Source organism: Phyllobates terribilis, unplaced genomic scaffold (assembly GCF_046119375.1).
Source record: "Phyllobates terribilis strain yellow unplaced genomic scaffold, ASM4611937v1 Scaffold_9__5_contigs__length_417890890, whole genome shotgun sequence".
Taxonomy (NCBI): Eukaryota; Metazoa; Chordata; class Amphibia; order Anura; family Dendrobatidae; genus Phyllobates; species Phyllobates terribilis.
In genome coordinates this window covers 213,222,145-213,510,502 of record NW_027362769.1, presented here as the reverse complement: position 1 = coordinate 213,510,502, position 288,358 = coordinate 213,222,145, and positions in this window count along the sequence as shown.

Genomic DNA, 288,358 nt, shown 5'->3' with positions numbered 1-288,358 from the left:
GCCTCGCCCTACTATCCCTGGCATAAGGCTATAGCTGGGAGTGGAAGGAGATGAGCACTAGTCAACCTCCGCTAGCACTCTAAAGACAAAAGGGAAGACAACACAGGAGAATTACAACTTAGCTTTAGAAGAACTCCAACAGGGCACACAGCCGCCAGACTCTAGAGAGGACGTGATGCTGCTTCAGCCAAGTTGCAAGTAGAAATGAGTATAAGCAGTGACGCCCACCTGGAGAGATCAGGTATATATACACCCAGGCCAGAGGGAGGCAGTCGCTGGGTCCTAAAGACAGCCTCCTATCTAGGCAGCTCTCTGCATTGTCAAACGTGGAGATCTCCAACAAATTACTGCAGGACGACTGTCTGTTACCTCTGACACACCCGTGACAGTGGATGTATATTTTCAAATCACTGATCCACAAATCTTCAGGACATCACCAAGATTGAACTTGGATATCTGATGACTGATTCGTTTCCGACGGCAGAACTGATAAGCTATACGAACATTTTTTTTTCTTAACGTAAAGTGAAGTTGTCACCTCAAAACAGATATATGGCCATGCAGGTCTTTGAAATGTAAATCCATTGACATCTTTATATCTTCTATCTGTGGCTGCATTCCAGAGTAATTAGCATTTCAATTGATATGCAAATGATACGTTAAGTGCTCTTGGCATGACAGAGCACTTAGAAAGCCTTTGCCTCCAGAGATTTCTCCCCCTGCACCAGCCTCTTTAACTTGATTGCATGATGTAAAGTGCCAGGCAAGAGAATGAGACAGTGAGTGAAACCAGACAGATAAAATCAAGATAAAGAGGCTGGTGCTGGGAAAGGGAAACAACCTGGGCAGGTAGAGGCTTCCTTGAGAGCTCTGTCACACCCAGAGCACTCAGAGCCTCATATGCATATGAATTGAAATGCTGATCACTTGGGAATGCAGCAACCTATTGAAGATATAAAGATTTTAATTAATTTATCTGTGGTTTGGGATGGATCTTACTGACAGATTCTATTTAAAACTTTGCTTTTATTTGGTAAGATATATACTTATTGCGACCTCGGTACAGCATATAGGGGATAGATATAATGTATAGTCTTTCTGGGTCCCCATTACTCACCTACTCTCAGTTTCCCCATAACTCTTCTTCTTGACCATAATGTCTGATGATTTCTCACTAGAGTGGCCATAGCAGCTCTAGATTTCTATATTTCCCACATTTGAACATTTGTCCACTAGGTCCTCTAGCAACAGGCCATGTAGGCAATGCAAATGCTTCCCTGGGCTCCATCAATCTTGACCAAATCAATATAAAAAAAAATGCTTCCAAAGGACTTCTTGCTGGCCCAAACATTCCCTAGTTTATTGTATGCATCTATTTGATGGATATATACTAAAATTAACATTTTTTATATTACTTTATTGAAGTTGGTGCAGTGGCATTTAGTGATGAGCGAGCACTAAAATGCTCGGGTACTCGTTGCTCGGGTCAAGCACATTGGAATACTCGGGTGCTCGACCCGAGCAACGAGCCCAATGTAAGTCTATGGGAAACTCGAGCATTTTTCAGGCGGCTCCCCCCGGCGGTCTGCAGAAGGCCTAAAAATTGCCCAAATCGATGGGAACAGTGCTCAAATGACATGGGGACAGCATGGGGAAGACCCCTGGAAGCATCTTCGACTCCCAGATCACTGCTGTCAGCAACGTGGTCAGAATATTACACCACTTTTACGGACTCACAATTAAACATACAAAAACCAAAATGGATTTTCCTGGGAAATATGTTAAGGAACATCCTTTCCAGGGTAATGACTTGTATAGAAGGCAAAATAAATAACCAAAAACACTCCTCCACAACTTGGGCTATGTTCACACGTAGCGTTTTGCTGCGTTTTTGCACTTTTGAATTGCTTTCAACCAAGACAAATGCATTCACCAGGAAATGTCATTTTAACATTCTACAACCTTATCGGGCCATGTGGTGTGTGACACATCTTCAGACACATGCATACAGTGCTGAAAAGACATGGGAACAGCATGGGGAAGACCTCTGGAAGCATTTCTGACTCCCAGGTCACTGCCTAAAAGTGTGCCCATCATAAGTGATCCTTGGTGCATGCGAAGATGCCTCCCGCCATGTATCTGTCATTGCAGACTTGCAGACTTGCAACAATCACCGTCCACGTCCTTGTCCCAGTGCAGCGTTCAGTTGTCCCTACCCCATTACTTGGAATGCAAGCGCAAGTATGCAGGCAAACAGGCTGCAATACTATAGTGCCAAATTTTTGACAGCTGCTTGCACTTGAAATGTGGCCTTTTAATCTCGTGGAGGCGGAAGCTTTTCATAACCTCATGCCGGCGGAGGCCGAGTGTCCATACTCAGTCCCCAGCCGCCACTATATTTCCCGGTATCGCCTCCGCCTTCCACAAGCACAGGTCCCACAACATTACCCGTGCCCTCCCCAGTGCACTTACTGGGAAGGACCGCCTAACCACAAACACATGGACAGGTGAATGTGGCCAGGGACGGTACGGAGCCAGTCCACAACTTTTTTGGCTGAGCGTTGTATTTAGCTCAGTGAAAGAACTAGCATAGAGGGAAACTATATCTACCCTGCATGTCATTTCTCCCAGGAAGTCCTCTAAAGCTGCTTGCTCTTGAAATGTGGCCTGAACATTACTGCTGGTACATTTCTGTGGGAATTTGCTTGCCTCCTACCAGCCTGGAATATTGCCAGCAAACTATGGTACGACGCCATGGTATTAGCATTGCCCCCAGTACCAGCCAAGCCATCCCCAATTTCCTTCTCAGGAATTTTATTTGGTAGCCTGAGTGGCTGCCCAAATACATTTTCTCACAAAGGAGCAGAAGATAGAGTGGCAGTAGGTGCAAGTTTCTCCAGCTTCTTAGATATTAGAGGGTGAGCAGCAGTACATTGGATCAGTAGTTAGTAGTGTTGAGCGAACATGCTCGACACTGCTCGGTACTCGCCCGAGCATCACGCTGCTCGGGATGTTCGGCGAGCACCGAGCATTTCCGGGTTACTCGGGCGGGAGCTCGGGTCTCCACCCTGCTTGTTTGGCGCTCTTTACAGAGCCAATGAACATGCAGGGATTTCCAGCCAGTCACTGTAATGCTGCAGCCATGTTGGTTGTGGGCATTACAGTGATTGGCTGGCCGCACAGCGTCACCTCGAGTATTTAAAACGGGGCGCCGCCATCTTGGACACAGTCGCTCCGGATTAGACAGTGTAGGGACAGCGCTGCTGATTTAGGGAGAGATATAAACTGCAAAATAGTTAGTGTAGGGTCTGTAAAGGCTGCCAGAACAAACAAACAGTCCTTTTCAGGACTAATATCCATCCCAGATACCAGGCAGGCAGGCTGTATAGGAGAGACAGTGGTTATACCAGCAAACGCTGCATTACAGTCCTGTGTGCTCCTGTTGCTGAAATTGCTGGACTTAGCACCAGGTGTCGGGGGCCAGGAAAAATCCTTTTTTTTTCATCTAAATCCTCCTTTTTTTTTCCTCTTTCACACTGTACAAATACCCGTCTTATTAACCTTTTGGTGTCCCCCCCCCCCCCCCCAAAAAAAGCGTGTCTCTGATTTTTCAGACACAAATATAACTTTTGAAAATAGTCTGGTGTAGGCTAGAGAAACAAAAGTGTTGTTTTACACTTCCACGGTTCAAACCTCTGTATTATCCATTTTGGGCCATTTGTATCTAAAAAAAAAAACAGTCTGAGTGTGTCGCTCACTGTTCAGCCGCAAATATCTCTATTAAAAAAGTGTGGTATACCCCAGTAAACAATAACTGTGGTTTTGCCATCCCACGGTAAAAAATCTCTATTATTCAGGTTTTGGTAGTTTTTTCCGTAAAGAAAAACAGTAGTGTCTCCTGACTGTTGTGACACAAAAATATATCTGTTGAAAATAGTCTTGTGTAGGCCCGACATCCCAGTGTGGTTTCGCAGTTCCACGGGTCAAATCGTTGTACTATCCAGTTTTGGGCCTTTGGTATCTAAAAAAAAAGCAGTTTGAGTGTGTCGCTCACTGTTCAGCCGCAAATATCTCTATTTAAAAAAGTGTGGTATACCCCAGTAAACAATAACTGTGGTTTTGCCATCCCACGGTAAAAAATCTCTATTATTCAGCTTTTGGTAGTTTTTTCCGTAAAGAAAAACAGTAATGTCTCCTGACTGTTGTGACACAAAAATATATCTGTTGAAAATAGTCTTGTGTAGGCCCGACATCCCAGTGTGGTTTCGCAGTTCCACGTGTCAAATCGCTGTACTATCCAGTTTTGGGCCTTTGGTATCTAAAAAAAAAGCAGTTTGAGTGTGTCGCTCACTGTTCAGCCGCAAATATCTCTATTTAAAAAAGTGTGGTATACCCCAGTAAACAATAACTGTGGTTTTGCCATCCCACGGTAAAAAATCTCTATTATTCAGGTTTTGGTATTTTTTTCCGTAAAGAAAAACAGTAGTGTCTCCTGACTGTTGTGACACAAAAATATATCTGTTGAAAATAGTCTTGTATAGACCCGTCATCCCAGTGTGGTTTCACAGTTCCACGGGTCAAATCGCTGTACTATCCAGTTTTGGGTCTTTGGTATCTAAAAAAAAAGCAGTTTGAGTGTGTCGCTCACTGTTCAGCCACAAATATCTCTATTTAAAAAAGTGTGGTATACCCCAGTAAAAAATAACTGTGGTTTTCCTCTTCCACAGTTCTAATCTACTCTTTATTACCCTTTTTCCATTGATAGTGCAAGTGTAAGCTATTTTACTTCATTTACAATGGGCAAGGCGCATGGCAAGGGACGTGGTAGTGGACGTTCTGGTGATGGTTCGTGCAGAGGACGGGGCCGTGGCCAAGGTGAAAATGTGCTACAACCAACAGCCACATCTTCTCGCTCCCACTTCTTGACCGAATTACTAGGGAAGCACAGAACAACACCAGTATTGAGAACTGATCAGTGTGAACAGGTTATTAATTGGAGTGCAGATAATACTTCCAGTTACCTGGGCACCGCCACCTCCAGTCTGTCTTCCACACGGTCAACTCTTAGTAGCCGTGAGTCTCGACCGCATACTCCTCCTCACCCTGATGCTCCTTCCTCCCACCATGCCGAGTGTCGTCAGACAGCAAGTGATCCCACACTTGGACACTCTGAAGAGCTGTTCACTGGTCCATTTCCATATTTGGGCCCCTCGCCTGATACGCTTGAAGTGGTGGAAGAGGAGATCCCATGATGCGATGCCCAAATATTTGAACAGCCACGGCCACAAGAAGTCGACGTTGGCAATCTGTCACAAGAGGTGGACGATGACGAGACACAAATGCCAGGAAGTGAGGAGGAGGATCGTGGTGCGCAAGTGGAAGAGGAGGAGGTGGTGGTTGATCTAGTAACTGACCCAACGTGGAAGGAGGACATGCAGAGTGAGGCCAGCAGCACACAGGGGGAGAGAGGCAGAGTACCCCAACAGGCAGGAAGAAGCAGTGTGGTGGCCGCAGACAGAAGGCAGGCAACCGTTCCCCGTAACACCAACACGAGGGATGTTGCCAGTACAAGCGGTAGGTTTTCCAGAGTCTGGAATTTTTTTAAAGACTCTGCTGATAACCCCAAAAAGGCCATATGTTCCACCTGCCATGCCAGCATCACCAGGGGTGACAAAACTACCAGCCTGACCACCACCAGCATGATCAGGCACATGGCAGCAAAGCACCTGACTTTGTGGGGCGAAACCCAGGGTCCACGACCAGTGTCAGCGGGTGTCACCACTGCTTCTTTCACTGTTGTGCGTGCAATAGAACCCCCTGTTGTGTGTGCACGGCAATCCCCTGTCCATACTGCATGTAAAGATGCCCCCTATTCTCAGTCTTCACTTGTTATGGCAGTTTCTCAAGAAACAGCATCAACGTCCACGTCCCACGTTCAATTGTCCATATCCCAGACCTTTGAACGAAAGCGGAAATTCGCAGCTAACGCCCCAGAGGCCACAGTCCTAAATTCGCACATTTCACGACTGCTTGCATTGGAAATGCTGCCTTTTAGGCTGGTGGAGACGGAATCCTTCCGCAATCTTATGGCGGTGGCCGTCCCTCGGTACTTGGTCCCCAGCCGACACTATTTTGCCCGGTGTGCCATCCCCGCACTACACAAGCATGTGTCCCAAAACATCTGCCGTGCCCTCAACAACGCAGTTACTGGGAGAGTCCACCTGACAACGGACACGTGGACAAGTGCTTGTGGCCAGGGACGGTACATCTCTCTGACGGCACACTGGGTAAACATAGTGGAAGCCGGGACCCAGTCAGACCTTGGGACGGAACACATCCTCCCCACACCGAGGATTGCGGGCCCTATGTCAGTCAGAGTTGCCCCCACAGTGTACAGCTCCTGCGCATCCTCCTCCTCCTCCTCATGTTCAGCCTCCATCTCAGATATCACCACATCAGTTACAAGCTGGAAGCATTGCAGTACTGCCTCCGCCAAGCGGCAGCAGGCTGTGCAGAAACTCATAAGCTTAGGTGATAAACCTCACACTGCTTGTGAGTTGTGGACAGCTGTGAAAGAGCAGGCAGATCTGTGGCTGAGACCGCTGAACCTACATCCCGGCATGGTCGTGTGTGACAATGGCTGTAACCTGGTGGCGGCTCTGAGGCGAGGTGAGATCACACACGTACCATGCCTGGCTCATGTGCTTAACCTCGTGGTTCAGCGGTTTCTTAAATTGTACCCCGAGTTGCCAGATCTGCTCGTGAAAGTACGCCGCCTGTCAGCTCATTTTCGCAAGTCGGCTACAGCTTCCGCCGCCCTTGCTGTGTTGCAGCAGCGTTTGCAGCTTCCGGCACACCGACTGGTGTGTGATGTCCCCACAAGTTGGAACTCTACCCTCCACATGTTGCAAAGGATTTGTGAGCAGAGGAGAGCAGTAGTGGAGTACCAGCTGCAACAAGGCCGTTGATATTCAGGTCAGACTCCACACATAAGACCTCAGGAGTGGACCTGGATGTCTGACATATGTACCATCCTGACAAACTTTGAGGAGCCCACCAAGATGGTGAGTGGCGATGACGCCATCATTAGTGTCAGCATCCCACTTGTCGGTCTTTTGCAACGCTCTCTGCAGAGAATTAAAGAGGAGGCATTGCAGCCAGAGTATGATGAGATGGATCAAGAAGCCGTAGCGGGCGATTACACACAGCCCAGCCTCATCTCATCCCAACGTGCATTGGGGGACAATGAGGGAGAGAAGGAGGAGGAGGAGGAGGAGGAAGAACAGGAGCTGATATCATGCGTTGTAGACGGTAGTACCTGTACAAGTGTCATACCGTCGGTTCAGCGTGGGTGGCCTGAGGACAGGGGGGGGAGGAGGAAGAGGAGGAGGAGAGCATGGTCAGTCGCCATCTTGGTGAGGACACGGAAATCTTGCCCATTACCAGTCTGGCACGCATGGCTGACTTTATGTTACGCTGCCTTAACCGTGACCCTCGCGTTGTCAAAATGTTGGGTGACAGTCATTACTGGTTGGTGACACTTGTAGACCCCCGCTACAAGGAGAACTTTCACTCTCTTATTCCTGAGGTGGAGAGGTCTACAAAAATGGGGCAATACCAGAAGGCCCTTGCTGCAGAACTCTTAAAAAAATTCCCATCTGAACACGCTAGCGGCAGAGGTCACAGTTCGTTGCCCAACCAAGGCATACAGGCGAGAGAGATGCAACTCCAATCCAGCAGAGGCAGGGGAACACTGTCAACGTTCTGGGACAGTTTTCTGACACCCGCCCAGCTTACAGGCCCTGAGGCGCGGGGTAGTCTCACAAGGAGTGGAAAGTTTCAAAAGATGGTGAGGGAGTACCTTGCCGATCGTACCAGCGTCCTCCGTGATTCCTCTGTGCCTTTTAATTATTGGGTATCCAAGCTGGACACTTGGAATGAACTCGCTCTGTACGCCTTGGAGGTCCTGGCCTGCCCTGCCGCTAGCGTGTTATCGGAGCGTGTTTTTAGTGCCTCTGGGGGAATTATAACTGATAAGCGCACTCGCCTGTCAACTGACAATGCTGACAAGCTGACCCTTATCAAAATGAACAAGGGCTGGATTGGGCCAGACTTCTCATCACCACCAAATGACAGCAAAGTAACATAAAGTCAAATCCACTGTGTTATTTCGGGAGGTGTATTCACATGCACCGCTTCACACCCACACATGGGTATACGCTTCCTCGTTTCGGCTGTTTAATCTTCTTCTCCTTATCCTCAGCCTCCACCACCACTATACCACCAGGGTGCCAGCATTGCAAGTTCCTCTGTCCTTATTTTTGGCAGCTTTTGCTTGCAAGGCATAAGCAAATACTATGGGACACCCACTCCCCAATAATGGGACTTATGTTTGTAATATGCTGTACTGCATGGCTCTTGTAAGGGGCATTGCAAGTTGCTCCATCCTAATTTTTGGCAGCTTTTGCTTGGAAAGCATAAGCAAATACTATGGGACACCCACTCCCCAATAATGGGACTTATGTTTGTAATATGCTGTACTGCATGTGACGCGCCCCCTGGGCCGTGTGTACACGTGTGTGGGATACCCGGTGCCGGGTCTCTGGGGTCTGTAGTCTCCGTGGCGGTGACCCGGTCCCGTGGCTCAGGCTGGTCAAACCAGTGGCAGTCTTTCTTAGGTTTTGAGGTTAATTGTCCGACTGCGCCACCCGTGGATTGCTGTCAGGGAGTACCACCGCTGCGAGGCAGACCGCTGAGGCTGGTGTTGTGTGCGCAGCATAGAATGGGATAACTCCCCTCGGGAGGAGTATAGCCTCAGGGCAGTGAGTGTGGATGATGGGGGTGATGGTGCACGAGCGCAGCAGGAATGACTCAGAGTCTTTGCAGTGCAGTTCAGGGTCTTTACTGATGATTATAAGGTAGACCCTACCGGGAGTACTGGCTAGCATAAGAGGCCTGGTCAGTCTGTGAGCAAGCAGGAGTTCCCCTGGCCAGGTGGAGTTGTAGGCCTCCCCGTCTGTCTGCACTCTTCCTGGCTACCTTGATGTAAGCGGGTAGAAGCAGCCCACGTCCCTGAGTGTACCGTGTAGTGCTCACCTGTATGGCTGGTGACTTGGGGCCTTCTGTTAGCCGTGCTGTTCCCTTGCTTGTGACTGAGCCTCCGGGCTTCTATGGCCAGAGGACCTGAAATCCCCTGCCGGCTGGTTTCTGCTGCTGGATATATAAGTCCTCACAGCTTCGGACTCCTGTGTCCGGTTCCTATTGTCTTCTGCCAGGGCGAGCTCTGCTCAGCTTCCAGCCCCTGGTCTTTAGCTCCTAGCTCCTACAGAGCTCCTTGCTGTTACTTTCCCTTGCTCTCACTTTGACTGACTGTTCTCTGACTCACTCAACCCCGCCCCAGATCCAGTTTATAAGGGCAGAATTCTCCCCTCCCAGGATTGGGGCAGGAGGATGTTGCATGTTTAAGGGATCCTGACCAGGAAACCTCCCACTTGCTCTCCGACGTAATATCTCTATTACTGTAGTGACCAGACCCCTGGGATGCCACACATGGCTCTTGTAAGGGGCATTGCAGTTCCTCATAATTTTTGGAAAGCCTTCCATTCACTGCTTAGGCCAACAGTGCACGGGAGACCCAGTTGCTATAAATGGAAAAAAAGGTTTAGTTAACGCCCTCTAACCTCCATGTCATTTCCAAGGGGCATTGGAGTGGCTCGAAATTTTTGGTAGGCATTGCACTCACTGTATGCCCTATAACTGTGTAGCCGAACCGCTCCTTTTGTTACAGAAACATATCCTACAAGACATATCTGGTTGACTAGCCTGATATTGATGTGAATGGTCCCTGTTCTTGCTGCTCTCTCTCCTTTGCCACTACCTTATCCATCATTTATCACCTGAAGCTTTGTTTTAACGGGAGTCATAGAACTTGGATAGTAGCAGGAAAACATCCAGCAATCCTCGGAGGAGGTAGGATATGCGCCAAAACGCTGACCACCTCAGGCCTAGCCGCTACTACATACATGCGCTTGCATTACAACCAAACAAAGCAGATGCTAAATTCTATCATCCTCATCATGCTCCTCACCTTGGCACTCTCAACTCCCCTGATGGAGAAGCCAGGGCCCACCGGAGGAGTCTGATAGTCCGGTGGGCTCGGCCAATGCTGCCCTAAAGCAGGCCAGGCTAAGAAAAGTGTGGGAAAGGTTACCGGGACAAATAGGGGTGGCTGGGGACCGAGTATGGACACCCGGCCACCCCCTGGAGGCTGGGGAGCTAGCGGGGACACCCAGCCACCAGGCGGCTGGGGACTGAGTATGGATACCAGGCCGCCGACACAGCCATGGCGTGGTGGCCAGATTCCACCTCCACATGCCTAAAAGGCCCAATTTAAAGCACAAGCAAGCAAGCAGTATGGTATTGCAGCCTGGGGGTGGGTGGGTGGCAGGCTGCATACTTGCGCTTGCATTGCAAGGAATGGGAGAGGTACAATTGAACACTGCCCTGGGACAAGGACTTGAATGGGGATAGTTGCAAGTCTGCAACGACAGGTGCAAGGTGGGAGGCATCTTCGCATGTACCATGAACAGGGGTTTGGCATGCACACACTACAGCGGAATAGGCTCTCCTTCCCACTAAAGGCACTGGGGAGGGCACAGGTAATGTTTTGGTATACACGCTTAATCTTATGTATAAGGCACACCAGGACAAATATGGGCGGCTGGGGACTGAGTATGGATACCTCGCTGCCGAAGCAGCCATGAGGTAGTGGCCAGCTTCGACCTCCTCCAAACTAAAAGGCCCCATTTCAAGTGCAAGCTAGCAGTATGGAATTGCAGTCTGGGGGTGGGTCGATGGCAGGCTGCACACTTACACTTGCATTAAAAGAAAACATAGCAGATGCTAACTTCTGTCATCATCATCATGCTCCTCTCCTTGGCACTCTCAACTCCACCGATGGAGAAGTCAGGGCCCACCGGAGGAGTCTGGTTCTCTGGTGGGCTCATCCAATGCTGCCTAAAGCAGGCCGGGCTAAGAAAAGTGTGTGGGGGGATGTTCCAAGGAGAAATAGGGGCGGCTGGGGACCGTTTATGAACACCCGGCTGCCCCCAGGCGGCTGGGGACCGTGTGTGGACACCCGGCCGCGGGGCGGCTGGGGACCGAGTATGGACACCCGGCCGCCGGGCGGCTGGGGACTGAGTATGGATTCCAGGCCGCCAACACAGCCATGACGTGGTGGCTAGATTCCGCCTCCACATGCCTAAAAGGCCCAATTTCAAGTTCAAGCAAGCAAGCAGTATGGTATTGCAGCCTGGGGGTGGGTGGGTGGCAGGCTGCATACTTGAGCTTGTATTGCAAGGAATGGGGGAGGTACAATTGAACACTGCCCTGGGACTAGAACTTGCATGGGGATAGTTGCAAGTCTGAATCTTCTGATGCGGTAAGGATCACTTATGATGGGCACACTTTTAGACAGTGACCTGGGAGTCAGAGATGCTTCCAGGGGTTTTCCCCATGCTGTTCCCTTGTCTTTTCAGCACTTTATGCATGTGTCACACAGCACATGGCCAGATAAGGTTGTAAAATGTTAAAATGACATTTCACGGTGAATGCATTTGTCATAGTTGAAAGCAATACAAAAGTGCAAAAACGCATAAAAAATGCTACTTGTGAACATAGCTGAAGGTGTGGAGGAGTATTTTTGTTTTTGGTCATTTATTTTAACTTATACACAAGTCTTTACCCTGGAAAGGATGTTCCTTAACATATTTCACAGGACAAAAGTTTCACTTTCGTTTTTGAACGTTTTATTGTGAGCCTGTAAAAGTGGCTTAATACCTCTGACCACGTTGTTGACAGCAGTGACCTGGGGGTCAGAAATGCTTCCTGGGGCGATCCCCATGCTGTCCCCATGTCATTTGAGCACTGTCACTATCGTTTTGGGCACTTGTTAGGCTTTTAAAAGACTGCCGGGGGTGCCACCGCAAAAATGCTCGAGTCTCCCATAGACTAACATTGGGCTCGTTGCTCGGGTCGAGCACCCGAGTATCACGGCGAGCATTTTAGTGCTCGCTCAACACTTGTAGTTAGCACTGAAGCCTTGCAGCGCTGGGATCCTGGGTTCAAATCCCAGCAAGGACAACATCTGCAAGGATTTTGTATGTTCTCCCTGTGTTTGCGTGTGTTTCCTCCTCAGTAAAAAAGCAGCCATAGAGTGTCCAGGAACCTTCCCACACACTTTTCATAGCCAGGACTGCTTCTCAGCAGGGTTGGATGGTCCCACCAGAGAAACCTCTGTTGTGCCTTGGCTTCTACTTCAGGAGAGTTCATGATAGCGCTAACTTTGCTGCTGCTATGGGCTCTTGAGCAGGTGAGAAAGGTTAGCCCTCAGAATCAAATCCTGTGGTGGGCACAATGTTTTTCAATTTGAAACTGCTTCTCAGTGGGAGTTGTATTTCACCACAGCCATATTCTTTAGCTCAGTGAAAGGGCTGGCATAGAGGGAAACCGTATCTACCCCGGCTGTCATTTCTCCATCACCAGGTTCCCCCCATTGTCACACATGACCATGCCTGGATGTATGTTCAGCGGTGAGAGCCACAGATCAGGCTGCTGTGTTTCAGCTTTCAACAACTCTGCAGCGCTGGGCGGTTTGTCAATTAAGCATTAAGCATGTTATCTTCAGCACAGCCTGTTGCCGCTTGGCCAAGGCAGTGCTATCAGCTTGTGACTGATGTGATCATTTCAGAGATGGAGGAGGAGGTGCAGGAGCTGAACAATGTGATTACATTGAGGTTAAATTGGTGACGCTGTTTTTTATATACTAAAGAAAGATCCTATTGTTTTGTTGTTTTTTTTATGTTATTTTTTTAACACAAATGCATTCACCGGGAAAATGTAATTTTAACATTTTACAACCTTATCTGGCAATGTGGTGTGTGACACATCAGACACATCCTGTTTTATTTATGATGGAGGGACTCTGAAAGTCATAAAGCCTATTTTTATAGGGACATCAGACAGCTCTTACTATTCTTAAAAGGCCAGCAGTTGGCCGTAGCTATTGTTAGAGAGCCATCAGCCGGCTATGCTTTGTTGTTCCCATTATTAACAAGTGGGTCTCCTATACTGTTATTGCGTATCCAGTGACTGCAAGGGCTGCCAAAAATTTGTACGCAACCCAATACCCCTTTGAAGAGACATAGAGGAGGGTCTCAGTAAAAAAAATGTTCCCATTATAAAGGAGCGGGTCTCCTATGGTGGTAATGCCCATGCTGTGACTGCAAGGGCTGTCAAAATTTGGGAAAAACCCCACTAAGAATTTAAAGACACAGAGCAGGGCCACAGTAACAAGGTACGACATGTTCCCATTAGAAAGGAGAGGATCTGCTATACAGCTATAGGGTATGCAGTGAGTCCAACGGCTGACCAATTTTAGGAAAAACCCCACTAAGAATTTAAAGACACAGAGAGCAGGGCCACAGTAACGACAAATTCCCATTAGAAAGGAGAGAGTCTCCCATAGTGTTGGCCTATGCAGTGAATGCAAAGGCTGCCAAAAATTTGGAGGCACTTCAATGCCCCTAGGAAGAGACGTGGAGGAGGGCCTCATAAATAAATGTTCTCATTAGAAAGGAGCGGGACAACTATATTTGTAATTCCCATGTACTAAGTGTATGGGCTGACAAACATTTACCCCTGGGGGGCATACATGAACATACTGTATAAAAAAAAAATTCACGGGCATCATAAACACCCTTTAAAAAAAAATTATGTGGGTGTTGCATCACGGACCACGGTTATCCTGGTGATATGATGGTGGAGGATGAGGAGAAGGACGAGGACAAGAGCAAATAGAAAAAATCAAGAAGCATATACCCATGTGTGGGTGTGAAAATGTGCATGGGAATACACCTCCCAAGAAAAGACACTGTATTTGAGTTTGTTACGCTGCTATCATTCGGTGGTGTTGAAAAGTCTGGCCCAATCCAGCCCTTGTTCATTTTTATAAGAGTCAGCCTGTCAGCATTTTCAGTTGACAGGCAGATTCGCTTATCAGTTATAATTCCACCAGCGGCACTAAAAACCCGCTCTGATAAAACGCTGGCGGCAGGGCAGGCCAGGTCCTCCAAGGCATAGAGAACCAGTTCATTCCACGTATCCAGCTTGGATACCCAATAATTATAAGGCACAGAGGAATCATGGAGGACGTTGGTACGATCAGCAAGGTACTCCCTCAGCATCTTCCAAAACTTTGCACTCCTTGTGAGAGTACCCCGCGCCTCAGGGCCTGTGCGATGGGAGGGTCTGAGAAAACTCTCCCAGAACTTTGACAGTGTTCCCCTGCCTCCGATAGGATTGAAGTTGTGTCTCTCTCGCCTGTACTCCTTGGTTGTCCAACGAAGTGTGCCCTCTGCCGCCAGCATTTTCAGATGGGAATTTTTTTAATAGTTCTGCAACTAGGGCCTTCTGGTACTGCCCCATTTTTGTAGACCTGTCTGCGTCAGGAATAAGAGATAAAGTTGTCCTTGTGTGGCACCCCAAGGTCTGGTTGCCACAGTGGCAGCAATGTCATGTCTGAGAGCAGGTGGGAGGTTCCCTGGTTGGGGACAATTAGCATGCAGCACCTCCTGTCTCAGTCCAGGGAGGGGAGAAACCTGCCCTTTATAAACTGGATCTGGGGCGGGGTTAGAGAGTGGAGTCCAGTCCAGTAAAGCCAGAGACAAGTTCCAGTCTAGTTCCAGAGATAGGGACAGGTCAGCAGCAGGCTGAGGAGTCCCTGTAGGCAGAGGAGGAACATGAGGCCAGGAGGGGAACTAGCAGAGTTCGTCCTGACCAGAGACTTACTAAGCCGGACACTGGGGTTCGAGGCTGTGAGGGTTCTAAGCCCAGCAGCAGAAAACCACCACGCAGGGGACTTCAAGTCCTTTGGCCCAAAGAAGCCCAGAGGCTCAGCCACACGAGAGGGACCACTACCGCCCTGGAGGGGTGAGAAGCATGGAAGACCCGAGTCGCCAGTCATATGGGTGAGAACAACACGGTACACTCAGGGACGTGGGCTACCACTACACTACAGCGGGATAGCCAAGAAAGAGTGAAGTCAGCACGGTAAGCCTACAAACTCCCCCTGATCAGCAGGATTTCCCAGTTGCTCTCAGACTGACCAGGCCTCCATTGTTAACCTGTATTCCGGACGGGTCCTTTAATACCACCAACAGTAATGACCCTGAATTGCATGACAGACTCCGTGTGGTTACTGCTGCTCCCGCGAACCATCACCACCAACATCCCCATTTACTGCCCTGAGGCTATACTCCTCCCGTGGGGAGTTGTACTACACTATGCTGCACCCACAACACCAGCCTCAGTGGTCTGCCCTGCAGCGGCGGTTCACCCTGACCGCAATCCACGGGTGGCGTAGTATACGGACATTAGTATATAGAGACTGCCATTTAGTTTGACCACCCTGAGCCACGGGACAGAGTCACCGCCACGGTGACTACAACCCCCAGCATCTATAAAAAGGCCCGGTTCCGGGTTCCTCACGCAGCCCAGGGGGCGCGTCACTTGTAGCGTGGGTCTAGAAGTGTCACCAACCAGTAATGACTGTCACCCAAAATTTTGAGAACACGAGGGTCATGGGAAAGGCAGCGCAACAAACTCAGCCATGCGTGCCAGACTACTAACTGGCAAGACTTCCGTGTCCTCACCAAGAGGATGACTGACCATGGTCTCTTCCTCCTCATCCTCCTCTCTGTCCTCTGGCCATCCACGCTGAACAGACAGTATGACAGCTGTGTAGGTAGTACCGTCTATAGTGCATGAAACTAGCTCCTGTCCGTCTTCCTCCTCTTCCTCATTGTCACCTAATCCACATTGGGATGAGATGAGGCTTGGCTGTGTGTAATCACCCTGTATGGTTCCTTGCTCCATCTCATCGTGCTCCGCCTGCAATGCATCCTCTTTGATTGTGAGCAGAGAGCGTTTCAGAAGACAGAGAAGTGGGATGGTGATGCTAATTATGGTGTCATCGCCGCTCACCATCTTGGTGGAGTCCTCAAAGTTTTGGAGGATGGTACATATGTCTGACATCCATGTCCACTCCTGAGGTCTTATGTGTGGAGTCTGAACTGAATACCGATGGCCTTTTGATGCTGGTACTCAACAACTGCCCTCTTCTGCTCACAAATCCTTCCCAACATCTGCAGTGTATAGTTCCAAAGCGTGGGGACATCACACACTAGTCTGTGAGCCGGAAGCTGCAAACTCTGCTGAAACACTGGCAAGGGCGGCGGAAGCTGTAGCTGACTTTCTAAAATGGGCACACAGGCGGCGTACTTTAATAAGCAGATCCGGCAGCTCCGGGTAGGATTTGAGAAACCGCTGAACCACGAGGTTAAGCACATGGGCCAGGCATGGTACATGTGTGAGCTCACCTCGCCTCAGAGCCGCCACCAGGTTCCGACCATTTTCACACACGACCATGCCTTGCTATAGGTTCAGCGGTGTGAGCCACAGATCTGCCTGCTCTGTCCACAACTCTTCAGCATTGTGCGGTTTTTCAGCTAAGCATATTAGCTGCAGCACAGCCTCATCTCATCCCAACGTGGATTGGGTGACAATGAGGAAGAGGAGGAGGAAGGACAGGAGCTAATTTCATGCGCTATAGACGGTACTACCTGCACAACTGTCATACCATCTGTTCAGCGTGGATGGCCTGAGAACAGAGAGGAGGAGAGCATGGTCAGTCATCCTCTTGGTGAGGACACAGAAGTCTTGCCAGTTAGTAGTCGGGCACGCATGGCTGAGTTTATGTTACGCTGCCTTTCCCATGACCCACGCGGTCTCAAAATTTTGGGTGACAGTCATTACTGGTTGGTAACACTTCTAGACCCACGCTACAAGGAGAACTTTATATCTCTTATTCCTGAAGCGGACAGGTCTACAAAAAAGGGGCAGTACCAGAAGGCCCTTGTTGGGGAACTATTAAAAAAATTCCCGTCTGAATACGCTGGCGATAAAGGTCACACTTTGTTGGACAACCAAAGAGTTAGTGCATGGGCATTTCAAGTATAGGAGACCTGCTCCTTTCTAATGGGAACATTTTTTTATGAGGCCCTCCTCGACGTCTCTTCCAAGGGGCATTGGAGTGCCTACCAATTTTGGCAGCCCTTGCATTCACTGCATAGGCCAACACTATCGGAGACCCACTTCCTAATAATGGGAAAAATATTTTCTTGAGGCCCTCTACGTCTCTTCCAAGGGGCATTGGAGTGCCTACCAATCTTTGGCAGCCCTTGCATTCATTGCTTAGGCCAACGCTATGGGAGACCCACTTCCTAATAATGGGAACATTTTTTCATGAGGCCCTCTACGTCTCTTCCAAGGCGCATTATTGGACTAGGCCCACATTTTGGGCAGCCCTTGCATTCACTGCATAGGCAAACAGTATGGGAGACCCACTTCCTAATAATGGGAACATTGTTTTCAGGAGGGGCCCTCCTCTAAGTCTCTTCAAAGGGGTATTGGGGTGCTTCCACATTTTGGGCAGCCCTGCCACTCACTGCATATGCAATAACAGTATAGGAAACCCACTCTTTAGTGGATAAGCAGATAAGGTTGTAAAATACAAAAGTGCAAAACACGCAACAAAAACGCTACGTGTGAACATAACCTATGGTCTGGAGGAGTGTTTTTGTTTTTGGTTATTTATTTTGCCTTATATACAAGTCATTACCCTGGAAAAGATGTTCCTTAACATATTTCCCAGGAAAATCCATTTTGGTTTTGTTTTTGTATGTTTTATTGTAAGTCCGTAAAAGTGGCGTAATACCTCTGACAACATTGTTGACAGAAGTGACCTGAGAGTCAGAAATGCTTCCAGGGGTCTTCCCCATGTCATTTGAATGCTGTTCCCATCGATTTGGGCAATTTTTAGGCCCTCTGCAAACCATCAATCACTAGTCATTAGCAGAACGGAGGGAACGGGTAGGGTGGTAGATAGAGATGAGGGAAGAGATATAGGGTGTTGTTGAATCATGGAGAGCTCATATTATACTAATACATATATATACACACACATATACAATATATATATTGTCACTGGTTTTATATGTGAGGGGAGGTATGTGTCACTCAGGATGCTCTCCTGTGTGAACTAAGACCTACTTTATTTTTCTGCCAGCATGTTATATGCTGGTAGATTTACTCTGTTAAAGGGTGTGCGGTTTTATGGGAATGTCAAAGAGGGCGGGACGCCATTCCCCCTACCTCCCCTCAGGGTGTGGCTGAGCAATGTGTAAAAGCTCAGTCCTGTTTTTTTTTCCTGTGAAGTGTGGTCTGGAGAGGGAAGTCTCCAGACAGTATTGTGGAAGCTGCAGAGCTTGTGACCTGTGCAGTTTATGCTGCCGAGAGCGGGCGGAACCCGCTCACCTATGGACTGAGCTATATTTTGTTTTGTTTTGTTTTTCCGTTTAACCCAGAGGGGTCTTGTTTATTTTTTCTGCGAAAGCCTGCACGAGTTTATGCCAGACAATAAACCAGCAGAAAGGTAACCTGAGAACGTGTGTCCTGAGTCTGCCACCTGGAGAGCCGAGCGAGTCGTCTTGCCACAGTTGGTGTGAGAGTGCGTGCAGGATTCCAGGAACACGTGTACCTGCCACAAAGACTGGTGGATGTCCTGGGTGAAGGCTGCCAGCCAGCCAGAGAAGTCCAGCAGCATGGAGGAGCTCGTTAAGCACCTGGTCCAGGCCCAGCAGAGCATGCAGCAGCAACACCTACAGGCCCAGCAGAGCATACAGCAGCAGCACTAGGAGACGACCAAACTGTTGCTTCAGCAAATCCAGTTGCAGCAAAAGTCGCAGCAGCAGCACCAGCAGGAGGCGCAACAGCAGATACAGCTTTTGGTGGACGCCATCCAGAGCAGGGCGTCCGCCCCACCCCCAGGGCCGACTGATGATTCTCACGTCAGGAAGGCGGTAAGGCGGGCCATGCAGAAGATGACCCCTGGGTATGATGTAGAAGCATTTCGGACTGTTTTTGAGAGGGTGGCTGATCGGGAGAGACTTCCACCAGCACTGTGGGCAGAGGTTCTGGCGCCATATTTATCGGGTGAACTCCAGAAGGCGTATTTTGACTTGGCGCTGCAAGATGCTAAGGAGTATCCCAAACTAAAGACAGAGATCTTAGCACGTCTGGGAGTAAATATGGTGGTGAGAGCCCAACGAGTTCATCACTGAGCGTATGCTAGAGACAAACCCCCTCGCTCGCAGATGTTTGACCTCCTGCATCTGGTTCAGAAGTGGCTACAACCGGAGTCCTCCACTCCGGCCCAGATGGTTGAGCGGGTGGTGATTGACAGATTCATGCATTCCCTTCCCAAGCCAGTACAGACCTGGGTTGCCCAGGGTGATCCCCAGAATGCAGATGACTTCATCGGCCTGGTAGAGAGGTACCAGGTAGTCGAGAGATCTCTTGGGAAACCGGATGCAGTCATTTCTCCCTATTGGGATACCCAAAGGGGGGCGGGTTCACCACGGAAGGGGTCTAGAGCCACCACTGGGGGGCGTCCCACTCCCACTGAAGGTGCCGTTAGAACGGTTGGTAAAGATATAGTTTGCTGGCGGTGTCACAACCCTGGACATGTAGCCGCCAGGTGTCAAATATCCCCTGAGCCCATGGACTGCAGCCTAGGCAGACGGGTCTCCTATTATGCCTATCCAGCCTGTAGCGTGGACTGTCGACCCGGTGAGGGGCCGCAGGCGTGTGCAGTGTCCATTAATGGAGTAAAAGTGCTTGGGCTGTTGGACTTCGGGAGTCTGGTGACCTTGATCAGAGCATCCCTTCCCCACCAATTGATCCCTTCCAAAACCATGGGCGTTCGGTGCATCCATGGTGACGCCAAGGACTATCCCGTGGCCACAGTAACAGTGGGGACAGACTGTGGTGCCCAGTCCCATGAAGTCGGGGTAGTAAAGGACCTGATACATCCCGTCATATTGGGCCGTGATTTTTCCTTATTCTGGGACTTGTGGGGGAAGGGAACTGGACTAAGTTGCATGGGGAAAAGCCAGGTCCTTGAAGAAGAACCCCCGACGAAGTCTCAGATGGAGGAGTTCCCACTGTGCGTCCTTGTCGGTGATGAGGGTGAGACGGTGACCGAGGAGGCCGACCTCCCTGCGTTAGATATGTCCAGAGAGAACTTTGGGACTGCTCAAGTTCGAGACCTGACCTTAAAAGGGGCATTCGACCAGGTTACTGTATGTAATGGGGTTGCCCAAGAGCCGGGGGCCGACACCAGATTCCCCCACTTTGCAGTGCAGGGGGAGTTGCTCTATCGGGTGGCCAAACTGAGGGGCAGTGAGATAGTGGAACAGCTGTTAATGCCGGGGCCATACAGACGGCGGGTGCTAGATATGGCCCATTCACATGTTCTGGGGGGACACCTAGGGGTTGAGAAAACTCAGGAGAGGATATTGAGAAGGTTTTATTGGCCAGGGTGTTATCGAGAAGTTCAAAACTATTGTAGGTCCTGCCCCACCTGCCAAATAACCGCTCCCTCCTCCCACTTCCGTATCCCCTTAGTCACACTACCTGTGATAGAGGTTCCCTTTGAGAGGATTGCCATGAACCTCGTGGGCCCCTTAGTTAAATCAGCTCGGGGCCACCAATATATCCTGGTCGTCATGGACTATGCGACTCGGTATCCGGAAGCGGTTCCCCTAAGGAACATGTCCAGTAAAAGTATAGCCCGAGAGCTGGTCCATATTTTTGCTCGGACAGGTCTACCAAAAGAGATTCTGACAGACCAAGGAACCCCCTTCATGAGCAAGGTGATGAAGGAGCTTTGCAGAGTCCTTCAGATAACTCAGCTTCGGACCTCGGTTTATCATCCACAGACGGACGGCCTAGTAGAACGCTTCAACAAGACCATAAAGGCGATGCTCAAGAAGGTTGTTGAAAAGGATGGGTGAGACTGGGACTACCTGCTCCCATTTCTGCTTTTCTCGGTCAGAGAAGTTCCTCAAGCCTCCACTGGCTTCTCTCCATTTGAGCTCCTATATGGGCGGCATCCAAGAGGTCTCCTAGACATCGCCAAGGAAACTTGGGAGGCTGAAGTCACGCCACACCGGAGTATCATCGAACATGTTGCCCAGTTACAGGAGAGAATGTCCAAGGTGATGCCCATCGTGAAGGAACATCTCCTCCAGGCGCAGGAAGCCCAGGCAAGGGTCTATAACCAGTCGGCGAGACTAAGACAGTTACAGACAGGGGACCGTGTTTTGGTGCTGATCCCTACCGTCGAGAGCAAGTTCCTCGCCAAATGGCAAGGTCCATACGAGGTGGTGGAGAAAGTCAGCGAGGTTAATTATAAAGTCCACCAGCCTGGCCGAAGAAAGCCGCATCAAATATATCATGTAAATTTGCTCAAGCCGTGGCGGGACCGTGAACCTGTGGAAACTCCTTGCCTGGGAGCCGCACCAGAAGGCAAGGTGGAGGAGGTCACTATTGCAGAGACTCTATCACCGGCCCAGAAGCAACAGTGTTGAGAATTACTACAGCGGAATCGGGAGCTGTTTTCAGAGTTGCCGGGGCATACTCAAGTGGTAGAGCATGATGTGCTGACAGAGCCGCACGTACGAGTGAATCTGAAGCCGTATCGGATTCCAGAAGCACGCCGGGAGGTGATCTCGGCCGAGGTGAAGAGGATGTTAGACCTCGGAGTAATAGAGGAGTCAAAGAGTGGGTGGTCGAGCCCAATCGTCCTCGTGCCGAAACCCAATGGAGAGTGGAGGTTTTGTAATGAATACCGCCGGCTGAATGAGGTATCCAAGTGTGACGCGAACCCGATGCCCCGCGTCAACGAACTCATCGAGAGGCTTGGACCGGCGAGGTACATCACCACTCTCAACCTGACGAAGGGCTACTGGCAGATCCCCATGTCCCAGATGGCTAAGGAGAAGATGGCTTTCTCAACACCTGATGGGTGTTTTCAATACACGCGGATGCCATTCGGACTACAGGGGGCCCCAGCCACTTTCCAGAGGGCTATAGATCGGATCCTAGCCCCACATAAGAAGTATGCCGCAGCCTACATCAACGACATTGTGGTCTTTAGCCCAGACTGGGCTAGTCACCTACCTAAACTACAGTCCGTTCTGGACGCGTTAAGGAAGGCAGGATTTACCATAAATCCGAGAAAGTGTGCCATCGGAAAGGAGGAGGCCAAGTACCTGGGCTATGTTTTCGGGAGAGGCGAAAAAAAGCCGCAAATCAAGAAAGTGGAGGCAATTCAAACCTGGCCGCAACCACTCTCGAAGAAGCAGGTGAGAGCATTCCTGGGAATGGTGGGATACTACCGGCGGTTTATCCCGAATTTCGTTATGATTGCCGCGCCACTAACGGATCTTCTAAAAGGCACCAAATCAATCATGGTGAAATGGACGGAAGAAACGGAGACCGCGTTTCAACAGTTGAAGCTAACACTGTGCAAGCAGCCGGTCCTGGTTGCGCCAGACTTCAAGAAAGAATTTGTGGTCCAGACGGACACTTCAGAGGATGGTCTAGGGGCTGTACTCTCCCAAGAGATAAATGGGGAAGAACATCCCATTCTCTATCTAAGCCGAAAGCTGTCCTCTTGCGAGAAGAACTACGCCATAGTAGAGAAAGAGTGTTTAGCCATAAAATGGGCCGTGGATACACTGAAATATTACCTACTAGGCCGGAAGTTTAAATTAGTATCAGACCATGCCCCGATGAGATGGTTGAGGGAGAAGAGGGGTAAAAATGCCAGGGTAACTAGATGGTTCCTAGGGCTTCAAGATTTTAACTTTCACGTGGAGTATAGGCCCGGGAACTTACATGGGAATGCAGATGCCCTCACTAGGATTCCCTGCCTGGTGTCAGAAGGTGCCCAAACCCCCGGCTTTGGGCAGAGGGGGGGGAGATATGTGACAGTGTCACTGGTTTTATATGTGAGGGGAGGTATGTGTCACTCAGGATGCTCTCCTGTGTGAACTAAGACCTACTTTATTTTTCTGCCAGCATGTTATATGCTGGTAGATTTACTCTGTTAAAGGGTGTGCGGTTTTATGGGAATGGCAAAGAGGGCGGGACGCCATTCCCCCTACCTCCCCTCAGGGTGTGTCTGAGCAATGTGTAAAAGCTCAGTCCTGTTTTTTTTTCCTGTGAAGTGTGGTCTGGAGAGGGAAGTCTCCAGACAGTATTGTGGAAGCTGCAGAGCTTGTGACCTGTGCAGTTTATGCTGCCGAGAGCGGGCGGAACCCGCTCACCTAAGGACTGAGCTATACTTTGTTTTGTTTTTCCGTTTAACCCAGAGGGGTCTTGTTTATTTTTTCTGCGAAAGCCTGCATGAGTTCATGCCAGACAATAAACCAGCAGAAAGGTAACCTGAGAACGTGTGTCCTGAGTCTGCCTCCTGGAGAGCCGAGCGAGTCGTCTTGCCACAATATATACATGCATACACACATACACAGTACAGACCAAAAGTTTGGATACACCTTCTCATTTAAAGATTTTTTCTGTATTTTCATGACTATGAAAATTGTATATTCACACAGAAGGCATCAAAACTATGAATTAACACATGTGGAATTATATACTTAACAAAAAAGTGTGAAACAACTGAAAATATGTCTTATATTCTAGGTTCTTCAAAGTAGCCACCTTTTGCTTTGATGACTGCTTTGCACATTCTTGGCATTCTCTTGATTGTTAAGTATATAATTCCACATGTGTTAATTCATAGTATATCTATCTATCTATCCACACACACACACACACACACACACACACACACACACACACACACACACACACACACACACACACAGCTCAAAAAAAATAAAGGGAACACTTAAACAACAGAATATAACTCCAAGGAAATCAAACTTCTGTGAAATCAAACTGTCCACTTACGAAGCAACACTGATTGAGAATCAATTTCACATGCTGTTGTGCAAATGGAATAGATGGAAATTATTGGCAATTATCAAGACACCCTCAATAAAGGAGTGGTTCTGCAGGTGGGGACCATAGACCACATCTCAGTACCAATGCTTTCTGACTGATGTTTTGGTCACTTTTAAATGTTTGTTGTGCTTTCACACTCATGGTAGCATGAGACAGACTCTACAACCCACAGAAGTTGCTCAGGTAGTGCAACTCATCCAGGATGGCAAATCAATGAGATCTGTGGCAAGAAGATTTGCTGTGTCTTTCAGCGTTGTGTCCAGAGGCTGGAGGCACTACCAGGAGACAGGCCAGTACACCAGGAGACGTGTAGGGGGCCGTAGGAGGCCAACAAACCAGCAGCAGGACGGCTATCTCTGCCTTTGAGCAAGGAGGAACAGGAGGAGCACGGCCAGAGCCCTTCAAAATGACCTCCAGCAGGCCACAAGTGTGCATGTGTCTGCACAAACGGTTAAAAACTGACTCCATGGGGGTGGTATGAGGGCCCGATGTCCACAGATGGGGGTTGTGCTCACAGCCCAACACCATGCAGGACGCTTGGCATTTGCCACAGAACACCAGGATTGGCAAAGTCGCCACTGGCACCCTGTGCTCTTCACAGATGAAAGCAGGTTCACACTGAGCTCATGTGACAGACGTGACAGAGTCTTGAGAGGCCGTGGAGAGCGATCTGCTGCCTGTAGAATCCTTCAGCACGACCGGTTTGGCAGTGGGTCAGTAATGGTGTGGGGTGGCATTTCTTTGGAGGGCCTCACTGCCTTCCATGTGCTCACCAGAGGTAGCCTGACTGCCATTAGGTACCAAGATGAGATCCTCAGACCCCTTGTGAGACCATATGCTGGTGCAGTTGGCCCTGGGTTCCTCCTAATGCAGGACAATGCCAGACCTCATGTGGCTGGAGTGTGTCAGCAGTTCCTGCAAGATTAAGGCATTGAAGCTATGAACTGGCCCTCCCGTTCTCCAGACCTGAATCCGATTGAGCACATGTGGGACATAATGTCTCGCTCCATCCACCAATGTCACGTTGCACCACAGACTGTCCAGGAGTTGGTGGATGCTTTAGTCCAGGTCTGGGAGGAGATCCCGCAGGAGACCATCCGCAACCTCATCAGGAGCATGCCCAGGCATTGTAGGGAGGTCTTATAGGCACGTGGAGGCCACACACAATACTGAGCCTCATTTTGACTTGTTTTAAGGACATTACATCAAAGTTGGATCAACCTGTAGTGTGTTTTTCCACTTGAATTTTGGGGGTTACTTCAAATCCAGGCCTCCATTGGTTAATAAATTTGATTTCCATTGATGATTTTTGTGTGATTTTGTTGTCAGCACATTCAACTTTGTACAGAACAAAGTATTCAATGAGAATATTTCATTCATTCAGATCTAGGATGTGTTATTTGAGTGTTCCCTTTATTTTTTTTGAGCAGTGTATGTATATGTATATGTTCTGTATAATGTGAGGCAGTGACCGGGATCGTATATGAGGGACGTTATATATCCCCCAGAATGTGTACAGAGACCTGTTAAATCTATTGGAGTGCGGTCACAAACTCACCTGCGTCTGCAATGCAGGATTTGAGGCGAGCATTGACCCGGTCAGGCTATCTGGCTAAGGCAGATTAAGTAAAACCCGGCAGGGCCTTCATTTCTTGGGGGAGGTTACAGGAAGGCAGTGGGGTGGCCTCCTCCTTCCAACCCGGGCTTTCCAGTGGCTTGCCACAGGTCCTTTAAAAACCCTGCACTAAGGATTAGTGTGGTGCTATGTTGGAACCTGCTAGGAGCATAGCAGGAAAGCTCAGCAGGATTGAGTGTGGCTGAACCCACACGCCTGGGAAGGCTCTGCACCTGTCAGGCTCTGAGCGGCCCGGCGCGGCCGTTGCCCCCGGCAACCGTTATTCATGGACTGATGTTAACCCGGCTGCGAACCGGAGGACTTTTCTGTTACCCGTGAGTTGCTGAATAAAGCTGTTTATGTTTGACTTGCTTGGGTCACTGCCTCAGTTACTGCACGGTGTGAACACCGCCGTCTTACAGCTTGGTGGAGAATGCGGGCATAGTGACTGAGGCATACCCCACCGGCCGCTGCATGACCACAATCCGGCCGGCCACCTTTCAGCCCCACCCTGTGGACAAAATGGACAAGCTGTTAAAGCAGCTGGTACTTACCCAGCAGCAGCAGCTGCAGTCTCAGCGGCAACAGCAGAAGCAGCAACTGAGTCTCCAACGGCAACAGCAGGAGCGGGAGCAGCAGCATAATCAGCAGCAGCAAAAAGCAAACAAACTGTTGCTGCAACAGATTGCTGCCCTGCGCGAGACGCTGACGGCACCAGCCCCAGAACGTCACGAGGCCCGGGACAAGGTTCGCTCAGAGTTGAGGAAGATAGGACCGGAGGACAATCTGGAAGCCTTCCTGACCATTTAGGAGCACACAGCAGAGCGGGAAAACCTACCGGCCGGCCAGTGGGCAGAAGTGGTGGCTCCGTTTCTGGTCGGCGATGCCCAAAAGGCCTACTTCGACCTCAGTTGAGAGGACGCCCAGGACTACCAGAGGCTCAAAGGTGAGATCCTTGCCCGACTGGGGGTCAATACATACGTGAGAGCTCAGCGTGTATTTTCATGGGCCTATGTGGAGACCCGACCCACCCGGTCTCAGGCTTATGACCTCCTGCAGCTGGTAAAGAGGTGGCTCCAGCCTGAGACTTTGTCTCCAGCCCAGATGGTGGTGAGGGTGGTGGTTGACCGGCTGGTGAGGACTCTGCCAGCTGCTATCCAACGTTGGGTGGGGCAAGGGAACCCCGGCACACTCAACCAGGTGGTCAGCCTGATCAAGCGCTACTCGGCCACTCAGGACTTTATCTGGGACTCTGCCCCCTCGCGGCTGTCACGCCGATCCCTCCCAACCCAGGAACTGGAAAAGGGGTCGTGTCCCTCTGCTGAGGACAGTCAGCACCATACCCATGCTGAAGGGGTATCCTGGAATGAGAGTGGCAGGAGACCGGTTACCTCCCAAACAGTCCTAAGACCTAACGGTACCTCCACAATTAGGTTCTGGCGGTGTCAGGGGCCGGGACATGTGGTTGCCAACTGCCCCCTGACTACGGAACCCATGGGCTGCGGGTTTATTCGCCAGGTATCAATGTACGCCCAGACTGTCTGCACTGTGAGCGCCGACCCCCTGGACAGTAAACCCCAACTGTGCCAGGTACTGGTTAATGGCTACCCCATGGAGGCCCTCCTAAACTGGGGGAGCCTAGTGACTTTGGTAAATGGGTCGCTGGTGGCAGGAGACAACCCCAGTGGACGGACAGTCGGGGTTGTGTGTATCCATGGGGACCTCCGAGAGTACCCAACCGCGAAGGTAGTGTTGTCCACGCCATGAGTAGACATAAAACATGTGGTGGGGGTGGTAAAAACTCTTCCCTATGGGACTGTGTTGGGAAGAGACTTGCCCCTGTTCTGGACTCTGTGGAAAAACAAAATCCACTCTCCCCCCCGTAAAATGTATTACAGGCGCTGTATCCAACAAACTCGAGTCAGGGTTCCTGCCATAGGGGTGTCCAACCTAGGGACAGAGTGTGACCCCGATAGGTTTCCCCTAGAGGTGCTGAAAGGAGAGGTCGAGGAGACCCCATCGATTCCCGAGCTGCAAGTGTCCCGGGGCACGTTTGGGATAGCTCAGCTACAGGAACCCACTCTGACTCGGGCACGGGAAAGGGCGTTAGAGGTAAATGGCGTAGCTCAACAGCCCAGTGCAGATACTGTATTTCCACGCATGGTAGTCAACGGTGAGTTGCTGTATAGGGTAGACAGAATCAGGGACGAGATCGTGGAACAGTTAGTGGTACCTCAGTTGTACCGTCGGGCGGTTCTGGAGTTGGCACATACACCTGCTGGGTGGATATTTAGGGGTTAAAAAGACACAAGAGCGTATCTTACAGGGTTATATTGGCTGGGGATTTACGCAGAGGTCCAAAAGTACCGCGAATCCTCCCTCGAATGTCAGTTGACCACACCCAGGGAAAGTTTCCGTAGCCCATTGGTACCCCTGTCAGTGATAGAGGTACCTTTTGAACAGATTGCAATGGACTTGGTAGGGCCCATTGTAAAATCCGCTCGTAGTCACCAACATATACTGGTGGTCGTCGACTACGCCACCCGGTACCCAGAGGCTATACAGCTACGCCACATCTCGGCAAAACTGATTGCACGGGAGCTGTTTGCCATGTTCTGTCGCCTTGGACTACCTAAGAGATCCTGACGGATCAGGGGACCCCTTTTATGTCCAAAGTGACAAGGGAACTGTGAAAACTGCAAAAAATTAAACAACTGCGCACCTCGGTGTGCCACAATCAAACCGACGGGCTAGTAGAACGGTTCAACAAAACCCTCAAGGCCATGTTAAAAAAGGTGGTTTCTAAGGATGGAAGGGATTGGGACAGGTTGCTACCCTATTTGATGTTCGCCGTCCGTGAGGTACCCCAGGCTTCCACAGGGTTCTCTCCCTTTGAGTTATTGTACGTCAGACACCCTAGGGGTCTGTTGGACGTAGCCAAAGAGACATGAGAACAAGAGCCGACTCCACATAGGAGTATAATTGAACACGTGGCTAGTATGCAGGACCGGATCGCGGCGGTCATGCCCATCGTGAAAGAACATCTGTTAGATGCCCAGGCAGCTCAGAGGCGCACATATAATAAAAGAGCCACGATCAGTGCTTTTAACAAGGGCGATCGGGTGTTAGTACTGGTACCCACAGCCGAGAGTAAGCTCATGGCCAAGTGACAAGGGCCATGTGAGGTTCGAGAAAAGGTGGGGGAGGTAAATTACCATGTGTATCAGCACAGAAGGAGGAAACCTGAGCAGCTTTATCATGTAAACCTGCTAAAACCTTGGAAAGATCGAGAGTGTTTAGTTTCGGACGTCACTTCGGGCATGCCATCAGAGAGTTCTCTACCTTCGGCCAGGGATGCGTCCGGCGGAGAGGTCAGGATAATTGATGCTCTCACTAAACAGCAGCGACGGGAGGCTCGCTCACTTGTGCAGCACATTACCGACGTGTTCTCAGAGCTACCGGGTAGGACTACAGTTCCCCAACATGACATTGTCACAGAACCTGGGGTAAGGGGGCGAATTAGACCGTACCGGGTACCCGAAGCCCGGAGGCAAGCCATCACGGCGGAGGTAAAACAGATGCTCCAGTTAGGCGTCATCGAGGAATCACGGAGAGAATGGGCAAGCCCCATTGTACTGATTCCGAAACCAGACGGATCATTATGCTTCTGTAACGATTTCCGAAAACTAAATGAAGTGTCGAAGTTTGACCTTTATCCAGTGCCCAGGGTGGATGAGCTGATTGAGAGACTAGGGCAGGCCCAGTACTTTACCATGCTAGATCTCACCAAGGGTTACTGGCAGGTACCTCTCATGAAATCAGCAAAGGAAAAGACCACCTTCATAACTCCGGAGGGTCTATATCACTATGTGGTCTTACCTTTTGGGTTACATGGGGCCCCGGCTACATTCCAGAGGTTGATGGACATAGTGCTCAAGCCTCATCAGGAGTACGCATCCGCGTATCTAGATGATATTATCATCTTTAGCACCGACTGGCATACGCATCTATCCCAGGTACAAGCAGTTCTGGATTCTCTCGGAGCCGCGGGGTTAACGGCAAACCCCAAAAAATGTGCGATAGGGCTAGAGGAAGCCCGATATTTGAGGTATGTGATTGGCCGAGGAGTTATCAAGACCCAAATCAATAAAGTTGAGTTCATAAAAAATTGGCCTAAACCGTCAAGTACAAAGCAGGTGAGGACGTTCCTTGGCATCCTTGGGTATTACCGCCGGTTTATACCTAATTTTGCTGGGAGAAAAGCGGCCCTGACCGATCTTTTGAAAGGGGGAAAAAAAAACAAAAAAAAACGGCAGAAGAAGCCTTTCAGTCCATGAAGTTGGCCCTGTGTGGACAGCCGGTCCTCATCAGCCCCAACTTCAAGGAAACCTTCATTGTACAGACAGATGCCTCGGAGGTAGGCTTAGGGGCGGTATTGTCACAAAAAGTGAATGGTGAAGAGCACCTGGTCACCTACTTGAGTAGAAAATTTGTCCCGGCAGAGAAAAACTATAGTATGGTAGAGAAGGAGTGTTCGGCTATTCAGTGGGCCTTGGAATCGCTACTTTATTATTTACTCGGGAAACAGTTCCGCTTGGTGACAGACCACTCACCCTTGGTATGGATGAGGAATGCCAAGGAGAGGAATGCGCGAGTCACCAGGTGGTTCCTGTCACTGCAAAATTTCAGTTTCTCTGTAGAACATCATCCTGGGAAGTCGCAGGCAAATGCAGATGCCATGTCCCGGGCTCCCTGTATGGTGTCAAATGTTCTACCCCACAAGTTAAAACAGAGGGGGGGATATGTGAGGCAGTGACCGGGATTGTATACGAGGGACGTTATATATTCCCCAGAATGTGTACAGAGACCTATTAAATCTATTGGAGTGCATTGCAGTCACAAACTCACCTGCGGCTGCAATGCAGCAATTGAGGTGAGCATTGACCTGGTCAGGCTATCTGGCTGAGGCAGATTAAGTAAAACCCGGCAGGGCCTTCATTTCTTGGGGGAGGTTACAGGAAGGCAGTGGGGTGGCCTCCTCCTTCCAACCCGGGTTTTCCAGTGGCTCTTGCCACAGGTCCTTTAAAAACCCTGCACTAAGGATTAGTGTGGTGCTATATTGGAACCTGCTAGGAGCATAGCAGGAAAGCTCAGCAGGATTGAGTGTGGCTGAACCCACACCTGGGAAAGCTCTGCACCTGTCAGGCTCTGAGCGGCCCGGCGCGGCCGTTGCCCCCGGCAACCGTTATTTATGGACTGATGTTAAACCGGCTGGGAACTGGAGGACTTTTCTGTTACCTGTGAGTTGCTGAATAAAGTTGTTTATGTTGGACTTGCTTGGGTCACTGCCTCAGTTGCTGCACGGTGTGAATACCGCCGCCTTACTTTCTTTATATATATGACGCGCCCCCTGGGACATATTCCTTTTTGAGGGGAATACCCGGCACCGGATCAGATGGGGGGTTGTAGTCTCCGAGCGGCTGTGACCCGGTCCCGTGCCCAGGGCGTCAAGCTAAGTGTTATGTGGCAGCTTTACAGATGTTACTAAAGTTCTTTTGTGTCGACTACGCCACCCGTTGTGATGCGGTCACTGTGGCCGCCGCTGCAGCAGGGTCCGCTGAGGCTGATGGTGGATGTGCAGCTTGGTGGGATAACCCCCAACGGGAGGGGTATAGCCTCAGAGGGGACAGGCGCAGAGGATGGGGGTTGTGGTGGTGCGGTGCAGCCGGCAATGAAGACAGACTCGGGTTGTGCAGTTAAGGGTGTTTACTTACTGCTGATGTTCCGGTCACTCCAGCTGCTAGTGACCACCCGAGCCGTGCTGCGTCCACCAGGTCCTGGATCCAGCCAACCCCCAAACAAGTCCAGAGCGTGGCCCTGAGCTCTCCCTCTGTCCTTTCTTCAGCCGTCCCCACCAGGGATTCACCTAGGTCCAGCTCCCTCGGGCCTTCTTTTGGGACACCCTTGGCCCTGGGTTCCCTGACCCTTCACGTGGTGTGCCTTCGGGGTGAATGTGGTGGGTGACCGTGACAGACACTGCCCACGGTCTCCGGTCTCTGGCTGGGGATTGTTTTTGCCCCCACCAGCTTGGGTTCCGGTACCCTCTTGCTGACTCCTCACCCGGTGCTCTAATTTGGGTTCTTGGGTCCCTTCAGTCTTCCCCCTCTGGGTCTTTCTCTTTCTTTCTCCTCTCTCTCTCTCCAGGGCTGCTGTTTCCTTCTCTCTCTCCAACTGACTTGTTCTCAGCGTCTGACCCTGATCTAAGTTGGTGCCCTCCTTATATATCCCTCTATGTGTGAGCTCAGGTGACCAGCACCCAATGAGCTCCTATCACTACCCAGACTGCTCCCCCTATCTGCCCCTACACTACATGGGATGTACCACCCCCCTCCCACTCCAGCCAGGAACAGGCTCGGTTGTACCTGCACATTTCTAAGTGGGAGTACTGTCGGCCTGCTCCTCTGGAATGGGATGTATGTAGTGCATGCAGTCTATCTGAGCTCAGTTCCACACTCCTTCCTTACCCGGGAGTGGAATATCACACCTCTGGGTTGAGGTGCAATACCCCTGTAGCAGCCGAATCCTCAGGGTGCTACATTCCCCCCTGGTAAATCACAGCACGTCCTCGGGCTGTAAAGACAAAAACACCAAAACATACAAAATTTTTATATAAACATATAAAACATATAAGACATTATATATATAACATATCTTATCAGATAAAACTTTCTCGTAGACTTCTCTTGTCTCTGGTTCCTCCTCCGGACACTGTGCAACGCGTGTCCGGGAAAAGTGCGACAGTCTCTTAGAAAATCTGGTTTTCTTATAAAACCGGTAGGGGGCGCTTTAGGACGCGCAACTATATACAGGGAAGTTGGAAGTTGGCCGCTCTCAGTCCTCGGCCAGGTAGAGGGAAGGGAATGGCTGCTCACAGTCCTCAGCCTGTAGGATGAAGGGGTTAACGGGTAAAACAGTTCACTGGTCCCAACGGGGACTATTTTAGCAGCAACAACAGTTCCAGTTCCTTTATACCCTGATTGGGTAACTATTTACAACACCTGCTCTGCCGCACTCAACGGCGTCTTCCTCCTGCTCTTTGCTTATAGCTGGTTGTTACTTCAGACCCGTCCGGGTCCTCTTGCTCCTCCTCCTCGCACCGCAACTCCTCCTCCGTCAGGCGGTGTACGTGGAGGGCGTAAGGTCCTTTGGCACACTTGTGCCGGGTGAAAGTGACCTCGTCTCCGACGTAGAGGTCACGGCCTTTGTGACCTTCCGGCAGGTGGGACTCTGCGGGTCACAAAAACGTCACCGCGGTTATTACGGTCCCGAATAAAGCCCCACCCATGCTGCGGGTTGAACTTTATCACTGTCCCGATGGTGCGGGGACAATGCGCTGCACGGGGGTTCCTCCTAGTCCGGCTCTTCTGCTCCGCGCTCTGGATTTGGGCCTGTTGTTCTCTGACCCGCCTCTCCTCCCGTTCTCTCTTAAACTCTGCCAGCTGTTGACGGCAACACTCTGTACGTTCAGCTGCGGCTGCCCGAGTTTCTCCGGTGAACCCCATCAAATCTTCTCCCGTGGGGTCCCACACGAATTGGGCTTCTGCTAGAGGAGGCGAGACCCGAGCCACGGGCTTCGGAGCCGGGATTAGGGGCTCACACAAGGGCCCTAGTCTTTGCTGCCGCTCCAGCTCAGGGTACCCTTCGGGCCAGATGAAGGGCCGCCCGTCCGGCCATGTGAGCTGGCCGAAGAGGTCCTCCCCCAGGTGTGGCACCCTAGGTATTGCGGGCGCGGGCGCGGTGGTGGTGGCGCCCGGGTTGCCCAGGCCTTGCGGCCAGGCCTGGGGCACCTGGAAGGTGAAGGGCACCGTTAGGACGGCGGCGCCCTGGGCTACCTGGCCTTGCGGCCAGGCCGGAGGCTCCGCGGAGGTAGGGGGCGCTGTTGGTGGTGCGGCGCCCGGGGGTACTAGGCCTTGCGACCAGGCTGGTGGTAATTCCTGCTTTGTCACGCTCCGGGTCGGGGCGCGTGACGTCACAGGGGTCGCTGCGGCGGCTTCCGGTCGGGGCCTAGTCCATGGCGGTGACCTGGCGGCTACGGGCACAGCAGGGGGACTTTCGGGCTCTGCGACGGGGAGCTGGGGCAGGTAAGCGGTGTCACGGCTTGGGGTATAGGCGTCCCCTTTACCTGCCTCCATGCGTTCGGCTCCCTCCTCGGCGCCGTCTCCGGCCTTGGGTCCTCCCGCGCCATCCTCAGAGGCGGTCTGCTTCCTCTTCCAGGGTAGCGTGCTCCGTTGACTGGTCTCTGCTTGCTGAGCCATCTCCCGGCTCCACTCCGCCAGTATCTCCCGCTGTACCCGGGCCATCCTCCGTGCGAGGCCCTCCAGGGCTGTTTGTGCACACTCCCGGTCTCGGGGGAGCTGCGCTAGGATCTCCGCTAGACCTAGCGGGGTTGTGGACTCTAGCAGGCTCCTGACCATCGGGTCGGTGCTGCTCTGCTCGGCTTCCGGCAGGCTCCTGGCCAGCGGGCCGGTGCTGCTCTGCCCTCCTTCCTCGGTCTCTAGCAGACTCCTGGCCAGCGGGCCGGTGCTGTTCTGCTCTCTTTCCATCTCCGGGTGAGCTTTTCTGCTGCTCCTTTCCAGGCTTCCTGCCTCCGGGTGCGCTCGCTCCAGACTGCTCCAAGCGACACCCATCTTTTCTCTTCTCTTTCGTCTCCTCCCACTTCGAGGGCGGTCCCGGGGCAACTCGGTGACTGTCAGCTCCAGGGGGAGTTCTTTCACGCTGACAGACACCTCCAGCATCACAGTCTCTGTTGGTGGGGGCGGTTTCCACTTTTGGCGCCATTTTCTGTCCTGGCCCACGATGGGAGGTGGCCTCTTGCCCTCCTTTGGCACGCCCATAATGGCGTCCGCTGCTCTTCCAAGGCGGGAAATCTGCGGTTTTGGCGGGAAGCGTCGCCCAGTGGCGGGAAACTCTGCAGATGGCGGGAACAAGCTGGAAATGGCGGACAATCGGCGGGAAACGACTGGTGATGGAGTCCGATGGCGTGGACCCTCCGGAACCGGCGGGAGACTTCTTTCTGAGGTAAACTTGCACTTTTCTTCAGGCACGCAGTACCCGGGTGTTGCGGGCACGTAATCCTGCCGACTACGCCAAAGTTGACGCGCCCCCTGGGACATATTCCTTTTTGAGGGGAATACCCGGCACTGGATCAGATGGGGGGTTGTAGTCTCCGAGCGGCTGTGACCCGGTCCCGTGCCCAGGGCGTCAAGCTAAGTGTTATGTGGCAGCTTTACAGATGTTACTAAAGTTCTTTTGTGTCGACTACGCCACCCGTTGTGATGCGGTCACTGTGGCCGCCGCTGCAGCAGGGTCCGCTGAGGCTGATGGTGGATGTGCAGCTTGGTGGGATAACCCCCAACGGGAGGGGTATAGCCTCAGAGGGGACAGGCGCAGAGGATGGGGGTTGTGGTGGTGCGGTGCAGCCGGCAATGAAGACAGACTCGGGTTGTGCAGTTAAGGGTGTTTACTTACTGCTGATGTTCCGGTCACTCCAGCTGCTAGTGACCACCCGAGCCGTGCTGCGTCCACCAGGTCCTGGATCCAGCCAACCCCCAAACAAGTCCAGAGCGTGGCCCTGAGCTCTCCCTCTGTCCTTTCTTCAGCCGTCCCCACCAGGGATTCACCTAGGTCCAGCTCCCTCGGGCCTTCTTTTGGGACACCCTTGGCCCTGGGTTCCCTGACCCTTCACGTGGTGTGCCTTCGGGGTGAATGTGGTGGGTGACCGTGACAGACACTGCCCACGGTCTCCGGTCTCTGGCTGGGGATTGTTTTTGCCCCCACCAGCTTGGGTTCCGGTACCCTCTTGCTGACTCCTCACCCGGTGCTCTAATTTGGGTTCTTGGGTCCCTTCAGTCTTCCCCCTCTGGGTCTTTCTCTTTCTTTCTCCTCTCTCTCTCTCCAGGGCTGCTGTTTCCTTCTCTCTCTCCAACTGACTTGTTCTCAGCGTCTGACCCTGATCTAAGTTGGTGCCCTCCTTATATATCCCTCTATGTGTGAGCTCAGGTGACCAGCACCCAATGAGCTCCTATCGCTACCCAGACTGCTCCCCCTATCTGCCCCTACACTACATGGGATGTACCACCCCCCTCCCACTCCAGCCAGGAACAGGCTCGGTTGTACCTGCACATTTCTAAGTGGGAGTACCGTCGGCCTGCTCCTCTGGAATGGGATGTATGTAGTGCATGCAGTCTATCTGAGCTCAGTTCCACACTCCTTCCTTACCCGGGAGTGGAATATCACACCTCTGGGTTGAGGTGCAATACCCCTGTAGCAGCCGAATCCTCAGGGTGCTACATATACACACACACACACACACACACACACACAGGGAAGGCCATTTTTATGGATACACCAAAATAAAATGGGAATGGTTGGTGATATCAACTTCCTGTTTGTGGTACATTAGTATATGGGAGGGGGAAAACTTTTTCAGATGGGTGGTGACCATGGTGGCCATTTTGAAGTCGGCTATTTTGGATCCAACTTTATTTTTTTCAAGAGAAGAGAGTCATGTGACACAAACTTAGAGAATTTCATAAGAAAAACAATGGTGTGCTTGGTTTTAACGTAACTTTATTCTTTCATGAGTTTTTTTTTACAAGTTTATGACCACTTATAAAATGTGTTCAAAGTTCTGCCCATTGTGTTGGATTGTCAATGCAACCCTCTTCTCCCACTCTTGACACACTGACAGCAACACCGCAGAAGAAATGCTAACACAGGCTTCCAGTATCTGTTGTTTCAGATGCTCGCATATCTTCACAGCATAGACAATTGCTTTCAGATGACCCCAAAGATAGAAGTCTAAGGGAGTCAGATTGGGAGACCTTGGTGGCCATTCAACTGGCCCACGACGACCAATCCACTTTCCAGGAAACTGTTCATGTAGGAATGCTCAGACCTGACACTCAAAATGTGGTGGGGCACCATCTTGTTGGAAAAACTCAGTTTCTTGGAAACAGCATTTGTCTGACTGAGAGAGTCACCATGGCTGGTGGTGACTTATTGCTTCAATAGTGTCATTATTGCCCATCTTAGGCCACTCAGCTTTCACTGTCATAGTCCTCCAGAAATATTGCCATAAACCTATTTTAGTATCTATCTTAGGTTACCAAGAACAGATGGTGAGCTCTAACTATGTTTGTTTTCTATTGTAGAGGGGGAGGTTTCTGCTGCAGCTATTTGTCTTAGGCTACGGCCCCACTTTCAGTATTTGGTCAGAATTCGGTCTGTATTTTTTCTCAGGAGTGGGAGCCAAAACCAGGTGAAGAACAATCAGAGAAAAGATATAATAGAAACAAGTCACCAATTCTGCATTTATCACCCATTCCTGATTTTTGCTCCCACTCCTGAGAAAAAAATACTGACCAAATACTGATAGTGGGGCCATGGCCTTACAGTCATACTCGGGGCAGAGAAAAGAAGAGACATGACTGAGAACCTGGGACACATACAGAATATTTATGCAGTGATAAAGAACGCAAGTGAGCGCTCGAAACGCGTCTTGATCCCCTACCCTGCCTATGCAACCTCTGTAATTTTTGCAAGTTTTTAATGGATGAAAAATAAACAAAGAATCATTTTACCAGATGCTGGAACAACTATCCCTTTTTTTTTAGCATATTCTGGTGTGGATCCACCTGGTTCCGTGCCACCTGGATTATAAGTACTGGGTGAGCTGGCTTTCCTTTTACTATATGTGTACATACAGAATATGCCTTTGTACACAGTATTTCTCAATTGCAAAAGTAAAACTTAAGTTAAAGAGGCACGACAATCATTAACAGCCCTTAAAGGTTTCTATACAGTATGTCTCAGTAAGCTTTAAAGTGCTGCAGTGCACATGCTCAATCACCATTTATACCATTCCTCATCCCCAAGGACATGCTGGCGGAGAGGGATGGGTGACTAACAAGCATATTATTTTTAAACTATTTGTGATAGTTGCTTGGAACCTCACTATGTAATGTTTAGCACTTAACTAGTGGATAGGTGATTAATATTAATGGCTGGTAAAGCGTTTGAAAAGAAACAATACAGAAAAAGAATTGATGCCTTTGAAATTTGGTGCTGGATAAGGATGTTATCAATACCATGGATGGCAAGAAGAATAAACAAATCAATTTTGAAACAAATTAAGACAGGCATTTCACTCGAAGCAAGAATCGCCAAGCTATGACTTGCCTAGTTTGGAAACATCATACAAAGAGCATTCACTGGAGAAAGACATCATGGCTGGAAGAATAGAAGAAACAAGGTGAAGAGGAAGACCAGCGACTCGATGGCTTGATATTATCAAGATAACAGCGGAGAAGACCCTGGCGGATCTATCTTGACTTGCACAAGTTTAAGCTTCCTACAGATTGTTCATCCATCAAGTGGTCATGGCTCGAGTACGAGCCGAAGGCTGACAAAAATAAAAAAAAAATCCTTTGAATGAAAAATTGATTATCCACTGAATATCAGGGAAAGTTTCTCAAACTAGGAAATAAATCATAATCTGTAGATATGTTTTAGGAAGAAAAATCATGCACTGTAAAATAAAGTAAATTTAGTTAGCTAGTTGATGTGCAAACTCATTTTACCCTATTTTTTCGTGGCGTGACAAATCGAAAGGAAATGTGATGACTGTCAGAGTTGATTTCATCTACAGTGTAAAATAATAATATGTCTTTGCAATTTTAGCACATACGAAATTAGAAGGTACAAACCGTAATCGCAAGCAAGTATGAAAAGTTTGCTAATGGATTATAAATTATATAAAGTAGACTCTTTGCTATGTAATTAATGGAATTTCACCATTTTTAAGCTTCTACTGGGAAAATTTCCATGTCAAATCAATTTGTAGATGGGACCCAAGAGGCAGGAAACCACAGCTGTTTCAGCATCCTTTTTCATTACATTGTGGCTGCCTTTTAAATTTTCAGTCACGTTCCTTGATGACTTTGATCTTTCATGACAGTGTTAACTCTATTTGCTCCTCAATAGCACATTGATTTTTTTGAAGTGCCTTTCGAGATATTCCCACTAATTATTTTACTGGAACTTTAGTACATTTTTTCACTTAGGAATTCTCTAAAACATAAATATCATGAAATATCGTGTAAATGGGAGAAATGTGCCAAGAGAGAAAAATGAAATGTGGAACAGAAGAGGTAGATTTAATTGAAAACTTTCCAAAACAATTGCCGTACAAGGTAGTGCTAAATCTAGCAATGAGCACCTGGTTCAGCGAGGCTTTATATACTGCTGCCAATCATTCAGAATTGGTTGATTGAGAAATGTTCCTTTTACAGGTAATATCTAAGAATGATTTTGTTGATGCATGGTAATTATAGATGGGAGAATCGAATCTCAGGACTTCGTTCCATGTGCCAGGTAAGTAATCTTTGACCACTTGACGTGAGGCCTGCAAACTTCCTTACCTCCCAGACTTCTCAGATCTTCTTTTGATTAGCTGGGCTGGCACGGCATCATCATTATGGTATGATGTATCGCATCAGGCTGGCTAATCAAAATAGGAGCCAGTAATGCCAGGATGTAAGGAAATTCCCAAGGCTCCCATCATGGGTTGCAAACTTGACATTTTATTTTTTCTGTAAAACTTACCAAAAAATCACAGACAGACAATATTTTTTATGGACACGTTGGAAAACCATAATGAATCAATATGATTATAAATGATACATGTCTACAGGTCATAATTCGAATATGAAGACATAATTTGCATTCACTGTAAAGTGTAAAATGATGATAATTACACTCAAAATGATCTTTATAAGTTTATTCAGCTTCAAAAACATCATGGACGCCATAAAGTACCCTCTACACACAGTGTGATGACCCTACAGTACCCCCCTGGCAAAGTATGGTGACTCCAACGCAGTATGATGCCCCATCTGTGACCCCCAACACAGTCCTACATACAGTATAATAGCCCAAACACAATCCTCCACACAGTACGATGGCTGCAACACTACCCTCCGCATTGTATGATGGTCCCACTAGCCCTCCAAACAGTATAATGGCCCCCACACAGCCCTCCAAACAGCATAATGACCCCCACACAGTATGATATACCCCACGCAGAACTTCACACTGTTTAATTGCTTGCCTACAGTATAATGGCCCCTCTAGCCCTCCAAACAATATAATGGCATTCATCATAGCCCTCCAAACAGTATAATGGCGCCCACATAACCCTGCATACAGTATAATGGACCCCCACATAGCCCTGCAAACAGTAAAATTGACCCCCACATAGCCCTCCAAACAGTATAATGGCCTTCACATAGCCCTGTAAACCTGTAAACAGTATAATGGTCCCCACATAGCCCTCCAAACTGTGTAATGGCCCTTCATAGAGTATAAAAGCTCACACATAGCCCTCCAAATATTATAATGGCCCCACACATAGTCCTCCAAATAGTATGATGGCTTCTACATCGTCCACCATATATTATAATAGCCCCCACATAGTATGATGAGCCCCATATAGCCCTTAAAATAGTATAATAGGACCCATATAGCCCTCAATATAGTATAATGGCCTCCACATAGCCCTCCAAATATTATAATGGCCCCCATATTGCCCTCCATGTAGTATAATGCACCCCATTGCCCTCCATTTAGTATAATGCGCCCCCATTGCTCTCCATATAGTATAATGCACTCCCATTGCCATTCATATAGTGTAATGCATCCCCATTTTCCTGAATATAGTATAATGTGCCTCATTGCCCTCCACATAGTATAATGCACCTCCATGTAGTATAATGCGCCCCATTGCACTTCATATATTATAATGTGCCTCCATATAGTATAATGTGCCCCATTGTACTTCATATAGTATAATGTTCCTCCATATAGTAGGTTACGCTCGTGCCCAGACTGACTGGCGTGAGCGTGATTAGTGATCCCACTATACCATGAACCGAGGAGTGCCTGGAGGGGCGTAACTAAATATCAACCCGATCCGACCAAGGTCGCACGGCGGCTCAGTCGACTCCGTGAACCAAGGAGGAACCGAGCTGAGGGACCAGGTGCTACTCCAGGTCAGACCCTGGTCACAGCTGTTGACCCACACCGGGGAATGCAGGAACAGGCAGGTTAGACTGACATACAGACAGGTGGGTATTGGCAGGCACGGCTGGTGTGCAGACAGGTGGGTACTGGCAAGCACGGCTGGTATGCAGACAGGTGGGTACTTTCAAGCACGGCTGGTATGCAGACAGGTGGGCGCTGGCAAGCACGGCTGGAGTGCAGACAGGGAGATACTGGCCAGCACGGCTGGAGTGCAGACAGGGAGGCACTAGCAAGTTGGAGAGCAGGCTGGATAGGATCCAGTACAGACTGGGAGACAGGAACAGAGCCGCAGATGCGGTAGACAAGCAGAGTAAAGCGAAACCACCGGAGCGGTGAACAAGGCAGAGCAGAGCGAAACCGCTGGAGCGGTGGACAAGACGGAGCAGAGTGAAACCGCAGGTGCGGTGGACAAGACAGAGCAGAGCGAAACCACCAGATGCAGTAGACAAGCTGAGCAGAGCAAAACCCGCAGATGCGGTAGACAAGCTGAGCAAAGCAAAACCCGCAGATGCGGTAGACAAGCTGAGCAAAGCAAAACCCGCAGATGCGGTAGACAAGCTGAGCAAAGCAAAACCCGCAGATGCGGTAGACAAGCTGAGCAGAGCAAAACCCGCAGATGCGGTAGACAAGCTGAGCAGAGCAAAACCCGCAGATGCGGTAGACAAGCTGAGCAGAGCAAAACCTGCAGATGCAGTAGACAAGCTGAGCAGAGCAAAACCCACAGATGCAGTAGACAAGCTGAGCAGAGCAAAACCAGCAGATGCAGTAGACAAGCTGAGCAGAGCAAAACCGCAGGTGCAGTGAACAAGCAGAGCAGAGCAAAACTGCAAGCGCGGTGAACAAGCAGAGCGGAGCAAAACCGCAAGCGCGGTGAACAAGCAGAGCGGAGCAGAACCGCAGGCGCGGTGGACAAGACAGAGCAGAACAGGGCTGAAAGTGCCAGCAGAAAGGACAGGGCTCTGTTCACATGGAACAGATAGGAAAATACAGAAAGATGGCTAGAACACAGGAGGTAGATACGGAGGAAGGGAAAAGGGACAAGCAGAACCAGATACACACAAGGTACTTAAAATGAAGTAGCGAGTGGACACAAAACTCACAAACAGAAGTACAGAGACAATGAGTTGGAGCTAGGTGCAGGTTCAGACAATGCAGGAAAAGGGAGGGTACGGACATAGAGACAAACAGGTAACAGGCTAGGAGACAGTTCAGACAGGAACTGATAATGCAACGAGATACAGGAACGAGCCTGGGTATACAGCCCCCAGAGTGGCAGAAATGAACTAGAAGTCACAGATAACAGGCCTGGGTATACAGCCCCGAGGGTGGCAGAAACAGACAAGATACAGGACAAGACCAGGCAACTCAGAGGCAAGGAGCACACTGATCGATAGTGTTGCTCAGGCACCTCCTTCTGGGTGGAGGAGGTTTAAATATCCAGAGACTCACAGCAATAGGCTGGGAACGCATTAGGAGTGCGCCCCCAGCAGCTATAAGAATCAGGAAGTAACCGGGCCGCCGCCCTAAGCAATCAGACAGGAGACATGCACATAGCATGAACTGGAGCAAGGTTTGTAGGCTGGACTGACGGGTAAGATTGCGGTCTTGCATGGTGGGAGGTGGTGCACTATGCAAGCACGCCACTAGAGATGTTACATAGTATAATGCACCCCCATTTTACTTCATATAGTATGATGCACCATACAATGTACTTATTGATAAATAAATACTCACCTCCCTTTGGTCTCCCACTGCTCCAATCTCTTCAGCGTGTGGCCTGAAGTGCCGCACATCTCAGCAAAGTGAGCGCCATATAGTGACATCATCGAACCCACTGCGTTAAAAAGTCAGATCTCAGACACCGAGGGAGAATGATGGGGGAGGGAGAGGACGTCTTCCCTCTCCATCTTTACTTTCAACTGTACCGGCATCCACGATGTCAATACAGTTGAAAGAGTGAGGCTGGGGTGGGGGGAGGGTGGGGGGCTTGGTGCTGGCTCTGGCACAGAGTCCCCCCTGACTCATGGGTCCCATAGCAGCTTTGTGGTCTGCCGTCATTGGCGGTACGCCACTGTAGCCAAGTATGTTTTACTCTGAAGCGCTGCAGCATCTCATAGAAAAATATGCTTTAAAAGCCACCGGTGATCAAGCCATGCTGGCACAGTTTCTCCTCGCCCACTGCCCTGGAGTGCCAGGTCTCAACCTATGTGTGCTTATAGGGATACTCCTGTTACTTCATGGCAGCGGACAGGGTGAAGCCGCCGAGGACCTGCCTGTCCCACTAGTCTCCAGCATGGCAGTGTTTCAGAATCAAACATACATGCTTGAAATTATACAGCTTGTTCCAGATACATGCTGCATGTGGATTGAGCAGTATGTATCAGCTGTCAGGTTCACTTTAAAACCAGTTTCTGCACCTTAACATATTAGTATGTCAAATACTTTGTGTATATGGTGGGGGCCTACTTGAAGCTGACATTTTAAGCCCCAGCGACATAATTATGTCATACATAAATTGTTTATGTAATGGGGCTGAGATACTAAGGTACTGTACATGTGCCAGAAATTTGGTTTAATTTTGTGTTACATTTATTACAAGAGACATATACCAATATATGGAATTTCCTTAGAGGAAAAAAAAGGAGAGAAAGGAGTTATTTTTGAGCATAATAGGTTAAAATGATATAAAACCAATTGTAAGGAATGCCTTCACCTGGCAGAGTTGTGCTGTAGGCCCAACTCCAAATTGCACTATAATGGGTGCAGCCAACCTGGTATACTGTGGGATTTTTCTCCGTAAGGAGTTCCAGCAGAGCTTGTAAAGTAAAAAGACCAGATAAAGTCGTTTCTGTCAAAATGGAATGGGGCAATGGATCCAATGACTACAGAAGCTAAATAAAAAAAAATATATAAACTTTTATTTAAAAAACACTATGTGTTTCAGCTGCATTCAGACTTCCTCAGGTGTGTCACCTGAGTAAGGCTGGATGCAGCTGAAATGGGGAGTTGTATAGATAAAAGTTTATCTATTTATATATGTATGTATTCCAAGAGACATGCTAGATATATTTTTTTAACAAGCTTGGACTATCAGAAAGTAGGTAGAAAAAGTTACATGATCTAAATTACAACGCCAAAATGTCACCATAAACTGTTGTAACCTTCTGGACCAGAGCAATCCAACTAAAAAAAGGTGTAAGCTTAGCCCAGACAGTCTAAAGATGCTCCGATTTATTGACCAGCATGATTCCCTGAGATTCATTTTGCTTATTTTAAGATTGTCTACTCAAGGTTTGACAGGTATGTTTAGAAAATCTTCCCCAATTTGCTTGTATTATTACAAGTTGACACTTCAAAAATAGTAATAGTCATATTATCATTAGCAGTAGTAGTATCTAAATATATCCTTTTACCATTGAAGGCAAAGTTAAAAGATTTCATCAGAGATTCCACCAAAAATGTCGTATAATAGAGCCATGACCTTCTGGTACACCTATAGTCAACAGGTACCATCAGACGTAGTTGATTGCCATCAAATGCAAGTTTCGGCAATGCCAATATTCATATTTTGGTTCCTGGAATGGAGCAGAAAAACAAAAGTAATAACAAGTCTACCTCCTCTCAATCAGATGTCTTCTTTTCAGCCTAATGACCATAAACATGGCATACCTGGTATCTCTAAAGTATTTTATCTTAGCCATCTGCTTTCCAATTGAATCTGAATAAAGGACAATTCTACTTTCGGCAGGCTTTAGAATTGCAGATTATTATTCGATAAAGGCGAAGGACACACTCTTGCAATTGTTTCATGTTTTACCACGTTGATAAGTAACAGAGATGTGATGGCCTTTCAGCAGTAACTGCTAATTACTATTTGGATTGAAAAATCTATAACGTTATTTTGACCTTTTACCATTAAAAGGCCAGACACGAGACTCATTTGGTTGTACAGAGTGCATAGCATTTTAATATAGATGTGTCTAATGGGGAGTAAAATGTAGAAGTATATTATACTAAACCACTTAGTGCAAGATGATGGTTCCTTGTATCTGAGTGTCTCAGACATTGTTTTTGATATGTATAAATTCTCTTCATTGGGAGGAAGTGATTATTTTAAATGCAAACCCTCTGTTATGACTGGAAAGACCAATTACTACAATGATTGTCCACAATGCAATATATTTATAATACATATCAATAGAAATTATTCATTGCTACAGCTGTCAATTATTGAAACATGTTATTCTGATATCCGAGCCTGAAAATGAGCGTTACCTCATCATTTAATTTGAAAGCATCTGGAACAGATTGATTTTGTGAGAAGAAGAAAACTTGAAATATCATTGTATTGATTCTTCCTCTTTACATTATGTTCATCACTGCTTCTGATTTTAGAATTTAGAATTAATCTGATCGGTAAATGGCATAACGAGAAAAAAAATCAAAACGCCAGAATTACGTATTTTTGGTCTCCACGTCATTGCAATAAAATAATGAGCAAAACATCGTATCTACCCCAAAATGGTATCAATAAAAACTTCAGCTCAGTGCGCAAAAAATAAGCCCTCACCCAGCCCCACATCCCGAAAAATGGAGACGCTGAGGGTCTCGGGAAATGGCAAATTTTTTTTTAAACAAACTTTGGATTTTTTTTTCACCAATTAAAAAAAGAACTTATGTTTGGTATCTACAAACTCGTAATGACCTGAAGTATCATAATGGCAGGTCAGATTTACCATATAGTGAACGTGGTAAAAAAAAAAAAAAAAAACAAATGTGAAATTGCACTTTTTTTTGCAATTTCACCGCACTTGGAATTTTTTCCTGTTTTCCAGTACACAATATGGTAAAACCAATGGTATTGTTCAAAAGTACAACTTGTCTTGCAAAAAACAAGCCCCTACATGGCCATATGGACCTAAACTTAAAAAAGTTATGGCTCTGTGAAGAAGAGGAATAAAAGACGAAAGAGCAAAAATGGAGAAGGGCCGCGATGTGAAGGGGTTAAAGAGTTAGGTTCCAAAATAAAGTCACTTATGGGTGTTTTTTGCAGTTCATAATCTATTCCAGCACAAACTGGGCTTCAATATCCAAATGACCCTTATTTCCTGCCATGTGTCCAAACATTTAGGTCCAGTTCATCAAGTCTAGCAATTTTTACATCAGTCTTGATGAGGGAGCATGCTGAAGTCAGACGCTCATCATTTATTAAGAGGTGCATTACACTTTATGAATCAGGAGTGTTTGAGCAGCGGCGTGCGTCCCCATGCAGAGTAGGATTTCAGGAGTAAGGAATGTCACAGCTCACTAGGAATTAGACTAGTTATGGCGTCGTTCCCCCACTGTGTCCCCATCATCCAACAGATTCTCCCATTTTGGCTGTGCTTAACTGGTCTGGAAATGTCAAAAGTCTCGAAATTATTGCCACTTTTCAAAGAGATTTAAAGGGGTTGTCATGTCAAAAGTGATAAGTCTGCAGTTACTCTGAGTGACTGCAGACTTATGAATCCAACCAGCTCAGGCATTCACCAGTATGAGACTCGGTAACAGAGGGTATGTACGTGTTATACACTTGTATTGAGCGAGGCAGCGCCTTCTAGTCAGAGGCGCCCATTGGCTGTCTGCCTCACTAGACGGGGCGTGGCCTCACTCCATACAAGTGAATGGAGAGAGGCGGTGCTGAATGGCCGGGGGTATGTATAACGTATACATAGCCTCCAGTCCCAGGTCTCATAACAGCGAATCCCCGCAGTGCACAATACCTGCGCTGAGGGGATTCATAAGTCTGCAGTCACACAGACTCACTGCAGACTTATCAGTTTTGACCGGACAACCCCTTTAGGCCAGAATTCTGGCATAGTTGTCCTGATGAATCTGGGCCTTAGGTAACTACAGCATTCTTTAGAAATTGCACAACAAATTGTGAGACCAATTCTCCTATTACCCATTGGGAAAGTGAAAAATTAGGGGCTTAAACAATATTTTAGTGGAATAAATGTAATTTTTGTTTTCATTGACAAATGCTGTAAAATTTCTGAAGCTTATGTGGGTTCAAAATGCTCACCACTCCCCTAGATGAATTTCTTGAATGTGGTTAATTATGAGGGGGTTTATCTTTATAAATGCAACATGGCATCCACAATCTAGTCTCAACATACTTATGCTCTAAAAATCAATTAGTGCTTTGCTTTCTTTCTTTCTTCCAAGCTCTGCCGTTTTTGCAAACAGTAGTTTTTGAACACATATGTGTTCAGGAAAAAATGTGTTCAGAACACTATTAGCCTGAAGATTAACCCCAAATCTGCAGGTGTATAGCGCTATTTTACATGACAAATTTTCTTTAAGGTCTCCAACATTTGTAAACTATTTGCTAATTTTGTTTAATTATTTTTTTCAATTTTGTTTAATCAAACCGAAGGCAAAATGAAATAAAATAAAAGTAAAAATGATGACCCCCATATTACAACACATTAGCAATAATGCCATCCTTGATTTTAAATATCGGCTGGACATAACAGTGCACTCCGAAGCAGGTATTGAGTGTACAGAGTGATAAGACATATTAAAGGTCATGGAGATAATGGAGAGTAAAGTAAATAAATTTCTAAATTGAAAATGTGCAGTTATCACTATGAAAAGAAAAAAGTAAATTGCAATGAAGAGATATGAACAAAGTTAGGAATAGAGACAGGACAAAAAGTCTGGATGTGGGGAGAAGTAGATGGTGTGTCTGGATCATAGTCATGACAAAGGTTAATTGCATTATCTGGCATATTGACAGAATTACAAATATTTAGATTTTTGGAGACTATATTACAGACAATAAATAATTGGAAAGACCCTTTAATGCTTATTACATTGATACCTTTATAGTAGAATTTCATTGGGGCATTTTAGAGAAATCTATCCCAGAAGTTTTATCCTCAAGTGCATCCGAGCGAGGACTGCACTCCTCACCTGTGCTGTATATCACCACCCACTGCCTGATTGACAAATCACCCTTCTCTATGAAACCTATCTCCCCTGCCCAGGCACCATAATTGTTTGCATCAACAGATGAGGTGGCGTCTTCGCAGTGAGCTCCTGATTGCCATTGTGAGATCAACATACTGGCTCCTGCAACATCATTACAACAAACTTGGGCGAAATACAGCAGACGAGATTAGTGCAATGCCTGTCCCGATGCACTTGAGAATAAAACTTCAGAAATAGATTTTTCAAAAATACCCCAACAAAATTCTGCTAGCAATGTATGAATTTAATAAGCATTAAAGGGGTTTTCCCCTTGTGAAGGTGCAGAAGATGTCTGAACACCCTCTCTGAAGATCTCTGATTTAATATTTATTGCAACCTGTTTGTGTTTTATCCTATGCAGGCTGCAGTATTCTGTGCATGGTTCACAGGTTTAACTGTAATGCCAGCCCTTGGTTTGGGAGGAGTTAAGTAGGCATTAGGAATGGAGTTCCTATTTCTAGGTGTGACATGCAGAAGTAGTGCTGTTACTTTAAAAGCATTCAGCAATAATTAGAAGTAACACAAGCACTTGAGACAGGAAGTGTTGTGCTCCAGAAGCATCCAGCAACTAGAGGGGTTAACACAGTCACAGGATAAGGGGGGTGTTTTAGCAGAGCCCCAGCGGGACTGTGGGGAAGTTGTTTACTGTCTGGCTGGAGCCGAAGAGAAAGGTGGTGTGTGTGTTCTGTATCTCACAGAAGCGCCCCTGCAAGTGAAAAGGATTCAAGTCAGGAGTGAAGCTAAGCACAGGTCAGGTAGAGTTCCTGAACTAGCAGGGCAGAGTATTGTCAGACAGAAAGATATGGACTGGAAGAAATGGTGTCCCTCAGAAAACCCTCCCCCCTCCATCTCACTGTGCTGTAAAGAATGCTGTGTTCATTAATGTGCCTTTGCATTAGAACTGTGCTGTCCTGTACTACTGGGAAGACTGAGCTGCTGTGCTGTTAAGGAAACTACTGTTTGTCACTGGAGCCTGTTGATGATAAGACTTAACTTGCACTGGCTGTGCGGCTTCTTATTAAATGCTACTGTTTTACCATTTATGAGGACTCTTGTCAAGTGTGTCTGGTCAGCAAGTGAAACAACCTATGTGTCTTTGCCTGAGGGTCAATACCCCTGTGTGCCTGAGAGAAGCTGCAGCACATGGTCTATGGTCGCCCTGAGTAACGGTTACCCCAGGATTCCAAAGAATTCATGTAACTACCAGGAATTTGGCTTACATCTCAACCCTTGTGTTAAACACAGCGATTGTCTAATTGTCCACAAAAGTGTAATTTTAGATTCTATATAATTCCATTTAAAGCTGATGGCACAGAGGTGAGGATGTCAGAGAAGTTACTGAAAATTCCATCTACTACGAGGTGGGAATGAGAGTTCAAGACAATCTAATGAGCGGCGGATGGGTACTTGGAGAACAATTGTAAGAAGAGTAATGGAGATGATTGAATGATCGTGGCCTCCAATGCTATAAATGGAAAGTTCCGTGGGAGAAGTAACCTTCATACTGCAGACCAGCACAGTTATGGCTTGTACGTAGAAGAGAAAGAGAGAGAGCAGTCTGGAGTAGTAAGGTAGCAAGTCCTGAAAGCAACCAACTAAAGAGTGGCAGAATTTCCTACCTACAGAGGGCAAGTGGGGTGTCTATAGAAAGCGTCATGTCTATTAGAAGGACAAGTGTTAGCCAGACCTGGAAGCCCTAGTGAAGGAAGACTAGACTAGGCTGGGACACATTCATATAAGGAATAATAGCTGGAGGAGCGGTCCATATATATGAAGAACGTAGTATTGTGGAGCAGCCTCCTCCCTCCAACCCGAGTTTTCCAGTGGCTCTTGCCACAGGTCCTTTAAAAACCCTGCACTAAGTGTTAGGGTTGTTCAATGTTGGGACCTGCTAGGAGCATAGCAGTAAAGCTCGGCGGACCTGTGAGTAGCTGAACCCACGCCTGGGAAGGCTCTGCACCCGCCAGGCTCTGAGCGGCCCGGCGCGGCCGTTGCCCCCGGCAACCGTTGTTATGGACTTGTGTTAACCCGGCTGCGCACCGGAGGACTTTTCTGTTTACACGTGAGTTGCTGAATAAAAGCTGCTTATGTTGGACTTGCTTGGGTCACTGCCTCAGTTATGGCACGGTGTCAACAACGCCGCCTTACAGTAGTCACAGAGACATACATTGACCCATGTCACTCATACTGACGAGATGGAGGTGCTCAGGGAAACTTGTTGTGCAACAGTAATGTCCTTCACAAGTTATGTAGCGCCATTTATAACAGTTAGGATTGTACCACTTTATTTTACAGAAGAAAACTTAGAGTCATTCCTGCTACCAGTAGTATATATGTTTTATAAGTTTATACAGTAAAGCAAAGTTAATTTTCTTATCCCTGCCTCTCTTATTCATCTGGAAGTCATTGGGTCCTGGCCTTCCACCTTAATCGGCAGTATGCGGTCTGAGTATATGAAGTAACAACACACATACACCCAGTCAGGTACCCTTTGCTACTTTGTTTAGGGACAATGAAACAACCATCAGCCATTGTTGTTTCTTACACACTTATACGTTTAGTTAGGAGTAAAATATCTTGCTGACAGGTCCTCTTTACCAGGTCCTTTTATAAGTGTTTGGGTACAAACCACACAATAAATATGTACACCATCGAGTAAAAAGATAATTCTGCATTGAAATGATCTGTAAATCTTTATGTAGGGGGTTCTCTGGAAAAGGGAAAATAAATAAAATTATAATAATAATTATAAAGAAATGCATACATATGTTTAATTAGCAAATCACTCTAATTTTGTCTAGATATGTTGATACTTTGAAAGAATCTTGTCCTAGCATGTTAAAAGAACAGGTGCCTTTGAGCATGTGCAGTAGGAAGCTCTGGCTTCTTGCTGCTGTCCATTCTGTCGTCCTGAATGCTGTGACCTGAAGATAGCTTAAGACTGCAAGATATAGGTTAACTCCAGGTCGCATCAGTGGAGCTTCCAATTGCATACGCCCATAGACCCTGGTCCTATTAACATTCAAGGAATGGTTTCTCTCTGCATAATGGCCCATTTAGACCAGCCAATAATTGGGGAATGAGCATCTGTATGAAGACTTATTTGACTATCGGCCCATCTAAACAGGCTGGCAATAACCTTATAATATTGAAAACGCTCGTTTGTCAGATGTGGAAATTTTAAAAGTGGCTTCAAATCATTATTGGCAGTACATCATCCTGTGTAGACAGGAGATGTACCATCAATTACATGAATCACCTAAAATGGCCAACGCCATTTTACGAATTGCATCAGATTGTATTCGTATGACCATGGACACAGCCGGTTACATTTATCCACAATTCTTTGCAGCTATTACATCACATGGTGTAGCACAACCAATCAGGAGGGACCATCATAGCCAGTATAAAAGCAGAAGCAGGAAATATATAAAAGCTACTGTGTGGTGAATCTGGATAGTGAGAGGACATTAGAGCTCACAGCTTAGCCATTGACATAGGGAGAGAAAGCCATAGTACACTGAAGAAACTATACAGATCATGTGTACAGCACAGCGGTGAAGAAGACTAGTATGCGAAGAAGTGTCAAATAAATATAGTTTCATACTCATGTTTCAGGTCAGTTGGAGGCTTTGAAGTATTTTTGATTCACAGAAAATCATTTAGTTGAGAATAGAATATCCTTGGAAAATCTATTTTTTATTACTATGACCTCCCTATGGGTGTTCTCGTAGTTTAAAGTGCTGCTTTGGCACCAATGATACTTTTATATACTTGTGACATGCAGAAGTAGTGCTGTTGCTTCAAAGGCATGCAGCAACTGTTACAAATAATAAAAGCAAAGGAGGCAGGAAGTGTTGTGCTTCAGAAGCATCCAGCTACTAGAGGGGTTAACACAGTCACAGGAGACAGGGAGTGTTTTAGCAGAGCCCCAGGGGGATTGTGGGGAACTTGTTTTTGTAGTCTGGCTGAAGCCGAAGAGAAAGGTGGTGTGTGATCTGTATCTGACAGAAGGCAACTGAACAGGATTCAGATCAGGAGAGAAACTAAACACAGGTCAGATAAACTCCCTGAACTAACAGTGCAGAGTATTATCGGGCAGGAAGATAAGGACTGGAAGGAATTGTGTCACAGGGATCATCTCCCTCATCAAACCCTCCCCCACTCCATCTCCATGCAGGATAAAGAATGCTGTGTACTATTGTGTCCTTGTGAAGGAAAAGACTTGCATAGAAGTGTGCTGCTAAGAGATCTAATCTATTCTGAATTATGCTACTGAAGAGACTAATACTGTGCCTTGTGAAGAAACTACTGTATCATTACTGTAGCCGGTTGCTCAATGGAAATGACCCATGGACGAAGCATTTCCTGTGCGAAACGCGCGTCGGGTGTGTGGTGGGTGCCTGGACCTTTGATCTACGCTCCTTTGTAATTATAATTGCTCTGTGGTTATTTTGGGTTGTCCCTATAGGAATTATTTATCTACATATGCAGCCTTACTTAGACACTGTGTATTAAATACCTATATTTATTTAGCTCTGTGTTCAGATGGAACTACCTTATGTATTTATATATTTATGTATTTATATTTATTAATTCTATATATATGGTGTGCCATCTATGTATTCTATATTGTGTAATTCCTATATGTAAAGCTCTGTCATACCATATATTGTATAACATACCTGGCGGCATGCTTGCATCGTGCACCATCTCCCACTGTGCAAGATCGCATCTTAACCTTCAGTCCAGTTTGTAAGCCGTGCTCCTGTTCTACTGTGTGCATGCTCTGGTCTGACTGCTTAGGGCGGCGGCCCGGTTACTTCCTGTTTCTTGTAGCTGCTGTGGGCACAGCCCTAATGCGTCCCCAGCCTATTGCTGTGGGTCACTGGATATTTATACCTCCTTCTCCCAGAAGAAGGTGCCTGAGCAACTCTTACCTTCAGAGGGCTCCTTGCCTCTGATGTGCCAGGTCCCGTTCTGTTTGCCTGTCCACCAACCTGGGGGCTGTATTCCCAGGCCTGTCTGAACTCTCTCTTAGCCTGTTTGTCCGCCTCTCTGGGGGCCATATACCCATACTCGCTCCTGTATCTTGTTGCAGTGTCAGTTCCTGTCTGAACACTCTCCTAGCCTGTTTGTCTCTATGTTCGTACCTTCCTTTTCCTGCAGTATCTGAACCTGCACCTAACTCCAACTCGTTGTCTCTGTACTTCTGTTTGTGAGTTTTGTGTCCACTCGCTACTTCATGTGTAGTACCTTGTGTGTATCTGGTTCTGCTTGTCCCTTTTCCCTTCCTCCGTATTTTCCTCCTGTGTTCTGTCCACCGCACCTGCGGTTTCGCTCTGCTCAGCCTTGTCCACCGCACCTGCGGTTTCGCTCTGCTCAGCCTTGTCCACCGCACCTGCGGTTTCGCTCTGCTCTGCTTGACTACCGCATCTGCGACTCTGAACCTGTCTCCCAGTCTGTACTGGACCCTATCCAGCCTGTGCTCCAATCTGCTAGTACCCCCTGTCTGCATACCAGCTGTGCTTGCCAGTGCCCATCTGTCTGCATACCAGCCGCGCTTGCCAGTGCCCACCTGTCTGCATACCCGCCGTGCTGGCCAGTACCCACCAGTCTGCATACCAGCCGTGCTTACCAGTACCCACCTGTCTGCACACCAGCCGTGCCTGCCAATACCCACCTGTCTGTATGCCAGTCTAACCTGCCTGTTCCTGCATTCCCCGGAGTGGGTCAACAGCTGTGACCGGGGTCTGACCTGGAGTCACACCTGGTCCCTCTGCTCGGTTCCTCCTTGGTCCACAGAGTTGACTAAGCCGCCGGGTATACGGATCGGGTTGATACTTAGTTACGCCCCCCCAGGCACTCCTCGGTTCATGGTACAGTGGGATCACTAATCACGCACACGCCAGTCAGCCCGGGCGTGTGCATAACATATTGGTTGTTACATATTTACCTGTTGGAGCTATATGAATGATATATTCTTTACTTTATGCATTATTCAGGTCCAGGTGCTTCACCTTCTTATCATCTGTGGGGTGCCTTGTTTTTACTTATTTTTGTGTAATTTTATGTTTTCAATAAAGTTTTATAGTCTTGGCAATTCTCAACTTTGGCCATGTAGTTGGTTATTGCTTCAGTTATTTTGGTGTTGCTGATGGTAAATTGGGCCCAAGTTATTTATTGGTGTTTAGAGCTCTAAAACAGTCACATCAGCAAATAAGAGGATCTTCTGCATGTAGATTGAGAAGTAGGAGATAGAGTAGTTCCATGTTTAGTAATTCTTCAAGCAGTTTTATTTAAATGTTTGTTTCGTACCTAACCCTTTCTCAAAATTGAAGTACATCAAGTTTTAGTTCAATTTTGAGAAAGGGTTTGGAACGAACCGGAAATGTATTAATATAAGCTACTTGAAGTATTATCGCAAGTGGAACTACTCCTTTTCACAGTAGCGCGGTCTACCCTATCGTCTATCTCCTACTTTTCCTCAAGAAGCAAAATTGTCTTTGTACATTCCAGTGATGAATCTTTAGCAAAAAAATCTATTTTATGTTGAATTTAGGATCCACTTTAAGTACGCCTTTCCCAGTCAACTCGAGTGTTTTTAGGCTCTGATGTTCTTTCTATGAACTCTAGGCTCTAGGTATGAAGAGAAATTGTTCTGGCACACGTCCAAGAATAATAATTAAAAACAGCAATTTATTTTAACCATTAAAATGTATTATTGAAAAATGTGAAAAACACATGTTTAGAGTTCATTACGTGTTTCAAATGCTGCTTCCTGGATTCTTAGGTCACAACTATCTGCTACATCTGAAACCTCTGAACCAGAACTCATTTACTAGAAATGACAGATTTAACTCTTGTAACTCTTCCTACTGTCTGGTAATGGTACTAACCCCTGCCTTGTTCCATTCAACAAACTTACTATAGATTTCAATATTCTTTAGGGGAAGCTGAATAATTGTAATCATTTTTCTTTAAATTCATTTTCACCTCCGAATTATTTGATATATTGGACTCAATCATATCAAAATATCTTTATTTTTAATTTTTAAATTTCTTTATTTTTAATGATGGAATATGGAGTGGGGGTGATTCAAATTTTCACTTTTCTTACATTTATTTTTATATATATTTTTTAATTTTTGTACTTTATTTTATAGTCCCGAGGGGGGGGGGGGGGCGACTTGAGTTTGCAATGGTTTGATCACTTGCCCTCTATACTGAAATACCCCAGTATTGCAGTATATAAAGAAAATCATAGTCTCCTACGAAGCCCAGCCACAGGCTTGTCTTCACAGGCTGATCTTCACAGGAGTACCATAATGGCAGGCATGATAGCCTTGAGCAGGCCACCAGCAGCCATGGCAACCCATTGGCCCCCCCATGAATATGTAGCGCCCCGAGGGTTCGGTCGCTACAGAGGTATTGCATCTCATCCATAGGTGTGATATCTCACTTCCAGGTAAGGATGGAGTGTGGCTCAGGACCCTAACACCTACATGCACTACACCACATTTCCGGGGGGCAGGGTGACAATGCTCCCAAGAGTGAGCACAACTGCCCCTGTCCCTGGCTGGAGTGGGGGGAGGGAACACCTAGAAAGGGGGAACCCAGTAGTGTGTAGGTGGGGAGAGTAGATTCAGGGTGCACTGGAAGGAGGAGTATATAAGGTGGGCACCATCTTGGAGTCAGAGAGAAGAGTTGCTGAGTTCAGTCAGAGAGGAGAAGACAGGGAGCGGGGGCTCTGTACGAGCTCTGCTCCGCGGGCAGGCCAAGTCACAAGGCCTGGGCCTGGAGGAGAAGAAAGGAGAGGAGAGGAACGGAGGAGGCTCCAGGAGTGGAGTGAAGGGACCCCAGGGGTGCAGACCGGCCAGTCGCCACCGTATGCCCGCCGCTACCAGAGTAGGGGGGTCAGGCCAAGAAAAGGAACCAGATCCCTCATCTAGTGGAGGAGAGCAACTACCCTCAGCTAGTAACCGGAGGCCATGGCATTGCACATGTTACAGCCCCTCACTAAACCCGTTAGGAAGCCACCATATAGGGCCCAGGGAAACGGAACATACGTTTGCCCGCCAAGGCCCGAGGCAGCTGGACAGAAACGTGGTCAATTGTGGGGTACGACGGGCCAGAGAAAGGACACACAAAGGGGGTCCTGAAAAGCATTCCAAAAGGTACCTGGGAGTTGGACAAGCCCCTCACCAGGTGAGCACAGTACGACGTGGGCAGCCATTACCTGCAGAAGTAGCTTGGAGTGTAAAACTGTGAGTAAAGACCCTGGACTGCATCACTGGACTCTGAGTCATTACTGTTGCTCCCGCGCACCATCACCCCCACCATCTGCTCTCACTGCCCTGAGGCTATACTCCTCCCGTGGGGAGTTATACTACCCTCTGCTGCGCACACAACATCAGCCTCGTCTGCCCCGCAGCGGCGGTTCTCAGTGACCGCAATCCACGGGTGGCGTAGTCGGACATTTTAAACATAAAAAAACAAATTAACAGATCCGCCACTGGTTTGACCACCCTGAGCCACGAGACCGGGTCGCCGCCATGGAGACTACAACCCCCAGCATTACACAGAGACCCGGCTCCGGGTATTCCCCCACACACGGCCCAGGGGGCGCGTCAAATATGTTGCAAGAGGGCTGATGGAAAGGAGTAACTCTGCCTGGACTACACTCCTTAAAAGTTGCTATCAGAGATTGACAGCAGCATTTAGGAGGTTAACAGTGAGCAGAGCTCAGCTCCTCGCGCTGCTGTTAGAGGCAGATGCAGGCTATATAACAGCCTCTATCTGCTGGGAGTGGTGCAAGTTTGACTACTGAGCCCATATGATTAAAGGGGACCCTATACCAGTAGGAAAGTCGATAAGGGGTTAAAAAACTAGCAAAGAATAGAAAGTACCAGGGAAATGTCACAGGTGTCAGACCACTGATGTATAAGTCTGTATAAGACAAGCTGTTGCTTTTCGATATTGTGAAAACCATCATGATGGTTGCCTCATGTAAGACTTTGTAACCACCAATCTTGTTACCCCTTTTTAGTAAGGTGCTGTTTAACAGTCTGTGTATGCCTTCATTTGTTCAAACATCCCTAAATGAGGAACCACTATATCATCAAGGGTTACAGCATTCTATATTATTTAAAGGGTCACACCACCAGCTGGTGCTTCAACAACAACAACACAAGCCAGACTATATGATTGGGCTCCTTTGAAAGGGATATATTTCCATCAAATAGTTTAGTATGAGCGGAAGGCAGTCTTAAACAAACCTTCTACAGAAGTATAGGGGTAGCAGCTTGTATTGTTTTCTTTTAATTGTTTACATCTTGGCGCTCACTTTAGTGACAAATTCTCTCTCCCCTGCTGTGGCCTCATAGCTCCTCACTTTTCCACTCTTTAAGTTGTCCCTCTCTTGAAATGTATTAACTTCTATGGGGCTGGGCTTCTATAGGTGTCTTGGTACAGACTCTGTCTGGCTCTTCATGCCTCTCAATCTCAGGGCCTCCTTATCCTTGAGCCTCACATGCAAGTCTGACCTCTCTTCTACCTCCAGGTTGACTCAAACATTCATTTCACCATCATAGCATATTTAACTCTTTGATATTAGTAGTTTTGCAACTTTGTCACGGTTCACGGGTGGTTCACTTTCCACCAGTACTGTTCTCTCTGGGTACTTCTGTGTGTCTTTGTCCTGCACACACTCAGGCTTGGGTGGTTGGACTTCCTCCTCTCCTGTAAACTGGTGGGTATTCCAATCCTGGACCAGTACACCAGAGCAACACCTCCTTTTGGGAATCTGAGGTGCATCTGAAGTGCACCCATTGATTAGTCTTCCATTTTCTATGTTGCAAGCTCTTGAAGCCACATGAGGCTTCAACCCGCTCACATGACCACTGCACCTTACCCCAGAATGCGAGATGGAGAGGTAATTATTAGTGTTGAGCGAACATGCTCGACACTGCTCGGTACTCGCCCGAGCATCACACTACTCGGGATGTTCGGCGAGCACCGAGCATTTCCGGGTTACTTGGGCGGGAGCTCGGGTCTCCGCCCTGCATGTTTGGCGCTCTTTACAGAGCCAATGAACACGCAGGGATTGCCAGTCAGTCACTTTAATGCTGCAGCCATGTTGGTTGTTGGCATTACATTGATTGGCTGGCCGCACAGTGTCACCTCGAGTATTTAAAACCGGGCGCCGCCATCTTGGACACAGACGGCCGGGATCAGCTAGTGTAGGGAAAGTGCTGCTGAGATAGGGAGAGACTTATAATGCGAAATAGGTAGTGTAGGGTCTCTAAAGCCTGCCAGATCAAACAAACAGTCCTTCTCAGGACTAATATCCATCCCAGATATCAGGCAGGCAGGCTGTATAGGAGACGCAGTGGTTATACCAGCAAACGCTGCATTACAGTCCTGTGTGCTCCTGTTGCTGAAATTTCTGGACTTAGCTCCAGGTCTCGGGGGGCCAGGAAAAATCCTTTTTTTTTCATCTAAATCCACTTTTTTTTTCCTCCTTCACACTGTACAAATACCCGTCTTATTAACCTTTTGGTGTCCCCCCCACCCCCCAAAAAAAAACAAACAAAAAAAAAAAAAAGTGTGTGACAGTTCAGACACAAATATATCTGTTTAAAAGAGTCTGGTGTAGGCCAGAGAAATACAAGTGTGGTTTTGCAGTTCCACGGCTCAAACCTCTGTATTATCCACTTTTGGGCCATTTTTACCTAAAAAAAAAAAAAAACAGTTTGAGTGTGTCGCTCACTGTTCCGCCGCAAATCTATTATCTATTTAAAAAAGTCTGGCATACACCAGTAAATTATAACAGTAGTTTTGCCGTTCCACGGTAAAAAATCTCTATTATCCTGCTTTTGGCATTTTTTGCCGTAAAGAAAAACAGTAATAGTGTCTCCCTGATTGTTCAGATTGTTTAAAAGAGTCAGGTGTAGGCCAGAGAAATAGAACTGTGGTTTTCTTCTTCCACGGTTCTAATCTATTTTTTATTACCCTTTTTCCATTGATAGTGCAAGTGTAAGCTATTTTACTTCCTTTACAATGGGCAAGGCGCGTGGCAAGGGACGTGGAACTGGACGTTCTGGTGATGGTGAGTGCAGAGGACGGGACCATGGCCATGGTAAAAATGTGCCACAACCAACAGCCACATCTTCTCGCTCCCACTTCTTGACCGAAATACTAGGGAAGCACAGAACAACACCAGTATTGCGAACTGATCAGTGTGAACAGGTTATTAATTGGATAGCAGATAATACTTCCAGTTACTTGGGCACAATCACCTCCGGTCTGTCTTCCACACAGTCAAATCTTAGTAGCCATGAGTCTCGACTGCATATTCCTCCTCACCTTGATGCTCCTTCCTCCCACCATGCCGAGTGTCGTCAGACAGCAACTGATCCCACACTTGGACACTCTGAAGAGCTGTTCACTGGTCCATTTACAGATTTGTGCCCCTCGCCTGCTCCGCTTGAAGTGGTGGAAGAGGAGATCCCATGTAGCGATGCCCAAATATTTGAACAGCCACGGCCACAGGAAGTCGACGCTGGCAATTTGTCACAAGAGGTGGATGATGACGAGACACAATTGGCAAGAAGTGAGGAGGAGGATTGTGGTGCGCAAGTGGAAGAGGAGGAGGTGGTGGATGATCTAGTAACTGACCCAACGTGGCAGGAGGACATGCAGAGCGAGGCCAGCAGCACACAGGGTGAGGGAGGCAGAGTACCCCAAGGGGCAGAAAGAAGCAGTGTGGTGGCCGCACACAGAAGGCAGGCAACAGTTCCTCGTAACACCAACACGAGGGACATTGCCAGTACAAGCGGTAGGTCTTCCAGAGTCTGGAATTTTTTTAAAGACTCTGATAACTCCAAAAAGGCCATTTGTACCACCTGCCATGCCAGCATCAGCAGGGGTGACAAAACTACCAGCATGATCAGGCACATGGCAGCAAAGCACCCGACTTTGTGGGGTGAACCCCAGGGTCCACGACCAGTGTCAGCGGGTGTCACCACTGCTTCTTCCGCTGTTGTGCATGCAATAGAACCCCCTGTTGTGTGTGCAAGGCAATCCCCAGTCCATACTGCATGCAAAGATGCCCCCTCCTCTCAGTCTTCACTTGTTATGGCAGTTTCCCAAGAAATAGCACCAACGTCCACGTCTCACCGCAGCGTTCAATTGTCCATATCCCAGACCTTTGAACGAAAGCGGAAATTCGCAGCCAACGCCCCACAGGCCACAGTCCTAAATTCGCACATTTCACGACTGCTTGCGTTGGAAATGCTGCCTTTTAGGCTGGTGGAGACGGAATCCTTCCACAACCTTATGGCGGTGGCCGTCCCTCGGTACTTGGTCCCCAGCCGACACTATTTTGCCCAGTGTGCCATCCCCGCACTACACAAGCACGTGTCCCAAAACATCTGCCGTGCCCTCAACAATGCATTTACTGGGAGAGTCCATCTGACAACGGACACGTGGACAAGTGCTTGTGGCCAGGGGCGGTACATCTCCCTGACGGCACACTGGGTAAACATAGTGGAAGCCGGGACCCAGTCGGACCTTGGGACGGAACACATCCTCCCCACACCGAGGATTGCGGGCCCTATGTCAGTCAGAGTTGCCCCCACAGTGTACAGCTCCTGTGCATCATCCTCCTCCTCCTCATGTTCAGCCTCCATCTCAGATATCACCACATCAGTTACAAGCTGGAAGCACTGCAGTACTGCCTCCGCCAAGCGGCAACAGGCTGTGCTGAAACTCATAAGCTTAGGTGAGAAACCTCACACCGCTTGTGAGTTGTGGACAGCTGTGAAAGAGCAGGCAGATCTGTGGCGGAGACCGCTGAACCTACATCCAGGCATGGTCGTGTGTGACAATGGCCGTAACCTGGTGGCGGCTCTAAGGTGAGGCGAGATCACACACGTACCATGCCTGGCTCATGTGCTTAACCTTATGGTTCAGCGGTTTCTTAAATCGTACCCCGAGTAGCCAGATCTGCTCGTGAAAGTACGCCGCCTGTCAGCTCATTTTTGCAAGTTGGCTACAGCTTCTGCCGCCCTTGCTGTGTTGCAGCAGCATTTGCAGCTTCCGTCACACCGACTGGTGTGTGATGTCCCCACACGTTGGAACTCTACCCTCCACATGTTGCAAATGATTTGTGAGCAGAAGAGAGCAGTTGTGGAGTACCAGCAGCAACAAGGCCGTCGATATTCAGGTCAGACTCCACACATAAGACCGCAGGAGTGGACCTGGATGTCTGACATATGTACCATCTTGACAAACTTTGAGGAGTCCACTAAGATGGTGAGTGGCGATGACGCCATCACTAGCGTCAGCATTCCACTTGTCTGTTTTTTGCAACGCTCTCTGCAGAGAATTAAAGAGGAGGCATTGCAGCCAGAGTATGATGAGATGGATCAAGAAGCCGTAGCGGGCGATTACACACAGCCCAGCCTCATCTCATCCCAACGTGCATTGGGGGACAATGAGGGAGAGGTGGAGGAAGAGAAAGAGGAGGAACAGGAACTGGTATCATGCTCTATGGACGGTAGTACCTGTACAACTGTCATACCGTCGGTTCAGCGTGGGTGGCCTGAGGACAGGGGGGAGGAGGAGGAGGAGATCATGGTCAGTCGTCATCTTGGTGAGGACACGGAAGTCTTGCCCGTTACCAGTCTGGCACGCATGGCTGACTTTATGTTACACTGCCTTAACCGTGACCCTCGCGTTGTCAAAATGTTGGGTGACAGTCATTACTGGTTGGTGACACTTTTAGACCCTCGCTACAAGGTGAACTTTCACTCCCTTATTCCTGAGGTGGAGAGGTCTACAAAAATGGGGCAGTACCAGAAGGCCCTTGCTGCAGAACTGTTAAAAAAATCCCCATCTGGTCACAGTTCGTTGCCCAACCAAGGCGTACATGCGAGAGAGACGCAACTCCAATCCAGCAGAGGCAGGGGAACACTGTCAACGTTCTGGGACAGTTTTCTCAGACCCTCCCTTCGGACAGACCCTGAGGCGCGGGGTACTCTCACAAGGAGTGGAAAGTTTCAAAAGATGGTGAGGGAGTACCTTGCCGACCGTACCAGCATCCTCCGTGATTCCTCTGTGTCTTTTAATTATTGTGTATCCTAGCTGGATGATTGGAATGAACTTGCTCTGTACACCTTGGAGGTCCTGGCCTGCCCTGCCGCTAGTGTGTTATCGGAGCGTGTTTTTAGTGCCGCTGGAGGAATTTTAACTGATAAGCGCACTCGCCTGTCAACTGACAATGCTGACAAGCTGACCCTTATCAAAATGAACGAGGGCTGGATTGGGCCAGACTTCTCATCACCACCAAATGACAGCAGAGTAACATAAAGTCAAATCCACTGTGTTATTTCGAGAGGTGTATTCATATGCACCGCTTCACACCCACACATGGGTATACGCTTCCTCATTTCGGCTGTTTTATGTTCTTCTCCTTATCCTCAGCCTCCACCACCACTATAGCACCAGGGTGACCGTGGTCCGTGTTGCCATTATTGAAAGTTCCTCCGTCCTTATTTTCGTCAGCTTTTGCTTGGAAGGCATAAGCAAAGAGTGTGGGAGACCCACTCCCCAATAATGGGAATAATATTTTTAAGATGCTGTATTGTATGGCTCTTGTAAGGGGCATTAAAATCGTCTTGTTAAGCTTCTGTGACTTCCACCACTTTTCCAAGGGGCATTAAAACAGTCTTGTTAAGCTACTGGGACCTCCACGTCTCCTTCGAGGGGCATTAAAACCGTCTTGTTAAGCTACTGTGACCTCCACGACTCTTCCAACGGACATTGCATTTCCTCCTAATTTTAGTCAGCTTTTGCTTTTCAAAGCGAAGGCGAAAACTAAGGGAGACCCACTCCCCAATAATGGGTAGAAGGTTTTTAGTACGTTGTAATCCACGTCTGCTTCAAGGGGCATTGCAGTTCCTCATAATCTTTGGAAAGCCTTCCATTCACTGCTTAGGCCAACAGTGTACAGGAGACCCAGTTGCTATAAATGGAAAAAACGGTTTAGTTAAGGCCCTCTGACCTCCATGTCACTTCCAAGGGGCATTTGAGTGCCTCGAAATTTTTGGTAGGCATTGCACTCACTGTATGCCCTATAACTGTGTAGCCGAACCGCTCCTTTTGGTACAGAAACATATCCTACAAGACATGTGTGGTTGACTGGCCTGATATTGATGTGAATGGTCCCTGTTCCTCCTGCTCTGTCTCCTTTTCCACCACCTCAACCATCATTTATCACCTGAAGCTTTGTTTTAACGGGAGTCTTAGAACTGGGATAGTAGCAGGAAAACATCCAGCAATCCTCGGAGGAGGTAGGATATGCGCCAAAACGCTGACCACCTCAGGCCTAGCCGCTACTACATACATGCGCTTGCATTCCAAGAAAACAAAGCAGATGCTAATTTCTATCATCATCATCATCATCATCATCATGCTCCTCACCTTGGAACTCCCCTGATGGAGAAGCCAGGGCCCACCGGAGGAGTCTGGTTCTCTGGTGGGCTCGTCCAATGCTGCCCTAAAGCAGGCCAGGCTAAGAAGAGTGTGTGGGAAGGTGACAGGAGAAATAGGGGCGACTGGGGACCGTTTATGGATACCCGGCCGCCCCCAGGCGGCTGGGGACTGTGTATGGATACCTCGCTGCCGAAGCAGCCATGAGGTAGTGGCCAGCTTCAGCCTCCTCCAAACTAAAAGGCCCCATTTCAATTGAAAGCTAGCAGTATGGTATTGCAGCCTGCGGGTGGGTGGGTGGTTGGCTGCATAATTGCGCTTGCATTGCAAGGAATGAGGGAGGTACAATTGAACACTGCAATGGGACAAGGACTTGCACGGTGATAGTTGCAAGTCTGCATCTTCTGATGCGGCAAGGATCACTTCTAATGGGCACACTTTTAGACAGTGATCTGGGTGTCAGAGATGCTTCCAGGGGTCTTCCCCTTGCTGTTCCCATGTCTTTTCAGCACTGTATGCATGTGTCACACAGCACATGGCCAGATAAGATTGTAAAATGTTAAAATGACATTTCCCGGTGAATGTATTTGTCACGGTTGAAAGCAATACAAAAGTGCAAAAACGCATGAAAAATGCTACTTGTGAACATAGCCCAAGGTGTGGAGGAGTATTTTTGTTTTTGGTTATTTATTTTACCTTATACACAAGTCTTTTATCCTGGAAAGGAAATTCCTTAACATATTTCACAGGAAAACCGTTTCAGTTTCGTTTTTGAACGTTTTGTGAGCCCGTAAAAGTGGCTTAATACCTCTGACCACGTTGTTGACAGCAGTGACCTGGGGGTCAGAAATGCTTCCAGGGGCAATCCCCATGCTGCCCCCATGTCTTTTGAGCACTGTCACTATCGGTTTGGGCACTTTTTAGGCATTCTACAGACTGCTGGGGGTGCCGCCGCAAAAATGCTCGGGTCTCCCATAGACTAACATTGGGCTCGTTGCTCGGGTCGAGCACCCGAGTATCACGGTGAGCTCGGCCCGAGCTTCGAGCACTCGAGCAATTTAGTGCTCGCTCAACACTAGTAATTATAAGTGCTAGGTGCTAACTCAGGGTAATCTGTCCTACTGTTGACCCCTACAATTCTCTAAACGAATTCAATAATTGAGAACTGTCAGGCTCAAATGTCCTTATGCCAAAAATTTTCAAATCTCTTGTAAAAGGTTATTCAGTTTTCAGCCCTCTTATACACCCATGTCCCCATCCCCCTTTATGGGTAATCTACCATTTGGAGACAGTCAGTGAAGTCAACCTCTAGCCACTCACTGCATTATTAGATAGTGAGCTGGAACAGAAATGGAGGTAGAACAGATGCTTAGAAATTATTATTTGGACAATATTTATTAGTCCTATGATTGGCCTGAAAGTTACATTGTCACATAGTTAATTCAACTTGTGTTAGGGCCCCTATACACGTTAGACTAATATTGCACAAACCCAAAAAACAGACTGAAAAGGATGCAACTTGGAAATGCCCAAGAATCAGAAAACAACAAATAAAAAAACCCTTAAAAACAATGTAATTTATGTAATATGTATAAAAACCAACACTCAAAGACATTCAATAAATGATAAAAAATGTGACAGTGCTCAAAGAGATGAAGACAATTCTAAAGAACATAGAGAGTGACTCTTTCCCTAACTGTTTCCTATATAGGTAACCCTGCCGGTTTGCGGAGGTTGGCACCCTAATATATTGTTATGGCGCCCCCGCTCAATGACAAATATCCCTCACTAGCCCAAGTGAGCCCTACCACTAGTATAAGACACCGAACATATTTTTATCATGTACAGATGTAGCAAACAGAAGGCCTACAAATTGTCAGCAAAAATTGTTAAGTGGGTAGAAATTGCTAAATATTGTAGTGCGGCGGTGCAGTAATGATACATTGACCGAAGGAAAGTCCAACTTAAATGGCTTTATTCAGCAAAAACTCACTCAGTGAAGGCAGCTTTATCCTCCAGATCGCAGCCGGGTTGTCCACAATAGTCCATACAACAATAACTGTTGCCGGGGGCGACTACACCGCTGTTTCACTCCAAGGAGTGTCAGAAGCTTGGCCGTCTTGGGCTCTGTGTTCCCTTCACACAGGCCTCTATGGCAAAGAGCCTCCTGCTCTGCAGTCTGCAAAATCAAAGACTGACACACCCAAACTTTTGCTGCAGGTTTTAAACAGGAATCTGTGGCCATGAGCAACCTGTAAGACCCGGGCTGGAGGGAGTGGACTGCTCCACTGCCATTCCTGTAGTTCACTCCAAGAATAAAAGCCCATGCCGGGTTTTACCAAATCTGCCTTAAACAACTAGTTTGACCAAGTCCAAACTTACTTTTATTTTGCACTGCAATCACAGCTATCTCTGTGACTGCAATGCACTCCAGTGGGTTTAAAATGCCTCTATGCACATTCTAGGAGAAACATACCGTCCCTCGCATATGATTCCTGCCACTGCCTCACAATATATATATAATCGAAATTCTTGCGGCACTCCTTAGTTCATAGTCATTTTACTCCACCCAGACCAGCGGGCACATATAGATTTGGCTCTTGTAGATTCTGTTGTTTTATTACACCTTCTAAGACATTCAGGAGTGTGGTCAGGTGACTGGTCGGAATTATTACACCAAACAATTTGCGGTGGGATTATTTCACATTCTAATGTTTATGAGGTTCTCCTGTCCTTCCCCTGACAGATAATGTTGTGAGAGAGCAGGATACAGTTTATTGGATTGTCCTTTCATTCTTAGATAGAAAAGCTGCTCCCATGGGTGTCTGGCAGCGGCTCTCTGAGAAAACAGGAACTCTAGACCAAGCTGAGCATTTCTGTGTATTGGGGGATTTGGAAGAGATAGTTGTCAGTGAAACAATTGGGTGAAAGATTGTTCAGCTAACAACTATCTATTGTGTATGGCGGGGGGGGGGCTTTAAAAAATGAAAGTTGTGTAAGGTATGTTTCCCATAATCCTCACTCTAGGTTTATTTTCTAGGCATGTAAAATATAATCCATAATGTCGCAGGCCTCCGTTGCATTTGTACGGTGTGTTATTTAGACAGTGATTGATTACTAAGAACAAGTGCCTAAAGAACAAGGAGCTTAGCAGATTTTCAGAATGTGTTATAAATATCTTACTTAGTGTTACATTATAGGATCTGATGACATTTAAACTAATGATCATTCAGCCCATAAACACTACAACATAATGACAAGCCTTTTAGGAAATTACACTGACCTTAATATGTTGTGAGGGCATGTGTATAAAGAGAACATACCATAGCATGCAATAACTCATTAAAGGAGAAAATATGAGTTAGGTTTTTAGTGAGCAGATAGCACAATACCTTTAAAAATATGACTTATTATTAGTGATGAGCGAGCACTAAAATGCTTGGGTGCTCGAAGCTCGGGTCGAGCACATTGGAATACTCGGGTGCTCGACCCGAGCAAAGAGCCCAATGTAAGTCTATGGGAAACTCAAGCATTTTTCTGGTGGTCCCCCCCGGCGGTCTGCAGAAGGTCAAAAATTGCCCAAATCGATGGGAATGGTGCTCAATTAAACGTCAGGCAGGCAGAATATATAGGCAGACAGGCAGGCAGCTAAAGCCTATGTCTTCTGCAATAAAAGTAAAATAATAAACCAACCTCATCCTTACCTTTCCATGGTTCCCAGGACAGCTTCAGCTCTGCTACATTCACATGACAGGCTGGATCGCAGCCGAAAGCTGCCATCCAGCTTGCCATGCCGCAGACACTGAGAAGTGCAGGCATGCTTGCGCTCCTCAGTGTCTGGCTGTGACAGCATCCAGATGAGCCGAGTTCATGTCCAATGAACTCAGCTCACCTCATGCACGTCACTGACAGCGTGGGAAAATTCTCCTGCGCTTGTGGTGAGCGTGAGAGAATTCTCCTGTGCTCACAGCAAGCGCTGGAGAATTCTCCCACGCTGTCAGTGACGTGCATGAGGTGAGCTGAGTTCATTGGACATGAACTCGGCTCATCTGGAGGCCGTCACAGCCAGACACCGAGGAGCGCAAGCATGCCTGCACTTCTCAGTGTCTGTGGCATGGCAAGCTGGATGGCAGCTTTCGGCTGTGATCCAGGTTGTCATGTGAATGTAGCAGAGCTGGAGCCGTCCCGGGAACCATGGAAAGGTAAGAATGAGGTTGGCTTATTATTTTATTTTTATTGCAGGAGATCGTTGGCTTCAGCTGGAATAGGCGTAATGGTAAGTATGGTTTAATTTAGAACATTAAAGAATAGTGTGTTTATTTCAATTAAAGGACTTTATTCTGGGTGTTTGTATTTTTTTTAACTTTGACTATGGGGTTAGTAATGGGGGTGTCTTATAGACGCCTCTCCATTACTAACCTGGGCTTGATGTCAGCTGGCATTATAAGCTGACATCAACCCCAGCCCTATTACCCCACTGCCACCGCTACAGGGCAGTGGGAAGAGCGAGGCTAAGTGCCAGAATTGGCGCATCCTGTGCATGCGCCATTTCTGGGGCGGCTGACAGCTGGTGTTTCTAGCCTGGGAGGGGGACAATATTCATGGCACCCTTCCTGGACTATTAATATCAGCCCCCAGCTGTCTGCCTAGCCTTTGCTAGCTATTAAAATAGGGGGGATCCCACGTCATTTTTTTTGGGGGTCCCCCATTTTAATAGCTGGTAAAGGCTAGGTATTCAGCTGGGGGCTGATATTAGTACCCTGGGAAGCTCCGTGGGTATTACCCCCTTCCCAGGCTTCAAACATCTGCCCCAGCCGTCTGCTTAACCTCCGCTAGAGACTAAAATTCCGGGAACCCTACGCCAATTTTTTTTTTTAATAAATCCTTTATTTTAACACTAAATGACAAGTACAGTAACCAACACTGTCACTCTACTTATTATATATGTGGCAAAGTTATTTGACCATACAGGTCACATATCAAATAAACAAAATCTGTTCAACGTCTCCAATATGGTTCATATAAGGCAAATGACGAACAAGAACATAGTAATATTCAAAATACAAAATTTATTATAATCCAAAGTTTAAAACTGACATACATATTAACCATAATGGCGCAGATACATTAGTAGTGGGCAAAAAAAGTAAGTACTCTAGGTTCAATCCAACACATGATATAGATTAGTTATAAAGAATCGCTGAAATAAGATATATATAGATCCAACACATGATGTAAATTAGTTATGAGAATTCGCTGAGATGGGACATATATAAATATGGATATGTCAAACATATACCATAGCCAAATTGATAGTATATAAACTATCAGAAAGGCTCCAATGAGCCACTAAAGTGGCTTGAGAATTTGGTCTTCAAGAAGCTGTTTCACAACACCTACCTTCACAAAAATTTCCCACTACCGGAGGAGCAACAGGCTCTATGTATACTAGAAGAATTAGCGATTGAACACAACCAAACCTCACTAGGTAAGATTCCAATGTCCATTCGTCCCAAATCCAAGAAATTCCCACCCTTGTCGACATGCCCGAATGTCGACATCTTTGTACAATTGGTATCCAAAGATTTGGAGGAGATACCAACAACTATATACCAGGATAATCTATCAGGACCTGAACATAAGTGTTTAAAACATCTAAAATCACTCAAGGATGTGATATTCAAGCCTGCCGACAAGGGTGGGAACATTGTAGTATGGCCCCGCTCAATGAATGAGCATGAAGCCCATAAATTGCTTAGGGATCATCAATGCTATAAGAAATTAACCTATAATCCATTAATTTCCTACAAAGAACAACTCACTAAAATTCTTTTGGGTGGGGTAGAGAAGAACATCATTTCCAAAAGTGTATGTGATATCTTACTAGTTAAAGAACCATCGGTCCCAACCCTCTATTTATTGCCCAAGGTGCACAAAAGTTTGACCGCACCTCCGGGCAGACCTATCATCTCTGGGATTGGTGGTCTGACTGAGAATGTATGCAAATATGTGGATAGCTTTTTGAAGCCTCTGGTAGAAACAATACCGTCTTTCCTACGCGATACCTCTGACTTGCTTAGGAAAATTGACTCCACCCACATTGACGAGGACATGCTCCTTGTCACATGTGATGTGGAGTCTTTGTATACGAGCATACATCACAAGGATGGACTCGTAGCGGCTCGGTACTTCCTTTCCATGAACCAACTCACATTGGATGAGAGGAATTTCATTGTTCAACTGTTGGAGTTTATTCTTACTAAAAATTTTTTTTGCTTTAACGGGTCCTTTTTTCTGCAGCTCCAGGGAACAGCCATGGGCGCAGCCTGTGCGCACTCCTATGCCAACCTGTTCCTGGGCCTGTGGGAAAGGGACCTGTTCCCGCCTAATCAGGACTCATCAATTGACCCGGTCATTTTTTGGGCCCGGTATATTGATGATATTTTCCTGATCTGGCGGGGTACACCAAGTGAACTGGATGATTTTTTTCAGAGTTTGAATTCCAATACTCTGAATATTAGACTTACCTATAAATTTCATTATCATCAAATTGAATTCTGGGACGTCCTTATCAATCTGGGCTATTTACAATCTGATTTATTTCGTAAGGACGCGGCTGTGAATGCCTTGTTGCATGCCTCCTCATCCCATCCAACCCACACCATCAATGCTGTACCTGTGAGCCAATTACTGCGCATTAGACGTATCTGTTCTACGGACAGTGACTTTGAGAAAAGAGCTGAGGAATTAAAGTGCAGATTCCTTGACCGCGGGTACAGCAGAAGGAGTATTAAACATGCATATAATCGGGCTAGGAACAGCAATCATGAGCATCTTATGTATTCCAATCAAAATTACAAACAAGAGAACTGCGCCAGGATGGTGACGCAATATCACTCTCAATGGCGTAGGATGTACGATGTGCTGAAGAGACACTGGCCTCTTCTACTTGCGGATCAGACGTTGCTGCAATATTTACCCAATCGTCCATCAGTCACGGCTCGTCGATGTCCAAGTCTCCAAGATTATTTAGTTAGGAGCTATCTTACCCCCAATATTCAGAGGACAATTGGAGATATTGGACCAATTGATAGAAAAAGTACATGGGGGTGCACTCCTTGTGGCTCATGTATTTCATGCCCAAACATTGTTAGTGCTAAGAAGTTCCTCTCATCCAATGGGAAGGAATTTACCATTCTACATTCCATCACATGTACAACTTGTAACGTCAACTATCACGCCACGTGTCGCTGCTCTTTCATTTATATTGGCCTTACCACCAGAATGCTCAAAACTAGAGTCAGGGAACACTTGCGTGATATTATGGCGGCCGCAACCGAGGACAACATTGAATTATTAAAAAACATTCCTAGGCACTTTAAGAGGTATCACGCCTGTGATCCATCTGGTTTTCGAGTCAAGGGCATTGACCATGTTTACAGCACATTGCGTGGCGGTGGTACTGGTCGTGCCCTTGCACAGAAAGAATCCAGATGGATTTGGTCATTGCATACATTACACCCTCAGGGACTCAATGAGTCTTTGAATTTTTCACCATTTCTTTGATCGCCATCTCTCTGAGATTGTTTGTCTTCCTTTTCGGTATTTTTAATTGGCTTTATTGGTTTTATTTTTTGTCTCACTTATATCTGTTCCTTTTTAGTCATGTGCACATCCATTTGGGACTGTGTCCTTCCCTTCCCTCTTCCTTTTTCCAATTCACGAGGAATAATATATGAGGACCACGTCGACATCTATTACTTTATGACTGCTATTGAAGTAATGAGCCACTGGGATCATCTGAGCAAACACACTGCAGGATAAAGGCCTATTCCATAATGAATCAAGTATCACGAATGTGTATATATACGGTCTTGTACGCATCAATATCCATGATGTATATCTATCCCATGTCTTTCATGTGTGTTAAATCTGTTTATTTATACACGTTATTGCCCAATTTTCTTATGCCTCTCCCCGCGGGGGCAAAGGTACCATGCCTCCTGCGGACAGTAGCATTTTGGATATACAGTACAGACCAAAAGTTTGGACACACCTCATTTAAAGATTTTTTCTGTATTTTCATGACTATGTAAATTGTACATTCACACTGAAGGCATCCAAACTATGCATTAACACATGTGGAATTATATACTTAACAAAAAAGAGTGAAACAACTGAAAATATGTCTTATATTCTAGGTTCTTCAAAGTAGCCACCTTTTGCTTTGATGACTGCTTTGCACCACACTCTTGGCATTCTTTTGATGAGCTTCAAGAGGTAGTCACCGGAAATGGTCTTCCAACAATCTTGAAGGAGTTCCCAGAGATGCTTAGCACTTGTTGGCCCTTTTGCCTTCACTCTGCGGTCCAGCTCACACCAAACCATCTCGATTGGGTTCAGGTCTGGTGACTGTGGAGGCCAGGTCATCAGGCGTAGAACACCATCACTCTCCCTCTTGGTCAAATAGCCCTTACACAGCCTGGAGGTGTGTTTGGGGTCATTGTCCTGTTGAAAAATAAATGATGGTCCAACTAAACGCAAACCGGATGGAATAGCATGCCGCGGCAAGATGCTGTGGTAGTCATGCTGGTTCAGTATGCCTTCAGTTTTGACTAAATCCCCAACAGTGTCACGAGCAAAGAACCTCCACACCATCACACCTCCTCCTCCATGCTTCACGGTGGGAACGAGGCATGTAGAGTCCATCCGTTCACCTTTTCTGCGTCGCACCAAGACACAGTGGTTGGAACCAATGATCTCAAATTTGGACTCATCAGACCAAAGCACAGATATCCACTGGTCTAATGTCCATTCCTTGAGTTCTTTAGCCCAAACAAGTCTCTTCTGCGTGTTGCCTGTCCTTAGCTGTGGTTTCCTAGCAGCCATTTTACCATGAAGGCCTGCTGCACAAAGTCTCCTCTTAACAGTTGTTGTAGAGATGTGTCTGCTGCTCGAACTCTGTGTGGCATTGACCTGGTCTCTAATCTGAACTGCTGTTAACCTGCGATTTCTGAGGCTGGTGACTCGGATAAACTTATCCTCAGAAGCAGAGGTGACTCTGGGTCTTCCTTTTCTGGGGCGGTCCTCATGTGAGCCAGTTTCTTTGTAGCGCTTGATAGTTTTTGCAACTGCACTTGGGGACACTTTCAAAGTTTTCCCAATTTTTCACACTGACTCACCTTCATTTCTTAAAGTAATGATGGCCACTCGTTATTCTTTACTTAGCTGCTTTTTTCTTGCCATAATACAAATTCTAACAGTCTATTCAATAGGACTATCAGCTGTGTATCCACCAGACTTCTGCACAACACAACTGATGGTCCCAACCCCATTTATAAGGCAAGAAACCCACTTATTAAACCTGACAGGGCACACCTGTGAAGTGAAAACCATTTCCGGTGACTACCTCTTGAAGCTCATCAAGAGAATGCCAAGAGTGTGCAAAGCAGTCATCAAAGCAAAAGGTGGCTACTTTGAAGAACCTAGAATATAAGACATATTTTCAGTTGTTTCACACTTTTTTGTTAAGTATATAATTCCACATGTGTTAATTCATAGTTTTGATGCCTTCAGTGTGAATGTACAATTTTCATAGTCATGAAAATACAGAAAAATCTTTAAATGAGAAGGTGTGTCCAAACTTTTGGTTTGTACTGTACATATACTATGTACAATTATATGGTATATGGGTCTTACTACATAATAATTAACAGTATGTCAACTTATTTTAACAATTTTATGTACATATTACATGCTTTTTTCACTATGTGTTTGCTTAATCTGATGTCTCCTATTACTATTTGTCTTCTTGATTCTCTGATTTTTATTGTTTTGCTATCTGTAAGATATATGTATAAGTATTGCTATATATGGTTTATTTTTGTATCATGTGTGGATACCATCAATGTGCACCACATAGTTTATCAGCCCCCCAACTGTCCGCCTTGTCCAATCATCACACTGATATCATGCATCCTCCCCTCTCAACTATATTGCAAATATGCCGGTATCTTTGATTTTGAGATCGAGTACATCATTACGTGATGCTGGGGGCGGTGCCTGACTGGCGATCACGTGATGCTAGGGGCGGTCGCAGCTCCTCCTAGTCACGTGAGTCTTGATGACGTTTTTTGTCCACCTGATCAGGGGCTGCACATACCATCCAGCTACACGTGGGGCGGTACGTATACCCGCGGTCACGTGATGCGAGGGGGGTCATGAACTCCTTGCAATCATGTGACGCGCGGGGTGGATCCAACGTTGCGTTACCATGGATAGCAAAGCAAACTTCCTGGAGGGGTGGGTTCAAAATGCGGATATGCGTCCATTCGTGGATGCATTAGTACCATTGATTGGCCAGTCACCAAACTCATTTTTGCATCCTGCATGCTTATTGGCTAATGGCACTATAAAAATGATACCAATTTCTAGTATATCACTACCCCCAGAAGAAGGCACAGCGCCGCAACGCGCGTCGGGGTGACAGTACCTGGGCTCACATCATTTGATATCCACACATGTAAGTTTTAGTACCTTGTACCCATGTTTGCTGCTTAATGGTGACTATTTTCTCTTGTGTTTAGCCATGCACTGTGCACTTTAGTGGCTCATTGGAGCCTTTCTGATAGTTTATATACTATCAATTTGGCTATGGTATATGTTTGACATATCCATATTTATATATGTCCCATCTCAGCGAATTCTCATTACTAGTTTACATCATGTGTTGGATCTATATATATCTTACTTCAGCGATTCTTTATAACTAATCTCTATCATGTGTAGGATTGAACCAAGAGTACTTAATTTTTTTGCCCACTACTAATGTATCTGCGCCATTATGGTTAATATGTATGTCAGTTTTTAACTTTGGATTATAATAAATTTTGTATTTTGAATATTACTATGTTCTTGTACGTCATTTGCCTTATATGAACCATATTATATATGTGACTGACATGTTTCTATCTATCTAATCTATGTGTGATGCTCTATTCTTTCTGTTCTAAATTGTCGGGTGCCGATGTATGCTGCTGATGAATTGCCGGCCGGCTTTTTTAAAGAGACGGGTGCATGAAAACACTATTATTTTTTTTTTAATAAATCCTTTATTTTAACACTAAATAACAAGTACAGTAACCAACACTGTCACTGTACTTATTATATATGTGACTGACATTTTTCTATCTATCTAATCTATGTGTGATGCTCTATTCTTTCTGTTCTAAATTGTCGGGTACCCGTGTATACCGCTGCTGAATTGCCGGCTTTTCATGTTTCACTGTGAGCACTGTTCCCATTGATTTGGGCAATCAGTGTAATGCCACAACCACCATGGCTGTGACATTACAGTGAGTGGCAGACAATCCCTGCATGGTTGGTGCTCTAAATAGCGCCAAACATGCAGGACGGGGACCCGAGCTCCCGCCCGAGCATCGCCAAGTACTCGGCGAGCGCCGAGCATCTCGAGTACTGAGATGCTCGGGCGAGTACCGAGCAGTGGCGAGCATGCTCGCTCATCACTACTTATTATGCATTGTCATGTAAGGGTGGTGAACAATTGCTGTCGTGTTTGTACCCCTGAAGACACCAATTGTGTCAATCTACTGTTATGTGAATTGTGTTTTGATTCTTGTAAATATTGTGTCTTGTGAATTGTATATGTTTGCTGTGTAATGTATAATGTGCAGTAATGTAAGATAAATAATGAAATGCATAGTGTAAGGAATGTTTAGTGTTGATAGTTTTGACTAGCCCACAGTGGGAGGGACTAGTATTAGGGAGAGTGACTGCTTCCTGCTAGGAAGGCAGACAGGGTCTGAAGTGCAGAGTGAGCAGTTCAGCTTCAAAGAGCAACCCTAAATGTGAGGAGACGGAACAGGAGGGATAGCGAGATCCTGAGGATAAGTTACAGAGAGACAGAGTGGCTTTCTGAGACGGGTCCTAGTAGAGGACTCCGAGCCACAAAACCTTGGGCTTGTAACGCTGAAAGGTAATGGGCCTAAATGGGACTGAGAGACTAGAACTAGTGAAGGGTCCAGAGCGGTAGATCCAGGGTGCCAGTAGTGGAAGAAAAAGGATGCAAAACTTCTGAACAAGTAAAGGAGACTTGTTGATCAGGACTGTAGCTTTAAAACTGGGTCGTGGCGAAGTAGGGAGAAACAGTAGACATAAATACCCCTGGAGTATACTACTGTGGAAGGATACTGTGTGTAAAATGCTTCATGTTGCAAAGGAAACATTCATAAGACTTTGTATCCGCTATCCCTTGTATATAACTGTTACCAAGTTGCCATTTAGTAAAGCGTTTATCTTTGAACAGTAGTCTCTCTCATTGAATGGTGAAATATCAGGTCCTGGCAAACCTGCAACAACAATTATATGCCACCTGCATGGTCGAAATTCTCTCACAGCACAAGTTCACACACCCAGCAAGTACTTCCACTTTCATGTAACTTGCCGAGGCGCCACAGACGTGTGCCTCACGGCTACCTCCCAGCACCACGTTACAGTAAGACACTTTAGCTATTAGTCCTGCACTCACAGCCTTCCGGCAGAGACTGAGCAATACAAACAAGGTCCTTCCTCCTCCACACTAAAGGCCCTGTCACACATAACGAGATCGCTAGCAAGATCGTTACTACGTCACGGTTTTGAGATCGCTGGAGAGATCGTTGGGGAGCCGTCAAACATGCAGAACTTGCCAACGATTTCGGCCGCCCCAGCGATCTAACTAACGATCTCGTTGGTCGTTGGGGCGCTTTCACACAGCAGCTATTTCAACGATCCACACCTTGATAGGGACTGTACTGTGTCACAAAGGCGTGCATAAAATTACTTTTCCTCGCCCCCTCATCTCCGATTGGTGGACGCTACTGCGCTCTGATTGGCGGCAGGTTTAAAATAAGGCGACGTTGCAGCAATTCCGTTCCTTTGTTCCTATCTGCGCTCTGCTTTCGGATCGTAGCAGTGTTCTCCGGGCAAGATTCGTCCATCTGGGATTTGTTGAAGCCTTGTCAGCGTCCTGCTTTTTGGATCCTAGTAGCGTTCTACAGCTGTGATTCCATTCATCTGGGCTTTGTTCCTGACAAGCGTTCTGGGGTGTGGATTTTCTTCAGCTGTGACTCAAAATCGATTTTTTGGTTCTTCAGGCAGATATATTGCTTTCTTTACACGGTAAGTTATTTTAGTGTTTTTTTGCCTATATTATCTATATTTTTAAATAGGTATGCATACTTTTGTGTCTGTGAGTATGTGTGTGTATATCTAGTTATCTGTATATAAGTGTGGATATGGGTGTAGATTTTTATGTATCTGAATATGTATGTGTATATGGATGTATCTGTATACATATGAGTACAACAATGGCATACCGCCATTGGCGGCAGGCCACATAACTGCTATGGGGCCCATGGCCGTAGGGGGCCCGTGAGCCAGCGGACCCCATAGCAGTCTCCCCTATTCTGTACCCCACGCTCCGCTGTTTGATTGCTGCCGCCGCCCACTGCCACTGTGTTCAGACATGGCTGCGCCTTTAATTGTGCTTGTGTCGGCCCTGCTGCGTCATTACTACAAGACACAGCCGCACAGCACACTACACGCAGCCATTACTGAGTACAGTGCTGGTGGGTGGCGGTTAATCAAACAGCGGCAACGCTGCTACGATGCACCACGCTGTGTCAGACAGTGGAGCTGCCAGCTGCTGTCGTGATGAGAGAGACAGGCTGCAGAGACTGAAGCAGCGGGGAATGAGGAGTGGTAAGTATGTATTTATATATTTTTGTAAATCAGTCAGTACTGATAATACTGGAGGACTGGGGCTGCCTTTTACCCTATGGGGGGCTGCATTATACTGTGTGGAGGACCACAGCGAGTGCATTATGTATATGTATGCATATGTATATGCTCTCCCATCCTGGTATACAGGGCTGTGGAGTCGGCAAGCCAAACCGACTCCTCAATTTCCATGACTCCGACTCCACGATTCCAACTCCCTGATACATGACTCGTGATACATTAGGGTCATTACACTGTGCATGTGGAGGCTAAAAAGGAGGAATTCACCATCGGGGTATCATACTGTGTTAAGGGGGACACTTTTGTTGGCATCACATTTTATGGGGCTATGAAAGAGGAATCTAGGAGTTCAGAAATGAAGAAAGTTGCTATGCAAAGCCTGGAAGGTTGTGAGATCTGCTCTTTTGTGTCCCCAACAATTATTTACTATTTTTTTTTTTGTGGGGGGTCCCCAATTATAACTTCTGCTATGGGGTCCCATGATTCCTATGTACACCCCTGGAGTAGTACACGTATGTATATACGGGCCCTTACTACTGAAACAATGAGAAACAAAGCTTTTGCAAAGTTAAACACAGTTTATTACACAAATCAATACAAAACTGAAAGTAGTGTATAATTGTCAGTAGTTGCCCACTATAAGTTCTGATGCTGCCAAGTAACAGCACCAGGACCGTTAAAATACTGGCAGTAGTCGCGACTGGTCTTCGCATCATGGGTGTTTCTGCCATATCCCACTGGTTGAAGGCCTACAATTGCAGGATCGTTTGAACGCCATTCTCCGAGCTCCACTTCCCCATTGGCTAGGTCCACAGAGTCCACGAAGCCAGGTGGACAGTACGTAATTGCATCACGTCGACGAAGAAAGTTGTGAAGCGTGCAACAGGCCAAAACAACAGAGTCTATTGATGTAAGCTTCATGTTAATTGGCGTGTGAAAAACTCTGAAGCGGTTGGCCATGATACCGAAGGCATTTTCGACAACACGACGTGCCCTTGACAAACGATAATTGAAAATTCTTCTTTCCTGGGTAAGACTTTTTTGGGGGAACGGTTTAATAAGATTGGGATGAAGTGGGAAGGCTTCATCGCCGACAAAAACAAAATTAAGGTTACCTGTAGTCTCTGAGTTGGGAGGCAAGTGTAGGTCACAGTTGTCCAATCGCTCTCCAAAAAGTGTGTGCTCTAAAACACCACCATCAGAAACCCTGCCGTTCATGCCAACATCTATATTTATAAATTCGTAATTGGTGTTAACAAGGGTCATCATGATGATGCTGAAATAGCCCTTATAATTATAAAAATAGGATCCGCTATTTGGTGGCTGAGTGATTCGGAGATGTTTCCCGTCCAAAGCCCCACCACAGTTAGGGAACTGCCACAGCTGCTCAAAATCAGAGGCAATCTTTTTCCATTCCTCCTCCGTGTTGGGAAACTGTATGTAACTACGTAGACTGTGGTAAATTGCATTACATGTCTCCGGGATTAGAACACTGAGCATGGGCCTTGAAATGGCTGCAGAAAAATGCAAGTCTTGGAGTGAGCGTCCGGTGGCCAGGAATCTCAGTGTGACTGCCAATCTTTCATTTGCCGGAATGGCAGCACGCATCGCTGTATCCTTCCGTTGAATACGTGGCGTAACTCGTTCCAGTAACTCTTTAAAAGATTCCTCTGACATCCTCACATAGTTGCGGAAATCATGAGGATTCTTCTCCTGAAGCTCTCTTACAAGTTGCATGTGGGACAATTCAGACCTCTTCTGCAGCCACTCTCTGGTCCACATGCGACGCTTTCGTTTGGAACGCCTCTGTAGCTCTCGTGCCTCATCTTGACGCCGAGCTTCCTCAACCAGCAATGCAGCAACCACAATAGCACACTGCCCATCGTCCATGATGTGCAAACTGCAAACATAACATGAAAAGATGAGAACACTTTCAACAAAACAATTAACACAAGTATTGAAACTGTACATAAAAAATATCATGGAAAACCATGTTCCATTATGTTAGTGAGCATGACAGAAAACGTGCTGTGTTGGTGCGTGTGCATGAGACCCCTAAAATATCTGTCCATACAAAAGCATATATATACAGATAGAAGCCAAGCCCTCCCTCCCTGAAGAGCAAAAATAGCAGATAATTGGTAAATGTGCGATAAATGGATTAAAAATGGAAACGCATTTGAGACCTCAAACAATACCTACCTCGCTAAAGATGCCTGATTTGTTCAAAGCGGAGTCACAGCTGGAGAACGCTACAATGATCCGCAAAAATCAGCACTAGTCCAATGAACGGATATTAACAGCCTGGAATACTCTGCTAGGATCTGCAATCAACAGCCCGGAGAACTCTGCTAGGATCTGCAATTAAGCACGAGGTCAGAAACAAAGGACGGAATCGCTATTCTGTTGCCTTCTTTATGCGCGGCCGGAAATGAGAACGCTGTAGCGACCACCAATCGGGGACGAGGGGCGCGGAAAAGTCCAATTTATGCACGCCTACGTGTCTCTGCTCTGGATCGCTGACGAGGTCGTTGGCTAGGTGTCAAATACAGCGATGCACACTGCCCAGCGGGAGTGCAACGACCCAGGAATGGTCCAAGAAGCTTTGTAACGATCAACGATCTCACAGCAGGGGCTTGATCGTTGCTACCTGTCAAACGTAACGAGATCGCTAGCGATGTCGCTATTGCGTCACAAAACCCGTGACATATCAACGATCTCGCTAGCGATCTCGTTATGTGTGACAGGGCCTATAGACACTAAGGACATCCTGGAATCCTACCTTCTTTATATAGGCCTATCACACCCAAGAGTGGAGATGTGGGAACAGACAGTCCCGCCCATCTCTTTCTGATTGCTCCTAAAAACCAAACCCTTTCTATGTCCAATTAACCCTCTCAGCACTAATTGTGCTGGAGCCTGTTTTTTGAGTTTTACATCACCGAGATAAAAAACAACCTCAGTGACACATATCCCCCCTCAAGGACCTGTCCAGCAGCCATCTTAAAATATACATGTACACATATGTACAGCAAAGACAATAAAGGTGATCTAATTCTGTGCTGAGCTACTGTCCACCTTTTTTTTGTCATTTTTGGTCATAAAATTGACCCTTATCTTGGCTACAGCTCACAATCATTTCTGGCAAAGAATTTTTTACAATTCTTTTGCACAAAACAACAATGGAAAAGTGGACAGTAACTTAACCTTTCACTTTTGGTTTGTTGAGTAAGGTCAAGATGCCTTACTTGAAAAATATATTACATATCATGACTAGCGATGAGTGAGCACTAAAATGCTCGGGTACTCGTTGCTCGGGTCGAGCAAATTGGAATACTCGGGGGCTCGACCCGAGCAACGAGCCCAATGTAAGTCTATGGGACAACCCGAGCATTTTTCAGACGGCTCCCCCCTCGGCGGTCTGCAGAGGGCCTAAAAATTGCCAAAATCGATGGGAACAGTGCTCAAATGACATGGGAACAGCATGGGGAAGACCCGTGGAAGCATTTCTGACTCCCAGATCACTGCTGTCAACAACGTTGTCAGAGTATTACGCCACTTTCACGGATTCACAATAAAACAAACAAAAACAAAACCAAATGAATTTTCCTGGGAAATATATTAAGGAACATCCTTTCTAGGGTAATGACTTGTATATAAGGCAAAATAAATAACCAAAACCAAAATTACTCCTCCACACCTTGGGCTATGTTCACAAGTAGCGTTTTTGATGCGTTTTTGCACTTTTGCATTGCTTTCAACAAAGACAAATGCATTCACTGGGAAATGTCATTTTAACATTTTACAACCTTATCTGGCCATGTCGTGTGTGACACATCATCAGACACATGCATACAGTGCTGAAAAGACATGGGAACAGCATAGAGAAGACCTCTGGAAGCATTTCTGACTCCCAGGTCACTGCCTAAAAGTGTGCCCATCATAAGTGATCCTTGGCGCATGCGAAGATGCCTCCCGCCATGCACCTGTCGTTGCAGACTTGCAACAATCACCGTCCACGTCCTTGTCCCAGTGCAGCATTCAGTTGTCCCTACCCCATTCCTTGGAATGCAAGCGCAAGTATGCAGCCAGCCACCCACCCACAAGCTGCAATACTATACTGCCAAATTTTTGACAGCTGCTTGCACTTGAAATGTGGCCTTTTAGGCTCAAGGAGGCAGAAGGTTTTCATAACCTCATAGCGGTGGCGGCTGGATGTCCATACTCGGTCCCCAGCTGCCACTATTTCTCCCGGTATCGTCTCTGCCTTCCACAAGCACGGTCCCACAACATTACCGGTTCCCTCCCAGTGCACTTACTGGGAAGGACCGCCTAACCACAAACACGTGGACAGGTGAATGTGGCAAGGGACGAAACGGAGCCAGTCCACAGCTTTTTTTGCTGAGTTGTATTTCACCACAGCCATATTCTTTAGCTTGGTGAAAGGACTTGGGAAACTATATCTACTCAGCAGTCAATTCTCCCAGGAAGTCCTCTAAAGCTGCTTTCACTAGAAATGTGGCCTTTTAGGCTCATGGAGGCAGAAGCTTTTCATAACCTCATGCCGGCGGTGGCCGGGAGTCCATACTCGGTCCCCAGCTGCCACTATTTCTCCCGGTATCGTCTCCGCCTTCCACAAGCACGGGTCCCACAACATCACCGGTGCCCTCCCCAGTGCACTTACTGGGAAGGACCGCCTAACCACAAACACGTGGACAGGTGAATGTGGCCAGGGACGGAACGGAGCCAGTCCACAGCTTTTTTTCCTGAGAGTTGTATTTAGCTTGGTGAAAGGACTGGCATAAAGGGAAACCGTATCTACTCCGGCTGTCATTTCTCCGTCACCTGGTTCCGCCCATTGACACACACGACCATGCCTGGCTGTATGTTCAGCAGTGAGACCAACAGATCAGGCTGCTGTGTTACAGCTTTTAACAACTCAGCTGCGCTGGGCGGTTTGTCAATTAAGCATTAAGCATGTTATCTTCAGCACAGCCTGTTGCCGCTTGGCCAAGGCAGTGCTGCAGTGCTGTCAGCTTGTGACTGATGTGGTCATTTCGTAGATGGAGGAGGAGGTGCAGGAGCTGAACAATGTGATTACATTGGGGTTAAATTGGTGACGCTGTTTTTTATACTAAAGAAAGATCCTATTGTTTTGCTTTTTTTACGTTATTTTTTAAGACAAATGCATTCACCGGGAAATGTAATTTTAACATTTTACAACCTTATCTGGCAATGTGGTGTGTGACACATCATCAGACACATCCTGTTTATTTATGATGGAGGGAAAGTCATAAAACCTATTTTTATAGGGCCATCAGACGGCCCTTACTATTCTTAAAAGGCCAGCAGTCGGCCCTCGCTATTGCTAGAGAGACATCAGCTATCCTTTGTTGTTCCCATTATTAACAAGTGGATCTCCTATACTGTTATTGCGTATCTAGTGATTGCAAAGGCTGCCAAAAATTTGGACGCAACCCAATACCCCTTTGAAGAGACATAGAGGATGGTCTCAGTAAAAAAAATGTTCCCATTATAAACGAGCGGGTCTCCTATAGTGGTAATGCCCATGCTGTGACTGCAAGGGCTGCCAAAATTTGGAAAAACCCCACTAAGAATTTAAAGACACATAGAGCAGGGCCACAGTAATGACAAATTCCCATTAGAAAGGAGAGAGTCTGCTATACAGTTATAGGGTATGCAGTGAGTCCAACGACTGACCAATTTTAGGAAAAACCCCACTAAGAATTTAAAGACACATAGAGCAGGGCCACAGTAACAAGGTACGACATGTTCCCTTTAGAAAGGAGAGGGTCTGCTATACAGTTATAGGGTATGCAGTGAGTCCAACGGCTGACCAAATTTAGGAAAAATCTGACTAAGAATTTAAAGACACATAGAGCAGGGCCGTAGTGACAAGGTGCGACATGTTCCCATTAGAAAGGAGAGTGTCTGCTATACAGAAAACCCCACTAAGAAATTAAAGACACATTGAGCAGGGCCACAGTAACAAGGTATGACATGTTCCCATTAGAAAGGAGAGGGTCTGCTATACAGTTTTAAGGTATGCAGTGAGTCCAACGGCTGACCAATTTTAGGAAAAACCCCACTAAGAATTTAAAGACACATGGAGCAGGGCCACAGTAACAAGGTACGACATGTTCCCATTAGAAAGGAATGGGTCTGCTATACAGTTATAGGGTATGCAGTGAGTCCAACGGCTGACCAAATTTAGGAAAAACCCCACTAAGAATTTAAAGACACATAGAGCAGGGCCACAGTAGCGACAAATTCCATTTAGAAAGGAGAGAGTCTGCTATACAGTTATGGGGTATGCAGTGAGTCCAATGGCTGACCAATTTTAGGAAAAACCCCACTAAGAATTTAAAGACACATGGAGCAGGGCCACAGTAACAAGTACGACATGTTCCCATTAGAAAGGAGAGGGTCTGCTATACAGTTATAGGGTATGCAGTGAGTCCAACGGCTGACCAATTTTAGGAAAAATCCGACTAAGAATTTAAAGACACATAGAGCAGGGCCGTAGTGACAAGGTGCGACATGTTCCCATTAGAAAGGAGAGTGTCTGCTATACAGTTATAGGGTATGCAGTGAGTCCAACGGCTGACCAATTTTAGGAAAAACCCCACTAAGAATTTAAAGACACATAGAGCAGGGCCACAATAACGACAAATTCCATTTAGAAAGGAGAGAGTCTGCTATACAGTTATGGGGTATGCAGTGAGTTCAATGGCTGAACAATTTTAGGAAAAACCCCACTAACAATTTAAAGACACATAGAGCACGGCCACAGTAACAAGGTAGGACATGTTTCCATTAAAAAGGAGAGAGTCTGCTATACAGTTATAGGGCATGCAGTGAGTCCAACGGATGACCAATTTTAGGAAAAACCCCACTAAAAATTGAAAGACTCATAGAGCAGGGCCACAGTAACGACATCTTCCCATTAGAAAGGAGAGCGTCTACTATACAGTTATAGAGTATGCAGTGAGTCCAACGGCTGACAAATTTTAGGAAAAATCCGACTAAGAATTTAAAGACACATAGAGCAGGGCCACAGTAATGACAAATTCCTGTTAGAAAGGAGAGAGTCTAACATAGTGTTGGCCTATGCAGTGAATGCAAGGGCTGCCAAAAATTTAGAGGCACTTCAATGCCCCTTGGAAGAGACGTGGAGGAGGGCCTCATAAAAATATGTTCCCATTAGAAAGGAGCGGGCCTCCTATACTTGTAATGCCCATGCACTAAGTGTATGAGCTGACAAACATTTACCCCGGGGGGGGGGGTATACATGAACATACTGTATAAAAAATTTTTTTTACGGGCATCATAAACACCATTTAAAAATATTATGTGGATGTTGCATCACGGACCACGGTCATCCTGGTGATATCGTGGTGGAAGATGAGGAGAAGGAGGAGGACAAGAGCAAATAGCCAAAATCAGGAAGCGTATACCCATGTGTGGGTGTGAAGAGGTGCGTGGGAATACACCTCCCAAGAAAGACACTGGATTTGAGTTTATGTTAGTCTGCTATCATTCGGTGGTGTTGAGAAGTCTTTCCCAATCCAGCCCTTGTTCATTTTTATAAGAGTCAGCCTGTCAGCATTTTCAGTTGACAGACGGATGCGCTTATCAGTTACAATTCCACCAGCGGCACTAAAAACCCGCTCTGATAAAACACTGGCGGCAGGGCAGGCCAGGACCTCCAAGGCATAGAGAGCCAGTTCATTCCATGTATCCAGCTTGGATACCCAATAATTATAAGGCACAGCGGAATCACGGAGGACGTTGGTACGGTCGGCAATGTACTCCCTCAGCATCTTCTCAAACTTTGCACTTCTTGTGAGAGTACCCCGCGCCTCAGGGCCTGTGTGATGGGAGGGTCTGAGGAAACTCTCCCAGAACTTTGTCAGTGTTCCCCTGCCTCTGCTGGATTGAAGTTGTGTCTCTCTCGCCTGTACTCCTTGATTGTCCAACGAAGTGTGCCCTCTGCCGCCAGCATTTTCAGATGGGAATTTTTTTAATAGGTCTGCAACAAGGGCTTTCTGGTATAGCCCCATTTTTGTAGACCTGTCCGTCTCAGGAATAAGAGATATAAAGTTCTCTTTGTAGCGTGGGTCTAGAAGTGTCACCAACCAGTAATGACTGTCACTCAAAATTTTGAGAACGCGAGGGTCATGGGAAAGGTAGCGTAACATAAACTCAGCCATGTGTGCCAGACTACTAACAGGCAAGACTTCCGTGTCCTAACCAAGAGGATGACTGACCATGCTCTCCTCCTTGTCCTCTGGCCATCCACGCTGAACAGACGGTATGACAGCTGTGCAGGTAGTACCGTCTATAGTGCATGAAACTAGCTCCTGTCCTTCCTCCTCCTCGTCTTCCTCATTGTCACCCAATCCACATTGGGATGAGATGAGGCTTGGCAGTGTGTAATCACCCTGTATGGTTCCTTGCTCCATCTCATCGTGCTCCGCCTGCAATGCATCCTCTTTGATTGTGAGCAGAGAGCATTTCAGAAGATAGAGAAGCAGGATGGTGATGCTAATTATGGCGTCATCGCCGCTCACCATCTTGGTGGAGTCCTCAAAGTTTTGGAGGATGGTACATATGTCTGACATCCATGTCCACTTCTGAGGTCTTATGTGTGGAGTCTGAACTGAATACCCACGGCCTTCTCGATGCTGATACTCAACAACTGCCCTCTTCTGCTCAAAAATCCTTCCCAACATCTGCAGTGTAGAGTTCCAAAGTGTGGGGACATCACACCAGTCTGTGAGCCGGAAGCTGCAAACGCTGCTGAAACACGGCAAGGGCGGCGGAAGCTGTAGCTGACTTTCTAAAATGGGCACACAGGAGGCGTACTTTAGCAAGCAGATCCGGCAGCTCCGGGTAGGATTTGAGAAACCGCTGAACCACGAGGTTAAGCACATGGCCCAGGCATGGTAAGTGTGTGAGCTCGCCTCGCCTCAGAGCCGCCACCAGGTTCCGGCCATTGTCACACATGACCATGCCTGGCTGTAGGTTCAGCGGTGTGAGCTACAGATCTGCCTGGTCTTTCAGAGCTGTCCACAACTCTTCAGCATTGTGCGGTTTGTCACCTAAGCATATTAGCTTCAGCACACCCTGTTGCCGCTCGGCCGAGGCAGTGCTGCAGTGCTTCCAGCTTGTGACTGATGTGGTCATTTTGGAGATGGAGGCCGAAGAGGAGGAGGAGGCTGAGGAGGATGAGGTGCAGGAGCTGTAGACCGCGGGGGCAACCCTGATTGACCTAGGGCCCGCAATCCTTGCCGTCGGGAGGACGTGTTCCGTCCCAAGGTCCGACTGGGTCCCGGCGTCCACTATGTTAACCCAGTGTGCCATCAGCGAGATGTACCGTCCCTGCCCACAAGCACTTGTCCACGTGTCTGTGGTTTGGTGGACTTTCCCGGTAACCACGTTTTTGAGGGCACGGCTAATGTTTTGGGACACGTGCTTGTGTAATGCGGGGACGGCACACCGGGAGAAATAGTGGTGGCTGGGGACCGAGTACTGAGGGACGCCCGCCGCCATCAGGTTGTGGAATGCTTCCGTCTCCACGAGCCTAAAAGGCAACATTTCGAGCGCAAGTAGTCGTGAAATGTGAGAATTTAGTACTGTAGCCTGTGGGGCATTGGCTGCATATTTGCACTTGAGTTCCAAGGACTGGGGTATGGACAACTGAACTCTGCGCTGGGACAAGGACATGGACGTGCTTCCTGATGCTGCTACTTGAGAGTGCGCAACGACATGTGCAGGGCAGGAGGCATCTTCGCATGCACAATGGACAGGGGATTGGCTTGCATGCATGACAGTGGAAGAAGCAATGGTGCCACCTGCAGACACTGTTCCTGGACTCTGGGGTTCGGCCCACAAAGTCGGGTGCTTTGCTACCATGTGCCTGATCATGCTGGTGGTGGTCAGGCTGGTCGTTTTGCCACTCCTGCTGATGCTGGCCTGGCAGGTGGTGCAAATGGGCTTTTTGGGGTTATTGGCAGAGTCTTTAAAAAACAACCAGACTCGGGAAGACCTAACAGTTGTGCTGGCAACTTCCTTCGTGTTGATGTTACGGGGAATGGTTGCCTGCCTTCTGTCTGCAGCCACCACACTGCTTCTTCCTGCCTGTTGGGGTGCTCTGCCTCCCTCCCCCTGTGTGCTGCTGTCCTCGCTCTGCATGTCCTCCTGCCAGGTTGGGTCAGTTACTATATCATCCACCACCTCGTATTCCACTTCTGCACCATGGTCCTCCTCCTGACTTTCTGGCAATTGTGTCTCATCATCGTCCACCTCTTGTGACACTTTCCCACCGTCGCCTTCGTGTGACCGTGGCTGCTCAAATATTTGGGCATTGCTATACGCGATCTCCTCTTGCCCCACTTCAAGTGGCCGGGCGAGAGGCCCGAATCTATAAATGGAAAAGTGAACAGCTCTTCAGAGTGTCCAAGTGTGGGATCATTTGTCTCCGGGTACTCGGCATGGTGGGAGGAAGGAGGATCAAGGTGTGGAAGACAGGTTGGTGGTGGTGGTTGTGGTGGTTAAGTGACTTGAAGCATTATCTGCTATCCAACCAACAACCTTTTGACACTGCTCTGGGTTCAATAGTGGTGTGCTGCGGTCCCCTATGAATTGGGACAGGAAGGTCAGGCAAGAAGATGTGGATGTGTGTTGTGGCACAATTTCAGCTTGCCCAAGGCCTTGTCCTTGGCCTCTGTATGCACCATCACCATCACGTCCAGTTTCCTGTCCCTTGCCACGTTCCTTGCCCATTTTAAATGGAGGACAGTATCTTCCACGCTCGCTACAAATGACTGAGTTTTGAGCGAACTTATATGTGATCCGTGTGACGGAGAAAACAGAGTTTTAAATACCTGCCCTGTAGGTAAGTAGTTTGAACAGCAAACTGCGGTGAATTGCTTCACTGACACACTAAAGAAAATTTTTAATGGAGGCCAGAAATGGCAGTATTTTCTGACAACGTGTATGTGATCCATTTAATGGAGAAAACACAGTTTTAAATAGCTGGATTTCTAGCTCTGTAATATGGAAAGGACCTGGCTGTATTCTGCAGTGCCAACAAGAAAATGGCACAGTGTTCCCTGGATTTCTTTTTAAGCAAATAATGAGGATTAAGAGCCAAAAAAAAGTATTCCTGGCCCCTGAGACCTAGGCCTTTGTATAGAAATATCTAACAGCAGCAGAAGGCAGAATTGGAATGGAGCCTCTTGTGCTATATGCACTGCAGTCAGCTATATACCCTGCCTGCCTATATACACTGCCTGCCTGATATCTCTGCAGATGGATTAGTTAGTCCTCAAAAGGACTGTTTGTTATGATGGATATGTGTAATGTACGGTTTTTCTCCCTACACTACCTAATACACAAGCAAATCTCTCCCTGACGCAGCAGCACCTCTCCCTACACTGTCTGATTCCGGAGTGACTGTGACGAGCACGGCGGCTCCAGGTCTGATATAGACCTGATGACGCTGTGCGGCCAGCCAATCACTGTAATGCCACAACCAACATGGCTATGACATTACAGTGAGTGGCAGGTAATCCCTGCATGTTGATTGGCGCTCTAAAGAGCCCCAAACATGCAGGGAGGGGACCCGAGCTCCCGCTGAGCAACCCGGAAATAATCGGCGATCGCAGAGCATTTCGAGCAGTGAGATGCTTGGGCGAGCACCAAGCAGTAGCGAGCATGCTCGCTCATCACTAATGATGACTAGTACCAGATTATTGGAGGTGGGATGTTGATCCAGGGAACAACTCTGATAGCTGTATTTGGAGTGGGGAATTTTCCTCCTAACATCTGGTAATTGGCATCTTCTGTGTTCCTAAGGTTTCCCAGATCCAAGTTTTATACATGCCTCCAATACCCACTAAATTTTCCATCAGTAAAAGAAAAAATCTAAAGAAAAATATATTTTTATTCTTTTCTACCCTGTAAGGTGCATACAATAAGTCAACAATTACAATGCGTTTCTTGTTTAACAAAATTAATGTTTTCATTGTGCTTTACTTTTTATTTTCTAATCCATTGATTTACTTTTTGCAAGAACATGCATCTTCATTGAACCATAACCAGGCTGGCCATAGACTAATCTGCCTTCTGGTAGGATGTAAGTATGTGAAGAGGGTTATCGCTATTTCTAGCAAATATCCTGCCTTGTTTAAATTGCTTACATTTCTTTAATTAGACCAATTTTCTTATGTTGAAGTTGATAAATGAGGCGACCATAGTATGTATCAGCTAACATCTCCCTAATTTGTCTATATTCTTTCTATTTTTTTTACTGTTTGTGTTATAATATGCATTTTTTCAATATATGAAGAGTGAATTTGAAAAGCCTTATTACTAAGGATGAGCAAATTGAATCTAAACAAATCCAATTCATTTACAATTTCCAAAAAGTTGCAGATTCTACCAAACCCAAATTTTTGGGAAACCAGGGAGCTTCTATTTTGCTGGATTCATATGGGCCAGAAAAGGAATAAAACAGAAAAAAAATCATACTCATCTAGCTCCTCGTGTGTCCCTGCCACATGTCCTGCTCCGCTCTGGCCCTAGTTCTCCTCACTCATCTCCAGTGACACCTCCGATGCCAGTGAAGTACATTTGGCCCTTTTAGGCCACTAGAATAATGCAGTAGTGAAGAGAAGATTTCCCTTTTTCGGCGCTTCCAGAGGATAAGGATCGTTACAGATGAATTCTTTTTCTCAAAATCAGATTTATTCGGACACTATATTAAGAACAAACAACGCGTTTCTGCCAGCAACGGCCTTCATCAGGTATAATATGCACTCAGGGTCGGACTGGGCTGGCGGGATACCGTGAATTTTCCCGGTGGGCCCCGCCCCCTGCTGCAGAGGAGAGGGGGAGAAGAGAGCAAAAAAAAAATCCTGCGGTTTTAAGGGGCACGGGCCCTTTAAAAGCGCAGGCACAGTGTATGCGGGGACGCGCGCACGCGGCGTTCATTACCTGAACCACCGCGGCGCACGTCCCTGTGAAGCAGCTGAAGCTGCGCGTCTCCCTTCGCCGGCCGGCTTATGACGTCATCGTCATGCGCCTGCTGTGAAGGAGGCGCGCAACTCCGGAGAAGGAGGACGCCGCACGGGATCGCAGGAAGGTAAGAGGTGTATGTGTGTGTGTGTGTGTGTGTGTGTGTGTGTGTGTGTGTGTATGTGTGTATGTAATGGTCTGGGCCCCTGGCTGGACACACAAGGGGGGAATCCCAGCTGGACAGTGGACAGACACACAAGGTGGGGAAGCCCAGCTGGACAGACACACAAGGGGGGAAGCCCAGCTGGACAGACACACAAGGGGGGAAGCCCATCTGGACAGACACACAAGGGGGGAAGCCCAGCTGGACAGACACACAAGGGGGGAAGCCCAGCTGGACAGACACACAAGGAGGGAAGCCCAGCTGGACAGACACACAAGGGGGGAAGCCCAGCTGGACAGACACACAAGGGGGGAAGCCCAGCTGGACACACACACAAGGGGGGAAGCCCAGCTGGACAGACACACAAGGGGGGAAGCCCAGCTGGACAGACACACAAGGGGGGGAAGCCCAGCTGGACAGACACACAAGGGGGGAAGCCCAGCTGGACGGACACACAAGGGGGGAAGCCCAGCTGGACGGACACACAAGGGGGGAAGCCCAGCTGGACGGACACACAAGGGGGGAAGCCCAGCTGGATGGACACACAAGGGGGGAAGCCCAGCTGGACGGACACACAAGGGGGGAAGCCCAGCTGGACGGACACACAAGGGGGGAAGCCCAGCTGGACGGACACACAAGGGGGGAAGCCCAGCTGGACGGACACACAAGGGGGGAAGCCCAGCTGGACGGACACACAAGGGGGAAGCCCAGCTGGACGGACACACAAGGGGGGAAGCCCAGCTGGATGGACACACAAGGGGGGAACCCCGTATGGACACACAAGGGGGAACCCCGTATGGACACACAAGGGGGGAACCCTGGCTGGACACAAAAGGGGGGAACCCTGGCTGGACACACAAGGGGGGATCCCTGGCTGGACACACAAGGGGGGAACCCTGGCTGGACACACAAGGGGGGACCCTGGTTGGACACACAAGGGGGGACCCTGGCTGGACCCAGGCAAAGGGGGGGGTGGGCAGGATGGATATATGGGGGGACAGGCTGGACTCATGGAGGCCAGGATGATATATGGGGGGCAGACTGGACATATGGAGGTCAGGATGGATATATGGGGGGGCATGCTGGACACATGGGAGGCCAGGACGGATATATGGGGGGGCAGGCTGGACACATGGGAGGCCAGGATGGATACATGGGGCGGCAGGCTGGACTCATGGAGGCCAGGATGGATATATGGGAGGGGGCAATCTGGACACATGGAGGCCAGGATGGATCTATGGGGGGGCAGGCTGAACACATGGAGGCCAGGATGGATCTATGGGGGGGGGCAGGCTGAACACATGGAGGCCAGGATGGATATATGGAAGCGGGGGGACAGGCTGGACACATGGGGGGCTAGGATGGATATGTGGATGGGCAGGCTTGATACACGTGGGCGAACATAAATATATGGAGGGGCACGCTGGATATATGGGGGGTGTCAGGATGGATATATGAGGAGGCAGGCTGGACACATGGAGGCCAGGATGGATATGTAGGGGGAGCAGGCTGGACACATGGATATATGGGTGGGGCAGGCTGGACACATGGAGTCCAGGATGGATATATGGGGGGGCAGGATGGATATATGGGGAGGTGTCAGGATGGATATATGCAGTGGGGGGCAGGATGGATATATAGAGGGTAGGCTGGACACATGGAGTCCAGGATGGATATATGGGGAGGCAGGCTGGAAACATGGAGGCCAGGATGGATATGTGGGGGGGGCAGGCTGGCCACATGGGGGGCTAGGATGGGTATATGGGAGGGGGCAGGCTCGATACACGTGTGCTAGGATAAATATATGGAGGGGTCAAACTGGACAAATGGGGGCCAGAAGGGATATATGCAGGGGGGTGTCAGGATGGATACATGGAGTCCAGGATGGATATATGGAGGGGCAGGCTGGAAACATGGAGGCAAGGATGGATATGTGGGGGGGGGGCAGTCTGGCCACATGGGGACTAGGATGGATATATGGAGGGGGGAGGGCAGGCTCGATACATGTGGACTAGGATAAATATATGGAGAGGCCACCCTGGACATATGGGGGCCAGAAGGGACATATGGGGGTGCCTGGCTGGACAAGGGACTTAATTACTGTTTGGGGGCCAGATTGAGGAACATACTTTATTAGTTTATGGTGGCCAGTGGGGAACATTATTACTTTAGATTCCAATTATTATTATTACATTATTACTTCAGTAATATAATTTACTTTTTAGGAAACTGTTTTCCATGGGATGGGACAAAAGAGGAGTCCTGTTACTGTGCAGGATGGCACTATGTTGCTTTTTTTCTTCAACTGGTGTAGTGTAAAAGTCGGGGGGGAGTGGGAATATTCTCTAGAAGAGATCAGTTATTGATAACTGTGTGTTATTTTCTGCAGTCGATTCCTGGCTGGAAGAAGTGATGGCCGTCTGTGCCTGATGAAGAAGAAAAGCGAAGATGAAGGACTTCACCTAGAGACGTCACTGGTGAGTCAGTGTATTACATGTACACTTACACTACACACGTGGTCAAAATTGTTGGTACCCCTCGTTTCATGAAAGAAAAACCCACAATGGTCACAGAAATAACTTGAATCTGATAGATTACAAACTTTTGAAAATGAACAAATGAAAGTCAGACATTGCTTTTCTGCTTCCACAGAATTAAAAAAAAAATTAACCTCATGAAATAGGCCTGGACAGAAATGATGGTTCTTCTTAACTTAATATTTTGTTGAACAACTTTTTGAGGCAATCACTGCAATCAAAGGATTCCTGTAACTGTCAATGAGACTTCTGCACCTCTCCACAGGTATTTTGGCCCACTCCTCATGAGCAAACTGCTACAGTTGTCTCGTGTTTGAAGGTTGCCTTTTCCATGTTTCAGCTCTTTCCAAAGATGCTCAATAGGATTTAGGTCAGGGCTCATAGAAGGCCACTTCAGAATAGTCCAATGTTTTCCTCTTAGCCATTCTTGGGTCATTATCCTGTTGCAAGACCCATGACCTGTGACTGATACCAAGCTTTCTGACACTGGGCAGCCCATTTCTCACTAGAATCCCTTGATAGTCTTGAGATTTCATTGTACCCAGCAGAGATTCAAGACACCTTGTGCCAGATGCAGCAGAGCAGCCCCAGAACATAACAGCCTCCCCCATGTTTCACAGTAGGGATAGTGTTCTTTTCTTGATATGCTTCATTTTTCTGTCTGTGAACATAGAACTGATGTGCCTTGCCAAAAACTTCCATTTTTGTCTCATCTGTCCATAGGACATTCTCCCAGAAGCTTTGTGGCTTGTCAACATGTAGTTTGGCAAATTCCAGTCTGGCTTTTTTATTATTTTTTTTTTTCAACAATGGTGTTCTCCTTGGTCATCTCCCATGAAGTCCACTTTGGATCAAACAATGACAGATGGTGCGATCTGACACTGATGTTCCTTGAGCTTGAAGTTCACCTTTAATCTCATTAGAAGTTATCCTGGGCTCTTTTGTTACCATTCATATTATCCGTCTCTTTGATTTGTGATCAATTTTCCTCCTGTGGCCACGTCCAGGGAAGTTGGCTACAGTCCCATAGATCTTAAATTTCTGAATAATATGTGACACTGTAGTCAAAGGAACATAAAGCTGCTTGGAGATGGTCTTATAACCTTTACCTTTAAACATGCTTTTCTATAACTTTCTTTCTAATCTCCCGAGACAACTCTTTCCTTTGCTTCCTCTGGTGCATGTTGAGTGTGGTACACACCATGTCACCAAACCTCACAGTGAGTATCTGTAGCCCTATATACAGGCCCACTGACTAATTACAAGATTGTAGACACCTGTGATGCTAATTAGTGGGCACAACTTGATTTAACATGTCCCTTTTGTCACATTATTTTCAGGGGTACCTTAATTTCTTTCCAGGCCTATTTCATGAGTTTAATTTTTTTTTAATTCTGTGGAAGCAGAAAAGCAATGTCTGACTTTCATTTCTTCATTTTCATAGATTTTTAAATTTATTATTACTTTTGTCAGATTCAAGTTATTTCTGTGACCATTGTGGGTTTTTCTTTCATTAAACGAGCGGTACCAACAATTCTGATCACTTGTGTGTATAGTATATACAGAGCTCCTGTGTATGTCACTGGTGATCACTGTATTACGTATACACTATATACAGAGCTTCTGTGTATAATGTCACTGGTGACCACTGTATTAACTGTACACTATATACAGAGCTGCTGTTTATAATGTCACTGGTGATCACTGTGTTACCTGTACACTGACACTATATACAGAGCTCCTGTGTATAATATCACTGGTGATCACTGTATTTATTACCTGTACACGAACACTATATACAGAGCTCCTGTGTATAATATCACTGGTGAGCAGTGTATTACCTGTACAATGACACTATATACAGAGCTCCTGTGTATAATGTCACTGGTGATCACTGTGTTACCTGTACACTAACACTATATACAGAGCTCCTGTGTATAATGTCGCTGGTGGCAATAACAGTTTTGTTAGTATTGTGGTTTGTATTCATGATCAGTATTGTAGTATTGGGTCACTTTGGGGTGGTAATATGTGGTCTGGTCATGGTGTGGCCGTATTTGTTCCTTGTATGTGGTATTATTCAGTCACTATGTGGTGGTAATATGTGATCTAGTCATGGTGTGGCGATATTTGTCCCTTTTGTATGTGGTATTATTGGTGTTGATATAGTGAACTGTGTTGTGTATGGCGGTCATTTTGTTCTTGCTGATATTAACTAGGAAAAGATTTTTTCCATTAGGCCACAGCCTCACCATCAGTATTTGGTTAGTATTTTTTCTCAGGAGTCGCTGCCAAAACAAGTAGTGGGTGATAAATGCAGAATTGGTGACTTGTTTCTATTATACCTTTTGTCTGATTGTTCCTCATCTAGTTTTGGCTCCCACTCCTGAAAAAAAAAATACTGACCGGATACTGACCAAATACTGATAGTGGGGCCGTGGCCTTAGAGATTAAATACTTGGACCAGAGCGGCAGAGATGCACTTACAAGGGTTCTCCGGTGAAAACAAGTAATCACCTCTCCACAGGATCAGTGATAATATTGATTGGTGGGGGTCTGACTGCTGGCACACAATCGGCAGAATGTGGAGCTTTTCTCCCCATTAGACTGGAGCGGCATGTGAGATGCGACCACTGATCCATTCATTCCTAAAGTGGCTGTGAGCACTGCTCTTTTTTGGAAGCCCCCAAGAGAATGAATGGAGCTGCGGTCAGACGTCCCACCTGCCGCTGCATTTTAAAATGGGGATAAGTGTCCTGTCAGGGATAAAACTTCCCCATTCTTCTGATAGGTGCGTTTTCCAATGTTCGGACCCAAACGATCAATAAGTTACCACCTATCCTGTAGAGCCCATGGATCGGTGATAACTTGTTTTAAACAAAGAAGCCCTTTAATGCAAACTACCGTAATTGTACATCCCAGTTATAGTGTCGCACAGTAGATGTGCAGGAGCCGCTAGTCAATGCTCCACTATAACAGGGATAGCGGATAACAGATATTTGCATATGGCTGTAGGTGGGCCCCTAGAGTCAGTTCTCCCTGTGGGCCCCAGACACCCCAGTCCGACCCTGTATGCACTTGTCAGTATTTTAACCCCTTAATTACCGGGGACGTATTAGTACGCATATTTGCGTACTGCCCGTTCAGTGAGGGCTGCTGCGCTGAGCCCTCACTGAACGGAGCACATGTCAGCTGATTCTTACAGCTGACATATGCCCGCAACAGCCGCGGGTGGAATCGCGATCCACCCGCGGCTGTTAACATGTTAAATGCCGCTGTCAATCTCTGATAGCAGCATTTAACGCGCGCTTCCGGGTAGCGCGTCATAAGCCCCGCCCACCGGCAACCCCGTCACGTGATCGCGGGTCGCCGATGGGTGGACATGACAACCCAGGGTCTGCAGCAGACGCCTGTGGTTGTCATGATCTTGTCGCTATGAGCGCCACCTAGTGGTCGGCGCTCATAGCACAGGACCATTTCTGCTGCATGCAGGGGACCTGCTCGTCCCCTGTATGTAGCAGAGGCGATCGGATAGTTGCTGCTTCTAGTCTCCTATGGAGACTACAGAAGCATGCAAAAAGTAAAAAAAAAAAGTTTTTAAAAATATAAAAAAAAATAAAAAAATATAAAAGTTTAAATCACCCCCCTTTTGCCCCATTCAAAATAAAATAATAAAAAATAAACTCCACATACACATATTTGGTATCGCCGCGTTCAGAATCGCCCGATCTATCAATATAAAAAAGAATTAATCTGATCGGTAAACGGCGTAATGAGAAAAAAATTCTAAACGCCAGAATTACGTTTTTTGGTCGCCGCAAAATTGCAATAAAATGCAATAACGGGCGATCAAAACATCGGATCTACCCCAAATGTTATCAGTAAAAATGTCAGCCCGGTGCACAAAAAATAAGCCATCAACCAGCCCCAGATCACGAAAAATGGAGACGCTACGGGTCTTAGAAAATGGCGCTATTTTTTTTTTTTTTTTTTTACCAAATTTTGGAATTTTTTTTCACCACTTAAATATAAAAGAACCTATACATGTTTGGTGTCTATGAACTTGTAATGACCTGTAGAATAAGAAGGGCAGGTCAGTTTTAGCATTCAGTGAACGTGGTAAAAAAAATAAATAAAAAACAACTGTGGTATTGCACTTTTTTTTGCAATTTTACTCTGGGAACAAGGGGAGCAAAAACGAAAATGCAAAAACGGAAAATGCTCCGGGGCTTAAGGGGTTAAGGAAGACAATCTTTATAGACTGGTAACTCTTAAGATGTCATGTTTTTTTTCCGTTTTTTTTTTTTTCTTTCCCTTACCTTGGTTAAATTACTTAGGATTGACACCGCACCCCAATTAAGTTAGGAGAGTGGGTAGTTGTTCAACATTATATTCTAACACCATTCTGTGTACTAGAATGGTTTGTTTTTTGATATTAGAATGAACATATGTATAATAAAAAATTCCTTTCTCTTTTCATTTCCTTCCCTTTCCCCTCCTTTCTTTCTCTTTCAATATATATAATAGTAATTTTAGAATACATAGTTGTGATTAAAATATACCTGGTGGTGGTTATAAAAAAAAAATGCATGGTACTGATCATAAAAATACATAATAATTGTTAGTCTAGTATATAAAAAATTCATAAAATATAACAGTTATTTTTACAGAAATTAGATATTACAATAAACAAATATTTTTTCAGTATTGGTAAATAGTTCTGTGCATTAATCAATATACACTTTTTTTTTTCCCCCCTCACACATTTTCCACTATATCGTTAAGACCATCTGGATATAGGGTTTTCAATCGAAAGATCCAATAAGACTCTTTTCTGTTTAGTTTCTGGATCCTATTTATGTCATTCTGTGATATTTGTTTAACAGGAGTTACCTTTATGTCAAATTTTTTGTGGTGTTTAACTAAAAGGTATCTGGACAAACTGTGTTTTAAAAAACCTTTTTTAGTGTTGTGTCTGTGTAGTGCGGCCCACATATTGAAGACCACAGGCACAATTGATCACGTAGATAACGTGGTCACTCTCACAAGTAAGGTGCTGGTTTATATTTATTGTCTCTCCTGTGCTTCTTGATGTGATACATTTTTGTTTGTGACTAATAATATTGCAGCAATGACATTTTTTTGATCCACATCTAAAAACTCCATAGGGGTTTTATATAGGAGTCTTTTTGATCTTGAAGGAGAGAGGGGTTTCCCTAAGACACTAAGCGCAATAATGTTCCCAATTGTAACCCCCCTCCGGAATGTGATACCAAGATTCTCCGGTAGCCACTTTTTGAGAAAGGAATCCTTTCTTAGAATGTACCAATACTTTTTTAAAATCTGTCTTACTTTCACACTTCCCTGATTAAAAGCAGTAATAAAATTATAATGCCATCTTGTAATATTTTCTTTGTCATCTTTATTTCTCTTTTTGTACATATTTGTTTGTTCAGTGTCTATAACAGAGCACTGTTTTTTTTCTGTGAGTTTTTCATACAGACATTCATTTTGATTTTTTTTCAGGTTGGTTTCATAGGCTTGTCCAGATACCTTTTAGTTAAACACCACAAAAAAATTGACATAAAGGTAACTCCTGTTGAACAAATATCACAGAATGACATAAATAGGATCCAGAAACTAAACCGAAACGAGTCTTATTGGATCTTTCGATTGAAAACCCTATATCCAGATGGTCTTAACGATATAGTGGAAAATGTGTGAGGGGGGGGGGGGAGTGTATATTGATTAATGCACAGCCCTATTTACCAATACTGAAAAAAATATTTGTTTATTGTAAGATCTAATTTCTGTAAAAATAACTTATATTTTATAATTTTTTTATATACTAGACTAACAATTATTATGTATTTTTATGATCAGTACCATGCAATTTTTTTTTAGAACCACCACCAGGTATATTTTAATCACAACTATGTATTCTAAAATTACTATTATATATATTGAAAGAGAAAGAAAGGAGGGGAAAGGGAAGGAAATGAAAAGAGAAAGGAATTTTTTATTATACATATGTTCATTCTAATATCAAAAAACAAACCATTCTAGTACACAGAATGGTGTTAGGCTATGTGCCCACGTAGCGTTTTTGTAGCATTTTTGCAATGTTTTTACGGCCGCAAAAACGCATGTAAAACCGTCTCCCATGCAAAGCAATGTGAATTCGGATGTGCAGTCCACATGATGCGCTAATTTGCTTGCCAAATTCGCATTGCGTTGCAAAACTCCTGCATGACCATTTCTACCGCGATTACGCTGAAAATTCGCTGCCTTTGAGGAACATTGAAATGCAGCAAACCCGCAGGTATATGTGGATTTGCTGCGTTTCAAAGAAATTCAATGGCCGTGAATTTGCAGCGTAATCGCGGTGCGTGTGGTACCCACGATGAAGAGGAGACTACAACTGAAAAAAAGAAATAAAAAAGTTAAAAATAAAAAAAAACCTGTATACTCAACTCTCCGGTCTCCTCCCGGCCATGTCCTCTCTCCTCGGTATCCCGCGGTGTACTTGCAGGACCTGCGGTGACATCATTTAGTCAGCTGATGGTCACGCGACCGCTGACGTCAGCAGTCAGGTGATGGTCGCGTAACCATCAGCTGACTAAATGACGTCATGGCAGGTCCTGCCAGTACACCGCGGGATGCCAAGGAGAGTGGACGCCGCCGGGAGGAGACAGGAGAGATGAGTATACAGTTTTTTTTAAATTTTTTACTTTTTAATTCCTTTTTTTTTTTTACTATAGATGCAGCATTAAAAGCATCTAAGTTGGTCACACGATATAAATCCATGTCGGTTGCATGGATTTTGTTAGAACTCTCCTGTTAGTTTTTTTTTAGTTTGATGGTCACATGACCATTTTGCCTATTTAATCTGGCTCCGCCCTCCTGGTCTTGCTGGACTTCATTGTATTTACTACTCTTGAGCTAGCTTGGTGCTCTGTTGCCATTCTCTGTTAGTTTTGCTAGGTCTTCTGACCTCTATGCTTTTTGTTGTGTGTTTGTCTTTGACTGCTACTATTTCTGCTAGGAGGTGTCCAACTTATCCCAGTCCCTAGTTCTTGTAGGGATCCCTCCCTCACATCTATAGGTCTTCGTACAGACTAGCCGAGGACTTTAGCGGGTCTGATCGCAGGATCAGGTTCCCCGTTACATCGTAGGGATCTAGTTTAGTTCTATTGTAGGGACAGTTCTCCTGTCTTTCCTTAGTCTCTGTAGCAGATCATAACAGTAAGTCCAGCCCTGAAAGAAAAAAAAAAAAAATTTCTCTAAGGAAAGACCTCCAGTTTTCCATCATGGTCTCGGTTCAAGATTTGGCTCAACGCTTGCAGGGACTCTCTCTGGAGGTGGCCGAGCTCCAACAACACGTGAGTAGCTGTTCTGGAGCGCATTTTGTGGAACCAAAGGTACGTCTGCCTGATCTATTTTTTGGCGAACAACAAGATTTTTTTTCTTTTAAAAATGCTTGTTTATTGTATTTTCGTTTGAGACCCGGATCCTCTGGTGATGAATCACAGCGCATAGGGTTCATAATGTCACTTTTGCGCAAAGATCCTCAGGGTTGGGCCTTCTCTCTCCAACCTAGTGATCCGTGCTTTAGATCAGTGGATAGTTTTTTTTCTGCTTTGGGTTTGTTGTATGATGATCCTGATCGTGTCTCATCTGCTGAGTCTGAATTGAGACGTTTGAGGCAGGGATCAGGTAATGTGGAAAAATATTGTTCTCACTTCCGTCGGTGGTCTGCCCAGGTGGGGTGGAACGATTCAGCTTTGAAAAGCTTGTTTCTTGCAGGGCTAGGTGAAAGGGTTAAGGATTTACTGATTGCTTATCCTACACCTGGAAACTTGCAGGAGGCAATGCAATTAGCTATACGGGTGGACAGGAGACTGCGTGCAGGGGTTAATGAGAGCAAATCCTCTGCTATGTCAGCTCCGAGTCCTGAGAGGGTCTGTGCAGACAATTGAGAGCCGATGGAGATTGGGGCGATGACACCCCGCTCTCAGGAAAAAGACCGCAGGCTTTCTGAAGGCTTGTGCTTCTATTGCGGAAATTCTGGTCATTTTATTAAGAACTGTGTGCTTCGTATGAAGAAAGAAAAAAAAATGGTCAGTTATGCCCGTATTGCCTGTTTAAATTCTAAGGGAGTATTCCTATCTGCCACTACTGCTGCTCAGGATGAATTAATTGAATTTCGGTATTTGTGGATTGTGGTTCTACTCTGAATGTGATTGATGGGGGATTCTTGGAAAAACTTAGATTAGAACCTAAAACTTTGTCATCCCCTATTGTTGTGGTTTCTGTTGATGGCTCTCCCTTGAAGAGTGTTACTCATAAGGTCTGTGAATTTCCCCTCACTATTAATGGTATTCACCAAGAAAATTTGGATTTGGTGGTATTGGATAATTTGCCTTCTCCAGTAATATTGGGGTTACCCTGGTTAAAATTGCACAATCCTGTACTGGATTGGTCTACCAATGAAATTAAGTCCTGGAGCCCTAAGTGTTATGACAAGTGTTGTAACGGACGTATTGCTGCTGTGGATAAAGGGGAATTGCCTGTACCTATTCAGGATTTTTGGAGAGTTTTTTCTGAGGAGGAGTCACAAATTTTGCCTCCCCATAGAGACTATGATTGTACCATTGAATTTGTCCCTGGAGCGACTCTTCCTAAAAGTCGTTTATTTAATCTTACTATTCCTGAGAGAAAGGCTTTGGAGGAATACATACAGACAAGCTTGGCCGCCGGTCACATTAGGCCTTCCAAGTCTCCTGTGGCTGTTGGATTTTTTTTTGTAAAAAAAAAAGATGGCGGTTTACGTCCTTGTCTGGACTTTCGTGAGATTAATAAAATTACTGCACGCAATCCTTACCCACTGCCATTGATTCCTGATTTATTTAACCAGTTAGTGGGGGCCAAGTGGTTCTCTAAAATTGATCTCCGGGGGGCATACAATTTGTTGCGCATGAAGGAGGGTGATGAATGGAAGACTGCTTTTAACACTCCTGTGGGTCATTTTGAGAATCTGGTTATGCCTTTTGGTCTTACCAATGCTCCAGCATTTTTTTCAGAATCTTATTAATGACATCCTTAGACCTTTAATCGGCAAAAATGTGGTTGTGTATTTGGATGACATTCTGATTTATTCGCCTGATCTGGAGTCTCATTGGCGGAGCGTACGTGAGGTATTACAGTTATTAATGGACAATTCGCTTTTTGCTAAGCTCGAGAAATGTGAGTTCGCTGTACAGAGAATTAATTTTTTGGGCTACATTATCTCCAGTGAAGGTTTTGAGATGGACCCGGTTAAAGTTCAAGCTGTGCAGGAATGGCCTAGGCCTATTGGTTTGAAATCGATACAGAGGTTTTTGGGTTTCGCCAATTATTACAGAAAATTCATAAAAAAATTTTCTATTATTGTCAAACCGCTGATCGATCTCACCAGGAAAGGTGCTAATGCGGTTCAGTGGACTTCTGAGGCCATTGAAGCTTTTGTGTTTCTAAAGGAGAGGTTCACCTCTGCTCCCATCCTTATGCAGCCTGATGTGACTAAGCCGTTTTTGGTTGAGGTTGATGCTTCTTCGGTGGGGGTCGGTGCGGTGTTGTCTCAGGAAAACAAGGATGGAGTACATCCCTGTGCCTTTTTTTCAAAAAAATTTTCTGAGACTGAACTTAATTACGATATTGGTAATCGGGAATTGCTGGTGATTAAACTCGCATTTGAACACTGGCGTCACCTCTTGGAAGGTGCTGAATTTCCCATTCAGGTTTTCACTGATCATAAAAATCTGATCTATCTTGATGCTGCCAAGCGCTTGAATGCCCGTCAGGCTAGGTGGGCACTTTTTTTCTCGCGGTTTAATTTTTCCGTTACTTACATCCCGGGTACCAAGAATGTTAAAGCGGATGCTTTGTCTCGCAGCTTTTCTCCCATGGTCGGTGTTGAGGAGGAAGAGGAGAGCATTTTACAAGAAGGTGTTGTGATTGCTGCTTTGGACTCCATTTTGGAGGATGAGATTCTTAAAGCTCAGGAGAATGCCCCATCTAACACTCCCCATGGGAGGTTGTTTGTGCCTAGGACCTTTAGGAGAGATTTGTTTGTTGAGTGTCATGAGTCTCGGTTGGCAGGTCATCCAGGAATTTCCGAGACCAAGAGACTTGTGGGTCGCAGTTTTTGGTGGCCTGGATGGCAGAAGGAAGTCATTAAGTGGGTGCGCCAATGTACTGTGTGTGCTAGATCCAAGTCTTCGCATGCTCCTGCTGCGGGGTTGCTTTGCCCTCTGGAGGTTCCTAGTGCACCTTGGACACATCTGGCTATGGACTTTATTACTGACCTTCCCCCCTCTGAAGGTTTCACGGTCATCTGGGTGGTCGTGGACCGTTTTAGCAAGATGTGTCACTTGGTTCCCTTCATCAAACTGCCTTGCGCTAAGACACTCGCTAAGGCCTTTGTCAAGGAAATTGTCAGACTACATGGTGTTCCTACTGACATTGTTTCTGACAGGGGACCTCAGTTCGTGGCTCGTTTTTGGCGTGCCTTTTGTGACAGGTTGGGAGTTCATTTGTCATTTTCATCTGGATATCATCCTGAGTCTAATGGCCAGACAGAAAGGAAGAACCAGGATGTTGAGCAGTTCTTGCGTTGTTTTGTGGCAGACAATCAAGAGGGGTGGTCTGAGTTTCTGCCACTTGCTGAATTTGCTCTTAACAACCATACATCCTCTTCTGCTGGGTGTTCGCCTTTTTTTTGTTGCTCTGGGAGACATCCGTCTTTTGGGTCATTCTCCAAATTGGTTTCAGCTGTGCCTGAGGAGGAGAGTTTTTCCGGTGATTTGGAGAGAGTTTGGACGGATGTGCGTGGTAATCTTCAGGAGGCTAACAAAAAATCTAAGAGGTACTTTGATAGGAAACGGCAAGAGGTTTTGTTTGCTGTTGGTGACATGGTTTGGTTGTCCTCTAAGAATCTGCGATTGAGGATTCCTTCTAAAAAATTGGGTCCCAAGTTCGTAGGGCCCTTTAAGGTGCTTCAGATAGTTAACCAATCTGCTGTTAGGTTGGAGGTTCCTACGTCCTGGAAGATTAACCCGGTGTTTCATGTTTCTCTGTTGAAAAAAGCTGATGTGTCGGATGGTGACGCCTCTGCCACTGTTCCTCCGGTGGTGGAGGACGGGGAATATGAAATTTCCCGCATCCTAAATTCTTGATGGTATAGAGGGAGTTTGCAGTATCTCGTCGGTTGGAAGGGTTTCGGATCTGAGGATAACCCATGGGTGAGGGCGGATGATGTTTCTGCTTCCAGACTTGTCAGAGCGCTTCACTGGAGGTTTCCTGGTAAGCCTGGGCCTAGGGGATCCGGAGAATCCTCTTAGAAGAGGGGGTACTGTTAGAACTCTCCTGTTAGGTTTTTTTGAGTTTGCTGGTCACATGACCATTTTTGCCTATTTAATCCGGCTCCGCCCTCCTGGTCTTGCTGGACTTCATTGTATTTACAACTCTTGAGCTAGCTTGGTGCTCTGTTGCCGTTCTCTGTTAGTTTTGCTAGGTCTTCTGACCTCTATGCTTTTTGTTGTGTGTTTGTCTTTGACTGCTACTATTTCTGCTAGGAGGTGTCCAACTTATCCCAGTCCCTAGTTCTTGTAGGGATCCCTCCCTCACATCTATAGGTCTTCGTACAGACTAGCCGAGGACTTTAGCGGGTCTGATCGCAGGATCAGGTTCCCCGTTACATCGTAGGGATCTAGTTTAGTTCTATTGTAGGGACAGTTCTCCTGTCTTTCCTTAGTCTCTGTAGCAGATCATAACAGATTTATATTGTGTGACCAACTTGTCAAGCACTTTTCCAAGTGATACTCAAAATCGCTTGGAAAAGTGCTTGAAAAAACGCATGCGAAAACGCAAGCAAAAATGCTGAAAAAATGCTTCTCTCTGGCAGAAAAAACGCATGTAAATCTGCATGCGTTTTTTTCTGCCATAGGGAGGCAAAAACACTTTGCGTCAAATCTGCTACGTGGGCACATAGCCTTAGAATGTAATGTTGAACAACTACCCACTCTCCTAACTTAATTGGAGTGCGGTGTCAATCCTAATTAATTTAACTAAGTTAAGGGAAAGAAAATAAAAAAAAGGAAAAAAACATGACATCTTAAGAGTAACCAGTCTATAAAGATTGTCTTCCTTTAAAGTCCTTACAAGTGCATATCTACCTGATGAAGGCCATTGCTGGCAGAAACGCGTTTTTGTTCTTAATATAGTGTCCGAATAAATCTGATTTTGAGAAAAATAATTCATCTGTAACGATCCTTATCCTCTGGAGGCGCCAAAAAAGGGAAATCTCTCCACTACAATATCCAACATGCAAGCCTTATACCAGGGCTGACATAGTTCCCGCATTTGTGCTGCAGACTCCCCTTTTATCCTTCTTTATATCACTGTAGAATAATGCAGAGTAATATTAATCATTCTTTATGAAAAGAAAATGGAACAATCTCACCATTCCTGTGCCCTTGTAAGGACAGGAGTCTTTGGGGTCTTAGGGTCAGCCAGCTTGACATGGAATGACAGGGTCAAGATACAAACCCTATCTCAAGATAAATGAGGAACCACTGATAGGACGACTCACACCAACAGGACTGGTGAGATTGTTCCGTTTTCTTTTAATAAAGGCTGATTAATATTAGACTGCATTATTCTAGTGGCCTAAAAGGGCCAAATGTTAGCTTTGTTGCGTATTATGGTGTAGTGTTTAAACTATTATTGAACTTTGCCCCGCATTAACTGGTTGACCATTGTCACTGTGTGTTCTATACAGGGACAAGGTGTCACACTGTCACAGAATACTGGAGGTAGGGGGCCTAAGCTGACCCTAAGCTGGGGCCCTGACTAATCCCTCATCCTGGAGGTACTGTTAAAGGTACAGAGGTCCAGGCCGCCAGCGTAACCCCTACCTCCTGAGGATCCCTGCACCACAGTAATCTAGTCCTGAGAAGGACCCCAATCACAACAATTGGGAACCAGCGATAATATGCCCACACACAGTATTTAGACGAACGAGACAGTACAAGGGAAAAACCAAAACCACCTTGCATACAACTTCAACAAAACTACAACAGAGGGAACACCAACGGGAAAGGAGATAAATGATAAAGCGAGGAAAGGGAAATAACACTTTCAAATACACTTATCTCAGCAACTCCAAACACCACGATCCGCTCTGTAAGTCTGAATGAAAAGCTTTCACCGACACCTCACAAACAGACCTGCAGGAATATAAAGGAGTCTCACTAACGAAGCATTGATTGCAGCTGGGCGAGGCTGGACCTCAGCTAGCCCAGAGAGAGAGAGAATTAACTCCTTCACTGCCGAGAAAACACAAAGCACCAACAAGTCAGCTGCGAGAAGTCAGGCTGTGTACTCGTGACGATCTTCGTGGCAACACACCCGTGACAGTACCCCCCCTTCTACGAGGGGCCTCCGGACCCTCAGGGCCAGGTTTATCCGGGTGAGTCGTGTGGAAGGCCCGAACTAATCGGTCTGCGTTAATATCCGACGCAGGAACCCACATCCTCTCCTCAGGACCATACCCCTTCCAATGAACCAAGTACTGAAGGGACCGGCGATTAAAGCGTGAATCAATGACCCTCGATACCTGGAACTCCAAGTTACCATTGACAACCACAGGAGGGGGAGGTAAAGGTGACGGTACCACCGGCGCCACATACCTCTTAAGCAATGATCTGTGAAACACGTTGTGAATTTTAAACGTAGGGGGGAGGTCAAGACGGAATGCCACCGGATTAATAACAGAACTGATTCTGTACGGCCCGATGAACCTGGGACCCAGTTTCCAGGAGGGAACCTTAAGTTTAATATTCCTGGTAGACAACCATACCTGATCGTTCACACTTAGGTCCGGACCAGACACTCTCCTCCTATCAGCCATACGTTTGTATCGGTTCCCCATAGTATTCAGATTCTTCAGCACCCCTCTCCATACTGAAGCGAGAGATGAGGAAAATCGTTCCTCCTCCGGAACCCCCGAAGAGCCCCCCCTACTGAAAGTACAAAACTGGGGGTGAAAACCATATGCCCCAAAAAACGGGGACTTACCAGTGGACTCGCTTCGCCTATTATTGAGAGCAAACTCTGCCAGAGGTAGGAAAGAAGCCCAGTCCTCCTGGTTCTCTGACACAAAACACCGAAGATATGTCTCCAAGCTCTGGTTCATACGTTCCGTCTGACCATTGGTCTGAGGATGAAAAGCCGACGAGAATGACAAATGCATCCCCCGCCGTGCACAAAACGCCTTCCAGAACTTGGACACAAACTGAGACCCCCGATCAGACACCACCTCGGAGGGTACCCCGTGAAGCCTCACAATCTCCCCAATGAACACCTGCGCAAGAGTTTTAGCATTAGGGAGAGCCGGAAGAGCGATAAAATGTGCCATCTTGCTGAACCTGTCCACTACAACGAGTATGACCGTTTTACCCGAAGACGGAGGGAGGTCCGTAATAAAGTCCATAGACAGATGAGTCCAAGGACGCTCCGGGATCTTCAAAGGTAAGAGGGCCCCAGACGGACGGGTATGTGAGGTCTTAGAGCGCGCACAAACCCCACAGGACGCGACAAAAGTTACCACCTCTTTATGTAAGTTAGGCCACCAAAACCGACGCGAGAGGAGATCCACAGTTGCTTTACTCCCCGGGTGTCCTGCAAAAACTGAGTTATGGTGTGCCTCGATCACCTTTTGTCGCAACTGATCTGGAACGAACAGTCTCCCCGGAGGTCCAACAGGGGCGTCCCCCTGAGCCTCCAATATCTCCTCCTCCAGCTCAGAGCATACTGCCGAAACCACCACCCCCTCCTGAAGAACAGGAATCGGGTCGTCCGTATTCCCGGCCCCAGGGAAACTACGAGATAAGGCATCCGCCTTTACATTTTTAGACCCAGGACGATATGTAACGACGAAATTAAACCTGGTAAAAAACAATGACCACCTAGCTTGTCTGGGATTCAGACGTTTAGCGGACTCCAGATATAGCAGGTTCTTGTGATCGGTGATGACGGTGACCGGATGAACTGCCCCCTCCAAAAAATGGCGCCACTCCTCAAAAGCTAACTTAATGGCCAGGAGTTCCCTATTGCCGACATCGTAATTCCTCTCAGCGGACGACAATTTTTTAGAGAAAAAGGCGCACGGATGCCACTTACCAGGGGACGAACCCTGTGACAATACTGCTCCCACCCCTACCTCGGAAGCGTCTACCTCTACAAAGAATGGCTGAGACGCATCAGGTTGAATGAGTATGGGTGCCGAGGCAAAACATTTTTTCAAGGAGGAGAATGCTTGACAAGCCTTGTCAGACCACCTAGAAAAATCCGTCCCCTTTTTAGTCATGTCTGTGAGAGGCTTAACCACGGACGAGAAATTACGAATGAACTTCCGGTAATAGTTAGCAAACCCCAGGAAACGTTGTAGTGCCTTAAGATTCTCCGGCCGATCCCACTCAAGAACTGCCCGCACTTTCCCAGGGTCCATACGAAAACCGGACGCAGAAACCAGGAAGCCTAAAAACTGGAGTTCCTGTACGGCGAACACACACTTTTCCCACTTGGCATACAGTTTATTATCCCGCAAGATCTGTAACACCTGTCTAACGTGCTCCTGATGAGACACCAGATCCGGCGAGTAAATTAAGATATCATCCAGATATATGACAACAAACTGTCCCACCAGGTGGCGAAAAATATCATTAACAAAGTGTTGAAACACCGCCGGGGCATTAGTCAGACCGAATGGCATGACAAGGTTCTCATAATGCCCCTCCGGAGTGTTAAAAGCCGTCTTCCACTCATCCCCCTCCTTCATCCTAATCAAATTGTACGCCCCCCTGAGATCCAACTTAGAGAACCATTTGGCGCCCACGATCTGATTAAAGAGATCGGGAATAAGTGGGAGCGGATACGGATCTCGGACCGTAATCCGATTAAGTTCACGGAAATCCAGGCAAGGGCGTAGGCCTCCATCTTTCTTCTTAACAAAGAAGAACCCCACGGCCACCGGTGAAGATGAAGGTCTAATATGCCCCTTAGCCAGACTTTCAGAAATATAATCCTTCATGGCCTGCCTCTCAGGACCAGAAAGGTTATACAACCTAGCTTTAGGTAACTTGGCCTCAGGGAGCAGTTTAACAGAACAGTCATACTCGCGATGAGGAGGTAGTTCCTGACACCCATTCTCCGAGAATACATCCTCAAAGTCTGCCAGAAATGGAGGTAAGACCCAAGGAGTAACCGCACCGATGACCGTGTTCATGCAGTTTTTATTACAGAATTTACTCCATTGGCTTATCTCTCTGGTTTGCCAATTAATAACAGGGTTATGCTTAGCTAACCAAGGAAGGCCCAACACTATAGGAGTGGGAAGACCCTCCAACACGTAGCAAGACAACAGTTCTTTATGTATTGCCCCCACTTGAAGTTTTACGCCATGCACAGCTTGCAAAAAACTTCCCTGACCGAGAGGCCTGGCATCGATCGAGAATATGGGGATGGGTTTAGCCAACTCACTCAATCGCATACCTTGAACCCGGGCAAACCGAGCATCAACCAGATTAGCCCCGGCCCCACTATCCAGAAGAACAGATATCCTCTCAGTTCTCGTACCCACCACCACCTCCGCCGGTACGAGAAACTGAGACGAACCTAGGGACGAAATACCTACTCCCAGATTGCCGTCCACCACACAACCTGGGATCAACAGTTTTTTCGACGACTCTTTACTCAGCAAGGGGCGGGATGGACACCCCCCAATAAAATGTCCCTTTTTCCCGCAGAGGAAACACCTTCCTGTCTTATGGCGCACCACCGGTCCCCTTCCCCGAAATGATGTCCCTCCTAATTGCATAGGCTCCTCCGGACTGACCAGGGGAACCACCATATGAGGGGACCTTGTAAGAGGTGGAGACATTACAGGGGGTAGAGTTATCCCGCACCTCTCCCGAAGCCGTCTGTCAACGCGAATAGCAAGGGCCATAGCGGCTTCCAGTGACGCGGGAGAGTCATACTGTGCCAACACATCCTGTAATTTGTCGGATAAACCATGACAAAACTGGCTCCTAAGAGCCGGGTCATTCCACTGGGTGTCCGTGGCCCACCTACGGAACTCCAAACACCACGATCCGCTCTGTAAGTCTGAATGAAAAGCTTTCACCGACACCTCACAAACAGACCTGCAGGAATATAAAGGAGTCTCACTAACGAAGCATTGATTGCAGCTGGGCGAGGCTGGACCTCAGCTAGCCCAGAGAGAGAGAGAATTAACTCCTTCACTGCCGAGAAAACACAAAGCACCAACAAGTCAGCTGCGAGAAGTCAGGCTGTGTACTCGTGACGATCTTCGTGGCAACACACCCGTGACACAAGGGCATTTTTTTACTTTATGTGTTTTGTGTGGGGGGTTTTTAGGGGCGCTGGTGGGTATAGTTCAGTTTACCTGCAGCAAGTAGTAAGGGGCACCATATACCACATAAGAATAAAACCAATTGTAAAAAGATCTACTGCGCTGGTATACTTAATTTAAAATGACACGAGAGGGTTAGTGGTAAAAAGAGGAATTTATTTATTTATACAAAGAAATTTTAAAAATTATCTGATAAAAATGCAAGGTTAAAATTCATAGAGAGAGTAGTAGGGGTTCCTTTGAGGAATGTGCTCAGGATTCCAAGTTCTCCTAATTGGTTATTCTCGGTTAGTCCAGGACGTGCGAGTACCTGTGAAGGGTATATATATGCTTTGGTAAGCTTTAAAACCAGCTGACAAATTACCTTTTTAGTATGTGGATAACAAGTATCACCTAGAATCCATACACCCACGTCCCTACGGGTAAGGTACTTAATTGTGCAGAACTGTGTACTATATATCTATGTACGTTCTATTTTCTGAGTTCCCACTTAACATTACCATATAGTCCTCCAGGCGGACCCAGGACAGTGACTTCCCAGTTCAAACAGGGTTAACAGGTTTTATCACCAATTTCAGATCTTCACAGGTAAATATCCAACCTATTCTCAATATGTGGCAACACTGTCTCCTAATAATTAGCCCCTTCTTTACTCACAGCTGACCGTTTCAGCAGAGCTAGCCAGAGACGCCCATACTCCTGTGATTATTCCTTCTCCACCTAACTGCCTTCCAGTTAACCAGAACCTCCACATACTAAAAAGGTAATTTGTCATCTGGTTTTAAAGCTTACCATAGCATATATATACCCTTCACAGGTACTCGCACGTCCTGGACTAACCGAGAATAACCAATTAGGAGAACTTGGAATCCCGAGCACATTCCTCAAAGGAACCCCTACTACTCTCTCTATGAATTTTAACCTTGCATTTTTATCAGATAATTTTTAAAATTTCTTTGTATAAATAAATAAATTCCTCTTTTTACCACTAACCCTCTCGTGTCATTTTAAATTAAGTATACCAGCGCAGTAGATCTTTTTACAAATGTGTTTTGTGTGTCATTTTTTGGTACATTTTCTAATATTTTAACTAATGTAGTAAAAGTTATGTTTTAAGCTTCACTTGATTGCTGCTAAACTACTAATTGATTTGCGGGTTTGGCCTTGGAGCTATCATGTTTGTGACATATTTCTTGCTTCTATATTCATCACATAGCTGAACAAAAAGTGGAATAAAATGCGTTCAAATATTACTGGTATCTGTGAAAGGTTGCAACACAGGATAGTCCAGATGGTGGATAAGCAGCCTCAATCCAGTTCCAAAGAAATTCAAGCTGTCCTGCAGGCTAAGGGTGCATTAGTGTCAGCACAAACTATTCGTCGAGATTTTAATGAATTTAAACACTATGGCAGGAGACCCAGCAGGACCTCGGTGTTGACACATAGACACAAAAAAGCTAGACTGCAGTTTTCCAAAATGTACATGAGTAAGCCAAAGTCCCTCTGGGAAAGCGTCTTGTGGACAGATGAGACCAAGATAGAGCTTTTTGGTAAAGCACATCATTCTACTGTTTACTAAAAATGGAATGAGTCCTACAAAGAAAAGAACACAATACCTACAGTCAAATATGGTGGAGGTTCGAAGATGTTTTGGGGTTGTTTTGGTGCCTCTGGTACTCGGTGCCTTGACGGTGTGTAAAGCATCATGAAATCTGAAGATTACCAAGGGATTTTGAGTCGCAATGTAGTGCCCAGTGTCAGAATGGTGGGTCATGGGTCTTTGAGCAGGACAGTGACCCCAAACATATTTCAACAAGCACCCAAAAATGGATTGAAACAAAGCAATGGAGAGTTCTCAAGTGGCCAGCAATGAGTTTGGATCTAAATGCCATTGAACATCTGTGGAGAGATCTTAAAATTGCTGTTGGGTGAAGGCACCCTTCAAATATGAGAGACCTGAAGCAGTTTGGAAAAGAAGAATGGTCCAAAATTCCAGTTGAGAGGTGTAAGAATTTTGTTTAAGGTTATAGGAAGTGATTGCAGTTATTTAGTCCAAAGAGTGTGCAACCAAATATTAAGTTGAGGGTGCCAACAATTTTGTCCGACCATTTTGGGGGTTTTGTGTGAAATTATGTCTTGCCTTTTTTTTCTCTGCTTTTTTGTGTTGTTCCAATACATACAAAGGAAATAAACACGTGTATAACAAAACATGTGTAATTGCAATAATTTTCTGGAACAATTTCAAGGGTGCCAACACTTTCGTCCATGACTGTATGTATATAAAAGAAGGCAACACTATACTTCGAAAAGTGTGAATAGGATGCAAGGCTCAGGTTACCAACTCTGTATAGTTCAATAGAAAATGTTAACGCAAATATGGTGGTAAAAATCAGAAGTGGTTTATTCACCCATGTGACATTTTTATCTATCTATCTATCTATCTATCGATCTATCTATCTATCTATCTATCGATCTTTGTTCCTGGACATACAGAATACTGATACTATCTTATGACCGGTTCATGCAGCTTTACTCTAATACCCTTATTATATTGATGACCGGATATACATGACATGACGAGCACTTTTTACCTTTTGCGTAATCCCTTTTTCCTTATAGATTGTAAGCTCTTGCGAGCAGGACCCTCACTCCACCTGTTTAATTGTTGAATTTTGTGTTACTCTATAATGCCTGATATTGTTTATACATGTCCCCTCTGGTTTGTAAAGTGCTGTGGAATATGTTAGTGCTATATAAATAAAATTATTATTATTGCTATTATATACACACTACACAGTGACAGCATATATTACACTTATACTACAACCACTCAGAAAACATATGGCGAAAACGTTATCAATTAAACATTAAAACTTATTACAAATGTCCAAGGCAAACACAAAATACTAAGCTACTAATATATAAAGGGCAAGATTTTTAGAGAGATGGATGGAATAGTTCCATGGAATAAAATGGATTGTAGAGATTTTATCTGACTGGAGATTTTCTACTCACTGCTTTATAAATCTAGACAAAGACTCTGGAGATACCAAGGGGCTTAATTTACACCACACAATGTGAACAATACTGCAGGCATCCCCATAAATGTCACGCTAAGCCCCTAAATCTTGATATGGAATAAGGATGCAAGGCATGTTTGGAGTCATTTGTCAATGCATTAAGCTGAATTTATGTTCAAAATATTCTCTGCGTGTCCATAAAACATCTGCCGAGTTAAAAAAAATCACAGCTTTTATTCAGAAAAATGACACAGATCTCAGCAGCACAGTTGTACTATTGCTTAAATTTCAATAACATTTCCTCATCCTGGTGTTAAGTGTAACTTCCCAGGCAATAAACATATGCATGTGTATATATACAGTATATATTGCCTATGAGTACGTATATATACAGTGAGGGAAATAATTATTTGATCCCTTGCTGTTTTTGTAAGTTTGCCCACTGACAAAGACATGAACAGTCTATAATTTTAAGGGTAGGTTCATTTTAACATTGAGAGATCGAATATCCAAAAAAAATAACATTGTATAAATTAGATATTTTTTTTGCATTTTGCAGTGAGAAATAAGTATTTGATCCCTCTGGCAAACAACACTTAATACTTGGTGGCAAAACCCTTGTTGGCAAGCACAGCAGTCAGACATTTTTTGTAGTTGATGATGAGGGTTTCTCACATGTCGGGAGGAATTTTGCTCCACTCCTCTTTGCAGATCATCTCTAAATCATTCAGATTTTGAGGCTGTCGCTTGGCAACTCGGAGCTTCAACTCCCTCCATAAGTTTTCTATAGGATTATGGTCTGGAGACTGGCTAGGCCACTCCATGACCTTACTGTGCTTCTTTCTGAGACACTCCTTTGTTGCCTTGGCTGTATGTTTTGGGTCATTGTCTTGCTCGAAGACCCAGCCACGAACCATCTTCAATGCTCTTACTGAGGGAAGGAGGTTGTCGGCCAAAATCTCACTATACATGACCCCATCCATCTTCCCTTCAGAACGGTGCAGTTGTCATGTCCCCTTTGCAGAAAAGCACCCCCAAAGTATAATGTTTCCCCCACCATGCTTCACGGTTAGGATGATGTTCTTAGGGTTGTACGTATCCTTCTTCTTCCTCCAAACACAGCGAGTTGAGTTAATGCCAAAGAGCTCAATTTTTTTCTCATCTGAACACAGCACATTCTCCCAATAACTCACAGAATCATCCAGGTGTTAATTGGCCAACTTGAGACGGGCCTGCACATGTGCCTTCTTGAGCAGGGGGACCTTGCGGGCACTGCAGGATTTTAAACCTTTAAGGCGTAATGTGTTATCAATGGTTTTCTTTGTGACTGTGGTCCCAGGTGCCTGGAGATCATTAACAAGTTCCCCCATGTAGTTTTAGGCTGATCTCTCACTTTCCTCATGATCAAGATACCCCACGAGGTGAGATTTTGCATGGTGTCCCAGATCGATGTCGATTGACAGTCATTTTCTATTTCTTCCAATTTCTTACTATTGTACCAACAGTTGTCTCCTTCTCACCCAGTATCTTACTTATGGCTTTGTAGCCCATTCCAGCTTTGTGCAGGTCTATGATCTTGTCCCTGACATCCTTAGAAAGCTCTTTGGTCTTGCCCATGTTGTAGAGGTTAGAGTTTGACAGATTAATTGAGCCCGTTTACAGGAGTCTTTTATACAGGTGACTATGTAAGACAGCTGTCTTTAAGGCAGGCAACAAGTTGATTAGAAGTGATTAACTGGTCTGTAGGAGCTAGAACTCATAATGGTTTGTAGGGGATCAAATACTTATTTTTCACTGCAAAATGCAAAAAAAATTATCTAATTTATACAATATGATTTTCTTGATTTTTTTGGGATATTCTATCTCTCAATGTTAAAATTAACCTACCCTTAAAATTATAGACTGTTCATGTCTTTGTCAGTGGGCAAACTTACAAAAACAACAAGGCATCAAATACTTATTCCCCCACTGTGTATATATATATATAGTACAGACCAAAAGTTTGGACACACCTTCTCATTTAAAGATTTTTCTGTATTTTCATGACTATGAAAAGTGTACATTCACACTGAAGGCATCAAAACTATGAATTAACACATGTGGAATTATATACTTTACAAAAAGTGTGAAACAACTGAAAATATGTCTTATATTCTTGGTTCTTCAAAGTAGCCACCTTTTGCTTTGACCGCCTTTGTGCAAGGAGGAAAAGGAGGAGCACTGCCAGAGCCCTGCAAAATGACCCCCAGCAGGCCACAAATGTGCATGAGGGTGTATGAAGGCCCGACGTCCACAGATGAAGGTTGTGCTCACAGCCCAACACCGTGCAGGACGCTTGGCATTTGCCACAGAACACCAGGATGGGCAAAGTCACCACTGGTGCCCTGTGCTCTTCACAGATGAATGCAGGTTCACACTGAGCACATGTGACAGACGTGACGGAGTCTGGAGACGCCGTGGAGAGCAATCTGCTGCCTACAACATCCTTCAGCATGACCGGTTTGGCAGTGGGTCAGTAATGGTGTGGCATTTCTTTGGAGGGCCGCACAGCCCTCCATGGGCTCGCCAGAGGTAGCCTGACTGCCATTAGGTACCGAGATGAGATCCTCAGACCCCTTGTGAGACCATATGCTGGTGGGGTTGGCCCTGGGTTCCTCCTAATGCAGGGCAATGCCAGACCTCATGTGGCTGGAGTGTGTCAGCAGTTCCTGCAAGATGAAGGCATTGAAGATATGGACTGGCCCGCCTGTTACCCAGACCTGAATCCGATTGAGCACATCTGGGACATCATGTCTTGCTCCATCCACCAACATTACGTTGCACTACAGACTGTTCTGGAGTTGCCGGATGCTTTAGTCCAGGTCTGAGAAGAGATCCCACAGGACACCGTCCACAACTTCATCAGGAGCATGCCCAGGCGTTGTAGGGAGGTCATACAGGCACGTGGAGGCCACGCACAATACTGAGCCTCATTTTGACTTGTTTTAAGGACATTACATCAAAGTTGGATCAGCCTGTAGTGTGTTTTTCCACTTTCATTTTGGGGGTGACTCCAAATCCAGGCCTCCATTGGTTAATAAATTTGATTTCCATTGATGATTTTTGTGTGATTTTGTTGTCAGCACATTCAACTTTGTACAGAACAAAGTATTCAATGAGAATATTTCATTCATTCTCATCTAGGATGTGTTATTTGAGTGTTCCCTTTATTTTTTTGTTCAGTGTATATACTGTATCTATCTATCTATATATTTTATATATAGATATATACTGTATATAGATATACATATAGATACAGTATATATATATATACATATATATACCGTATTTTTCGGACTATAAGACGCACGGAGGGGGCTGTGGCAGCAGAGGGGGCTGTGGCTGCGGAGGGGGCTGTGGCTGCTGAGGGGGCTGTGGAGAGGGCTGTGGATGCAGAGGGGGCTGTGGAGGCGGCTGTGGCTGCGGTGGGGGCTGTGGCTGCGACGGGGGCTGTGGCTGCAGAGGGGGCTGTGGCTGCGGCTGGGGCTGTGGCAGCTGGGGTGGCGATGGAGCGGTATTACCCAGTGGGCGCAGCCGTGAATACACTATGGCCATCAGGAGGTGGGCAGTCCCCCATCCAGATGGCTCCCTGCAGTGACGTTACTAAGAGGCAGGGCTGGGGATGACTGTGCGCTGTTCTGCTTTGTGTTGCCCCAGCCCTGCCTCTTAGTAACGTCACTGCAGCGATCTTAATGGGAGACCGCCCACCTATTGATGTCTATCGCGGCCATAGTTAATTCATGGCTGCGCCCACTGGGTAACACCGCTCCAATGCCACCCCAGTTGCCACAGCCCCCTCTGCTGCCACAGTCCCAGCAGCCTCCGCTGCCGCAGTCCCAGCCGCGGCAGCAGAGGCGGCTGGGACACACACTTTTCAAAATTGAAATTGCAACACCAAAAAGGAGAAGTTGTGGAATTATGGAAATCATAGGATGGATAGACATATTATTGATATGCAAGTGGTGAAAAAATGTAATTCTTTTTTTTAAATATCTCAACTTATTCAGTATCGAGTATGAGCGCAACACACAAACACACGCACTTACAAGCCTTGGCTGCTATCTATGAAACTATTAATGGTTGTCTAAGGAATGTTCCACAACAGTGAATGTACATGGACACACAAATTACCAAGATACGCTACTGGCAGCTCCCTTTGCAATCGCCATCCAATGACGTACCAGATGTGCTTGATTGGGTAAAATTTCAGAGAAGCTTTTGGCCATGGTGCCATGTTTCAACCACGCAAACTGCTCACATAATCTTTCATTGTCATGGTGAAAAATGGCTACTGGGACACTTTGGAGAAATGGCCATATACCTTAATTGTTTATACGATTGATCCATTCTGTACTGCAAGTGAAATTGAACGTCACATACCAAACCTAAGGCATCAAAGAATGTCTACATAAAAACCATCAGAAGGCATTTGAACAATATTGGGCTACAAACCAGACATCCAAATAGAGTTTTCCATTGACCTCATGCCACCCTTCTCAAAGGCTAATACTGTAGAGAACAAGAGAGCAATAGAGGCTGAAATTAAATTTGATGATAGCTAAAGATTAGTCTGGAGTCCACATGGGTAATACCATGAAGATGCCTTCATTAGGGAACGTCACACTGGTCCTACTCTCAGGATAATGGTGTGGCGTGGCATAATGTACGATACTCAGACCCCTATAGTCTTCATTCCTGGTACACTAACAGCTCGGCATTATATTGATTTGGTCATGAAACCAGTGGCATGGCTATTTTTCCAAAATGTTCAGAAGCGATTTTCAACATGACATTGCCAGGCAATATGAGTAGCTGGTGTGGCCTAAATGTGCTACCATGCTCTGGGTCTCTGGACTTGTCTCCCATCGTGCACATCTGGGACATCATTGGTTTGCAATTGCAAAGGGATCTGCAAGTAATGGATTTTGATGATTTGCATGCCCAACTGAATTCACCAAGGCAGAACATTCCTCGGACAAACATTATAAACCTCACTAGTAGCAGCAAATAATAATAAGTGCTGGGATTTCTGCTTGAGGCTTTCATACTTGATATTAAATAAATCGAGACGTCTTGAAAATTTTGTTGAGGCCCCTGTGCAGGGCACAAAGGGCAAAATTGTTGTAACTTATCGAGCAAAAATTTTTAGAATACAGTAAGTACAATTTTCTTTCATAAAATTCTCAATTTTTGTCAAAATTGATAATACTTTTTTGAGGTGGATGTGTTGGCATATTACGAAGATAATATGTGTTGCCCGGTGAAGCTATTGTAGAGCAAATGACTGGCGATCGCATGTCTGATCAGTAGACCCCTCTCTACTCCCTGTAGAGTCAACACTTCCGCACATGTGCAGCCCCTGCACAGGACTGGTCACAAAGGGCAAAATTCTTGTATATTGTCAAAAAAAATTCTTGGATTTCTGTAAATGCAATTTTCTTTCACAAAGTTCTCACTGTTTGTCAAAATTGTTAATTAACTTTTGGGATGGATGAATTGGCGTATTAAATGGATAAGCTGTATTCTTTGATTGGTGAAGCCTCAGCAGAGCAGATGGCTGGCAACTGCATGTCTGACCAGGAGGCCACCATCCTCTCCCTGCGGAGTCACCACTCCCCTGCCTGCACCAGATTTACAGTTAAAACAAATAACTAAGGTAGCAGCAATACCAATTAAAGTATATATGACATGATGGACAAGATATTTTATCTGCTGCACCAACCTGATGCACATCAGCAAATAGAGTTACACTGTATGAACAGTCAGGTTCAGTCGTACCTGCACTGTGTACTTTCTCCAGCAGATACCTTGAGCTCTGAAGCCATAGACTTCTGGCTCAGTAGAATGGACCAGTGGCAAGAACTGGCCTAGTTTGATAGGGACATATTATCCTGTCCAGCCTGTCAGAGAGGGGAAATTCAGTGCAGCTGGTGTCTTTGTCACACCCAAGTTGACCAGATTGTTCTCTGCAAGCGTGGAAAACCTTTGTCAAAATGAATCAGGCATGGAGCAGTGCCAACTTTCATTCATCTACGGCTAATGTCAACGATCGCATTAGGTGGACCATCTGCCTTCCTGCCTGTCAGTTGTCTGCTCTATGAACAGTTTTGTTTCCACCAGTGTGGATGGTGGACCTCAGCCAGTCATCTACTCTCTGTTCATCATGTCGCCTATACCTATTTTTATACCATGTGGCCACAGCAGCCACACATCTCCTAGCTGCCCATTGTGTTTTATAGCTTTACTAAACTGTTGCTGCCATTGTTGGATCTATACTGTCAAACGTCTCCTTGCCAGCCTCGTCCTTTAGTTACACTGTGTTGCTTCTGTTGCTGCTGCTACTCCACAGCCATACTAGCCACACTTCTCCTGGTTACCCACTGTGTTTTATGATGCTATAATTTAGAGTTGCTGTGATGCATACTCTTCTGAGGGTCCACAAACATAAAATAGCTGACAAAATAGGGCAATATTTGCATGGAAAATTGTTGGGAAACCATTACTTCATCAATTTTAAAACAGTTAACATCTTTCAGTGCCATAAATAAACTGATACTTTTTGGATTGCTTGTGAAAAGCTATTGCTTCCTCATCTAGCACAGAACAAAGTTCTTCATGCTCCCCTAACAAAGATAATTTTTCCCCCTGCCCACCATGACTTCTTTCCTTTACACTGCTTGTGTATAAACATTAGCAAGGCAGCTATTTGCCCTCAAAAAGAGATCATTTTGGACCGTTTTTTAATTTAAGCAATTTAAAAATTCTGATACTACAGAGTGTGGTTACTAAGGCTGTTTGGTTACCATTAGTATTGAGCGAGCACTAAAATGCTAAATACTAAATACTCATTGCTCGGGTCGAGCAAATTGGAATGCTCGGGTACTCGGTCCAAGTAACAAGCCCATTGTAAGTCTATGGGAAACTCGTGCATTTTTCTGGCAGCCCCCCCCCCCCCCCCCGCGGTCTGCAGAGGGCCTAAAAATTGCCCAAATCAATGGGAACAGAGCTCAAATGACATGGGAACAGCATGGGAAAGACCACTGGAAGCATTTCTGACTCCCAGGTCACTGCTGTCAATAATGTTGTCAGAGGTATTACGCCACTTTTACGGACTCACAATAAAACATACAAAAATGAAACCAAAATGGATTTTCCTGGGAAATATGTTAAGTAACATCCTTTCTAAGGTAATGACTTGTATATAAGGCAAAATAAATATACAAAAACAAAAATGCTCCTCCACACCTTGGGCTATGTTTTGATGTGTTTTTGCACTTTTACATTGCTTTCAAGGGTGAAAAATACATTCACCGGTAAATGTCATTTTAAAATTTTACTACCTTATCTTGCCATGTGGTGTGTGAGACATGATCAGACACATCCTGTTTCATTTATGAAGGAGGGACTCAGGCGGCCCTTACTATTCTTAAAGGGCCAGCAGTCGGCTAAGCTTTGTTGTTCCCATTATTAAAGAGCGGGTCTCCTACACTGTTATTGGGTATGCAGTGACTGCAGAGCTGCCAAAATTTGGGAAAAGCCCCAATACCAGTTTAAAGACACATAGAGCTAGGCCTCAGTAACGACATGTTCCCATTAGAAAGTCGCAAGTCTGCTATCCAGTTATAGGGTATGTAGTGAGTCCAACGGCTGCCGAAATTAAGGAAAAACCCAAATACCAATTTAAAGATACATAGAGCTGGGCCACAGTATAGATAATGCAGTGAGGCCAACGGCTGCCAAAATTAAGGAAAAACCCCAATACCAATTTAAAGACACATAGAGCTGGGCCACAGTAATGACATGTTCTCATTAGAAAGGAGTGGGTCTGCTATACAGTTATAGGGTATATATTGAGTACAATGGCTGACAAAATTTAGGAAATACCCCAATAACAATTTAAAGACACATAGAGCAGGGCCACAGTAACAACATGTTCTCATTAGAAAGGAGCGGGTCTGCTATACAGTTAAAGGGTCTGTAGTGCATCCAACGGCTGCAAAAAATTAGGAAAAACCCCAATACCAATTTAAAGACACATAGAGCTGGGCCACAGTAACGACATGTTCCCATTACGAAAGAGTGGGTCTGCTATACAGTTATAGGGTCTGCAGTGTGTCCAACGGCTGCCAAAATTTAGGAAAAACCCCACTACCAATTTAAAGACACATAGAGCTGGGCCACAGTAACGACATGTTCCCATTAGAAAGGAGTTGGTCTCTCATACACTCCCTGACAGAAGTTATGTCGCTTATCCATGTTATGTAAATAAAAGCTTATAACCTGACGTTAAATTCATCCATTGGTTTTATAAATTACTCTTTTGAAAGCTGAAACCCTCCCAAATTTGGTATAGGTTAAGAAAATAAATTGGCATCAATGCTGAAATATTGATCATTTAATGAACACAGAATGGTCAGATTTTGGCAAGACAAAAGTTTTGTCGCCTGGTCATATAATCCTACTTTACATCCTCACCAGTGCTCAGTAAATGATCGGTAAATTAGTGGGTGTGTATAAAAAGAAACCCAGCACCCCAGACCTTCACTTGAACTGCAACTTGAGCTCTGACAACATGCCAAAAATCCACCCTGCGACCAAAGCCCTGATTATCAAAAGGCTGAAGACCAGATCCACTGCAGAGGTGGCTGACACCTTTAATGTGTCTCAGCGTCAAGTACAAAGAATTAAAAAAAGATTTGAAGAGACTGGAGATGTGTTTGACAAGCCCAGGTCCGGCAGACCCCGCAAGACAACTGCTCAGGAGGAACGTTTGTTGGTTAGAAAATCCAAAGCAAGCTCCTCTTCCACTGCAGCAGAGCTCCAACAGGCCTGGTCACCTCAAGTCCCTGTGTCAACTAGAACAGTTTGCAGGATTCTGTCTCGAAGTGGCCTCCATGGTTGAATCAGTGCCCAGAAGCCAGCACTAAACAAAAGGCAAATAAAAAAACATGTGGCATTTGCAAAGTCCCACAGCCTGCTAAACAGATGGACTCAGGAAAAGTGGCAGAAGGTGGATTTCTCTGATGAATCTTCAGTAGAATTACACCACAGCCACCGCAAATACTGCAGGAGACCTACTGGAGCCCGTATGGATCCAAAATACACCCAGAAAATAGTTACATTTGGTGGTGGAAAGATCATGGTCTGGGGTTACATTCAGCATGGGGGTGTGCGAAACATTTGCAAGGTGGAAGGCAATATCAATAGCCTAAAATATCAAGAAGTATTAGCTACCTCTTAAATTCCAAATCATAAAAGGGGTCAAATTCTGCAGCACGATGGTGCTCCATCTCATACATCCATCTCTATAATAAAGTTCCTCCAGGCAAAAAAGATCAAGGTGCTCAAGGACTGGCCAGCCCAGTCACCAGACATCAATATCCTTGAGCATGTTTGGGGTAGGATGAAAGAGGAAGATTGGAAGACAAAACCAAAGAATCTAGATGAACTCTGGGAGGCACGTAAGACTGGATTCTTTGCTATTCCTGATGATTTCATTAATACATTGTATGAATCATTGTTGAACCACATGGATGTGTGTCACCCCAGGCCTGGATGCCACAAATATTAAAGGCTGTGTCTGAGAGCAGGAGGGAGGTTCCCTGGTTAGGGACAATTAGCATGCAGCACCTCCTGTCCCAGGCCTGTAGGGGGAGCAGGCTGCCCTATAAAATCTGGAACTGGGGCAGGGTTAGAGAGACCAGAACCCACTTCTGAAGTGACCAGAAGTGTTCTCAGAGGAAGGGACAGGTCAGCTGCAGCTGAGGAGTCCGTGAGGCAGAGGAGAAACTGCAAGCCAGGGACAGAGGCGACGAGAGCCGGTCCTGGCAGAGAACCAATCTAACCGGACATTGGAGTCCGAGGCTGTCATGGTTATAAGCCCAGCAGCAGAGAACCAACCCGCGAGGGATTTCAGGTCCCTTGGCCTAAGAAGCCTGGAGGCTCCGCCACACAGAGGGACCAGTACAGTGAGGAGAAAGCAAAAGGTACCCAAGGCCCGAGTCGCAAGCCATACAGGCGAGAAGTACACGGCCAGCTCAGGGACGTGGGCTATTACACCACAAAGAGGGGGATAGTCAGAAAGAGCATAGAGAGAACGGTAGGCCTACACACTCACCCTGACCAGTGGGGCTCACCCGAATGCTCTCAGACACCCAGGCCCATTCCTAACCGGTACCACTGTTGGGTCATTAATAATACCTACAATAAAGACTCTGGACTGTTTGAAGCGGACTCTGAACTCTTACTATTGCGGCCTGCACTATCACCCCCAGCATCCACCTACACTGCCCTGAGGCTACACTCTTCCCATGGGGAGCTATCCTACCCCTGTGCTGCACACGAACACCAGCATCAGCGGTCTGCCTTGCAGCGGCGGTTATCCCTGACCTCAATCCACGGGTGGTGTAGTCGGACATTCAAAACACTGATAAGTAGACAGCCACAATTTGGTCTGACCACCCTGAGCCACGGGATCGGGTTGCCACTACTACCCCCAGCATCGTACAGAAGCCCGGTTCCGGGTACCCCACGGCCCAGGGGGCGAGTCAGATGCAGTCCTTCAAGCTCATGGAAGTCACACAAAATATTAAAAATGACTCTAATAGCACCTCAACTTCATTCACCAATGTTATGCAACATATATTTGTATTTTAAGATAATTATTTGTTTGAATATCACATTACTTTCTGTGGGCGACAAAACTTTTGTCTTGCCAAAATCTGACCATTCTGTGTTCATTAAATGATCAATATTTCAGCATTGATGCCAATTTATTTTCTTAACCTTTACCAAATTTGGGAGGGTTTCAGCTTTCAAAAGAGTAATTTATAAAACCAATGGATGAATTTAACGTCAGGTTATAAGCTTTTATTTACATAACATGGATAAGCGACATAATTTCTGTCAGGGAGTGTACTGTTATTGCTTATGCAGTTGATGCGTCCCCAGGGCAATGGGGTACTCGGCAGCCGGGCCTGTGGATGCTGGTGCGGGATATCACGGTGGCTGGCCCGGTCCGTGGCCCAGGGTGGTCAACAAAAAGGGGATTATAACTTGGATAGGAAAAATGAAAATAAAATAAATAGTTTGTGACGCCACCTGTGGTACCTGGTAAGGTTTACCAGCGCTGCTACAGACCTCCGGGGGTGTTGGGATGGCAGCTGAGGTGTTTCTGCTCCCCACAGGTGGAGCGGGCCCCCGGGGCAGGGATGGTGTGAAGGGATGCAGGAGAGAGGGGACCCAGCCAGGTCAGAGGAAGAACAGACATGCACACAGGGGTTCTCTTCAGTACCTTTACTGATGATGGTAGTCAGGTACGGTCCAGAGTACTTGCTAGGAAGGGTGTGCACTTCTGGACTTGCTCCCCAGTGAGCGGGTGTAAGGCCTCCTTTCTGTATCTCCCTGTCTCTCTCCCTCGAGCTTCTGACCTGACTGGAACAGGGTCTAGCTCCCTCGATGTTTCTCTCACACATCTTGCTTGGTGGCGAGGGCTTTCCCACTGGTGACCACAATCCCTGGATGCTGGGGCCTTCGTGGTACCTAGTCCTCTAAATATGCGGTATTCACGGGTGGACTGAGGGATATGAAATCCTCCTCAGTATGCCGGATTCCCTACTGGGCATAGAGATCCCAATAGGCTTGGGCCCGGTGCCCGGCTTGCATCAGGGGACGAACCCTCTGTGGTTCCTCTGTCCCTCATGGCTCTTCTCTTCTCCTTGCCTTCTAGCCCACTCTAGGCTCTCACTGGCTAGACTAGCCCGCAGCTTGGGCCTAGCCTGGCTTTCAGCCACACAGACTTCAGCTTGTCTGGTGCTGCAGCATCGTGTCACACTCACTGCTTCCCACTGACTGACTTCCTGAACTCCACCCCCAGTATCAATATACCTGACAGGGCTCCATCTAGTGGACTTGGGTGGAGATGTCTGCATGTATTGAGGCCACTGGGGAGAAACCATCTGTGCAAAACCCAGGAGTTCTGTGACAGTCTGCAGCCGCAGGGCGTCACACAGTGACTGCAATGGCTGCCAAATATTTGGAAGTACTCCAATGCCCCTTGCAAGAGACGTAGAGGTCGGAGGGCCTCCTGAAAACAATGTTCCCATTATTAGGAAGTATGTCTCCCATACCGTTTGCCTATGCAGTGAATGCAGCAGCTGCCAAAAATATGGAGGAATTCCAATGCCCCTTGCAAGAGACGTAGAGCTTGGAGAGCCTCCTGAAAACAATGTTTCCATTATTAGGAAGTGGGTCTCCCATACTGTTTGCCTATGCAGTGAATGGATCAACTGCCAAAAATTTGGAGGAACTCCAATGCCCCTTGCAAGAGACGTAGAGGTCGGAAAGCCTCCTGAAAAAAATGTTCCCATTATTAGGAAGTGGGTCTTCCATATGGTTTGCCTATGCAGTGAATGCAACAGCTGCCAAAAATTTGGAGGAACTCAAATGCCCCTTGCAAGGGACGTAATGCCCCTTGCAAGGGACGTAGATATAGTGATATGGTAGATATTGTGGTAATATAGTGGTGGAGTATGAGGATGAGTTTGTCAGCATTTTCAGTTGACAGGCAGATGCTCCTATTGGTTATAAATAATTCCACCAGTGGCACTAAAAACCTGCTCTGACAAAACGCTAGCGGCAGAGCAGGCTAGGACCACCAAAACGTAGAGAGCCAGTTCATGCCACATGTCCGGCTGGGATACCCAATAATTATAAGGCACAGAGGAGTCACGGAGGATGTTGGTACCGTCGGCAAGGTACTCCCTCAGCATCTTCCCAAACTTTTCCCTTTTTGCGAGAGTATCCCACGCCTCAGGGCCTGTGCGATGGGAGGGTCTGAGAAAACTGTCCCAGAACTTTGACAGTTCCCCTGCCTCTGCTGGATTGCATTTGTGTCTTTCTCGCTTGTACTCTTTGTTTGTCCAACGAACTGTGACCTCTGCCGCCAGCGTTTTCAGATGGGAATTTTTTAAGTAGTCCCGCAACAAGGGCATTCTGGTACTGGCCCTTTTTATTAGGCCTGTCCAGCAAGGGAATAAGAGACAGAAAGTTCTCCTTGTAGCATGGGTCTAGAAGTGTCACCAACCAGTAATGACTGTCACCCAAAATTTGGGCAACGAGAGGGTCACAGGAAAGGCATCGTAACATAAACTGAGCCATGTGTGCCAGACTGCAAAGAGGCAAGACTTCCGTGTCCTCACCAAGAGGACGACTGACCATGCTCTTCTCCTCATTCTCCTCCTCTTCCTCCCTGTCCTCAGGCCATCCACGCTGAACAGACGTTATGACAGTTGTGTAGGTAGTACTGTCTATAGCGCATGAAACTAGCTCCTGTTCTTCCTCTTCCTCCTCCTCCTCTTCCTCATTGTCACCCAATCCACGTTGGGATGAGATGAGGCTGGGCTGTGTGGAATCACCCTGTATGGTTCCTTGCTCCATCTCATCGTGCTCCGCTTGCAATGCATCCTCTTTAATTGTGAGCAGAGAGTGTTTCAGAAGACAGAGAAGCGGGATGGTGACGCTAATTATAGCGTCATTGCCACTTACCATCTTGGACTCCTCAAAGTTTTGGAGTATGGTACAAGTGTCTGACATCCATGTCCACTCCTGCGGTCTTATGTGTGGAGTCTGATCTGTATACCGATGGCATTGTTGATACTGATAGTCAACAATTGCTCTCTTCTGCTCACAAATCCTTCCCAACATATGCAATGTAGAGTTCCAACGAGTGAGGACATCGCACACCAGTTGGTGAGTTGGAAGCGGCAAACGGGCTGGACTGAAGCATGGCAACGGCGGCGAAAGCGGTAGCTGACTTTCTAAAATGGGCAGACACACGGCGTACTTTGACAAGCAGATGCGACAGATCTGGGTAGATTTTGAGAAACCGCTGAACCACGAGGTTAAGCACATGGGCCAGTCATGGTACGTGTGTGAGCTCGCTTCGCTTCACAGCCGCCACCTGGTTCGGGCCATTGTTACACACCACCATGCATGGCTGTAGGGTCAGCGGTGTCAGCCACAGATCTGCCTGCTCTTTTAGAGATGTCCACAACTATTCAGCGGTGTGCGGTTTGTCCCCTAAGCATATTAGCTTCAGCACAGCCTGTTGCCGCTTGGACGAGGCAGTGCTGCCGTGCTTCCAGCTTTTAACTGATGTGGTAATTTTGCAGATGGAGGCTGAAGAGTAGGAGGAGGAGGTTCAGGAGCTGTAGAATGTGGGGCAACCCTGTTTGACCCAGGGCCCTCAATCCTCGGGGTCGGGAGGACGTGTTCCGTCCCAAGGTCAGAGTAGGTCTCGGCTTCCACTATATTAACCCAGTGTGCCGTCAGCGAGAGGGACCATCCCTGCCCACAAGCACTTGTCCACGTATCCGTGATTAGGTGGACTTCCCCAATAACTGCGTTGTTGAGGGCACGGCTAATGTTGTGGGACACGTGCTCATGTAATGCGGGGACGGCACACCAAGAGAAATAGTGGCGGCTGGGGACCAAGTAACGAGGGACGGCCGCCGCCATCAGGTTGCGGAAAGCTTCCGTCTCCACGAGCCTAAAAGGCAACATTTTGAGCACAAGCAGTCACGAAATGTGTCAATTTAGTAGTGTGGCCTGTGGGGTGTTGGCTGCGTATTTGTGCTTGCGTTCCATGGACTGGGGTAGGGAAAACTGAACGCTGCGCTGGGACAAGGACGTGGACATGCTTGCTGATGGTGCTAGTTGAGAGTGTGCAACTACACGTGCAGGGCGGAAGGCATCTTCACATGCGCCATGGACAACAGAGGAAGAAGCAGTGGTGTCACCCGTAGACACTGTTTCTGGACCCTGGTGTTCGGCCCACATAGTCGGGTGCTTTGCTGTCATGTGCCTGATCATGCTGATGGTGGTCAGGCTGCTGGTTTTGCTACCCCTGCTGATGCTGGCCTGGCAGGTGGTGCAAATTGCCTTTTAGGGGTTATCTGCAGAGTCTTTAAAAAACAACGAGACTCGGGAAGACCTAACAGTTGTACTGGCAACTTCTGTCGTGTTGGTGTTACGGGAAACGCTTTTCCGCCTTGGGTCAGCAGCCACCACACTGCTTCTTCCTGCCTGTTGTGGTGTTACGCCTCCCTCCCCCTGTGTGCTGCTTTCCTCGCTCTGCATGTCCCCCTGCCAGGTTGGGTCAGTTACTATATCATCCACCACCTGTCTTTCACTTCCGCTCCCTTGTCTTCCTCCTGACTTTCTGGCAACTGTGTCTCATCATCATCATCATCCACCTCCTGCGACAGTAGTTGCACTTTCCCACCGTTGCTTTCGTGTGACCGTGGCTGCTCAAATATTTGGGCTTTGCTACACGCGTTCTCCTCTTGACTCACTTGAAGCTGGCCGGGCGAGAGGCCTGAATCTATAAATGTAAAAGTGAACAGCTCTTCGGAGTGTCCAAGTGTGGGATTAGTTGTCTCCGGGCACTCGGCATGGTGGGAGGATGGAGGATCAGGGTGAGGAATATGCGGCCCAGACTAATGGCTACTGAGACTTGACCGTGTGGAAGACAGGGTGTTGGTGGCAAAGTGACTGGAAGCATTATCTGCTATCCAACCAACAACCTTTTGACATTGCCCTGGGTTCAATAATGGTGTGCTGCGGTCCCCTATCAATTGGGACAGGAAGGTCGGGCGACAAGATGTGGGTGTTTGTTGTGGCACAATTTCATCTTGCCCACGGCCTCAGCCTTGGCCTCTGCATGTACCATCACCATCACGTCCACTTCCCTGTCCCTTGCCACGCACCTTGCCCATTTTAAATGGAGGACAATGTTTTCCACGTTCACTAGAAATGTCTGATTTTGGAACACAGTTATATGAGATACGTCTGACAGAGAACCACGGTTTTAAATAGCAGGCCTGTAATTTATTAATACTATTCTTCACAGAGACCTACAGTGAATAGCTTGACCGACACACTGCAACGAAATGAAAGGCAGAAATGGCTGATTTTGGAACACAGTTATATGTGAGATATGTTTGACAGAAAAACACGGTTTTAGATAGCAGGCCTGTAATTTACTAATACTATAATTCACAGAGACCTAGTGTGAATATCTTGACTGATACACTACAAAGAAATGGAAGACTGAAATGGCTGATTTTGGAACGCTGTTATATGTGATACGTCTGACAGAGAACCACGGTTTTAAATAGCAGGCCTGTAATTTACTAATACTATTTTTCACAGAGACCTAGTGTGAATAGCTTGACTGACACACTGCAACAAAATGAAAGGCAGAAATGGTTGATTTTGGAATGCTGTTATATGTGATATCTCTGACAGAGAACCATGGTTTTAAATAGCATGCCTGTAATTTACCAATACTATTATTCACAGAGACCTAGTGTGAATGCCTTGACCAACACACTGCAACGAAATGGAAAGCAGAAATGGCTGATTTTGGAACGCTGTTATATGTTATATGTCTGACAGAGAACCACGGTTTTAGGTAGCAGGCCTGTAAATTACTAATACTATTCTTCACAGAGACCTAGTGTGAATAGCTTGACCTACACACTGCAACACAATGGAAGGCAGAAATGGCTGATTTTGGAACGCTGTTATATGTTATACGTCTGACAGAGAACCACGGTTTTAAATAGCAGGCCAGTAGTTGAGTAATACTATTCTTCTCAGAGACTTAATGTGAATAGTTTGACCGACACACTGCAACAAAATGAAAATATAAGCCAATATTTTCCACGTTCAGTTCAAATTTCTGCATTTTTATCGCTGTAATATTGAAAAGATCTGGCTGTATTCTGCAGTGCTAACAAGCAAATGGAGTAGAAAAAATGTGTACTCTGGATTACTTTTTAAGAAAATAATCAGGATTAAGATAAAAAAAAAATTGTCCCTGGTCCCTGATATATGGGGCTATGTCTACAAATACACTACCGTTCAAAAGTTTGGGGTCACCCAGACAATTTTGTGTTTTCCAAGAAAACTTATACTTTTATTTATCAAATGAGTTGCAAAGTGATTAGAAAATATAGTCCAGACATTGACAAGGTTAGAAATAATGATTTTTATTAGAAAGAATAATTTTCTCCTTCAAACTTTGCTTTCGTCAAAGAATGCTCCCTTTGCAGAAATTACAGCATTGCAGACCTTTGGCATTCTAGCTGTTAATTTGCTGAGGTAATCTTGAGAAATTTCACCCCATGCTTCCTGAAGCCTCTCCCACAAGTTGGATCGGCTTGATGGGCACTTTTTGCGTACCATACGTTCAAGCTGCTCCCACAACAGCTCAATGGGGTTGTGATCTGGTGACTACGCTGGCCACTCCATTACAGATAGAATACCAGCTGCCTGCTTCTTCCCTAAATAGTTCATGCATAATTTAGAGGTGTGCTTTGGGTCATTGTTAGTGTTGAGCCACCCCCGTAGTGTTCGAGTTCGGTTCGGTTCGTCGAACACCCGTGTGTTCGCCGAACTGTTCGTCGAACTGTTCGTCGAACACCTTCGAACACCGTTAAAACCAATGGCAGGCAAACAAAAACACATAGAAACACATAGAAAACACCTTCAAAGGTGTCCAAAAGCTGACAAACTGCTCAGAAGACACAACTAACACATTGAAAAGTGACAAGTACATATAGTCATGCGAAAAGAAAAGAGGTGGAGGAGTAAAAGGAGGGGGAGACACAGATATAGGCATGTCATGCCCTTCTAAAATCCAAAAAGTGAGAAGCCGAGACGGCCAGTCCGCTCCTGCCCGTGCCACCTCCGTGTCGCCGGGTTTGTGCCAGAGCCGCGGTGAACCCTGACGGCCAGCCCCCCTCTCCCAATACTGGTGCCTGTCCGCTGGTGGGTCGAGAGAGCCCCCCTGTGGTGGAGGCAGCTCTAAGCTTTTTAATTTAAATTGTCCCTCTAATTTGAATGAATACACTTTAAATCCATTTACAAGGATCTATTGGAGGGCAAGTCTCATGCCAGCAGCCGCGTAATTCCAGCTCCAGTAGCGTCCACTAAAGCTGCTGCAGTTAAAAAGCTTTTATAAGGATCGAGCTCGGCTGTCCACCGCAAGGCATCCTAGTGCCAGTCCCAGCCCCTATGCCTTGGGGTGCCTCCTGATGCTCTTCACTAAGTATCCCGTGGTCCCGAAGCATTTCCTTTGAAAAAATTAAGTGTCCAAACTACAGGTGGTGTAGCTTGCTTAACAGCCGGGATAATCCGCTGACTAGCAGACACTGCTACTAGGCACAAAGTATTTCCTGGGCTAGATGCAGTTAAAAATTTGTAAGTAGATACTCTCGTTGGATGCTGAGAAAGCATTCCATAGAGTCTCCTGGCACGCCATATATGATTCTCTTAAAAAGCTTGGGGTAGGGGTCTAGGGGACCCTTTTATAGCCAAAATCACGGCCCTGTATCACAATACGTCACCTAGGCTGAAGATAAATGGAACTGTAGCACCGAGGGCTCGGTTGCTACAGATGTATTGCACCTCACCCAGAGGTGTGATATCTCACTCTCAGATAAGGATGGAGTGTGGATCAGGACCCGACACCTGCATGCATTACACCACATTGCCGTGGGGCAGGGCGACCAATATGCCCCTGAGATGGGCACGACAGTCCCTGTCCCTGGCTGGAGTGGGGGGAGGGAACACTGAGGAAGGGGAACCCTGCAGTGCAGGAGCAGGGAGGAAGCAGTTCCTGGGTGCATTGAGAAGGGAGTATAAAAGGTGGGCACCATCTTAGTTCAGTGCAGAGAAGTCTGAGCAGAAGTGGCAGGGAGCAGGGGCTCTGCATGAGCTCTGCTCCGGAGGCGGGCCTAGTAACAGAGGCCCAGGCCTGCAAGAGGGAGAAGGAAGGAAGAGGAGCGGAGAAGGCTCCAGGAACGAGGAATGAAGGGATCCCAGGGGTGCGGACGGGCGAGTCGCCACCGCACGCCCGAATCCACCTGCGTGGAGGGGTCAGGCCAAAGGGGGAGACCGGTCCCCGAACTAGTGGAGGCAGGAAACGACCCTCAGCTAGAAACCGGAGGCTCTGACATTTTATGTGGCGCAGCCCCTTGCTCCACCCGCTAGGAAGGCACCACATAGGGTCAGGGAAACTGGCGCCAAGTTTACCAAGAGGAGGCCCGAGGCAGCCGGACAGAAGTGTTGGTAAGAAAGGCCAGACAAAGGACACACAAAGGGGGTCCTGTGAAGCGCTCCAAAGTTATCTGGGAGTTGTCTGAGCCCCTCACCTGGTGAGCACAGTACGACGTGGGCAGCCGTTACCTGCAGACGTGGTCTGGATAATAAGAACTGTGAGTAAAGGCCCTGAACTGCATCACTGACTCCGTGTCGTTACTGCTGCTGCCCTGCACCATCACCCCCATCCTCCGCATACACTGCCCTGAGGCTATACTCCTCCCGTGGGGAGTTATGCTACGCTCTGCTGCACCCACAACACCAGCCTTAGCGGTCTGCCCTGTAGCGGCGGTTCACTCTGACCGCAATCCACGGGTGGCGTAGTCGGACATTTAAACATCAAAACCACATAAATAGTTCCGCCACTGGTTTGACCGCCCTGAGCCACGGAACCGGATCGCCGCCACGAAGACTACAACCACCAGCATCCACCAAAAAGGGTCCGGCTCCGGGTGTCCCAAGGCCCAGGGGGTGCGTCAGAACATTTTCATCACCTTTCACAATCACCAATGGGACAAGGCAGGGATGTCCTCTGTCCCCTCTCTTATACATCCTAGTGACGGAGCACCTGCTCTCATCAATTCGCCATAACCCCAATATTAGGTGGATTGAGGTGGGAGGCACCGAGTACAAGTGCTCTCTATTTGCTGATGATGTCCTAGTATATATCACTCAATCACATATATCCATCCCTGCTGTTATGGCTGAAATAGATCACTTTGTTACATGGTAAAATTTTAAAATCAATGCAGCGAAGTCTGAGGCCCTCGATGTCTCCCTCCCTAAATCCATATAGGATTCCATCCAGTCCAACTTTCCCTTTGCCTGGCCCTCACAGGGTATCAAATACTTAGGAATTCCTATTCATAGAGACCTCTCCCATCTATGTTATCTTAATTTTGGGCCCTTTATTGAACAATTCCATACAGACCACGGTTGGCAAGTTGGAACTGTGAGATTCACTACGTGCACCACTGGTATTTTGTGGAAAAGCACATGTAAGATTCTGCAACAGTCTCTGCTGATACTCCTGCATGCGTGCATCCCTTTCTATGGCAGGAATAATTTCTGCAAATTTACTTTTGTACCGGGGATCTAACAGTGTGGCAACCCAGTAGTCAGGATTATTTCTAATTCTCACAATTCGAGGGTCATGTTGCAGGTAGTGCAGCAAGAAGGCACTCATGTGTGTTGCGCATCCAGGAGCACCAAGTCCCTGTTGTGTTGGTGGCGAGGTAACAATCATGCTTCCTTCCTCTGTCCTCTCCCCCCAACCTCGCACAACAGAAATGTGATCAAGGTCTCCCTCATCTGATGAGTCTTCCATCAGTTCGTCCTCCACTTCTTCCTGGGCTCCTGCACCTTCCTCACTAGTTTGGCTGCTACCATGCGCCCTGGTAAAATCATCTCCCCCACCCTCACATGCCTGCCGCCCTGGTGCTGCCGACCGTCTGGACCTTGCAGATGTTAGCCCTTCCGCATACAACTCCTCCTCCTCTACTTCCTCCACCTCCTCTTGTGCCACCACCTGACTCCGAATTCTGTTTAACATGTGCTCCAGCATGTAAATCACCGGAATAGTCATGCTGATAATGGCATCGTCAGCACTAAACATCTTCGTCGCCATTTCAAAACTGTGCAGAAGGGTGCATAGGTCCCTGATCTGAGACCACTCCTCCAGCGTGATTTGCCCCACCTCTGAATCTCGTTGGCCCAGGCTATACGTCAGAACGTATTGCACCAGGGCTTGTCGGTGCTGCCACAGTCGCTGCAACATGTGCAGAGTTGAATTCCACCGGGTAGGCACATCGCATTTTAGCCGGTGAAGTGGCAGGCCCAACGACTTCTGTAGAGATGTAAGTCGCTGAGCTGCGGGATGCGAACGGCGGAAGTGAGCACACAGCGACCGTGCCCTCTGCAGAAGGCCATCTAGTCTGGGATAGTGGGCTAAAAATTGCTGGACAACCAGGTTCAACACGTGAGCCATACAAGGCACGTGTGTGACATTGCCCCGGCGAAGGGCCGCACCCAGGTTTGCAGCATTGTCGCACACGGCCTTCCCTGGTTTCAGGTCCAGTGGAGACAACCATTCATGAAATTGGTTCTCCAGAGCTGACCACAACTCCTCAGCTGTGTGACTCACATTTCCCAGACATTTCAATGTAAAAACCGCCTGATGACATTGAGCCCTACTGCCAGCATAGTAAGGAGGTGTGCAGGATCCCTTCTGCGCAGTTAGAAAGCTTGTGGCATGACCATACAGGCTTTGGGTGCAGGTGGAAGACCGAGAGGAGGTTGAGGAGGCAGAAGCAGTGGAGGAAAAATGACATAAAGAGGATTGACGCACAACTCGTGGGGACGGCAAGACTTGGACAGCAGCCCCTTGTCCTGCTGTCACCATAGTTACCCAGTGCCCAGTCAGCGACATGTAACGCCCCTGTCCATGCCTACTCGTCCAAGTGTCTGTGGTGAAATGCACCCTGTCACACACAGAGTTTCTCAAAGAAGCGGTGATGTTGTGTGCGACATGCTGGTGGAGAGCAGGCACACCTTTCTTTGAGAAGTAGTGCCGACTGGGCATCTGGTACTGGGGCACTGCGACGGACATAAGGTCTCGAAAATCCTCTGTGTCCACCAGGCGGAAAGGCAGCATTTCTGTAGCCAAGAGCTTGCAGATGGTGAAATTCAACCTCTTAGCTTTCTCATGGCTAGGAGGAAATGGTCTTTTACTTGTCCACATCTGAGGGACCGAGGGCTGGCTATTGTGCTTAGACGGGGTTGATAAGGGTGTCCCCGGCAAACTGCCGGTCTGTGAGGAAGATGCAGGCGGACATGTTAGGTTGCCTTGATCCAAAGGTGGTGCTATCGATGTCGGACAGCGCTCAAGACCAGCTGGTGTTACCACCTCCAAAGAAAATGATGACCTGCCAATCACGCTGGCTGTTGCGGGTAAAGAGGTGGCAGGTCTGCGCCCCAAAACAGGTGTGACTGCTGTCCCCCCAGTCACAGAGGATGAAGAGGCCGCGGATGCACAAGATATGGCAGACGGTGGTTGGCCCGGCCGGCTAGACCGCATTGTAGCACACTGAGCTTCCCACTGCAACTTATGCTTCATGTCCATGTGCCGGTTCATGCATGAAGTACTCAAACTATGTATTTTTTGGCCTCTACTTAGCTTTTGCTGACAAATGTTACAGATAACACGAGTTGGGTCATCTTTATCGATCTGAAAAAATGCCCAGGCTATGCAAGGCTTAGCACCCATGCGACCTGAAGAGCCACCACGACTTGTGGTGAGAGGCAGAGTTGTGTTTGAGGATGCAGTTGTTGACGTGCTTCCAGTACTACGTCTCTGTCCAGGAAGGCGCAACCTGACCTCGTCGTCACTAGCATCTTCCTCCACCTCCTCTGCTGACCTCATCTCTTGGCTGACTGTGGGTTGACAGTAAGTGGGATCTCCGACCTCATCATCATCACCCTGTGCGTTATCACACCCGTCGTCCTCAGAGCCAACCTGTTCCTGCCCTGACAAAAAACTAAAGTTGTCACTCCAATCAGGTATTTGAGTCTTATCATCGTCTTCCTCATTGTCTCCACCAACAGGAGTTACAGTTTGGGAATGAGGGTCTACATTATGGTCAGAACCTTCTGCGTCTGGTCCTGGATCCGACTCATAAAGATTCTGGGCATCAGTGCAGATCATTTCCTCGTCTGGATTCACAGAAGCGCTGGAGTCGACCTCTGATTCCCAGGCTATAGTATGAGTAAACAGCTCTGCAGACTCAACCATCTGTTCTACCTCATACTCAGACGGGCAGCTGGAGATTTGGGAGCTGTGAGGAAGCAAGTGCGATTTGGGTGACACCTTTGAGGACTGGAGTATTTGTGATGTTGAAGTTGATGTGGAGGAGAGCCCACTTAAAGGAGCACTTGATATCCGTTGAAGCACCTGCTGTTTTTGTGCCTCATCTGGAATTTGTAGCGATTGGCGTGGCCGTAAGAAAGGGATCTTATCACATTGTCCGCTAAAAGAAGTAGACATTTTAGTTTGGCTGGAAGATGGTCTTTCTTCTGCACCTACCCCACGGACACAACCTTTTTTCCCCTTCCCAACACGCCTATTCCCCTTTCCACCAGCAGCAGGCCTTTTTCCACTCATTTTGGTGGTTAACTAATTCACAACTCTGGAGTTGTTTGCACAAAAAAACAATGGATGGTAACCGAGCAGAGCTGAGTGGCCAAACTGTGGTATTAGGCCAAAACTATTGGCTGGGTTAGATGCAGAAAAAAATTATTTTTAATTTGCAACCTGATGGAGGTCAGTATAGATGGACTAATAGACCAAGTCCCACACACCGCTAGAAGCCCAAATATTTTTTCAGAGCTAGATGCAGAAAATTTTTTTATTCAATTTGCAACCTGATGGAGGTCAGTATAGATGGACTAATAGACCAAGTCCCACACACTGCTAGAAGCCCAAATATTTTTTCAGAGCTAGATGCAGAAAAAAATTATTTTTAATTTGCAACCTGATGGAGGTCAGTATAGATGGACTAATAGACCAAGTCCCACACACTGCTAGAAGCCCAAATATTTTTTCAGAGCTAGATGCAGAAAAAAATTATTTTTAATTTGCAACCTGATGGAGGTCAGTATAGATGGACTAATAGAACAAGTCCCACACGCTGCTAGAAGCCCAAATATTTTTTCAAAGATAAATGAAGAAAAAAATTATTTTTAATTTGCAACCTGATGGAGGTCAGTATAGATGGACTAATAGACCAAGTCCCACACACTGCTAGAAGCCCAAATATTTTTTCAGAGCTAGATGCAGAAAAAAATTATTTTTAATTTGCAACCTGATGGAGGTCAGTATAGATGGACTAATAGACCAAGTCCCACACACCGCTAGAAGCCCAAATATTTTTTCAGAGCTAGATGCAGAAAAAAATTATATTCAATTTGCAACCTGCTGGAGGTCAGTATAGAAGGACTAATAGAACAAGTCCCACACACTGCTAGAAGCCCAAATATTTTTTCAGAGCTAAATGAAGAAAAAAATTATTTTTAATTTGCAACCTGATGGAGGTCAGTATAGATGGACTAATAGACCAAGTCCCACACACTGCTAGAAGCCCAAATATTTTTTCAGAGCTAGATGCAGAAAAAAATTATATTCAGTTTGCAACCTGATGGAGGTCAGTATAGATGGACTAATAGAATGATGCTATGCCCAAAAGATTTTACTTCACTAGGTGCAGTAAAAAAATTGGTATTCTATACACAGGTGGTATATCTTGCAACACAGATAGGCTACTCCACTGACTAACACACTCTGCAATAGGCCAAAAAGGATTAGCTTTGCTAGATTCAGCCAAATGCTGTGAAAAAAACTTGCACAGCACTGGCACAGACCTGCCTGGCAAAAACTGATAGGAACTGATGTAACCTAGTCCTGAAAAGGACTCCAATTACAATTAGTCTTTACTCCCACAATCTATCTATTTAAGAGCACAGACCTGCCTGATAAAAGTCGTAGGAAATGCTGTAACCTAGTCCTTAAAAGGACTGCAATCACAACTATTCCCTACTCCCAAGTTATCTGTATATTTGTGCGAAAATTGGCTTGAAATTAACAAGGTATAGTGCACACAGCAACAGCGGTGCCGTCTAACACGCAGCTGCAGCAGTGAGAAAATGGTGGCGATGGGGAAAATGGCTTGGTCTTATAGGGCAAGGACATGTGACATACACTGCCAATCACACATGCCCTTGCTTGTGTGAAAAAAAGCACTTCGCTCCGTGTGTGCGCTGCTGATAGGCTGACAGATTGCACCTCCCCACTGCAAATGCGGGAAAGAGAAAAAAAAATGGAGATCTTCATTGTTCCTGCAGAGATCCATCCCCTGCCCCTCCCCCCGCCCCGCTGTACACTCAAACTGCGTATTAACATTAATTTTCATCATTACTGAGAAAAAATCCAGTTATGATTTTGGTGCACGAACAGTTATCGAACATAACCTCGAACAGCCGAATTTTTCTCAAATTGTTCGTGTTCGCCGACCGGCTCGAACACCGCCCAAAACAGCTCGAATTTGAGATTGGCGAACAGTTCGAGTAGAACAACGCTCATCTCTAGTCATTGTCCTGTAGCAGGATGAAATTGGCTCCAATCAAGCGCTGTCCACAGGGTATGGCATGGCGTTGCAAAATGAAGTGATAGCCTTCCTAATTCAAAATCCCATTTACCTTGTACAAATCTCCCACTTTACCAGCACCAAAGCAACCCCAGACCATCACATTACCTCCATCATGCTTGACAGATGGCGTCCGGCACTCTTTCAGCATCTTTTCAGTTGTTCTGCCTCTCACAAATGTTCTTCTGTGTGATCCAAACACCTCAAACTTTGATTCGTCTGTCCATAAAACTTTTTTCCAATCTTCCTCTGTCCAATGTCTGTGTTCTTTTGCCCATATTAATCTATTCCTTTTATTAGCCATTCTCAGATGTGGCTTTTTCTTTGCCACTTTGCCCTGAAGGCCAGCATCCCGGAGTCGCCTCTTCACTGTAGACGTTGACACTGGCGTTTTGCGTGTACTATTTAATGAAGCTGCCAGTTGAGTTGTTGTGAGGCGTCGATTTCTCAAACTAGAGACTCTAATGTACTTATCTTGTTGCTCAGTTGTGCAGTGGGGCCTCCCACTTCTCTTTCTACTCTGGTTAGAGCCTGTTTGTGCTCTCCTCTGAAGGGAGTAGTACACACCGTTGTAGGAAATCTTGAATTTCTTGGCAACTTCTCGCATGGAATAGCCTTCATTTCTAAGAACAAGAATAGACTGTCGAGTTTCTCATGAAAGTTCTCTTTTTCTGGCCATTTTGAGAGTTTCATAGAACAAACAAATGTAATTTTCCAGATTCTAAACTAGCTCAAAGGATGGTCAATTTTATAGCTTCTCAATTCAGCCAAACCATTTTCAGCTGGGCTAACATACTTGTGCAAGGGTTTTCTAAACACCCATTAGCCTTCTTAGCAAACACCATGTACCATTAAAACACTGAAATGGTGGTTGTTGGAAATGGGCCTCTATACACATATGTAGATATTGCAATAAAATCAAGATGTTTGCAGCTAGAATAGTCATTTACCACATTAACAATGTATAGAGTGTATTTCTGATTCATTTAATGTTAGCTTCATTGAAAAAAAATGTGCTTTTCTTTCAAATTTCTAAATGACCCCAAAGTTTTGAACGGTAGTATATATGTCAGAACAGCAGCAGCAGACAGAACGCTCAATGGACCCTCTTGTGCTGAATCATGCACTGCAGTCTGACACATACACTGCCTGCCTGCCTAACTCCTGCTATCACCTTCACCACTGACTGTTAGTTCAGATGGATATATATATATATATGTGTGTTGTGGAATACCTATACTAACTATAAACAAGCAAATCTCTCCATGACTCAGCAGCAGCTCCTCTCCCTACTCTGCCTGATTCCGGGGTAGACTGTGACGAGCATAGTGTTGCCAGGTCTTATATAGATCTGATGACGCTGTGCGGCCAGCCAATCACTGTAATGCCCACAACCAATATGACTACAGCATTAGAGTGCTTGGCACGCAATCCCCGCATGTTCATTGGCTCTCTAAAGAGTGCCAAACATGCAGGGCAGGGACCTGAGTTTCTGCCCGAGCAACCCGGAAATACTCGCCGAGCTTGTCGAGCACCATGATGCTCGGGCGAGTACCAAGCAGTGGTTTGCACTTAAGAGCTCAAAATGTTTCAAAGTAGGCAAGTCATAGCTTGGGGATGCTTACTTCGAATGAAATGGTTGGCTTGATTAATTTCAAAATTCATTTGTTTGTTCTTCTTGCCATCCACGGTATTGATAACATCCTTCTCCAGCACCACATTTCGAAGGCGTCGATTCTTCTTCTGTCTTGCTCCTTCATTGCACTGGTTTCCCATGCATATGTTACCACGGAAAAGACCAAACTATGTACGAGTCATGTCTTTTTCGCCAGTGAAATGTTCCTCAATTTGAAGACCTTGTCCATTGATTACATTGTTGATTTGCCCATAGCTATTGTCCTATTGACTTCCGGGGTCGTCGATACATCTTGAGTGATCATTGGTCCGAATAGGTTGAAGTCTTTTAAAACTTCCATTTCTTCACAAATCCATTTCAAATGTGTCCCAGTCGTACCTGGCAGTAGTCAATATATTTGTCTTCCTTGTATTGAGTAGCAGTCCCATGTTCGAGCTTTCTGTCTTGACACAGTCCTTAATAAGTCCTTCATTTCATATATGCTTGTTGCTATCAATGTTGTATCATCTGTGTGTTTAAGATTGCTGATGATTATTCCCAGGAATTTTGAGTCCTTCTTTTTTTTTTCGGCAAGTCCAGCCTTCCCAACAATAGCTTCAGCATATAAATTGAAGAGAAATGGTGACAGGATGCAGCCTTGTCTGATGAACAATGTCATGTCTCCATGTTCTGTTCGGACTTTTGCTTCTAAGTCGATGTAAAGGTTCCTAATGAGACTGATCAGATGGTTCGGCACACCCATATCCTTCATGGTATTCCAAATTTTCTGGTGATCAACACAGCCGAAGGCTTTGCTGTAGTCAATGAAGCTAAAATAGATCTCCTTGTTGTATTCTTTGGCCTTTTCCATTATCAATCTAATGTTAGCAATTACATCTCTTGTTCCTCTGCCTTTTCTGAATCATGCTTTGACAATCTGGCAGTTTGTTTGTCAAAATAAGGCTGTAATTGTCTTTGTAGGATCTTCAGTGGTATTTTACAAGCATGAGGTATGAGCGCAATAGTCCGATAGTTTCCACAGTTGGTAGCATCGCCCTTCTTTGGAATAGGAATAAACACCGATCTTGTCCAGTCTTTGAGCCATTTACCAGATGCCCATATCTGTTGACACAGGTATGTGATGACATCAACTGCTGTTTCAGAAGACTTTATTAGCTGTATTGGAATATAGTCACATTGCTTTGTTGTTTGACACAAGCTTTATAGCAGCAACAATTTCATTTTTCAGGATGTTCAGCTCTCTATCATTTCTAGTCTCATTTTCTTCACATATCACTAAGTCGTTCTTGTAAAGATGCTCCATGTGCTCTCTCCATCTTTCCTTGGTCTGTTCTGGCTCTTTTAGTTTGTTGATGTTGGCGTCTTTCAGCATGCCTACTCTTAGTTGAAACTTTTGTCATCTCTCTTTGATCTTTAGGTATGCCTTTCTGGCCTTGTCCCTCTTGCCTTTCTATCTCTGTACATATCTATTACAGTACCATACTCAAATACAGTGACCCATTCGTTCACTAATGTTTTAAAAGCAGACTGCATGGCTAGTAGCTCATGTTACATACCTGTGGCAATGGGGCTGGATGTAATAGCAAAACCTTAATTAATTGATTAAGAGGTGTGTACCAATACTTTTGTCCATGTAGTGTAAAGTTTTGAGGCTTTGTTTTTGATGGTACATTTTTTCATGAATGTTTTTTTGTACATGGATAGATTTCTAATATTACTTATTAATACACTGGCAGACTGTCATAAATGGTTTTAAAACCAAGTAAAAAGGTAATATTTTATTGCTAACCGAGCAACTTAGCTATATCCCTGTAGAACATCCACACACAAGCTATTGATATTATGCCATATTGCATTATTATCACAGAACTAACTCCCAACCAAATGAAACCCTAAATTCCTTGAAGCAACAAGGTAACAACAAGCTGCCACTTTGCTTTATTTTAGTACTTCTGAATGATTTCCCTCTGGACAAACTAGAAACATTCAAATGACGGCTAGAAAAAGTAGGTTTGACAGGCAACAAGGTTAGTGCAGAAGCAAGAGATTTACAGTACGGATGGGTCAGAGTGTTTCAAATTCTATGATACTGGGACAACTTCAGTAATGTAATACAAAGTTTTATCGAAAAAATGTAAAAACAACTATTTTTCTAGGTCTAAAGCATGTTATTTTATTGAAAGCACTGAGAAGACAGATAACACTGTATTCTGTGTTGAACATAGAGTTTACGGCTTCAACGTACAAAGTAAAATCAATTTCAGGCAGCCTTACTAAGTCAGCGGACTGGGGTTTGTAATGTGGCTGGATATCTTGTGGTTCTACTGATCTGAACCTAGATGGCCATGGGACCTTAATTAGTAATCACATACACAACTTTTATCATACATCAACAGGATAAATGATGAATGTACATAAGTGTGGGATCCAGTTACTAAGACCGCCATCGATTCCAAGAACAGAGGGCATGAACTTCCCTCTGTCAATGGGGCAGTTCTGAGCATGTGTGACCTGACCACCACTCCAATAAACAATGAATGGAGTAATGGTTACATATGCTCACTTCTGCTCCATTCATGAAGGGGACATTGAGCTTAAAATACCTGAACATAAAGGCTACAATTCATCAAGACTGTCATTGTACCAGTCTTCATGAAAGGGCGTGTTGGCGTCAGAGACGCCTGATTCATTAATAGGCTCATTCCTCGTGATGAATCAGACAGGTCTTAAAAATCGTGTGCGCCTCGCCACAAATCTTAGTTTAGTCTGGAAATGGAGTAAGATTTGCGGAATAAGGTACATGATTTAGATGAGCTGGTGTTGGCCATGCCCTGTTCAGCAAGTGGTCTGCCCAAGCTCCACCAAAATAGGTCAGAATTGCAGTGAAAATTCTAGAAGTCACAACATTTTTGCACAACTTCTCATTGCGGCTGTTGTTTTATGCCAGAATCTGGCATAAACAACTGGATAAGTCAGGAACACTTTGACGAGTCAGGGTCAATTTGTTTATTTTGGTTAGTAATTTGGTTTACAAAATGGAACTACATTGCACAATGTATCCTTGGCCACTTCCAGATGTAGTCCAATTTTACTCCAAGTTTTCCTCTAGAAATGCTAAATTCAGTTCTTGTGAAGGAAAACTCTATCTGATATGCAGCATATATTTTTTGTGGACTTGCGTGCATTAGGTGGTTGTAACACCTCAGCATTCATGCTCTATGACTAAGGGTGCAGTAGGCACCAGAAACTCGTTAGAGCGGTTTCTGCACCACATCATCCTTGTATGAATTTTTAAAGATATGTATTTGGAATAAAGTTTGAAGATTTTTTATTATTGGATGTGCTTGTCCACCTCTTTTTTTGCATTGTGTGCATTACCCTTTTATTTTTTTCACAAATTTTGTGCATGCTTCATTGAAATGTAGTAATGTCACATTTGAGGTACGGCTGATATAAATTGTAGATTTATTTGAGTTCATGAGTCTCTGTTCAATCTAAGATCTATGGAAGTTTACTTAAGACTTGAATGCGGTTTGACAAAGTAGTAGCACAAAAACAAAGACCCGCCCCTACTTCTTGTAAAGCCTCATTTAGACATTAAAAATGTTGCGTGTGTCATCAATGTTTTGGATCCGAGTGACATTAGTGTTTAGTCACTGTGTCATCAGTGTTTCATCAGTGTTTTTAATGTATGGATAAATAAATAAATGATAAAACTTTTCCTATCCTTTGCAATGTTAAGCACAGACAGCACATGGACTGCACTCTTATGCCATCTGTGCACTTTTCATCTCTGCTGGCCAAGAAAAATGAACATGTCTCCTTGAGTTTTGCACACGTTCCGTGAAAAAACATGGACATGTGAACTGTCCCATGGAATATGGCTACGTGTTTAATCTGTGAAAAACATGGATATAACACGTACATGCAACATGGATGTCTGAATGAGACTTAAACCATCTCGGCCTCTCTGCTGCTAGACACGGATTACACTCAAGAACAGGCAGTTGACAGCAAGTTAGACAGAAGAGAGACAACTAATGGCCAGCCATTTGAAACTCTTTTTTGGCAATAAGACAATTCATTTAATATATTTTTTTTTTCAATGTAAAGCTGGTAATGCACATTTCAGTCATGTTGGCCAATCTTGATTTCAGCCGGACTAGCTAACCATCTAATGTAGAGTATATGAGGGCTTCCCATGATGGCAGGTGTTGTGGCAGAAAAAGATCAGTCTTTTGGACTTAAATATGCTGGATCCTTTGTTTTTGGGAGAGTTTTGCTGCCTCCAGAAATGGTGGGCAGCTGCTCACTGTCCTGTCTGCACACACAACACATGCTCATTCAGATTAAATATGTGGGGGAGAAGTTCTAAAGAAATTTAAGGTCAGCCTACCAACATCCCAACAGTGGGGAAATTTGGCAGCATCGAATATCTTCCTTTATTACTAGTGTTGAGCGAGCATGCGCGACACTGCTCGGTACTCTCCCGAGCATCTCACTACTCGGGATGTTCGGCGAGCACTGAGCATTTCCGGGTTACTCGGGCGGGAGCACGGGTCTCCGCCTTGCATGTTTGGCGCTCTTTACAGAGCCAATGAACATGCAGGGATTGCCAGCCAGTCACTGTAATGCCGCAGCCATGTTGATTGTGGGCATCACAGTGATTGGCTGGCCGCACCTCGAGTATTTAAAGCCGGGCGCCGCCATCTTGGACACAGTCGCTCCGGATCAGACAGTGTAGGGTCAGTGCTGCAGAGCTAGGGAGAGATTTATACTGCAAAATAGTTAGTGTAGGGTCTCTAAAGCCTGCAAAATCAAACAAACAGTCCTTCTCAGGACTAATATCCATCCCAGATATCAGGCAGGCAGGCAGGCTGTATAGGAGCCGCAGTGGTTATACCAACAAACACTGCATTACAGTCCTGTGTGCTCCTGCTGGTCAAATTGCTAGACTTATCCCCAGGTCTCAGGGGCCAGGAAAAATCCTTTTTTTTTCATCTAAATCCTGTTTTGTTTTGTTTTTCCCCTCAGTCAGACTGTACAAATACCCGTCTTATTAACCTTTTGGTATTCCCCCAGCCACCAAAAAAAAATTGAGTGTGTCTGTGAGTGTTCAGACACCAATATATCTGTTTAAAAGAGTCTGGTGTAGGCCAGAGAAATAGAACTGTGGTTTTCCTCTTCCACAGTTCAAATCTGGGTGTTATCAACCTGCTTGCCTTTTTTCCATAAAAAAAACAGTTTGAGTGTGTCGCTGACTGTTCAGACACAAATACTGTATATCTACTTTAACAAGTCTGGTATACACCAGGAAATTATAACTGTGGTTTTGCAGTTCCACGGTTCAAATCTTTGTATTATCCACTTTTTTGTCTTTTTTCCATTAAAAAAAACATTTTCAGTGTCTCACTGACTGTTCAGACACCAATATATCTGTTTAAAAGAGTGTGGTGTAGGCCAGAGAAATAGAACTGTGGTTTTCCTCTTCCACGGTTCAAATCTGGGTGTTATCAACCTGCTTGCCTTTTTTCCATAAAAAAAAACAATTTGAGTGTGTTGCTGACTGTTCAGACAAAAATATATCTGTTTAAAAGATTCTGGTGTAGGCCAAAGAAATAGAACTGTGGTTTTCCTCTTCCACGGTTCTAATCTCCTCTTTATTACCCTTTTGCCATTGATAGTGCGAGTTTAAGCTTTTTCACTTCATTTACAATGGGCAAGGTGCGTGGCAAGGGACATGGAACTGGACGTTCTGGTGATGGTGCGTGCAGAGAACGGGGCCGTGGCCAAGGTGAAAATGTGCCACAACCAACAGCCACATCTTCTCGCTCCCAGTTCTTGACCGAATTACTAGGGAAGCACGCAACAACAAGACCACTATTGCGAGCTGATCAGTGTGAACAGGTTATTAATTGGATAGCAGATAATACTTCCAGTCACCTGGGCACCACCACCTCCGGTCTGTCTTCCACACGGTCAAGTGTTAGTAGCCGTGAGTCTCGACTGCATACTCCTCCTCACCCTGATGCTCCTTCCTCCCACCATGCCGAGTGTCGTCAGACAGCAACTGATCCCACACTTGGACACTCTGAAGAGCTGTTCACTGGTCCATTTCCATATTTGGGCCCCTCGCCTGCTCCGCTTGAAGTGGTGGAAGAGGAGATCCCATGTAGCGATGGCCAAATATTTGAACAGCCACGGCCACAGGAAGGCGACGCTGGCAATTTGTCACAAGAGGTGGACGATGACGAGACACAATTGCCACAAAGTGAGGAGGAGGACCGTGGTGCGGAAGTGGAAGAGGAGGAGGTGGTGGATGATCTAGTAACTGACCCAACGTGGCAGGAGGACACGCAGAGCAAGGCCATCAGCACACAAGGGGAGGGAGGCAGAGTACCCCAACAGGCAGGAAGAAGCAATGTGCTGGCCGCAGACAGAAGGCGGGCAACCGTTCCCTGTAACACCAACACGAGGGAGGTTGCCAGTACAACCGGTAGGTCTTCCAGAGTCTGGAATTTTTTTAAAGACTCTGCTGATAACCCCAAAAAGGCCATTTGTACCACCTGTCAGGCCAGCATCAGCATGGGTGACAAAACTACCAGCCTGACCTCCACCAGCATGATCAGGCACATGTCTGCAAAGCACCCGACTTTGTGGGGTGAACCCCAGGGTCCACGACCAGTGTCAGCGGGTGTTACCACTGCTTCTTCCGCTGTTGTGCATGTAAGAGAACCCCTTGTTGTGCGTGCAAGGCAATCCCCTGTCCATACTGCATGCAAAGATGCCAGTCCTCTCAGTCTTCACTTGGTGTGGCAGTTTCTCAAGAGACAGCATCAACGTCCACATCCACGTCCCACCGTAGCGTTCAATTGTCCATATCCCAGACCTTTGAACGAAAGCGCAAATTCGCAGCCAACGCCCCACAGGCCACAGTCCTAAATTTGCACATTTCACGACTGCTTGCATTGGAAATGCTGCCTTTTAGGCTGGTGGAGACAGAATCCTTCCACAACCTTATGGCGGTGGCCGTCCCTCGCTACTCGGTCCCCAGCCGACACTATTTTGCCCGGTGTGCCATCCCCGCACTATACAAGCACGTGTCCCAAAACATCTGCCGTGCCCTTGTGGCACCCCAGGGGTCTGGTTTTCCACAGTAATGTAATGTTATGTCTGAGAGCAGGTGGGAGGTCCTTTGGTCAGGGATCCTGTGCGTGCATGCCACACCTCCTGCCCAGTCTTGGGAGGGGAAGAACTTCCCCTGTATAAACCCTGGGCTGAGGCAGGGTTAGTCAGTCAAGGAGAGTAGAGACAAGAAACAGTCACAGGAAGAAACAGCAGAAGCTCAGTGGGAGCAATACTACTACAAGTCAGGGGCTGGCAGCTGCAGAGCTCGCCCTGACTGAGAAGCTTTCTTACCGGACCCGGCGTCCGAGGCTGTGGGGACTAACTCTTACCCAGCAGCAGAAGCCGTCAGGCAGGGGATTTCAGGTCCTCAGGCCCAGAAACCCGAAGGCACGGTCACACGCGTGGGACCAGCACCGCCATCGTGGAGCGGAAGCCATTAGAAGGCCCCGAGTCACCGGCCATACGGGTGAGCACCACACGGTACACTCAGGGACGTGGGCTACTTATATCCGCTTCTAGCAAGGTAGCCAGAAGAGTACAGTCAGTTTGGGAGGCCTACAACTCCGCCTGGCCAGGGGAGATCCCATCTGCTCAAGGACTGACCAGGCCCCGTTCACTAGCAAGTACTCCGGGAGGGTCTATCGTTGTTACCAGTAAAGACCCTGAATTACACCGCACCGTCTCTGAGTGGTTCCTGCTACCCCCATCATCCACATCTGCTGCCCTGAGGCCATACCCCTCCCGTTGGGGGTTATACCATCTACGCTGCACCATCCATCCACCGGCCTCAGCGGACTGTCTTGCAGCGGCAGCTCCATAGCTGCATTCAACGGGTGGCGTAGTCGTCCTACATCTACCGCTGTTACATCGCCGCTCAGTTTGACTCCCTGGGCACGGACCGGGTCACCGCCACGAGACTACAACCCTCAAGAGATCCGGCTCCGGGTAAGCTCCCGCGTGCGCAACGCAGCGCGACACAGGCCCAGGGGCGCGTCACCCTCAACAACGCAGTTACCGGGAGAGTCCACCTGACAACGGACACGTGGACAAGTGCTTGTGGCCAGGGATGGTACATCTCCCTGACGGCACACTGGGTAAACATAGTGGAAGCCGGGACCCAGTCTGACCTTGGGACGGAACACATCCTCCCCACACCGAGGATTGCGGGCCCTATGTCAGTCAGAGTTGCCCCCACAGTGTACAGCTCCTGCGCATCATCCTCCTCCTCCTCCTCATGTTCAGCCTCCATCTCAGATATCACCACATCAGTTACAAGCTGGAAGCACTGCAGCACTGCCTCAGCCAAGCGGCAACAGGCTGTGCTGAAACTCATAAGCTTAGGTGAGAAACCTCACACTGCTTGTGAGTTGTGGACAGCTGTGAAAGAGCAGGCAGATCTGTGGCTGAGACCGCTGAACCTACATCCAGGCATGGTCGTGTGTGACAATGGCCGTAACCTGGTGGCGGCTCTGAGACGAGGCGAGATCACACACTTACCATGCCTGGCTCATGTGCTTAACCTTGTGGCTCAGCGGTTTCTTAAATCGTACCCCAAGTTGCCAGATCTGCTCGTCAAAGTACGCCGCCTGTCAGCTCATTTTCGCAAGTCGGCTATAGCTTCCGCCGCCCTTGCTGTGTTGCAGCAGCGTTTGCAGCTTCCGGCACACCGACTGGTGTGTGATGTCCCCACACGTTGGAACTCTACCCTCCACATGTTGCAAAGGATTTGTGAGCAGAGGAGAGCAGTTTTGGAGTACCAGCTGCAACAAGGCCGTCGATATTCAGGTCAGACTCCACACATAAGACCTCAGAAGTAGACCTGGATGTCTGACATATGTACCATCCTGACAAACTTTGAGGAGTCCACCAAGATGGTGAGTGGCGATGACGCCGTCATTAGCGTCAGCATCCCACTTGTCTGTCTTTTGCAACGCTCTCTGCAGAGAATTATAGAGGAGGTATTGTAGCCAGAGTATGATGAGATGGATCAAGAAGCCGTAGTGGGCGATTACACACAGCCCAGCCTCATGTCATCCCAACGTGCTGTTAGGGGGGCGGTTGCAGACAACTTTATCAAAATGGAACGCAACCGACCCCGGGGTCCGCAATGCTGCCTGGGAGGCTGCTGCCGAACACTTTCCGGGTAGAAAGGAAAGCGACAACTTAAATACTAAACCCTTCCGTGTTTCTCCACAAAGGAAGGTGTATGGCGGTACGCTCTATCTCCGTTAACTGCACGGGAGATGAGAGTCCGGAGACGCACCTAACTGATTAACCCCTCCGTGTTAATGCACACGGAGCGGGTAAAATGGTTCACACAATCTCCAAGAACCGCAGGGAGACGTGTGACCGGGGGAGAAGCAGTAGCCCTCTCTGCGATACAGGCGCTACGCAATAGGAGTTGGCGCTAGTGTGCGGGTGTGACTATGCCGACAGGTACACGAGCCAACAGCCGGCGTGCTACCGGACTGAAGGGAGCTATTCCACGTGACAGACAGGTGATAGCTGTGAATAGGGCGTCTGCAGGCTGCTCGGGGTGTTAGGCGACCCCTTTGGCAGAGCCAGACTGCTAGACGAAGCTACCTGCCTACTTTCACTAGCCTGCATACTTTCTCTAAACCTGCCTGCAGAAACTACGTGGAACCAGTCGTCCACACACCGCAACACATGCTCAATGATTTGAGCGCGTCGCCATGTTTGTGGGCGGGCCTTTTAAAGACTAAGCCCTGCCCACCGACGCGCCATTGGTGACGTTACCCGTGGACCAATCAGGCGGCGCCAGGTCACCGGGTCAGGTGGGTACCAGACCACCAATCATGATCCGCCAGGTCACGGACATGCTCAGTGCGGCAAACCCTGGACTTAGATTCCACAAGCCCTGTCTCCCTCTGCAACCCAGGCTTAACATTGCTAGGCACAACTACCTGGGAGATAAACAGTGCTCGCGGACCAGCTAGGTGTTGAGGTTGATGGTGATTTTGAGCAGCATCAGCCCTGGCTGTACTGAAATGGGAGACCACAGAAGGTCCTTGACCCATTTCAAATCCAGCACCAGACCAACGCCTAACACGTGCATTGGGGGACAATGATGGAATGGAGGAGGAGGAGGAAGAACAGAAGCTGCTATCATGTGCTGTATATGGTAGTACCTGTACAACTGTCTTACCGTCGGTTCAGTGTGGGTGGCCTGAGGACAGGGGGAGGAGGAGGAGAGCATGGTCAGTCATCATCTGGGTGAGGACACGGAAGTCTTGCCCATTACCAGTCTGGCACGCATGGCTGACTTTATGTTATGCTGCCTTAAGCGTGACCCTCGCGTTGTCAAAATGTTGGGTGACAGTCATTACTGGTTGGTGACACTTTTAGACCCCCGCTACAAGGAGAACTTTCACTCTCTTATTCCTGAGGTGGAGAGGTCTACAAAAATGGGGCAGTACCTGAAGGCCCTTGCTGCAGAACTGTTAAAAAAATTCACATCTGAACAGGCTAGCGGCAGAGGTCACAGTTCATTGCCCAACCAAGGCGTACAGGCGAGAGAGACGCAACTCCAATCCAGCAGAGGCAGGGGAACACTGTCAACGTTCTGGGACAGTTTTCTGAGACCCTCCCAGCTTACAGGCCCCGAGGCGCGGGGTACTCTCACAAGGAGTGGAAAGTTTGAAAAGATGGTGAGGGAGTACCTTGCCGACTGTACCAGCGTCCTCCGTGATTCCTCTGTGCCTTTAAATTATTGGGCATCCATGCGGGACACTTGGAATGAACTCGCTCTGTACACCTTGGAGGTCCTGGCCTGCCATGCCGCTAGCGTGTTATCGGAGCGTGTTTTTAGTGCCACTGGGGGAATTATAACTGATAAGCGCACTCGCCTGTCAACTGACAATGCTGACAAGCTGACCCTTATCAAAATGAACAAGGGCTGGATTGGGCCAGACTTCTCATCACCACCAAATGACAGCAGAGTAACATAAAGTCAAATCCACTGTATTGTTTCGGGAGGTGTATTCCCATGCACCGCTTCACACCCACACATGGGTATACGCTTCCTCATTTCGGCTGTTTTTTGCTCTTCTCCTTATCCTCAGCCTCCACCACCACTATACCACCAGTGTGACCATGGTCTGTGTTGCCAGCATTGCAAGTTCCTCCATCCTAATTCTTGGAAGCTTTTGGTTGGAAGGCCTAGGCAAAGACTATGGGAGACCCACTCTGTTTTTAATATGCTGTACTGCATGGCTCTCGTAAGGGGCATTAAAATCATCTTGTTAAGCTACTGTGACCTCCACATCTCTTCCACAGGGCATTGATATTGTCTTTTTATTCCACTGCGACCTCCACCACTCTTCCAAGGGGCATTAAAACCATCTTGTTAAGCTACTGTGACCTCCACGTCTCTTTCACGGGGCATTGATATTGTCATTCCATTCCACTGCGACCTCCACCACTCTTCCAAGGGGCATTGATATTGTCTTTTTATTCCACTGCGACCTCCACCACTCTTCCAAGGTCATTAAAACCATATAGTTAAGCTACTGTGACCTCCACGTCTCTTCCAAGGGCATTAAAACCATCTTGTTAAGCTACTGTGACCTCCACGTCTCTTCCAAGGGGCATTAAAACCATCTTGTTAAGCTACTGTAACCTCCACATCTCTTCCACGGGGCATTGATATTGTCTTTTATTCCACTGCGACCTCCACCACTCTCCCAAGGGGCATTGATATTGTCTTTTTATTCCACTGCGACCTCCACCACTCTTCCAAGGGGCATTAAAACTGTCTTGTTAAGCTACTGTGACCTCCATGTCTCTTCCAAGGGGCATTAAAACCGTCTTGTTAAGCTACTGTGACCTCCACGTCTCTTCCACGGGGCATTGATATTGTCTTTTTATTCCACTGCTACCTCCACCACTCTTCCAAGGGGCATTCATATTGTCTTTTTATTCCACTGCGACCTCCACCACTCTTCCAAGGGCATTAAAACTGTCTTGTTAAGCTACTGTGACCTCCACGTCTCTTCCAAGGGGCATTAAAACCGTCTTGTTAAGCTACTGTGACCTCCACGTCTCTTCCACGGGGCATTGATATTGTCCTTTTATTCCACTGCGACCTCCACCACTCTTCCAAGGGGCATTGATATTGTCTTTTTATTCCACTGCGACCTCCACCACTCTTCCAACGGGCATTAAAACAGTCTTGTTAAGCTACTGTGACCTCCACGTCTCTTCCAAGGGGTATTAAAACCATCTTTTTAAGCTACTGTGACCTCCTCGTCTCTTCCAAGGGGCATTAAAACCATCTTGTTAAGCTACTGTGACCTCCACATCTCTTCCACGGGGCATTGATATAGTCTTTAATTCTACTGCGACCTCCACCACTCTTCCAAGGGGCATTGATATTGTCTTTTTATTCCACTGCGACCTCCACTACTCTTCCAAGGGGCATTAAAACGGTCTTGTTAAGCTACTGTGACCTCCACGTCTCTTCCAAGGGGCATTAAAACCGTCTTGTTAAGCTACTGTGACCTCCACATCTCTTCCACGGGGCATTGATATTGTCTTTTTATTCCACTGCGACCTCCACCACTCTTCCAAGGGGCATTGATATTGTCTTTTTATTCCATTGCAACCTGCACCATTCTTCCAAGGGTAATTAAAACGGTCTTGTTAAGCTTCTGTGACCTCCATGTCTCTTCCAAGGGGCATTAAAACCTTCTTGTTAAGCAACTCTGAACTCCACAGCTCTTCCAAGGAGCATTAAAATGTTGTTTTTAATTACCTCTAACCTCCACGACTCTTCCAACGGGCATTGCATTTCCTCCTAATTTTAGTCAGCTTTTTCTTTTCATTGCATAGGCGAACACTAAGGGAGACCCACTACCCAATGATGGGTAGAAGGTTTTTAGTACGCTGTAATCCACGTTTGTTTCAAGGGGCATTGCGTTCCTCATAATTTTTGCAAAGCCTTCCATTCACTGCTTGGGCCAACAGTGTACAGGAGACCCAGTTGCTATAAATGGAAAAAAACAGTTTAGTTAAGGCCCTTTGACCTCCATGTCACTTCCAAGGGGCATTGGAGTGCTTTGAAATTTTTGGTAGGCATTGCACTCACTGTATGCCCTATAACTCTGTAGCCGAACCACTCCTTTTGGTACAGAAACATATCCTACAAGACATGCGTGGTTGACTGGCCGGATATTGATGTGAATGGTCCCTGTTGCTCCTGCTCTTTCTCCTTTGCCACCACCTCATCCATCATTCATCGCCTGAAGCTTTGTTTTAACGGGAGTTATAGAACTGGGAAAGTAGCAGGAAAACATCCAGCAGTCCTCGGAGGAGGTAGGATATGCGCCAAAACGCTGAGCACCTCAGGCCTAGCCGCTACTGCATACATGCGCTTGCATTCCAAGGAACAGAAAGCTAAGGAGATGGATGGCTTCATGATCATGAATAATTCACTCGTTGTGTAGGAGGCCGACCACTGCTGTTGTCTACCTTCTGAACTTTGTGTTGAAGCATGATTGACCCAGGACCCGCAATCCTCTATGTCTGGAGGACGTGTTGCATCCCAGTGTCCAACTGTGTCCCGGCTTCCACAATATTAACCCAGTGTGAAGGCATCAGTGAGATGGACCATCCCTGGCCACATTCACTTGTCCACGTGTTTGTGGTTAGGCTGTCCTTCCCACTAAATGCACTGGGGAGGGCACAGGTAATATTTCGGTATGCGCGCTTGTGTATAAGGTGCACCGGGACAAATAGGGGCGGCTGGGGACCGTTTATGGACATCCGGCCGGCCCCTGGAGGCTGGGGATTGAGTGTGGACACCTGGCCGCCGGGCGGCTGGGGACTGAGTATGGATACCAGGCCGCTGACACAGTCATGACAAGGTAGCTGGCATCTTCCTCCACAAGCCTAAAAGGCCTCATTTCAAGTGCAAGCAAGCTAGCAGTATGGTATTGCAGCCTGCGGGTGGGTGGGTGGCAGGCTGCACACTTACGCTTGCATTCCAAGAAAACAAAGCAGATGCTAACTTCTATCATCATCATCATGCTCCTCACCTTGGCACTCTCAACTCCCCTGATGGAGAAGCCAGGGCCCACTGGAGGAGTCTGGTTGTCTGGTGGGCTCGGCCAATGCTGCCCTAAAGCAGGCCAGGCTAAGTAAAGTGTGGGGAAGGTTACCGGGACAAATAGGGGCAGCTGGGGACCGAGTATGGACACCCGGCCGCCAGGCGGCTGGGGACTGAGCATGGATACCAGGCCGCCGACGCAGCCATGACATGGTGGCCAGATTCCGCCTCCACATACCTAAAAGGCCCAATTTCAAGTGCAAGCAAGCAAGCAGTATGGTATTGCAGCCTGGGGGTGGGTGGGTGGCATGCTGCATACTTGCGCTTTTATTGCAATGAATGGGGGAGGTACAATTGAACACTGCCCTGGGACAAGGACTTGCATGGGGATAGTTGCAAGTCTGCATCTTCTGATGCGGCAAGGATCACTTCTGATGGGCACACTTTTAGGCAGTGACCTGGGTGTCAGAGATGCTTCTAGGGGTCTTCCCCATGCTGTTCCCATGTCTTTTCAGCACTGTATGCATGGGTCACACAGCACATGGCCAGATAAGGTTGTAAAATGTTAAAATTACATTTCTCGGTGAATGCATTTGTCACGGTTGAAAGCAATATAATAGTGCAAAAACGAATAAAAAATGCTACTTGTGAACATAGCCCAAGGTGTGGAGGTGTATTTTTGTTTATGGTTATTTATTTTACCTTATACACAAGTCTTTACCCTGGAAAGGATGTTCCTTAACATATTTCACAGGAAAACAGTTTCAGTTTCGTTTTTGAACTTTTTATTGTGAGCCCGTAAAAGTGGCTTAATACCACTGACCACGTTGTTGACACCAGTGACCTGGGGGTCAGAAATGCTTCCTGGGGCGATCTCCATGCTGTCCCCATGTCATTTGAGCACTGTCACTATCGTTTTGGGCACTTTTTAGGCTTTCTACAGACTGCCGGGGGTGCCGCCGCAAAAATGCTCGGGTCTCCCATAGACTAACATTGGGCTCGTTGCTCGGGTCGAGCACCCGGGTCGAGTATCACAGCGAGCTCGGCCCGAGCTTCAAGCACCCGAGCATTTTAGTGCTTGCTCAACACTATTTATTACCTATCCTTGATGGTTATGGAGGATCTATTATCTAGTAGATCCTGATTGATGCCATTGACTTTTGTTACAGTTAGAATAAAAATAGCATTGATTATTGTTGAAAATTACACCTCTATTCTTTTGCATCAGTTTTCCACAAGCTCCATTGTACTTTAAATTGAATTAAAACTTGAATATATACTGGAATATATGGAAGGTTCAAATAACATTTAGCCAGCAAAAAATGTTCCCTTTCTTCGTGCTTTAGACACATTTTAATCTAGATGTTATTCTTCAATCACTCAGTTTTGTTATTTCCATTTCATGCTACAGCAGATTTCACTTAAACAAGCCTCTGTGACATTCTGTTTAGGAAGTAAAAATCATTTTGTTGCAGAGTCATTTTTATATGTAAGACAAATATAACCCAATGAGCCTCAACTTTCTCCAAAAATCTATACAGAGGACTCATCACTGTCCATTATTTCTCTTAAAAGACAAGTGCAATGCGAAAGGCAGTAAAATAAAAAGGTTTTCTTCTAAGCTGTAGGAGTCTGAATGTAAGAGAATATGACTAAATACAATGCACTGAAAGTAGCATCAAGTGCTAAAAGGATCATCTGGTTTATAAAATAACCTCCATCAATTAGCCAGAATGGAATAGGTCTACAAAACCATTTTTCTCTTTGGAGGCATAGCTTTCCCATACATTATATACACTCATCTAAATGGACACCAGGTTATGCTTCATTTCCCTTAAGGTACAACACTTGCTGCCAACATGTGCCTACATGCCATAAAAGCAGGTGGTGCAGCTCTGATGGGAATAAAGATGAACCCTGATTGTTTTTTGTCTCTTTGATATTGGGTTGTGACAATGTAAAGGTAGAAACTAGAGATTAAGGAATATTTTGAAATTAAAGTTTGTCAAATTTTTCCCAAATATTTGATTCGCATTGAATCGATTCGCCATGAATCTCAAGTACTGCTAAACCTTTCATTGCCAATAAAAGATATGTAACATTCTGAGGTCTACTACAAATGTATTGAACCTCTTTTCAGCTCTGAAGTGCTAACAGAGTCTTAGAAATGCGAAAGAAAGTGTAAAAGTTGTTGATCCTTTGACAGGAAGCTTTTTAAATGGTACTGCTCAGTGCAAAAAAATTATACACATTTCTTTAGGGGTTCTTTTGGCAGGTATGTGTCACCGAGCTGGCTAGCCTCAGTGATATAAGTCCTGGGGGAAATTTCACCAGTAACAAGGGGTTACTGAGATGGTTTTATTTTGACTGGATTTTGGGTCCAGGATTTAAGAGCGACGTAAAGATCCTAGGTGGGAAAGGTTGTTCCCATTCCCATACTCAAGTTCGGGTCTTACAGGTCTAATAACAGGCAGATGGGTAAGCTCAGCCGAGTGTATTGTAATGGAGCTGTTTTCCTTTTTAGAGATACAAAGTTTATGAAGGACAATACACTTTACTTTGTTATGATAATAAAACCCTGTGCCTGTGCTTATCCAAGAAGCTATCAGAGAGCTGAAACCAATACTAATAATATAATATATATATACGGTGCATTGTGAAAGTATTTGGCACCCTTGAACTTTTCTACCTTTTGCCACATTTCTGGCTTCAAAGATATAAAATTCTATTTTTTGGGGGAAGAATCAACAACAAGTGGGACACAATCATGAAGTGGAACGAAATTTATTGGATATTTTAAACTTTTTTAACAAATTAAAAACTGAAAAGTGGGGCGTGCAATATTATTCGGCCCCCTTGAGTTAATACTTTGTAGTGCCACCTTTTGCCGCGATTACAGCTGCAAGACGCTTGGGGTATGTCTCTATCAGTTTTGCACACAGAGAGGCTGAAATTCTTGCTAATTCTTCCTTGCAAAACAGCTCGAGCTCATTGAGGTTGGATGGAGGGCGTTTGTGAGCAGCAGTTTTCATCTCTTTTCACAGATTCTCGATTGGATTCAGGTCTGGACTTTGACTTGGCCATTCTAACACTGGATACGTTTATTTTTGAACCATTCCATTGTAGATTTTGCTTTATGTTTGGGATCATTGTCTTGTTGGAAGATAAATCTCTGTCCCAGTCTTAGGTCTTTTGTAGACTCCAACAGATTTTCTTCTAGAATGGTCCTGTATTTGGCTCCGTCCATCCTCCCATCAATTTTAACTATTTTCACTGTCCCTACTGAAGAAAAGCAGGCCCAAACCATGATCCTGCCACCACCATGTTTGACAGTGGGGATGGTGTTTTGAGGGTGATGAGCTGTGTTGCTTTTACACCAAACATATCGCTTTGCATTGTGGCCAAAAAGTTTGATTTTACTTTCATCTGACCAGAGCACCTTATTCCACATGTTTGGTGTGTCTCCCAGGTGGCTTGTGGCAAACTTCAAACGAGACTTTTTATGGATATCTTGGAGAAATGGCTTTCTTCTTGCCACTCTTCCATAAAGGCCAGATTTGTGAGGTGTACGACTGATTGTTGTCCTATGGACAGACTCTCCCGCCTCAGCTGTAGATCTCTGCAGTTCATCCAGAGTGATCATGGGCCTTTTGGCTGCATCTCTGATCAGTCTTCTCCTTGTTGGAGATGAAAGTTTAGAGAGACAGCCGGGTCTTGGTAGATTTGCAGTGGTCTGATACTCCTTCCATTTCAATATGATCACTTGCACAGTGCTCCTTGAGATGTTTAAAACTTGGGAAATATTTTTGCATCCAAATCCGGCTTTAAACTTCGCCACAACAGTATCTCGGACCTTCCTGGTGTGTTCCTTGGGCTTCATGATGCTCTTGTAAGGGGGAAGACCGGGGTGTAAGGACTTTCAGAGCAAGGGATCCGGAACTGCTGGAGCCGTGCCTCTGGTTGCAGGGGGAAGACAGACTGCGAGCACAGGAGTCACGTGACTGGGAAGCTGGGAGCGTGTCCAGAGTGAGAGCTGGGAGGTCAGTTGACCGGGAAACTGGTGGTGTGGGTAGAGAGAGGAAGAGACAAGGATGTTTGCGAGGGAAAGCGGAGCTGGGTCCTGCTCAGGAGAGCAGTGTGAGAGGGTCCAGGCTCCTGGCTCCAGTCCAGGGAGCAAAAGCCAAGTGCAGTGGACCGGAGGAGTCAAGCCGACTAGAGAAGAGACGCGGGGTCTGTGGAGCCGAGCACGTGAGGTGCCGTGTTATGGACTAGGGGCTCAGCGGGTAAAACCGGAGACCGCCCGCTGCCACCAGAAGACGGAGCATTGTTTGGGCAGGGAAGCCTGAAGAAATCAACAACAGCCTCAGCTGGCAACTGCCTTGTGGAGGAAAAGAGTCAGCTAAGTGTAAAAACTGTCGATTACAACCGGTGCGACTCTGCTATATCTAGTTAAACTGTGAACTGTCAAAGACTTTTACCTCCTACTTCCCTTGTTTTCCCCCATATTTTCCCCTGTTACTCCCTGCGTGGAGATTGACCCTGCTATTATAAACTTCCCCTGTTTATTAACCCTGTATTGGCTGCTCTGTGTTTCTGTGTCACTGCATCTAAAGTATCCGTGTTTCATTTGGCGTAGTCGGCAGGATGCAGTCGTTAGACACAGACACTGCAGAGCAGTCCATCCTGGGAGCCCCTAAATCTAGCTTGCCGCTGGGTGCCATGCTCAGCAATCCCCCAAAGTTCACCGGGTACAATATGATGCTGTGGGACTGGATTGAGAGAGTTAGGAGTATGTTACGTATGCATCCGATGACCCCAGCTATGCAAACCGAAATAGCCTTACTGGCCCTGGATGGTGAGGCCCGACAACCCGTGATGTACCGCCCTCCCCATGACCGGGATACTGTAGAAAAAGTGGTGCGGACATTGGAGGAGATGCATGGGGATCCCACCAATGTGGGAGAGCTGAGGATACGGCTGTTTCACCAAGTGCATTAGGAGGGAGAGACTGTGACGCAGTATGTTAATGCCTTACAGAGGGTGCATGCCTATATCACTAGAAAAGACGACATGGGGAATTTGGGAATGGGCCCGCCTGATGTGATCTTAAGGGACCAGTTTGTGGCAGGCCTCAGGGATGTGCAGCTGAAGCAGGCCTTGCGGGAGCGCCTGTGTGCCAACCCACGTATGACTTTTCTAGAAGTGGGGTCGGAGGCACGTGTGAGAGAGCAGGAGATGGGGGTGATGGCCCTGGCAGGGAGGGTCCAGAGTAATGAGGTACCCACCCCGCCTGCAGCTGAACCGGAATGGGCTCGAGAGATGCGAAAGGAGATACAGGAGATGCAGGATGAATGGTCCAGTCTCAAGAAGACCCCTTCCCCCGACACCAGAGATACCCAGATCGATTGCTCCAGTTATGGAAAGAATTGAATTCAGGACCCCCCCTGCAGGAGAGTTCTGTAGGGGAGTGAGGCAGCCCTACACAGACAGAGACACAACCTGCTGGAAGTGTGGAGGTGCAGGACATTACGCTAGGGGCTGTGCTAGCCGAGGGTGGCCCCTGTCGCGGCAGCCGTTAAACTAGCGGCCTCCGTGTTTGGGGGACACAGCCCAGAGCCTGAGGAAGGGGAAAGAAAAAGAGGAAGTCCCAAGGACCTGGTTTCCACCAGCCCGACTGTCTGGGCCGAAATAAGCGGTCAGGCTGTTCACTGCCTGATTGACCCGGGATCCCAGGTGACTACGATGACAGAAGCCTACTTCCAACAGCGATTTCCAGAGATAGCGCGGCCTGAATGGGGACCAGTAATTAGACTCACGGCAGCTAATCAATTACCCTTCCCGGTCACAGGGGTGGTGTGGATGAAGATCCGAGTGTGTGGAAAAGATGTGGGAAAAAAAGGAGTCGTCCTGGTCACAGGGGGAACCTGAAGTGGACCCCCGGTGACCCTCGGAATGAATGGGCTGAAAGAGATCGGGCAAATCCTGATTAGTGAGCCGAAGGAGATTCCTCTAGACCAGTGGGACCCGCGAAACCCCCAAAGGAGGGTCTTTCAACAACTAATCTGAGCTGCCCAGGCTCAGGAGATGTCGAGTGAAGGGAAGATCCTGGGGAAAACAATAGTGCCAGGAGCTATGAAACTCACCTTACCGCCCGGACAAACTGTACTCACGTTATCCGCACGGGCCTGCACACCTCTTGAGGGGGTCGAAGTTCAGATAGACCCAACATCGATGGACAAAGTACCCCCCGGACTCTTGGTGGCTCGGACACTGGCCACCGTCCAGGGTGGCAATGTTATAGTGCGGTGTGTTAATCTGGGCGAAGATGATCTCACATTTCCTCGCAGGGCGGAAATAGCCCAGATTCTGGGAATGCCAGAGAAGTTGGTGCGACCTGATGTGGTACAGCTGTCCGCTGTACGACGAGACTCCTGGACTCAGGCGGTCACCGTGCCGCCGGAATCCTACCGGGCTAGTGCGAAGGGGGGATGAAGAATCCAAGAATGCATGCGGGCTGAATTGACGGGACTTAAACCTCGACAGGTGCAGCTGGTTGAGGATGTGCTGGAACGGTACCAGGAAGTCTTTGCTCACCATGAGGATGATTTTGGTTGCACTGAAGCCATTACCCATGAGATTTCCATGGGGAGCGCTGCCCCAGTGCGGGAGAGATACCAGCAGATACCTCCCCAGATGTATAAAGAGGTTAAGGAGATGCTAGCCCATATGTTACAGAATGGTGTGATACGGGAGAGTCAGAGTCCGTGGGCAGCCCTGATTGCCCTGGTCCGGAAGAAAGATGGGACCCTGCGGTTCTGTGTGGACTATAGACGACTGAATGCCTGTACAGTACGGGACTCTTACCCACTACCCCGAATTGAAGAGTCCCTGTCGGCCTTAGGGAAGGCAAGATACTTCTCCTCCTTGGATCTGGCCAGTGGGTACTGGCAGGTGCCCTTGGCCGAACATGACCGTGTGAAGACGGCGTTCATATTACCCATGGGACTGTTCGAGTTCAATCGGATGCCCTTCGGCCTGACTAATGCCCCCGGGACGTTCCAGCGTCTGATGGAGAGGTGCCTGGGCGATTTAAACTTCGAGGCGACACTGATTTACCTTGACGACATAATTGTCTATGCCGCCACCTTCGAGGAGCACCTCCAGCGACTGGAGCAAGTACTGAGTCACCTACAGAGTCATGGCCTAAAGGTGAAGCCCCAGAAGTGCCACCTGTTCCGCAAACAGATCGAATATCTCGGTCATACTGTGTCCGGTGAAGGAGTAAGGCCCACCCAGGAAAAGTTGGCCGCCGTACAAGAGTGGCCTACCCCGAAGACAGTGAAGGACGATCAGGCCTTACTGGGACTTTCCGGGTACTACCGAAGATTCATGAAGATCTTCACCCGCATAGCCAGCCCATTGCTGGAGCTACTTAAGGGAGTGCCGGCGGGCTCCAAGAATCAGGTGATTCGGTGGGAAGCAGCCAGGAAGAGGCCTTCCATGCCCTAAAAATGGCCCTGACCGAGGCCGCAATACTTGCCTATGCGGATTTCTCCCAACCCTTCACACTCCACACTGATGGGAGCCTACATGGTCTGGGAGCCGTGTTATCCCAAGTACAGGAGGGGAAAGAGCGCGTGATTGCGTATTGCCAGCTGTTCCCTTCACGACTCCGAGAGGAACCCAGATAATTATAGCTCTTTCAAATTAGAGTTGCTGGCTCTGGTTTGGGCAATGACCAAGAAGTTTGCAGAGTATTTGTCCGGGTCCAAAGTACTGGTGAGAACAGATAACAACCTGCTGGTCCACCTGGAGAATGCGAAATTGGGGGCCCTGGAGCAGCGGTGGGTGGCCCGCATGGCCAGGTACCGGTATAAGATCGCCTACCGGCTTAAGGCAGAGAATACTTATGCCGACGCCCTCTCCAGAGTGATCATGACCGCGATAAAGATTTGGAGGCGGATGAGACCCCTAGCTTCCGAAGTTTCTTGGGACCGCTGGCCGTGGCGCAGGGACAGATCGGAGAGACGTCAGAAGAACAAGTGCTAGGGCGACCAAAAGATGACTGGATCCGACTTCATCAGATTGACAGAGAAGTTGCTCAATTACGTCAATGGGTGGCTTTGCGGCAAGTCCCCAGTCGAGAAGAGAGGAGTACCCTGTCCCGGGGAGCACTGAAGATGCTGGGTCAATGGGAGAGACTGTGTTTGCGAGACGGGCTGCTGTACCGATGGGTGCAGCTACTGAGAGAGTTTGGGACCACCTGGCAAGTGGTGATCCCAGAGAAGTTGGTCGGAGTAGTGGCTAAGGAGGCTCATGAACGAGGGGCTCACTTCGGACCAAAGAAGACGTTTCAGTGGTTGCAGAGGCTGGTGTATTATCCCCGACTGCGAGCAACAATAGAAGACACTTGTCGAAGATGTCGGAGCTGTGAGCTGGTTAAGCCCCCGGAGCAGCGGGTCCCCATACAAACTATTGTGACTTCTGCCCCCTTGGAGGTGCTGATGATCGACTATTTGACTGTTGGACCAGCGCATCTCGGGTATGAACATTGCCTGGTAATGACAGACCACTTCACAAAGTTTGCGGTAGTGACCCCAACCAGAGACCAGACCGCCGAGTCAGCTGCGCAGGCCATCTGCAGAGACTTCATTTGGGTGTACGGCTGCCCAAAGAGGATTCATTCCGATCAAGGCGCCTGCTTCCAAGGCCGGGTGATGGAAGAGCTGCACCGGTTGTACAAGGTTGAGAAGTCCTGGACTACTCCTTACCACCCTCAAGGAAATTGGGCCTGAGAACGCTTTAATCGGACACTGATCCAAATGCTCCGCACGTTGGAGGAAGATCGGAAGGCACAGTGGCCTGAGTTTGTGGCCGAGCTGGTGTGGGTCTACAACAACCGAGTGAATAGTACGACGGGGTTCACTCCGAGTTAGAGCTGGACCCCGAGGAGGACTACCCACGGATGGGGGTGTCTTCCTGGGTCCGGGAACATCGGCATCGACTGCAGACCCTCCGATGGTTGGTACAACAAAAGTTTCAGGAGCTCAAACATCATGAGACATTGCCTCTTTGAGGGACAGCTCTGAGGCCCGGGTAGCGGGTGTTGGTTCGGGACAGGCGGCCCCGGGGCAAATTGAGTAGGCGATGGGAACGGACCCCGCACCAAGTGAAGCGCAGGATTGGCGCTGAAGGAGCCCCTACCAGAGTGGTTCATCGTAGTATGCTGCGACTCTGTCTGTCTAAAGATGACGAGGATGGAGAAGAATCACCTGCTTCTAGAGAGGGTCCTGTCACAGTTGCCCCAAGACACGATGTGGACGAAGAAGAGCTGTTGATTCTCCCTCCGAGCCCCAGCACTCGATTACTTGCAGTCCCCAGTGCAGGCGGTGAGGGAACAACATCGGTTGAAGCCACCGGGCAGGCGGAGATTGGAAATCCGAGTGACCCCACACCCCTATAGGTCAAACTGAGTTACTCCGGTCAGTACGGACAACAGCAGGAGTGCCTCCTCACCGTTACGAACAAGATCAATTCACATGGTACCGTATCGTCCAGGAAGTCCAAGAATGTGAACGTTTGACGAAGGAACTCTCGTGGAATGGCGAGTTAAAGGAGAGCGGGAGTGTAAGGGGGAAGACCGGGGTGTAAGTACTTTCAGTGCAAGGGATCCGGAACTGCCGGGGCCGTGCCTCTGAATGCAGGGGGACGACAGACTGCGAGCACAGGAGTCAGGTGACTGGGAAGCTGGGGGCGTGTCCAGAGTGAGAGCTGGGAGGTCAGGTGACCGGGAAACTGGTGGCGTGGGTAGAGAGAGGAAGAGACGAAGACGTTTGCGCGGGAAAGTGGAGCTGGGTCCTGCTCAGGAGAGCAGTGTGAGAGGGTCCAGGCTCCTGGCTCCAGTACTGGGAGCAAGAGCCAAGTGCAGTGGAGTCAAGCCGACTAGAGAAGAGACGCGGGGTCTGTGGAGCCGAGCACGTGAGGTGCCGTGTTATGGACTAGGGGCTCAGCGGGTAAAACTGGAGACCGCCCACAACCACCAGAAGACAGAGCATTGTTTGGGCGGGGAAGCCTGAAGAAATCAATACCAGCCTCAGCTGGCAACTGCCTCGTGGAGGAAAAGAGTCAGCTAAGTGTAAGAACTGTCGATTACAACCGGTTCGACTCTGCTATATCTAGTTAAACTGTGAACTGTCAGTTAAAGACTTTTACCTGCTACTTCCCTTGTTTTCCCCCATATTTTCCCCTGTTACTCCCTGCGTGGAGATTGACCCTGTTATTATAAACTTCCCCTGTTTATTAACCCTGTATTGGCTGCTCTGTGTTTCTGTGTCGCTGCATCTAAAGTACCCGTGTTACACTCTCTGCACTTGAAACAGAACCCTGAGACTATCACAGAGCAGATGCATTTATACGGAGACTTGATTACGCACAGGTGGATTATATTTATTATTACCAGTCATTTAGGACAACATTGGATCATTCAGAGATCCTCACTGAACTTCTGGAGTGAGTTTGCTGCACTGAAAGTAAAGGGGCCGAATAATATTGCACGCCCCACTTTTCAGTTTTTAATTTGGTAAAAAAGTTTAAAATATCCAATAAAATTTGTTCCACTTCACGATTGTGTCCCACTTGTTGTTGATTCTTCCCAAAAAAATTAGAATTTGATATCTTTATGTTTGAAGCCAGAAATGTGGCAAAAGGTAAAAAAGTTCAAGGGGACCAAATACTTTCACAATGCCCTGTATCAACATACATATGCATTGCAGTGCACATATAACTAGTATAGGCAATAGGCTCCCTGGCAGCAATGGTTTTCTAATGATATGCAGCAGGGGAGCAGCATAAACTAGCATAAAACGTGTCATAACATGTGCAGAAATATGGTATTAGCATACTAATAAGGCTACTTAGATAACCTGGTGGTATCTTCATTGCTATAGGAACCGCTAAAGATATTATAGCCCCTGTCATTTCAGAACACAAAAAAGGGTTTCTTGTAGCACATGTTCTTAATTTTGTAAGAGGATGGCAGATTCACTTTTAACCCATTTACAAGCTATTTTGACCCGATTATCGGTACTAAAGACATGCTTGAATGGATCAATTGCCAATAAGCAATAATATTGCGGTACTGACATAAGAAAACTGTTTGCTCAATACCTTTTATTCTTTTTTGACATATTGTGTCATTTGCATTCTGTAATAGAAGAGCCCTAGTTGCTGTTAATTTTCACTTTGGCAGTCCACCATTATGAGGCATGGGAATCACTACAGTATTAACCAATCAGCTAGTATTTTTTGTGCCTCCTACACTCTAATAATAAGCTATGATGAATCTATTTTACTTAACACATGCCTGAGAAATATTAAATTTTTATAGCCATTTCAGGCTAAGCATCTAAAATTTCACTTTTACTAGAAAAAAAGCTTCTAAAAACTCAAAACATTTGCTGACTACACAGAACATATTACAATACAGTGCATAAAGACAATGCGGATAGTAATGCTTGTCAATCAGTCAAAGTGGGTCTTAGTGGTTAGAGTTTACAACAATGGACACAGCCCTCCCATACAGCATGAGGCCCCCCACAGATCTCCACACAATATAATGGCCCTCCAAACATTATAGTGGCTTTCCAAATAGCCCTCTAAACAGTATAATGGACACCCACATAGCCCTCCAAACAGAATAATGGCCCCTCACATAACCCTCTAAATAGTATAATGGCCCCCACATAGCCCTCCAAATAGTGTAACGCTCCCTGACATAGCCCTCTAAACAGTATAATGCCACCCACAATGTAATCAGTGATTTAAAAAAAATTAAAAAAAATTCACTTATCCCTATTCACTCTTTGCTTCGTTCTCTGCAGCATGTGTTCTGAAGTTCTGCACAGCAGGCACGATATAGTGACATCATCGCGTCCCCTGCGCTGAGACGTCAGAGCTCAGACACAGGGAGGATAATGGAGGAGAGAGCTGACAGCTCCCTCCTCCATCATTGTTTTCAACTGTATTTGCATCCAGTAGGGGGGCCTGGAAGTGTCACCTTGAAGATGTTTTAGTGAATTATCTACTTTGAGCGTATTCAGTAAGTAGACTAGAACGTTGTCAGTCATTCCTATCTCACTCTGTCACCTTTTTGTCTTGGATCTGGATACTGTTCTCCATGCTGCCCCAAATCCATCAGCAAACACCAAATACACTCTGACCTATTCTGGTCCTTCCATCAACATTTCCTCCCAATCACTGCTCTAGCTCTAACGTACCCCCTTCTGAAAGCTACAATGTGACATAGGATACCATGAGAAAAGAAGAATAGAAAGCATCTAGAAAGCAATTTCTCAGCACATTTTTCAGGTGGCTAATTTAAAGGGATTGTCTCATGAACAAAGTATATTTCAATCAATAGATCTTGGAATAAAAATTTGTTCCACAAATGAATGTGTTAAAAAAATGTTCCTGTACCGAGATAATCTTGTAACTATGCTCCTGCTATGTACTGTGTAATGACTTTGACTGACCGTGCAGGAACATGGTCTGATCATACCACATCTCCTGGGCAGAGGAGAAAACAAACTAGAGTATACAGACAAGAGAGCACGGAATCACAGCTTCTGCTTTCTGTGAGATAAAACATTTACCTGCCTGTTTAAAACCAATGTTTTACCTCACAGAAAAAAATGTTTTACCTCACAGAAGAAATAATTTACTTTACAAAAATTATCACCTGCGATCCCGGTCTGTCCTGTCTGTATACTCTCTTTTGGTTTCTCCCCTGCCCAGTAGATGTGGTATGATCAGACCATGTTCCAGCACAGTCAGAAAAAGTCATTACACAGTACACAGCAGGAGCATAGTTATAAGATGATCTCAGTACAGGAACATTTTTCTAACACATCCAACTGTGGAACTTATTTTTATACCAAAATCTATTGATTAAAATGTACTTTGTTTGTAAGACAACCCCTTCAAGGGATATTGAAACCATAGATATTTATAATATATATGTTGGATACCTACTGTATTTCACAGACACGTTGGATTCCTCACAAGATCTCCTTCTCTACTCCCCTCTTATCTCCTCTTCCTACAATCGCATACAAGTTTTCTCTCGTGCTTCCCCCCTACTCTGGAATTCTCTACCCCAACATATCAGACTCTCGCCTACCATGGAAACCTTCAAAAGGAACCAGAAGACTCACCTCTTCCGACAAGCGTACAACCTGCAGTAACCACCGCTCCACCATACCACTGCACGACCGGCTCTACCCTCACCTACTGTATCCTCACCCATCCCCTGTAGATTGTGAGCCCTTGCGGGCAGGGTCCTCTCTCCTCCTGACTCATTTTTGTTCAATTATTGTACTTGTTGCTTGCTATGTATACCCCTTTTTAACATGTAAAGCGCCATGGAATTAATGGCGCTATAATAATAAATAATAATAATTCTAAACAGGATTACGAGAACCCAAAGATACAAGTCCCTTACATTTTAAAATGTAAACTGCATATTCATGAGAAAATATTTGAAATTGTCTTCAGTATTAGTTCTCCAAGCTGAGACCTATTCCCCTGCTATCTCAAAACCAAGGAATCAATTCTTCCATCTCTCATGAGAAGCAATGATATGTGTCAACAAGTCAGCATATTACAAAATCGTTCTCTGCAATGTCCATTTGTTTTGGAACTAAACATAATTCGCTTTCAAAAATGGAATCTTCGAATGTTGTAAACCATCCCAAACAATTTTAACCATGCCATACATTTCCCTTAGCGCTGCATCGAAGCAGTCTGTTATTGTTGTAGGGTCATTGGGATGAAGGTGCAGATGTTTGCTTTGCTAGCATATTTGGAAATAGATCAGTAAGCTGTTAATAGAATGCCAAAGGCTATGACAGATGACTGTGGCTTATGCAGAACCCTGGGGACAGCAAATCAGCATGACCTTGTAATTCCACACTGACGTCAATACATCAGCAATGAAGAGAATCATATGTTTGCAGCAAGAAAGAGAAGACAACTTCTGACAGCTCGGCCACAACAAAGTTGTAATATTGTGAATATGACATAAATAAGGTGAAAAAGGTTTCGTATTAGCTCAAATATAGGATCAAACACATGGAAGCTGTACTGCACTTGATATATTGTAGCATTATTATTATCAGGTGACACCTAATTACCCACCGGGACCAATTGTTGTAAAATATGTTGTAATTCGTCTTTCTAGCTTAACACCTTGATTAATTGGAAAATCAGGAGTAAAGACAAATATTCCTAAAGGGAAATAAATAATATAGGTAAGTAAATACAAGTCAAAATCATAGGCATTGAATCCTATACGCACAAGAGGAAACACTGGGATTAACAGGTTAAAAATAGAGAAGTTCAGCACCAGAAGAGATGAATAAAAACGTGCATTTTATTTTACCGATTGAAAGCAAAGGAGGGTTCCTATTTGATTGCATTACAGAATTCAAGATCCCTGCTGTTAGAGTGTACTTAGATGTGCTCTGACAACAAGCTGTATACTTATAAAAATAAGATAATACATTTGAAGAGATGTGCACATGTTCATTATTACAGTGGATGTACTAAATAAAAAATGTTAGAAACTTCGATATCGGTTTAAAATAATTTAAATAAAAATTAATGAAAAATATCTGTGAAAAAAGTAAAGTAAAAAAACATGCAAAAGCAATACTTGTACATAAGTTTGATTATATTTTATATATTATTTGATTATCAGAATATACAATTTGTATCAAAAAATGGTATCAAAAGAAAGAACCATTGGTCCAAATAAAGAAATAAGGCCTCATAAAGGTATTTTTTTTTAAATTAAAAATGTTATGAAGGACCTACATAATTCTATAATTCCTTATCATCAAAAATGGTCCGAGGTGTTAAAAGGTTATTCCAGCTCCGCTTGCTTCCACATCAGGAGGTCAGCAGGACCGATGACTTCACATCTCCTGATACCTGCCAGGATGTGTGCATAATCTTCTTGACTTCATCTGACCGGCTCATGTCCCAAAACAGTAGCGGGTAGAGCTGGAATACACCTTTAATGACATAAGGTTAAAATCAATAAAGAATAATATAGCGCAAAAGTCTTCTTGCATGTTTCATGCATACAAATAGCCCTTTGTCGTAGCATTTGATAATCACTGGTGCTGGAATTGTATACATCTATGCATGATTAAAAAGTGTAGAGAAACAGAAAACAATAAGCTTTGTCACTTTGGGGGTTTGGCATAATGTTTCATGACTTTTTTGGTATGGTTTACGGCCAAGTATGGAATCGATTATATAAAGTCATATATCTTTTCACTCATTTGACTAAGCCATAGTAACAATTGCTTTGATAAGTTGATGGATAATTTTGATTGCAATTGACTAGAAGAATGACTATTGATTATGACGCACCCCCTGGGCCATGGGGTATTCGGTAGCTGGGCCAGTCGACGCAGGGCGGTCAATTAAAGGGAAAGTAAAAGGGGAATAAAGTTTTAATAGAGATAATGTTCGTGACGCCACCTGTGGTATGCGGCTATTGTATATGGGACAGCCACTGCGGTGCAGATCCACTGGAGCTGATGGTGACGCAGCAGAGTTGGCTCAGCTCTCCACAGGCAGAGCTTAGCTCCAGGGCAGGATGTAGGGGTTTTATGAGGTAGATGTTGTTAGTGCTGTATAGTGCAGGGCTGGTGATGGCGCAGCAATAATTCCAGGACACAGTGGGGTGCAGTCTTCAAAGTTTACTCACAGTTGTTCAAGATTACTCCAGGTTACAAGGGCCAGTGTGTAACCTCCCACGTCGTCCTGTGTTCACCAGGGAAGGGGTTCAGCAACTTTCAAGTCTCTCAGGAGTACTTAAACGGGACCCCGTTCTGTGTTCCTTTCTCGGTCGTCTTCCCTGCACTGGCTCTCGCCCTCCTGCCCTGCGCCTCACAATCAGTATCCCAAGTCGGGCGACTTGCAATACCCTGGACCCTATGCGGCCACCTTTTCGGCGATGTAATTGTGGTGATTGGCTGCTGCACCTTGCAAATACAGCAGCCTCCCATTATCTAGTTGAGCCTGATTGTTCTCCACTAGTTTAGGGGCCGGTCCCCTCTGTTGCCTGATCCCTCCACGTCTGTGTAGATTCGGGTGCACGGGTGGCTTCCTGCACTCACCGTGCCCCTGGGATCCCCTTTGTCTCTGGAGCCTTCTCTCTGCTCAAGTCCTCTCTCACTCTCCTGGGCCTCTCTTACTAGGCCCGACCTTTTCTCTCCTGAGCGGAGCTCCTTCTGAGCTCCCACTCCCCACTGTTTCTCCTCTGTACTCACTCTGCAACCCTGCTCCAAGCACTGGAGCAGGAGACTGGCTTATTCTAGAACCTTCTACCTTCTTTTTATAATCTTTCTGACAGTGCTCCCCTGATCTACTTCCTCCACCCACACCCCACTACATGGTTCCCCCTCTCTTGGTTCCCCCCCTTCCAATGAGGGACAGGGCTCAGCAGTGGATTCGTGCATCTTGCCCCTCCTGCTGGTCTGGAGTGGTGTAGTGTTGGATGTAGGTGTGTGGGTCCCGGGTAGTACTACCTCCTTACCTGAGAGTGGGGTACCACACCTCTGGGTGAGAAGCAGTACCTCTGTGGCGCCTGAACCCACAGGGGTGCCACAATTAATTTTAACATTTTTCTTTGTAAGAAAAATTACTTGTCTTGAAATTTTTATGCAACTTGTTATTCTATAAGTAAACACTAAAGTGGAATGATAATCGCTGTGTTGTTCAAATTGTGTTCATGTCTTTGATTACTTATATTGCTTTCTTTTTCTGATATATAATTATATATATTATACATAAACATATAAGCACTGTAGGAAAGCAGGAGGTAAGGTCCTGGATTGTAGGTATGTGTTACTGAGATGGTTTTTATGTTGACTGGATTTTGGGTCCGGCATTTAGGAGCAATCAAAAGAGCCTGGGTGGGAGTGGTTGCTCCCATACTCCAGTCCAGGTCTTAAAGGCCTAATAACAGGCAGCAGAGAATAGTCCAGCAGAGTGTGTTGTGTGGGAACTGGAGAAATACCATTCATGGTGGTTACTCTATGCCTTAAATCAGGATCACAAATTCAGTATTTGTTCAGTATTTTATGTTAGTATTTGTAAGCCAAAACCTGGAGTGGGGGAAAAATGCAGAAGTGGTGACGTGTTTCTATTATACTTTACCTCTGAATGTTCCACTCCTGATTTTGGATTACAAATATTGAGGTAAAATACTGCCTAAATACTGAACATTTGAACAAGGCCTCACCCAGAGAAGAGACTGTTTTGTTATTCATTTGTGCTGGAGAAAGGCTGCTTTCATTTTTCGAAAACAACAAAGACAGAAACACAATACACAAATACCCTGCAATAAATAAATAAACCGCAATAGTGCATGAAAATAATAAAGGGTACTTAGTTAACATAATTTTGATCAAAATAATGCGAAAGCCATCCCGCCTCGTCACGGCACCCCCTATGGGACAGTCCTAACTCCAATATTTAAAACCTTACCGTTTGTCAGAGAGACTGAATCCAACTAGTGAACACAGAGACCTGGGAAGCAAGATGACTAAACCTTCCAGCACAAGGAAAGGGCGGCCACACCCTTATATGCACTTGTGCACATTCGCATTATTTTCAAAATTATGTTAACTAAGTACCCTTTATTATTTTTATGCACTATTGCGGTTTATTTATTTATTGCAGGGTATTTGTGTATTGTGTTTCTGTCTTTGTTGTTTTCTGTTTAATGGCCATGTGTGAACATGCTCTTACATGCTGCATGCGCACCAATTTACACTGCTCAAAAAAATAAAGGGAACACTCAAAAAACACATCCTAGATCTGAATGAATGAAATATTCTCATTGAATACTTTATTCTGTACAAAGTTGAATGTGCTGACAACAAAATCACACAAAAATCATCAATGGAAATCAAATTTAATTAACCAATGGAGGCCTGGATTTGGAGTCACCCCCAAAATTAAAGTGGAAAAACACACTACAGGCTGATCCAACTTTGATGTAATGTTCTTAAAACAAGTCAAAATGAGGCTCGGTATTGTGTGTGGCCTCCACGTGCCTGTATGACCTCCCTACAATGCCTGGGCATGCTCCTGATGAGTTTGTGGATGGTCTCCTGTGGGATCTCCTTCCAGACCTGGACTAAAGCATCCGCCAACTCCTGGACAGTCTGTGGTGCAACGTGACGTTGGTTGATGGAGCAAGACATGATGTCCCAGATGTACTTAATCGGATTCAGGTCTGGGGAACGGGCGGGCCAGTCCATAGCTTCAATGCCTTCATCTTGCAGGAACTGCTGACACACTCCAGCCACATGAGGTCTGGCATTGTCCTGCATTAGGAGAAACCGAGGGCCAACCGCACCAGCATATGGTCTCACAAGGGGTCTGAGGATCTCATCTCGGTACCTAATGGCAGTCAGGCTACCTCTGGCGAGCACATGGAGGGCTGTGCGGCCCTCCAAAGAAATGCCACCCCACACCATCACTGACCCACTGCCAAACCGGTCATGCTGAAGGATGTTGCAGGCAGCAGATCGCTTCAGACTCAGTCACGTCTGTCACATGTGCTCAATGTGAACCTGCTTTCATCTGTGAAGAGCACAGGGCGCCAGTGGCGACTTTGCCAATCCTGGTGTTCTGTGGCATATGCCAAGTGTCCTGCAAGGTGTTGGGCTGTGAGCACAACCCCCATCTGTGGACATCAGGCCCTCTTACCACCCTCATGGAGTCGGTTTCTAAACCTTTATGCAGACACATGCACATTTGTGGTCTGCTGGAGGTCATTTTGCAGGGCGTTGGCAGTGCTCCTCCTGTTCCTCCTTGCACAAAGGCAGAGGTAGCGGTCCTGCTGCTGGGTTGTTGCCCTCCTTTGGCCCCCTCCACGTGTCCTGGTGTACTGGCCTGTCTCCTGGTAGCACCTCCAGCCTCTGGACACTACGCTGACAGACACAGCAAACCTTGCCACAGCTCGCATTGATGTGCCATCCTGGATGAGCTGCACTACCTAAGCAACTTCTGTGGGTTGTAGAGGCCGTCTCATGCTACCACGAGTGTGAAAGCACAACCAACATTCAAAAGTGACCAAAACATCAGCCAGAAAGCATTGGTACTGAGATGTGGTCTGTGGTCCCCACCTGCAGAACCACTCCTTTGTTGAGTGTATCTTGATAATTGCCATCAATTTCCATCTTTTGTCTATTCCATTTGCACAACAGCATGTGAAATTGATTGTTAATCAGTGTTGCTTCCTAAGTGGACAGTTTGATTTCACAGAAGTTTGATTTACTTGGAGTTATATTCTGTTGTTTAAGTGTTCCCTTTATTTTTTTGAGCAGTGTACATTCCAGTTCAGTTCTTCAGGTTTTTTGCTTTCATTTTTAGAGTTGTAAAGTTTATGATGTACAATATGCTTTATTCTGTTTTGATATAAAAACCCTGTGCATATCTAAGCGGCTACCAGGGAGCTGAAATCCATACAATATATATGATTGAATGACAACAAACAGAAAGAAACAGAACATGAAAGACATGCTATATACCAGGGGTCTCAAACACGTGACCCGAGGGACGCATGTGGCCCCTGAGGCTGCATTGTGCGGCCCGAGGGCCCCAGAAACAATCACGTCTGACTCACCCCCTGGGCCTGTGTTGTGCGTGCACGTGTGTGCGGGGAATACCCGGAGCCGGATCGCTGGGGGTTGTAGTCTCCGTGGCGATGACCCGGTCCGTGCCCAGGGTGGTCAAATCAGTGGCAGTCTTATTAGTATGATAATGGTCCGACTAGACCACCCGTGGATTGCGGTCAGTGGGGACCGCCGCTGCAAGGCAGACCGCTGAGGCCGGTGTTGTGTGTGCAGCTAAGAATGGGATGACTCCCCACGGGAGAAGTATAGCCTCAGGGCAGTTGGTGTGGATGATGGGAGTGATGGTGCACGAGCGCAGCAGGAACAACTCAGAGTCTGTGCAGTGCAGTTCAGGGTCTTTACTGGTGTTATAAAGCAGACCCTCCCAGGAGTACTGGTTAGCAGTAGAGGCCTGGTCAGTCTGTGAGCAAGCAGGATCTCCCCTGGCCAGGTGGAGTTGTAGGCCTCCCCGTCTATCTGCACTCTTCCTGGCTACCTTGCTGTATGCGGGTAGAAGTAGCCCACGTCCCTGAGTGTACCGTGTGGTGCTCACCCGTATGGCCGGTGACTTGGGGCCTTCTGTTAGCCTCCGCTCCACGATGGCGGTGCTGGTCCCTTGCTTGTGACCGTGCCTCCGGGCTTCTATGGCCAGAGGACCTGGAATCCCCTGCCTGTTGGATTCTGCTGCTGGACCTAGATATCCCCACAGCCTTGGACTCCGTGTCCAGTCTTAGTGTCTTCAGCCAGGGCGAGCTATCTGGCTTCCAGCCCCTGGCACTTGCTCCTGCTCCTACAGAGCTCCTGCTGTAACTTTCCCTCTCCAGGCTCTGACTGTCCTAATCCCGCCCCAGACCCAGTTTATAAGGGCAGATTCCTCCCCTCCCAGGTCTGAGCGGGCGGTGTTGCATGCTTAGGGCTCCTGACCAGAGAAACCTCCCACTTGCTCTCAGACGTAATATTTCTATTACTGTGGTAACCAGACCCCTGGGGTGCCACACGTCCAGTGAGCTAGATGCCCATCTACATTACCAGTTTTTTTCAACTGAATGTGCGTCCTAGGATGCACATTCAATTGATATGTATTGTGGTGCAGAGACCAGCTCTCTGCACCACAATACCAATGCCAGCCACCGGCCAATCAGTAGCCGGCATGCCAGCATGGCCCTACATGACGTTATTGCTAAGCGCCCCGGCTGTGAAAGAGGAAGAGGACAATGTTAGCCAAGGGAGCGTGGTCAGGTGAAAATAATTTTTTTAGGTGTATGTAAAGAGCAACAGAATGGAGGACATTGTTTCAAGAAGGGGACTAGGAAGGGGACAATATTACAGGCTGGGGACATTATTACAGGATTGGGGACATTATCACAGGATATTGGAAATTATTACAGGATTAGCGACATTATTACAAGACAGGGGACATTATTACAGGATGGGTGAAATTAATACAAGGGGGCAGTACAGGCTGAGGAACATTATTACAGGATTGAGGACCTTATTACAGGCTGAGGGACATCATTACAGGCTGAGGGACATTATTGCGGGCTTGGGAGCCAGAATTACTATATGAATTGTAAAACTATATTACTGTATGAGGCTAATTGGGGTCAAAAACAAGCAAAACATTTTAAAAAAAAAAGTAAATTAAAGAATAAAAAATAATGGATTAATATTTGCCCACTAAAAATGCTGTTTTATGTAAAAATGTAATTAAAAGAGAAGACCTGCACCATAATCCATATGATAAACACCATTGAAAAGAATAAAAAACACGGCAAAAAAAGAAAGATGATCAAAAGGTCATATAGAAAAATAATGGTATCACTGGAAAAGTCTCCAGCAAATAATGTAGCTCTTCATATTCACATTTTTTATATGTGAGGCACATTTACCCGGCTGAGTTTGAGACCCCTGCTATAGACAGATGCATAGTTACTGTATCTTTCTCCTTGTCACTTTAATGTCTGAACTTTGCAGGGCAGGAGAAGAAGCTGGAGAAGAAGCAGGAGAAGAAGACCTCTATAGACTATAATTGCGAACTGTTCAGAATTTTCCAATAAATCTGAGCTAAAAAGGGCAGGTTTTATGGAAACCTCACTCAAAAGTTGGTGTTTTAGAGCATCCCACAGAGATGTTACTGGTACTGATAGGTCGGTTTGGGGCTGGGCTTGAATTCCCCCTAAAATGTTTTCTACTCTGATTGACTTCCCCATATTGCAGGTCATGAAGCAGCATACCACACCACATGGGCAACAGGACATTAGATTATTTATGTATCAAAATTAGCTGGAGGACTGTATCATATCACAGACATGTGATTGGTCACATACCTTGAAGCATTTTTATAGTGTATAAAATAGGAAGAATTCATGCCTGGCACTAAACTACTTATCATTAAAATCAGTAGGGGGGATGCCTACAGCAGAGCTGTGTGTGCATGTAAGTAGCAGACCTGTATGTATGGACTGTATGCATGCAACAGAGATGTATGTGTTTCTATTGAGCGTGCAGCAGTATTTTTTGTGCTGCAGAGCTGTGTGTGTATCTAATGTGCGTGCAGCAGTGCTGTGTGTGCTGCATAGTTATATATGTATCTACTGTGCGTGCAGCAGTGCTGTGTGTATGTGTGTGTTGCAGTCTTAGTTGTTTACATAATGTCCGTGTTGCAGAGCTGTGTGTAATGTCATGTGGATGCTGCAGAGAAACACTAACTGGAGCTGTCTGTAAACTCTTACCTTGCTATTCTATCATAAAGCATGCAAAGTTAGGGTATTGTTCCATCCACTTATTTACACCTGCTGGAAAGTAGTTTTAAATAGTGAGAAATATATTTTTCCAACCTATTGTTGTGTAAACTTAGGGAGCATTTTATCATAAGGTGTGTACATTGATTCTCTTGATTGATTCTTGATCCTGTGGATTGGAGAGGGGAGAAGTGGGGTCCTGGCCAGTGACTCAACACATCCCGCGGCTCTCCGGACTGTTGCAAGTCCGAAGGACCTGCGTGACATCAGGACACATGATGATCACGTGGTACATACTGGTAGGGAAGCCTGTATGGACCAAAAACCTACGCGTTTCAGAAACTGAGTGGTTTCCTTCATCAGGGTGAGGGGACTCAACTCCTCTCCTCTCCCCTCAACAGGATCCTCTACACTCCACCTGTTACACACACGTCGCTAATTTCAGATAGGGGCGAGACAGGTTGCATGGATTCTTTGGAATCCTGGGGGAACCGTTACTCAGGGTGACCATAGACCATGTGCTGCAGCTTCTCTCAGACACAAAGGGATATTGACCCTCAGGTACAGACAAGTAGGTTGTTTCACTTGCTGACCAGACATACTTGGCAAGAGTCCTCATAAACGGTGGAACAGTAGCATTTAATAAGAAGTCGCACAGTCAGTGCAAGTTAAGTCTTATGAGCAACAGGCTCCAGTGACAAACAGTACAGTTTCCTTAGCAGCACAGCAGTTCACGGTCTTCCCAGTAGCACAGGACAGCACAGTTCTAATCCAAAGGCACATTAATGAACACAGCATTCTTTACAGCACAGTGAGATGGAGGAGGGGGGGAGGGTTTGCTGAGGGAGATAATCTCTGTGACACCATTTCTTCCACTCCTCATCTTTATGCCTAACAATACTCTGCACTGCTAGTTCAGGAACTCTACCTGACCTGTGCTTAGCTTCACTCCTGACTTGAATCCTTTTCACTTGCAGGGGCGCTTCTGTGAGATACAGAACACACACACCACCTTTCTCTTCTGTTCCAGCCAGACAGTAAACAACTTCCCCACAATCCCCCTGGGGCTCTGCTAAAACACTCCCCTTCTCCTGTGACTGTGTTAACCCCTCTAGTTGCTGGATGCTTTTAAAGCACCAGCACTACTTCTGCATGTCACATTCTTCCTTCCTTTTTGAATGTCGTCCTCGACATTCGTCTTAGTTGGTCAATCTGACCAATTCTGAGACAGTGGTGAAACATGGATAACTTTATATACAAATTGGCATTGTGAAATTGGTATAACGTTCATAAACATTGATAACAACCTAATTTTACGACCTTTTTCTTGTAGGATGCCTGTAAGAGATAAACAATTAACACAATTGAAACAATCAGCATCTCTTCAGCTGGAGCTTTTCGTACACCTTCAACCAGCTCTCTCTCTCTATGCTTTAACACTTCTTTGTGTCTACAAAGTCTTTTAAGGAAAATCAAAGCAGGAAAACAAGTCTTTCCAGTAGGCAACATCTTCCATACTGCCTCTCGGTGGTGAATACCACTCAAGTGGGCTTACCTGGTCCGCAGGCAGAGATACCCGATTCCAGTTGACAGTCCTTGGCACTTGACTCGGTTCACCAAGTGTCTCATATGTCAGCATCACGGGCCTCCTCACTTCTCGAGTCGACATCCTCCTGGTGGGTTGTTCCTCAGAGACCACGGGTTCTTCGGTCACAGAAGTTTCTTCCGCTGCACTCATTTCCCTGGCAGCTGTTGTAGACGGGAACACACTTGGGGATAGTACTGATGCAGCTGTTTTACCTCATGCGCCGTTCTGGGGTTTGGTGAGATTTGGATTTACTTCTGGGGCCTGCTCTGTGTCACGGTTACCAGTCGCCCCGCACTGGCAACCTCATGTCTTTTAACCCAAACGACTGTGACCATTGGCACTCCTTGGCATAAAGTCCTTCCTTACCACATCTTAGACAGTGGACACATACCGCACTCTGATTTGATGAATGGCACGCTTCACAAGCCGGGTATCTTCTGTTTTGGAACCCACTCCTGGGTCTGAGTGATACCGATTCTGGCCTGGAACGAATCAACTTTTTCACCTTAATCAATTCGGCTCGCAGTTCTCCTATTACTTCCTCCCAGTCAGCGCAGGCAGGCCTCTCTTTTCTTGGTGATTTAAGGTTTCCTCTTGGAGGTGGCACTGGAGGATCTCTATGATGACCTTCGGACTGGCCACCGGGGGTCTCCAACTTCAGCTGACTAATTTGGTGATTTTAGGAGCAGAGCCTTTCTTTAACTTCTGTTCGCTCTCTGACTCCAAACTAGCAGCATCATTCATTTTTTCAATTAGGACTTCGCCCAAAATGCCAGGATCTTCTAGGTACTGTTTCAGCTACAACTTGATATGTTTGCTGATTAATCCCGTTCCCAATGATCTCAAGAACTTCTTCTGGACTAGTCCAGCATCAAACTTCTCTTCCGCTTCTACATCTCTGGATACAAACAACAGTCTATGCTTCAGTTCAATTGCTCTGAACAAGAAATTTTGGGGTGATTCATTATTTTTCTGTGAGAGGTTAATGAGTCGGTGGAACAATTCTGAAGTACTCTCTTCTTTATAGTGCCCTTTTAAAATCATCTTCAGCTGTTGCAAGGTCAATTGACTTTTAATTTCTAGCATACTACAGAGATTCAGTCCTGGGTTGATCGCTTTCACCACCCCCTCAATGATCTCATCTGGCTGGTAGCCTTTCTGTAATCCTGCATCGATCTGGTGCAACAAGTTCATATAAGACAGTTTCTCTTTCTGTTCACACTCTCCATTCTGTCTCTGGATCTTGAATTCTTTCCTTATGGTGATTTGTGGAGTTAGAGAGGACTGTCTCCTTGATTTATCTAACCTGAGCAGGTTAAAGGTCCTGTCTGAGTCTATCACCCGTTCATAGGTTTTGGTCGATTCCTGCAGGGCTGTTGTTAGGGCTTTGAATTGTTCTTTCAATTCCTGTAGTTCAGTCTGTGGATGGAGATTCCCGCTTTTGGTAGTTGGTGCTGCCCCTCCAACCTCCAACCTTCAACCTGGTTATAAACTGTGTTAGTTCCTGGAGGAATGTCCCCATGACGTCTTCAGCTTCTTTCTCCCCCAGCTCATCCATTTTTGCATTAATGGCAGCTAACAGTTGCCTGCGGTTGTGTGCTTTGGAAATCTGTTCTACTGACATCTTTATATGTTCTGCTACTGTTCTCAATTCTTCACAGGTTAACTGAAGAAGCAGCTCACTAATTCTGTCCATTTGTATTTCCACTTCCATTGCTGCTAGTGAGTTTTTCTTTAGGGCTGGTCCCCTTTAACCGGTGTAGCAGAGTTGAGTTGAGGTGCTGTGCTGCTGTGTTTTTCCAGACACTTTTCCTCTTTTCCCTCCACAAACTAATTCCCGCTCAGGATTCCCTGTATGGGCCACCAATGTTACACGCACGCCTCAAGATTCAGATGGAGGTGAGAAAAATGACATGAATTCTTTGGAATCCTGGGGGAACCGTTACTCAGGGCGACCATAGACCATTTGCTGCAGCGTCTCTCAGGCACACAGGAGTATTGACCCCCAGGTACAGACAAGTAGGTATTTTCACTTGCTGACCAGACACACTTGGCAAGAGTCCTCATAAACGGTAGAACAGTAGCATTTAATAAGAAGCCTCACAGCCAGTGCAAGTTAAGTCTTATGAGCAACAGGCTCCAGTGACAAACAGTACAGTTTCCTCAGAAGTACAACAGTTCACAGTCTTCCCAGTAGTACAGGACAGCACAGTTCTGATGCAAAGGCACATTAATGAACACAGCATTCTTTACAGCACAGTGAGGTGGAGGAGGGGGAGAGGGTTTGCTGAGGGAGATAATCTCTGTGACACCATTTCTTCCAGTCCTCATCTTTATGCCTAACAATACTCTGCACTGCTAGTGCAGGAACTCTACCTGACATGTGCTTAGCTTCACTACTGACTTGAATCCTTTTCGCTTGCAGGGGCGCTTCTGTGAGATACAGAACACACACACCACCTTTCTCTTCTGCTCCAGCCAGACAGTAAACAACTTCCCCACAATCCCCCTGGGGCTCTGCTAAAACACTCCCTTTCTCCTGTGACTGTGTTAACCCCTCTAGTTGCTGGATGCTTCTGGAGCACAACACTTCCTGCCTCATGTGCTTATGTTACTGCTAATAGTTGCTGAATGCTTTTAAAGCAAAAGCACTACTTCTGCATGTCACACTCTGCAACAGCACTACTTCTGCGTGTCACACTCTTCCCTCCTTTTTGACTGTGTTAACCACTCTAGTTGCTGGATGCTTTTAAAGCACCAGCACTACTTCTGCATATCACACATCCCCTTCATGGACAACTGAATTTATCCTGTGCAGACTACCTGTCTCTCCGAGCGTCTGCACCGTTCCTCCACAGGGCCGCCTGCTGACCGGACAACTGAACTGTCAGTTTGTGCTCAGCTTGCTCTCCTCAGCAAGCGCTCTGCTACCCAGCTTACTGGGGATCCCGTGTTCTACTTCCATTCTGCAGGTAGTGCAACCCAGGTGAACACTCAAGACGTCTACCACCAGGACTCCTGTTTCTCCAGTATCTATTGTGAGGCACCCCATCACAGGATTCTACCAGCAGGTACTAATATATAGAAAACCGTAGCACTGCCGGGTGGGTGCTCAAGTAGGGTCCAAAACCAGTCATTTAGTAAGCAAAACTTGGCACTTCAATTGAGTAATTTAAATACTTTTTTTTTTTATTCTTTTTTTTTTTATTATTCAATGCTGCAGGGTGACCCCTGACGAAGCTGCTGGTTAGCAGCAATACGTGTTGGTTCCACACACCTTGCAGGTGACTATATGTATTTACCCCACATATACTGTACCTTTCATCTGTTTAGGCCACCTGTTACCGCACATATCGATTGTGTATTAATATAGTAGTAGTGTGGTAGATTGTTGATCTGTGGTGTTGTCTTGGTTTATTATACCCGGACTTACCATACTAGGGGATATTTTACATTGCCTGCAAAGTTAAGAGGTTTTTTACACCATTTGGCTACCTTGTCCATACCTCTTGGTTTATAATACCGCCTGCATAATATATATGTTTTTTAATTGTTTTTAAATTTTGCCTGTGTTTTGCTTGTGTATTGCTAATAAAGATTTTTGATATTTTTCATTATATTTGGGAGTGCACGGCTTTTGTTTTGCCCAAGATATATTTATGAGTTCTCTCCATTTTAAACGCCTACCTGTCCAGCGCAAGTTAAATTTTAATCCTAATTTCATTTACCCCTTGACAACCTGTGGTAGTTGTCCCACTTGCAGCACGCCATACTAGGCAGACCTACTAGCATCACTAGAGTATACTTCTAATAACCACATATTGCCCACTTGAATAATAGAAACTGGATAATATCGCTATACTGCTTCCGAATAAAATCCACTATACAAAGGCCAATATTCTGTACAATATAGCTAAATCTAGTGACCGACAGGTGATATTCTTTCTGATTGCGTCATTTTCCCTTATCCTCTTCATCCGGTCCAGATTGACACGACAACTACTATCCACTTCTCATCTCTGCAAAATATAACACACAGACGTCTATAACTTATAGTTTTTCTAGCCCCCAATCAATTTTTTCCTCACTTCTAGTCAAACACCCTATAATGCTGTACACAGTATCTGCAGAAAGAATATCTACCTTTGTGCCCAAAACAATAGTAATATCCCCCTTTGTTGCTCATAAACGGTAGCAATGATTCTTTTTATGATCTCATAAAGTGGTAATGTCCAGTTCTGTGCCCCCAAAAAGTATTAACATCCATGTTTGTGCCCCCAAACAGTAGTAGTGTTCTTCTTTGTACCCCATACAGTAGCAATGTAACCCTTTGTGCCCCTTACATTAGTAGTGTTCCCTGTTGTGCCTCCCATACAGTTGTAACAGCCCACCATTAAGGCCCTATAAAATAGTAAAGATTCCCTTTCTATGCTCATATATTAGTACATAGTCACCCCACACAGTAGTTCCGTCATATTGGTGCTCCCAAACATTACTAACACTTTCCGTGTGCCCCATATAGTTATAATGTCATCCTTATGCTGACATGCAGCACTAACATTATTTTAGACCTATTTAAAAGTAATGTCTTTCTTTGCATCCCTCATAAAGTAGTAATGTTCCCCTCTATATCTCTATGTAGTATTTTTAGTAATACTGTCCCCATAAATTGGTCCTCTTGCTAATTCCCTCTCCATTAAAGTTGTCCACTACTTTTACATTGATGCCCTATCCATAGGATAGGGCATCAATGTATGATCGGGGTCCCGCACATGGCACCCCCACCGATCAGCTGTTATTGGTGCCGGCGGCCACCGGCCAGAAGTGCTCACTTGCGGGGCTCCGCCGTCAAGTTGTAGTGGCCGCTGCAGTGTACTGCACATCTGCCTCCTATTCAATTGAATGGGAGGCGGATCAGCAGTACACCGCGGCGGCCACTATCACATGACGGCGGAGCCCCGCAGGTGAGCACTTCCGTCCGGCGGCCGCCGCCGGCGGCACTGATAGCAGCTGTTCGGCGGGGGTGCCGCGTGCGGGACCCCGGCCAATCATACATTGATGTCCTATCCTGGTTACTGCAAGATCGATCATCAGGACCATGTCTGAAGGAAAGAGTCATATCACACAGCCAACGTGGTTTTTCCTGAGCACCTGTAACCTGGAGAGAGAAAATAACGCTGTGGTACCAGTGATCCTTCAGCATTGAAAGTGTGGACGAGTCTTTCAAGTACACGGAAGTAGATGGATCCATTAAACTGAAAAAAAGCTCTATACAACAAACTCAGCTCCACTACAATGGGTCCAAGCTGAAGCTAGCAGACTTCCTCCTAAGCACTACAGAACTGTGAGTGTGACACAGGTGTTCAACTGTGTTAGTGTGTAAAGCAGGTTTCTTTACTCTTTAGCTAGGGCGTAGTAGCAGCACGACCCGATTTTCGGAAGCTAAGTAGGAATTTAGAAGAGAGTAGTTTGTAGAAATTGTTTATACTTTTTGTATTGAACTTTGCATTGCCATAGCTGGAGCACGGCTTGTGTGACACATTCCAGCTATCTTTCCTTGTATCCATTATTGCTATTATCATTACAAGAATGTTAGTCTCATTTCCCGGCATATGATTCTCTGTTTTTCAATAAAGCCAGTGTTTTATTTCTGCCTCCTCGTCTACTGTACCGTGTTTGAGTCCTGCCCGGTGGTGTCGTTCAGGCACCGCTACACATGTGCAGGGACATGTCAAGCTTAGTTGTGGATTGAAGTCTTGACCTAGCATGAAGATGCAGAGCATGGTGGTGGTAAGAAGATGCGCCATGGACTGTATGGGGGGACAGTGAGCAGCATAAGTGAAGGCTGGGTTCACATTCAATTCACGGAAAATAAATTGAATTTCCTGATAAAATCTACACAATTTAGCGAATTTGAATAGGGTCAGGCCCGCTCATCTCTAGTAGCAGCAGAATAGTGACTGCAGCTCTGGATGTGACTCGATTGTAGGATCTTATGCAACAGCAGACACCTGAGTTTTGTCAAGTCAGTCTAATTCTGGCTATTTGTGTGTTTGTATCATGCGCAGTACAAACTTTGGTAACAAGAAAACAATCATGGATGGTACATTTTTCTGCTACTTAGTGGCTGGCATAAAAAAGCACTTATTTTTTTCAGACTAACCGTGAATTTACGGACGGTTGAAATAATTTTTACATAAATTGATATGTACATTTGCTGTTTATCACATTATCAAATGATTTTTCTGAAAAAAAAAATGTTATAATTTATGATATGATAAAGGAGGGAATGGGGTTAGGAAAATAAAGCATTCTGAATAAATTGGATATCTGAAAGTTTGACTTTATCTAACGGAAACTATATTTTTGAAAATTAGATTCAATCACATTGAAAGCATGAAATTGGAAAACCTTTGAAAATATGTGCAAGGAAAATAGCGAGACAGATAGTCAATGTATAATCACAAAAGAGGAATCCAAACACTCTGATATGATCCTTTGTGTATAATGACTGAGGTTATATGGAAGCAGAAAGGAACAGGTTGTTTTTCATGGATTGCAAGAATGCATTTTATATAATAGCATATAGTAGAAAGAGAAATAGAATAATTTACAACTCAGTAGCTAAGGATTGTAAAGAAATGTAGAAATTGATTAAAACTTGGCTTTCAGGCAGAAAACATGAGGTTTTAATGCAGATTGTCATTCACTATTCAGAAATTAGGAAGGGAACATGAGATGCTGCAGGGAAGCATTATCTCCACTCTTGTACTTTATATGGGGATGTCTCAGAGAAGGATTATGTTCTTATAACATGTTAAGAGGCAATTTTAGTTTCCCTTTTCATAATCTAGAGAGGAGCTCACTTGGTGTGTTTTACAGAACTTGATTTTTTTGTAAAAATATTTAAAGCATAACTGTCTCTCCAGAAAAACCTGTCGAAAAGTTACAACTGCTTTTGGGAACATATCAGGCTAATATGTCTAGGAACTGTCACATTCTTCTACTCTGTAACTTGCCATTCGCTCTGTTTCAGTGGGAGGTTCCTCTTCATCAGAATTCTTCTTCTAGAACAATAGGTGTTGGAACCTCACTTCCCAGAAAGCTTTGGATCTGACATTGTCCATTGGCTTGCCTCTCCTGAACTGAGAGCTTGCCTCTTTCTTATGTCTGAATACAGTTTGACAGACAGGAGAGCAGGAGCAGAGAAACAAAGTCCTGCTCCCACTTCCTGTAAATCCGGCTTTTGAGCTGGAGACAAACTACATTAGACAACAGGCAGTGGACAGCAAGTTAGACAAAAAGGAGACACTAAGTGGCCAGCACTTTGGAGTGATTTTTTAGGGGCAAATCAACATTTTATTTAAATAAACAGATTTGCAGATTGTCTGTTCATCATATAAATATTAGAGTTTATGAAAATTGCCTAGCAGGACCCAGTCCAGTAACCAGGTCAGTAATCTCTGGCTATCAAAAGGGAGCCTTGAGAACTGCCTCCTACCTCCCAGCATCTGCAGCTCTTCTTTTGATTAGGGACATATACATCTCACCGCAACAATGTCAGTGGTTCTCAGGGCTCCTGACCAACTACCAGAGATTACTGACCTGGCTGGTGGACTGGTAACTCTAATAAATACAGTTTTGCTCAAAAGTTTACATACCCCAGCAGAATTTTTGCTTTCTTGGCCTTGTTTCAGAGAATATGAATGATAACAGAAAAACTTTTTCTCCTCTCATGGTTATTGGTTGGGTGAAGCCATTTATTGTCAAACTACTGTGTTTTCTCTTTTTAAATATTAATGACAACCAAAAACATCCAAATTACCCTGATCAAAAGATTACATACCCTGGTGATTTTGGCCTGATAGCATGCACAGAATTTGACACAAATGGGTTTGAATGGCTACTAAAGGTAACATCCTCACCTTTGACCTGTTTGCGTGTAATCAGTGTGTGTGCATAAAAGCTGAGTGAGTTTCTGGGATCCAGACAGACTCTTGCATCTTTCATCCAGCCACTGACATTTCTGGATTGTGAGTCATGGGGAAAGTAAAAGAATTGTCAACGGATCTACGGGAAAAGGTAGTCGAACTGTATAACACAGGTGTAGCATCGGCGTCTCTGCCTTCTGCCCTGCAGAGACGCTGTCCCCCTTACCATCGCGGTCCTGCTTCGGCGTCTTCTGGCCTCCCTGCAGCTGCTGCACGCAGCTTCCCCGGCTCTGTGCTTAGGGCGCGCACTCCCTCCCTTTTAAAGGTGCCGCGCGCACCGACCTAAAAAGTCCCCGGCCAATGTCCGGAGGACTTCCCCTATAAAAGGCACCTCCTCCAATATGGAGGTGCCCGTGCAAGGTTGTAGCTTTGTGTTTGATACTCTGCTTCAGCCCTCCGGTCCCGCTGCTAGCCTGACTACTAGTCCAGCCCGCTAGCCAGACTACAAGTCCAGCCCGCCAGCCAGACTACAAGTCCAGTCCGTCTGCTTGTCTACTCTCCAGCCCGACAGTCTGTCTACAGTCCAGTCCGCCAGTCTGTCTATGGGCTCTGTCCGCCTGCTTACCTGGAAGCACCTGCCCGTTACCTGCCGTGCCTACCAGCCAGCCTACCTGGAGGCTCCTGCCTGCTACCTGCCGTGCCTACCAGCCCGCCTACCTGGAGGCTCCTGCCTGTTACCTACCGTGCCTGCCAGCCCGCTTACCTAGAAGCACCTGCCTGTTACCTGACGTGCCTACCAGCCAGCCTACCTGGAGGCTCCTGCTTGTTACCTGCCGTGCCTGCCAGTCCGTCTGCCTGGATCACCTATCAGCCTGCCATCCATACTCATCTGCAGTACCGGTCAGTCCCTGCCTTCTGACCCATGGGAGTCAACTGCTCTCATACAAGGTCGGTCCCCAGAGTAGCACCTGGTCCCTCTGCTCGGTCCTTCCCTGGTCACGGAGTCAATTGAGCCACAGTACGGCCTTGGTCAGTCCGCGTTGATACCTAGTTACGCCCCTCTGGTGCCTCCTTGCACTGCAGCACAGAGGTTCCACCACCCGGATCCGTAACATCAGGAAAGGGATACAAAAATATATCCAAGGAATTGATAATGCCAGTCAGCAGCATTCAAACTGTGATTAACAAATGGAAAATCAGGGGCTCTGTAAAAACCAAACCAACAAACATTTCGGCCACAACTGCCAAGAAAATTGTTTGGGATGCAAAGAAAAACCCACAAATAACATCAGCTGAAATTCAGGACTCTCTGAAAACTAGCAGTGTGGCTGTGTCAAGATGCACAATAAGAAGGCACTTGCAGAAAAATGGGCTGCATGGTCGAGTCGCCAGAAGAAAGTCATTACTGAGCAAATGCCACAAAGTATCTCGCTTACAATACGCCAAACAGCACAGAGACAAGCCTCAAAACTTCTTGAACAATGTAATTTGGAGTGATGAGACCAAAATTTAACTTTTTGGACACAACCATAAATGTTACATTTGGAGAGAGGTCAACAAGGCCTATGATGAAAGGAACACCATTCCTACAGTAAAGCACAGAAGTGGATCGCTGATGTTTTGGGGATGTGTGAGCTACAAAGGCACAGGAAACTTGGTAAAAGTTGAAGGAAAGATTCCCTATCAATAGGGAATAGAATTTTTTTTTCAGCACGGAGTATAATACAATAATCCCTGACTAGATGCCTGTAAGACACACTCCAAAACCAATTTGAAGAGACGTAGTGAAGGGCCTCAGAAAAATTGTTTTAAAAATTATTAAGGAGTGGGTCTCCTACACTTTTATTGCGTATGCAGCAAGTTCAAGGGCTGCCAAAAAATTAGGATGCACTCTAAAACCAATTTGAAGAGACGTAGTAGAGGGCTTCAGTCAAATTTTTTTCCCATTACTAAGGAATGGGTCTCCTACACTGGTAATGCCCATGCAGTTAGTGCATGGGCTGAACAACATTACTCCTGGGGGGTATACATATTTTTTATATAGAATGCTTGAGGTAGGCCTCTAAAAATAGTTCCTATGGGCATCATAAACACCCTTAAGAAAATTATTTTGGCGTTGCATGATGATCACCCTGGTGATATGGTAGTGGAGAATGAGGATTAGGATAAGGAAGAGGACAACATAAAATAGACAAATTTGTGAAGCATGTATTCATGCTTGGATGTGAAGGGGAGCATGGGAATAGATCCTCCAAAAAAACCCACTGGATTTGAGTTTATGTTCCTCTGCTATCATTCGGTGGTGTCGAAAAGTCTGACCCAATCCAGCCCTTATTGATTTTGATAAGAGTCAGCCTTTTCAGTTGACAGGTGGATGTGCCTATCAGTTATAATACCCCAAAAAAAGCCTGCTCTGACAAAACGCTAGCAACAGGGCAGGCCAGGACCTCCAAGGAGTAGAGAGACAATTAATTACATGTGTCCAGCTTGGATACCCAATAGTTGTAAGGTACAGAGGAATCATGGAGGATGCTTATATGGCCAGCAAGGTACTCATTCAGCATCTTCCAAAACTTTTCCCTCCTTGTCTGAGTACCCCGCGCATCAGGGCTTGGGCGCTGGGAGGTTCTGAGAACACTGTCCCAGACCTTGGACAGTGTTCGTCTGCCTCTGCTGCATCTGGTTTGTGTCTCCCTCACCTTTATTCCTTGGTTGTCCAAGGAACTGGGATCTCTGCCGCCAGTGTTTTCAGCTGGGAATTTTTTTAATAATTCTTCAACAAGGGCCTTCTGGTACTGCAACATTTTATTAGACCTCTCACCACGGGAAGGAGAGATAGAAAGTTCTCCTTGTAGCGCGGGTCTAGAAGTGTGACCAACCAGTAATTACTGTTGCCCAAAATGCATACTACGTGAGGGTCAGGGGAAAGGCAGTGGAAAATAAACTCAGCCATTTGTGCCAGACTGCCAACAGCCAAGACTTCCCTGTCCCCACCAAGAGGACAACTGTCCATATTCTCCTCCTCATCCTCCTCCTGGTACTCCTCCTCTTTCTCCCCCTCTTCAGGCCATCCATGCTGAACAGACGGTATGAATGTGTTGTGGGTAGTACCATCTGTAGCCAGGAAATCAGCTCCTGTTCCTCCTCCTCATTATCACCAAATGAAGGCTGTAAGCACCCGAAACGCATTGTGTAAACTAGTGTTTTAATAATCTTTTATTTTTAAATAAATGCTCATTGAACCAATCAAAAAAGACACCGTCCTTGATTCAATAATGGCAACAGAAGACAGCACTGATCCTGGACTCCATTTCTGATTCTAGTGACTGCATTGGTGAGGGCACTGGTAATGTTCTCAGACTCGTGTTTGTGTAAGGCTGGGACGGCACACCGTGAGAAATAGTGGTGGCTGGGGACCAAGGGACAGACGCTGCCATGAGGTTTCTGGAAGCTTCCGTCTCCATGAGCCTAAAAGGCAACATTTCCAGTGCAAGCAGTCGAGAAATGTCTCAGTTTAGTATTCTGGCCTGTGGGTGGGTGACTGCGTATTTGCGCCTGGGTTCCAAGGACTGGGGTAGGGACAATTGAATGCTGTGCCGGGACAAGGGCGTAGTTGCTGATGGTGCTGGTTGCAAGTGTGCAACGACAAGTGCAGGGTGGGAGGCATCTTCGCCTGCATCATGGACAGAGGCTTGACATGTGCGAACGACAGCGGAAGAGGCAGTGGTGTCATCCGCAGACACTGTTTCTGGACCTTGGCGTTTGGCCCAACTAGTCGGGTGCTTTGCTGTCATGTGCCTGAGCATGCTGTCATGTGTCCTGAGAGGATACGACATAAAATGCTGACCCGTGAACACATGCAGCTATGCAATGACTAAGGATTAATTTCCGAAACGCGTCTGCTGTTCTCCCATGTTTGTGATGGTTGTGACCTCAAACCGCATCTATTCGGCGACATGAAATATTTTAAATTAATTAATAAATATGGCTTTTATTGGAGATCGTCTTGCTGGATTTTCCTCCACTGCTGATCATTCCTCTACGTGACTCCGTGGATCCGTGCATACGGTCTCAAAAAAGGGTGAGCTGACTACTTTTTCTATTTTTTCTTAAGTGACTTCATCGTCCACCACCTTGTCTTCCACTTAGTTTCCCTGGGCCTCCTCCTGACTTGCTGGCAATTTTGTCTCATCATCATCAGCCACCTCTTGCAACAGTAATTGCACTTTCCCACCGTCGCCTTCGTGAGAGCGTGGCTGCTCAAATATTTGGGCATCGCTACATGCGATCTTCTGTTGCCCCGGTTGAAGCATACCGAGCGAGAGGACAGAATCTATAAATGGAAATGTGAACAGCTCTTCAGAGTGTCAAAGTGTGGGATCACTTGTCTTCGGGTGCTCGGCATGGTGGGAGGAAGGTTAAGGAATAAGGAATATGTGGTCCAGATTCACATCTACTGATACTGGACCTTGTGGAAGACAGGGTTGTGGTGGTGGTGGTGGCAAACTGATTGAAGCATTATCTGCTATCCAACCAACAACCTTTTCACACTGCTCTGGATTCAAGAGTGGTGTTCCGTGGCCCCCTAGACAGTGGGACAGGAAGCTAGGTCGACATGATGTGGGTGTTTGTTGTGCTCCCTCAGAAGGCACAGTTTCATCTTGCCTACGGCCTCGGCCTCTGCGTGTGCCATCAGCATCACATCCATTTTCCTGTCCCTTACCATGTGCCTTGCCCATTTTAAATGGAGTATAATATTTTGCAGCTTGCAAAAAAATGTCAGGAATAATACCACAGTATTTGATCATGTCTGATGACCAATTCTTTTGGCCAGTGCTGGTATAGCGATGCTATTGGTCAGCGAACAAGTGTGGATATATTTTGGAAAAAATGTAGAATTGGGACTACCAACCATATAAGTGTAAATCTAGCGCGGTAGAAAGTATATTAAAATATTACTTTTAATGATAATATATTAAAAATGGCTAATGGCTCAATAAAAATAGACAATAGACACGATAAACCAACAAACGACACACATAAACATCAGTCACAAACCCAGGGGGGTGAAGGGTGAGCTTGCCCAGTATTGCGACCCCCCAGCAATATGGCAGTGACATATAAGTAAATGAGAAAGGAACAATCTCACCGATAGTTGGAGTATAGCCTTACTCAAAGCACAAGAAGATCCCCACTTAGCTGGTTTTTTATCCAGAGAGGCACAATCCACAGAGGAGATATGAACAAATGGGGGGGGGGAGGATTACCCACACAATACCCATGAAGAAATATCTCATGTATAGATGGGTGAGCCGGGGATCTATTGCACATGTCCCCAAAAATGTCTTATTCCCTACGCGTTTCGTTAGTCACTCATCAGGGGATAGTGATGGAAAATGGACCGCTGTATTAGCACAGCAGAAAAAGATTTTTGGATATATTTTGGACACACAAGTAGCAGACTTTAAATGGAGTATAATATTTTGCAGCTTGCAAAAAAAATGTCAGTATTAATACCACGGTATTTGATCCCGTCTTATGACCAATTCTTTTGGGCAGTGCCGGTATACCGATGGTATTGGTCAGCGAAGAAGTGTGGATATATTTTGGACACACACGTATCAGACTTTAAATGGAGTATAATATTTTGCAGCTTGCAAAAAAAATGTCAGGATTAATACCACGGTATTTGATCACATCTGATGATCAATTCTTTTGGGCAGTGCCGGTATAGCGATGCTATTGGTCAGCAAACAAGTGTGGATATATTTTGCACACAAGCAGCAGACTTTAAATAAAGTATAATATTTTGCAGCTTACAAAAAAAAAATCAGGATTAATACTGCAGTAATATTTGACCACTTGAGATGATGGACAAGTTTCTCTGCTTGCTCAAAACATGAATGCTATTCAAATCAATCAAATCTGGCTATATGCTGCTAACAAGCAAATGGAGCAGTAAAATGCTGTATTATATTACTTTTCACCAAAATTATCAGTATTAAGAGAAAAAAGATTATTTGTCCTGATATCTAGGGCTATTGATAGGAGTTCCAGCAGCAGAAAGAATGTGCAATGGACCCTATTCTGTACTACACTAGCTCTCCACAAGCTCTGCCTAACTAGTGCTGTCAGCAGGATTAATATTCTTCAGAATGAGCCCTTACAAGGACTGTTAGAGTTGATTAATAATTGTAGAGTGGAATTTCTGTTTAAAATAACTACCAATTCTCTCCCTTACTTAGCTGCAGCTCTCCCTACTCTGCCTCTTTGACTGGTAGACTGTGACGAGCACAGGGTCCTGGTTCTTATATAGACCCATGATGCTATGCGGCCAGCCAATCGCTTTAATGCCACAACCAACATGGCTATGGCATTACAGTGATTGTCACGCAATCCCGGCATAGTAATTGGCTGTCTATTATGCGCCAAACATGCGGGGCGGGGACTCGAGGTCCCGCCTCAACATTCAAAACATACTCGTCAAGCAATGAGCATCTCGAGCACTGTGATGCTCGGGCGAGTAACAAATAGTGGCGAGCATGCTCGCTCATCACTATTTAAAAAAACAAACAAACAAAAAAAAACAATGTATTCACGATGCTCCTCACTTGCTTTGGTGTCGCAGCTCAATGCTTCTTCACCGGCTGGCTCACTTAGTTTTTCTAGCTGTGTCTTCTATTTTCACTGTTTCGCTCCTCTTGCAAGGTCTACGGCTCAAATGATGTCATGACATCATGAGTCGATGCAAATCATGACGTTATGGGAGGTCTATTGAGTGCCAGAGGCCTTGAAATCCAAAGGAGACTTAGGCTGAGTTCACACGATGCGTATTTCATGCGTTTCCGCGGCGTTTTTGCAGGTGCGTAAATGCCGCGGAAACGCATGAAAAACGCATGGTAGAAGGGAAGCAATGTTCCCCAATGGAAATCCGCATGTGCTGTGCACATGATGCAGATTTTTCCGCAGCGTGAACGCTGCGGTCAAAAATCCGCAGCATGTCAATTAATTTTGCGGAAACGCGGCGATTTCGCCGCCATTGACTTGCATTAGAACGTGCCAATTCCGCAAGACAGCATCTGTACTTGCGCTATTGGCGCGTTCTAATATGCGGATGGTACCCGAGTGTGGAGGAGAGGAGAGTCTCATCCACACCCAGGTACCATTAAAAAAGCTGTAAAAAAAGAATAAAATAAAAAATAAATGTATTCTTACCTTCTGTCGGCCCGCGCAGCGCTCCCGCTTGGTTCTCGACACTTGCAGTGAGTTGTAGGACCTGCGCTGACGTCAGAGTCATGTGACGGGTCACGTGACGCTGACGTCGGCAGGTCTTTCAATTCAAAGTTGCCGGCAGCCGGGAACTTTGTAAAGCAGGACAGCGCGGGCCATCGGAGGTAAGTATATACACTCTCTCGGGTCACGCTATATAAATCCATGCTGTTTGCATGGATTTATATAGTGTGACCTAGTTGTCAAGCACTTTCCAGGTGATGCTAAAATCGCCTGGAAAGCGCTTGTCAATCTGCATGCGGAAACGCATGTGAATCTGCATGTGGATCCGCATGTATTCTGCAGGAAAAACGCATGCACAATCTGCATGCGTTTTTTCTGCCAGGGAGATGCAGAAATGATGCAGAAATTTTCTGCTTCATTTCTGCATCGTGTGCACATACCCTTAAGATAGAAGAAAAGACTGGAGCTGGAGGGAGAAAGCAAGTGAGCAGAGGCTGGGCAGGGAGCTACGGTGCCAGGACAGCTGAGAGGCAAGATGAGTACAATATTTTTTATTTTTTTAACCCCTCCATTTATTATATTTTGAGGTCTGGAGAGAGACCTGAGAGTGTGATAAATGGCTTTTGCCAACAATTCAATTAGCATCAAATAAATTTAGCCCTAAATGAATTTGCTGGCAAAATTCAAGCAAATCTATCAAATCGAATTTTGGCAGATTCGCTTATCTTTGTTGTTATCATTCCACATCATCAATAAGGTCTTATAGGTTATCGATCAATCAAAATATAATATATACATTGACCCTAGTTGCAAGTGGTTGGCCACAAAAATAGCACACAAAAAGATTATCTAATATCTGAACCTGTGGTCCATTTTGCATTATTAGATATTCTGGTGTGTACATCTGCTCATTGACACTCTGTTATGATCTGCAACATGTACTATGGAAAGAAGGAAAGATAGGGGAAAGTTGTCCCTACAGTAAGACTAAGCTGAATCCCTACGATTCCTAGTGAACAGACCCGCCTTAGTCCTCGGCTAGTCTGAACGAAGACCTATAGAATTAAGGGAGAGGTCCCTAAAAGAACTAAGGACTGGGATAAAAATGGGACACCTCCTAAACAGAGAAGTTGTTGCAGAACACAAAAAGACAAACTGACAAAAATGTACTAGAAGTCACAAACAGTAGGGTTCTAACAGTACCCCCTCTTTTATGAGGATCCTCCGGATTCTCCAGGCCCAGGCCTATCCAGAAACCTCCTGTGGAAATCTTTAACAAGCCTAGGAGCAGAGACATCATCCGTCCTTACCCAGGAGTTGTCTTCGGGACCGAAACCCTTCCAGGACACAAGATACTGTAATCTCCCTCTATGCCATCTAGAATTCAAGATACGAGAAATTTCATATTCGGCGTCTTCCACCACAGGAGGAACTGTGACAGTGGCGTCCCTATCAGATACATCAGCCTTTTTCAACAAGGAAACATGAAACACAGGATTAATCTTCCAGGAAGTGGGGACATCCAACCTAACAGCAGACGGGTTAACAACCTGAAGCACTTTAAATGGACCCACAAACTTAGGACCCAGTTTTTTAGAGGGAATCCTCAACCTCAGGTTCTTCGAGGACAACCAAACCATGTCACCCACAGTAAACAAAACCTCTTTACGTTTCCTGTCAAAATACTTCTTGGACTTCTTGTTAGCCTCTTGAAGGTTGCAACGTACATTAGTCCAAACTCTCTCCAAATCACCGGAAAAATTCTCCTCCTCCGGCACAGCCAACCCCAATTTGGAGAACGAACCAAAAGACGGATGTCTCCCAGTACAACAAAAAAGGAGAACACCCAGCAGAGGAGAATGTATGATTGTTAAGAGCAAATTCTGCGAGAGGCAGAAACTCAGACCACACCTCTTGATTGTCCGCCACAAAACAACGCAAAAACTGTTCAACATCCTGGTTATTTCTTTCAGTCTGTCCATTAGACTCAGGATGATAACCAGGCGAAAATGACAAATGGACTCCCAACCTGTCACATAAAGCATGCCAAAAGCGAGCCACAAACTGAGGTCCTCTATGATAAACAATATCCGTGGGAACGCCATGGAGCTTGACAATCTCCTTAACAAACGCCTTAGCGAGTGTCTTGGCGCAGGGCAACTTAATGAATGGAACCAAATGACACATCTTACTAAAATGGTCCACGACCACCAAGATGACAGTAAAACCCTCGGACACAGGAAGATCTGTAATAAAATCCATTGTGAGATGCGTCCAAGGTGCACTAGGAACCTCCAGAGTGCAAAGCAACCCCGCAGCAGGAGTATGTATAGCCTTTGACCTAGCACACACAGTACACTGACGCACCCACTTGATGACTTCCTTCTGCCATCCAGGCCACCAAAAACTGCGACTAATAAGTCTCTTAGTCTCCGAAATTCCTGGATGACCTGCCAACCGAGACTCATGACACTCCACAAACAAATCTCTCCTAAAGGCTCTAGGCACAAACAACCTCCCATGGGGAGTGTTAGATGGAGCATCATCTTGAGCTTTCAGAATCCCATTCTCCAAAACGGAGTTCAAAGCTGCCACCACAACGCCTTTCTGTAAAATGCTCTCCTCTTCCTCGGCACCAACCGTAGGAGAGAAGCTGCGAGATAAAGCATCGGCTTTAACATTCTTAGTACCAGGGATATAGGTAACAAAAATGAAACCGAGAAAAAAAAAGTGCCCACCTAGCTTGACGGGCATTTAAGCGCTTGGCAGCATCCAGATAGATCAAATTCTTATGATCTGTGAAAACCTGATTAGAAAATCTAGCGCCTTCCAAAAAATGAAGCCAATGTTCAAACGCAAGTTTAATAGCCAGCAACTCCCAATTTCCAACATCATAATTCAGTTCGGTTTCCAAAAATTTTTTCGAAAAGAAGGCACCAGAATGTACTCCACCCTTGTTCTCCTGAGACAAAACTGCTCCGACCCCCACCGATGAAGCATCGACCTCGACCAAAAAAGGCTTGGTCTCATCAGGCTGCATAAGGATAGGGGCAGAACTGAACCTCTCTTTGAGATACTCAAACGCTTCAATGGCCTCAGTAGTCCACTGGGCCGTATTCGCACCTTTCCTGGTGAGATCGGTTATAGGTTTAACAATTACAGAAAAATTCTTAATGAATTTCCTGTAATAATTGGCAAAACCCAAAAATCTCTGTATAGATTTCAAACCAATAGACCTAGGCCATTCCTGCACAGCCTGAACCTTCACAGGGTCCATCACAAAGCCCTCGCTGGAGACAATGTAGCCCAAAAAACTAATTTTCTGCACAGCAAACTCACATTTCTCCAGCTTAGCAAAGAGTGAATTATCACTCAATAACTGCAAAACTTCACGTACACTCTGCCAATGGGACTCTAGATCTGATGAATAAATCAAAATGTCATCTAAATACACAACCACATTCTTACCAATCAAAGGTCTCAGGATGTCATTAATAAGGTTCTGAAAAAATGCAGGTGCATTGGTAAGACCAAAAGGCATCACCTGATTCTCAAAATGACCTACCGGAGTGTTAAAAGCAGTTTTCCATTCATCACCCTCCTTCACTCGTAACAAATTGTATGCCCCCCGGAGATCAATTTTGGAGAACCACTTGGCTCCCACTAACTGGTTAAACAAGTCAGGAATTAACGGCAATGGGTAGGAATTGCGTACGGTAATCTTATTAATTTCACGAAAATCCAGACATGGACGTAAACCGCCGTCTTTATTTTTTTAACAAAGAAGAATTAAACTGCCACAGGTGACTTAGAAGGTCTAATGTGACCAGCAGCCAAGCTAGTCTCTATGTACTCCTCCAAGGCCTTTCTTTCAGGGATAGTCAGATTAAACAAGCGACATTTGGGAAGGGTAGCACCCGGAACAAACTCAATGGCGCAATCATAATCCCTATGAGGAGGTAAAACTTGCAACTCCTCCTCCAAAAAAACCCTCCAAAAATCTTGAATAGGTACCGGTAATTCCCCTTTTACCACAGCCGCAATGCGACCATTACAAAATTTATCATAGCACTTCGGACTCTAAGACTTAAGCACATTAGTAGACCAGTCCAATAAAGGATTGTGCAGTTTTAACCAAGGTAATCCTAGAACAACTGGAGAGGGCAAATTATCCAAAACAACCAAGTCCAAAATTTCTTGGTGAACTCCATTGATAGTGAGGGGAAATGCAGCAACCTTGTGAGTAATACATTTCAAGGGAGTGTTATCAATTGCAATCACAGAAATAGGTGATGACAAAGGTTTGGATTTCAATTTAAGGTTTTCAAAAAACCCTTTATCAATCACATTAAGTGTTGAACCACAATCCACAAATACCTGAAATTCAATCAAATCTCCCTGCAAAGTAGTACTCCCTGAAAGAAATACTCCTGCAAGCTATACGGGCGTAACTAACATTTTTTTTTTATTTACTTAAACGACGCTCACAATACTTAATCAAATGGTCAGCTTTACCACAATAAATACGCAATCCCTCTGTAAACCTCCGGTCTCTTTCCTGAGAGCGGAGTAACATCCCCCAACCTCCATCGGTTCTCTGCCGTCAGAGCAGATTTTCTGGGGACTAGGACCTGACATTACAGGCGTCTTTACCTCATTAAGCCTGCACCTCAGTCTCCTGTCTATACGAACAGCTAACTGCATAGCATCCTGCAGAGTCTCAGGTGCAGGGAATGCAACTAGCAGATCCTTAACCCTTTCACTCAGACCAGCAAGAAATAAACATCTCAGTGCAGGATCATTCCACTTAACTTCTGAAGCCCATCTCCTGAAGTGTATGCAATAATTTTCAACATCATCTGACCCCTGATTCAAACGTTTGAGTTCTGATTCAGCAGATGAGATTTGATCAGGATCATCATATAATAGCCCCATAGCAGAAAAAAATTCTTCAACAGACCTTAAACACGGATCATTAGGCTGGAGAGAAAAGGCCCACCCTGTGGTTCATTGCGCAAAAGTGACATAATAAAACCAATGCTCTGTGATTCATTCCCAGATGACCTTGGTCTCAAACGAAAATATAACAAACAAGCATTTTTAAAGGAAAAAAAATGTTGCAGTTTACCATTAAAAAAACATCAGGCAGTCCTACCTTGGGTTCCACAAAATGCGCTACAGAACAGCTACTCACGTGTTGCTGAAGCTTGGCCACCTCCAGAGACAATCCCTGCAGGCGTTGAGCCAAATCCAGGACGGAAACCATACTGATCCCCGAATTTCTTTCCTTTTAGTTTTTTGGGCTGGACTTACTGTTATGATCTGCAACATGTACTAAGGAAAGATAGGGGAAAGCTGTCCCTACAGTAAGACTAAGCTGAATCCCTACGATGTAGCGGACTGCCTGTTCCTAGTGAACAGACCCGCCTTAGTCCTCGGCTAGTCTGAAAGAAGACCTATAGAATTAAGGGAGGGGTCCCTAAAAGAACTAAGGACTGGGACAAAAATGGGACACCTCCTAAACAGAGAAGTTGTTGCAAAATATAAAAAGATAAACTGACAAAAATGTACTAGAGGTCCCAGAGGACCAAGCGAACTGACAGAGAAAGGCACCGAAGTCCCAGGCTAGAGAAACAGTCAAACACTGAAGTCCAGCACAGCCATAAGGGCGGAGCTGGAATATAAAGGCAGATGGTCACGTGACTGCAAAACACAAGATGGAAAAAACAAACAGGAGGGTTCTAACACACTCGAGTTACAATGGTTCTAGTATCTGAAGAAGCCCAATGTCACTTCTGTCATTTGAGAAGACAGCATTATTATAGCGGATCTGGTTAAAGATTTTTATTTGAGCCCAGAAGCTTTAACTTATCTCTACATCACTATTTTACATTGGTAAAGAGACATTGGAGTGGAACTAGGCTTAAAAGGTGTAAAATTCTATGCTCTGGAACAAAAAAGGTCATGACAATGTAGACAACAAAACTGTATAGTATCATTGTTATGTTACAGTGGGATGAAAAATAAAAATGAATAAATGAGAAAGAAAAAAACATGCATCCATAACACATGCATGTCGTTCTGCAGAAAGAGATGGACAGAAAATCTTTTGTGAAATTTCTATTATGACATCTGCTAGACATTACTTCTGATTTCCTATCTGTGGTTACCAAACATGCACCAGGTGTCTCATGCACGGCAGCTATCAGAAGTTTTTTGACCCTATACAGTTAAGGAGTAGTGTTGAGCCACCCCCGTAGTGTTCGAGTTCGGTTCGGTTCGTCGAACACCCGTGTGTTCGCCGAAGTGTTCGTCGAACTGTTCGTCGAACACCTTCGAACACCGTTAAAACCAATGGCAGGCAAACAAAAACACATAGAAACACATAGAAAACACCTTCAAAGGTGTCCAAAAGCTGACAAACTGCTCAGAAGACACAACTAACACATGGAAAAGTGACAAGTACATATAGTCATGCGAAAAGAAAAGAGGTGGAGGAGTAAAAGGAGGGGGAGACACAGATATAGGCATGTCATGCCCTTCTAAAATCCAAAAAGTGAGAAGCCAAGACGGCCAGTCCGCTCCTGCCCGTGCCACCTCCGTGTCGCCGGGTTTGTGCCAGAGCCGCGGTGAACCCTGACGGCCAGCCCCCCTCTCCCAATACTGGTGCCTGTCCGCTGGTGGGTCGAGAGAGCCCCCCTGTGGTGGAGGCAGCTCTAAGCTTTTTAATTTAAATTGTCCCTCTAATTTGAATGAATACACTTACAAGGATCTATTGGAGGGCAAGTCTCATGCCAGCAGCCGCGTAATTCCAGCTCCAGTAGCGTCCACTAAAGCTGCTGCAGTTAAAAAGCTTTTATAAGGATCGAGCTCGGCTGTCCACCGCAAGGCATCCTAGTGCCAGTCCCAGCCCCTATGCCTTGTGGTGCCTCTTGATGCTCTTCACTAAGTATCCCGTGGTCCCGAAGCATTTCCTTTGAAAAAATTAAGTGTCCAAACTACAGGTGGTGTAGCTTGCTTAACAGCCGGGATAATCCGCTGACTAGCAGACACTGCTACTAGGCACAAAGTATTTCCTGGGCTAGATGCAGTTAAAAATTTGTAAGTAGATACTCTCGTTGGATGCTGAGAAAGCATTCCATAGAGTCTCCTGGCACGCCATATATGATTCTCTTAAAAAGCTTGGGGTAGGGGTCTAGGGGACCCTTTTATAGCCAAAATCACGGCCCTGTATCACAATACGTCACCTAGGCTGAAGATAAATGGAACTGTAGCACCGAGGGCTCGGTTGCTACAGACGTATTGCACCTCACCCAGAGGTGTGATATCTCACTCTCAGATAAGGATGGAGTGTGGATCAGGACCCGACACCTGCATGCATTACACCACATTGCCGTGGGGCAGGGCGACCAATATGCCCCTGAGATGGGCACGACAGTCCCTGTCCCTGGCTGGAGTGGGGGGAGGGAACACTGAGGAAGGGGAACCCTGCAGTGCAGGAGCAGGGAGGAAGCAGTTCCTGGGTGCATTGAGAAGGGAGTATAAAAGGTGGGCACCATCTTAGTTCAGTGCAGAGAAGTCTGAGCAGAAGTGGCAGGGAGCAGGGGCTCTGCATGAGCTCTGCTCCGGAGGCGGGCCTAGTAACAGAGGCCCAGGCCTGCAAGAGGGAGAAGGAAGGAAGAGGAGCGGAGAAGGCTCCAGGAACGAGGAATGAAGGGATCCCAGGGGTGCGGACGGGCGAGTCGCCACCGCACGCCCGAATCCACCTGCGTGGAGGGGTCAGGCCAAAGGGGGAGACCGGTCCCCGAACTAGTGGAGGCAGGAAACGACCCTCAGCTAGAAACCGGAGGCTCTGACATTTTATGTGGCGCAGCCCCTTGCTCCACCCGCTAGGAAGGCACCACATAGGGTCAGGGAAACTGGTGCCAAGTTTACCAAGAGGAGGCCCGAGGCAGCCGGACAGAAGTGTTGGTAAGAAAGGCCAGACAAAGGACACACAAAGGGGGTCCTGTGAAGCGCTCCAAAGTTATCTGGGAGTTGTCTGAGCCCCTCACCTGGTGAGCACAGTACGACGTGGGCAGCCGTTACCTGCAGACGTGGTCTGGATAATAAGAACTGTGAGTAAAGGCCCTGAACTGCATCACTGACTCCGTGTCGTTACTGCTGCTGCCCTGCACCATCACCCCCATCCTCCGCATACACTGCCCTGAGGCTATACTCCTCCCGTGGGGAGTTATGCTACGCTCTGCTGCACCCACAACACCAGCCTTAGCGGTCTGCCCTGTAGCGGCGGTTCACTCTGACCGCAATCCACGGGTGGCGTAGTCGGACATTTAAACATCAAAACCACATAAATAGTTCCGCCACTGGTTTGACCGCCCTGAGCCACGGAACCGGATCGCCGCCACGAAGACTACAACCACCAGCATCCACCAAAAAGGGTCCGGCTCCGGGTGTCCCAAGGCCCAGGGGGTGCGTCAGAACATTTTCATCACCTTTCACAATCACCAATGGGACAAGGCAGGGATGTCCTCTGTCCCCTCTCTTATACATCCTAGTGACGGAGCACCTGCTCTCATCAATTCGCCATAACCCCAATATTAGGTGGATTGAGGTGGGAGGCACCGAGTACAAGTGCTCTCTATTTGCTGATGATGTCCTAGTATATATCACTCAATCACATATATCCATCCCTGCTGTTATGGCTGAAATAGATCACTTTGTTACATGGTAAAATTTTAAAATCAATACAGCGAAGTCTGAGGCCCTCGATGTCTCCCTCCCTAAATCCATATAGGATTCCATCCAGTCCAACTTTCCCTTTGCCTGGCCCTCACAGGGTATCAAATACTTAGGAATTCCTATTCATAGAGACCTCTCCCATCTATGTTATCTTAATTTTGGGCCCTTTATTGAACAATTCCATACAGACCACGGTTGGCAAGTTAGAACTGTAAGATTCACTACGTGAACCACTGGTGTTTTGTGGAAAAGCACATGTACACCGCGTTCCAAATTATTATGCAAAAAGTGTTTAGGAGTGATAAGGGAAGAATTTGTTTGTTTGTCAGTTAAACTCATTGATGGTGATGTGTGTCAGGGCTCTTTATATCACTGTAAGCAATTGCAGACACCTGTGCTAATTAGTTTGGCAGGTGTGTCCAATGAAAGGCAAGACTACTTAAGAAGGCTCTCTCACATTATTAAGCAGCCTACATTTTCTGCCAAAATGGGAAAGAAAAAGGATGTGTCGGCTGCTGAGAAGCAACAAATTGTGGAGTGTTTAGGTCAAGGCATGACTACAATCAACATTGTGCGATGATCAGGATGAAGTGTCTTGGCAATCAAGAAGTATGTAGCTGATTCACAGTACACACGTGTGCGTGCTGATAAGGGCAAATTGAGGACTCTTTCCTACAGGCAATTACGTCAGGTTGAAACAGCAGCGGCAAAAAAGCCTTGTCATAGCAGCAGACAAGTTTTTGAAGCTGCTTGTGCCTCCAACGTCCCCCGAACAACAAGATGCAGGGTCCTTCAGAGGTTTGCAGCTGTGCATATGCCATCCTGTCGACCTCCTCTATCCACTTCACACAAGCAGAAACGGCTCCAGTGGGCCAAACATTACATGAAGACTGATTTCAAAACTGTTTTGTTCACGGATGAGTGCCGTGCAGCGCTCGATGGTCCAGATGAATGGAGTGGAGGATGGCTGGTTGATGGACACCCCACGCAAACACGGCTACAGCGCCAACAAGGAGGAGGTGGAGTAATGTTTTGGGCTGGAATCATGGGGAGAGAGATTGTCGGCCCCTTTAGGATCCCTGAAGGCGCTAAAGATGAACTCCATAATGTATGTGGATTTTCTCAAACAGCACTTCCTGCCATGGTTCAAGAAGAAGAACCGTGTATTTCACAGCAAGATCATTTTTCTGCATGATAATGCACCATCTCATGCTGCACATAAAACATCTGCATCTCTGGCTGATATGGGCATAAAAGGGGACAAACTTATGGTGTGACCCCCATGCTCCCCTGACCTCTACCCCATTCAGAACCTTTGGAGCATCATTAAAAGGAGTGTCTATGATGGCGGGAGGCAGTTCACATCTAAGCAACAGCTCTGGGAGGGTATTCTGTCCTCATGCAAAACAATTGAAGCAGAAACCATCCAAAACCTGACAAATTCAATGGACGAGAGAGTTCAGAAGCTCCTTTCGAACAAGGGGTCCTATGTGAAAATGTAACATCACCTAGAATAAAGTTTTGAGTTGAAAACTGTTTGATTTCAGTTTCTAACAACCTGCTAATGCTTATAATTTCAAAAATGACCATTTTTTTGGTCTTTATTAAAATGAAAAGGTTGATCGAAAAGTTTGGGGGATCTAAGAGTGTGGCAACCCAGTAGTCATGATTACTTCGAATTCTGACAATATGAGGGTCATGCTGCAGGTAGTGCAGCAAGAAGGCACTTATGTGTCTTGCGCATCTCGGAGCCCCAAAATTATTTTCCGGGCTAGATGCAGCTAAAAATTATTTTTAATTTTAAATCTGGTGAAGCTTATTATAGATGGCCTAATAGGATCAGTGCTGCACACTGCTACAAAGCCCAAATTATTTTCCAGTCAAGATACAGATAAACATGATTAGTAATTTGAAAGCTTAAAACGGTTGGTAGGGTGATTTTAACCAATCATCAAGCTTTTACTCTCCCCAGGATGACACAGGGGTAGAAAAGTCGTTTCGGATCCATGATTTGTTCATCTTTATGAACTTGAGTCTGTCTACATTATCAGTGGAGAGCCGCGTGCGCTTATCTGTCAGCACACCACCAGCAGCGCTGAACACACGTTCAGACAGAACGCTGGCTGCGAGGCATGACAAGATCTCCAAGGCGTAAGTGGCTAGCTCCGGCCATTTATCCAGATTGGAAGCCCAAAAAGAGCAAGGGTCCAGTGACACAGTCGTGGCTTCAATGTTTACTTGGCGATACTCCTGTACCATCGTCTCTAGGCGTTGACTATGTGTCAGACTTCTTGTCTCCTGTGGCCTTGCAAAGGATGGGCTAAAAAAGTGGTGAAATGATTCCGCAAAATTGATGTTACCAGCAGATACTGTGGTTCTGTTACGGTTTGAGTGCTGAACACTTGACGGTCCCACGGTTGGCAAGTTGGAACTGTGAGATTCACTACGTGCACCACTGGTATTTTGTGGAAAAGCACATGTAAGATTCTGCAACAGTCTCTGCTGATACTCCTGCATGCGTGCATCCCTTTCTATGGCAGGAATAATTTCTGCAAATTTACTTTTGTACCGGGGATCTAACAGTGTGGCAACCCAGTAGTCAGGATTATTTCTAATTCTCACAATTCGAGGGTCATGTTGCAGGTAGTGCAGCAAGAAGGCATTCATGTGTGTTGCGCATCCAGGAGCACCAAGTCCCTGTTGTGTTGGTGGCGAGGTAGCAATCATGCTTCCTTCCTCTGTCCTCTCCCCCCAACCTCGCACAACAGAAATGTGATCAAGGTCTCCCTCATCTGATGAGTCTTCCATCAGTTCGTCCTCCACTTCTTCCTGGGCTCCTGCAACTTCCTCACTAGTTTGGCTGCTACCATGCGCCCTGGTAAAATCATCTCCCCCACCCTCACATGCCTGCCGCCTTGGTGCTGCCGACCGTCTGGACCTTGCAGATGTTAGCCCTTCCGCATACAACTCCTCCTCCTCTACTTCCTCCACCTCCTCTTGTGCCACCACCTGACTCCGAATTCTGTTTAACATGTGCTCCAGCATGTAAATCACCGGAATAGTCATGCTGATAATGGCATCGTCAGCACTAAACATCTTCGTCGCCATTTCAAAACTGTGCAGAAGGGTGCATAGGTCCCTGATCTGAGACCACTCCTCCAGCGTGATTTGCCCCACCTCTGAATCTCGTTGGCCCAGGCTATACGTCAGAACGTATTGCACCAGGGCTTGTCGGTGCTGCCACAGTCGCTGCAACATGTGCAGAGTTGAATTCCACCGGGTAGGCACATCGCATTTTAGCCGGTGAAGTGGCAGGCCCAACGACTTCTGTAGAGATGTAAGTCGCTGAGCTGCGGGATGCGAACGGCGGAAGTGAGCACACAGCGACCGTGCCCTCTGCAGAAGGCCATCTAGTCTGGGATAGTGGGCTAAAAATTGCTGGACAACCAGGTTCAACACGTGAGCCATACAAGGCACGTGTGTGACATTGCCCCGGCGAAGGGCCGCACCCAGGTTTGCAGCATTGTCGCACACGGCCTTCCCTGGTTTCAGGTCCAGTGGAGACAACCATTCATGAAATTGGTTCTCCAGAGCTGACCACAACTCCTCAGCTGTGTGACTCACATTTCCCAGACATTTCAATGTAAAAACCGCCTGATGACGTTGAGCCCTACTGCCAGCATAGTAAGGAGGTGTGCAGGATCCCTTCTGCGCAGTTAGAAAGCTTGTGGCATGACCAGACAGCCTTTGGGTGCAGGTGGAAGACCGAGAGGAGGTTGAGGAGGCAGAAGCAGTGGAGGAAAAATGACATAAAGAGGATTGACGCACAACTCGTGGGGACGGCAAGACTTGGACAGCAGCCCCTTGTCCTGCTGTCACCATAGTTACCCAGTGCCCAGTCAGCGACATGTAACGCCCCTGTCCATGCCTACTCGTCCAAGTGTCTGTGGTGAAATGCACCCTGTCACACACAGAGTTTCTCAAAGAAGCGGTGATGTTGTGTGCGACATGCTGGTGGAGCGCAGGCACACCTTTCTTTGAGAAGTAGTGCCGACTGGGCATCTGGTACTGGGGCACTGCGACGGACATAAGGTCTCGAAAATCCTCTGTGTCCACCAGGCGGAAAGGCAGCATTTCTGTAGCCAAGAGCTTGCAGATGGTGAAATTCAACCTCTTAGCTTTCTCATGGCTAGGAGGAAATGGTCTTTTACTTGTCCACATCTGAGGGACCGAGGGCTGGCTATTGTGCTTAGACGGGGTTGATAAGAGTGTCCCCGGCAAACTGCCGGTCTGTGAGGAAGATGCAGGCGGACATGTTAGGTTGCCTTGATCCAAAGGTGGTGCTATCGATGTCGGACAGCGCTCAAGACCAGCTGGTGTTACCACCTCCAAAGAAAATGATGACCTGCCAATCACGCTGGCTGTTGCGGGTAAAGAGGTGGCAGGTCTGCGCCCCAAAACAGGTGTGACTGCTGTCCCCCCAGTCACAGAGGATGAAGAGGCCGCGGATGCACAAGATATGGCAGACGGTGGTTGGCCCGGCCGGCTAGACCGCATTGTAGCACACTGAGCTTCCCACTGCAACTTATGCTTCTTGTCCATGTGCCGGTTCATGCATGAAGTACTCAAACTATGTATTTTTTGGCCTCTACTTAGCTTTTGCTGACAAATGTTACAGATAACACGAGTTGGGTCATCTTTATCGATCTGAAAAAATGCCCAGGCTATGCAAGGCTTAGCACCCATGCGACCTGAAGAGCCACCACGACTTGTGGTGAGAGGCAGAGTTGTGTTTGAGGATGCAGTTGTTGACGTGCTTCCAGTACTACGTCTCTGTCAAGGAAGGCGCAACCTGACCTCGTCGTCACTAGCATCTTCCTCCACCTCCTCTGCTGACCTCATCTCTTGGCTGACTGTGGGTTGACAGTAAGTGGGATCTCCGACCTCATCATCATCACCCTGTGCGTTATCACACCCGTCGTCCTCAGAGCCAACCTGTTCCTGCCCTGACAAAAAACTAAAGTTGTCGCTCCAATCAGGTATTTGAGTCTTATCATCGTCTTCCTCATTGTCTCCACCAACAGGAGTTACAGTTTGGGAATGAGGGTCTACATTATGGTCAGAACCTTCTGCGTCTGGTCCTGGATCCGACTCATAAAGATTCTGGGCATCAGTGCAGATCATTTCCTCGTCTGGATTCACAGAAGCGCTGGAGTCGACCTCTGATTCCCAGGCTATAGTATGAGTAAACAGCTCTGCAGACTCAACCATCTGTTCTACCTCATACTCAGACGGGCAGCTGGAGATTTGGGAGCTGTGAGGAAGCAAGTGCGATTTGGGTGACACCTTTGAGTACTGGAGTATTTGTGATGTTGAAGTTGATGTGGAGGAGAGCCCACTTAAAGGAGCACTTGATATCCGTTGAAGCACCTGCTGTTTTTGTGCCTCATCTGGAATTTGTAGCGATTGGCGTGGCAGTAAGAAAGGGATCTTATCAAATTGTCCGCTAAAAGAAGTAGACATTTTAGTTTGGCTGGAAGATGGTCTTTCTTCTGCACCTACCCCACGGACACAACCTTTTTTCCCCTTCCCAACACGCCTATTCCCCTTTCCACCAGCAGCAGGCCTTTTTCCACTCATTTTGGTGGTTAACTAATTCACAACTCTGGAGTTGTTTGCACAAAAAAACAATGGATGGTAACCGAGCAGAGCTGAGTGGCCAAACTGTGGTATTAGGCCAAAACTATTGGCTGGGTTAGATGCAGAAAAAAATTATTTTTAATTTGCAACCTGATGGAGGTCAGTATAGATGGACTAATAGACCAAGTCCCACACACCGCTAGAAGCCCAAATATTTTTTCAGAGCTAGATGCAGAAAAAAATTATTTTTAATTTGCAACCTGATGGAGGTCAGTATAGATGGACTAATAGACCAAGTCCCACACACCGCTAGAAGCCCAAATATTTTTTCAGAGCTAGATGCAGAAAAAAATTATATTCAATTTGCAACCTGCTGGAGGTCAGTATAGAAGGACTAATAGAACAAGTCCCACACACTGCTAGAAGCCCAAATATTTTTTCAGAGCTAAATGAAGAAAAAAATTATTTTTAATTTGCAACCTGATGGAGGTCAGTATAGATGGACTAATAGACCAAGTCCCACACACTGCTAGAAGCCCAAATATTTTTTCAGAGCTAGATGCAGAAAAAAATTATTTTTAATTTGCAACCTGATGGAGGTCAGTATAGATGGACTAATAGACCAAGTCCCACACACTGCTAGAAGCCCAAATATTTTTTCAGAGCTAGATGCAGAAAAAAATTATTTTCAATTTGCAACCTGATGGAGGTCAGTATAGATGGACTAATAGACCAAGTCCCACACACCGCTAGAAGCCCAAATATTTTTTCAGAGCTAGATGCAGAAAAAAATTATATTCAATTTGCAACCTGCTGGACGTCAGTATAGAAGGACTAATAGAACAAGTCCCACACACTGCTAGAAGCCCAAATATTTTTTCAGAGCTAAATGAAGAAAAAAATTATTTTTAATTTGCAACCTGATGGAGGTCAGTATAGATGGACTAATAGACCAAGTCCCACACACTGCTAGAAGCCCAAATATTTTTTCAGAGCTAGATGCAGAAAAAAAATATTTTTAATTTGCAACCTGATGGAGGTCAGTATAGATGGACTAATAGACCAAGTCCCACACACTGCTAGAAGCCCAAATATTTTTTCAGAGCTAGATGCAGAAAAAAATTATATTCAGTTTGCAACCTGATGGAGGTCAGTATAGATGGACTAATAGAATGATGCTATGCCCAAAAGATTTTACTTCACTAGGTGCAGTAAAAAAATTGGTATTCTATACACAGGTGGTATATCTTGCAACACAGATAGGCTACTCCACTGACTAACACACTCTGCAATAGGCCAAAAAGGATTAGCTTTGCTAGATTCAGCCAAATGCTGTGAAAAAAACTTGCACAGCACTGGCACAGACCTGCCTGGCAAAAACTGATAGGAACTGATGTAACCTAGTCCTGAAAAGGACTCCAATTACAATTAGTCTTTACTCCCACAATCTATCTATTTAAGAGCACAGACCTGCCTGATAAAAGTCGTAGGAAATGCTGTAACCTAGTCCTTAAAAGGACTGCAATCACAACTATTCCCTACTCCCAAGCTATCTGTATATTTGTGCGAAAATTGGCTTGAAATTAACAAGGTATAGCGCACACAGCAACAGCGGTGCCGTCTAACACGCAGCTGCAGCAGTGAGAAAATTGTGGCGACGGGGAAAATGGCTTGGTCTTATAGGGCAAGGACATGTGACATACACTGCCAATCACACATGCCCTTGCTTGTGTGAAAAAAAGCACTTCGCTCCGTGTGTGCGCTGCTGATAGGCTGACAGATTGCACCTCCCCACTGCAAATGCGGGAAAGAGAAAAAAAAATGGAGATCTTCATTGTTCCTGCAGAGATCCATCCCCTGCCCCTCCCCCCACCCCGCTGTACACTCAAACTGCGTATTAACATTAATTTTCATCATTACTGAGAAAAAATCCAGTTATGATTTTGGTGCACGAACAGTTATCGAACATAACCTCGAACAGCCGAATTTTTCTCAAATTGTTCGTGTTCGCCGACCGGCTCGAACACCGCCCAAAACAGCTCGAATTTGAGATTGGCGAACAGTTCGAGTAGAACAACGCTCATCTCTATTAAGGAGTCTCATTACAAAGGTTGGGCAATGGAAAGTAAAGAGAAGGAGTAGATCTGAGACATTCTGTCAGTGTCACTTGGGAGGGACAGAGTGGAGACAACTGGTTGATTTGAAGGAGGAAAGGATTTGGAAAAGCAAAACTAGCAAACAATGCTTGTGGAACCAAACTAGGGGGAACACCAGGTCAGAGGTGCAACTCGATGGAGGCACGGAGGACCGGACAGTAGACAGTGGGCAGCTGGGGTGGCCGGAGAGGTGAGCGGTGAGGTATGTTTTTTTCTTTTGCCGGCTCTTTTCTGTTCAGCAAGATGGAAGCCACAGCCTGCTACCATTTTGTTGAATTTACACAAAGTGAATTACTAAAAAGACATGTTCTACAGATCTTAAGAAAATTTGAGTCAAACTCATTTCCTCTCGAATAAATACTCGCATCTATAAAAATATTACATCATAACTTGCATTTTATGGAGCATTTAGTTTTCAGTTCTATGATTAAATACATATGATATACCCCTAAATCTTCTTTATAAATTTACTTTGCATGGCTTTAATTTCCTATCCAATGCATGTTTTAAGGGGTGAAATATCAACCTACATTGCTCTGTACATTAAGCATAATTTAGTTCTTGCTGCCTATGGGGAAGATTGACAATCTGCTTCATAAAAATGCCAATAACTGTTAAATAACCCAGTAAGTAATGAGATCCTTAATGTAAATGTAGAAAAAAAAGCCAAGCTATTCTACCGTTAGTCAAAAGCTATCTTAGTAATGAAAATTTGACAGCCCACACACCGTCAATTGGAAATCTAAACATAGAAACATGAATATAAAACTTTGACGTGTGCCGTAGCTAATCTGCTCTCAACTCCCAAACCCAACTTTGCTCTCAGTTTCAAAATTCAGTAAAAGGTGGGTTTTTATTGTTTGTTTTTTTAACACTAAATTAAATGGAGATATTTGGATATTTCACTTTTAATCTCACTTTCTTAGAATCATATACAGTGGTTTCTGTTATGAAACTTAATAGCCACATGAGCTTCTTTCTCAAATGACAGACCGCTTCCAGTGCTGTAATAAATCATAGGTCCTGGGTTATTCCTCAACTTTCGGCACCCACCTCATCCTGATGTCCCCCTTTCTACATCGTGCCTACAGTCAGCACCACTTTTCTGTGTGAGCATTGACAACTGACTGTTGCCATTCTCAGTATCAAAAGACGATGTCCAATTGTGGCTGACAGTATTAGACTGTGTAGGGAGCCATCCTCTTGACAATGTAAATGGTAAAACCCAGTTGTCTACTAGGCCTTCTCTATACTGAGGTTTTTTGGGTACTTTTTATCATTTCATATCATTGTATTATTTCTTATAATAATCTGTGATTCACAGGTGATGTTTTCTTCATCCAGCCAAGACCGCCATGTTGATGTCTTCTGATCACTGTGTTATGCTGGACTCTTAACTTGACATATTCAATGGATTTTAAAGTTTCCTACATCAACATATTTCTCTGCATTATGGTATAGTTAAAGGGGTGTGAGGATTCTTAGGTGCTGGCACCGGTAGAGAGCGGTCATGTGACAGCAAGTATGCGTTTTGCATACTTCTGGCCACATTCTGACTAGACGTGTCCGGCCTTGCTCAAAACACTTGTAATGAGGGAGGCCACTTATGTCTAGTCTGCATGTGATCACATGTATGCAAATCACATACTTGCAGCCCTCAAGGCGCACAGTGTCCACAATGTGAAGATTCACAAGTCTGTAGTCACATCGAGTGACTGCAAACTAATATCCTAAGGCCAGACAAACCCCTTTAATGCTTGAAATATTAGGTTAAAGGATGTTACATCAGCAGTTCACACACTCCTGCTCTTCTTACTGTTCTGCATTCTGTCTTTAGAACCAGAATAGATATGGTCATGTGATCTTATCTGTGCAGGCCTTTGTGTAGGTCCAGCACACATTTTTGCAAAGGGTCCCTTCACAAAGTGAGTTGACGTGTTCAGAACAAAAAACAACTAAATTGCAATGTGCATCAAATCTTTGAGCCCCCTCCCTCCTCACTTTCTCTGCAGCTCTGGCTTCATCAACTGAAACTAGGCCAGCTTTCCTATCGCCATTCCTAGCAGTCTCCCCTCAGGAGCATATGTGGGCAAATAGGCTACATGGCTTTAATTAATAAACAAACTTCAGCCCACATCATAAGTCTTGCAGGTTGGGGGTCAGGAAAAGCAACTCATCCGCCATCCCCACACAGTTGTGCCTACTCAAAAGTATATATAAACAGGAGAACCCATGAGTATAATGGCATGAAAAAACTTTATTAATAGACAATTCCTTTAAAAATAGTACATCAAATATAAATAAATTACAAAGATAAATGCGGACGACAGAGTAGACACAGAGTGCTGGATCCACATGAATAAAACAATGTTAAAAACTGTGACACAGCGCCCTTTTGTTTCTGGGTTTCTGGGTATTTTGATTGTGATGGGATATTATTGTTTTGGGGGTACAATTTGGAAAAGGTATTCTTGATGGGTGGTATATATTTATTAATACATGTGACCCTGTTGCTGTCCCCCCTATATTTCCACTTGCTATATAGGCTGACCCAGTGGAAAGGGGCCCAGCCCAGAAGGGGACAGCACAGGGACTGAACAATGGCCAGACACAGCTTCGATGCGCGTTTTGCCGGTGGATGAGCTTTCTCAAGAGGCATGTGTGATTAGGCTGTCAGGACCTTTTAAATACGCCCTCAGATGATCACATGTATAATCATGTGATCAGCCAATATGGCCGCCCAGCGGCCGATGCACACGGCGCATGCGTTAGGGCTACCAGCGCCTCCATGCACGCGCCACCAAACGTCATGACGTCGGCGCGTGTCCGGGAGTGCTGGTGTGCACAATTCCCGATGACGCGCCGAGGGCAGAAGGACAGCTGAGCGCAGGCATGGAACGCAGGAGACCGGGTGCATGTGCACCGCATCTATGGACAAATGGAAGCAGAAGGAACTGTGTGAAATAAACGGAACTATTGTCTAAGGTCAGTGTGGCCGAAAAATAAGCCTCCAATAGGTACATAAAATTTGGTTTAAATATCAAAAGGGAATATAAAGATGAGGCTAAATAATCATCATATAAATACCGGCAGCCATAAAGATACAAATACAAAAAGAAGGGAATACACTAAAGAAAAATGTGTTCATATTAATGCGCCGTCCATCCAATGCATTTCCATGTCAGGATGTAAGGGGTCCATAGGCGTAAGTCAGCAACCACAGGTGAAATAGGGCAGAGTAAGAGGTCCTTGGAGCACAATCACTAAGTGAAAAAAATAATAAATAAACATAATCAGTAAAAAAGATAAAATGACAAAACATAAAAACATATGGCCATGGTCCATAGTCCCATATGTAAGGGTAAAGCAAGACCAGCAGGAGAGCAAGAAGATTTTTTAGTATATATTATTTCATTATTATTATTCTATATTTTGAATATTATTCAAATAAGAAACAATTACCCCATTTCAGAGAAAGGACGAAAACCCCAAGTTCTCATTCAGACTCCGCGGAGCCACGGTATCCAAAGTGATAATCCATCTGGCCTCTTTTTGGGCCAGAAGGCGCTTGCCATTTCCACCACGGGAGCCAAATGTACGACATCAATGCCTCTCACTTTCAGTGTTCGAGGGTCACAGGGGTACAGTTTTTAGCATGGTGTCACTTTCTGTCATAAAGGCCCTTCAAAGTCACTTCAAATGTGATGTGGTCCCTAAAAAAATGGTTTTGTAAATTTTGTTGGAAAAATTAGAAATCGCTGGTCAATTTTTAACCCTTATAACTTCCTAACAAATAAAAAAATTGGTTCCAAAATTGTGCTGATGTAAAGTAGGTGACGCGCCCCTGGGCCTGTGTCGCGCTGCGTTGCGCACGCGGGAGCTTACCCGGAGCCGGATCAGATGGGGGTTGTAGTCTCGTGGCGGTGATCCGGTCCGTGCCCAGGGAGTCAGACTAAGTGGCGCTGTATCAGCGGTAGATGTTGGACGACTACGCCACCCGTTGAGTACAGCTAAGGAGCTGCTGCTGCAGGGCAGACCGCTGAGGCCGGTGGTAGGATTGTGCAGCGTGATAGTATAACCCCCAACGGGAGGGGTATGGCCTCAGGGCAGCCGACGTGGATGATGGGAGTAGCAGGAACCACTCGGAGACGGTACGGTGTAGTTCAGGGTCTTTACTGGTGACAAAGATAGACCCTCCCGGAGTACTGGCTAGCGATTGGGGCCTGGTCAGTCCTTGAGCAGATGGGATCTCCCCTGGCCAGGCGGAGTTGTAGGCCTCCCAAACTGACTGTACTCTTCTGGCTACCTTGCTAGAGGCGGGTATAAGTAGCCCACGTCCCTGAGTGTACCGTGTGGTGCTCACCCGTATGGCCGGTGATTCGGGGCCTTCTAGTAGCTTCCGCTCCACGACGGCGGTGCTGGTCCCATGCGTGTGACCGTGCCTTCGGGTTTCTTGGCCAGAGGACCTGGAATCCCCTGCCTGACGGATTCTGCTGCTGGGTAGGAGTTAGTCCCCACAGCCTCGGACTCCGGGTCCGGTGATAACTTCTCAGTCAGGGCGAGCTCTGCAGCTGCCAGCCCCTGACTCCTTGTAACACTGCTCCCACAGAGCTCCTGTTGTTTCTTCCCATAGCTGCTTCTCTTCTCTGTCTCTACTTCTGGCATGGCCCAGGAGCTGGGCCCAGCCGGAGCCACAGCTCCCTGTCAGCCCCCCTGGCTGAACTCTCCCTCTGAACTCCCTAACCCTGCCTCAGCCCCAGGTTTATATAGGGGAAGTTCTTCCCCTCCCAGGACTGGGCAGGAGGTGTGGCATGCATAGGATTCCTGACCAAGAGACCTCCCACCTGCTCTCAGACATAACATTGCCGTTACTGTGGAAACCAGACCCCTGGGGTGCCACATAGGCATTTGGGAAATTTTATTTATTAACTGTTTTGTAATATCTCTCTGATTTAAGGGCATGAAAATTCAAATTTTGAAAATTGTGAAATTTTCAAAATTTTCACCAAATTTCCAATTTTTTCACAAATAAACGCAAGTCATATCAAAGAAATTTTACCATTATCAGGAAGTACAATATGTCACACAAAAAAAACAGTCTCAGAATCAGTGGGATCCGTTGAAGCGTTCCAGAGTTATTTCCTCATAAATTGACAGTGGTCAGTATTGTAAAAATTGGCCTTGTCATTAACGTGCAAACCACCCTGGGGGGTAAAAGGGTTAAGGCTGTTTTGAGGACATGGTGTCATGGTCTTTTGTAATGAGCGAGTACCGTAATAAGTACCGTAAGCTGTTACTTAGACATTTGGGCGGTCCCTCCTTCATTGACACTCAGATAGTAGAATACATATTCAAAAGCAGTTTACAATGTGCCCATTGTAGCGTTGGGCTTGACCCTCCTCCTCCTCCTCCTCCACCACCATGTGATACTGCGGCCCTAAATTCAAATGTTCAGAGGCCCTGCAGTAGGCAGGAAAGCTGAGTTTTGTGAGAGCCCTCCTCTAGAAATTTTGGAGGTCCCTCTTGTATACAATACATTTGAGAGTGCCCTCACTTATTCATATTGTAGGGCTCTTACTCTATTATTTAACTCATTTAAGGGCAGAGACTACAGAGAAAAAGGCCAAGAGACATGAAGAACTAGAAGGTAGCAGTGAGTGCGGCCTGCGATCCTCAGGTATGGCTGAACTCTGTGAACCGGAAAAATAAAGCTGCACTAGTCAACTGGATGATGAGCTCAAATATATCACTTGTGCAAGTCAATGGCCAAAGGATATATGGTACCCGCTCCAGGACGGGTTGGAGAAGCTTCTCCAAATGGCTCAGAGATTTTGATTGTCAATATTCCCCAGAATATATAGGAAGAGAAGTCTTCTTGATACTGTACTACTTGGTCCAGTGCAGAATGTGCATCGTATTTCCAAAAATTACTCCTGGGGGCTGTGTCATAGGTGCAGGGAGATTCCATTACAAGGGCCTCCCTTGTCAAACATTATCTACGGTGGAGTACTGTAGTAGTTGTGGCCCTCAATTCAAGTTTTCAGAGGGCCATCATTCGGTCATCAACAGTCAGTGTAAATTTCTATTGAATATGTATCCCCTATCTCAGTCACAATGTGGCACAAGCCAGGCATGGTTTTTTGCCAAATAGGGTGACTGACAGTACATTTCTATTGAATATGTATCCTCTATCTCAGTCACAATGTGGCACAACCTGTGACAAGGGCCTCCAATGACAAATATTAGTTTGGTAGGACCACTGTACATTCCAGATTTGTCCACTGCACAATGTGCATAGGGTTTTGAAAAATGAGCCCTATGGGCTGAGTCATGGTTGACGTAAGTAACCACCATCTCAAGGGCCTTCAATCACAAATAGTAGTTAGGCTGGAGTAGGAATACTGTCCTGGTTTGACCACTGCACAATGTGCATAGGGTTTGTAAAAATTAACCCTATGGGCTGAGTCATGGTTGACGAAGGAAGGAAATGGGTTTTTATGGGAAGGGGGTGATGTTAACAGCAGTAGCATGAATCTAGATTTTTGGTGAATTTAGGTTGGATTGCTGTCATCTGGAGTGATTACAAACTGGAGATATCCAGTCCTTGTTGAATTTAATCAGAGTAAGTCTGTCTGCATTTTCCATGGAGAGGCGTGTGCGCCTATCAGTGATGATTGCCCCAGCGGAACTGAAAACACACTCAGACACCACACTAGCAGCTCGGCAGGCCAGCTCCTCCAAGGAATATAAAGAGAGGTCGGGCCATGTGTTCAGCTTAGACACCCAATAATTAAAGGGAACTGAAGCATCAGAAAGGACGCACGTATGGTCACTTAAGTACCCCTTGACCATGTTCTGCAACTTATCCCTCCTTGGCATTGTTACAGGCACAGATAGTCCTTGCTGTTTTGCTGGTTTATTGAAAATTGCCCAATTTGTGAACATTTTCCCCCCACCTCTGTTGGAGCTGGTGTTCATGTCTCTCTCCATTATCCCTTGGTGTTGAAAAGAGCCGGTACCTCTGCCACCAGGATTGTCTAAGGGTGATGTTTTCAGCAACTGATCTACAACGGCCCTCTTGAATGATTCCATTGTAAAACTCTTTGGTGACTACAAAAGGAGAGAAGGAAATTTCTCCTTGTACTGTGGATCGAGAAAGGTGGCCAACCAGTATAGGTTGTTGGATAAAATGTGTATCACGCGAGGGTCTTGCCACAGACACTTACACATGAAATGTGCCATGTGGGCCAAGCTGCAAAAAGGCAAATGTTCTGTGTCCCCAGCAGTAGAAAAAGTACCTATCCTCTCCTCACGCTGACTCGCCTCCTCCTCCTCTACCTCCTTGTCCTCCTCTCCAGCACATCCAGCGTGGACAGACATGAAGCTTGGGTTGGGTGTCCCCTCTGTAGCATTATGAGTCCCTTTGGTAGCACAGAAAAACAAGTCCTCTCTATAGATGAGCGGTGTTCGACTCGAACTGTTCGCCAATCTCAAATTCGAGCTGTTTTGGGCGGTGTTCGAGCCGTTCGGCGAACACGAGCGATTTGAAAAAAATTCGGCTGTTCGAGGTTATGTTCGATAACTGTTCGTGCACCAAAATCATAACTGGATTTTTTCTCAATAATGCTGAAAATTAATGTTAATACGCAGTTTGAGTGTACAGCAGGGCGGGGGGAGAGGCAGGGGATGGATCTCTGCAGGAGTAATGAAAATCTCCATTTTTTTTCTCTTTCCCGCATTTACAGTGGGGAGGTGCAATCTGTCAGCCTATCAGCAGCGCACACAAAAACAAACTGCTTTTTTACACACAAGCAAGGGCATGTGTCATTGGCAGTGTATGTCACATGTCCTTGCCCTATAAGACCCAGCCATTTTCCCCATCGCCACCATTTTCTCACTGCTGCAGCTGCGTGTTAGACGGCACTGCTGTTGCTGTGTGCACTATACCTTGTTAATTTCAAGCCAATTTTTGCACAAATCTACAGATAGCTTGGGAGTAGGGAAGAGTTGTGATTGCAGTCCTTTTAAGGACTAGGTTACAGCATTTCCTACGACTTTGATCAGGCAGGTCTGTGATCTTAAATAGATAGGTTGGGAGTAAAGACTAATTGTAATTGCAGTACTTTTCAGGACTAAGTTACATCAGTTCCTATCAGTTTTTGCCAGGCAGGTCTGTGCCAGTGCTGTGCAAGTTTTTTTCACAGCATTTGTCTAAATCTAGCAAAGCAAATCCTTTTTGGCCTATTGCAGAGTGTGTTAGTCAGTGGAGTAGCCTATCTGTGTTGCAAGCTACACCACCTGTGTATAGAATACCAATTTTTTACTGAACCTAGTGAAGTAAAACCTTTTGGGCATAGCATCATTCCATTAGTCCATCTAAACTAACCTCCACCAGGTTGCAAATTCAAAATAATTTTTATCTGCATCTAGCTCTGAAAAAATATTTTGGTTTGTAGCAGTGTGTGGGACTTGTTCTATTAGTCCATCTATACTAACCTCCACCAGGTTGCAAATTCAATATAATTTTTTTCTGCATCTAGCTCTGAAAAAATATTTCGGCTTGTAGCAGTGTGTGGGACTTGGTCTATTAGTCCATCTATACTGACCTCCATCAGGTTGCAAATTCAATGTAATTTTTTTCTGCATCTGGCTCTGGAAAAATATTTGGCCTTCTAGCAGTGTGTGGGACTTGTTCTATTAGTCCATCTATACTGACCTCCATCAGGTTGCAAATTAAAAATAATTTTTATCTGCATCTAGCTCTGAAAAAATATTTGGGCTTCTAGCAGTGTGTGGGACTTGTTCTATTAGTCCATCTATACTGACCTCCATCAGGTTGCAAATTCAATATATTTTTTTTCTGCATCTAGCTCTGAAAAAATATTTGGGCTTCTAGCAGTGTGTGGGACTTGGTCTATTAGTCCACCTATACTGACCTCCATCAGGTTGCAAATTCAATATAATTTTTTTCTACATCTAGCTCTGAAAAAATATTTGGGCTTCTAGCAGTGTGTGGGACTTGGTCTATTAGTCCATCTATACTGACCTCCATCAGGTTGCAAATTAAAAATAATTTTTATCTGCATCTAGCTCTGAAAAAATATTTGGGCTTCTAGCAGTGTGTGGGACTTGTTCTATTAGTCCATCTATACTGACCTCCATCAGGTTGCAAATTCAGTATAATTTTTTTCTGCATCTAGCTCTGAAAAAATATTTGGGCTTCTAGCAGTGTGTGGGACTTGTTCTATTAGTCCATCTATACTGACCTCCCTCAGGTTGCAAATTGAATATAATTTTTTTCTGCATCTAGCTCTGAAAAAATATTTGGGCTTCTAGCAGTGTGTGGGACTTGGTCTATTAGTCCATCTATACTGACCTCCATCAGGTTGCAAATTAAACATAATTTTTATCTGCATCTAGCTCTGAAAAAATATTTCAGCTTGTAGCAGTGTGTGGGACTTGTTCTATTAGTCCATCTATACTGATCTCCATCAGGTTACAAATTCAATATAATTTTTTTCTGCATCTAGCTCTGAAAAAATATTTGGGCTTCTAGCAGTGTGTGGGACTTGGTCTATTAGTCCATCTATACTGACCTCCATCAGGTTGCAAATTCAATATAATTTTTTTCTGCATCTAGCTCTGAAAAAATATTTGGGCTTCAAGCAGTGTGTGGAACTTGGTCTATTAGTCCATCTATACTGACCTCCATCAGGTTGCAAATTCAATATAATTTTTTTCTGCATCTAGCTCTGAAAAAATATTTGGGTTTCTAGCACTGTGTGGGACTTGGTCTATTAGTCCATCTATACTGACCTCCATCAGGTTGCAAATTAAAAATAATTTAATCTGCATCTAGCTCTGAAAAAATATTTTCAGCTTGTAGCAGTGTGTGGGACTTGTTCTATTAGTCCATCTATACTGACCTCCATCAGGTTGCAAATTCAATATATTTTTTTTCTGCATCTAGCTCTGAAAAAATATTTCAGCTTGTAGCAGTGTGTGGGACTTCGTCTATTAGTCCACCTATACTAACCTCCACCAGGTTGCAAATTCAATCTAATTTTTTTCTGCATCTAGCTCTGAAAAAAATATTTCAGCTTGTAGCAGTGTGTGGGACTTGTTCTAATAGTCCATCTACAGTTTACTGACCTCCATCAGGTTGCAGATTCATTATCATTTTTATCTGCATCTAACCCGGCCAATACTTTTGGACTAATACCACAGTTTGGCCACTCAGCTCTGCTCGGTTACCATCCATTGTTTTTTTGTGCAAACAACTCCAGAGTTGTGAATTAGTTAACCACCAAAATGAGTGGAAAATGGCCTGCTGCTGGTGGAAGGGGGAATAGGCGTGTTGGGAAGGGGAAAAGAGGTTGTGTCCGTGGGGTAGGTGTTAAAGCAACAGTAACATCTGCAAAAGAAAGACCATCTTCCAGCCAAACTAAAATGTCTACTTCTTTTAGCGGACAATGTGATAAGATCCCTTTCTTACGGCCACGCCAATCACTACAAATTCCAGATGAGGCACAAAAACAGCAGGTGCTTCAACGGATATCAAGTGCTCCTTTAAGTGGACTCTCCTCCACATCAACTTCAACATCACAAATACTCCAGTCCTCAGAGGTGTCACCCCAATCGCACTTGCTTCCGCACAGCTCCCAAATCTCCGGCTGCCCGTCTGAGTATGGGGTAGAACAGATGGTTGAGTCTGCAGAGCTGTTTACTCATGCTATAGCCTGGGAATCAGAGGTCGGCTCCAGAGCTTCTGTCAATCCAGATGAGGAAATGATCTGCACTGATGCCCAGAATCTTTATGAGTCGGATCCAGGACCAGACGCAGAAGGTTCTGACCATAATGTAGACCCTCATTCCCAAACTGTAACTCCTGTTGGTGGAGACAATGAGGAAGACAATGATGAGACTCAAATACCTGATTGGAGCGACAACTTTAGTTTTTTGCCAGGGCAGGAACAGGTTGGCTCTGAGGACGACGGGTGTGATAACACACAGGGTGATGATGATGAGGTTGGAGATCCCACTTACTGTCAACCCACAGTCAGCCAAGAGATGAGGTCAGCAGAGGAGTTGGAGGAGGATGCTAGTGACGACGAGGTCAGGTTGCGCCTTCCTGGACAGAGACGTAGTACTGGAAGCACGTCAACAACTGCATCCTCAAACACAACTCTGCCTCTGACCACAAGTCGTGGTGGCTCTTCAGGTCGCATGGGTGCTAAGCCTTGCATAGCCTGGGCATTTTTTCAGATCGATAAAGATGACTCAAGTCGTGTTATCTGTAACATTTGTCAGCAAAAGCTAAGTAGAGGCCAAAAAATACATAGTTTGATTATTTCATGCATGAACCGGCACATGGACATGAAGCATAAGTTGCAGTGGGAAGCTCACTGTGCTACAATGCGGCCTAGCCGGCCGGGCCAACCACCGTCTGCCACATCTTGTGCATCTGCGGCCTCTTCATCCTCTGTGACTGGGGGGACAGCAGTCACACCTGTTTTGGGACGCAGACCTGCCACCTCTTTACCTGCAACAGCCAGCGTGATTGGCAGGTCATCATTTTCTTTGGAGGTGGTAACACCAGCTGGTGTTGAGCGCTGTCCGACATCGATAGCACCACCTTTGGATCAAGGCAACCTAACATGTCCGCCTGCATCTTCCTCACAGACCGGCAGTTTGCCGGGGACACCCTTATCAACCCCGTCTAAGCACAACAGCCAGCCCTCGGTCCCTCAGATGTGGACAAGTAAAAGACCATTTCCTCCTAGCCATGAGAAAGCTAAGAGGTTGAATTTCACCATCTGCAAGCTCTTGGCTACAGAAATGCTGCCTTTCCGCCTGGTGGGCACAGAGGATTTTCGAGACCTTATGTACGTCGCAGTGCCCCAGTACCAGATGCCCAGTCGGCACTACTTCTCAAAGAAAGGTGTGCCTGCGCTCCACCAGCATGTCGCACACAACATCACCGCTTCTTTGAGAAACTCTGTGTGTGACAGGGTGCATTTCACCACAGACACTTGGACGAGTAGGCATGGACAGGGGAGTTACATGTCGCTGACTGGGCACTGGGTAACTATGGTGACAGCAGGACAAGGGGCTGCTGTCCAAGTCTTGCCGTCCCCACGAGTTGTGCGTCAATCCTCTTTATCTCAAAGTTCCTCCACTGCTTCTGCCTCCTCAACCTCCTCTCGGTCCTCCACCTGCACCCAAGGCCTGTCTGGTCATGTCACAAGCTTTGTAACTGCGCAGAAGGGATCCTGCACACCTCCTTACTATGCTGGCAGTAGGGCTCAACGTCATCAGGCGGTTTTTACTTTGAAATGTCTGGGAAATGTGAGTCACACAGCTGAGGAGTTGTGGTCAGCTCTGGAGAACCAATTTCATGAATGGTTGTCTCCACTGGACCCGAAACCAGGGAAGGCCGTGTGTGACAATGCTGCAAACCTGGGTGCGGCCCTTCGCCGGGGCAATGTCACACACGTGCCTTGTATGACGCACGTGTTGAACCTGGTTGTCCTGCAATTTTTAGCCCACTATCCCGGAATAGATGGCCTTCTGCAGAGGGCACGGTCGCTGTGTGCTCACTTCCGCCGTTCGCAACCCGCAGCTCAGCGACTTACAGTGCCTACAAGTAGTATTCAACCCCCTGCAGATTTAGCTGGTTTGATAAGATGCAAATAAGTTAGAGCCTTCAAACTGCAAACGAGAGTAGGTTTTATGAACAGAAGCATAAATCTTACAAACCAAAAAGTTATGTTGCTCAGTTGAATTTTATGAAATTTTAAACATAAAAGTGTGGGTCAATTATTATTCAACCCCTATGTTTAATATTTTGTGGAATAACCCTTGTTAGCAATTACAGCTAATAATCGTCTTTTATAAGACCTGATCAGGCCGGCACAGGTCTGTGGAGTTATCTTGGCCCACTCCTCCATGCAGATCTTCTCCAAGTTATCTAGGTTCTTTGGGTGTCTCATGTGGATTTTATTCTTGAGCTCCTTCCACAAGTTTTCAATTGGGTTAAGGTCAGGAGACTGACTAGGCCACTCCAACACCTTGTCTTTTTCCCTATTGAACCAGGCCTTGGTTTTCTTGGCTGCGTGCTTTGGGTCGTTGTCTTGTTGGAAGATGAAATTACGACCCATCTTAAGATCCTTCATGGAGAAGCAGAGGTTCTTGGCCAAAATCTCCAGGTAGGCCGTGCTATCCATCTTCCCATGGATGCGGACCAGATGGCCAGGCCCCTTGGCTGAGAAACAGCCCCACAGCATGATGCTGCCACCACCATGCTTGACTGTAGGGATGGTATTCTTGGGGTCGTATGCAGTGCCATCCAGTCTCCAAACGTCACGTGTGTGGTTGGCACCAAAGATCTCGATCTTGGTCTCATCAGACCATAGAACCTTGAACCAGTCTGTCTCAGAGTCCTCCAAGTGATCATGAGCAAACTGTAGACGAGCCATGACATGACGCTTTGAAAGTAAAGGTACCTTACGGGCTCGTCTGGAACGGAGACCATTGCGGTGGAGTACGTTACTTATGGCATTGACTGAAACCAATGTCCCCACTGCCATGAGATCTTCCCGGAGCTCCTTCCTTGTTGTCCTTGGGTTAGCCTTGACTCTTCGGACAAGCCTGGCCTCGGCACGGGAGGACACTTTCAAAGGCTGTCCTGGCCGTGGAAGGCTAACAGTAGTTCCATAAGCCTTCCACTTACGGATGATGCTCCCAACAGTGGAGACAGGTAGGCCCAACTCCTTGGAAAGGGTTTTGTACCCCTTGCCAGCCTTGTGACCCTCCACGATCTTGTCTCTGATGGCCTTGGAATGCTCCTTTGTCTTTCCCATGTTGACCATGACTGAGTGCTGTTCACAAGTTTGGGGGGGGTCTTAAATAGTCAGAAAAGGCTGGCAAAAGAGATCTTTAATCCACACATGTGAAGCTCATTATTCTTGGTGCCTGAACTACTTCAAAATACTTTAGGGGGACCAAACAGAATTCTTGTGGTTTGAGGGGTTGAATAATAAATGACACTCTGAATTAACTTTTAACGTTTTTAAAAAAAAAAAATAAAAAAAAAACAACAAAATTTGCTGCAGTGCATTTCCCACTTCCAGGCTGATCTACAGTACAAATGTCACAATGCCAAGTTAATTCCGCATGTGTCAACCAGCTAAATCTGCAGGGGGTTGAATACTACTTGTAGGCTCTGTACATCTCTGCAGAAGTCGTTGGGCCTGCCACTTCACCGGCTAAAATGCGATGTGCCTACCCGGTGGAATTCAACTCTGCACATGTTGCAGCGACTGTGGCAGCACCGACAAGCCCTGGTGCAATACGTTCTGACGTATAGCCTGGGCCAACGAGATCCAGAGGTGGGGCAAATCACGCTGGAGGAGTGGTCTCAGATCAGGGACCTATGCATCCTTCTGCACAGTTTTGAAATGGTGACGAAGATGTTTAGTGCTGACGATGCCATTATCAGCCTGACTATTCCGGTGATTTACATGCTGGAGCACATGTTAAACAGAATTCGGAGTCAGGTGGTGGCACAAGAGGAAGTGGAGGAAGTAGAGGAGGAGGAGTTGTATGCGGAAGGGCTAACATTTGCAAGGTCCAGATGGTCAGCAGCACCAAGGCGGCAGGCATGTGAGGGTGGGGGAGATGGTTTTACCAGGGCGCATGGTAGCAGCCAAACTAGTGAGGAAGGTGCAGGAGCCCAGGAAGAAGTGGAGGACGAACTGATGGAAGACTCATCAGATGAGGGAGACCTTGATCACATTTCTGTTGTGCGAGGTTGGGGGGAGAGGACAGAGGAAGGAAGCATGATTGTTACCTCGCCACAAACACAACAGGGACTTGGTGCTCCTGGATGCGCAACACACATGAGTGCCTTCTTGCTGCACTACCTGCAACATGACCCTCGAATTGTGAGAATTAGAAATAATCCTGACTACTGGGTTGCCACACTGTTAGATCCCCGGTACAAAAGTAAATTTGCAGAAATTATTCCTGCCATAGAAAGGGATGCACGCATGCAGGAGTATCAGCAGAGACTGTTGCAGAATCTTACATGTGCTTTTCCACAAAACACCAGTGGTGCACGTAGTGAATCTCACAGTTCCAACTTGCCAACCGTGGGACCATCGAGTGTTCAGCACTCAAACCGTAACAGAAACACAGTATCTGCTGGTAACATCAATTTTGCGGAATCATTTCACCACTTTTTTAGCCCATCCTTTGCAAGGCCACAGGAGATAAGAAGTCTGACACATAGTCAACGCCTAGAGACAATGGTACAGGAGTATCTCCAAGTAAACATTGAAGCCATGACTGTGTCACTGGACCCTTGCTCTTTTTGGGCTTCCAATCTGGATAAATGGCTGGAGCTCGCCACTTACGCCTTGGAGATCTTGTCATGCCCCGCAGCCAGCGTTCTGTCTGAACGTGTGTTCAGCGCTGCTGGCGGTGTGCTGACAGATAAGCGCACGCGGCTCTCCACTGATAATTTAGACAGAGTCACGTTCATAAAGATGAACAAATCATGGATCCGAAACGACTTTTCTACCCCTGTGTCATCCTGGGGAGAGTAAAAGCTTGATGATTGGTTAAAGCTTTCAAATTACTAATCATGTTTATCTGTATCTTGGCTGGAAAATTATTTGGGCTTTGTAGCAGTGTGCAGTACTGAATCTATTAGGCCATCTATACTAAGCTCCACCAGATTTAAAATTAATAATCATGTTTATCTGTATCTTGGCTGGAAAATAATTTGGGCTGTGTAGCAGTGTGCAGTACTGATTCTATTAGGCCATCTATACTAAGCTCCACCAGATTTAAAATTACTAATCATGTTTATCTATATCTTGGCTGGAAAATAATTTGGGCTTTGTAGCAGTGTGCAGTACTGATTCTATTAGGCCATCTATAATAAGCTCCACCAGATTTAAAATTAATAATAATTTTTAGCTGCATCTAGCCCGGAAAATAATTTTGGGGCTCCTAGATGCGCAAGACACATGAGTGCCTTCTTGCTGCACTACCTGCAACATGACCCTCAGATTGTCAGAATTCAAAGTAATCCTGACTACTGGGTTGCCACACTCTTAGATCCCCCACACTCTTCGATCAACATTTTCATTTTAATAAAAAACAAAAAAATGGTCATTTTTGAAATTATCAGCATTAGCAGGTTATTAGAAACTGAAATTAAACAGTTTTGAACTCAAAACTTTATTCTAGGTGATGTTACATTTGCACATAGGACCCCTTGTTCGAAAGGAGCTTCTGAACTCTCTCGTCCATTGAATTTGTCAGGTTTTGGATGGTTTCTGCTTCAATTGTTTGGCATGAGGACAGAATACCCTCCCAGAGCTGTTGCTTAGATGTGAACTGCCTCCCGCTATCATAGACACTCCTTTTGATGATGCTCCAGAGGTTCTGAATGGGGTAGAGGTCAGGGGAGCATGGGGGTCACACCATAAGTTTGTCCCTTTTTATGCCCATATCAGCCAGAGATGCAGATGTGTTATGTGCAGCATGAGACGGTGCATTATCATGCATGAAAATGATCTTGCTGTGGAATACACGGTTCTTCTTCTTGAACCATGGCAGGAAGTGCTGTTTGTGAAACTCCACATACATTATGGAGTTCATCTTTACCCCTTCAGGGATCCTAAAGGGGCCGACAATCTCTCTCCCCATGATTCCAGCCCAAAACATTACTCCACCTCCTCCTTGTTGGCGCTGTAGCCGTGTTTGCTTGGGGTGTCCATCAATCAGCCATCCTCCACTCCATCCATCTGGACCATCGAGAGTTGCACGGCACTCATCCGTGAACAAAACAGTTTTGAAGTCAGTCTTCATGTATTGTTTGGCCAACTGGAGCCGTTTCTGCTTGTGTGCAGTGGATAGAGGAGGTCGACAGGATGGCTTACGCACAGCTGCAGACCTCTGAAGGACCCTGCATCTTGTTTTTCGGGGGACGTTGGAGGCACCAGCAGCTTCAAAAACTTGTCTGCTGCTATGACAAGGCTTTTTTGCCGCTGCTCTTTTAACCTGACGTAATTGCCTGTAGGAAAGATTCCTCAATTTGCCCTTATCAGCACGCACACGTGTGTACTGTGAATCAGCTACATACTTCTTGATTGCCAAGACACTTCATCCTGATCATCGCACAATGTTGATTGTAGTCATGCCTTGACCTAAACACTCCACAATTTGTTGCTTCTCAGCAGCCGACACATCCTTTTTCTTTCCCATTTTGGCAGAAAATGTAGGCTGCTTAATAATGTGGGACAGCCTTCTTAAGTAGTCTTGCCTTTCATTGGACACACCTGCCAAACTAATTAGCACAGGTGTCTGCAATTGCTTACAGTGATATAAAGAGCCCTGACACACATCACCATCAATGAGTTTAACTGACAAACAAACAAATTCTTCCCTTATCACTCCTAAACACTTTTTGCATAATAATTTGGAACACAGTGTACATGTGCTTTTCCACAAAACACCAGTGGTTCACGTAGTGAATCTTACAGTTCTAACTTGCCAACCGTGGTCTGTATGGAGTTGTTCAATAAAGGGCCCAAAATGAAGATAACATAGACGGGAGAGGTCTCTATGAATAGGAATTCCTAAGTATTTGATACCCTGTGAGGGCCAGGCAATGGGAAAGTTGGACTGGATGGAATCCTGTACGGATTTGGGGAGGGAGACATCGAGGGCCTCAAACTTTGCTGCATTGATTTTAAAATTTGACCATGTAATAAAGTGATCTATTTCAGCCATAACAGCAGGGATGGATATATGTGATTGATTGATATATACTAGGACATCATCAGCAAATAGAGAGCACTTGTACTCGGTGCCTCCCACCTCAATCCACCTAATATTGGGGTTATGGCGAATTGATGAGAGCAGGTGCTCCGTCACTAGGATGCATAAGAGAGGGGACAGAGGACATCCCTGCCTTGTCCCATTGGTGATTATGAAAGGTGATGGAAATGTTCTGACGCGCCCCCTGGGCCTTGGGACAGCCGGAGCCGGACCCTTTTTGGTGGATGCTGGTGGTTGTAGTCTCCGTGGCGGCGACCCGGTTCCGTGGCTCAGGGCAGTCAAACCAGTGGCGGAACAATTTATGTGGTTTTGATGTTTAAATGTCCGACTACGCCACCCGTGGATTGCGGTCAGAGTGAACCGCCGCTGCAGGGCAGACCACTGAGGCTGGTGTTGTGGGTGCAGCAGAGCGTAGTATAACTCCCCACGGGAGGAGTATAGCCTCTGGGCAGTGTATGCGGAGGATGGGGGTGATGGTGCAGGGCAGCAGCAGTAACGACACGGAGTCAGTGATGCAGTCCAGGGCCTTTACTCACAGTTCTTATTATCCAGACCACTTCTGCAGGTAACGGCTGCCCACGTCGTACTGTGCTCACCAGGTGAGGGGCTCAGACAACTCCCAGATAACTTTGGAGCGCTTCACAGGACCCCCTTTGTGTGTCCTTTGTCATGCCTTTCTTACCAACGCTTCTGTCCGGTTGCCTCGGGCCTCCTCTTGGTAAACTTGGCGCCAGTTTCTCTGACCCTATGTGGTGCCTTCCTAGCGGGTGTAGCGAGGGGCTGTGCCACATAAAATGTCACAGCCTCCGGTTTCTGAGGGTCATTTCCCGCCTCCACTAGTTTCGGGGGACCGGTCTGCCCCTTTGGGCTGACCCCTCCACGCAGGTGGATTCGGGCGTGCGGTGGCGACTCGTCGGTCAGCACCCCTGGGATCCCTTCGTTCCTCGTTCCTGGAGCCTTCTCCGCTCCTCTTCCTTCCTTCTCCCTCTTGCAGGCCTGGGCCTCTGTTACTAGGCCCGCCTCCGGAGCAGAGCTCATGCAGAGCCCCTGCTCCCTGTCACTTCTGCTCAGACTTTTCTGCACTGAACTAAGATGGCGCCCACCTTTTATACTTCCTTCTCAATGCACCCAGGAACTGCTTCCTCCCTGCTCCTGCACTACAGGGTTCCCCTTCCTCATTGTTCCCTACCCCCACTCTAGCCAGGGACTGGGACTGTCGTGCCCATCTCAAGGGCATATTGGTTGCCCTGCCCCACGGCAATGTGGTGTAATGCATGCAGGTGTCGGGGTCCTGATCCACACTCCATCCTTACCTGAGAGTGAGATATCACACCTCTGGGTGAGGTGCAATACCTCTGTAGCAACCGAGCCCTCGGGGTACTACAGTTCCATTTATCTTCAGCCTAGGTGACGTATTGCGATACAGGGCCGTGATTTTGGCTATAAAAGGGTCCCCTAGACCCCTACCCCAAGCTTTTTAAGAGAATAATATATGGCGTGCCAGGAGACTCTATGGAATGCTTTCTCAGCATAATTACAAATTTTTAACTGCATCTAGCCCAGGAAAAACTTTGTGCCTAGTAGCAGTGTCTGCTAGTCAGCGGATTATCCCAGCTGTTAAGCAAGCTACACCACCTGTAGTTTGGACACTTAATTTTTTCAAAGGAAATGCTTCGGACCCCGGGAAACTCAGTGAAGAGCATCAGGAGGCACCCCAAGGCATAGGGGCTGCGACTGGTGGTAAGACGCCTTGCGATGGACCGCCGAGATCGATCCTTATAAAAGCTTTTTAACTGCAGCAGCTTTAGTGGACGCTACTGGAGCTGGAATTACGCGGCTGCTGGCATGAGACTTGCCCTCCAATAGATCCTTGTAAAAGGATTTAAAGTGTATTCATTCAAATTAGAGAGACAATTTAAATTAAAAAGCTTAGACCTGCCTCCACCACAGGGGGGCTCGCTCGACCCACCAGCGGACAGGCACCAGTATTGGGAGAGGGGGGCTGGCCATCAGGGTCCACTGCGGCTCTGGCACAAACCCGGCGACACGGAGGTGGCACGGGCAGGAACGGACTGGCCGAGTCGGCTTCTCACTTTTTGGATTTTAGAAGGGCATGACATGCCTATATCTGTGTCTCCCCCTCCTTTTACTCCTCCACCTCTTTTCTTTTCGCATGACTATATGTACTTGTCACTTTTCCATGTGTTAGTTATGTCTTCTGAGCAGTTTGTCAGCTTTTGGACACCTTTTAAGGTGTTTTCTATATGTTTCTATGTGTTTTTGTTTGCCTGCCATCGGTTTTAACGGTGTTCGAAGGTGTTCGACGAACAGTTCGACGAACAGTTCGGCGAACACAAGGGTGTTCGACGAACCGAACACGAACACTACGGGGGTGGCTCAACACTAGTCCTCTCCCTCCTCATCCTCCTCATCTTCCTCCTCATCACCCATTGTTGCCTCAGAATATTGGCTGGGCTGGGTAGTAACACCCATTGGGAAATCTGGCTCCATAACAACATGCTGGGAACTCAAAGCTTCCTCTTTGAGATTATGCAGTGATTGTTTCAAGAGACATAGCAGCAGGATGGTTACGCTGATAATAGCCTGATCACTGCTCACGAGGTTGGTGCAGTACTCAAAGTTCTCAAAAACCTCACAAATGTCAGCGATCCACACCCACTCGACAGTTGTTATGTGTGGTGGCTGACTCTCAGTCTGACGGGCATGCTAAAGCTGGTATTCAGCTATTGCCCTCTGCTGTTCACTAATCCTTGCCAACATATGATAGGTGGAGTTCCACCGCTTGGGCAGGTCGCAAATGAGTTGGTGACTGGGCAAATTCAAGCGTTTTTGTAGCACTGTAAGAGCAGCAAAAACCGTAGAGGAATGGCGGAAATGGGCGCTAATACGGCACACCTTCTCAAGTAGGTACGGCAAGTCACGGTAAGTTTTCAGAAATTTCTGAATAACTAGGTTCAGCATGTGAGCCATGCATGGCACGTCTACCAGCTTGCTGACCTTTAAAGCCGCCACCAGGTTACGCTCATTATCACAGACGACCAGACTGGGTTGGAGGTGCAGCGGAGAGAGCCACTGACTGGTCTGTTGTTTTAAAGCTTGCCACAGCTATGCTGCAGTGTGTGCTTTTTGACCTAATCAGATCAGCTTCAGCAGAGCGTGTTGCTGCTTTGCCGATGCGCTGCCGCACAGGTCCCAGCTTGGCAGTGATGAGGAGGGTAATTCAGCAGAGGATGAGGAGCAGGAGGAGGGGAGAGAGGAAGTGGAATATGAAGAGGCGGAAACCCTGACAGAAGTTGGGCCCGCTATTCTTGGCGTGGGTAGGATGTGTGATGTTCCAGTTTGCACCTTTGTTCCACCCTCCACCAGGTTGACCCAGTGTGCCATGACAGAAATGTATCATCCTTGTCCACAACAACTTGTCCAGGTGTCTGTTGTTAGGTGGACCTTCCCGATTACGGCTTGATGAGAGCACGGTTCGGATTGTTTAACACGTGCTTGTGTAATGCAGGGACGGCACATCAGGCGAAATAGTGGCGGCTGGGAACACTGTATCATGGGGCAGCCACAGCCAAGAGATCACTGAAAGACTGTGTTCCCACAAGCCTAAACGGCAACATCTCCACAGCTAGCAATTTGGCAAGCTACAAGTTCAGTATTTGTGCCTGTGGGTGCGTGGCTGGGTATTTACGCTTTCTTTCCAAGCTGTCAGGCACGGACAGTTGGACACTTTGCTGGGACAAGGAAGTGGATGTGTTTGATGTTTGTTGTGTTTGAGCAACCGCAGCTTGTGGGCAGAAGGTATGAGTGCCTGCTTCCTGAACAGCAGATTCTGAAGGACATAGCCCAGGCGACATGGCATTGGTTTGACCCGCAGATGCAGATTTGGTACTCTGGTGTCCCACCCATCTACTGGGGTGCTTGGCTGCCATGTGGTTTCGCATACTGGTGGTGCTTAGGTTGCCTTTGCCCCAGCCTCTGCTCAACTTGGTATGGCAGATGCTACAGACTACAATGTTTTTCTCTGACGGACTTTCAGAAAAAAATTCCACACAGCAACTGAACGCCCCCTTGCCCTGACTTGGCACACAGTGGGGGTCCTCTTGGGAACAGTTGACCCAGTTCTCACTCTGGGCAAACCATGACCCCTTGGTGCCTGTGTTAACATATCCATCTTCCTCTGTGTTGCTGTCATGGCTATGCATGTCAACGGTCCAGGTAGGATCAGTGGACTCATCATCGACCACCTCGTCTTCCATCTCATCCTCCTTCCCAGTTGACATTGTAGGCTGACCTGATGGCAACTGTGTCTCATCATCATCAGCCTTCACCTCTGGAGACAGTAAATAACGTTCCGCCAAGTGGCTTTCTTCTGGCCGTAGGTCCTCAAATACTTGAGCATCAAGGAACGCCACCTTCTCTTGTCCCTCTTCAATGCTGCACGGTGATAGGCCAGAGCCAACCAAAGGATACCTACCAAACTGATCCTCGGAGTGGCCAAGCTTGGGGTCATATGTCTCCTGTGACTAATAATGGCTGGAGGAAGGAGAACCAGCTTCAGGATTGGATGGGCCAGCCTTCTGTGTATCCACAGTAGAAGGTGTGGCTGTGGAAGAATTGTTGCTGCTTGACAAATGCGTAGAGGCCTTGTCTGCTATCCAAGGCAAAATCTGCTCTCGCTCTTCTGGTTTCCACACACGTTTACATTCCAGACCGGGAAATTTTTCCAGGAACATAGTGGATGCATCAAGCTTCTTCTGACCTGACACAGACTAAGTGCCTTCTCGCACACCACTGACAACACCACGTCCATGTCCACGTCCCTTAACAACAGGCTTTTTTGACATTTTGGGTTTTGTTGACAGATTTTCGGATGTTGATGGCACAAGCCAAGCTAGCTGTCACAACCAAATTAGTGGGTAAAATGGGCTGGTGCATGCTTTGTAGCAGGCAGTAAAAAATGTTTGGACTACTGCTTTGTGTAGGGCACTCAATGATTTTTTAAGTGGACTAATATGGACAGAAGGCAGGCTCTGACCCCTAAAACAGCAGGGAAAATAGACTGGTGCTAAAAAAAAAGGCAGCACAAAATGCTACTTCTGTGTGTGCAGGAAAAATATTGCTTTGCCTCTGACAAGAGCTGTTTTAAGATGGACACTGGAAAAACACTACCTAATACACTCCCTACCTAATACACAATCTCTCCCTCTCTGTCCTCTGACTTTGTTGTGTGTCTTCAGCTCTGAAAAGAGCTATTTTTTGGTGGTATTATGGAGCTAGTGAGCAGCTCCTTTAAACACATAACTAGTATATGCAGTTAGCCCTTAAAAGGGCTTTTGTTTCATCAAGAGGCCTAAACACTCTCCCTAGCAGCTCAGCGATCTCTCCCTAGGCTATTACAATGCAGGCTCCGGATGCAATGTGCACAAAATGGCGGTGGCATGGCTTAAATAGACCCTATGACGCTGGGCGGCCAGCCAATCACAGTAATGTCACAACCAAGATGTCTGCGGCATTACTGTGATTGGTTAAGAATCCCAGCATGTTTAGTGGCTGCAAAGGAGGTACCAAAACTGCAGGACGAGACATCCGAATATAGCGAGACGAGTACACAAATACTCGCAATATAGCGAGCAACCCGAATACCGTACTATCCGTGCGAATAGCGAATAGTAACAAATACACTCGCTCATCTCTAATGGTCTTTATTAAAATGAATCTGTCAGCAGATTTTTGCTATGTAATCTGAAGACAGCAGGAGACAGGGGCTGAAACACAGATTTCAGCGATGTGTCATTTATTTGACAGCGTGCTGTTTACTTACAATGAAGATTTTATCACCAGGAAACTATCATTGCCCTGACTAGCTGCCCCATGCCAAGTCATCCCACCACACCCTCCTCTGATAAGCAGCTCACTGTCAATATACAATGCACACAGAAAGCTGTGGTGTGGGCGGGATTAGCTTTCTGAGCTCTGTTGCATGCTACATCTAAAAACTCTGTGTCACAACTGCTGCACCCAGTAAACTAAGTGATACATCTTTGGGATCAGGGTCTCTTTTCCTACATTATGCTGCTCTCAGATGAGGTAGTAAAGCATAGTGATAGATTCCCTTTAAAGAAGTTGTCCACTACTTGGACAACCCCTGTTAATGCCTCCCGCTTAGCCCTCATAAAATAATATACCTATACTAACTCCCATGCTGGCACCATTCCCGTGGTGTTGGCACTCTCAGTCCCGGGGCTACTGTGCTGTTGTTGTGACACGTGATGCCGGTGCCCAATCAGTGCTGGCATTACTGTTTCCACCTCCTGTCGAATTGAGCATGAAGAGGAAGTCCAAGATCAGCTGCAGCCCTGACTTCCTATTCAGGTTCAGCTTTTATGAAGGCGGGAACAGTGACACCAGTGCTGATTGGGCGTCAGCATCACATGTCACAACAACAACAGCATGGCAGCCCCGGGACCACGAGTGCCGACACCATGGGAAGGTTGCCAGAGGTGAATATAGGTTTTATTATTTTATGGGGGCCAAACATTTTGATCAAGGAGGGGTTGTCCTAGTAGTGGACTACCCCTTTAAGGTTGAATGTCCATAAACATCTTTGATTGTACATGGATTTTGGTCCAATTGTCCAGAAAAAAAGACAAAAGTAGGTTGGCAACCCTACTTCTAAGAAAGGGGTTGTCCACTACTAGGACAACCTCTTCTTAAACTAAATGTTCGGACCCAATAAAATAATAAAGCCTATACTCACCTCCCATGCCGACTCCGTTCCAGCGGTGTCGGCACTCGCGGTCCCGGAGTTGTGATGCGATGGAATGACACATGATGCCTGGTGCCAAATCAGCGCTGGCTTAATGATGTCAGGGAGTAGGATCACCAGAAGGTCAGGACACATTGACTGGTCCACTGAAATGCAACCCCATTTATCCCAGTCAATAAACAGGGATTATATACACCAGTCCTGCTCTGAAGATGGCACCATACTTGCCATTCTGAATGGTAATGCACTTCAAAATTATGACATAAACCTAAAAAAATATGTGACAGCTGGATCCTCTTACCTTAAGAATAGTCACCAAAAGAAAAAACCCTAATGATACGTATCAGTTTTGGATTATATTTCTCAAAGTGTATAATACAATTTTTAATTAAGCCCAAAATAATGAGGCTCAGAATATTCATAAGACACTTATTTAGGTTAATCCTTTCAGTTCTCCACTTGAAGGCTCACTTTGAATGACATCCTCAACGTAATAACTATTTAGGAATTCATACTTTGCTTCTAATGTTCGATTATATATCCAAGAAGAAGACACCTGTGACATTTCAGATGCTTTATACACAGAATTACATCTTATGAGGACCCATCCCCAAAGGATTCACAACAGATTTTATATGGAGACTTTTTAAGCATTTAAAGACTGGAAAAAAAATTGGGAAAAAAACAACAAAACAAATTTCCTGTTTAATTAATTGCTCTAGAGAGCATAAAGAACTTGGCAAAAGCTGAATGCATTTTATATTTATCTTGCTGTTCTCCCCCAAACTATAATGTGTTAACAGAGCCATAAGAAAAAACTTGACTGTGAAATTCAGAGAGGAGAGAACACAACAACATCTGGCGAGGAGTGAAGAGCAAAACAGTTAAAAATGAGTTAAATTTGAAAAAAGATTTGAGAAATTATTCATTTAAAGACATTGGAGCACTCAACTCTTTATTGTTTAAGACCACGTTGACCATTTCAGCCAAATTTCTTTGCTCTCAGGAAATACCAATTTTTGGCTGCAGAGTTCCAGCTGGAGTAAGGAGTCTTACAGGCAATGCTCTTTGAAAAAAATATACTGTATGTTAATTATCCATTCTCCAGAAGGAGAAAAAAACTCTCTCCAGTGCCAAATGTGGGTAGCTAAATCAGTCAGTGTTGAGTCAACTCATTAAAGAGCTTTGAAACTAGCAATTTCAGAAAAAGCAGACACCCGTCTGTAGACAACTGTCTCAGAGATCACTGAATTGCCTTAGGTGTAGCTCTTTGGTGGTACCAATTAGTGATGAGCTAGCACTAAAATGCTCGGGTACTCGTTGCTCAGGTCAAGCAAATTGGTATGCTTGAGTGCTCGGTCCGAGTAACGAGCCCAATGTAAGTCTATGGGAAACTCGAGCATTTTTCCGGTGGCTCCCCCCGGCGGTCTGCAGAGGGCCTAAAAATTGCCCAAATCAACGGGAACAGTGCTAAAATGTCATGGGAACAGCATGGGGCAGACCTCTGGAAGCATTTCTGATTCCCAGGTCACTGCTGTCAACAACGTTGTCAGAGGTATTACGCAACTTTTACGGACTCACAATAAAACATACAAAAACTAAACCAAAATAGATTTTCCTGGGAAAAATGTTAAGGAACATCCTTTCCAGGATAATGACTTGCATATAAGGCAAAATAAGTAACCAAAAACAAAAATGCTCCTCCACACCTTGGGTTATGCTCACACATAGCGTTTTTGATGTGTTTTTGCACTTTTGCATTGCTTTCAACCAAGACAAATGCATTCACCGGTTAATGTCATTTTAACATTTTACAACTGTTACACGCACGCCGCTAGGTTCAGATAGGGGAGAGACAGGTTACATGAATTCTTTGGAATCCTGGGGGAACCGTTACTCAGGGTGACCATAGACCATGTGCTGCAGCTTCTCTCAGGCACACAGGGGTATTGACCCTCAGGCACAGACACGTAGGTTGTTTCACTTGCTGACCAGACACACTTGATGAAAATCCTCATAAATGGTAGAACAGTAGCATTTAATAAGAAGCCGCAAAGCCAGTGCAAGTTAAGTGTTATGAGCAACAGGCTCCAGTGACAAACAGTACAGTTTCCTTAGCAGCACAGCAGTTCACAGGCTTCCCAGTAGTACAGGACAGCACAGTTCTAATGCAAAGGCACATTAATGTACACAGCATTCTTTACAGCACAGTGAGATGGAGAAGGGGGGAGGGTTTTCTGAGGGAGATGATCCCTGTGACACCTTTTCTTACAGTCCTTATCTTTCTGCTTGACAATACTTTGCACTGCTTGTTCAGGAACTCTACCTGACCTGTGCTTCCCTTCACTCCTGACTTGAATCCTTTTCACTCACAGGGGCGCTTCTGTGAGATACAGAACACACACACCACCTTTCTCTTCTGTTCCAGCCAGACAGTAAACAACTTCCCCACAATCCCCCTGGGGCTCTCCTAAAACACTCCCCTTTTCCTGTGACTGTGTTAACACCTTTAGCTGCTGGATGCTTCTGGAGCACAACAATTCCTGTCTCATGTGCTTGTTTTACTGCTAATAGTTGCTGAATGCTTTTAAAGCAACAGCACTACTTATGCATGTCACACTTTGCAACAGCACTACTTCTGGATGTCACACAACCTTATCTGACCATGTGGTGTGTGAAAAATCATCAGACATATCCTGTTTCATTTATGAAGGAGGGATTGTGAAAGTCACAAACACTATTTTTACAGCCTAAAAAATCTTAAAGGGCCAGCAGTCGGCTATGCTTTGTTGTTCCCATTATTAAAGAGTTGGTCTCCTGTACTGTTATTGCATATGCAGTGACTGCAAGGGTTGCCAAAAATTTGGATGCACCCCAATACCCCTTTGAAGAGACACAGAGGAGGGTCTCAGTAAAAAAAATGTTCCCATTAGAAAGGAGTGGGTCTCCTATAGTGGTAATGCCCATGCAGTGACTGCAAAGGCTGCCAAAATTTTGGAAAAACCCCAATAACAATTTAAAGACACATAGAGGTGGGCCTCAGAAACTACATATTCCCATTAGAAAGGAGCGGGTCTGCTATCCAGTTATAGGGTATGCAGTGAGTCCAACGGCTGCCAATATTTAGGAAAAACCACACTAACAATTTAAACAAGCATAGAGCTGGGCCACAGTAACAACATGTTTCCATTAGAAAGGAGAGGTTCTGCTATCCAGTTATAGGGTATGCAGTGAGTCCAACGGCTACCAAAATTTAGGAAAAACCCCACTAATATATTAAAGACACATAGAGCTGGATCACAGTAACGACGTCATCCCATTAGAAAGGAGAGGGTCTGCTATCCAGGTATAGGTTATGCAGTGAGTCCATTGACTGCAAAAATTTGGGAAAAACCCCACTAACAATTTAAAGACACATATAGCTGGGTCACAGTAACGACATGTTCCCATTAGAAAAGAGAGGGTCTGCTATCCAGTTATAGGGTATGCAGTGAGTCCAATGGCTGCCAACATTTAGGAAAAACCCCACTAACAATTTAAACACACATAGAGCAGGGCCACAGTAACGACATATTCCCATTAGAAAGGAGAGAATCTGCTATCCAGTTATAGGGTATGCAGTGAGTCCAATGGCTGCCAAAATTTAGGAAAAATCCTACTAACAATATAAAGACACATGGAGCTGGGCTACAGTAACGAGTACAACATGTTCCCATTAAAAAGAAGTGGGTCTCAAATACTCTTTGCCTATGCAGTGAATGCAACGGCTACCAAAAATTTGGAGCCACTCCAATGTCTCTTGCAAGAGACGTAGAGGTTGGAGGGCCTCCTGAAAACAATGTTCCCATTATTAGGAAGTGGGTCTCCCATACTGTTTGCCTATGCAGTGAATGCAACGACTGCCAAAAATTTGGAGGAACTCCAATGCCCCTTGCAAGAGTTGTAGAGGTCAGAGGGCCTACTAAAAACAATGTTCCCATTATTAGGAGGTGGGTCTCCCATGCTGTTTGTCTATGCAGTTAATGTAATGGCTGGCAAAAATTTGGAGGAACTCCAATGTCCCTTGCAAGAGACGTAGATATGGTAGATATGGTGGTGATATGGAGGAGGATGTGGAGGATGAGTAGAAGGAGGAGGACAAGAGCAAATAGACAAAATGAGAAAGCATATAGCCATGTCTGGGTGTGAAGGCAGAAGTGCATGGGAATAGAATTAAATCTCCCCAAAAAACACTCTATTTGAGTTTATGTTACGCTGATATCATTCGGTGGTGTTGAGAAGTCTGGCCAAATCCAGCCCTTGTTCATTTTTATAAGAGTCAGCCTGTCAGCATTTTCAGTTGACAGGAGGATGTGCCTATCGGTTATAATTCCACCAGAGGCACTAAAAACCAGCTCTGACAAAACACTAGTGGCAGGGCAGGCCAAGACCTCCAAGGCGTAGAGGGCCAGTTCATGCCACGTGTCCAGCTTGGATACCCAATAATTATAAGGCACAGAGGAATCACGGAGGACGTTGGTGCGGTCGACGAGGTACTCCCTCACCATCTTCCGAAACCTTTCCCTCCTTGGGAGAGTACCCCGCGCCTCAGGACCTGTGCGATGGGAGGGTCTGAGAAAACTCTCCCAGAACTTTGACAGTGTTCCCCTGCCTCTGCTGGATTGCATTTGTTTCTCTCTCGCTTGTACTCTTTGGTTGTCCAACGAACTGTGACCTCTGCCGCCAGCGTTTTCAGATGGGAATTTTTTTAATAATTCCACAACAAGGGCCTTCTCTTACTGCACCATTTTATTAGCCCTGTCTTGCACGGGAATAAGAGACAGAAAGTTCTCCTTGTGGGGTGGGTCTAGAAGTGTCACCAATCAGTAATGACTGTCACCCAAAATTTGGATAACGCGAGGGTCAAGGGAAAGGCAGCATAGCATAAATTTAGCCATGTTTGCCAGACTGCTAACAGGCAAGACTTTCATGTCCTCACCAGGAGGACGACTGACAATGCTCTCCTCCTCATCCTCCTCCTCATCCTCTTCCTCCTCCCTGTCCTCAGGCCATCCACGTTGAATAGACGGTATGACAGTTGTGCAGGTAGTACCATCCATAATGCAGGAAACTAGCTCCTGTTCTTCCTCCTCCTCTTCTTCCTCCTCATTGTCACCCAATCCACATTGGGATGAGATGAGGCTGGGCTCTTTGGAATCACCCTGTATGGTTCCTTGCTCCATCTCATCATGCTCCGCCTGCAATGCATCCTCTTTAATTGTGAGCAGAGAGCATTTCAGAAGACAGAGAAGTGGGATGGTGTTGCTAATTATTGCATCATCGCCGCTCACCATTTGTTGGAGTCCTCAAAGTTTTGGAGGATGGTACATATGTCTGACATCCATGTCAACTCCTGAGGTCTTATGTGTGGAGTCTGAACTGAATACCGACGGCCTTGTTGATGCTGGTCGTCAACAACTGCCCTCTTCTGCTCACAAATCCTTCCCAACATGTGCAGTGTAGAGTTCCAACGCGTAGGGACATTGCACACCAGTTGGTGAGCCAGAAACTGCAAACGCTGCTGAAGCACGGCAAGGGCGGCGGAAGCTGTAGTGGACTTTCTAAAATGGGCACATAGGCAGCGTACTTTGACAAGCAGATTCAACAGATCTGAGTAGGTTTTGAGAAACCGCTGAACCACAAGGTTAAGCAGATGGGCCAGGCATGGTAAATGTGTGAGTGTTAGAACTCTCCTGTTAGGTTTTTTCTATTTTGCTGGTCACATGTCCTTTTTTGCCTATTTAATCCTGCTCCGCCCTTCTGGCCATGCTGGACTTCATTGTAATTTCTACTCTTAAGCTAGCCAGGTGCTTTGTAACCTTTCTCAGTCAGTTTAGCTAGGTCTTTTGACCTCTATGTTCTATGTTGTTTTGTTTGTCTTTTTACTGCTACAATTTCTGCTAGGAGGTGTCCATCTTTCTTCCAGTCCCTAGTTCTTGTAGGGATCCCTCCCTCACATCTATAGGTCTTCGTTCAGACTAGCTGAGGACTTTTGCGGGTCTGATCGCAGGATCAGGTTCCCGGTTACATCGTAGGGATCTAGCTTAGTTCTATTGTAGGGACAGATCTCCTGTCTTTCCTTAGTGCTTGTAGCCTATCATAACAGTGAGCTCTCCTCATCTCAGAGCCGCCACCAGGTTCCACCCATTGTCACACACGACCATGCCTGGCTGTAGGGTCTGTGGTGTCAGCCAGAGATCTGCCTGCTCTTTCAGAGCTGTCCACAGCTCTTCAGCGTTGTGCGGTTTGTCACCTAAGCATATTAGCTTCAGCACAGCCTGTTGTCACTTGGCCGAGGCAGTGCTGCAGTGCTTCCAGCTTGCGACTGATGTGGTCGTTACGGAGATGGAGGCTGAAGAGGAGGAGGAGGAGGTGCAGGAGCTGTAGATTGTGGGGGCAACCCTGATTGACCCAGGGACCGCAATTTTCCGCATTAGGAGATAGTGTTCCGTTCCAAGGTCTGACTGGGTCCCGGCTTTCACTATATTAACCCAGTGTGCCGTCAGCAAGTTGTTCCCTCCCTGACCACAAGCACTTGTACATGTGTCCGTGGTTAGGTGGAATTTCCCAGTAACTTTGTTGTTGAGGACACAGCTAATGTTATGGGACACATGCTCGTGTAATGCGGGGACGGCACACCAGGAGAAATAGTGGCAGCTGGTGACCGAGTACTGAGGGACGATCGCCGCCTTCAGGTTGCAGAAAGCTTCCATCTCCACGATCCTAAAAGGTAATATTTCGAGCGCAAGCATTCGCGAAATGTGTGAATTTAGTAGTGTGGCCTGTGGGGTGTTGGCTACGTATTTGCAATTGCGTTCCAAGGACTGGTGTAGGGACAACTGAACGCTGTGCTGGGACAAGGAAGTGGATGTGCTTGCTGATGGTGCTCCTTGAGAGTGTGCAACGACAGGTGCAGGGTGGGAGGCATCTTTGCATGCGCCTTGGACAGAGGATTGGCGTCCACTCACAACAGCGGAGGCAGTGGTGTCACCCGCAGACATTGTTGCTGGACCCTGGGGTTCGCCCCACTTAGTCGGGTGCTTTCCTGCCCTGTGCCTGATCATGCTGGTAGTGGTCAGGCTGCTAGTTTTGCTACCCCTGCTGATGCTGGTCTGGCAGGTGATGCAAATGGCGCTTTCCCGCCTTGTGTCTGCGGCCACCACTCTTCTTCTTCCTGCCTGTTGTGGTGCTACGCCTCCCTCCCCCTGTGTGCTGCTGTCCTTATTCTGTATGTCCCCCTGTCAGATTGGGTCAGTTACTATATCAACCACCACCTTGTCTTCCACTTCCGCACCATTGTCCTCCTCCTGACTTTCTGGCAATTGTGTCTCATCATCTTCATCCACCTCTTGCGTCAGTAATTGCATTTTCCCATCGTCACCTTCGAGTGACCGTGGCTGTGTGGGATCAGTTGTCTCCAGGCACTCGGCATGGTGGGAGGAAGGAGGATCAGGGTGAGGAATATGTGGTTCGGACTCACAGCTACTGAGACTTGACCGTGTGAAAGACAGGGTGGTGGTGGTGGCAAAGTGAATGGAAGCATTATCTGCTATCCATCCAACCAACAACGTTTTGACACTGCTCTGGATTCAATAGTGGTGTATAGTGTTGAGCGAGCACTAAAATGCTCGGGTGCTCGAAGCTCGGGCCGAGCTCGCCGTGATACTCGGGTGCTCGACCCGAGCAACAAGCCCAATGTTAGTCTATGGGAGACGCAAGCATTTTTGCGGCGGCACCCCCGGCAGTCTTTTAAAAGCCTAACAAGTGCCCAAAACGATAGTGACAGTGCTCAAATGACATGGGGACAGCATGGGGATCGCCCCAGGAAGCATTTCTGACCCCCAGGTCACTGCTGTCAACAACGTGGTCAGAGGTATTAAGCCACTTTTAAGGGCTCACAATAAAACGTTCAAAAACGAAACTGAAACTGCTTTCCTGTGAAATAAGTTAAGGAAGTTCCTTTCCAGGGTAAAGACTTGTGTATAAGGTAAAATAAATAACCCCAAAAAAAATACTCCTCCACACCTTGGTGTTAGGCGCCGGGCGCTTGCTGGATCAGAAATGAGTTCTGAGTCATCAGCGGATTCTGTGGTCTCCCATTCTGGTTCAGCCGGGGCTGATGCTGCACAAAATCGCCGTCAGTCCCAACGCCTAGCCAATGCACAAGATGTATCTCGGGTGGTTGTGCCTAGCACTATGAAATATAGGTTGTGGAGGGAGTCAGGGCTCCGGCAGCCTAAGTCCAAGATGCATCACACTGAGCATGCCCGTGACATGGCGGACCGTGATTGGTGGTTCGGGAACCAGCTGATCCGGTGACCTGGCACAGCCTGATTGGTCACAGGTGACGTCACCAATTGTGCGACAGTGGGGCAGGGCTTAATCTGTAAAAGGCCCGCCCACAAACATGGCGGCGCGCTCAGATCATAGAGCATGATGCTGGTGTGTGGACGTCTGTGCTCCACGTGTAGTTTCTGCTAGGCAGGTTAGCTCCGTAGAGGCAGGCTAGTGGAAGTAGGCAGGTAGCTTCGCCTTGCAGACTGGCTCTGTCAGTGGGGGTCGCCTTACACCCTGAGCAGCCTGCAGGACCACGTGGAGAAGCACTCCTCTGTCCGGTAGCATGCCGGCAGAGGGCACTTACCCGTCGGCGTGAGTCACACGCATCTTAGCGCCAATTCCTACAGCGTAGCGCCTGTATCGAAGACAGGGCTACTGCTTTTCCCCCTGTCGCACATCTCCCTGCGGTTCTTGGAGATTGTGTGAACTGCTGAAACCCGCTCCGTGTGCATTAACTCGGAGTGGTTCTTCAGTTAAGTAGGTGCTATCCCGGTCACTCTTCTCCCGTGCAGTTAACGAAGATAGAGCGAACCGCTATACCCGTTCCTGTGTGCAGTAACACGGAAGGGTTTAACATTTAAGTTGGTTACTTTACTTTCCACCCGGAAAGTGTTCAGCAGCAGTCCTTCAGGCTGCATCGCGGACCCTGGGGTCGGTTGCGTTCCATTTTAATAAAGTTGTCTGCAACCGCCCTCCTAACAGTATCTGAGCGCCAGGGTCTTGCCGAACATGGCCGACAATCAGCAGCTGCAGCGCTATATACAGCAACTGGAGACCAGACTCAGGTCTCTGGAACAAGCTGTCCCGGTTGCTGATACCACTGCAGTAGCTACCCAAGCGGTTTCTCTAGCAGCCAATATGATTAACTCGGTTGCCACCACTGCAAGTGCTCCATTACCCCGCTTTGCCCTCCCGGAGAAATTTTCTGGGGACAGTAAATTCTGCAGGGGTTTTGTTAATTTATGCACCATACACTTGGAGATTATGGAGGCACGTTTTCCCTCCGAGAGAGCCAAAGTGGGTTATATCATCTCGTTGCTCTTCCACAGGGCTCTGGAGTGGGCTACTCCACTGTGGGAGCAGAATGATCCGGTCGTGGCTAATGCAGGTCTTTTTCTTAGGACCTTAAAAAGTGTTTTCCTGGGGCCTCAGGTCACGCATGATACGGCTCTTAAGCTGCTTGCGTTGACCCAGGGTTCGGCCACCGCCAGCCACTATGCCATTCAGTTCAGAACCTTTGTGGCTGAACTGGATTGGCCAGAGCGGTCGCTAATCCCGGTGTTTTGGAGGGGGCTGGCTGGGCATATTAAAGATGCCCTAGCTACCAGGGAGGTTCCAACCTCTCTGGAAGAGTTAATTACACTTGCTAACCGAATAGATCTGCGTCATGCAGAACGCACGTTAGAGCTGGAGGTTTCCAGACCTCGGTTTCGGTTGGCACCCGCTTTTTCTAGGCCTATCTCCAAACCCACGGTTCTCAACTCGGAGCCTGAGGCTATGGACATTTCCCAGACTAAGTCTAAGCCCCCTCGTTCCCGACCTGCACATCCCTTGGAGTACCCCGTTAATAAGGTTTCCAAGCAGTCGGGAAACGAGGGTGTCTAACCACCGTTGGAGGGGGTGTGTTAGATTCAGGGGTTTCGTCCTCCAAATTACTTTATGAGGTGACCTTGTCCTTCGGAACAACCATGGTTACTGCCAAGGCGTGTGTGGATTCTGGAGCTGATGGCAATTTTTTGTCTTCAGCATTTGCCCAGAGGCATGCCATTCCTATGGAGTTACTGTCTAGGTCAATGAACATCTGGGTGGTCAATGGTTCTCTGCTGGATACACAAATCACTCACCAGTAGTGTTGAGCCACCCCCGTAGTGTTCGAGTTCGGTTCGGTTCGTCGAACACCCGTGTGTTCGCCGAACTATTCGTCGAACTGTTCGTCGAACACCTTCGAACACCGTTAAAACCAATGGCAAACAAAAACACATAGAAACACATAGAAAACACCTTCAAAGGTGTCCAAAAGCTGACAAACTGCTCAGAAGACACAACTAACACATAGAAAAGTGACAAGTACATATAGTCATGCGAAAATAAAAGAGGTGGAGGAGTAAAAGGAGGGGGAGACACAGATATAGGCATGTCATGCCCTTCTAAAATCCAAAAAGTGAGAAGCCGACACGGCCAGTCCGCTCCTGCCCGTGCCACCTCCGTGTCGCCGGGTTTGTGCCAGAGCCGCGGTGAACCCTGATGGCCAGCCCCCCTCTCCCAATACTGGTGCCTGTCCGCTGGTGGGTCGAGCGAGCCCCCCTGTGGTGGAGGCAGCTCTAAGCTTTTTAATTTAAATTGTCTCTCTAATTTGAATGAATACACTTTAAATCCATTTACAAGGATCTATTGGAGGGCAAGTCTCATGCCAGCAGCCGCGTAATTCCAGCTCCAGTAGCGTCCACTAAAGCTGCTGCAGTTAAAAAGCTTTTATAAGGATCGAGCTCGGCTGTCCACCGCAAGGCATCCTACTGCCAGTCCCAGCCCCTATGCCTTGGGGTGCCTCCTGATGCTCTTCACTGAGTATCCCATGGTCCCAAAGCATTTCCTTTGAAAAAATTAAGTGTCTAAACTACAGGTGGTGTAGCTTGCTTAACAGCCGGGATAATCCGCTGACTAGCAGACACTGCTACTAGGCACAAAGTATTTCCTGGGCTAGATGCAGTTAAAAATTTGTAATTAGATACTCTCGTTGGATGCTGAGAAAGCATTCCATAGAGTCTCCTGGCACGCCATATATGATTCTCTTAAAAAGCTTGGGGTAGGGGTCTAGGGGACCCTTTTATAGCCAAAATCACGGCCCTGTATCGCAATACGTCACCTAGGCTGAAGATAAATGGAACTGTAGCACCCTGAGGGCTCGGTTGCTACAGACGTATTGCACCTCACCCAGAGGTGTGATATCTCACTCTCAGGTAAGGATGGAGTGTGGATAAGGACCCGACACCTGCATGCATTACACCACATTGCCGTGGGGCAGGGCGACCAATATGCCCCTGAGATGGGCACGACAGTCCCTGTCCCTGGCTGGAGTGGGGGGAGGGAACACTGAGGAAGGGGAACCCTGTAGTGCAGAAGCAGGGAGGAAGCAGTTCCTGGGTGCATTGAGAAGGGAGTATAAAAGGTGGGCACCATCTTAGTTCAGTGCAGAGAAGTCTGAGCAGAAGTGGCAGGGAGCAGGGGCTCTGCATGAGCTCTGCTCCGGAGGAGGGCCTAGTAACAGAGGCCCAGGCCTGGAAGAGGGAGAAGGAAGGAAGAGGAGCGGAGAAGGCTCCAGGAACGAGGAATGAAGGGATTCCAGGGGTGCGGACGGGCGAGTCGCCACCGCACGCCCGAATCCACCTGCGTGGAGGGGTCAGGCCAAAGGGGGAGACCGGTCCCCGAACTAGTGGAGGCAGGAAACGACCCTCAGCTAGAAACCGGAGGCTCTGACATTTTATGTGGCGCAGTCCCTCGCTACACCCGCTAGGAAGGCACCACATAGGGTCAGGGAAACTGGCGCCAAGTTTACCAAGAGGAGGCCCGAGGCAGCCGGACAGAAGTGTTGGTAAGAAAGGCCAGACAAAGGACACACAAAGGGGGTCCTGTGAAGTGCTCCAAAGTTATCTGGGAGTTGTCTGAGCCCCTCACCTGGTGAGCACAGTACGACGTGGGCAGCCGTTACCTGCAGACGTGGTCTGGATAATAAGAACTGTGAGTAAAGGCCCTGGACTGCATCACTGACTCCGTGTCGTTACTGCTGCTGCCCTGCACCATCACCCCCATCCTCCGCATACACTGCCCTGAGGCTATACTCCTCCCGTGGGGAGTTATGCTACGCTCTGCTGCACCCACAACACCAGCCTCAGCGGTCTGCCCTGTAGCGGCGGTTCACTCTGACCGCAATCCACGGGTGGCGTAGTCGGACATTTAAACATCAAAACCACATAAATAGTTCCGCCACTGGTTTGACCGCCCTGAGCCACGGAACCAGGTCGCCGCCACGAAGACTACAACCACCAGCATCCACCAAAAAGGGTCCGGCTCCGGGTGTCCCAAGGCCCGGGGGGTGCGTCAGAACATTTTCATCACCTTTCACAATCACCAATGGGACAAGGCAGGGATGTCCTCTGTCCCCTCTCTTATACATCCTAGTGACGGAGCACCTGCTCTCATCAATTCGCCATAACCCCAATATTAGGTGGATTGAGGTGGGAGGCACCGAGTACAAGTGCTCTCTATTTGCTGATGATGTCCTAGTATATATCACTCAATCACATATATCCATCCATGCTGTTATGGCTGAAATAGATCACTTTGTTACATGGTAAAATTTTAAAATCAATGCAGCGAAGTCTGAGGCCCTCGATGTCTCCCTCCCCAAATCCATATAGGATTCCATCCAGTCCAACTTTCCCTTTGCCTGGCCCTCACAGGGTATCAAATACTTAGGAATTCCTATTCATAGAGACCTCTCCCATCTATGTTATCTTAATTTTGGGCCCTTTATTGAACAATTCCATACAGACCACGGTTGGCAAGTTAGAACTGTAAGATTCACTACGTGAACCGCTGGTGTTTTGTGGAAAAGCACATGTACACCGCGTTCCAAATTATTATGCAAAAAGTGTTTAGGAGTGATAAGGGAAGAATTTGTTTGTTTGTCAGTTAAACTCATTGATGGTGATGTGTGTCAGGGCTCTTTATATCACTGTAAGCAATTGCAGACACCTGTGCTAATTAGTTTGGCAGGTGTGTCCAATGAAAGGCAAGACTACTTAAGAAGGCTCTCTCACATTATTAAGCAGCCTACATTTTCTGCCAAAATGGGAAAGAAAAAGGATGTGTCGGCTGCTGAGAAGCAACAAATTGTGGAGTGTTTAGGTCAAGGCATGACTACAATCAACATTGTGCGATGATCAGGATGAAGTGTCTTGGCAATCAAGAAGTATGTAGCTGATTCACAGTACACACGTGTGCGTGCTGATAAGGGCAAATTGAGGACTCTTTCCTACAGGCAATTACGTCAGGTTGAAAGAGCAGCGGCAAAAAAATCCTTGTCATAGCAGCAGACAAGTTTTTGAAGCTGCTTGTGCCTCCAACGTCCCCCGAACAACAAGATGCAGGGTCCTTCAGAGGTTTGCAGCTGTGCATACGCCATCCTGTCGACCTCCTCTATCCACTTCACACAAGCAGAAACGGCTCCAGTGGGCCAAACATTACATGAAGACTGATTTCAAAACTGTTTTGTTCACGGATGAGTGCCGTGCAGCGCTCGATGGTCCAGATGGATGGAGTGGAGGATGGCTGGTTGATGGACACCCCACGCAAACATGGCTACAGCGCCAACAAGGAGGAGGTGGAGTAATGTTTTGGGCTGGAATCATGGGGAGAGAGATTGTCGGCCCCTTTAGGATCCCTGAAGGCGCTAAAGATGAACTCCATAATGTATGTGGATTTTCTCAAACAGCACTTCCTGCCATGGTTCAAGAAGAAGAACCGTGTATTTCACAGCAAGATCATTTTTCTGCATGATAATGCACCATCTCATGCTGCACATAAAACATCTGCATCTCTGGCTGATATGGGCATAAAAGGGGACAAACTTATGGTGTGACCCCCATGCTCCCCTGACCTCTACCCCATTCAGAACCTTTGGAGCATCATTAAAAGGAGTGTCTATGATGGCGGGAGGCAGTTCACATCTAAGCAACAGCTCTGGGAGGGTATTCTGTCCTCATGCAAAACAATTGAAGCAGAAACCATCCAAAACCTGACAAATTCAATGGACGAGAGAGTTCAGAAGCTCCTTTCGAACAAGGGGTCCTATGTGAAAATGTAACATCACCTAGAATAAAGTTTTGAGTTGAAAACTGTTTGATTTCAGTTTCTAACAACCTGCTAATGCTTATAATTTCAAAAATGACCATTTTTTTGGTCTTTATTAAAATGAAAAGGTTGATCGAAAAGTTTGGGGGATCTAAGAGTGTGGCAACCCAGTAGTCATGATTACTTCGAATTCTGACAATATGAGGGTCATGCTGCAGGTAGTGCAGCAAGAAGGCACTTATGTGTCTTGCGCATCTCGGAGCCCCAAAATTATTTTCCGGGCTAGATGCAGCTAAAAATTATTTTTAATTTTAAATCTGGTGGAGCTTATTATAGATGGCCTAATAGGATCAGTGCTGCACACTGCTACAAAGCCCAAATTATTTTCCAGTCAAGATACAGATAAACATGATTAGTAATTTGAAAGCTTAAAACGTTTGGTAGGGTGATTTTAACCAATCATCAAGCTTTTACTCTCCCCAGGATGACACAGGGGTAGAAAAGTCGTTTCGGATCCATGATTTGTTCATCTTTATGAACGGGAGTCTGTCTACATTATCAGTGGAGAGCCGCGTGCGCTTATCTGTCAGCACACCACCAGCAGCGCTGAACACACGTTCAGACAGAACGCTGGCTGCGGGGCATGACAAGATCTCCAAGGCGTAAGTGGCTAGCTCCGGCCATTTATCCAGATTGGAAGCCCAAAAAGAGCAAGGGTCCAGTGACACAGTCGTGGCTTCAATGTTTACTTGGAGATACTCCTGTACCATCGTCTCTAGGCGTTGACTATGTGTCAGACTTCTTGTCTCCTGTGGCCTTGCAAAGGATGGGCTAAAAAAGTGGTGAAATGATTCCGCAAAATTGATGTTACCAGCAGATACTGTGGTTCTGTTACGGTTTGAGTGCTGAACACTTGACGGTCCCACGGTTGGCAAGTTGGAACTGTGAGATTCACTACGTGCACCACTGGTATTTTGTGGAAAAGCACATGTAAGATTCTGCAACAGTCTCTGCTGATACTCCTGCATGCGTGCATCCCTTTCTATGGCAGGAATAATTTCTGCAAATTTACTTTTGTACCGGGGATCTAACAGTGTGGCAACCCAGTAGTCAGGATTATTTCTAATTCTCACAATTCGAGGGTCATGTTGCAGGTAGTGCAGCAAGAAGGCACTCATGTGTGTTGCGCATCCAGGAGCACCAAGTCCCTGTTGTGTTGGTGGCGAGGTAACAATCATGCTTCCTTCCTCTGTCCTCTCCCCCCAACCTCGCACAACAGAACAACAGAAATGTGATCAAGGTCTCCCTCATCTGATGAGTCTTCCATCAGTTCGTCCTCCACTTCTTCCTGGGCTCCTGCACCTTCCTCACTAGTTTGGCTGCTACCATGCGCCCTGGTAAAACCATCTCCCCCACCCTCACATGTCTGCCGCCTTGGTGCTGCCGACCTTCTGGACCTTGCAGATGTTAGCCCTTCCGCATACAACTCCTCCTCCTCTACTTCCTCCACCTCCTCTTGTGCCACCACCTGACTCCGAATTCTGTTTAACATGTGCTCCAGCATGTAAATCACCGGAATAGTCATGCTGATAATGGCATCGTCAGCACTAAACATCTTCGTCGCCATTTCAAAACTGTGCAGAAGGGTGCATAGGTCCCTGATCTGAGACCACTCCTCCAGCGTGATTTGCCCCACCTCTGAATCTCGTTGGCCCAGGCTATACATCAGAACGTATTGCACCAGGGCTTGTCGGTGCTGCCACAGTCGCTGCAACATGTGCAGAGTTGAATTCCACCGGGTAGGCACATCGCATTTTAGCCGGTGAAGTGGCAGGCCCAACGACTTCTGTAGAGATGTAAGTCGCTGAGCTGCGGGATGCGAACGGCGGAAGTGAGCACACAGCGACCGTGCCCTCTGCAGAAGGCCATCTAGTCTGGGATAGTGGGCTAAAAATTGCTGGACAACCAGGTTCAACACGTGAGCCATACAAGGCACGTGTGTGACATTGCCCCGGCGAAGGGCCGCACCCAGGTTTGCAGCATTGTCGCACACGGCCTTCCCTGGTTTCAGGTCCAGTGGAGACAACCATTCATGAAATTGGTTCTCCAGAGCTGACCACAACTCCTCAGCTGTGTGACTCACATTTCCCAGACATTTCAATGTAAAAACCGCCTGATGACGTTGAGCCCTACTGCCAGCATAGTAAGGAGGTGTGCAGGATCCCTTCTGCGCAGTTAGAAAGCTTGTGGCATGACCAGACAGGCTTTGGGTGCAGGTGGAAGACCGAGAGGAGGTTGAGGAGGCAGAAGCAGTGGAGGAACTTTGACATAAAGAGGATTGACGCACAACTCGTGGGGACGGCAAGACTTGGACAGCAGCCCCTTGTCCTGCTGTCACCATAGTTACCCAGTGCCCAGTCAGCGACATGTAACGCCCCTGTCCATGCCTACTCGTCCAAGTGTCTGTGGTGAAATGCACCCTGTCACACACAGAGTTTCTCAAAGAAGCGGTGATGTTGTGTGCGACATGCTGGTGGAGCGCAGGCACACCTTTCTTTGAGAAGTAGTGCCGACTGGGCATCTGGTACTGGGGCACTGCGACGGACATAAGGTCTCGAAAATCCTATGTGTCCACCAGGCGGAAAGGCAGCATTTCTGTAGCCAAGAGCTTGCAGATGGTGAAATTCAACCTCTTAGCTTTCTCATGGCTAGGAGGAAATGGTCTTTTACTTGTCCACATCTGAGGGACGAGGGCTGGCTATTGTGCTTAGACGGGGTTGATAAGGGTGTCCCCGGCAAACTGCCGGTCTGTGAGGAAGATGCAGGCGGACATGTTAGGTTGCCTTCATCCAAAGGTGGTGCTATCGATGTCGGACAGCGCTCAACACCAGCTGGTGTTACCACCTCCAAAGTAAATGATGACCTGCCAATCACGCTGGCTGTTGCGGGTAAAGAGGTGGCAGGTCTGCGCCCCAAAACAGGTGTGACTGCTGTCCCCCCAGTCACAGAGGATGAAGAGGCCGCGGATGCACAAGATATGGCAGACGGTGGTTGGCCCGGCCGGCTAGGCCGCATTGTAGCACACTGAGCTTCCCACTGCAACTTATGCTTCATGTCCATGTGCCGGTTCATGCATGAAGTACTCAAACTATGTATTTTTTGGCCTCTACTTAGCTTTTGCTGACAAATGTTACAGATAACACGAGTTGGGTCATCTTTATCGATCTGAAAAAATGCCCAGGCTATGCAAGGCTTAGCACCCATGCGACCTGAAGAGCCACCACGACTTGTGGTGAGAGGCAGAGTTGTGTTTGAGGATGCAGTTGTTGACGTGCTTCCAGTACTACGTCTCTGTCCAGGAAGGCGCAACCTGACCTCGTCGTCACTAGCATCTTCCTCCACCTCCTCTGCTGACCTCATCTCTTGGCTGACTGTGGGTTGACAGTAAGTGGGATCTCCGACCTCATCATCATCACCCTGTGCGTTATCACACCCGTCGTCCTCAGAGCCAACCTGTTCCTGCCCTGACAAAAAACTAAAGTTGTCGCTCCAATCAGGTATTTGAGTCTTATCATCGTCTTCCTCATTGTCTCCACCAACAGGAGTTACAGTTTGGGAATGAGGGTCTACATTATGGTCAGAACCTTCTGCGTCTGGTCCTGGATCCGACTCCTAAAGATTCTGGGCATCAGTGCAGATCATTTCCTCGTCTGGATTCACAGAAGCGCTGGAGTCGACCTCTGATTCCCAGGCTATAGTATGAGTAAACAGCTCTGCAGACTCAACCATCTGTTCTACCTCATACTCAGACGGGCAGCTGGAGATTTGGGGGCTGTGAGGAAGCAAGTGCGATTTGGGTGACACCTTTGAGGACTGGAGTATTTGTGATGTTGAAGTTGATGTGGAGGAGAGCCCACTTAAAGGAGCACTTGATATCCGTTGAAGCACCTGCTGTTTTTGTGCCTCATCTGGAATTTGTAGCGATTGGCGTGGCTGTAAGAAAGGGATCTTATCACATTGTCCGCTAAAAGAAGTAGACATTTTAGTTTGGCTGGAAGATGGTCTTTCTTCTGCAGATGTTACTGTTGCTTTAACACCTACCCCACGGACACAACCTTTTTTCCCCTTCCCAACACGCCTATTCCCCTTTCCACCAGCAGCAGGCCTTTTTCCACTCATTTTGGTGGTTAACTAATTCACAACTCTGGAGTTGTTTGCACAAAAAAACAATGGATGGTAACCGAGCAGAGCTGAGTGGCCAAACTGTGGCATTAGGCCAAAACTATTGGCTGGGTTAGATGCAGAAAAAAATTATTTTGAATTTGCAACCTGATGGAGGTCAGTATAGATGGACTAATAGAGAAAGTCCGACACACTACTAGAAGGCCAAATATTTTTTCAGAGGTAGATGCAGAAAAAAATATATTCAGTTTGCAACCTGATGGAGGTCAGTATAGATGGACTAATACAACAAGTCCCGCACACAGCTAGAAGCCCAAATATTTTTTCAGAGGTACTGTAGATGCAGATAAAAATTGTTTTTAATTTGCAACCTGATGGAGGTCAGTATAGATGGACTAATAGAGAAAGTCCGACACACTACTAGAAGGCCAAATATTTTTTCAGAGGTAGATGCAGAAAAAAATATATTCAGTTTGCAACCTGATGGAGGTCAGTATAGATGGACTAATACAACAAGTCCCACACACAGCTAGAAGCCCAAATATTTTTTCAGAGGTACTGTAGATGCAGATAAAAATTAGTTTTAATTTGCAACCTGATGGAGGTCAGTATAGATGGACTAATAGAGAAAGTCCGACACACTACTAGAAGGCCAAATATTTTTTCAGAGCTAGATGCAGAAAAAAATTATATTCAGTTTGCAACCTGATGGAGGTCAGTATAGATGGATTAATAGAACAAGACCCACACACAGCTAGAAGCCCAATATTTTTTCAGAGGTAGATGCAGAAAAAAATATATTCAGTTTGCAACCTGATGGAGGTCAGTATAGATGGACTAATAGAACAAGTCCCACACACTGCTAGAAGCCCAAATATTTTTTCAGAGGTACTGTAGATGCAGATAAAAATTAGTTTTAATTTGCAACCTGATGGAGGTCAGTATAGATGGACTAATAGAGAAAGTCCGACACACTACTAGAAGGCCAAATATTTTTTCAGAGGTAGATGCAAAAAAAAATATATTCAGTTTGCAACCTGATGGAGGTCAGTATAGATGGATTAATAGAACAAGACCCACACACTGCTAGAAGCCCAATATTTTTTCAGAGGTAGATGCAGAAAAAAATATATTCAGTTTGCAACCTGATGGAGGTCAGTATAGATGGACTAATAGAACAAGTCCCACACACTGCTAGAAGCCCAAATATTTTTTCAGAGGTACTGTAGATGCAGATAAAAATTAGTTTTAATTTGCAACCTGATGGAGGTCAGTATAGATGGACTAATAGAGAAAGTCCGACACACTACTAGAAGGCCAAATATTTTTTCAGAGGTAGATGCAGAAAAAAATATATTCAGTTTGCAACCTGATGGAGGTCAGTATAGATGGACTAATAGAACAAGTCCCACACACTGCTAGAAGCCCAAATATTTTTTCAGAGGTACTGTAGATGCAGATAAAAATTAGTTTTAATTTGCAACCTGATGGAGGTCAGTATAGATGGACTAATAGAGAAAGTCCGACACACTACTAGAAGGCCAAATATTTTTTCAGAGGTAGATGCAGAAAAAAATATATTCAGTTTGCAACCTGATGGAGGTCAGTATAGATGGATTAATAGAACAAGACCCACACACAGCTAGAAGCCCAATATTTTTTCAGAGGTAGATGCAGAAAAAAATATATTCAGTTTGCAACCTGATGGAGGTCAGTATAGATGGACTAATAGAACAAGTCCCACACACTGCTAGAAGCCCAAATATTTTTTCAGAGGTACTGTAGATGCAGATAAAAATTAGTTTTAATTTGCAACCTGATGGAGGTCAGTATAGATGGACTAATAGAGAAAGTCCGACACACTACTAGAAGGCCAAATATTTTTTCAGAGGTAGATGCAGAAAAAAATATATTCAGTTTGCAACCTGATGGAGGTCAGTATAGATGGACTAATAGAACAAGTCCCACACACTGCTAGAAGCCCAAATATTTTTTCAGAGGTACTGTAGATGCAGATAAAAATTAGTTTTAATTTGCAACCTGATGGAGGTCAGTATAGATGGACTAATAGAGAAAGTCCGACACACTACTAGAAGGCCAAATATTTTTTCAGAGGTAGATGCAGAAAAAAATATATTCAGTTTGCAACCTGATGGAGGTCAGTATAGATGGACTAATACAACAAGTCCCGCACACAGCTAGAAGCCCAAATATTTTTTCAGAGGTACTGTAGATGCAGATAAAAATTAGTTTTAATTTGCAACCTGATGGAGGTCAGTATAGATGGACTAATAGAGAAAGTCCGACACACTACTAGAAGGCCAAATATTTTTTCAGAGCTAGATGCAGAAAAAAATTATATTCAGTTTGCAACCTGATGGAGGTCAGTATAGATGGATTAATAGAACAAGACCCACACACAGCTAGAAGCCCAATATTTTTTCAGAGGTAGATGCAGAAAAAAATATATTCAGTTTGCAACCTGATGGAGGTCAGTATAGATGGACTAATAGAACAAGTCCCACACACTGCTAGAAGCCCAAATATTTTTTCAGAGGTACTGTAGATGCAGATAAAAATTAGTTTTAATTTGCAACCTGATGGAGGTCAGTATAGATGGACTAATGGAATGATGCTATGCCCAAAAGATTTTACTTCACTAGGTGCAGTAAAAAAATTGGTATTCTATACACAGGTGGTATATCTTGCAACACAGATAGGCTACTCCACTGACTAACACACTCTGCAATAGGCCAAAAAGGATTAGCTTTGCTAGATTCAGCCAAATGCTGTGAAAAAAACTTGCACAGCACTGGCACAGACCTGCCTGGCAAAAACTGATAGGAACTCATGTAACCTAGTCCTGAAAAGGACTCCAATTACAATTAGTCTTTACTCCCACAACCTATCTATTTAAGAGCACAGACCTCCCTGATAAAAGTCGTAGGAAATGCTGTAACCTAGTCCTTAAAAGGACTGCAATCACAACTATTCCCTACTCCCAAGCTATCTGTATATTTGTGCGAAAATTGGCTTGAAATTAACAAGGTATAGCGCACACAGCAACAGCGGTGCCGTCTAACACGCAGCTGCAGCAGTGATAAAATGGTGGCGACGGGGAAAATGGCTTGGTCTTATAGGGCAAGGACATGTGACATACACTGCCAATGACACATGCCCTTGCTTGTGTGAAAAAAAGCACTTCGCTCCGTGTGTGCGCTGCTGATAGGCTGACAGATTGCACCTCCCCACTGTTAATGCGGGAAAGAGAAAAAAAAATGGAGATCTTCATTGTTCCTGCAGAGATCCATCCCCTGCCCCTCCCCCCACCCCGCTGTACACTCAAACTGCGTATTAACATTAATTTTCATCATTACTGAGAAAAAATCCAGTTATGATTTTGGTGCACGAACAGTTATCGAACATAACCTCGAACAGCCGAATTTTTCTCAAATTGTTCGTGTTCGCCGAACGGCTCGAACACCGCCCAAAACAGCTCGAATTTGAGATTGGCGAATAGTTCGAGTAGAACAACGCTCATCTCTACTCACCAGTCTGTTCACCTCACCATGTCTTTTCCTCAGGGTCACCGGTAGGTTATCTCCTTCCTTATTATCCCCGGGGGATTAGATGAGGTGTTATTATGCCTTACTTGGCTACGCCGTCACTCTCCACACATTGACTGGAGTACAGGGGGAATTTCTTCCTGGGGTAAAGATTGTGTGCCCCAGTGTATGGTTACAGCCGCCCGAGGGGCAGTCTCAGAGCCTTCTCCCGACTTGTCCACTCTGCCTGTGCAATATCGGAGCTTTGCGGATGTCTTTTCTAAAAAGGCTGCTGAGACTTTACCTCCCCACCGACTGTATGACTGCCCTATTGACCTGATTCCCGGTACTGAGCCCCCTCGGGGTAGGGTCTACCCTCTGTCTGTACCCAAAACCCAGGCCATGTCTGACTGACTATATCAAGGAGAATCTGGCTCGGAGGTTTATCAGAAAATCGGTCTCCCCTGCGGGAGCGGGGTTTTTCTTCGTCCAGAAGAAAGGGGGTGATTTGCGTCCCTGCATTGATTACAGAGGATTAAATGCCATCACCATCAAGAATAAATACCCTCTGCCCCTTATTTCTGAGCTATTTGACAGGTTGTGAGGGGCTCATATTTTCACTAAGCTGGACTTGCGAGGGGCATATAATCTAGTGTGAATCCGTGAGGGCGACGAGTGGAAAACAGCCTTTAACACTCGTGATGGCCATTACGAGTATCTCGTCATGCCTTTCGGATTATGCAATGCCCCTGCGGTTTTTCGAGATTTTGTCAACAATATCTTTCGGGATTTGCTGCTATCTTTCGTGGTAGTCTATCTCGATGATATTCTTATTTTTTCCCCGGACCTCTCCACACACCGAGAGGATGTTCGCAGGGTTTTCGAACGATTGCGAGCAAATTCTTTGTACTGTAAGCTGGAGAAGTGTCAGTTTGAACGAGAGTCGTTACCATTCCTGGGCTACATCATATCCAGTAAAGGATTGGCTATGGATTCACAAAAGTTAGTGGCGGTACAGAGCTGGCAGGAGCCCCATTCTCTTAAAGCGGTACAACGCTTCATGGGCTTTATTAACTACTACCGGCAGTTCATACCACATTTTTCCACCCTGGTGGCTCCCTTAGCAGCTTTAACCCGGAAGAGTGCCAATCCCAAGGACTGGTCTCAGGAGACATCCAAGGCGTTCCGGGAGATTAAATCCTACTTTGCTAGAGCTCCCATTCTCCATCGCTCGGATGTGGACAAGCCATTCTTTTTGGAGGTCGATGCCTCCTCTGTCTTAGCAGGAGCGGTTCTCTCCCAAAAGAATGAACAAGGTCGGACAAAACCATGTTTTTTCTTCTCCAAGACCTTCTCTCCAGCAGAGAAGAATTATACGATTGGTGACAAAGAGTTGCTGGCTATTAAGATGGCTTTTTCGTAATGGAGGTACCTCTTGGAGGGAGCTAAGCATCCTTTCGTGGTATATTCCGATCATAAGAACCTTTCATACCTACAGACGGCGCAGCGTCTTAACCCGAGGCAGGCCAGGTGGTCTCTTTTCTTTTCCCGATTCAATTTTTCCATTCATTTTTTAAAAGGAGAAAAGAACCCTCGGGCGGATGGTTTGTCCCGGTCTATGGATACGACTGAGGATGAGGACGAGCCAAGGCTCATTGTTCCGCCAGAGTGTATGCGGACGCTGGCTCCAGTGTCTCTAAACCAGGTTCCTCCTGGGAGGACCTTCGTTCCTCCAAATTTACAGAATGAGGTACTGTCCTGTGCACATGCCTCTAAGATCGGAGGTCATTTTGGGGTTAAGCGTACCACAGAGCTTCTCCAACGGTCGTATTGGTGGCCTCGGTTATCCCAGGACTTTAAGGAGTATGTCCAAGCGTGTGTCTCCTGTGCGAGAAATAAATCGTCCAGTCAGAGGCCGGCTGGTCTTCTTCATCCGTTACCCGTGGCGGATAGACCTTGGGTGCTGGTTTGGATGGATTTTATTGTTGAATTGCCTAAGTCCCGGGGAAATACGACTATATGGGCGGTGTCTGACCATTTCTCAAAGATGGTTCACCTGGTCCCTCTGCCTAGGGTCCCCTCCTCCCGGGTTCTGGCATCATTGTTCATTCGTCACGTTTTCCATCTCCACGGCATGCCTGATAGGATTGTCTGTGACCGGGGACCACAGTTTTCCTCTCGGTTTTGGAAAGAATTGTGTAATTTGCTCAGCATTGAACTGAATCTTTCCACTGCCTATCACCCGGAGACCAATGGTCTGGTGGAACTCACTAACCAGACGCTGGTGACATACTTGCGCCATTTCGTTTCGGCCAACCAGAATGACTTGTCGATATTGCTTCCCTGGGCAGAGTTTGCCTTAAACAACGCAGTGGCGGATTCCACGGGCCAGACTCTGTTTCTCTTAAATAATGGCCAACATCCGAGAGTCCCGGTTAGTGTTGAGCCACCCCCGTAGTGTTCGAGTTCGGTTCGGTTCGTCGAACACCCGTGTGTTCGCCGAACTGTTCGTCGAACTGTTCGTCGAACACCTTCGAACACCGTTAAAACCAATGGCAGGCAAACAAAAACACATAGAAACACATAGAAAACACCTTCAAAGGTGTCCAAAAGCTGACAAACTGCTCAGAAGACACAACTAACACATGGAAAAGTGACAAGTACATATAGTCATGCGAAAAGAAAAGAGGTGGAGGAGTAAAAGGAGGGGGCGACACAGATATAGGCATGTCATGCCCTTCTAAAATCCAAAAAGTGAGAAGCCGAGACGGCCAGTCCGCTCCTGCCCGTGCCACCTCCGTGTCGCCGGGTTTGTGCCAGAGCCGCGGTGAACCCTGACGGCCAGCCCCCCTCTCCCAATACTGGTGCCTGTCCGCTGATGTGTCGAGAGAGCCCCCCTGTGGTGGAGGCAGCTCTAAGCTTTTTAATTTAAATTGTCCCTCTAATTTGAATGAATACACTTTAAATCCATTTACAAGGATCTATTGGAGGGCAAGTCTCATGCCAGCAGCCGCGTAATTCCAGCTCCAGTAGCGTCCACTAAAGCTGCTGCAGTTAAAAAGCTTTTATAAGGATCGAGCTCGGCTGTCCACCGCAAGGCATCCTAGTGCCAGTCCCAGCCCCTATGCCTTGGGGTGCCTCCTGATGCTCTTCACTAAGTATCCCGTGGTCCCGAAGCATTTCCTTTGAAAAAATTAAGTGTCCAAACTACAGGTGGTGTAGCTTGCTTAACAGCCGGGATAATCCGCTGACTAGCAGACACTGCTACTAGGCACAAAGTATTTCCTGGGCTAGATGCAGTTAAAAATTTGTAAGTAGATACTCTCGTTGGATGCTGAGAAAGCATTCCATAGAGTCTCCTGGCACGCCATATATGATTCTCTTAAAAAGCTTGGGGTAGGGGTCTAGGGGACCCTTTTATAGCCCAAATCACGGCCCTGTATCACAATACGTCACCTAGGCTGAAGATAAATGGAACTGTAGCACCGAGGGCTCGGTTGCTACAGACGTATTGCACCTCACCCAGAGGTGTGATATCTCACTCTCAGATAAGGATGGAGTGTGGATCAGGACCCGACACCTGCATGCATTACACCACATTGCCGTGGGGCAGGGCGACCAATATGCCCCTGAGATGGGCACGACAGTCCCTGTCCCTGGCTGGAGTGGGGGGAGGGAACACTGAGGAAGGGGAACCCTGCAGTGCAGGAGCAGGGAGGAAGCAGTTCCTGGGTGCATTGAGAAGGGAGTATAAAAGGTGGGCACCATCTTAGTTCAGTGCAGAGAAGTCTGAGCAGAAGTGGCAGGGAGCAGGGGCTCTGCATGAGCTCTGCTCCGGAGGCGGGCCTAGTAACAGAGGCCCAGGCCTGCAAGAGGGAGAAGGAAGGAAGAGGAGCGGAGAAGGCTCCAGGAACGAGGAATGAAGGGATCCCAGGGGTGCGGACGGGCGAGTCGCCACCGCACGCCCGAATCCACCTGCGTGGAGGGGTCAGGCCAAAGGGGGAGACCGGTCCCCGAACTAGTGGAGGCAGGAAACGACCCTCAGCTAGAAACCGGAGGCTCTGACATTTTATGTGGCGCAGCCCCTTGCTCCACCCGCTAGGAAGGCACCACATAGGGTCAGGGAAACTGGCGCCAAGTTTACCAAGAGGAGGCCCGAGGCAGCCGGACAGAAGTGTTGGTAAGAAAGGCCAGACAAAGGACACACAAAGGGGGTCCTGTGAAGCGCTCCAAAGTTATCTGGGAGTTGTCTGAGCCCCTCACCTGGTGAGCACAGTACGACGTGGGCAGCCGTTACCTGCAGACGTGGTCTGGATAATAAGAACTGTGAGTAAAGGCCCTGAACTGCATCACTGACTCCGTGTCGTTACTGCTGCTGCCCTGCACCATCACCCCCATCCTCCGCATACACTGCCCTGAGGCTATACTCCTCCCGTGGGGAGTTATGCTACGCTCTGCTGCACCCACAACACCAGCCTTAGCGGTCTTCCCTGTAGCGGCGGTTCACTCTGACCGCAATCCACGGGTGGCGTAGTCGGACATTTAAACATCAAAACCACATAAATAGTTCCGCCACTGGTTTGACCGCCCTGAGCCACGGAACCGGATCGCCGCCACGAAGACTACAACCACCAGCATCCACCAAAAAGGGTCCGGCTCCGGGTGTCCCAAGGCCCAGGGGGTGCGTCAGAACATTTTCATCACCTTTCACAATCACCAATGGGACAAGGCAGGGATGTCCTCTGTCCCCTCTCTTATACATCCTAGTGACGGAGCACCTGCTCTCATCAATTCGCCATAACCCCAATATTAGGTGGATTGAGGTGGGAGGCACCGAGTACAAGTGCTCTCTATTTGCTGATGATGTCCTAGTATATATCACTCAATCACATATATCCATCCCTGCTGTTATGGCTGAAATAGATCACTTTGTTACATGGTAAAATTTTAAAATCAATGCAGCGAAGTCTGAGGCCCTCGATGTCTCCCTCCCTAAATCCATATAGGATTCCATCCAGTCCAACTTTCCCTTTGCCTGGCCCTCACAGGGTATCAAATACTTAGGAATTCCTATTCATAGAGACCTCTCCCATCTATGTTATCTTAATTTTGGGCCCTTTATTGAACAATTCCATACAGACCACGGTTGGCAAGTTAGAACTGTAAGATTCACTACGTGAACCACTGGTGTTTTGTGGAAAAGCACATGTACACCGCGTTCCAAATTATTATGCAAAAAGTGTTTAGGAGTGATAAGGGAAGAATTTGTTTGTTTGTCAGTTAAACTCATTGATGGTGATGTGTGTCAGGGCTCTTTATATCACTGTAAGCAATTGCAGACACCTGTGCTAATTAGTTTGGCAGGTGTGTCCAATGAAAGGCAAGACTACTTAAGAAGGCTCTCTCACAGTATTAAGCAGCCTACATTTTCTGCCAAAATGGGAAAGAAAAAGGATGTGTCGGCTGCTGAGAAGCAACAAATTGTGGAGTGTTTAGGTCAAGGCATGACTACAATCAACATTGTGCGATGATCAGGATGAAGTGTCTTGGCAATCAAGAAGTATGTAGCTGATTCACAGTACACACGTGTGCGTGCTGATAAGGGCAAATTGAGGACTCTTTCCTACAGGCAATTACGTCAGGTTGAAACAGCAGCGGCAAAAAAGCCTTGTCATAGCAGCAGACAAGTTTTTGAAGCTGCTTGTGCCTCCAACGTCCCCCGAACAACAAGATGCAGGGTCCTTCAGAGGTTTGCAGCTGTGCATATGCCATCCTGTCGACCTCCTCTATCCACTTCACACAAGCAGAAACGGCTCCAGTGGGCCAAACATTACATGAAGACTGATTTCAAAACTGTTTTGTTCACGGATGAGTGCCGTGCAGCGCTCGATGGTCCAGATGAATGGAGTGGAGGATGGCTGGTTGATGGACACCCCACGCAAACACGGCTACAGCGCCAACAAGGAGGAGGTGGAGTAATGTTTTGGGCTGTAATCATGGGGAGAGAGATTGTCGGCCCCTTTAGGATCCCTGAAGGCGCTAAAGATGAACTCCATAATGTATGTGGATTTTCTCAAACAGCACTTCCTGCCATGGTTCAAGAAGAAGAACCGTGTATTTCACAGCAAGATCATTTTTCTGCATGATAATGCACCATCTCATGCTGCACATAAAACATCTGCATCTCTGGCTGATATGGGCATAAAAGGGGACAAACTTATGGTGTGACCCCCATGCTCCCCTGACCTCTACCCCATTCAGAACCTTTGGAGCATCATTAAAAGGAGTGTCTATGATGGCGGGAGGCAGTTCACATCTAAGCAACAGCTCTGGGAGGGTATTCTGTCCTCATGCAAAACAATTGAAGCAGAAACCATCCAAAACCTGACAAATTCAATGGACGAGAGAGTTCAGAAGCTCCTTTCGAACAAGGGGTCCTATGTGAAAATGTAACATCACCTAGAATAAAGTTTTGAGTTGAAAACTGTTTGATTTCAGTTTCTAACAACCTGCTAATGCTTATAATTTCAAAAATGACCATTTTTTTGGTCTTTATTAAAATGAAAAGGTTGATCGAAAAGTTTGGGGGATCTAAGAGTGTGGCAACCCAGTAGTCATGATTACTTCGAATTCTGACAATATGAGGGTCATGCTGCAGGTAGTGCAGCAAGAAGGCACTTATGTGTCTTGCGCATCTCGGAGCCCCAAAATTATTTTCCGGGCTAGATGCAGCTAAAAGTTATTTTTAATTTTAAATCTGGTGAAGCTTATTATAGATGGCCTAATAGGATCAGTGCTGCACACTGCTACAAAGCCCAAATTATTTTCCAGTCAAGATACAGATAAACATGATTAGTAATTTGAAAGCTTAAAACGTTTGGTAGGGTGATTTTAACCAATCATCAAGCTTTTACTCTCCCCAGGATGACACAGGGGTAGAAAAGTCGTTTCGGATCCATGATTTGTTCATCTTTATGAACGTGAGTCTGTCTACATTATCAGTGGAGAGCCGCGTGCGCTTATCTGTCAGCACACCACCAGCAGCGCTGAACACACGTTCAGACAGAACGCTGGCTGCGGGGCATGACAAGATCTCCATGGCGTAAATGGCTAGCTCCGGCCATTTATCCAGATTGGAAGCCCAAAAAGAGCAAGGGTCCAGTGACACAGTCGTGGCTTCAATGTTTACTTGGAGATACTCCTGTACCATCGTCTCTAGGCGTTGACTATGTGTCAGACTTCTTGTCTCCTGTGGCCTTGCAAAGGATGGGCTAAAAAAGTGGTGAAATGATTCCGCAAAATTGATGTTACCAGCAGATACTGTGGTTCTGTTACGGTTTGAGTGCTGAACACTTGACGGTCCCACGGTTGGCAAGTTGGAACTGTGAGATTCACTACGTGCACCACTGGTATTTTGTGGAAAAGCACATGTAAGATTCTGCAACAGTCTCTGCTGATACTCCTGCATGCGTGCATCCCTTTCTATGGCAGGAATAATTTCTGCAAATTTACTTTTGTACCGGGGATCTAACAGTGTGGCAACCCAGTAGTCAGGATTATTTCTAATTCTCACAATTCGAGGGTCATGTTGCAGGTAGTGCAGCAAGAAGGCACTCATGTGTGTTGCGCATCCAGGAGCACCAAGTCCCTGTTGTGTTGGTGGCGAGGTAGCAATCATGCTTCCTTCCTCTGTCCTCTCCCCCCAACCTCGCACAACAGAAATGTGATCAAGGTCTCCCTCATCTGATGAGTCTTCCATCAGTTCGTCCTCCACTTCTTCCTGGGCTCCTGCACCTTCCTCACTAGTTTGGCTGCTACCATGCGCCCTGGTAAAATCATCTCCCCCACCCTCACATGCCTGCCGCCTTGGTGCTGCCGACCGTCTGGACCTTGCAGATGTTAGCCCTTCCGCATACAACTCCTCCTCCTCTACTTCCTCCACCTCCTCTTGTGCCACCACCTGACTCCGAATTCTGTTTAACATGTGCTCCAGCATGTAAATCACCGGAATAGTCATGCTGATAATGGCATCGTCAGCACTAAACATCTTCGTCGCCATTTCAAAACTGTGCAGAAGGGTGCATAGGTCCCTGATCTGAGACCACTCCTCCAGCGTGATTTGCCCCACCTCTGAATCTCGTTGGCCCAGGCTATACGTCAGAACGTATTGCACCAGGGCTTGTCGGTGCTGCCACAGTCGCTGCAACATGTGCAGAGTTGAATTCCACCGGGTAGGCACATCGCATTTTAGCCGGTGAAGTGGCAGGCCCAACGACTTCTGTAGAGATGTAAGTCGCTGAGCTGCGGGATGCGAACGGCGGAAGTGAGCACACAGCGACCGTGCCCTCTGCAGAAGGCCATCTAGTCTGGGATAGTGGGCTAAAAATTGCTGGACAACCAGGTTCAACACGTGAGCCATACAAGGCACGTGTGTGACATTGCCCCGGCGAAGGGCCGCACCCAGGTTTGCAGCATTGTCGCACACGGCCTTCCCTGGTTTCAGGTCCAGTGGAGACAACCATTCATGAAATTGGTTCTCCAGAGCTGACCACAACTCCTCAGATGTGTGACTCACATTTCCCAGACATTTCAATGTAAAAACCGCCTGATGACGTTGAGCCCTACTGCCAGCATAGTAAGGAGGTGTGCAGGATCCCTTCTGCGCAGTTAGAAAGCTTGTGGCATAACCAGACAGGCTTTGGGTGCAGGTGGAAGACCGAGAGGAGGTTGAGGAGGCAGAAGCAGTGGAGGAAAAATGACATAAAGAGGATTGACGCACAACTCGTGGGGACGGCAAGACTTGGACAGCAGCCCCTTGTCCTGCTGTCACCATAGTTACCCAGTGCCCAGTCAGCGACATGTAACGCCCCTGTCCATGCCTACTCGTCCAAGTGTCTGTGGTGAAATGCACCCTGTCACACACAGAGTTTCTCAAAGAAGCGGTGATGTTGTGTGCGACATGCTGGTGGAGCGCAGGCACACCTTTCTTTGAGAAGTAGTGCCGACTGGGCATCTGGTACTGGGGCAATGCGACGGACATAAGGTCTCGAAAATCCTCTGTGTCCACCAGGCGGAAAGGCAGCATTTCTGTAGCCAAGAGCTTGCAGATGGTGAAATTCAACCTCTTAGCTTTCTCATGGCTAGGAGGAAATGGTCTTTTACTTGTCCACATCTGAGGGACCGAGGGCTGGCTATTGTGCTTAGACGGGGTTGATAAGGGTGTCCCCGGCAAACTGCCGGTCTGTGAGGAAGATGCAGGCGGACATGTTAGGTTGCCTTGATCCAAAGGTGGTGCTATCGATATCGGACAGCGCTCAAGACCAGCTGGTGTTACCACCTCCAAAGAAAATGATGACCTGCCAATCACCTGGCTGTTGCGGGTAAAGAGGTGGCAGGTCTGCGCCCCAAAACAGGTGTGACTGCTGTCCCCCCAGTCACAGAGGATGAAGAGGCCGCGGATGCACAAGATATGGCAGACGGTGGTTGGCCCGGCCGGCTAGACCGCATTGTAGCACACTGAGCTTCCCACTGCAACTTATGCTTCATGTCCATGTGCCGGTTCATGCATGAAGTACTCAAACTATGTATTTTTTGGCCTCTACTTAGCTTTTGCTGACAAATGTTACAGATAACACGAGTTGGGTCATCTTTATCGATCTGAAAAAATGCCCAGGCTATGCAAGGCTTAGCACCCATGCGACCTGAAGAGCCACCACGACTTGTGGTGAGAGGCAGAGTTGTGTTTGAGGATGCAGTTGTTGACGTGCTTCCAGTACTACGTCTCTGTCCAGGAAGGCGCAACCTGACCTCGTCGTCACTAGCATCTTCCTCCACCTCCTCTGCTGACCTCATCTCTTGGCTGACTGTGGGTTGACAGTAAGTGGGATCTCCGACCTCATCATCATCACCCTGTGCGTTATCACACCCGTCATCCTCAGAGCCAACCTGTTCCTGCCCTGACAAAAAACTAAAGTTGTCGCTCCAATCAGGTATTTGAGTCTTATCATCGTCTTCCTCATTGTCTCCACCAACAGGAGTTACAGTTTGGGAATGAGGGTCTACATTATGGTCAGAACCTTCTGCGTCTGGTCCTGGATCCGACTCATAAAGATTCTGGGCATCAGTGCAGATCATTTCCTCGTCTGGATTCACAGAAGCGCTGGAGTCGACCTCTGATTCCCAGGCTATAGTATGAGTAAACAGCTCTGCAGACTCAACCATCTGTTTTACCTCATACTCAGACGGGCAGCTGGAGATTTGGGAGCTGTGAGGAAGCAAATGCGATTTGGGTGACACCTTTGAGGACTGGAGTATTTGTGATGTTGAAGTTGATGTGGAGGAGAGCCCACTTAAAGGAGCACTTGATATCCGTTGAAGCACCTGCTGTTTTTGTGCCTCATCTGGAATTTGTAGCGATTGGCGTGGCCGTAAGAAAGGGATCTTATCACATTGTCCGCTAAAAGAAGTAGACATTTTAGTTTGGCTGGAAGATGGTCTTTCTTCTGCACCTACCCCACGGACACAACCTTTTTTCCCCTTCCCAACACGCCTATTCCCCTTTCCACCAGCAGCAGGCCTTTTTCCACTCATTTTGGTGGTTAACTAATTCACAACTCTGGAGTTGTTTGCACAAAAAAACAATGGATGGTAACCGAGCAGAGCTGAGTGGCCAAACTGTGGTATTAGGCCAAAACTATTGGCTGGGTTAGATGCAGAAAAAAATTATTTTTAATTTGCAACCTGATGGAGGTCAGTATAGATGGACTAATAGACCAAGTCCCACACACCGCTAGAAGCCCAAATATTTTTTCAGAGCTAGATGCAGAAAAAAATTATATTCAATTTGCAACCTGCTGGAGGTCAGTATAGAAGGACTAATAGAACAAGTCCCACACACTGCTAGAAGCCCAAATATTTTTTCAGAGCTAAATGAAGAAAAAAATTATTTTTAATTTGCAACCTGATGGAGGTCAGTATAGATGGACTAATAGACCAAGTCCCACACACTGCTAGAAGCCCAAATATTTTTTCAGAGCTAGATGCAGAAAAAAATTATTTTTAATTTGCAACCTGATGGAGGTCAGTATAGATGGACTAATAGACCAAGTCCCACACACTGCTAGAAGCCCAAATATTTTTTCAGAGCTAGATGCAGAAAAAAATTATTTTTAATTTGCAACCTGATGGAGGTCAGTATAGATGGACTAATAGACCAAGTCCCACACACCGCTAGAAGCCCAAATATTTTTTCAGAGCTAGATGCAGAAAAAAATTATATTCAATTTGCAACCTGCTGGACGTCAGTATAGAAGGACTAATAGAACAAGTCCCACACACTGCTAGAAGCCCAAATATTTTTTCAGAGCTAAATGAAGAAAAAAATTATTTTTAATTTGCAACCTGATGGAGGTCAGTATAGATGGACTAATAGACCAAGTCCCACACACTGCTAGAAGCCCAAATATTTTTTCAGAGCTAGATGCAGAAAAAAATTATTTTTAATTTGCAACCTGATATAGGTCAGTATAGATGGACTAATAGACCAAGTCCCACACACCGCTAGAAGCCCAAATATTTTTTCAGAGCTAGATGCAGAAATTTTTTTTATTCAATTTGCAACCTGATGGAGGTCAATATAGATGGACTAATAGACCAAGTCCCACACACTGCTAGAAGCCCAAATATTTTTTCAGAGCTAGATGCAGAAAAAAATTATTTTTAATTTGCAACCTGATGGAGGTCAGTATAGATGGACTAATAGACCAAGTCCCACACACTGCTAGAAGCCCAAATATTTTTTCAGAGCTAGATGCAGAAAAAAAATATTTTTAATTTGCAACCTGATGGAGGTCAGTATAGATGGACTAATAGAACAAGTCCCACACGCTGCTAGAAGCCCAAATATTTTTTCAGAGATAAATGAAGAAAAAAATTATTTTTAATTTGCAACCTGATGGAGGTCAGTATAGATGGACTAATAGACCAAGTCCCACACACTGCTAGAAGCCCAAATATTTTTTCAGAGCTAGATGCAGAAAAAAATTATTTTTAATTTGCAACCTGATGGAGGTCAGTATAGATGGACTAATAGACCAAGTCCCACACACCGCTAGAAGCCCAAATATTTTTTCAGAGCTAGATGCAGAAAAAAATTACATTCAATTTGCAACCTGCTGGAGGTCAGTATAGAAGGACTAATAGAACAAGTCCCACACACTGCTAGAAGCCCAAATATTTTTTCAGAGCTAAATGAAGAAAAAAATTATTTTTAATTTGCAACCTGATGGAGGTCAGTATAGATGGACTAATAGACCAAGTCCCACACACTGCTAGAAGCCCAAATATTTTTTCAGAGCTAGATGCAGAAAAAAATTATATTCAGTTTGCAACCTGATGGAGGTCAGTATAGATGGACTAATAGAATGATGCTATGCCCAAAAGATTTTACTTCACTAGGTGCAGTAAAAAAATTGGTATTCTATACACAGGTGGTATATCTTGCAACACAGATAGGCTACTCCACTGACTAACACACTCTGCAATAGGCCAAAAATGATTAGCTTTGCTAGATTCAGCCAAATGCTGTGAAAAAAACTTGCACAGCACTGGCAAAGACCTGCCTGGCAAAAACTGATAGGAACTGATGTAACCTAGTCCTGAAAAGGACTCCAATTACAATTAGTCTTTACTCCCACAATCTATCTATTTAAGAGCACAGACCTGCCTGATAAAAGTCGTAGGAAATGCTGTAACCTAGTCCTTAAAAGGACTGCAATCACAACTATTCCCTACTCCCAAGCTATCTGTATATTTGTGCGAAAATTGGCTTGAAATTAACAAGGTATAGCGCACACAGCAACAGCGGTGCCATCTAACACGCAGCTGCAGCAGTGAGAAAATGGTGGCGACGGGGAAAATGGCTTGGTCTTATAGGGCAAGGACATGTGACATACACTGCCAATCACACATGCCCTTGCTTGTGTGAAAAAAAGCACTTCGCTCCGTGTGTGCGCTGCTGATAGGCTGACAGATTGCACCTCCCCACTGCAAATGCGGGAAAGAGAAAAAAAAATGGAGATCTTCATTGTTCCTGCAGAGATCCATCCCCTGCCCCTCCCCCCGCCCCGCTGTACACTCAAACTGCGTATTAACATTAATTTTCATCATTACTGAGAAAAAATCCAGTTATGATTTTGGTGCACGAACAGTTATCGAACATAACCTCGAACAGCCGAATTTTTCTCAAATTGTTCGTGTTCGCCGACCGGCTCGAACACCGCCCAAAACAGCTCGAATTTGAGATTGGCGAACAGTTCGAGTAGAACAACGCTCATCTCTAGTCCCGGTTCCTATACCGATTTTCTCTGTGGAACCAGGAGTCAGAGATTGGGCTCTGGAGGCGCGGGAGGTTTGGGATCATACCCAGGAGGCTATTTTGTCTTCTAAGAATCGGATGAGCGAGTCGGCTGACGCTCATCGTCGTCCAGCCCCCGTATTCTCCCTGGGCGACAGAGTGTGGCTCGCGACTCGCAACATCAGAGTACGCGGGAATCCGCTAAGTTTGCTCCCCGTTTTATTGGTCCTTTCAGAATCCTGGCCCAAATAAACCCCGTAGTGTACCGGTTACAATTACCTCGACACATGAGGATTCATGACACCTTTCATGTGTCGCTTCTCAAGCCGGTTCGTCTGACAAAATTTTCGGAACCCCAATCTGCCCCAGACACCAGGGGTGATGATTTCGAGGTACAGGTGATTGTGGGGTCTAAGGTGGTTCGGGGGAAAATTTTTTACCTCGTACACTGGAGAGGTCATGGATCTGAGGATTGCCCCTGGTAGCCAGTGGACCACATTCATGGCCCCCTGTTCATTGAGGAATATGAGCGTCAAGTGGAGGGGGAGGTTAGAAGGGGGGACAATGTTAGGCGCCGGGCGCTTGCTGGATCAGCAATGGGTTCTGAGTCATCAGCGGATTCTGTGGTCTCCCATTCTGGTTCAGCTGGGGCTGATGCTTCCCAACATCGCCGTCGGTCCCAACGCCTAGCCAATGCACGAGATGTGCAAGTTGTATCTCAGGTGTTTGTGCCTAGCACTATGAAGTATAGTTTGCGGAGGGAGTCAGGGCTCCGGCAGCCTAAGTCCAAGATGCATCACACTGAGCATGCCCGTGACATGGCGGACCGTGATTGGTGGTTCGGGAGCCAGCTGATCCGGCGACCTGGCACAGCCTGATTGGTCACAGGTGATGTCACCAATGGTGCGACAGTGGGGCAGGGCTTAATCTGTAAAAGGTCCGCCCACAAACATGGCGGCGCGCTCAGATCATAGAGCATGATGCTGGTGTGTGGACATCTGTGCTCCACGTGTAGTTTCTGCTAGGAAGGTTAGCTCCATAGAGGCAGGCTAGTGGAAGTAGGCAGGTAGCTTCGCCTTGCAGACTGGCTCTGTCAGTGGGGGTCGCCTTACACCCCAAGCAGCCTGCAGGACCACGTGGAGAAACACTCCTCTGTCCGGTAGCACGCCGGCAGAGGGCACTTACCCGTCAGCGTGAGTCACACGCATCTTAGCGCCAATTCCTACAGCGTAGCGCCTGTATCGAAGACAGGGCTACTGCTTTTCCCCCGGTCGCACATCTCCCTGCGGTTCTTGGAGATTGTGTGAACCGCTGAAACCCGCTCCGTGTGCATTAACTCGGAGTGGTTCTTCAGTTAAGTAGGTGCTATTACGGTCACTCTTCTCCCATGCAGTTAACGGAGATAGAGCGTACCGCTATACCCGTTCCTGTGTGCAGTAACAGGGAAGGGTTTAACATTTAAGTTGGTTACTTTACTTTCCACCCGGAAAGTGTTTGGCAGCAGTCCTCCAGGCTGCATCGCGGACCCCGGGGTCGGTTGCGTTCCATTTTAATAAAGTTGTCTGCAACCGCCCTCCTAACACTTGGGCTATGTTCACAAGTAGCATTTTTAATATGTTTTTGCACTTTTGTATTGCTTTCAACCGTGACAAATGTATTCACTGTGAAATGTCATTTTAACATTTTACAACCTTATCTGGCCATGTGCTGTGTGACACATGCATACAGTGCTGAAAAGACATGGGAACAGCATGGGGAAGACCCCTGGAAGCATCTCTGACACTCAGGTCACTGCCTAAAAGTGTGCCTATCAGAAGTGATCCTTGCCGCATCAGAAGATGCAGACTTGCAACTATCCCCGTGCAAGTCCTTGTCCCAGGGCAGTGTTCAATTGTACCTCCCCCATTCCTTGCAATGCAAGCGCAAATATGCAGCCAACCACCCACCCACCCACCCTTAGGCTGCAATACTATACTGCTAGCTTGCACTTGAAATGGGGCCTTTTAGTTTGGAGGAGGCCGAAGCTGGCAACTACCTCATGGCTGCTTCGGCAGCGAGGTATCCATACTCAGTCCCCAGCCGCCCGGCGGCCAGGTGTCCACGCTCAGTCCCCAGCTGCCAGGGGGCGGCCGGGTGTCCATACTCGTTCCCCAGCCGCCCCGCGGCTGGGTGTCCACACACGGTCTCCAGCCGCCTGGGTGCGGCCGGGTGTCCATAAACGTTCCCCAGCCGCCCCTATTTCTCCTGTCACCTTCCCACACACTTTTCTTAGCCTGGCCTGCCTTAGGGCAGCATTGGACGAGCCCACCAGAGAATCAGACTCCTCCGGTGGGCCCTGGCTTCTCCATCAGGGGAGTTGAGAGTGCCAAGGTGAGGAGCATGATGATGATGATAGAAGTTTGCATCTGCTTTGTTTTCTTTTAATGCAAGCATAAGTGTGCAGCCTGCCACCCACCCACCCCAGGCTGCAATATCATACTGCTAGCTTGCACTTGAAATGGGGCCTTTTAGTTTGGAGGAGGCCGAAGCTGGCCACTACCTCATGGCTGCTTCGGCAGCGAGGTATCCATATTCAGTCCCCAGCCGCCCCTATTTGTCCCAGTGTGCCCTATACATAAGATTAAGCGCGCATACCAAAATATTACCTGTGCCCTCCCCAGTGCATTTAGTGGGAAGGACAGCCTAATCCGCCGTAGTGTGTGCATGCCAAACCCCTGTTCATGGTACATGCGAAGATGCCTCCCACCCTGCACCTGTCATTGCAGACTTGCAACTATCCCCGTTCAAGTCCTTGTCCCAGGGCAGTGTTCAATTGTACCTCTCCCATGCCTTGCAATGCTAGCACAAGTATGCAGCCTGCCACCCACCCACCCCCAGGCTGCAATACCATACTGCTTGCTTGCACTTTAAATTAAGCCTTTTAGGCATGTGGAGGCGGAATCTGGCCACCATGTCATGGCTGCGTTGGCGGCCTGGTATCCATACTCAGTCCACAGCCGCCCGGTGGCCGGGTGTCCACACTCGGTCCCCAAATGCCAGGGGTCGGCCGGGTGTCCACACACGGTTCCCAGCCGCCTGGGGACGGCCGGGTGTCCATAAATGGTCCCCAGCCGCCCTTATTTCTCCTTGGAACATCCCCCCATACACATTTCTTAGTCTGGCTTGCTTTAGGGCAGAATTGGACGAGCCCACCAGAGAACCAGACACCTCCGGTGAGCCCTGGCTTCTCCATCAGGGGAGTTGAGAGTGCCAAGGTGAGGAGCATGATGATGATGATAGAAGTTAGCATCTGCTTTGTTTTCTTGGAATGCAAGTGCATGTATGTAGTAGCGGCTAGGCCTGAGGTGGTCAGCGTTTTGGCGCATATCCTACCTCCTCCGAGGATTGCTGGATGTTTTCCTTCTACTATTCCAGTTCTATGACTACCGTTAAAACAAAGCTTCAGGTGATTAATGATGGATGAGGTGGTGGCAAAGGAGAAAGAGCAGGAGGAACAGGGACCATTCACATCAATATCAGGCCAGTCAAGCACATATGTCTTGTAGGATATGTTTCTGTACGAAAAGGAGCGGTTCGGCTACACAGTTATAGGGCATACAGTGAGTGCAATGCCTACCAAAAATTTTGAGGCACTTCAATGCCCCTTGGAAATGACATGGAGGTCAGAGGGCCTTAACTAAACCATTTTTTCCATTTATAGCAACTGGGTTTCCTGTACACTGTAGGCCTAAGCAGTGAATGGAAGGCTTTCAAAAAATTATGAGGAACTGCAATGCCCCTTGAAACAGACGTGGATTACAGCGTACTAAAAACCTTCTACCCATTATTGGGGAGTGGGTCTCCCTTAGTTTTCGCCTTTGCATTGAAAAGCAAAAGTTGACTAAAATTAGGAGGAAATGCAATGCCCGTTGGAAGATTCGTGGAGGTTAGAGGTAATTAAAAACAACATTTTAATGCTCCTTGGAAGAGCTGTGGAGTTCAGAGTGGTTTAAGAAGACGCTTTTAATGCCCCTTTGAAGAGACGTGGAGGTCACAGTAGCTTAACAAGACGGTTTTAATGCCCCTCGGAAGAGACGTGGAGGTCACAGTAGCTTAACAAGACGGTTTGAATGCCCCTCGGAAGACACGTGGAGGTCACAGTAGCTTAACAAGACAGTTTGAATGCCCCTTGGAAGAGACGTGGAGGTACCAGTAGCTCAACAAGACGGTTTTAATGCCCCTTACAAGAGCCATACAGTACTGCATATTACAAAAAATATTCCCATTACTGGGGAGTGGGTCTCCCATAGTCTTTGCTTATGCCTTCCAAGCAAAAGCTGCCAAAAATTAGGAGGAAATGCAATGCCCGTTCGAAGAATCGTGGAGGTTAGAGTTAATTAAAAACAACATTTCAATGCCCCTTGGAAGAGCTGTGGAGTTCAGAGTGGTTTAACAAGACGCTTTTAATGCCCCTCGGAAGAGACGTGGAGGTCCCAGTAGCTTAACAAGATGGTTTTAATGCCCCTTGGAAAAGTGGTGGAGGTCGCAGTAGCTTAACAAGAAGGTTTTAATGCCTCTTGGAAAAGTGGTGGAGGTCGCAGTAGCTTAACAAGACGGTTTTAATGCCCTTTGGAAAAGTGGTGGAGGTCGCAATAGCTTAACAAGACGGTTTTAATGCCTCTTGGAAAAGTGGTGGAGGTCACAGTAGCTTAACAAGACGGTTTTAATGCCCCTTGGAAAAGTGGCGGAGGTCACAGTAGCTTAACAATATGGTTTTAATGCCCCTCGGAAGAGACGTGGAGGTCACAGTAGCTTAACAAGATGGTTTTAATGCCCCTTGGAAAAGTGGTGGAGGTCGCAGTAGCTTAACAAGACGGTTTTAATGCCCCTCGGAAGAGACGTGGAGGTCCCAGTAGCTTAACAAGATGGTTTTAATGCCCATTGGAAAAGTGGTGGAGGTCGCAGTAGCTTAACAAGACGGTTTTAATGCCCCTCGGAAGAGACGTGGAGGTCCCAGTAGCTTAACAAGACGGTTTTAATGCCCCTTGGAAGAGACGTGAAGGTCCCAGTAGCTTAACAAGACGCTTTTAATGCCCCTCGGAAGAGACGTTGAGGTCCCGGTAGCTTAACAAGATGGTTTTAATGCCCCTTGGAAAAGTGATGGAGGTCGCAGTAGCTTAACAAGACGGTTTTAAGGCCCCTTGGAAAAGTGGTGGAGGTCACAGTAGCTTAAAAAGACGGTTTTAATGCCACTTGGAAAAGTGGTGGAGGTCACAGTAGCTTAAGAAGATGGTTTTAATGCCCCTCTGAAGAGATGTGGAGGTCACAGTAGCCAACAAGACAGTTTGAATGCCCCTTGGAAGAGACGTGGAGGTCCCAGTAGCTCAGCAAGATGGTTTTAATGCCCCTTACAAGAGCCATACAGTACAGCATCTTAAAAACATTATTCCCATTACAGGGGAGTTGGTCTCCCATAGACTTTGCTTATGCCTTCCAAGCAAAAGCTGCCAAAAATTAGGACGGAGAAACTTGCAATGCCGCTTACAAGAGCCATGCAGTACAGCATATTACAAACATTATTCCCATTGTTGGGGAGTGGGTCACCCATAGTCTTTGCTTATGCCTTCCAAGCAAAAGCTGCCAAAAATTAGGACGGAGAAACTTGCAATGCCCCTTACAAGAGCCATGCACTACAGCATATTACCAACATTATTACCATAATTGGGGAGTGGGTCTCCCATAGTCTTTGCTTATGCCTTCCAAGCAAAAGCTGCCAAAAATTAGGACGGAGGAACTTGCAATGCCCCTTACAAAAGCCATGCAGTACAGCATATTGCAAACATTATTCCCATTATTGGGGAGTGGGTCTCCCATAGTCTTTGCTCATGTCTTCCAATCATAAGCTGCCAAAAATTAGGAGGAAACGCAATGCCCGTTCGAAGAGTCTTGGAGGTTAGGGCTAATTGAAAACAACATTTCAATGCCCCTTGGGAGAGCTGTAGAGTTCAGAGTGGTTTAACAAGATGCTTTTAATGCCCCTCGGAAGAGAAGTGTAGGTCCCAGCAGCTTAACAAGACGGTTTTAATGACCCTTGGAAATGTGGTGGAGGTCGCAGTAGCTTAACAAGACGGTTTTAATGTCCCTTGGAAAAGTGGTGGAGGTCGCAATAGCTTAACAAGACGGTTTTAATGCCCCTTGGAAAAGTGGTGGAGGTCACAGTAGCTTAACAAGACGGTTTTAATGCCCCTTAAAAAAGTGGTGTATGTCGCAATAGCTTAACAAGACTGTTTAAATGCCTCTTGGAAAAGTGGTGGAGGTCACAGTAGCTTAACAAGATGGTTTTAATGCCCCTCGAAGAGACGTGGAGGTCACAGTAGCTTAACAAGACGGTTTTAATGCCCCTTGGAAAAGTGGTGGAGGTCCTAGTAGCTTAACAAGATGGTTTTAATGCCCCTTGGAAAAGTGGTGGAGGTCGCAGTAGCTTAACAATACGGTTTTAATGCCCCTCGGAAGAGACGTGGAGGTCCCATTAGCTTAACATGACGGTTTTAATGCCCCTCGGAAGAGACGTGGAGGTCCCAGTAGCTTAACAAGACGGTTTTAATGCCCCTCGGAAGAGACGTTGAGGTCCCAGTAGCTTAACAAGATGGTTTTAATGCCCCTTGGAAAAGTGATGGAGGTCGCTGTAGCTTAACAGGACGGTTTTAAGGCCCCTTGGAAAAGTGGTGTAGGTCACAGTAGCTTAACAAGACGGTTTAATGCCACTTGGAAAAGTGGTGGAGGTCGAAGTAGCTTAACAAGACGGTTTTAATGCCCCTCGGAAGAGATGTGGAGGTCACAGTAGCTTAACAAGACAGTTTGAATGCCCCTTGGAAGAGACATGGAGGTCCCAGTAGCTCAACAAGACGGTTTTAATGCCCCTTACAAGAGCCATACAGTACAGCATCTTAAAAACATTATTCCCATTACTGGGGAGTTGGTCTCCCATAGTCTTTGCTTATGCCTTCCAAGCAAAAGCTGACAAAAATTAGGACGGAGGAAAATGCAATGCCCCTTACAAGAGTCATGCAGTACAGCATATTACCAACATTATTACCATTATCGGGGAGTGGGTCTCCCATAGTTTTTGCTTATGTCTTCCAAGCAAAAGCTGCCAAAAATTAGGAGGAAACGCAATGTCCGTTCAAAGAGTCATGGAGGTTAGAGTTAATTAAAAACAACATTTCAATGCCCCTTGGAAGAGCTGTGGAGTTCAGAGTGGTTTAACAAGACATTTTTAATGCCCCTCGGTAGAGAAGTGGAGGTCCCAGTAGCTGAACAAGACAGTTTTAATGCCCCTTGGAAAAGTGGTGGATGTCGCAGTGGCTTAACAAGACGGTTTTAATGCTCCTTGGAAAAGTGGTGGAGGTCGCAGTAGCTTAACAAGACGGTTTTAATGCCCCTTGGAAAAGTGATGGAGGTCACAGTAGTTTAACAAGCCGGTTTTAATGTCCCTTGGAAAAGTGGTGGAGGTCACAGTAGCTTAACAAGATGGTTTTAATGCCTCTCGGAAGAGACGTGGAGGTGACAGTAGCTTAACAAGACGTTTTTAATGCCCTTCGGAAGAGACGTGGAAGTCGCATTAGCTTAACAAGACGGTTTTAATGGCCCTCGGAAGAGACGTGGAGGTCCCAGTAGCTTAACAAGACGGTTTAAATGCCCCTTGGAAAAGTGATGGAGGTCACAATAGCTTAACAAGACGGTTTTAATGCCCCTTGGAAAAGTGGTGGAGGTCACAGTAGCTTAACAAGATGGTTTTAATGCCCCTTGGAAAAATGGTGGAGGTCGCAATAGCTTAGCAAGACAGTTTTAATGCCTATTGGAGAAGTGGTGGAGGTCGCAGTAGCTTAACAAGACGGTTTTAATGCCCCTTGGAAAAGTGGTGGAGGTCGCAGTAGCTTAACAAGACGGTTTTAATGCCCCTCGGAAGAGATGTGGAGGTCACATTAGCTTAACAAGACAGTTTGAATGCCCCTTGGAAGAGACGTGGAGGTCCCAGTAGCTCAACAAGATGGTTTTAATGCCCCTTACAAGAGCCATTCAGTACAGCATCTTAAAAACATTATTCCCATTACTGGGGAGTTGGTCTCCCATAGTCTTTGCTTATGCCTTCCACGCAAAAGCTGCCAAAAATTAGGACGGAGGAACTTGCAATGCCCCTTACAAGAGCCATGCAGTACAGCATATTACAAACATTATTCCCATTATTGGGGAGTGGGTATCCCATAGTCTTTGCTTATGCCTTCCAAGCAAAACCTGCCAAAAATTAGGACGGAGGAACTTGCAATGCCCCTTACAAGAGCCATGCAGTACAGCATATTACCAACATTATTACCATTATTGGGGAGTGGGTCTCCCATAGTCTTTGCTTATGCCTTCCAAGCAAAACCTGCCAAAAATTAGGACGGTGGAACTCGCAATGCCCCTTACAAGAGACATGCACTACAGCATATTGCAAACATTATTCTCATTATTGGGGAGTGGGTCTCCCATAGTCTTTGCTTATGCCTTCCAAGCAAAAGCTGCCAAAAATTAGGAGGAAATGCAATGCCCGTTCGAAGAATCGTGGAGGTTAGAGTTAATTAAAAACAACATTTCAATGCCCCTTGGAAGAGCTGTGGAGTTCAGAGTGGTTTAACAAGACGCTTTTAATGCCCCTCGGAAGAGACGTGGAGGTCCCAGTAGCTTAACAAGATGGTTTTAATGCCCCTTGGAAAAGTGGCGGAGGTCACAGTAGCTTAAAAATATGGTTTTAATGCCCCTCGGAAGAGACGTGGAGGTCACAGTAGCTTAACAAGACGGTTTTAATGCCCCTTGGAAAAGTGGTGGAGGTCGCAGTAGCTTAACAAGACGGTTTTAATGCCCCTCGGAAGAGACGTGGAGGTCCCAGTAGCTTAACAAGATGGTTTTAATGCCCATTGGAAAAGTGGTGGAGGTCGCAGTAGCTTAACAAGACGGTTTTAATGCCCCTCGGAAGAGACGTGGAGGTCCCAGTAGCTTAACAAGACGGTTTTAATGCCCCTTGGAAGAGACGTGAAGGTCCCAGTAGCTTAACAAGACGCTTTTAATGCCCCTCGGAAGAGAGGTTGAGGTCCCGGTAGCTTAACAAGATGGTTTTAATGCCCCTTGGAAAAGTGATGGAGGTCGCAGTAGCTTAACAAGACGGTTTTAAGGCCCCTTGGAAAAGTGGTGGAGGTCACAGTAGCTTAAAAAGACGGTTTTAATGCCACTTGGAAAAGTGGTGGAGGTCACAGTAGCTTAAGAAGATGGTTTTAATGCCCCTCTGAAGAGATGTGGAGGTCACAGTAGCCAACAAGACAGTTTGAATGCCCCTTGGAAGAGACGTGGAGGTCCCAGTAGCTCAGCAAGATGGTTTTAATGCCCCTTACAAGAGCCATACAGTACAGCATCTTAAAAACATTATTCCCATTACAGGGGAGTTGGTCTCCCATAGACTTTACTTATGCCTTCCAAGCAAAAGCTGCCAAAAATTAGGACGGAGAAACTTGCAATGCCGCTTACAAGAGCCATGCAGTACAGCATATTACAAACATTATTCCCATTGTTGGGGAGTGGGTCACCCATAGTCTTTGCTTATGCCTTCCAAGCAAAAGCTGCCAAAAATTAGGACGGAGAAACTTGCAATGCCCCTTACAAGAGCCATGCACTACAGCATATTACCAACATTATTACCATAATTGGGGAGTGGGTCTCCCATAGTCTTTGCTTATGCCTTCCAAGCAAAAGCTGCCAAAAATTAGGACGTAGGAACTTGCAATGCCCCTTACAAAAGCCATGCAGTACAGCATATTGCAAACATTATTCCCATTATTGGGGAGTGGGTCTCCCATAGTCTTTGCTCATGTCTTCCAATCATAAGCTGCCAAAAATTAGGAGGAAACGCAATGCCCGTTCGAAGAGTCGTGGAGGTTAGAGCTAATTGAAAACAACATTTCAATGCCCCTTGGGAGAGCTGTGGAGTTCAGAGTGGTTTAACAAGATGCTTTTAATGCCCCTCGGAAGAGAAGTGTAGGTCCCAGCAGCTTAACAAGACGGTTTTAATGCCCCTTGGAAATGTGGTGGAGGTCGCAGTAGCTTAACAAGACGGTTTTAATGTCCCTTGGAAAAGTGGTGGAGGTCGCAATAGCTTAACAAGACGGTTTTAATGCCCCTTGGAAAAGTGGTGGAGGTCACAGTAGCTTAACAAGACGGTTTTAATGCCCCTTGGAAAAGTGGTGTATGTCGCAATAGCTTAACAAGATTGTTTAAATGCCTCTTGGAAAAGTGGTGGAGGTCACAGTAGCTTAACAAGATGGTTTTAATGCCCCTCGAAGAGACGTGGAGGTCACAGTAGCTTAACAAGACGGTTTTAGTGCCCCTTGGAAAAGTGGTGGAGGTCCTAGTAGCTTAACAAGATGGTTTTAATGCCCCTTGGAAAAGTGGTGGAGGTCACAGTAGCTTAATAATACGGTTTTAATGCCCCTCGGAAGAGACGTGGAGGTCCCATTAGCTTAACATGACGGTTTTAATGCCCCTCGGAAGAGACGTGGAGGTCCCAGTAGCTTAACAAGACGGTTTTAATGCCCCTCGGAAGAGACGTTGAGGTCCCAGTAGCTTAACAAGATGGTTTTAATGCCCCTTGGAAAAGTGATGGAGGTCGCAGTAGCTTAACAGGACGGTTTTAAGGCCCCTTGGAAAAGTGGTGTAGGTCACAGTAGCTTAACAAGACGGTTTAATGCCACTTGGAAAAGTGGTGGAGGTCGAAGTAGCTTAACAAGACGGTTTTAATGCCCCTCGGAAGAGATGTGGAGGTCACAGTAGCTTAACAAGACAGTTTGAATGCCCATTGGAAGAGACATGGAGGTCCCAGTAGCTCAACAAGACGGTTTTAATGCCCCTTACAAGAGCCATACAGTACAGCATCTTAAAAACATTATTCCCATTACTGGGGAGTTGGTCTCCCATAGTCTTTGCTTATGCCTTCCAAGCAAAAGCTGACAAAAATTAGGACGGAGGAACATGCAATGCCCCTTACAAGAGCCATGCAGTACAGCATATTACCAACATTATTAACATTATCGGGGAGTGGGTCTCCCATAGTCTTTGCTTATGTCTTCCAAGCAAAAGCTGCCAAAAATTAGGAGGAAACGCAATGTCCGTTCAAAGAGTCATGGAGGTTAGAGTTAATTAAAAACAACATTTCAATGCCCCTTGGAAGAGCTGTGGAGTTCAGAGTGGTTTAACAAGACATTTTTAATGCCCCTCGGTAGAGAAGTGGAGGTCCCAGTAGCTGAACAAGACAGTTTTAATGCCCCTTGGAAAAGTGGTGGATGTCGCAGTGGCTTAACAAGATGGTTTTAATGCTCCTTGGAAAAGTGGTGGAGGTCGCAGTAGCTTAACAAGACGGTTTTAATGCCCCTTGGAAAAGTGATGGAGGTCACAGTAGTTTAACAAGCCGGTTTTAATGTCCCTTGGAAAAGTGGTGGAGGTCACAGTAGCTTAACAAGATGGTTTTAATGCCTCTCGGAAGAGACGTGGAGGTGACAGTAGCTTAACAAGACGTTTTTAATGCCCTTCGGAAGAGACGTGGAAGTCGCAGTAGCTTAACAAGACGGTTTTAATGGCCCTCGGAAGAGACGTGGAGGTCCCAGTAGCTTAACAAGACGGTTTTAATGCCCCTTGGAAAAGTGATGGAGGTCACAATAGCTTAACAAGACGGTTTTAATGCCCCTTGGAAAAGTGGTGGAGGTCACAGTAGCTTAACAAGATGGTTTTAATGCCCCTTGGAAAAATGGTGGAGGTCGCAATAGCTTAGCAAGACAGTTTTAATGCCTATTGGAGAAGTGGTGGAGGTCGCAGTAGCTTAACAAGACGGTTTTAATGCCCCTTGGAAAAGTGGTGGAGGTCACAGTAGCTTAACAAGATAGTTTTAATGCCCCTCGGAAGAGACGTGGAGGTGACAGTAGCTTAACAAGACGGTTTTAATGCCTCTTGGAAAAGTGGTGGAGGTCGCAGTAGCTTAACAAGACGGTTTTAATGCCCCTCGGAAGAGATGTGGAGGTCACATTAGCTTAACAAGACAGTTTGAATGCCCCTTGGAAGAGACGTGGAGGTCCCAGTAGCTCAACAAGATGGTTTTAATGCCCCTTACAAGAGCCATTCAGTACAGCATCTTAAAAACATTATTCCCATTACTGGGGAGTTGGTCTCCCATAGTCTTTGCTTATGCCTTCCACGCAAAAGCTGCCAAAAATTAGGACGGAGGAACTTGCAATGCCCCTTACAAGAGCCATGCAGTACAGCATATTACAAACATTATTCCCATTATTGGGGAGTGGGTATCCCATAGTCTTTGCTTATGCCTTCCAAGCAAAAGCTGCCAAAAATTAGGACGGAGGAACTTGCAATGCCCCTTACAAGAGCCATGCAGTACAGCATATTACCAACATTATTACCATTATTGGGGAGTGGGTCTCCCATAGTCTTTGCTTATGCCTTCCAAGCAAAACCTGCCAAAAATTAGGACGGTGGAACTCGCAATGCCCCTTACAAGAGACATGCACTACAGCATATTGCAAACATTATTCTCATTATTGGGGAGTGGGTCTCCCATAGTCTTTGCTTATGCCTTCCAAGCAAAAGCTGCCAAAAATTAGGAGGAAATGCAATGCCCGTTCGAAGAATCGTGGAAGTTAGAGTTAATTAAAAACAACATTTCAATGCCCCTTGGAAGAGCTGTGGAGTTCAGAGTGGTTTAACAAGACGCTTTTAATGCCCCTCGGAAGAGACGTGGAGGTCCCAGTAGCTTAACAAGATGGTTTTAATGCCCCTTGGAAAAGTGGTGGAGGTCGCAGTAGCTTAACAAGAAGGTTTTAATGCCTCTTGGAAAAGTGGTGGAGGTCGCAGTAGCTTAACAAGACGGTTTTAATGCCCTTTGGAAAAGTGGTGGAGGTCGCAATAGCTTAACAAGACGGTTTTAATGCCTCTTGGAAAAGTGGTGGAGGTCACAGTAGCTTAACAAGATGGTTTTAATGCCCCTTGGAAAAGTGGCGGAGGTCACAGTAGCTTAACAATATGGTTTTAATGCCCCTCGGAAGAGACGTGGAGGTCACAGTAGCTTAACAAGACGGTTTTAATGCCCCTTGGAAAAGTGGTGGAGGTCGCAGTAGCTTAACAAGACGGTTTTAATGCCCCTCGGAAGAGACGTGGAGGTCCCAGTAGCTTAACAAGATGGTTTTAATGCCCATTGGAAAAGTGGTGGAGGTCACAGTAGCTTAACAAGACGGTTTTAATGCCCCTTGGAAAAGTGGTGTATGTCGCAATAGCTTAACAAGATTGTTTAAATGCCTCTTGGAAAAGTGGTGGAGGTCACAGTAGCTTAACAAGATGGTTTTAATGCCCCTCGAAGAGACGTGGAGGTCACAGTAGCTTAACAAGACGGTTTTAGTGCCCCTTGGAAAAGTGGTGGAGGTCCTAGTAGCTTAACAAGATGGTTTTAATGCCCCTTGGAAAAGTGGTGGAGGTCACAGTAGCTTAATAATACGGTTTTAATGCCCCTCGGAAGAGACGTGGAGGTCCCATTAGCTTAACATGACGGTTTTAATGCCCCTCGGAAGAGACGTGGAGGTCCCAGTAGCTTAACAAGACGGTTTTAATGCCCCTCGGAAGAGACGTTGAGGTCCCAGTAGCTTAACAAGATGGTTTTAATGCCCCTTGGAAAAGTGATGGAGGTCGCAGTAGCTTAACAGGACGGTTTTAAGGCCCCTTGGAAAAGTGGTGTAGGTCACAGTAGCTTAACAAGACGGTTTAATGCCACTTGGAAAAGTGGTGGAGGTCGAAGTAGCTTAACAAGACGGTTTTAATGCCCCTCGGAAGAGATGTGGAGGTCACAGTAGCTTAACAAGACAGTTTGAATGCCCATTGGAAGAGACATGGAGGTCCCAGTAGCTCAACAAGACGGTTTTAATGCCCCTTACAAGAGCCATACAGTACAGCATCTTAAAAACATTATTCCCATTACTGGGGAGTTGGTCTCCCATAGTCTTTGCTTATGCCTTCCAAGCAAAAGCTGACAAAAATTAGGACGGAGGAACATGCAATGCCCCTTACAAGAGCCATGCAGTACAGCATATTACCAACATTATTAACATTATCGGGGAGTGGGTCTCCCATAGTCTTTGCTTATGTCTTCCAAGCAAAAGCTGCCAAAAATTAGGAGGAAACGCAATGTCCGTTCAAAGAGTCATGGAGGTTAGAGTTAATTAAAAACAACATTTCAATGCCCCTTGGAAGAGCTGTGGAGTTCAGAGTGGTTTAACAAGACATTTTTAATGCCCCTCGGTAGAGAAGTGGAGGTCCCAGTAGCTGAACAAGACAGTTTTAATGCCCCTTGGAAAAGTGGTGGATGTCGCAGTGGCTTAACAAGATGGTTTTAATGCTCCTTGGAAAAGTGGTGGAGGTCGCAGTAGCTTAACAAGACGGTTTTAATGCCCCTTGGAAAAGTGATGGAGGTCACAGTAGTTTAACAAGCCGGTTTTAATGTCCCTTGGAAAAGTGGTGGAGGTCACAGTAGCTTAACAAGATGGTTTTAATGCCTCTCGGAAGAGACGTGGAGGTGACAGTAGCTTAACAAGACGTTTTTAATGCCCTTCGGAAGAGACGTGGAAGTCGCAGTAGCTTAACAAGACGGTTTTAATGGCCCTCGGAAGAGACGTGGAGGTCCCAGTAGCTTAACAAGACGGTTTTAATGCCCCTTGGAAAAGTGATGGAGGTCACAATAGCTTAACAAGACGGTTTTAATGCCCCTTGGAAAAGTGGTGGAGGTCACAGTAGCTTAACAAGATGGTTTTAATGCCCCTTGGAAAAATGGTGGAGGTCGCAATAGCTTAGCAAGACAGTTTTAATGCCTATTGGAGAAGTGGTGGAGGTCGCAGTAGCTTAACAAGACGGTTTTAATGCCCCTTGGAAAAGTGGTGGAGGTCACAGTAGCTTAACAAGATAGTTTTAATGCCCCTCGGAAGAGACGTGGAGGTGACAGTAGCTTAACAAGACGGTTTTAATGCCTCTTGGAAAAGTGGTGGAGGTCGCAGTAGCTTAACAAGACGGTTTTAATGCCCCTCGGAAGAGATGTGGAGGTCACATTAGCTTAACAAGACAGTTTGAATGCCCCTTGGAAGAGACGTGGAGGTCCCAGTAGCTCAACAAGATGGTTTTAATGCCCCTTACAAGAGCCATTCAGTACAGCATCTTAAAAACATTATTCCCATTACTGGGGAGTTGGTCTCCCATAGTCTTTGCTTATGCCTTCCACGCAAAAGCTGCCAAAAATTAGGACGGAGGAACTTGCAATGCCCCTTACAAGAGCCATGCAGTACAGCATATTACAAACATTATTCCCATTATTGGGGAGTGGGTATCCCATAGTCTTTGCTTATGCCTTCCAAGCAAAAGCTGCCAAAAATTAGGACGGAGGAACTTGCAATGCCCCTTACAAGAGCCATGCAGTACAGCATATTACCAACATTATTACCATTATTGGGGAGTGGGTCTCCCATAGTCTTTGCTTATGCCTTCCAAGCAAAACCTGCCAAAAATTAGGACGGTGGAACTCGCAATGCCCCTTACAAGAGACATGCACTACAGCATATTGCAAACATTATTCTCATTATTGGGGAGTGGGTCTCCCATAGTCTTTGCTTATGCCTTCCAAGCAAAAGCTGCCAAAAATTAGGAGGAAATGCAATGCCCGTTCGAAGAATCGTGGAAGTTAGAGTTAATTAAAAACAACATTTCAATGCCCCTTGGAAGAGCTGTGGAGTTCAGAGTGGTTTAACAAGACGCTTTTAATGCCCCTCGGAAGAGACGTGGAGGTCCCAGTAGCTTAACAAGATGGTTTTAATGCCCCTTGGAAAAGTGGTGGAGGTCGCAGTAGCTTAACAAGAAGGTTTTAATGCCTCTTGGAAAAGTGGTGGAGGTCGCAGTAGCTTAACAAGACGGTTTTAATGCCCTTTGGAAAAGTGGTGGAGGTCGCAATAGCTTAACAAGACGGTTTTAATGCCTCTTGGAAAAGTGGTGGAGGTCACAGTAGCTTAACAAGATGGTTTTAATGCCCCTTGGAAAAGTGGCGGAGGTCACAGTAGCTTAACAATATGGTTTTAATGCCCCTCGGAAGAGACGTGGAGGTCACAGTAGCTTAACAAGACGGTTTTAATGCCCCTTGGAAAAGTGGTGGAGGTCGCAGTAGCTTAACAAGACGGTTTTAATGCCCCTCGGAAGAGACGTGGAGGTCCCAGTAGCTTAACAAGATGGTTTTAATGCCCATTGGAAAAGTGGTGGAGGTCGCAGTAGCTTAACAAGACGGTTTTAATGCCCCTCGGAAGAGACGTGGAGGTCCCAGTAGCTTAACAAGACGGTTTTAATGCCCCTTGGAAGAGACGTGAAGGTCCCAGTAGCTTAACAAGACGCTTTTAATGCCCCTCGGAAGAGACGTTGAGGTCCCGGTAGCTTAACAAGATGGTTTTAATGCCCCTTGGAAAAGTGATGGAGGTCGCAGTAGCTTAACAAGACGGTTTTAAGGCCCCTTGGAAAAGTGGTGGAGGTCACAGTAGCTTAAAAAGACGGTTTTAATGCCACTTGGAAAAGTGGTGGAGGTCACAGTAGCTTAAGAAGATGGTTTTAATGCCCCTCTGAAGAGATGTGGAGGTCACAGTAGCCAACAAGACAGTTTGAATGCCCCTTGGAAGAGACTTGGAGGTCCCAGTAGCTCAGCAAGATGGTTTTAATGCCCCTTACAAGAGCCATACAGTACAGCATCTTAAAAACATTATTCCTATTACAGGGGAGTTGGTCTCCCATAGACTTTGCTTATGCCTTCCAAGCAAAAGCTGCCAAAAATTAGGACGGAGAAACTTGCAATGCCGCTTACAAGAGCCATGCAGTACAGCATATTACAAACATTATTCCCATTGTTGGGGAGTGGGTCACCCATAGTCTTTGCTTATGCCTTCCAAGCAAAAGCTGCCAAAAATTAGGACGGAGAAACTTGCAATGCCCCTTACAAGAGCCATGCACTACAGCATATTACCAACATTATTACCATAATTGGGGAGTGGGTCTCCCATAGTCTTTGCTTATGCCTTCCAAGCAAAAGCTGCCAAAAATTAGGACGTAGGAACTTGCAATGCCCCTTACAAAAGCCATGCAGTACAGCATATTGCAAACATTATTCCCATTATTGGGGAGTGGGTCTCCCATAGTCTTTGCTCATGTCTTCCAATCATAAGCTGCCAAAAATTAGGAGGAAACGCAATGCCCGTTCGAAGAGTCGTGGAGGTTAGAGCTAATTGAAAACAACATTTCAATGCCCCTTGGGAGAGCTGTGGAGTTCAGAGTGGTTTAACAAGATGCTTTTAATGCCCCTCGGAAGAGAAGTGTAGGTCCCAGCAGCTTAACAAGACGGTTTTAATGCCCCTTGGAAATGTGGTGGAGGTCGCAGTAGCTTAACAAGACGGTTTTAATGTCCCTTGGAAAAGTGGTGGAGGTCGCAATAGCTTAACAAGACGGTTTTAATGCCCCTTGGAAAAGTGGTGGAGGTCACAGTAGCTTAACAAGACGGTTTTAATGCCCCTTGGAAAAGTAGTGTATGTCGCAATAGCTTAACAAGACTGTTTAAATGCCTCTTGGAAAAGTGGTGGAGGTCACAGTAGCTTAACAAGATGGTTTTAATGCCCCTCGAAGAGACGTGGAGGTCACAGTAGCTTAACAAGACGGTTTTAGTGCCCCTTGGAAAAGTGGTGGAGGTCCTAGTAGCTTAACAAGATGGTTTTAATGCCCCTTGGAAAAGTGGTGGAGGTCGCAGTAGCTTAATAATACGGTTTTAATGCCCCTCGGAAGAGACGTGGAGGTCCCATTAGCTTAACATGACGGTTTTAATGCCCCTCGGAAGAGACGTGGAGGTCCCAGTAGCTTAACAAGACGGTTTTAATGCCCCTCGGAAGAGACGTTGAGGTCCCAGTAGCTTAACAAGATGGTTTTAATGCCCCTTGGAAAAGTGATGGAGGTCGCAGTAGCTTAACAGGACGGTTTTAAGGCCCCTTGGAAAAGTGGTGTAGGTCACAGTAGCTTAACAAGACGGTTTAAT